Source organism: Solanum verrucosum, unplaced genomic scaffold, assembly GCF_900185275.1.
Source record: "Solanum verrucosum unplaced genomic scaffold, falcon-dt-bn FXZP01000064.1, whole genome shotgun sequence".
NCBI classification, from domain to species: Eukaryota; Viridiplantae; Streptophyta; class Magnoliopsida; order Solanales; family Solanaceae; genus Solanum; species Solanum verrucosum.
This window is the reverse complement of record NW_026020144.1, coordinates 426567-707663: the sequence shown is the minus strand read 5'-3', so window position 1 is coordinate 707663 and position 281097 is coordinate 426567. Positions and strand designations below refer to the sequence as shown.

At 32.8% G+C, this 281097-nt stretch overlaps 37 protein-coding genes, 1 long non-coding RNA gene, 1 other non-coding gene and 1 pseudogene across 46 annotated transcripts; 18 read left to right on the top strand and 22 right to left on the bottom strand.

The window, feature by feature from the left end:
* Positions 1-2352: 2352 nt before the first annotated feature.
* LOC125827959 (uncharacterized) lies at positions 2353-4342 on the top strand. Of its 2 annotated transcripts, XM_049507291.1 has the most exons (3): positions 2384-2696; positions 3594-3699; positions 4271-4342. In XM_049507291.1, the coding sequence occupies exons 1-3, from the start codon at positions 2578-2580 to the stop codon at positions 4277-4279; spliced, it is 234 nt and encodes a 77-aa protein (XP_049363248.1). In that variant the 5' UTR covers positions 2384-2577; the 3' UTR covers positions 4280-4342. The 2 variants fall into 2 exon arrangements, with proteins under 2 accessions (XP_049363247.1, XP_049363248.1); XM_049507290.1 differs by lacking the exon at positions 4271-4342 and having other exon boundaries at positions 2353-2696; positions 3594-4132.
* LOC125827936 (lysine histidine transporter-like 8) lies at positions 4340-7327 on the bottom strand. Its single transcript, XM_049507269.1, has 5 exons — positions 6963-7327; positions 5976-6109; positions 5427-5854; positions 5202-5333; positions 4340-4882 (listed from the first exon to the last, which is right to left on the bottom strand). Exons 1-5 carry the CDS (start codon positions 7310-7312, stop codon positions 4397-4399), a joined length of 1530 nt encoding a protein of 509 aa, XP_049363226.1. The 5' UTR covers positions 7313-7327; the 3' UTR covers positions 4340-4396.
* A 7797-nt stretch (positions 7328-15124) lies between these two features.
* LOC125827956 (auxin-induced protein X15) lies at positions 15125-15535 on the top strand. Its single transcript, XM_049507288.1, has one exon. It carries the CDS (start codon positions 15170-15172, stop codon positions 15533-15535), a length of 366 nt encoding a protein of 121 aa, XP_049363245.1. The 5' UTR covers positions 15125-15169.
* Positions 15536-16468: 933 nt separating this feature from the next.
* Positions 16469-18220, top strand: LOC125827960 (NADH dehydrogenase [ubiquinone] 1 beta subcomplex subunit 2). Its single transcript, XM_049507293.1, has 3 exons — positions 16469-16670; positions 17991-18036; positions 18125-18220. Exons 1-3 carry the CDS (start codon positions 16567-16569, stop codon positions 18170-18172), a joined length of 198 nt encoding a protein of 65 aa, XP_049363250.1. The 5' UTR covers positions 16469-16566; the 3' UTR covers positions 18173-18220.
* A 1629-nt stretch (positions 18221-19849) lies between these two features.
* Positions 19850-20590, bottom strand: LOC125827950 (uncharacterized). The gene has a single exon (XM_049507282.1). The coding sequence runs from the start codon at positions 20537-20539 to the stop codon at positions 19850-19852; it is 690 nt and encodes a 229-aa protein (XP_049363239.1). The 5' UTR covers positions 20540-20590.
* Positions 20591-21680: 1090 nt separating this feature from the next.
* On the top strand, positions 21681-24442 carry LOC125827924 (receptor-like protein EIX2). Its single transcript, XM_049507255.1, has one exon. It carries the CDS (start codon positions 21749-21751, stop codon positions 24398-24400), a length of 2652 nt encoding a protein of 883 aa, XP_049363212.1. The 5' UTR covers positions 21681-21748; the 3' UTR covers positions 24401-24442.
* A 2172-nt stretch (positions 24443-26614) lies between these two features.
* LOC125827930 (ATP-dependent zinc metalloprotease FTSH, chloroplastic) lies at positions 26615-30141 on the top strand. Its single transcript, XM_049507263.1, has 5 exons — positions 26615-28076; positions 28664-28910; positions 29011-29194; positions 29572-29743; positions 29829-30141. Exons 1-5 carry the CDS (start codon positions 26775-26777, stop codon positions 30048-30050), a joined length of 2127 nt encoding a protein of 708 aa, XP_049363220.1. The 5' UTR covers positions 26615-26774; the 3' UTR covers positions 30051-30141.
* On the bottom strand, positions 30105-35894 carry LOC125827937 (serine/threonine-protein kinase BSK1). The gene is made up of 9 exons (XM_049507270.1): positions 35293-35894; positions 34927-35062; positions 34318-34451; positions 34090-34195; positions 32921-33006; positions 32243-32431; positions 31756-31920; positions 31557-31670; positions 30105-30567 (listed from the first exon to the last, which is right to left on the bottom strand). The coding sequence occupies exons 1-9, from the start codon at positions 35605-35607 to the stop codon at positions 30316-30318; spliced, it is 1497 nt and encodes a 498-aa protein (XP_049363227.1). The 5' UTR covers positions 35608-35894; the 3' UTR covers positions 30105-30315.
* A 4633-nt stretch (positions 35895-40527) lies between these two features.
* Positions 40528-41720, bottom strand: LOC125827944 (uncharacterized). The gene is made up of 2 exons (XM_049507278.1): positions 41262-41720; positions 40528-41165 (listed from the first exon to the last, which is right to left on the bottom strand). The coding sequence occupies exons 1-2, from the start codon at positions 41700-41702 to the stop codon at positions 40662-40664; spliced, it is 945 nt and encodes a 314-aa protein (XP_049363235.1). The 5' UTR covers positions 41703-41720; the 3' UTR covers positions 40528-40661.
* Positions 41721-49041: 7321 nt separating this feature from the next.
* LOC125827742 (uncharacterized) lies at positions 49042-52406 on the bottom strand. The gene is made up of 2 exons (XM_049507066.1): positions 51778-52406; positions 49042-49903 (listed from the first exon to the last, which is right to left on the bottom strand). Exons 1-2 carry the CDS (start codon positions 52324-52326, stop codon positions 49127-49129), a joined length of 1326 nt encoding a protein of 441 aa, XP_049363023.1. The 5' UTR covers positions 52327-52406; the 3' UTR covers positions 49042-49126.
* Positions 52407-54200: 1794 nt separating this feature from the next.
* On the bottom strand, positions 54201-59739 carry LOC125827743 (uncharacterized). The gene is made up of 11 exons (XM_049507067.1): positions 59348-59739; positions 57791-57882; positions 57453-57646; positions 56407-56446; positions 56181-56262; positions 55996-56073; positions 55784-55909; positions 55040-55161; positions 54793-54832; positions 54610-54684; positions 54201-54388 (listed from the first exon to the last, which is right to left on the bottom strand). Exons 1-11 carry the CDS (start codon positions 59638-59640, stop codon positions 54256-54258), a joined length of 1275 nt encoding a protein of 424 aa, XP_049363024.1. The 5' UTR covers positions 59641-59739; the 3' UTR covers positions 54201-54255.
* Positions 59740-62758: 3019 nt separating this feature from the next.
* Positions 62759-70121, bottom strand: LOC125827753 (WD repeat-containing protein DWA2). 3 transcript variants are annotated; one of them, XM_049507076.1, is made up of 14 exons: positions 69966-70121; positions 69797-69880; positions 69591-69723; positions 68926-69037; positions 67829-67928; positions 66976-67103; positions 66197-66266; positions 65115-65203; positions 64856-64901; positions 64271-64344; positions 64069-64139; positions 63937-63995; positions 63311-63368; positions 62759-63225 (listed from the first exon to the last, which is right to left on the bottom strand). In XM_049507076.1, the coding sequence occupies exons 1-13, from the start codon at positions 70008-70010 to the stop codon at positions 63327-63329; spliced, it is 1053 nt and encodes a 350-aa protein (XP_049363033.1). In that variant the 5' UTR covers positions 70011-70121; the 3' UTR covers positions 62759-63225; positions 63311-63326. The 3 variants fall into 3 exon arrangements, with proteins under 3 accessions (XP_049363033.1, XP_049363034.1, XP_049363035.1); XM_049507077.1 differs by having other exon boundaries at positions 62861-63098; XM_049507078.1 differs by lacking the exons at positions 62759-63225; positions 63311-63368; positions 63937-63995; positions 64069-64139; positions 64271-64344 and adding an exon at positions 64456-64575 and having other exon boundaries at positions 64789-64901.
* A 2698-nt stretch (positions 70122-72819) lies between these two features.
* LOC125827770 (uncharacterized) lies at positions 72820-76740 on the top strand. Its single transcript, XM_049507095.1, has 7 exons — positions 72820-73145; positions 73283-73372; positions 73625-73705; positions 73830-73961; positions 75097-75315; positions 75632-75724; positions 76248-76740. Exons 1-7 carry the CDS (start codon positions 72939-72941, stop codon positions 76407-76409), a joined length of 984 nt encoding a protein of 327 aa, XP_049363052.1. The 5' UTR covers positions 72820-72938; the 3' UTR covers positions 76410-76740.
* Positions 76741-76973: 233 nt separating this feature from the next.
* On the bottom strand, positions 76974-86094 carry LOC125827769 (pentatricopeptide repeat-containing protein At1g76280). The gene is made up of 14 exons (XM_049507094.1): positions 85908-86094; positions 85759-85819; positions 85548-85605; positions 85105-85283; positions 84687-84794; positions 84111-84293; positions 82547-83005; positions 82252-82347; positions 81977-82150; positions 81207-81434; positions 79624-79767; positions 79344-79532; positions 78637-78756; positions 76974-77926 (listed from the first exon to the last, which is right to left on the bottom strand). Exons 1-14 carry the CDS (start codon positions 85919-85921, stop codon positions 77522-77524), a joined length of 2418 nt encoding a protein of 805 aa, XP_049363051.1. The 5' UTR covers positions 85922-86094; the 3' UTR covers positions 76974-77521.
* A 971-nt stretch (positions 86095-87065) lies between these two features.
* LOC125827634 (uncharacterized) lies at positions 87066-95980 on the bottom strand. Its single transcript, XM_049506941.1, has 21 exons — positions 95789-95980; positions 95638-95714; positions 95240-95317; positions 94719-94850; positions 93967-94017; positions 93739-93873; positions 93504-93626; positions 93292-93369; positions 92211-92303; positions 92014-92136; positions 91311-91394; positions 90988-91086; positions 90697-90891; positions 90029-90104; positions 89831-89934; positions 89486-89742; positions 89293-89379; positions 88965-89195; positions 88044-88122; positions 87902-87965; positions 87066-87236 (listed from the first exon to the last, which is right to left on the bottom strand). The coding sequence occupies exons 1-21, from the start codon at positions 95877-95879 to the stop codon at positions 87118-87120; spliced, it is 2376 nt and encodes a 791-aa protein (XP_049362898.1). The 5' UTR covers positions 95880-95980; the 3' UTR covers positions 87066-87117.
* Positions 95981-96698: 718 nt separating this feature from the next.
* LOC125827751 (uncharacterized) lies at positions 96699-101662 on the bottom strand. The gene is made up of 11 exons (XM_049507074.1): positions 101245-101662; positions 100567-100624; positions 100347-100457; positions 99943-100080; positions 99211-99280; positions 99066-99121; positions 98674-98799; positions 98026-98165; positions 97630-97702; positions 97434-97508; positions 96699-97181 (listed from the first exon to the last, which is right to left on the bottom strand). Exons 1-11 carry the CDS (start codon positions 101403-101405, stop codon positions 96870-96872), a joined length of 1320 nt encoding a protein of 439 aa, XP_049363031.1. The 5' UTR covers positions 101406-101662; the 3' UTR covers positions 96699-96869.
* Positions 101663-109577: 7915 nt separating this feature from the next.
* LOC125827885 (stemmadenine O-acetyltransferase-like) lies at positions 109578-110882 on the bottom strand. Its single transcript, XM_049507226.1, has one exon. It carries the CDS (start codon positions 110880-110882, stop codon positions 109578-109580), a length of 1305 nt encoding a protein of 434 aa, XP_049363183.1.
* Positions 110883-114694: 3812 nt separating this feature from the next.
* On the top strand, positions 114695-116184 carry LOC125827874 (F-box protein At2g26160-like). Its single transcript, XM_049507217.1, has one exon. The coding sequence runs from the start codon at positions 114699-114701 to the stop codon at positions 115854-115856; it is 1158 nt and encodes a 385-aa protein (XP_049363174.1). The 5' UTR covers positions 114695-114698; the 3' UTR covers positions 115857-116184.
* A 3154-nt stretch (positions 116185-119338) lies between these two features.
* Positions 119339-121517, top strand: LOC125827875 (putative F-box protein At1g65770). The gene is made up of 2 exons (XM_049507218.1): positions 119339-119542; positions 120300-121517. Exon 2 carries the CDS (start codon positions 120328-120330, stop codon positions 121444-121446), a length of 1119 nt encoding a protein of 372 aa, XP_049363175.1. The 5' UTR covers positions 119339-119542; positions 120300-120327; the 3' UTR covers positions 121447-121517.
* On the bottom strand, positions 121171-125007 carry LOC125827877 (uncharacterized). The gene is made up of 2 exons (XR_007443015.1): positions 124954-125007; positions 121171-121295 (listed from the first exon to the last, which is right to left on the bottom strand). It is a non-coding gene; the product is annotated as an uncharacterized LOC125827877 (long non-coding RNA).
* Positions 122844-125333, top strand: LOC125827876 (putative F-box protein At3g25750). Its single transcript, XM_049507219.1, has 2 exons — positions 122844-123079; positions 123970-125333. Exon 2 carries the CDS (start codon positions 123998-124000, stop codon positions 125102-125104), a length of 1107 nt encoding a protein of 368 aa, XP_049363176.1. The 5' UTR covers positions 122844-123079; positions 123970-123997; the 3' UTR covers positions 125105-125333.
* Positions 125334-126392: 1059 nt separating this feature from the next.
* LOC125827849 (uncharacterized) lies at positions 126393-128487 on the top strand. Its single transcript, XM_049507196.1, has 2 exons — positions 126393-126691; positions 127662-128487. Exons 1-2 carry the CDS (start codon positions 126574-126576, stop codon positions 128186-128188), a joined length of 645 nt encoding a protein of 214 aa, XP_049363153.1. The 5' UTR covers positions 126393-126573; the 3' UTR covers positions 128189-128487.
* Positions 128488-128829: 342 nt separating this feature from the next.
* On the bottom strand, positions 128830-133083 carry LOC125827553 (dolichol-phosphate mannosyltransferase subunit 1). Its single transcript, XM_049506850.1, has 8 exons — positions 132947-133083; positions 131438-131537; positions 131306-131339; positions 131141-131217; positions 130562-130587; positions 130321-130485; positions 129748-129862; positions 128830-129192 (listed from the first exon to the last, which is right to left on the bottom strand). The coding sequence occupies exons 1-8, from the start codon at positions 133039-133041 to the stop codon at positions 129088-129090; spliced, it is 717 nt and encodes a 238-aa protein (XP_049362807.1). The 5' UTR covers positions 133042-133083; the 3' UTR covers positions 128830-129087.
* A 565-nt stretch (positions 133084-133648) lies between these two features.
* Positions 133649-141476, bottom strand: LOC125827552 (1,4-alpha-glucan-branching enzyme). Of its 2 annotated transcripts, XM_049506848.1 has the most exons (14): positions 141347-141476; positions 140064-140183; positions 139526-139742; positions 138961-139030; positions 138546-138815; positions 137425-138331; positions 137112-137228; positions 136842-136904; positions 136407-136514; positions 135934-136035; positions 135695-135762; positions 135475-135556; positions 135116-135232; positions 133649-134337 (listed from the first exon to the last, which is right to left on the bottom strand). In XM_049506848.1, exons 1-14 carry the CDS (start codon positions 141422-141424, stop codon positions 133939-133941), a joined length of 2718 nt encoding a protein of 905 aa, XP_049362805.1. In that variant the 5' UTR covers positions 141425-141476; the 3' UTR covers positions 133649-133938. The 2 variants fall into 2 exon arrangements, with proteins under 2 accessions (XP_049362805.1, XP_049362806.1); XM_049506849.1 differs by lacking the exons at positions 139526-139742; positions 140064-140183; positions 141347-141476 and having other exon boundaries at positions 135116-135230; positions 135473-135556; positions 138957-139030.
* A 1863-nt stretch (positions 141477-143339) lies between these two features.
* LOC125827554 (BTB/POZ domain-containing protein At2g30600) lies at positions 143340-149553 on the bottom strand. The gene is made up of 12 exons (XM_049506851.1): positions 148184-149553; positions 147412-147738; positions 146543-146773; positions 146043-146204; positions 145488-145700; positions 145336-145383; positions 145163-145221; positions 144823-144949; positions 144623-144697; positions 144354-144434; positions 143854-143922; positions 143340-143671 (listed from the first exon to the last, which is right to left on the bottom strand). The coding sequence occupies exons 1-12, from the start codon at positions 149045-149047 to the stop codon at positions 143453-143455; spliced, it is 2475 nt and encodes an 824-aa protein (XP_049362808.1). The 5' UTR covers positions 149048-149553; the 3' UTR covers positions 143340-143452.
* A 1082-nt stretch (positions 149554-150635) lies between these two features.
* On the top strand, positions 150636-150708 carry TRNAE-CUC (transfer RNA glutamic acid (anticodon CUC)). Its single transcript has one exon. It is a non-coding gene; the product is annotated as a tRNA-Glu (tRNA).
* Positions 150709-151161: 453 nt separating this feature from the next.
* Positions 151162-154177, bottom strand: LOC125827851 (G2/mitotic-specific cyclin-2-like). Its single transcript, XM_049507197.1, has 12 exons — positions 153976-154177; positions 153772-153831; positions 153535-153676; positions 153377-153439; positions 153198-153246; positions 152975-153127; positions 152771-152899; positions 152355-152444; positions 152050-152271; positions 151861-151959; positions 151580-151758; positions 151162-151497 (listed from the first exon to the last, which is right to left on the bottom strand). Exons 2-12 carry the CDS (start codon positions 153824-153826, stop codon positions 151353-151355), a joined length of 1326 nt encoding a protein of 441 aa, XP_049363154.1. The 5' UTR covers positions 153827-153831; positions 153976-154177; the 3' UTR covers positions 151162-151352.
* Positions 154178-156294: 2117 nt separating this feature from the next.
* LOC125827858 (U-box domain-containing protein 15) lies at positions 156295-158734 on the top strand. 2 transcript variants are annotated; one of them, XM_049507202.1, is made up of 4 exons: positions 156295-156710; positions 156942-157058; positions 157139-157564; positions 157647-158734. In XM_049507202.1, exons 1-4 carry the CDS (start codon positions 156363-156365, stop codon positions 158703-158705), a joined length of 1950 nt encoding a protein of 649 aa, XP_049363159.1. In that variant the 5' UTR covers positions 156295-156362; the 3' UTR covers positions 158706-158734. The 2 variants fall into 2 exon arrangements, with proteins under 2 accessions (XP_049363159.1, XP_049363160.1); XM_049507203.1 differs by lacking the exon at positions 156942-157058.
* Positions 158735-161866: 3132 nt separating this feature from the next.
* LOC125827796 (uncharacterized) lies at positions 161867-166381 on the top strand. 2 transcript variants are annotated; one of them, XM_049507135.1, is made up of 4 exons: positions 161867-161985; positions 163787-164507; positions 164706-164789; positions 166009-166381. In XM_049507135.1, exons 2-4 carry the CDS (start codon positions 163808-163810, stop codon positions 166107-166109), a joined length of 885 nt encoding a protein of 294 aa, XP_049363092.1. In that variant the 5' UTR covers positions 161867-161985; positions 163787-163807; the 3' UTR covers positions 166110-166381. The 2 variants fall into 2 exon arrangements, with proteins under 2 accessions (XP_049363092.1, XP_049363091.1); XM_049507134.1 differs by lacking the exon at positions 161867-161985 and having other exon boundaries at positions 163727-164507.
* A 1980-nt stretch (positions 166382-168361) lies between these two features.
* Positions 168362-173050, top strand: LOC125827555 (catalase isozyme 3). The gene is made up of 8 exons (XM_049506852.1): positions 168362-168454; positions 169154-169250; positions 170222-170499; positions 171210-171986; positions 172267-172356; positions 172499-172566; positions 172655-172748; positions 172847-173050. Exons 1-8 carry the CDS (start codon positions 168440-168442, stop codon positions 172904-172906), a joined length of 1479 nt encoding a protein of 492 aa, XP_049362809.1. The 5' UTR covers positions 168362-168439; the 3' UTR covers positions 172907-173050.
* A 1867-nt stretch (positions 173051-174917) lies between these two features.
* On the top strand, positions 174918-176383 carry LOC125827557 (WD repeat-containing protein LWD1). Its single transcript, XM_049506853.1, has one exon. The coding sequence runs from the start codon at positions 174996-174998 to the stop codon at positions 176037-176039; it is 1044 nt and encodes a 347-aa protein (XP_049362810.1). The 5' UTR covers positions 174918-174995; the 3' UTR covers positions 176040-176383.
* Positions 176384-177616: 1233 nt separating this feature from the next.
* LOC125827884 (catalase isozyme 1-like) lies at positions 177617-179990 on the top strand (annotated as a pseudogene).
* A 4782-nt stretch (positions 179991-184772) lies between these two features.
* LOC125827569 (protein NLP4) lies at positions 184773-189969 on the top strand. The gene is made up of 5 exons (XM_049506866.1): positions 184773-185000; positions 185596-186508; positions 187375-187422; positions 187506-188394; positions 188851-189969. The coding sequence occupies exons 2-5, from the start codon at positions 185606-185608 to the stop codon at positions 189747-189749; spliced, it is 2739 nt and encodes a 912-aa protein (XP_049362823.1). The 5' UTR covers positions 184773-185000; positions 185596-185605; the 3' UTR covers positions 189750-189969.
* Positions 189970-190430: 461 nt separating this feature from the next.
* LOC125827562 (uncharacterized) lies at positions 190431-206522 on the bottom strand. Its single transcript, XM_049506859.1, has 39 exons — positions 206315-206522; positions 205743-205795; positions 204943-205042; positions 204558-204665; positions 203707-203823; positions 203386-203536; positions 202822-203069; positions 202472-202660; positions 201977-202053; positions 201762-201879; positions 201533-201616; positions 201105-201200; positions 200809-200910; positions 200244-200312; positions 199270-199365; positions 199062-199169; positions 198763-198876; positions 198552-198635; positions 198178-198306; positions 197846-198044; positions 197591-197734; positions 197469-197512; positions 196317-196400; positions 196138-196206; positions 195981-196057; positions 195634-195703; positions 195147-195296; positions 194931-194996; positions 194552-194696; positions 194385-194449; positions 194231-194296; positions 193240-193333; positions 193001-193037; positions 192827-192884; positions 192626-192736; positions 192200-192267; positions 191541-191607; positions 191391-191459; positions 190431-190881 (listed from the first exon to the last, which is right to left on the bottom strand). Exons 1-39 carry the CDS (start codon positions 206402-206404, stop codon positions 190795-190797), a joined length of 3903 nt encoding a protein of 1300 aa, XP_049362816.1. The 5' UTR covers positions 206405-206522; the 3' UTR covers positions 190431-190794.
* Positions 206523-219916: 13394 nt separating this feature from the next.
* Positions 219917-225185, bottom strand: LOC125827614 (probable serine/threonine-protein kinase PIX13). 2 transcript variants are annotated; one of them, XM_049506918.1, is made up of 6 exons: positions 224956-225185; positions 224200-224534; positions 222021-222156; positions 221796-221935; positions 221580-221703; positions 219917-220777 (listed from the first exon to the last, which is right to left on the bottom strand). In XM_049506918.1, exons 1-6 carry the CDS (start codon positions 225026-225028, stop codon positions 220332-220334), a joined length of 1254 nt encoding a protein of 417 aa, XP_049362875.1. In that variant the 5' UTR covers positions 225029-225185; the 3' UTR covers positions 219917-220331. The 2 variants fall into 2 exon arrangements, with proteins under 2 accessions (XP_049362875.1, XP_049362876.1); XM_049506919.1 differs by having other exon boundaries at positions 221796-221932.
* Positions 225186-231188: 6003 nt separating this feature from the next.
* On the bottom strand, positions 231189-234641 carry LOC125827883 (probable serine/threonine-protein kinase PBL21). The gene is made up of 5 exons (XM_049507225.1): positions 233867-234641; positions 233231-233415; positions 232805-232994; positions 231955-232346; positions 231189-231428 (listed from the first exon to the last, which is right to left on the bottom strand). Exons 1-5 carry the CDS (start codon positions 233964-233966, stop codon positions 231189-231191), a joined length of 1107 nt encoding a protein of 368 aa, XP_049363182.1. The 5' UTR covers positions 233967-234641.
* Positions 234642-238557: 3916 nt separating this feature from the next.
* On the bottom strand, positions 238558-240180 carry LOC125827882 (glycosyltransferase family 92 protein Os08g0121900-like). Its single transcript, XM_049507223.1, has one exon. It carries the CDS (start codon positions 240178-240180, stop codon positions 238558-238560), a length of 1623 nt encoding a protein of 540 aa, XP_049363180.1.
* Positions 240181-241265: 1085 nt separating this feature from the next.
* On the bottom strand, positions 241266-246195 carry LOC125827621 (uncharacterized). The gene is made up of 9 exons (XM_049506928.1): positions 245827-246195; positions 245284-245320; positions 245081-245159; positions 244916-244961; positions 244741-244839; positions 243276-243344; positions 242868-243201; positions 242636-242790; positions 241266-242143 (listed from the first exon to the last, which is right to left on the bottom strand). Exons 1-9 carry the CDS (start codon positions 246193-246195, stop codon positions 241367-241369), a joined length of 1965 nt encoding a protein of 654 aa, XP_049362885.1. The 3' UTR covers positions 241266-241366.
* Positions 246196-252904: 6709 nt separating this feature from the next.
* Positions 252905-254438, top strand: LOC125827747 (uncharacterized). The gene is made up of 4 exons (XM_049507071.1): positions 252905-253221; positions 253618-253824; positions 253940-254128; positions 254288-254438. Exons 1-4 carry the CDS (start codon positions 252955-252957, stop codon positions 254426-254428), a joined length of 804 nt encoding a protein of 267 aa, XP_049363028.1. The 5' UTR covers positions 252905-252954; the 3' UTR covers positions 254429-254438.
* Positions 254439-256562: 2124 nt separating this feature from the next.
* Positions 256563-259386, bottom strand: LOC125827765 (probable trehalose-phosphate phosphatase D). Its single transcript, XM_049507091.1, has 10 exons — positions 259337-259386; positions 258962-259032; positions 258724-258864; positions 257965-258036; positions 257745-257840; positions 257600-257656; positions 257345-257446; positions 257045-257122; positions 256798-256938; positions 256563-256701 (listed from the first exon to the last, which is right to left on the bottom strand). The coding sequence occupies exons 2-10, from the start codon at positions 259028-259030 to the stop codon at positions 256576-256578; spliced, it is 882 nt and encodes a 293-aa protein (XP_049363048.1). The 5' UTR covers positions 259031-259032; positions 259337-259386; the 3' UTR covers positions 256563-256575.
* Between the last annotated feature and the right edge of the window lie 21711 nt (positions 259387-281097).

Sequence of the window (281097 nt, the reverse complement as noted above, 5' to 3'; positions counted from 1 at the left end):
AAAAGCTAAAATATTGTTGTTTTGAAAATTTTCCCTTAAAATAATGGGTTTGGGCTAAGAATGTGAGGAAATTAATGGAACCGGTGGGCTGGAAGAGTTGAGAGTGTGTCCATTGAATTGCGAATATAGCCAAATTGAAATTACTTAGCAAACTCGACTAACAAATAAGTAAAGACGAATTAATATAATTAACCAACGAGCTTTCTAATCTTAACGAAATAAAATAGTTAACTCAAACATAAACTAAATAATTTAAAATATAAACTATTATATAACTCAACTAACTAACCAAAATATTTAATTAAAAACAAAATCTTTTCGAGATGATTTTCAAATAATTATAAAATATACTAATCATATACATAATTATATAAAACATATTCATTATTCGAAATACTATAAAAATCGATTGAAATTATTTAAACTAATCTTGAAACTATTTGAATTTTATAAATCTAATTATTCTAAATCGTTTGAAAATTAAGAAGCTCAGAAAATTAGTTATTATCGGGGAGGGTCGAATTTGGGTGTCAACAGTTAGAATATCTATTTTCTTTTCTATATACATTTTTCAGAAGTAGCATACTAAAAGACACGAATATTTATAAAATGTGAACTATAAACTATAATTTAAACTTTGCTGGAGGAAGTGTTATTTGGAATCTAAACCTAATAGACACTTTTTGAAAGTCAATAACAAAAAAAGGTTGCTAAAAAATTACACATACCAAAAGAAAGTGAGAATATCTATTTACTTTTCTATATACATTTTTCATAAGTAACATATTAAAAGACATGTATCTATAAAATATGAATTGTTAACTATAATTTTATATTTTTTAGGAACAGATGTAAATTCAAGTTCGAAGGAAACGTTTTAGAAGCCCATAAAAGAAAATGTTGCTCAAAAATTCACACAACAAAAAATGTTATTTGTTAATTATGAAGTGTTATTCTTTTAATTGTGCATTTATCTTTTATCTTTTGTAATTGCCGAAGGAAAAGGAAGTCATATTTGGGGGGAAGACAATGTGAAGAAAGAACAAGACACCAAAGAGTTTTCTTCAATATTTTTTTAATTATATATTTCATAAGGCACAATGCATATGATCATAATGAGAAAACTTAGTAGGCATTAAGCCACTTTCATTGTACAATTTTTTAAAAAAACAATTGTTATTTTCAAAATGTAAATAATTTATGAAAATTGGAGTTTTGTAATGCAAGTTCTAATTATTTTTTACATTTTGTCAACAATTTGAAGTGAAAATACATTTTGAGTTGAATTTTAAAACTTCGTAGTCAATATCTTTTTCGAAGTTGAAATTCAAAAATAAAATAAAATAAATTTATAATCAAATGCCTCCTTTAATAACTTATGATTGGATAGGCATGAGAGAGATATTAACTTGCAAGAAATGGAAAAATATTGATAGTTTAATTTTTAAAATTATTTCCTACCGTATGATATACATTAATTATTTTTCTAAGAAAAATTTAGTTTCTTATTGTTTGTAGTTTTTCTGTTTCTTTTTTAAATTTAGTCATGAAAACTTAAAATAATAGAATGGTCAAATGAAGGTCTAATGATAAAATGAATTTTCACAATTCAATGATATTTGATGAAATCATAAAAATATATATGATATTTTTGAACTTGAGGCACATAAAACAAAAAAAACGTGTTTTAAAATGATTATTAGCCACCATGTATTCTAAGTACAACTTTAATTTTCAATATTATTTATTTCTTATCTTTCTTTTATTTTTATTTTTTGTTTTTCAAGTTTAAATAGCTAATTTAAATAGATTGTTTTGCCTTTATATTGAAATGTTTTTTTACCAATACTTCAAGATAAGTTTTTTGTATAGAATGTTAAAAGAATTATAAAAAGATGATAGAATCATAAATGATATTTTTTACATAGTATTTTTTATAGTGATTCTAGAAGTAATTATTTATATATATTATGGTTTAGCTAAAATTTACACTTTGTTTAAATGAGCAAAAGTAATTATTTTATAAAATTTAAAATAAATGAAAGGAAAAACTATGTATAGATAAAAGATTAGACAAGCAAAACTAAAAAAAATTCTTTTCGTTGCAAAAATAAGGAGCATAAATTTAGTGAGATAAAAAATATTTTCAGAAGATAAAAGACTTTTAAGCGATTTAAAATTATAAAAGATATAAAATTTAAATACTAATTATAAACTTAATTAAAACTTGAAATCTGAAATATTTAGTCATTAGGATGATACTATAAATATATAGAATATTTTAAGTAGTTAATTATTCTAAAAAGTTATTTAGTGAATTTAACGAGCTATTGCACGGATAAAGTTCACTAGTTTACAATATTCCAAAAAGAAATTAACTGGTGAATTTCCTCTTTATAGTAAGTCAAAATTCCTTCCGTCGGCGGCCGTCATCCGCCGACGTCATCCCGTCGCCGGAAGGAACGCTGGTGAAAACATCTCCACGGGATCTGTAGATACACAAATTTCAGACAGAATTGCATTTGATAGATTGCAAAAAAGTGCAAAGAGGAGGAGAGAAAGCAGGAAATTGGAATCATGATAACGCGATCGAATTTGGCGGAGCAGCTGAGAGAGTATCAGATTCGATCAAAGCACGATTGGGCTTCCGTCTCCTTCTTTTCCTCCACCTCTAATCTCACATCTACAGCTTCAAGGTATTCTATCAATTCATTTCTCGCTTCTGCAATCATTTTATTGAAAACCTACATTTAGTAATTCCTGAGACAAATCCAGGATTTTAATCGGTGAATCAATGCACTTCTATGGCTAAATGTTGATTTTGTTTATGAAAATTTATCATTTCGGATTGATAATTGTGAGGTCTCAGGTTTAAATCCCAGCAGAGACTAAAACACAAGGTAGTTGGTTCATGTTTGTGATGGGAGGTGATAGTTATCCCGTGGAATAATCGATGTGTGCACTATAGCTGACCTGGACACCAGGATTATCAAATTTTTTTCAATCAATACAAGTTGTTCCTGTTATCTAATCAATATGTGCTTCTGAAAGTCTATTTTTCTTTGTTGGTATTATTAGGAAATTTGTGTTTGTCAAAGTTTAGGATTACTTGATTGAATGTTACATATGAACTTTATATGTTAGCTCGAAATGAGACGTGGGAATTGTTAATTCTTACTCTGCCTTTTTACCTCACTTCTCTGCACCTAGTAGAGTTTTGAAGCGAGTAAATTATTGCATGGCCAATAAAACGAGGAAGGTGAAATGCCCAACTTCGAAACAATTACAGTTGAATATTGAAATCAACGTAACACCTTAGGATTAAAGGGAAGAAAGCAAATGGTAGAATGGAGAAATGATCAGCTCCGATCTTTTTTACAATGTTGTATTTCATTGATAGTGAACTGGAAGAATGAGTGAATTGCATCTTTGCGCCTGGTCCTAGAACTTACTTTTGTGGAAGAACTAGCAGCATGCTAGCTGATTTTATCATTTCCTTAACAGTTTAGTGCATAATGTCATTGCAGCTTCTGACTATTTGTTGTTCTGAGCATTCTTTTCTCTTATTTCCTTTTTCTTTTACCTTGATGCAGGGCGGATGTCGTGATGTTTGTAATTTGTGAACTGGTTATCTTGGCACTCCTGGTTTTCTCAGTAGTTTCATTGTACTTCACACATCTAAAACTTGCATTTATCTTAGTAAGTTCTAGCTTGCTATTGCTTGTATGCGTGACAATTGCAAAGCAAGTTACAGAAGCCAGGAAGAAGAAGCGAAGAATGCTTCTTCCATTATCAATGTAGAAATGTGCGATGAAAAATCTTTTTGCTATGCCCAACCTATATTTTAATGTGAAATGTCAACTTATAATTTTGTCCTTTTTTTTTTCCTTTTCTGAATTCCTTTTGACACAAGTAATTGTAGTAGAGGCAAGCTGATTAATTGGTGCAGATTTTGAGATCATTTGACATCAGAGCTGTTATTTTTGTTATATACTTCATAGGTGTCTGGGCTTGTTGATAAAGCTTCATGTAAGTTTAGCCTCAGTCCTGAAATGTAATTCTCGTGTACCTTCATACTTAAATCTCTATTTAGTCTTACATTTTATCGTCACGAAGGCATTTGTTCTGTCAACGTTGTTCCCAAATCATGAAGAATACTGATCTTTGATGTCTGCGCTTTGTTTTCCTTAACAAGCATTAGGATATTTATACAATACATCATTGAAATTGACAACAAGAAATAAGTGCTTGTGTGCTTTTATATTTACAGAGCCCATGAAGAGGCTTCAACTTGGGCATCTTGTTGGCTGGCTGCTGTTAAGGTTATTTTTCTCCCCAGTTTCAACCAATTATGTTCCTAGTTAGATTTTATCGCTTACCCGAACTTTTGTGGTATTCACTGGGTCTTGAAGAAATGGACATCCATACCTTGAGTTGCTATTGTCCATATTGCACCAGATACCAAAAGAACACTTAGAACCAATCCGAAAAGTCCAAGTGACCAATTAACAAACCAACTTGGACTATATCTGTTAGGTTTCTTGATCATTATCCACATTAGACAAGGATATGCCAAGGTAACAGTCAGAGCAATGCCACCAATAAGCCCAGCCAAACTTGGCAAAAAAGGGAGTGCCACTGATATGAAAAATGTTAGGCATCCAAAGAATACCCTCAATCCTGTTCTAAGCCACCATGGACATGGTTTCTTCTTCTTGCTGGTGTACTTACACTCCCAATTGTCAAACACTGGCATTGCATAGATTTGGAATGAGGTAAGGCAATGGATTGCCACCAGTAAACTTGTTGTCCCTAGAATTACTTTTGAAGTGTCTTCTCCATGGTACTTGTCCAATGCACTCAATATCCCTCCATTTGGCATCTGCCATGACAGTAAAAGAAGTTAATATTCAACTTCTCTTCCTTCTTTCTAAGGTTGATCAAATGTCTAAAAACAGTAACTAAACTTTTAAGAGTGGTTTACACAAATAGCCACTTTTGTTGCCTTGTGTTTAGAAGTTGGTCAACCTTTCAAATTAAACCAGTGGTATTATGTCCAAAAGTGGTTTAAGTTTAGAAGTTGGATATCAAAACTAATATTCAGACCTTGGGTTTAAGTTTGAAAAAGTGGTCAAATTTTAAATAAAATGCCACAAAAGTGGCTATCTAGTGTAAACAGTCCAAATTGTAAAAGATCTTACCAGGTTTCCATAAGCCCAGTAGCCTCCAATTGCCAATGGAAACAAACACAAAGCAATGATAGAATATGAGAACTTGACTCCTTTCCACATTGGCACATGAGATGGATTCTTTAAGCTAGAAGGCATTGTACCCTGCGACACAACCAACCAATATTTAAAAAACAACACTTTTATAATAACATATAAAAAGTTGAAATTGTAAAATTGGTTAGTTAATAAACAAACCTGAATCTCAAGAACAAGATTATGGCCCCTGAATGCAAAAACTATCATTCCAAGAGCATTCAAGATGGCACAAATTGTTGCAACATCAGATGTATTTTCAACATGTTCAAATGAAACACCTTCTGGCCTTTCTTTTACAACAGAAATTACCCATGTCAAGGTGCAATAGGTCACCGCGGAGATCGAACCGACGAGAGAAATTCCAGCAATGGAATTTAAATTAGGAAGCTGAGCAAGAACTATGGCTGAAACTGTGAACACAATGTACCACTCTATGGTACTTAGAGTGGTTATATGGCTTTTAGAAGCACAAACAGTTTGGAAGAAAATCTTCATAGTGCTACCTCCAATCATAATAAGTGTAACACAAGTACCACCTGATAGGTACATTGTTGGAAATAGAGCCAATATCTTCCCAAGTTTTTCACCTACGCAACATTTAATAAACTCGGTAAGGCATAGTACAAGTTCACATACTACGTGTGTTTTTGAACTCGATCACATGGTGTAGCCTGAGGGTTTAATCAGTGAAGTAATTGTTATGCTTACCGAAAGCAGCCATTGAGAGGCCAAGATAACGGCTATTGCGAATGCCAGGGGTAAATTCATGAAGTTGGATGAGTAACCAAAGTGTGTATAATTGCCACATAAATACTAATGATAGGCTTATGATCCCCCATATCCTACAATTTATCAAAATCCAAAGCTAATCAGTACACAGCACAACAATCCAACATTTGGTATTATAACTAGTGTAATTTCACATGTAAGGTCTGAAGAAGATGAATAATTGTATACAGATCTTACTCTACCTTTTATGGGGGCAGATCAGTGATTGTTTCTGATAGACTCTTGATTCAAGATAAACATTTTTCAGAATAAGTATGAAAAAAACAATACAAAATAAAAGGCTATGATGGAAAACAAAAAATAATTAAGTCATTTTCCAATAATTGATACTAGTTCCACGGTTTACACCCAAAATAAAGAAAAAAATACTCCCTACTTAATTTTGGACAGATGACATTCTCCTTCCCAATAACTATATCAACTCTCAACTTTATATCACTGCTTTAACAAACACTTACATAGATACTATTATATCAGTAATTTTGGTACAATTTTTATTTTTTTAAAAAACAATCATTTTTTAGTAGGGAAAATTTTCATAAAAAACATTTCATGTTTACTAATATCATTATCAATTCTTAATAAATATTTTGAAAAATATTTTCCATTCTCTTCACCAAACACCAAAATAAAATCTAAAGATTTGAAAAATGACTTTTGTCATACCAAACAATACACCTTTAATTTATTTTCCCTTTAGCAAGAAATTAAAGAAACATACAAGCTTATGAAAACACAACAACAACATATACCCGTGAGGTCTGGAGAGGGTACTGAAGTGTACAAATAACCTTTCTATTACCTTATGGGGGCAGAGGGATTGTTTTAGTTAAACCTTCGGCTCAAGAAAAATCGTTTTTTTCAAACAAGAGTAAATAAACAAGTTTTGATGATTATTGTACATACCATCCAAGTGTAATAAAAGCAAGAGGAAGAAGTAGAGCTTGGACACCAATCCCAGAACAAAGTGTATGAAATGCAGCATAATATGCATTTCCACTTCTTGATTCAGTGATTGGAAGCCAAGCATCTTGAGCAGGATCATGAAGCTTTGTAAGATGACCAATTTCTTCCATATATGTTAAAGCTTTCTTCATTATTGGACTTGCACTTGCTAAAGGACTCGTTAATATTTTTGAAGAAAATGGACTTTTTGGTGTTTTAGGAATAATATTATTGGAATCATGAGGAGATGATGTTGAAGAAATTGTAGTACTAATATTTTTCATTTCTTCTACCACTAACTCACTTTCCATGATATATTTTCTTGTAGTAATTGGATGATTTTCTTCTACACTATGCTTCTTTTTATATAGTGAAAAAGTAGCAACTTTGAAATTTGACTAGACCCCACATTTTGTCTCTTATTACATACCTAGTAATTACTAGGAGTAAGCAACTTGGTTACTACATTCAAGATTCATTTGGTTCACACTTCTTAGTTTTGTTTTTTTTTGTTTTTTTTTTTTCGCCTGGTGTTCGTATCTATATTGAAGGTTTGATTAATTAGAATTCACATCACATTTTTCATGGAAAATTTTAAGTTTTTTTAATTTTCAGGACTTTAACTTAAATTGTCTGATTAAAGATTAGCTATTTATCACTCCACACAATATTAATAGTTATTGTTGATTTATATCCTAGAATATTGTCTTAATTACATTGAATAAACGGAAAAAAAAAGTTATATATGAACTTGTTCATATTATGGATTCTCAAGTTTAATAAATAAAAAACAGATCAACAAGTTTAGCTAATTAGTATTTTCAACCGAGAACACAGATATACATGTAGAAAGTTATGTGGAAATTTAATCATTAACATTTTAACAAATATTACATTTCCAAATCCATAATTAATTCAAAATAAAAATAAGTTTAATGGTGGGAATTCAAAAATTAAAACTATTAAATTTAAATTCTGAATTTGTAGCTAGCGTAAAATATATTCATCATCAAACACATGTGTTTATGTATGTTCTTTGATAATTAATTATTCAAATGAATAGTAAGATATCACTCCATGAGCCGCCTATACTTTTAAAAAATTAGACAAAAATATGATAATCTTGTATTGAAAAATAAATATACTAAATTTCATTATTTTGAGAACTATGGAATATATACCCTTCGCACTAAAATTAGAGCAAATTTTCTTAAAGTCCAAATTAAATGAAGATGCAAAGAAACCTCTGAGTTCCACTTTTAGGAATATATATATATATAAAATAAAATTTATTTTTCTTTTTTTTTTAATCATATTTTTCAGCTTGAGGTGCAAGGAAATTTCATTTCATTATTTAGAAAAGCTAAACTTGTATATATATATATATATATTTGAATTAATACAATATGTGTGTTGCCACAATTTTCTCTTCCGAGGAAACTACTTAAACCAAATCTAAATCAAATGATCTTGTTTTGAATAATTTAATGGTGGAAATATTTGAAAATAAACTCAAAACAAAGGGAAAACATACCATTATTGGGTGCTTTCTTCTCTTCGAATCTTGAATTATATGATCATCTCAATCAAAAGTTTAAGCTATTAGATAGAATACTATTTACTTCTTTCGTCCGTCTTTACTCGTCCAGTATTAATTTGACATACTTCTTAAAAAATAATAAATAAAATGACAATTTTACTATCCACCCCTTTGAATATAATAAATCCAGTATTTTGACAAATGCATTGGGGAAATTATAACTACCATTAATAATAAAAGTAAATTAAAAATTAAGTATTGAATTATCTCTTTACGAAAAGACTTGCAAGACTAAGGTAAGGCTTGACTTTACTAGTCCCATCCCTACGACCCTTACTCTTCTAAGGTATTTTCCATTTTCCATACTGGATAAATAAAAATTGTCAAAGAGAACATTAATTGTATTATGTGTATACGTCATCCCTCATGTGTGACCCTATTCTTTTTCATGATCAAACACATAGAAATATTTTTTCCTTGTATAAATGTAAAAACTCTTGTATGCTAGCTCTATCGATATCATGCATGTTCAACTACTTGATCTAAAAGGGTACGCATATTTTTATTTATGATGAACTAGAAAAGAATACTATTTATTTACATGATGGAACAACAAAAATTCTTTAGTCTTCAATTAATAAATTCAGTAAGAACATAATATTCAAAGTTCAAAATTGATACAATCAAGAATTTTTTAGTCTCAATTAATAAATTCACTAGTAATTAAATTATCCTTATTAAGATTGCCTCTATATATATATATATTTGAATTAATACAATATGTGTGTTGCCACAATTTTCTCTTTCGAGGAAACTACTTAAACCAAATCTAAATCAAAAGATCTTGTATTGAATAATTTAATGGTGGAAATATTTGAAAATAAACTCAAAACAAAGGGAAATCATACCATTATTGGGTGCTTTCTTCTCTTCGAATCTTGAATTATATGATCATCTCAATCAAAAGTTTAAGCTATTAGATAGAACATTATTTATTTCTTTCGTCCGTCTTTACTCGTCCAGTATTAATTTGACATATTTCTTAAAAAATAATAACTAAAATGACGCTTTTACTATCCACCCCTTTGAATATAATAAATCCAGTATTTCAACAAATGCATTGGGGAAATTACGACTACCATTAATAATAAAAGTAAATTAAAAATTAAGTATTGAATTATCTCTTTACGAAAAGACTTGCAAGACTAAGGTAAGGCTTGACTTTACTAGTCCCATCCCTACGACCCTTACTCTTCTAAGGTATTTTCCATTTTCCATACTGGATAAATAAAAATTGTCAAAGAGAACATTAATTGTATTATGTGTATACGTCATCCCTCATGTGTGACCCTATTCTTTTTCATGATCAAACACATAGAAATATTTTTTCCTTGTATAAATGTAAAAACTCTTGTATGCTAGCTCTATCGATATCATGCATGTTCAACTACTTGATCTAAAAGGGTACGCATATTTTTATTTATGATGAACTAGAAAAGAATACTATTTATTTACATGATGGAACAACAAAAATTCTTTAGTCTTCAATTAATAAATTCAGTAAGAACATAATATTCAAAGTTCAAAATTGATACAATCAAGAATTTTTTAGTCTCAATTAATAAATTCACTAGTAATTAAATTATCCTTATTAAGATTGCCTCTATATATATATATATATATATATATATATATATATATTTGAATTAATACAATATGTGTGTTGCCACAATTTTCTCTTTCGAGGAAACTACTTAAACCAAATCTAAATCAAAAGATCTTGTATTGAATAATTTAATGGTGGAAATATTTGAAAATAAACTCAAAACAAAGGGAAATCATACCATTATTGGGTGCTTTCTTCTCTTCGAATCTTGAATTATATGATCATCTCAATCAAAAGTTTAAGCTATTAGATAGAACATTATTTATTTCTTTCGTCCGTCTTTACTCGTCCAGTATTAATTTGACATATTTCTTAAAAAATAATAACTAAAATGACGCTTTTACTATCCACCCCTTTGAATATAATAAATCCAGTATTTCAACAAATGCATTGGGGAAATTACGACTACCATTAATAATAAAAGTAAATTAAAAATTAAGTATTGAATTATCTCTTTACGAAAAGACTTGCAAGACTAAGGTAAGGCTTGACTTTACTAGTCCCATCCCTACGACCCTTACTCTTCTAAGGTATTTTCCATTTTCCATACTGGATAAATAAAAATTGTCAAAGAGAACATTAATTGTATTATGTGTATACGCCGTCCCTCATGTGTAACCCTATTCTTTTTCATGATCAAACACATAGAAATATTTTTTCCTTGTATAAATGTAAAAACTCTTGTATGCTAGCTCTATCGATATCATGCATGTTCAACTACTTGATCTAAAAGGGTACACACATTTTTATTTATGATGAACTAGAAAAGAATACTATTTATTTACATGATGGAACAACAAAAATTCTTTAGTCTTCAATTAATAAATTCAGTAAGAACATAATATTCAAAGTTCAAAATCGATACAATAAATAAAAAATTAATTATTGCATCAAAGAGCTTCTTTTATTTCTTTCATCGAATATAATGATGTGAATCAAGAGTTATAATATGATTAGTGACTCCAATTGTCGTAAGTGGTAATACTTGCAACTTGACTCTTTTAGTTAACTGATAAATAGAATATTCAAAGTTGGCAAAAAGCCTTTCAATTAGGATATTTGGCTAAAATGATTTTTCAACAACTTCTTTTTTATTTTTTATGTTCCCAAGGATATAAAGAGGCCAGGTTGCAACTTTGTATACTATAGAACCCACTGCCACTAGAGCCACAACCTTAGTGTTATTTGTGATAATATCTCTTTTCACTTGAAAAATCCAACAAGTTCTTTTGACTAGTTAGCTCCTAATTGACAACTTTATGTGATGTAATAAGGATGACGCAAGAAAACCAATATATGAACATGTCTATTTTGTTTTCATATAATCAAAGACGGAGAAATTTTATGAGTTCTAGATAATAAGTTTTTTGCATATTATGTATTTTATTTGATTTTTAAATAGATGTTATTCCGCTGTTTGTTATTGTACTAAATCAATATCAAATCGACCAAATAATAGATCAAGATTACGTTGTTCACTGAGCTACAAATGTATTATTTGGTCCAAAATATAACTACAACAAGAAGGATATTTAGTTGATGATAAATTTTTATTATTAATTATCGCAAAAATATTTAGAGGCATGCTGAAATAAGGTTTGACAACTGGGGACATACTTTTGTATTGCGCATGCAAATATATAAGATTTATTAAATAATACTACTCTATTATTTTTATTATTATTATTATAAAATTATTAGTATTATTTATGTTAAAGGGAAATACATATATAAAGTTATTAGTTAGTGGCAATGCATGTATGATGACTAAGCACTTTTGGCTGTTGATGTCTCAAACTTTATTTTTTGCTTTGGCAAAGGCTGCTCCCTGGGGTTCTTTGTATTGTAACTTAGCCTTGTTAACTTGTTTTTTTTTTTCTTTATTTAGACATATATTATTGACGATATACAAAATATTTAACGATAATTATGCAAGACAAAATATTACTAGTAATTGATAATGTAAAATGAATGATAAGTAACCTATTATACATATGCAATTATACAAATAATGCATATAACTTTATTTTTTAATTTTCTTTTTGACATGTTGTAGTTACCTTTACTTTTGGAGACCACTTTTAATCCTATTAAATTATGTTTGTTGGACGTTGATGCTTGCTTTAATTATACTACTATCTAAAATTAAATTATCCTAATTAAGATTGCCTATATATATATATATATATATATATATGATTTTGACTAATTGACAAAATAGTTAGTATTAAAAATGAAATGATGCACTTCATCATCATGAATCAGAAAGAAATTTATTGGGTGAAATACTCAAAACCAAACCACATTTTCTTTTCAAAGCTAGTTAAATTATTGAATTCACACCAAATATTAATATAAAAAATATACAGTATGAAAAAAGGACAGAAAAAATATCACTACTTTTGACAAAAAGACATCTTACTTAGCCACCAGCCCACTATTTAAGGTTTACTTTTATACATACATTTCACTTAATTAATTACTTTAATCTGTCATAGTTATTATAATTAAAAGTAATGCCACAAAATGATCTTATAGTGGGGTTTTATACGAGTTTTTTGCCAAAAACATCCTTAAACTATACCTTCAACTTAAACTACATCCTTAAATTATTTTTCTTAACAGAAAACATCTCTCAATTATTTAAAATTTGACAACTTTTATCTTTTTGTTAAAATTTGTCAAAAATTAACAAGTTCTTCACAACAATATGTATGGTTCACACTAGTCTCAACAAATTAAACTCTCTAAATCTCCCAATAAATCAATTATGTTCATTCTACATACATCTAAAATAATATTATAATTTTTTTAGTAACAACGTTTTGCATTGTCTTCCTTTGAATTAGCAATTTTATTTTTGTTTACTTTTCATTTGATTTGATATCAAAGAAGTATCAATGGAAATGTTTTGTTTTCATTGAATCTGCAAAAAGTGGTGGCGTTCGGTGACTTTTACTTCTAATAATGAAAAATGAAACTTGAGTACTAGAGATCAAAATTAGCTGAATCTTGATCACCTCAATTATTAATTTGCCCCAAAAAATTATTGTTCTAACAATAGTTTGACTTTGCAAGGTGAAGATTGTGAGAAATTAAGCTCCAACTCCATTCAGTTGGTAAAGGAGAAGAGGAGATCATGTCTCCTCGTAGACTCACACCGTCCTAACATTGTTTTTTTAACAGCAAATACGAGTCTCAATTTTTTTTTCGATGCTTTTTTCAACTGGTAATAATATTATAGATTTTGTTTTTATGAGAATAATATGAATTGCATATGTTTTTGTGTGGAATTCGCTAATTTTTTGACAAATTTTAATAGAGGGATGAAAGTTGTTAAGTTTTAAATACTTGGAGGATGTTTTTTGTTAAAAAGGATAATTTAAGGATGTAGTTTAAGTTGGGGGTATAATTTAAGGATATTTTTAGCCAAAAACTCGATTTTATACACCCCACAAATATGTATAAGAAAAATAATCTACTTGAGTTTAAGTTTTATACATCATCAATATAAATAAATTAAAGTCGTTTATATGTATATTCTTACAGCCGGTCATTTTTCTCCAATTAATTTTTAACCATCTTAAACTAGCATTTTACACCAAATAAAAGCTAATAGAAGTTCTCTATATTCATGATGAATCCACAAGGAAGGCTAGGATACAATAGCAAAACGTACAAAAATTATGTTGTAATACCAAAAATATAATTAGAATCAACTATATAAAGCTTCACTAATATCACACTTCTCTGATTAATAAAAAAATAATTTTATGCTAGCATTACACAAAATAAACATAAAAATGAAAAAGTAATAGACGTTATCTAATATATATTGATCATGATGATGAATCATTTGGTGGCATGACAAGGATGATTTAATTAAAATTCTGAAACTTTGGGTGATTTGAATGTGTTGACCGTGTTTATCCACTCCATGGTTGTCCAAATAATTAAAGCTATATGCTAAAGTCTTCATACAATTAAGTTAATGAGACACCTTAATTAATTTATCCTATTCATGTCGTCATGGTAAAAGGCAATTCGATATATTAAGCTTCTAATTATGTGCGAGATAATTAGAAGAAAGATCGAATAAAAAAGTCCGATTTATTAAGCTCCCGTTACCATTTTAAAACTTATTAAAATAGTATTCAACACTATTTAGCTCATGTTGATCACATGAAATTGTACGTTCATATGACTAAGATTATAAAAATTATAGAATCAGCAAGAAATTTCTATATCCACATGCTACGCATGAACAATCTAGTCACGTTAAATTTCATAAAAGCAATTTCTATAGCACTGATAATTATAATTTGACGGATGCAGATGCAGATTTAGAATTTAAAGTTTATGATTCGTTTCTATGATAATCTCAAATTAATACATAATAATAACTTGATTCATTTTCAAATATATATAAATATTTGATAAGTTTTTTGATACATATACGGAATTTGAACAAAAATTACTGAATTTCGACATGCAATTTGGACGTTTCTACGTGAATCTAGTTGTAACAAAAAAACAAGATCCACTTCAAGACAAATCTAGGCCATTGCCTTTTGCACTTGCATTTATACCTTGAATTTGTCTTTCACCATATTGGATATATAGCGCAATCCAATGTAGATAGATCATAAATCACTTTCACCCTCCATTCCACACACAAAACTACTCATCCACTTTGTTAATTCTTGTATATGTATAATTCTTGCTTCTTAGCTTTACTTATATATTCCTAGAGCATATATATAATTTCACGATTCCGATCATCAACTTTTCTTGGTAGAACATATAACTCGTATATGTCCATATTGGTTTTATCGATAGCTTGAGTCAGCCAAAATATCGGGAGAAGTGATTGCTGAAGTCATAATTTCTTTCTTTTCTTGCTTCCATTGCGAAAATCGATAATCTAAATTTTTTCAAAGTTTGTTAAGGATAGACACTCAAATGAAGAGTCCTTCTAAGAAGTTAAGTAACATTATAGCCAAGTGGAGAAAAGGAAGGAAAGGTCAATTTGTTGTATATACAAAGGAAGGCAAGAGATTTGTTGTGCCATTGTACTATCTAAATCATCCAATTTTCAAAGTCTTACTCGAAATGGCTGAAGAGGAGTATGGTTCAAATGTGAATGGCCCTTTGCAAGTTCCATGTGAGAATGAATTGATGGAGTATATTCTATGTTTGTTGAGAACAAAACTTGGTAATGTTGAAATTGGAGAAGCAATTTCCTCTATTGATACATGTAAAGGAACACATGTTTCTTCTAATTTATCCTCTTTGCAATGTGATAGTTTAGTTGAACGTGTGTCATAATGACTTCTTTAGGCTAGAAAATAGAGTAGGAGATGAAGATTGTTTATGTAATATGTAAAATGTACTATAACAATATTGATGACAAGTTTGAAGTTTTGATACTTCTAACATACTTTTCTAGTTGCAATTTGGCAATTCTTCCACTCCCTTTGATGCTCTCCTCCACCCCCACCCCACCCCCCCACCCTTTTTTTTTTTCCTTCCGTCAAGTGTTCGATATTTGCATGGCCAAATTTGATTAAATTTAGATTCACGCATTGCAGAACCTACTTATGGGAGCTACACTCTCAATAAAAAAAAAAATTATTCATGAAGACTTGAACCCGAAACTTTTCATTATGAATGAAGAAATCTCAACCATATCCTATAGCAACCCATGTTGATCCTTTAACGTTCTCCAACATTTGGGTAACATACTAATCATTAAAGTAATAGTATTAGTTTGTTTTTTGTTTCTCATTCGGTTAAGACACATAATTAAAGGATAAAATATCTTTTTTCCTAAGAAATTTGTCATTCTCAAAACTCGGCTTAATATCTCGAACTAATTAAGAGCAAAGTAATCTATTCATATCACCACAATCTTCAATGATTAACATACTAATCTATACTCCTTATCCCCCTCCCCCGTTGTGCTCGAGGGTGATTAGAGAAAATCAAATAAGATTGCCCATCTTTTTTATATATATATTAGGCATTGCATTCTCTGAATAATTCAAAATCAAAGTAATTGAATGTACGATTCCAATATGCAAACAATATCATCCCCCCCCCCCCCCCCCCCCACCCTCCCGCACCCAAAAAAAATTGAGAATAAAGAAAAGAAAATGAGTTGTTAGGGGTATCAAAAGTAATAGAATGAAAAGAAACGGACTAAAAGTGACTTTTCTGAAAACTTTCAGGGACCTATAGTTCATTTCTATCTTCTCTCGTGAAAAATTAGGCCCATAACCCGAATAGCTCTTGTAATCTCCAGTTTATTCAACCACTGAAGCATTTTTGGGAACAGCGATTAACGAAGAGGAAGAGAGATGGGAGGTGGAGATGGACATGGCATGACCTTCAAAGGCATCACTGTACATCAACCTAAGCGTTGGCACTCCGTCACCGGAAAAGGATTGTGTGCCGTCATGTGGTAATTTCTTCAAACCCTAGCCCCTTTCTATTGTCATTTCATTTCCCCTGTTTTTCGATTGATTTTACGAGCTGTATGGATTTGATAATGTAATGCTTTCGGATCGGAGATTTAGGAATTAGATTTGATTGGAATATATATTAGGGAACCTTATTGAGCTCAAGTGTGTGATGTATTGGTTGATCCATTGTTGAGGATGAGATTTTCTCTGAACGAAGTTTAACTCATTATTTATTTTGCTTAGCTGATAAATTACAAGGTTCATATAGTGAGTGCATTTGATGGAATTTTGTTAATAATAGATATTGCCTGCAAAGGCAGATGTGGCACCCGTAAATGTACCAGGTAGAGGTTCATTGGGCATGTTAGACATGCCTTAAGTAGCATTCTACAGGTAATGTTGAACAAATCAGCCTTCCCCCCTAAAAAAAGTGATTTTGAAGAAAAGATGCCAATTATAAAAGAAGAAAAACTACTACTACTACATGTTGATCCAAAGTTAGTTTTGGTCGATTATATGAGTAATCACTGTCTGTTTCACTCCAATTTGAAAATCCACATTGTGAGGATTTGTCCATTGTCCCAGCTTGTGTTCGTTGGGCTTTATGGGTGGAAAGACCCATTCTCCAATTTTTATTTGTGAAATTGTGCTTGGTGGCTGATTAAATTCAGTTGCACTACTATCTCAGGCTCCTGTTGGAGGTTTAGTTGGTTCAGCTGTAATAAGAGAAATAACTCAACTTCATTTAAATAAAAAAGAAGAGAGGAATAGCTGATGATTTTAATCACTGATGCCTTACCTTAAACTTTTGCATTTTATTGGCATTTAACTAGTAAGCAATAGTCAGAGGGTATACAGCAGGATGGATATCTTAAATGTTATTGACCTTAAGTATATAATAATGTACCAACAACTTCCAAGGATGTGGTCGAATAGTCATGAAGTGGATTGAGAACCATGAGGCTTGAGGTTCAAATCCTAGCGAGGCAATATCATTAGGTGATTTCTATTTTCTTCTCATGTGTCAGCCTTGGCGGATAGAGTTATCCAATACCTATGTTGGTGGGAGGTAGCAAGTATCCCATGGAATTGGTCGAGATGCACCCAGGCGGTCTGAACACCATGGTTGTCAAAAAATAATAATAATGCGCCAACATAGTTTTCAAATATTAGCAGGATGATTCATAATTAATAGGGACTTATTAATAAATGGAGAATGGTATGAACTATAATCTGCATTTTATGGATCAAATTAATGAGAGATCTGTGCTGTTGCACTTTTTATATACCATAACACCAGAGTGTGTTTGTTTTTTCAGGTTCTGGATTCTTTACCGGGCCAAGAAAGATGGTCCTGTAGTGTTGGTGAGTCTCAATATTGTTTCATCATTTCTTACATTTTCGTTTATTGTATACCATTTTGGTGATTGTTGATGTGATTTTGACTGCTTAGGGCTGGAGGCATCCTTGGGAAGGCCATGGCCATGATCATGACCATTAGGTAAGGTTCTTGCAACTATAGTAGCTTATAATGTTACTAGTGAATGTGGTCAGTCATTTTTACATTATGGTGGCTGGAGAAGTCTCTGTTGTTTATCTTTGCTATTTGTAAATGATGCTTCTAATCCAAAACCTTATGTATATTCTGAAGTGACATGTATTGGTCAAGAGTCATAACATAACCTATATCTTCATCTAAGCAACAGTTGGAATAAATTTGCAAAACGGCTACTAGTTGCAAAATGGCAACTATATAAGCAGAGAATTTTTTCCTGTACTGAAAAAATTGGGAATGGAAACTTTTTAAGTAGAGAGATTTCTCCTTTTAGCCAAAATAAATAAGCATATGAGATTTATGTCAAAATATTTTTCTTCAGCAGAATAAGTGGTTCATATGAAGAGTTTGATTGTTGGTTGATCATATCACCTGCACCAGAATATTATTCCCACATTTTGCAGTCTCTACATTATCTGCTTATGCTCGGATATTCGCTGCTAGTACTGAGTTGAGATTTTGAGATACTCAAAACCTATGAAATTGTAATGTGCCGTCAATTTTAAATTTATTGTTTGAATCTTTGTGGCATTTGGCTTCAAGTGGGCTGTTCCTAACTTTTTAAGTCTTGAGCTATCATCCTCTATTTTTGTTTGACTAGCCCAGTCTGATGAATTGTGCTAATTGATTTTGCAGATATGTCATGGAAGCTGCGGCTGGATTGTACGGTCAATGCTAATGTATTTCTTGGAAAACTCAGTTGAATATCTTTCAAAACAGTTGTATTTTGTGTTCAATAAAAATCCTATGAAGTGGAGAATTGTTTATGAATATGACTTGATTCATAAGATGCTTTGTTTTAGTTAACTTTGAGCTATGATTTTTGTTTTCATTGAACTGTTTGGCGCATTTTTTGCAGTGGTGTGTGCAACTTTTCTCTGTTGTATTTCCAACCCTTTTCATGAGTGAGTTTGAATGAAATTATGTAGATAGCAACATTTGTCAATACGACGAGATTTAATTTTTATGAACTGTGTTTTGCAGTAGCAGGTTAAAAGTTTAATTTAACTGTGTTGATAATGCACCCTGAACTGCCTTTCCTCGAGCTGAGGTCTATCGAAAACAACCTCTCTACATCCAAAATAAGGGTATGGTCTGAATGCATCCTACCCTCTCCGGATCCACTTTGTCAGACAGATTACACTAGATATTATGTTATTGTACGTTGATAATGCACCTTAGCATGCAACTTAAAATTCATATAAAGGTCGCTAAGATCTATGTAACCTGGATTTAAAATGGTAAATTAACAAAAAAAAGCTATTTCATGAAGACCATTAAAGACTCAACCAGTAATATGAACTTAACGATCATCACAATCAATGATAGTATATGATTGAAAATTTGCAAAGCTACTATAAGAAGTAATCAGACAAAGAAAGACAACAATTGACATATATAAGCTGAATTGCCTCTATTTTATTGATCTGAAACAAATAAAAGAATAAAGTGATACAATGAACTAAGAGTAATCAGTTACAATTAGTTTGATCTGAACTCTGAATATCAGAAGATTCAGATTCCTGAATCTGCAGTCATTGCTTCAATTAGCTCAGCAGAAATCTTAACTTGGCTCCTATTTTTCGCTTGTCATTTCAAGAGTTAAACTTATATACACCGAATTTAACATGTGAGTATATTTAGAAGAGATACTCTTGTCCTAATAAGACGCCGAATAATACACTCTAATTCTCCTTCAAGAACATCTTCAATAACAATCTCCACTGCTTCCAATCTTTTATTCACACATTGTAATGTCATTGCATCACATTTTTCCCAAGAACTAAAGCTATTCACTCTCATCAACTTTGATCCAAAAATATACCCTTTATTTAATTTCTTGTTATTTGGACTTGGCATTAACATAAGTGACATCAATGACTCCACAATTGACATAGTAGCAACTTTCACTTCCCTAAGCACGTTCACAACTACCATCAAATTATTTTTACTTTCTGAGCTTTGGTCCGATCCCAATGATAATTTCATTCCCTTTAAGGAATGCAAGCGCTTTAATATCTCTTTCTTCAACTTCTTTCGTTGACAATGAAAAGATACTGTGAATTTATTATTATCTCCAACGCTAATTCTTCTGAACGTTGACTTGAGGTCATGGAAATGATCTTTAACTAACAAAAGAACATCTTTTGTGGTGGTACATACTTCAAGCATCCTTAGCGATGTTTCAGAAACATCATGGACCCATTTTTCTTGTCCTTGGTACGCGATTTCTCGTTTGATCATCGATGAGTGAAGCAAATCGTTGGCTGAGTCGTGCAAGTCTCTTAGAGCATCAAAATTTGGTAATGCCATTGTATTTTCTTGAGCTAGAAAATATGTTTGAACTTTTGACTTTTGAATTATATTAGATTGAGACTGTTTATATAAATGCTTTGCATTTGTAACCTTTTTATAGGTTACCTCAAAAAATATTAGAAATTAGAGATTTTGTGATCTCTAATGGAAAAAGGACAGGAAGGATCCTTTTTTGTACGTATTGGCAACAGCTAAGGAGATTAATAATATTGTCCTAAAGGAAATTTCCTCCTAGAAGGAAAAATACAAGAAATGGAAGAATTAATTTATACTCCAATTATTCCATCTGGTGTCTGGTTCCCGCATTGGAGTCCAACTAATCTTGATTTGCAACATGTGGAAAAATGCTCTCTAATCTCTATCAAGGATTTTTCCAGAGGTCGAACCCGAGACATCATGTCATGATCACAAGTTATAAGAGTACATACTGCTTAATCAAATACCGTCATATAAATTGAAACGAGGGAGAGGGATGATGCACGAGGGAGAGAGACGATGCCAGTCTGGTACTTATTAAATTGTCGACATGCAGACAAAATGTATTGAGAATATATTTATGAAGACTAATTAGGGAGCATTATGAAACATTAATCAACATAATTTGGAATACTTCAACATGATTTTAGAGTATTAACAACTGTTTATGTTTCTTGTTAATTAATTAAGAAATGAAATCTTCTATTAAGATTATATTCTAACCATGCGTGCATTGCGTTGGCAGAGTTTCCAAGAAAATTCCTCCAGCATTGACTAGTTTTTTTAGTTGTCCTTTAGTGACATGGATATTTTTCCTCCAAAATCTACACATGTGAGACATGATATATAGTTCGTGCATTATTTTATATTATATATGCACTTAGTTCGTACAGTTATAGTCGATCCCAACTTGTTTGGAGCTTAGGCATTAAAAGGATGTTTTAAGTTAAGTAAAATATTATAAGGATGAAGTTGAAGTTTGAGCTAAACAATAAGGATGATTTTGGTCAAAAACTCGCTACGAGGTCAACTGAGAGACTCAAAAGTCTTTCTAAGTCCAAAACCCAAGTCTTTCTACTTTATATATTCATACTATATTGGATTCTCTAATAAATTTCTCTTTGATTATTGAGCAAAATTTTGTCACCAATGGAAGGTGTAAATTTACTACTAGTCCTTCTTCTTATAGCTAGTAGTACTATATTAGATGGATTGATATTATGCAGAGCTATGAATTCAGACATTCTTTGTGATGAAAATGAAAAAAATGCTCTTATCAAGTTCAGACAGGGTTTCAGGGATCCATCACGGTCAATGATCATGTCGTCTTGGATGCTCGAGGAAAATTGCTGCAACTGGAAAGGTGTTGAATGTGACAACACAACCGGACACGTGATCACTCTTGACCTGCACCAGCAATTCTTGCAAGGTGAGTTTGGGACTTACTTGCTTGGCTTGTCTCATTTAAGACACTTAGACTTAAGCCAAAATGATTTCCTTGAGGCCTTGTTTCCTGACTTCATTTGCAAATTTAAGTACCTAGAGTATCTCAATTTGCACAAAACCAAGTTTAGGGGATCAATCCCTGTGTGTCTTGGAAATCTGTCGCGGTTGCAGTTACTTGATCTTGGTGATGGTTTTTCACTCCGGGTTGATAGTCTTCAATGGATTCAGCATCTTTCCAATATGAGGATTCTTGACCTGAGTGGAGTTGACCTGAACAATGCCAAAACCTGGCTACATGACATCAATTTCCTAAGGTCTCTCGTGGAATTACGTTTGTCTTCTTGTCAACTTCCTAAATTACTTCCTGTTTTTGTAAATTTCACATCCCTTCAGGTTCTTGACCTCTCGTTAAACTATCTGGATGTTCCATTTCCTAGCTGGTTAGTCAATACAAGCTCTCAGAGTCTTGTTTATCTTAATCTCAAAAGAAGTCTGCTGCATGGTTTACTTCCAAATACCGCCTTTGGAAACATGTACTCACTTAGAGTTCTTGATCTTTCTGACAACTCTATCCGAGGCAAGCTTCCGTCTTTTGAGAACATGACTTCAGTTACTTCTCTTGATATCTCAAGGAATTCTCTTCAAGGCAAATTACCACCAACCCTGCCTTCAAAGTTGAAACATTTGGATCTTACATCCAATAATCTGGAGGGTACTTTAGCAAGTAGCATCGCACAACTTAGGCAATTAGTTGTCCTCAATGTTGCTTGGAACTCTTTCAATGACTCGATTACTGAACATTTCTTGAATTTCAGTGATTTGAGAGTGTTAGACTTGTCATCCAACTCAATTATCCTCAATATAACTGCAACTTGGATGCCTCCCTTTCAACTTGACATTATTGGCCTGATGTCTTGCCAACTTGGTACACAGTTTCCACAGTGGTTTCATACACAAAAGGATTTCTCATTCATCGATATCTCTCATGGTAACATCTCAGATAAAGTGCCTGATTGGTTCTGGAATCTCTCTCCAAAGGTACAACACATGAACCTTTCTCTCAACTATTTCAGAGGGGAAGTACCTCAAGTTACATCAAGACTTGCTAGTCTTGAAAAACTAGACCTGAGCCAAAACAACTTTCATGGTCCTTTACCTCATTTTTCGTCCAAGATGAAGATGTTGATTTTGTCCCGGAATTCTTTTAATGGTGCCATTTCCCCTGTATGTGAATCACTTGTCATGAATAATTCTCTTATGTTTCTAGACCTATCGTTCAATAATCTATCAGGAACACTTTCAGACTGTTGGAGATATGGGAACAATCTGGCAGTATTAAAGTTAGGCAATAATAATCTGTCTGGTGAAATACCTCATTCTTTTGGATATCTTGAAACTCTCAGGTATCTGCAACTGAATAACAACAGGCTGTCCAAAAATCTGCCTTCATCACTGAAGAGCTTACAAGAACTAAAATTTCTTGATCTTTCCAGAAATTGTTTATCTGGAAATATATCATCTTTCTTAAGGGAGACTTCACAGAAGCTAATGCTTCTTTTGTTAAGAAATAACAAGTTCGACGGAAACATTCCCCTACAGATTTGCCAGCTCAAAAACTTGATTATTTTGGACCTTAGTTCCAATGCTCTATCAGGCACCATTCCAAAGTGTGTTAAAAATTTCCTAACGCTGGCCGGGGTAGAGGAGTTCCCTTCCTTGGTTTATGGCCCCTATGAAGAATACAGGAAGGATGTGATGTTGATGCTGAAAGAGAGAGGCTATGATCATAGTGTTTTTTTCTATGCGGTGATTGATCTATCAGATAACCATTTATCAGGGGAAATTCCTGAGGAAATCACCACACTTGTTCGATTGCAGGCATTGAATTTATCAAGGAATAATTTAACTGGAGCAATTCCTTGTGACATTAGTAAATTGCAACATTTGGAAGCTCTTGATCTTTCCAGGAATTACCTGTCATCCTTTTTGCCTTCCAGCATAGTGGAGCTTTCCATGCTCGCGATCGCAAATTTTTCGTTCAATAGTTTGACAGGAAAAATTCCAATAGGTCGTCAATTTTTAACCTTCGATAATAGTTCTTATATTGGGAATCCAGAGTTGTGTGGCATGCCACTTTCCAAAAGCTGCTCGGGACATTTTCCTGAGGACGTTACTCACTGTAACACTCCCAAGAAAAAAGACGTGCAGGCCATTCATCAGCATGAGGAAGACAATTGGCTTGATGAATCATCATTCTATATCAGCATGGTAATTGGTTTCATCACAAGTTTCTGGTTATTTTGGGCTACTCTATTGGTGAAAACATCTTGGAGACATGCCTATATGAGGTATCTTAATAAAATGGGCAACAATATTTATGTGTTTGTAGCCATAAGATTACCAAATAAGCATAGACCATCAAAGATGAAAGACTGAAGTTATTTCAGGGCTTTCTGAATAAGGTAATGAAGGTCTTATTTCTGGTGCAACTTTCTTTTTTGTTGTTTTGATTTCTAGGAGCTCTTCTGGTTTTGTTTTTGTAAAATCTTCTAAGTACTATATTGTGTATGCTTAGTTGCATTGTTTCATCTCGTGGGATTGAACTAGGTATGTTGTTGTTGTTGTCATAATTGTATTTTATGATATGTTTTGTGGATATCTAAGTAACTTGAGAATACTATTACTAATGTTTTACACTAGTAAAACTGTCAAGATCATTTCACTTGCTTCACCTCAAGTAGAACAATGACACAAGTTTAATCAATCCAAGTCATGACCAGTTTGGCCTTTCAACTCTCTCCTCTGTTATGACAAATTTCAGATGATCAAACATTTAATACAACGTTTTCGTGATATTTTATTCAACTTGTCTGTACCATAGACAGATGTACACAGTCCACAGATCATGCAGCATAATGCCCGTCGATATACATATGAAGATGGCTACTTGATCTTCATTTTAGGAGTATACTCCCTCAGATCCAACAATTTTAGACATTGAACCACTTGTATACTCCCTCAGATCCAAAAATTTCAGCTCATTAACACATACTTAATTCACTATTATACAGAAATAAAAGTAGAGTACTTGTAGAACATTATCTCCATAGGTGAACATTTTTCCTGTCTTTGCTTATCTGCAACCTTATGAAACCATCCAACATTGTAATGCTAACATCTTCAACTCCTTTTATTAGCCTAATCAACGATGCAAAGTCGGAATCTTTTCTATTACTATTGTCTGATTATTTTCTCTCTGCTTCAAATCTCTGAGACATTTGCATATCACTTTGTTCAATTTCTTGTTAGATGCCATGTATGCATCAACTTGAGAAGATATGTTAGATTCTCCACCTCTACCTCTTCGAAGAGATGACTCGAGTAGCTGAATACTTTCTTTCATCTGTGAGAAAGTTTCTTGTATCCAAAACATTAAGGGACACATCAGAGACTTGTTCGAGTAATTTGGCATGTTTTTCATGAACTTGTTGGCTAATTGGCAACTTGAGGACATCGTCAACACAATCGTATAATTTTCTTTGTCCATCCAACTTTTGGTTTATCGTCGAGTTAGAAGATGAGGAAGTTCCTTCAGATGACTTCAACCTTTGTAACTGCTCCTCTGCACAAACAATGAGAGGATGAGCTGCTGTAGGCAAGCTCATGGAACGAACATTTGATTCACCATTTCAAGCTGTCGTCTTAATTTTCTTAGTACAGATAAATGACTATGAAGAATACTGCTTGTGAGACTGTTTCTTGGAGAATATTGCTCTAAGGGTGTGTTTGGTATGGATGAGAAACATTTTGTAAGTCATGCAAACGTTACCAACAAATATAACCCTTGGGAAAATGTTGTTTTTAACATTTGCATAACTTACAAAATTTTAGATTGTGGTATGATATTTTCTCATAAGATTTTCAATTTATTCAAAGAGGATTTTACACCCTGGCTAAAAAGGTCCATAATTCATCTAACCAAAAAAAAAAACGGTCATTTACTAAACAACTATCTCGAAATGGGACGACAGATGAAAATTTCACCCAACATAACACAGAAACCTTCCCTTTGGGTTGGGCCACATTCTTATGACAAGATAAGTGATCCAATGGGCCTTGTAAATCACTAACATTTGCATTACATGGCCAAACTGCTTCCTTATACCTTGTTCTTTTTTGGTTATCCATTCGATATCTGGAGCCCACATTGGAGCCCCGAGTAAATTCGAATCGCGCTTTGTAGGGCTCATTCGAGAGTGGCGCTTTCAACAACATTTTCTCCATATCCAAGGCTCGAACCCGAAACCTCTGGTTAAGGGTGAAGCAGTCTCACCATTGCACATAACTCTACAAAAGAAACACCTAATGACCTTGAAAACAAATGACCCCACTTGCTTTCAAGGTCAAAAATCAGATTTTGTTGAGCTTGAAATTTTATCTGTAGAACAAAAAAAAGAGGTCAAAAGTTCAAAATCATCCGCCTCCGAGGCCATTTATATAAATCACCCCATCGGTATTTTTTGGGCCAATTTCTCACTATTGACCAGTGAAGATACTTTTAAAGTCTCTTGCATTTCCACGTAACTTTTCTGTGAATATTTGCGGGCTTTCCATTTTTTCCCACATAAAAGCGACTGGATAACATTGCTGACACGTAGAAGCAACCCAAACCAACATCCAAATCTATGGCTTCCATTCAATTTCTCAAGAACTAGCAAAGACCATTTTTTTATTCTTTTGCATATATAATTGAGTTTTACCATAAATTCCCCAATTTTAAGAACAAGAATTGATCAATCTTGTTCCAACAATGGCCAATTCTGTACTCTCTTCCAATTTCTTGGGTTCACAAATCTTTGTCTCTCCTCCCACACCTAAAACCTCAAAGTATTTCCATTTTCACTCCAAAAGAAAGTGTCTAGTTACTCAATCAATACTCAACAAAAAACCCAATTCAGATAATTTCAAGAATGTTCCATCTAAAGCTGCTTTAGCTGCTTTACTCTTTTCTTCAATCACCCCACAAGCTTTTGCTCTTGATAATACAACCCCAGCAGCACCACCACAAGTGCTTGAAGCTGAAGCACCAAAACCCAGTGCCTCAAATTCATTACCTTTTGCTCAAAATATCATTTTGAATGCTCCAAAGACTCAAGCGCAGCCTGCTTCTGACCTTCCTGAAGGTACTCAATGGAGGTACAGTGAGTTCTTGAATGCTGTGAAGAAGGGGAAAGTTGAAAGGGTTAGATTTAGTAAAGATGGAAGTACCCTTCAGCTTACAGCTGTAGATGGGCGTAGAGCTAATGTAATTGTGCCTAATGACCCGGATTTAATCGATATTTTGGCGATGAATGGTGTTGATATATCAGTTTCTGAAGGTGAAGGGGGTAATGGCTTGTTTAGTGTTATTGGGAATTTGTTGTTCCCTATTATTGCTTTTGCTGGGTTGTTTTTCCTTTTCAGGCGGTCTCAGGGCGGCCCGGGTGGGCCTGGAGGACTTGGCGGGCCGATGGATTTCGGCCGGTCTAAGTCCAAGTTTCAGGAGGTGCCTGAAACTGGAGTGACTTTTGCTGATGTTGCTGGTGCTGATCAAGCTAAATTAGAGTTACAGGAAGTGGTTGATTTTTTGAAAAATCCTGATAAGTATACTGCTTTAGGTGCTAAGATACCAAAAGGGTGTCTTTTGGTTGGTCCACCAGGTACTGGGAAGACCCTTTTAGCTAGAGCAGTAGCTGGTGAGGCTGGTGTGCCATTTTTCTCTTGTGCAGCATCAGAGTTTGTTGAGTTGTTTGTGGGTGTGGGAGCTTCTAGAGTTAGGGATTTGTTTGAGAAGGCGAAATCTAAAGCGCCTTGTATTGTGTTTATTGATGAGATTGATGCTGTGGGAAGACAGAGAGGTGCAGGACTTGGTGGTGGAAATGATGAGAGAGAGCAGACTATTAATCAGCTTTTGACTGAAATGGATGGGTTCTCTGGAAATTCTGGTGTCATTGTTTTGGCTGCAACTAACAGGCCTGATGTTCTTGATTCTGCTTTGTTGAGACCTGGAAGGTTCGATCGACAAGTGACTGTGGACAGGCCTGATGTTGCTGGTAGAGTCAGGATTCTTCAGGTTAGTTTACTCTGAACATTGTTTTCTTCATTTTATAGATACGAGTATCCTATATCGATTGAATATTTATTTTGAAACCACCTTTGTATTAACATAGTGGTAGAAAGATTATCATGCTGCCTCTAGACTTCAAACAGTTTGTTTCAACCATGTTAATTGTTCCACATTATTGGTTAATAGAGAATCAAAATTGATTTACCAACGAATCGCGAAATGCTATGGTTCTTACATATAATTTCTGAATTATACAGAAGTAATTCATGAGGTTATCTTGGTTTTTCAACTTTATGCTTGTTGTAGTCTGGTGTTGGGTTCCTCATTCATCTTACTTTGGGAGAAAATTTAAAGTTGTGATAAATAGATATCAAAATTAGCAAACTAGTCTCCATTCTTTACGGGCATACATCATGTGGCAGAAAATAATGTGGTTAGTGTTTACCTTGAGGTAATGTGAGTGTTTACTATGTGCATGATCTATTGAGAAAATATTAACTTAGTTGAAATTTTGCCGAACAAGCTTGAGGTGTTCCACTTTGAAAAATGTTTTCCGTTTGCTGAACTGCTCGTCTTACTACTCTGTATGACAGGTGCATTCTAGAGGAAAGGCCCTTGCCAAGGATGTGGACTTTGATAAGATTGCCAGGAGAACACCAGGTTTCACCGGTGCAGATTTGCAGAACTTGATGAATGAAGCAGCCATCCTTGCAGCTAGGCGTGACCTAAAGGAAATAAGTAAAGATGAGATATCCGATGCTCTAGAGAGGATAATTGCTGGCCCGGAGAAGAAAAATGCAGTTGTCTCAGATGAGAAGAAGAAGTTGGTAGCTTATCATGGTACGGCAAAAACTAAATGACACACTTAGTAGTTACTTCCTCCAGATGATCTAGTTACTCGGAGCCTGTTTTTGATTGTGTGCTTACATTTGTATTACAGAGGCTGGCCATGCCTTGGTTGGTGCACTTATGCCCGAATATGATCCTGTTGCCAAGATATCTATAATTCCTCGTGGCCAAGCCGGTGGCCTCACCTTCTTTGCCCCCAGCGAAGAAAGACTTGAGTCAGGCCTGTACAGCAGGAGCTACCTAGAGAATCAAATGGCAGTTGCACTTGGTGGAAGGTCAGTTTTACCTATTATACCTGGATAGATGCTTATTTCTCCAGTCTATCTTGAACTTATAATATGGAAAGATGAAATGTCAGAAATAATATAAAGGGGAAGGGGTGATGCATATTTAAAGGATGAACATGAGTGTCGTGCTATTTTCATCTTTTGCTATACAGAATTGATACTGCTACAATAACTACGTTTTAATCTCATAAAGATGAGGTCAGATAAATGAATCTTCACTGATCATGTTGTTCTATTTAAGCTCATCTCATACACAGATTGTAGGATTGCTAATCATTTTCTATTCATAATTCATCCATGACCTTGCTTACCTCTCAACTTTCTAAACAACCCATTTCTGTTTCTTGAATCCCCTGCTCTTCCAGAGTTGCTGAGGAGGTTATTTTTGGACAAGACAACGTAACAACTGGGGCATCTAACGATTTCATGCAAGTCTCACGAGTAGCAAGGCAGATGGTTGAGAGATTAGGTTTCAGCAAAAAGATAGGTCAAGTTGCCATTGGAGGAGGTGGTGGAAACCCTTTCCTTGGCCAACAGGTACATGATTCGTGCAAGTTGTCTTTTCATAACCTTGCTGTAAGAGTCTTTAACCATGCCTTACAATTTCGTCCTTTAATTTCAGATGTCAACCCAGAAAGACTACTCCATGGCAACAGCCGATGTGGTTGATGCTGAAGTAAGGGAATTGGTTGAAAAGGCATACGAAAGAGCTACGCAAATCATCACAACTCACATTGACATCCTACACAAGCTTGCTCAGTTGTTGATAGAGAAAGAAACTGTTGATGGTGAAGAGTTCATGAGCCTTTTCATCGATGGCAAGGCTGAGCTATTCATTTCCTGATTTCACCAATGTATCTTCACCACTCTATTGTATTAACAAATATACATACAAATGTACACATTGAGAAATTTATTTTTCATATTTTGACAAATCAGAGTGCAAAACTGACATGCGCATATACCAACAGAGCAAATGATTCTCTTCCTTTGTTATACATAGTTCTAAGACAATCACACTCAAAACAAATGATACAGAAATTTGGGCTAATTTTGTGATGACAAGAATAACTGATAGGACCAAAAGAATGATACAAGAGAGGATATTATCAAGATGCACGTCCACCGCGTCTTTTCTCTTCTAGAATTGCAGCCTCATTCAACATGTCAGCTGCATCTTTGTGCATGTCTAGCTTGGATAGGGCAACTGCCTGCATGTAAAATGCAGTTGACCAGTCTGGGTAAACACATTGTGCTTGCATTGCATCTCTAAGGGCAGCATCTGGTTGATCACACATGAGATAACAAAGGCTTCTTCGTGCATAAACAGTTGGAGACACCATCGTTCCCACATCTACAAACTGCAATGAGACACAGAAATAAGCAGATTGCCTAAAGCAAAGTTGTATTTAGTTCATCCATCTTATGCACATAAGTAAGCTAATGAAAGAACTCTGTTAACCCAAATGCAAGCTAGATCATCATTTGCTACCTAATACAGGACATCTATACGACTACTCCAACAGCTAGAAAAGGTAATGCAGTAAAGCATCCAATGGAGCTGCAAATTTCTTGCCACATCTTGACTAATCTCATTCTCAAAAAGGTCATGCTACAATATTAGCATTGGATTGCAAGGATAGAGCTAGAAATATGATTTGTAGGTTCGGCTGAACCTAGTAGCTTTGGTCCAAATCCTATATTTTTCCTTGGAACCAATAATCTTCAAATCCTGCCTCCATCTCTGATTGGATGGAGCCTATAGATTGGTTGTTCTATTTAACACGGCAGATTTACAAGGCACGCAAATAATTGTGTTACAGCCCAGCAAACAAGATCAGCTTACAGCATGGAATTAGATTTCAAGAATGCATCGACTTAATTTGTTCCTTGGATTATTGGCCAAGGATGATTCAGCGGTCACACAAATAACCAAAAATGTCAACTAGATCACATACAGTATAGAATTAGATGTGGAAAAGACACCATAAACACAGGCACATTCAGATTTATTTTTTTGGAAAAGCCACTGATTTTTAAATTCTAAATCGGATACATGTTAGAGACTTGGGAATGTCAATCGACCCACACAAGAAGTGGCAGAAGACCTGTCACTCCTACCCCCAATGAAGATGCATGTCTCAATTAATCAAGGAAGTAACTATTTATGGCATCCAACTGCATAATGGTATTCTGGAGTTAAAGTTAAGCATATTTTGGTCTACCTCAAGTTTCGTCTGGGTCAGTCTTTTATTGCCAATGCTGACCTTACTAGGTTTGAAATAAAGGAAGTTGCAAGTTGTAACCAGTAATGCAGATTGACACATTCTCATTAGATGAAGGCAAATACCTGAGAATAGCAATCTATGGCAGTTTTAAAGTCCTTGTCCCGAAATGCCAAGTCTCCACGCTTTCTTGCCTCCAACATATCCCTCATTTGTTGAGTCCACTCTTGGAAAGACAACTGCATCATTGGGCATCCAGCAACAACATAAAGATGTGAAAGAAACAGATGCTTCTGCAGTGGCAGTTTTGGTCAAGATAGTTACCTCATTTGTCCCTTCATCGTCTTTATAATGTGTCATTACCAAAATCTGATGAATAGCTGTGAGATCCATTCTCGAACAAGCATCACCCATTGCAGAAAGAGGGTGCTGTGGAGTTGGTGGAGCTTCCTCACTCTTAGGAATACCCAACATTACATGAGATGCAACCTGCAACCAGAATATCAGAAACTCTTTCTAACGTCTAATTGAATAAAACAAAACAATCAATTAGATGAAAATAGAGTCAAACTTCCCAGCAGAAGCAGTTGCTCGGGAACAAAACAAGATGTGGACACAGTATATAACGAGAGACGAAGATAAGGGAGCATCTTCAGATGAAGGAGAAATGAGGAGGCAATATTTGGTAGTTCTGCTTACCAAACAAATTCATTACAATATGAGCTTTTTATTTTCACATATTCTTTGGATGGGGAAAGGATAGAAAACAAGACATCAAGAAAAATTTGTAGATTATGGTGGTAGGACTAACATCAGGTTTACTTTGCAATGGACCAAGTGTTGAAACGAGGTCTTTGGTATTTGGTCGCTCCCTGGGTTCATACTGTAAGCATCGTGAAGCCAGATCAAATACAACAGTTGCCTCTTCTGTAGAGAAATTTCCCTCCAAATGTGAATCCATTAATAGAAGAATGTTTTTTCCCCGTATCATATCGAGTGCCTGAAACGTAAAGGAATGAACTAAGCACATAAGATTCAAATTTGAAATTTAAAACAGTTTACCATAGGAAAGGGGAGAAATTGCAAAAGAGAAATAAGGTAAACACAATGACACCAATATGGAATGTTCTTCAAGACAAAGTGAAGAAATATACTCTACATTAGTATTAACATCAACTGAATTTCTCCTCTTCCTTTAGAAAGATGATCAAAGACACAAAATGTATGCGGATGTTTAGTCAAAACTGTTTCAAACTCCTAATGTTCCAAGCCTAATGTCCGACTACCCTCCTATTGCTGGTCTGGTAACAAATTTTGTACATAGACTGAGACTTACGGAATAATTTCCAGAGTACCAGTACATATATACAAGTATACAACACAAGAGAGCCTAAAATAGTGTTCCCATCATTGATATTGTGACGATCCCCAAGACTTGGTGCAAGAAGAGATGGATGTACAGCTAACAAACAGACTCTAAGAAACTTACATGACCAGGAGGAATATGTTTTCCACTTAGCAAGTCCAAAAGGACAGTTCCATAGCTGAAAACAACACTTTCTTGAGTGACTCTTCCTGCAAATAGACAAGAAATTGTTCATCCCTTAATATCAGTTGACAATGAGAGTGATAATAAACAGAAAATGATATATATCAATAGAATCACTTAGGCAGATCATAATGGAATCTTCCTTTTTTCAGTTGTCATATTTAAGTTCCATCACCCTTTCTCTGAAAAAGAAAAGAACCAAAAGCAGGAACATAACTTACTACCAGAACACAAATGTATAACACCACCGGCATCAGGAGAGTACATGGCTATGTAGGATTTGAATTTCAAAATCGCTCTAAATTGTGAACTTTCCTAAAGAGATATAGTCTTACCCCTACCCCACCACCAAGCTATCAGTTTACAGTAGCCGATTACTATATCAAGCAAAATTCTGAATATCTTGGTCAGAAATTATAAATTCATAAGAGAAAATGATGACATAATGTATATCAGGTTATTGGAGATGCAGAAGGCACCAAATTCAGTTGCTACCATATTCACAACTTCTGTTGGAATTTCCTTCATTATCTCACATCACAGAATTTTGTCTAACAGCATTCCGGTCTACTATTTATTCGTGCATCAAGAGGTCATGTAACACTGTTGCATTTAAATATCAGGATGTGAATACTAATTTTGCTCCCTGGAAAGAGTTTACTGTAAACACCGAAGGATAGATAACTCAAAAGGCAGGCATTAATTAAGAAGTATTGGAATCATATATATTTCAAAGAATCAACAAATTTAAGATTTTTCTACGTATATATTTGAGATGAGATATTACTTTATACACCATTGAAGTAGACATTTCAATCTGTTCATCCAGGGAGCTCAAGACGTGTGTCTTGATTTACACATTTTATAAGTAAATAGCAATTAGCAAAGTTACTCCATACATCCTCTTACTTTAACACACATGGAATCAGTGTCTCTTTTTAAATCAGCACCAGTCAGCAGTCACAACCTCACATCACAAAATGGCTGTCTCGTGCAAGGAGACTTACCCAGCCAAAAAGTTCCAGTCCCACATAGCATCACTATCCATGGTAATAGTGCTAAGAGGAAAACTTTAGAACTCAACAGAGACAAAAAGTTCAAAATTTTACCATTTCTTAAATACTCAGGAGGTGTATACGCAAGGTTCGTGCTATAACTTTTACCATCCCTGCTATTTTTCATCAGCCCAAAACAAGAAAGACGGGGATCACCACTCTGCCAAAAATCATTTACAGAATTAACACAGTGGTAAAAGTAAATTCAGAAGTCTACATTAGACATTACTCTAGAATGTATGAAGACATTCCAAGCTCTAAAAAAGATGTCCATCAAAGTACCTCGTCAAAGAGAACTCTATATGCATTCAAGTCATGGTATAGTGGTCGACCTTCACTGCTACAATAGTCTAATGCTTCAGCAATATATAGAGCCACTCTTAAACGCATAGCCCACTCAAGGGTTTGATTCTCCCCTGCAGAGAAAGAACAAAGCAAATGCATTTCCACAGAAACCATGAGATGAAGCAATATACAATATAAAGGCCAATACATTATATCAGATTAACTAGGAAAGAAAAAATCATAAAGCAACAAAGCAATAAACAAGATATGTTGACAACAGGTGTATCGCTAAATTAATGTATGAAGAAGATGACGACAAACACACATTGTCTTTTATAACAAAAGTTAAAAGTTTTTAATGCCCCAACCAATCACTCTGCCTCGCTAATACGACAAAGAAGATTATAACAACTAACTACGATACAAATTACCGATAAACCAAAAAACAACGTCAATATCTCCCAACACTTATTGGAGCAAAGCAGTTAATGTTATATTACATCTATCTCTAACTATCAACCGTCAAATTATCTCGATTCTTCTCTTCATTCCCATAGATAAGCTGCAATGAAGCTAAAAAACAAAAGCAGTAAACAACAAACATACAGTGAAACAGATGCTTTGCAAGTGTATCATTTGGCATGTACTCAGCTACAAGCAACCTCTCATCCCCATCAGAGCAGTACCCAATCAAATTTGCCAGCCTTTTATGCCTCAAATTCCCAACACCTGATGCTTCATCCTAATTACAACAACAACAATAACAAAAAATCAGAATAAATAACAACAACACCTCAATCCTAAACGCGGAATCTCAGTAGCTCAATTAGTTGGCTATCAGAACTTTCACATGGCTCTATCCACTATATCCATTCAGGTCAATTTAGGTCAATCTCAAATCCACATTAAACCCTAGCTTCACAAAAAACCCAAGGGCAATACAGTAAATAAATCAAAGTAAGAGGACAATACCGCAAACTGTTTAGGATCAGGCCATGCCGATTTAGTAAACTTCTTAACAGCGATCCACCGCCGATTCTGCAACCGCCCCTTGTAAACCATATTCGGAGCCTTTTCTCCACTTTCAGAAACAATAAACTCTGAACTGAAGTTATTAGTAGCTGCTTTCAGCTCAGAAAACGAAAACTCAGAAAACACCGGAACCCCACCATCTCCGACAGCAGCTCCGGCGCCGGTGCCGTTAGAAGGTCGTGCGTTAACCACCCCATGACGCTGATCTTTCTCTGAGCTCAACTCCTTCAAGATTGAAGATTGACAACAACCCATGATAACCCAAATCAAGAATCCCTTCAATTAAACACCATAACCAATCTTAAACCTCACCCAACCAAAAAAACAGCGAAAAAAGGAATACAACTTTATTATATGATTAAATTAATCATAAAAAATAGCTTTTTTAATCTTTTTTTTTCATTTTTTTTTTTTTTTTGGGATTATTATACAGCTAGAGAGATGAAATGGTGAGAATTGCAAAGTGAAAGTGAAAACTCAAAAAACTGTGCTTTCATTGACTCATTTGTCTTTCTCTTACACCTTTTTCTGCTCTGACACAGCTTTCTCTGTTTTTTCTTTGTAACTTTGCTTTGTCCTCAAAAAATAAAAAGAAGTTATGAGGGTATTTTTGTCCAGTTTGGTGTTGTTTTATTGTAAAAATCTCGCGGTAAAAAATCTTAATGATAGATTTAGCTACCATTTTAGGCCATATTTTTTGGAAATTAGATTTAGATGAAATTTTAATTGAATTTCCAAAGATTTGCTTAATTTTTGGAAATATATTTAAAGTTTTTGTTTTTAAAAAATGGAAAATTAGATTTAGGTGAAATTTGAATTGATGTTTTAAAAATTTGATGTAGTTTTTGGTGATATATTTTCAATTTTTTTATAAATAAATATAGAACGTGACGTGTAAATGATAAGTTTTAAAAACTATAGTAAATTTATCATAATTTGATATAATATTGTCGTTTTATGATGAACTAGATGATAGATTATTTTAAAATTATAACATGATATTTTAGAAAAAGTTATTAACAACACAATTACAAAATATTTCAAATATTCATTTGACAATGAAATTTGATTTAATTTTGAAAATTTATCTTTAAAATATTTTCAGTCATTTTTGGAAGAAATTTAATTTTCATTTGCCAAGATTTTTATTTTAAATATTTTTATATTTAAAAGAAAACACTTATCATTTCATATAACTAAAGATGATACGTATATTCAGTGATATATTCACATTTTGTGATGTTCAAATTAATTTAAGTCCCGTTAGGAGATGATTTTAAATGAGATTGATTTGAAATTATATTTTTATTTGTATATGTATTTGAATATCTTAAATGTATTTTTTTTTCTCATTAACATCAAAATTCCACAAAGTTATGAACACTTTCACATCATTCTTTGATAATCTTATCAAATATCAAATCATATATAGTTCATAAATAAGATTTCAAAATATCTTAACGTGTCACTGTGATAAATATCATATTCATTTTATAAATAACTTTTTGTGATTACAAACTTACAAATATAATGTATAACTTCAAAAAGATCTAATGGTCATACAAAACATATAGCTTCCATACCATTTTTATAAAGTAGGAATAAGACTATGTACGTATAATGCATCATTTTATTCAGTTTTGACTCATAAAATTACATTAAATATATTATTACTGTAAGTAAAATACAATTCGATGAAGTGACGTCTCATAACACCAACTCTATTTAGGTAGCTCCGCTGCGTATACGTGTGCATCTCGTTAAGAGAAACGAGATGCACACGTGTCATGTTTAAAACAATTTAGTAATATTCTTGGACCTTCACGTGCGAACTTGCAAAATGCAAAATTTGTCAGCCACGTTGTCTTGACTTCGTAGGGATCTGCGTGCAATTACATCATTCGCAGTTTCCAATTTTCCACGGCCCCCTATATAGGCCCATAATTTAACTATTGGGCTTCTGGTTTCTTAAGCCCAGTCCAGTCAAATTTATCTCAACCCAATCAAGTACCCCTAATTTGGTTTAGGACATTTTCGAATTCAAAATATTAAAGATTATATATAAAAAAAATTAAATGAGGTTTTATTGAAAACAACTTTTCCATCTTCAAAAGTAAGGATAAGTTCTACGTATACAATATATCTCACTTTTTTTGAACCCCACTTGGTTGTTATAAAGACTATTTGGATCGTTATTTCAATATACTCAACTTTTTTGCGAGTTCCAATTTAGAAGGTTGAATTGACCATCAGAAAACAAATTAATGTTCAATAAAAAGTAAACTCTTTGAAGTTTATTTTAATGTGAAGGGAATATATTTTTCCCCACTTTTTTTGGTTTCATATTTTGTTTTGGTTGACATAAAGTTTGAGTTTGATCAACAAACTAGCTTTTTCCCCCATTCTACAGTCACCAGTTTGTATTTTTCTAAATGATTGTTATAATTTTGTAATTATAATAATTGATTGTAAAGCTAATTATTTTCCAAGTTCCAAAAGTCAAAAATTGCTGAAAGGTGAAAGAAAAAGAGAAGGGGGTGTTTGTGTGGGTCATATGACTAGAACTTACAACAAACTATATAGAACTTCCAAATTTGGTTACATTTTGAAAAATATATGATTGGCATTTGGCATTAAGGTTCATGGGCAAAGTAATCGAAATGACAAGTATTAGATTTGTACTCTTAGGGATAAAGAACGTCAAATAACGCATGTTACATATTTTCTTGTACATTTTGATTTTCTCTTTCAGAAGTATTACAACGTTTTAAAATGTATCATGTTTCATAATTCTCATTTGAATTTCTTGACGAACCTTTTAGAAAGTATCTATTTCCAGTTTGATGTTCGAAATAAAAAGTAATTATTAATATATCAAAAAAGAAGAAACATAATTTTAAAAAAATATTTCCTCGAGTCCAAATTCATTTTTCTTTTTCTTAAGGATAATTGCAACCCTTTAAAAAAAAAAAAAAATTGGTGTATTTGTCTAAACAACTATTTATCTCTCAATAAACTTCTCACTTAATTAACACTCATCAATTAAAACAACAAGGGTAGATTTTGAAGAGAGAAAAAAGGTATTACATGACTTCATATTTGTTTAAAACATTAAACAATTTGAAAGAAATTTAATTTGTTAAAACGACAAATATTTTGGATCTGAAAAAAATCAACTAAGGACAAATCTACAATTTGTTAAATAATCACATGAAAGTGCTATAATTTGAATAAATAAAATCATAATCTAATCAAAGATATTGAGACACAAACACATGAAATGATGTTTCTTTTTTATTTGTTTTATGTTACCTAACGAAAGATGATTAGTGTTAATGTGTTTATGGAGAGAGAACAATTATTCTTTGCATCTTCTGGCATTTATTTAGACAATAAAAAGATGGGCATATCTGCAGACTTTAATTTATTTATAGTTAACTCGGACTTCCGAGGAGAGATATAGGTAGATTAGAAAAGAATTGGATACAGATGATTGAACATGACATGATATTTCTGTAACTCACGAGAATATATGATCACTAGTGGTAAAGCATACTCCCTTACTATTATTATTATCGATCGGTAGCTTATTTCTTTTATTTAATTATTATTGTTATTTCTTTTACTTTGGTTATCTTTTCTGATTTTATTGTCAATATTTTTCGTTTGTCAATAATTTTATATAACTTTTTCACTCCTACACTTTTTTCAAATATATCATAAAAAATGATTTTATTGAGCCTAATGTCTATTTGAACTCGTAAGCAACTTTTACACTCCATAAAAATATAAATAAGATTTGCAGATATTATAATTTCTCCCAAAATTATTTATAAAAATTATATTGAATATGTTATTGTTATAGGATCTACGCAATAAGAAGACAGTGAGAAATTTTTTAAATGATGATAAAAAAACCAATTCACGTTGATTCCTCAGGTGACTGCATTGTGAGAAACTAAAGCCAACATTATCGTGATTAAATGATTGGTTCATTATTTGTAGTAATTTATGAAACTAATGAAAACAATGATCTCAATTATTTAGAATAAAATCATGTGCAAGAATTGCTTTCATCATTATTTGTGCATCTATTGTTTGGGGATTAACTTTTTTTAGATGAATAATGAAGGGGAGTCTCGAAGTAACGATAAAATTATATATTTTTGTGTAATTTGTGATTCACAAGTTTAAACTGTGGAAGCAAATATGAATGCTTACTTTAGGACATATTGTTAATTGTATAGACCATGTACACTCTTGGAATGCAGTACTTTCCTAAACCCTGTCTGAATCGATTATATTTTATAAATCGTACTGTCTTCTTTTTTTCCGGTTAAATAGATATTAATCAAGTTCACATGTTACACCGCGTGCTTTAATATGCCAACAACCTTTCTTTAATACCTTATGAATAATAATAATAATGGACAAAATACCGACTGAAAATTGTCACTATGTATATCACTTTAATTAAATTCACATGATTCTTATCTGGAAAAAAAATGAGAGAAAAAGATAAGAGTTATTTGAATGGACAATTTGCTGTTTTAATACAATATATCCAGCAATGATTTTTTATCTTTTAACAGATAACATTATTCTTTATTCATTTCCAAAAATAAAAATAAATCTTAAAGTAAAGTCTTAATTTGGTTCAAAAATTGACGATCAGATATGTAGAAAAATCAAAACCTGAATAAAATAGAATTGTATGGAATTTGGGATTTAAAAGTCTACACAAATTTGGGTTTTTAGATGTTAATTTACTCCTACATTTATTCAAATAAAGAAAACTCTAAATATACAAGACTCATAAAATTCGTGCTAAAATGACTCTCGATTGAATATTTGAGAATGACTCTCAATATTGATTGGTTGTAATTTTACAAAATTATACTTATGTATAATTCAACGTTTAACGATCCATAAAATATTTGAATTCATTTTTCCACGTAACATAATTTACAAGTCATACTACTAGTATTGTGACATGATTGAAGCAATTTTTGAATTCCAATGTATTACACATCGATCAAAGTAAAAGATGCAAAACAAAAAAATGACAGCATTAAATTGAGAAATTTTCAAAAGCTAATTATTTGACTCAATGAAGGAAGAAAGAGCTTTTTAAATTATGGTAAAGTTACATTAGATATTTTATTGTTGTATACAATAGTAAACTTTTTTTTTTCTCGTTAATCAAATCAACTTTATAACGATAACAAATAAAATACATCATAAAGAAAAACAATTAAGCAAAATATACATGTATGCATCATCTTTAATTTCCCTTTTACCTTCTTTTTCTATTGTGTGAATACATTAAGCAATGAAACTCTAGCATTAATTAAACTCCTAAACACTTTCTCTCCACATTTTTCAATCCCACAAATACAATCTTCCAATTCATGCATTTTTTTAGTCACAATTTTCACCTCTTCATCTCCTTTATTTTTTCTCAACAAATTCTCCAATTCCATTTCTACAAATTCCACAATTCCTTCATTTTCTTTCAATTTTTTTGTCTTCTTTCCTAATCCAATCCATGAACAAGATGGTTTAGCATATGCCATTGATACTCCAAGTCCATTAAAAAGTGCAATTGAAACTAATTGTGTTACTTCTATTATGTCTTTCATCACTTCTGCTAACTCTGCATCTCCATCAGGTATTGGTATAGTTTGTTGTGGTACAATATATTTCCCTATACATTGTACGTTGAACGCCAGTTTATCCATTTCCTTTGCCATTTTTCTCAATGCTTTTGCGTATGAAGCAATCTTAGATTCATCTTTGCGCCTCACACCTACCTGTTGAAACATAATATAATTAAATATCATAATTGCGATATAATATAATTAAGTAATTAAAAGTATGATATATAGCGACTTTAAGTTTTACGTTACCTGAGCAGCTAAATGTTCTTCCTTGAAAGTGAGTATCAAGGTCTGGAAGATTCCATAAACGTCGACGAAGTGAAGGAAATCATCTAGAAGCTTCTCGACCAAATCAGAATGTCCATGTAAGGATTCGCGTGTTTGTGGAAGAAGAAGCAGATCATCAAGAGATTCATGAACAATTTTCAGTTGGTTGAGTCCATCACAAATCCAATTTGAAGTTCGATTTTCAGGCTTAATAGCCCATGATTTGAGCTCGTTTAAATCATCTTTGAGCTGAGAAATTAATGGATGAGATCGACATGGCAGACTAGCAGATCGGACATGGAAGGATTTTTTGGGTTTATTTGTATGGTTTGGCTGATTTGGGAAAGAAAGAGATCTGCGGAAATTAGCCACCATTCGAGGAGCCATTGTTCTCGATTTTGATAGTGTTTTTTCTTTTCCCATTTTTTGGACAGAAAAGGGGGAAAAAATTAATTTTTGTGAAGAGTTGGACAGTTGAGAAGTGTTTATAAGGAGACAACAAGTGGATCTAAATATTTAATTGAGTAGGTGTAAAATAATACTCCTACGCGTTTGGAAACGGTTTTTCTATTTTTCATAAGTATGTTCAATAGCTTTTGCTTAGATAATGTATTTTGTACTAAAAGGTTTATTTAATTTAAAATTTAGTTATTAACACTTGAATGAGCAATAAGGTTAAAATTATGATTTCTCCTCCGAGTCACTATCTATTTTATTCTTGTCTATTTTGTTTATTTTTAATAGTTGTGGAGAAAATTGATCATTTTACAAATAGATAAGAAATACGTATTAAAAAGATAGGATCGATCTTATAATGACTACTTAGGCAAATTTGATTATTTCGCATGGCTTATAGATAGAGAATAAGGGTATATTTGAAATACTTTTGTTAGGATAAAAATATATATTTTTGGCCTCAATTATTAACTGATGACCAATTTAAACCTTTATTTCTATTGTTTTTTATTAGGTAGTTACAAATGATAGTATTTATACTCCCTTCCATGCTGATCCATGTCATTTATACATGACATTATTACTATCTGGTGAGTTAATATTAGGTAGATGTAAAATGCTAATTTTTTATGATCACGTAATTAATTTTTAAATTTTTTGAATACGTATAACTGAATTAATTAAAGAGCATAAAAGAGAATAGATTGAGGGAATAAATCCAGCTGTTTTTGGGGAAGCAAAAAAAAGGCAAAATCCCGCTAGTAAAGGTGGCTATGGCTATGGGAGTGATGATCTGTATTTCTGTAATTCACAGGTTATACTGGTTTTCCTGTTGTGTTGGAGCCTACACACCACGTGCCCCTCACACCCTGTCTGTCCTCTTTTCGTTTTTCAAAAATTATCTGAACTAGCAATCTCGATCTATATATATTTAAGAAAGTTACATATTATGAGATTACGCAATTTTATTATACATCGTATCATTATACATGAATCTGTTTATTCAAAAGTAACGATCTTCATTACTTACTCTTACACATATACATAAAATTACAATCAAATATAGAATAACATATTATATGTGTGCAAATACTTGTTTTTGTTACATTTTAAAAAGTAAAGCAATTCTTGCTATTTTATTTTTTTTTACAAAAAATAGACACAAATAATACTACTTCAATTCTTCTAAGTTAATTTAGCTAAAAGGCCAAGAGTTTTTTTTTAAAATAAAAAAAATAGAATTATTAGGTGAAGAGCCCATGATTTTTGTTGGTGATAGAGCAAACAAGTCAAATTAATTTCCGGTATGACATTCTTGATTTCTTGTATTATTCTACCACTTGTCTCATAATTATTGTTTTTTTTTTTTTGCGTTGGTATAATACTCCTTTTTCAGTATTTTCTGAGTTTTTTTCCTGTTTTCTTTTAAGACATTATTGTTATTTTATTTGTTACTAGTAAGCAATATGTATAGTGCCCATAAATACAGCTATTATATTTCTTTGTCCTGATGTATTTGGCATTATAATTCGAACAATAAGACTATCATAGTTTTTATTTTTTATTTTCGAAATGATTTTCTTATCGCTAATGATGAGTTGTAGCCGAATTTGGACAAAGAGATTATATGTGTTTTCCGATAAGATTATTGAATATGTTATTGTTATCCGTGTAGATCATTTAATTTGTAGATCATTTGTATCTTTAAGTTATTCAATCTATGGCCTCTTATACTTTGGTGTAAAATTTGTTCCACTAATTGGTGTTGAAAATATAATCATCAAGATGCTATATATATATATATATTATTTTCATCATAATAAGGAAAAATCTACAAGAAAACAACTTACCATAAATCACACAATTGTTTATAAGTAAAAAAGGTCTCGTTGCAAACAAGTTGCTCAAAAGAAAACTTTACTATAAGTTCAAAATTAATGTATGAGTTGTTTTTTTGAAGATCGAAAAAGACTTCCATTTAACGTGTTGAATTAATTATAATAATGCGGTGAAATTGATTGCAAAATTTAAAGTATAGACTTAACTAACCTCACGTGTCCGTTTGGGACGCGTACCCGCAATCAAAGGAAATTAAGTTAACATCAATCATTATACTCTCGTTTTAATTTATTTAATCAATTTTAACTTGACATAATTTTCAAAATAAAGAAAGTATCTTAATTTTGCAGCACTAAATTAAAGATATGTCAAATCTATCAAAATAATCTATAATCTTGTGATTTTAATTATGCTATGTGGAAATTAAAATTAAAAAAAGAATAAAAAAAGATTTCTTTTTAAACAGACTAAAAATAAAAGTAAGTTAAACAAATTAAAATGAATGAGATACTAAATTTTTAGCTAGATTAACACACAACTTAACTTTATGATTGGTGATCTAGGGGTGTCGGGTACGAATTTTCGAAAATTCTATAATATTTATTCAGATTTTATATTTATATTAAAAAGGTATTAAATATAAAAGATATATTTGTTTAGAGAACCCAACAACAAAAAAATCACGTAACAAATAAATATAAATTTTATAAATTAATTACTAATAAAAAATCATATAGCTAATTCCATTTGTTGGTAACTTTGGAGTAGTTGTTGTTGCTACATTTGTTTTCTAGTGGATTAGGACATGGAGCTAGACTTTATAAATTTTCAATTAAATTTAATAGCTTCAATTCAAACTTAATAACTATCTTAGGAAATTTATTGAATATATGACAAAATTAAGAGTTTTAATAATTACGTTAAAAGTAACAGAAAATAGACTATCATTTCTAGTATATTAGTAATAAAAAAACCTTCTTTCCTAGATGGAAATTTGGTTCTTACGCGTATAATTTACAGCTAAGAATTTATAGGAAAAGTATGTCAATATATCAATTTATGTCTATTTATTCATAATTCACATTATTGGTTCCCATGCAATAACAGAGGACGTTGCATGCACCATGCACTTTAATAATTGAGTTAGTTCGTAATAAACACCTCTATTTTCTTTATTGTTCATGTTAATTAATTTGCTACTGTGATTGTACTATTTGACATGCATCGATCATTTGAGCCGAGAAATTTATCAGAATAAGTCTCTTATATAAATATGAGATTTACATATATTTTATTTTTTCAGACTCTACTTTGTGAAATCATAGAATTATTATTGTAAATTTCGTTCGGCTTATAACTATATTAACACCATGCACAAAGTAAAGTTTTTTGGGATCCAAAATGATTTTATAAATAACAAAAATCAAAGATATCTCATATATACTTCTAGAAGTTCTTCTGTTTTCCCTTCGTTTGTACGTAACCTGATCTTTTTCTTCTTTTATAAGCATTGCTTTCCTTCATTTATCACGTTTCACTTTAAGAGAGTGAAATTGATTAATATCTAAGTTAAATTAAATTAGATAAATTTAATATTTAAATTTAAATTTAAAGATATTAGAAACTTGTACAAAAAATACTTTAAATTTAGTTATCCTCTTGTATTAATATAATAAAAAAATACATTTTAAAATGTAAATCAACATCGTATAGTTTTCAATAAACAGACGTGACAAGTAAAAACTAGCGGAAAAGTAACATATAAATAAATCACAAAAATTAAATTTAATGTCTATGTACATTTATAAGAATAATTTTATAATTTTACATATTATGAAATTTGTTCCATTTAATCTTAAAGAAACTTATCAAACATGCTATGATTATATATAAATTATATGATATATATATTGGTAAGAAATAACAGATACTCGATAACACAAATTATTCCGAACACCATTATCACAAAAAATAATTATAGTGTGTTTGGTACGTGAAGTCATGCATGAATTGCACACTTCCCTCGATTGATCAGTCCGATAATATAATGACGGTTGCAGGAAGATCTTTTTATGATATTATGGTATTATGTTAATGTTCAAGTTGAGGCAATTAATGCCACTAATTCTATCTTGTTTAATTAGCTTAATTAATTAACTTATGTAGGTTTAAGTGCAAAGAATCAGAATAAGGACAACCTGTAAAATCATACACTTTAAAACCTTTTTCTAATGGATCGATCATACACTCCTAGAAGATCCACGGAATTAATGAGGAGTGGCGTCCCAAAATATTATCGCGTTTTTTTAAAGTCAAACTATATGAATTTTGATCAATATTTTATGAACGCGACGATAACCAAACATATGATACAGAGCTCGGCTGTCAATGTTGGCTAGTAAGCCCACATCTATTAAATGCACACATGGTGGATCACCCTATATATATATCGAATGATAATAATACAGTTATCATTAAAAAAAAATATTGTCATTGAATGTCTCTTTTATTATCATGCTATTTCAATATTTTGTTTACATTTGGTGTTTAGAATATAGTTTTGTTTTGTAAAAAAAAAATTGTTTCTCTCAATCTAGAAAAACAAACTATGCTAAGGATAAATTAAAGTTGAAAAATTAACTAATTATTTTTTAATTTTCTAAAAAAAAACAAAAGAACATCTATATATTTTTAGCAAACATGACAACTAACTACAAATAAAAGGAATATATACAACCTATTTTTGGTAATAAAATAAATATCTCCATATATAATCAGTTGTTAAATGTTGACCTTGAAATAACTGAAGAGCCATAAATGATCAAAGTTTTGGACATGCTTGGGTAGTTGTTTGCTTTGAATTATGCATGCCTCAAATCCAATAAAATTCTAAAAAAAAATAGTTTTTTAGTTTATTTTTTTTACAACTACAATAATAATATATATCGGTATAGTTTTACAAGTGGAGCCTGAAGATTGATAAGATGTACGCAAATATTATTCCTATATTTATGTGGTTAGAAGACTGTTTTTGATGGACCATATGTATGAAATTTAATTTTTTTTAGTGGTTTGTCGTTAATTCATAGTTTTCTTTAACTATGAATTATTTGATTAATCACGTTTTCATTTCTCTCATTTTTACTTACTTTATGAATAATGAACGTGCGAATTACTTGGTTACATTACTTTATATTCTTCTAGAAATTCTTTACACTCTGGATTAGTTTAATTATTTCCCTTTTTCAAAATAATTATGGAGATACTTTTGAGCCAGTCTTTATTTACTTGGATTATTAAGGAATAATAATTGTCTTTATGAATTAAGATTAAACTTAGATAAGAGGGTAAGCGAGTAGCCGAGTAGAATGTTAATAGGTAGTTGAGTTTAATTTGCTTTTTGATCGATTTAGGCATGTGGGAGTCGTCATGTGTTTGTTGTAGTATTAGTCTTATATATGTATTTTCTTTTCAGTTATCACATTATTTTATGGTTACGTTGTCACTGATTGCTTTCCTTATTAATTGATATGTTTTCTTCATTGTCGTATTTCCATTTTCGTAAAATTATACGACAATAATATTTCAAAACAACTTCTTTATTTCAACGAGATAATGATAAAGCCTACTTATATTCTATACTTCCAAAACCTTACTAGTAAAATTACACTAGCTATATTGTTATTTCTTTGGGTTCTATTATTTTTATACACTTTTTGACATTATTGTGAACCAATTAACTCGAAGACAGGTAGTTGGAATTTATTCCGTTTTTGAAGATAAAGAGTATTAGCTGGCAGCCTACCTGAAACGTGGTAGGCAAAATAATTTTTTTTTCTTTTACAAAGTTAATTGAGTAATATACTAGTAAAGAATAATACAAGATTTAAGTGAGCTCAAATAATGATAGTAAAGAATAATTCAATCTACATTACCAGACCAATACACTTTCTCTAAAAAAACAAAAACAAATCCATTACATAGTATAGGATTGAGAAAAGGAATAGAGGAAAATGAATTCATTAACACCTATTGAGTATGAGAACTCTAATCGATATTACTAAATTATAATAACAACGATAGATGAGTATAATTAAAACTTGAATTTTTAACTTCATTCTCGTAAGTCTATAGTTAATTTGAAACGACTAAACATTTAAATATTTTGTAATTTTCGATTATGCATTAAATGGTGGTCCATAGTTGTCTTCACTATCCATGCACTTGCCCAATTTTTCAAGGGAGTTGAATCCTTATAAACTCCAAATTATAGGCTACTAGTCCTTAGCGGGCCTTCGAATGATTGGTCCAAATCAAATAATAATAATAACCTTTTGGATTCAAGACCCAAAACAAATTACTATGAATTTAGTAGCTTTATGCATTGAACCGATCGATAGGGCAAAAAACATTGATGTTAACATGTAATTTTAAGAAATAACAGACCAAAGAAAGTTGCTCGGGTGATAAGCACACCCCCTATTTCCAACTCAAAGGTTGTGAGAGTTTTTAAAATGGAAAAATTGTATATATAGTAAACTATTAATTCAAATTAAATGTTATAACCATAGTATGATTTAATTGTACCCCATAACAAACTGTTGTTATTTCGCCTCTCTCCCTGGTGAATCTCGCTCGCCACTCTCGTTCTCACTGGGCAGTCTCACTCGCCTCTCTCGCTTTTATACAAACACAAATGTATAAAATGTGTTTGTGTTTGTATAAAGCAAGAGAAAATTGTATATACACATATTTTCGTTCCCTTCTCTCCCCCCTTCCAAATCTCGCTCGCCACTCTCCTAGATCTCGCTCGCCATTCTCACTCGCCTCTCTCACTTTATATAAACACAAATGTATACATTGCGTTTGTGTTTGTATAAAGTGAGAGAAAATTGTATATACATTTAATGCATATATTTTCGTCCTATACACTTATGATTATACAAATACGATATTCCCCTGCCCAGTTTTCTTTTGTCTTTCTCTCTTTCTCACTTTATACAAACACAGATTATACAATTGATTCTTTTGAATATGTATACCGAAACAGATTATACAATTGCTTCTTTTGTATGTATAGTGAAATAGCCATAGCAAATATAAAATTTATTATGGAGCGCAATTATGCAAACTATAGCTATAACATACAAATATAATTTTTATGTTTGCTATATGTGAAATTCACTCTTTTAAAATTCGCTCTCTATTACTTATACAACAATATCAAACTTTACCGCTAACTTTGTGGGATAGTGATGCACAACAAAATAAGGTACAAAATACAGGAAACTTTTCTCCATTTCTCTAAATTACTTTCTCCGTAAAAGTACAATACTAGTTAGAACTTAGTATCCATGAGATATTTAACCAAAAAAAAACTGTGTCGTCTACAGAAAATCTAAGGTAATTTCTACAATACTTTTTGTTTCCTGAGGTAGAAAATATGAATAAAAAAGAAACCCTGTAACATACGTAGAAAAAACTGCGTGGGAGGCAAGAAAACTATACATAGTTTACCTATACTATAATGGGTTTGGCTATTTGTTTCGAGGTTAGACGGGCACTGATAAACCCAATCGACAAATTTGAGACACTGGAGGAGCCTCCCAATAAGCAGTTTTTTTCATTAATTCCGCGAAATCTTTCACACACTGCTCCATTTTTAGATTTTCAACTCGTTGTCTCGCTGCAGCTAGTTTATTACCGGCCACTTGGTCGAATATTTTCTGCCAACCACTCTCCCACTCAGCATGGGCATCACAGAGCTGAAGGGTGCTATTGGCCCAGTCGGTCCAGCTCCATCCTCTGTACAGTTTGTTCATCATGAGGCCAACGCAGTGGTGAGTGCACGGAGGTGTGCAAGGCCGGCACTTGGCACCACTTAATGGGCCTGGACTAGAAAGTGCTGCTACTGGAACACCAAAACGGGGTGGTGGAAAATCATAGCTACGATCTGATACAACACAAAATGGGAGGCGCTTAGAGATGTAGGGAACTCTGTGGATAGTCAGTTGGGCCTTGAATGCACCCTCGGAGTTGAGGAGATGGTATCTGGCTGCATCCAACTCAGGAATCAAGGAGAGCCGTGAAAGAGCAACTACAGAAGTGTTGTAGTCACCAAGGCCAAAGCGATCATTTAAGCCACCGTAGGATGAACCAGAAGGGACTAAATAGGCACCGGGAATGAAGTCCTCGGGTGATAGTGGAGAGTTCCAGTATCCATCAACTCGGGTACGGATTATCCAATCATAAGTGAAGTTGTTCTTGTGCTGGTAGGCTTGAATCATCGTCAAGCAACCCTCAACCAGGTTGAAATATTGCAGGAGGCCCTGCCATACAGAATAGTAAAATTTCGGTTACAATTTTTGGGAATTAGAAAAAAGCTAGTGTAGGTTATTAGCATTCCAGATTGTTAAATCTTAAATGTACTTCCCTTTTTTCTCTTTAAAATATGATAATCTTTCTTCAATATAAGAACAACAACAACTACAACATACCCAGTGTAATCTCACACGTAAGGTCTGGGGAGGGTAGAGTATGAGCAGACCTTACCTCTACCTCGTAAATAGAGAGGTTATTTCCGATAGACAAAATAAACTACCAACCAGCGGAAAGGCGGGAGTGATTTCTACATATTCCTCTCTGCTTTCATTTATTATGAGATTTTAACTACTATAGGAAACTCTTCAACATCTTTTCAACCGTCGATCTTCATTTTATAAGATTCCAAACATTTTTCCACAGAGACAAGTCTAACTTGTAGTAATGGGGCTGTCCTTTATTATTTTATCTGGTTCTAAATGTATTTTTCTTTCTTTTGGTGAACCATACAGATGTGCAGATATAGCAGTAGTAGTGGACATGATCGGCTTACACCCCATTTGTAAGAGCTAGAGAAGAAACCACATCAACTTTAACCTTTGAAATCATGTCTGCAATATTAGCTAAATGCTAATGCACTAAGAATTCAAGGATCTAACGTACTATCTCACAATTTACAACTAAACAATGGACCATTAAGTCTATATTATAGATGGAAATAAAGACACAATGACAACATAGCAATTTAAGTCCAACCAATGTGGTCCTGCTTTGGATATAGGGCTAGAGCTGGAATTAGTTACTCGAATTAGGTGAAGGTATAGATGCTAGACTTGTAAACAGCATATTAAATGTTAAGTCTACTCTTCAAACATACTTAATTATAAGTTTCAACTACCATTAATCTTGACCAGCATACTATTCAATGGAAAAAACTAATGAATTGGTAGACCATTCCATAGTATTCCTTGAGAATAATTTCATTTTTTTCCAATTTAACAATCCCCTTCTAAAGTAACTTAACCGGGATTATGTCATCAACTTCTTCAACATTTTCTTATTTCTTCCTCACAAACCTGTGATGCTTTTAGGTTAGACCCCACAGAATTGATGAAGTCACTGAGAAGGTAAACCAAATTTTACCTAAACTACCTACCTTCCATAGTATACGTTTTCTCTTCCGTCTCTTCACTTCAGAAGAAAAGAATTGAGGTGCGGTCACGCCAGAACTGCAGACTTCTTCTCACCAATGCTTGTTTTATGTATTTTAATAACTGCAGTGTTCGGGCCAGTCTATACTAACCTTGACTAATAGGTGCCGGATTTCATCAGATCATATATATCACTCTCAGCTACATCTCAATACCAAATTTGTACAGGTCAGCTATATGAATCAATGTACTTATAACTCTATTCATCAAAAGTTCAGAACTTTGGTATTGGTCGTAAACCTACTGTAATTTTTTTTATACGTAAATCTTCTTGTTATTTGAACACAGTCGAAATTACATTTCACCAAATCAAACCAACCGAAACACCAGAACAAGTCGACGTTGACTGCTAACTAACATGAGCCACTAGCTACAAACACCATTAACAACCTTCCAAAATTGGAAGTTGGTTACAATTAATACACCATTAATATCTAAAGTATTTGTAATGATCCTAAAGAACAAAACATTTACGCCACATAAACATTCTCCTTTTAGAATTTTGTTAAATTAAACCTCAAACACTAGTTAAGCTAAAAACAACAACATACCCGGTATAATAGAGTATACGCAAACCTTACCCCTATCTCGAGATTTCAAAGCGACTTGTTAAGTTAAGCTAGCAAAATAAATGCATATATGAACAAAAACAAAAAAAAAAAAGATTATACCTGAATACCATTAGGTGAGCCACGAGCACTGAGAACTCGGACCTGAAACTCAGTCTCTTTAATGGTTTTAGGCTTGAAAATTTTAATGGCGGAGATTCGAGGAGCATTTTTTAACAAGGAAAGCTTGTAGGCATTAGAATCCAACGGACTATGAAGGTACAGATCAGAATTCGGATACTCTTTCAGAATTTTCTGTATTATAGAAGGCCCAGTTAGTTCAAACCTACGAGCCCCACCCACTATACACACAGCAATTCTAGACCGGTTCAACTCCTCCTTCGTTACCGATCGATTCAAAAAAACCGGCGGAAACAGAGGCTCAGACCGATCTAAGCCGGTTTGATTCGTAAAAACCGGCGGATGCGGAGGAACAGGGGCGTTATTGTTGAAAAAAGAGTTGAGAGGGGCAAAAGTGGAAAAAGTGTTACTGGCTATGGCGGAAATGGAGGAAAGAGAAAGGTAAAAAAGGAGAGAAAGTAGAGGAAGAATCAAGAGTAAAAGCTTCCAATGAAGATCTGAAGAAACCCATTTTGAACATTTTTTCATCATTTTTTATTCTCTTTGTTCCAGATCTCTGGTTTCGGTTCTTCTTCCATAAATAGAAAACAATAAAAGTTGAATCTTCTTCTTCTTCTACAACTTGTGCTGCTTCCCAATGCTACTGCTCCTATTCTACAAAAACTGTAGCTTGTCCGCCATGCACGGCCAAATGAAGAAATTTGAACTTTTTCTACGGCTAATTTAGTAGTACAAAGTTGGCTGAAAAACGTTTTTTTTTTTTTTGAAGGTAAGGTAAGATAATTATCACAGTGTGATAAAGATGAATCTCGAATGTGAAAAAAGAAAAATACTAAAGCAAGAAAAGAATATGAATATTTTATTTTACATGTATATAACCTATAGTTTACTATAATAATTAGTAATTAATACGTAAATTACATTAGGGAAAAAAATAGTGCTATTGCATTCACTTGAGAGGGAAAAAAATAATTAATGAAATGCAGATGGATGAGTAATTAATTATGGAAATCGAGGAGGGATAAAAAGAGGGAATAAAGGTTTAAAAAGTGAAAATATGTAAAGTAGATCTAGCAATTGACATATATTCTCTACCTGACTAATCTCTTGTTTTGTTAATTAAAATAATTTGTATTTGTTAATCTCAATGAAGACGACACAAGTCATGGCTAATGTCAAATTATATTTATTTGACAAAACACTATATAATATACTTCCTCCATTCCATATTAATTTAATTTTTGAGGTGTTTCACACCTTTTAAGAAAAATAGATTAAGACTAAACATAGTTTTTCATTTTTACCCTTATTAATTATTGTTAAATTTATGATTAAAATAACTAAATATTAATTAATCACTAATTTCAATACTAACTAATGAAGGGTAAAATTGAAAGAACACTTTAAAAGTAGTTTTGAAAACTGAACAATTAAGTTAATTTAAAAAATAAAAAATACCTCAAAAATTAAATTAATATGGAATGGAGGAAGTAAATATTAATTGTAGACATAAATTTTACATTGGCTCTGCTGCCACACCCCATTTTTATGAAAGATATTGCTTTTTTCCAAGTTTGGTATCCGCATTAAGATATGACTTGTTTCGAATTCAAATATTGGAGGGCCTATCTTGGGGAGGTATTCCCAATAATATTTTAGTTAATTTTCATAGATTCAAACTCGAGATCTCAAAGAATGAAGGAATTTCGAGCAATGGTTAAGTCAATTTTTTTATAAAAAAAAAAACTAAAAGGGATTCAATATATATATATAAATTATGTAACTTTTCATTAAAGGGATTCAGATTAACCCGTCGATCCTATCTCGATCATCTCATCACATGAATTTGTTGGGTTCAATTGAACTCGTAGTAAACATGGTATATGCGTCTATGTGTGAATACAAACAAACCCATACTTACAAGATGAAAGCTCGTCGACTTTTCATAACCATTTGGTACCATTAATGACGAGGTTCTACAAAAGCAATGTAGTTTATTTCAAATGAAAATATAGCCATCAACTTTATATTTATTAATAGATGCTTAACTTGAAATCTTAATTACTTCTAGCTTAATTTATTTTATCTAGACTCCAGAGTTGGTCCTTTTAGAACTAGGCCCAAGTTTATAACTATTACTATCTTAATACAATATCATATAATATGTTCCATCATGACAACATTATTTTCATATTAGGGTAAGTACTTTTCCATCCTTAACCAACGATTTCAAGTATGAGACTTGAGAATATAGTCATATGGTAGAGAGTGCTTTAAACCCGATGCAAAAATGATTCAAATCTCTAAAAGAATGAACTAAATGAATAGGCAAAGTATGTTTTGTTACATTGAGAATTGACAATAACAATCAAAATCTAAAAATTTGCCAACTACCAACATTCAACATCAACCTTGTTTGAAAACAAACCAGCTTGTCATTGTGACAAGGTGGGAGGCAACTCAATCTTCTGGAGGCAGAGATGGACCAAAATCCATTGATGGGAACACACCGGGCGGTCTGTCTCGAGGTTGGATTGACAATAACTGGGATGAATCGCCTACAACATCTGCCCATCCATAGTGAGGTTCAGCCCTATAAATAATAAGTAAAAGCATGTTAGTTCAATATCGTAAAAACTATTCATGAATGAGTTTAACTTCTATACGCTAACAACACACAAGAATAGATACATGTAACTATCTGTAGTAAGTGGAAAAAGTTATTTGAAAAATAACATAGGCAACGTGCTGTAACTGTACTGATAATGTCCACGTTATAAGTTAAATCCTACTAACACTAGAACTATGACTTACTCGTAGTAAGTTCCTTCATCCACAACGATGTCCCAACTTTCACCTGTTGTGCTCTTGCCGTACTTGTGCACTTTGCTGATTCATGGAAACAACATTGTTTATAAGTTTCTAAAGTGTAAAAGCGCCATGGAAATGGACATCTAATAAGCTGAATTTTAGTTCAAATTCATTACTCTGACATACCCATTTCCGAAGTGCTCCTCTCCCCATGTCCTGGACCATCCTGGATAATTAGGAAAAGAAAAAAAGATGATTGGTTAACTTGAAACTCAAAATAAGAGACACAGTAATACATATTATGATAGTTAGGGAATTTCTTGTCACAACTTAACTTTCACCAGGAAAAACTTGTAATTGATTTTTGTGTTTTAGCACCTAAGTCCTTTTAGAATGTAAAGATGTAATTCAAATAAATAGAAGGTAGACATACTATCACCGACGGGTGACACATGCCAAGTCTCTCCTTGCCGTGAACCAATTCCAGCGAAAAATTTCTCTTCCCACTTGTCTCCCCATTTTGTTCCAAGCTCAGTTTCTGCCCACTTATCTGTCCTGAGAAAAGGAGCATGGAACGATAAGCAACATAAACCACCTTGTCAGCAACACCAGACCACTAGGGAGGTTTTGACAAACTTTTTCACCCCTTTAACAATGCCGGTTTACCAAGCAATTATAATAATGTCATGAAAAGGAGAGAGTAAAATAAGATGTTTAACAAACCCTCATACTTCAAGCAATGTTGTTGATATCAGTCAAGTTTCTATTGTATGAGATTACAATTCTAGAGGGCCAGTTAGGACATATAATGACCAATGTCAATATTATCTCACCATCAAATTCTAGAACTTGATTTATTTCCAATAACTAGCGCAGTAGCAAAAGTTCAGTATAAACACAGAGGTTTATCTACTGCAAGTGTGAACCCAAAGCAGATTGTTGCAGTTCTAGTTTATTACTATGTCTTGGATGAACATATTCTAAAGTTTTTTTGCTTGTTCAGGTGACATAGCATAACAGCAGTTAAAGGCAAAAGCAGGTCATAGGACTTCAAAGTGCCAAGAGTTTAGTGGTAAAACACTATCAATAGTTACCAAAGTGCCTCCACCAGAACTCCACTATATCAAGAGGGCGAGAGTCTGATGCTAAATAACTAACACAACAAATAGGTATGTACCATTTAAGAACAGATCCTCTTCCATCATAATGTTCTCCCCATTTCTCCCACCACGATTGTTCATTTAATCTGCCATACTTGTGTGCCCCTTTCTCTGTCCAACCCTTTGCATCATACTTTTCCCACCTGCATATGTAATATCAATGATTAATAAATTTTTGTGCATGTATTCATGACCATGTAAACTAATTATTCCCCTCAAAATCTCTTACCAATTTTCATACCACCCAGCGTTCTCAGTGCCTGATTTTGCTTGTTTTTGTGCACTCCTTTCAATCCTAGCAAGATTACTGTAGATTGAAAATGCAGCATAATTATTTTAATAATTCTCCCGGAGCAGAAAAGCAATACTCAACAGCTTATATTATTACAAAATCCAAGAAAACATATATATAACCTCCATTCATCTTGGTGAAGAACTTCCCGCCATGTTTCCCACCATGCGTCCCCTTCAACATTTTTCCCAGATTTCTCAACACCTGTTTAATTATACGAAGGGAAAACTTGATGTTTCATGAAGTACAAAATAAAGGATGACCGTGGAATCATTAGAAACAATTGTAAGATAGAAAATTTAAACCAAATGCAGCAAGGTTATACATATTTAAAGTAAAAAATCATACCAAGTTCTTTGTATCCGGTCCAATCACTTTTCTCCCACCACTGTCAAGGAGATCAACAAATCCAATTAAAAGCATCCACCTGGGATGGTACTTGATAAGGTTATAAAATAATGTCTACAATGAAACTTGGATTCGAATATTTCTTCAACAATAGTTTGTTAAAGAGGATGCAAGAACTTAGTTGCGGTACTTTATCCATCAGAATAAGGTATTCATGGTTAACCAATTAACGTTTTAACAATCTGTCTGTCATATTATTAGCCAATCATTCCCAGACTCCAATCAAAAAAGTACATTGTGTTCAAGTTTAGGACATAAAGTTAACTTTCTGATAGGTAAGCATTCCCCATATTCTGGGATAAGGCACAAGTACCCCCTAGACTATGACCGAAATCCCAGAGACACACCTTAACTAAGCTAAGGTCCTATCCCCCATGAACTTATTTTTTTATAATTTTGTACACCTTTTGTCTTACGTGGCACACTCCGTGACTCCTCGCAATTGAGGCGCGTGGGAGATATTTGGATGTCACATAAGCCAAAAAGGTGCACAAAATTACAAAAAAAATAAGTTCAGGGGTAATAGGAGCTTAGTTTAGTTAAGGTGTGTCTCTGAGATTTCGGTCATAGTCTAGGGGGTACTTGTACCTTTTCCCCCATATTCTAGACACGTATCACTGGCTCAACAATCCAGAAGCCTAGCCAGTATCCAGAGAAAAACATGTGCATTCAAAACCAGCAAAGAAAATTTATTTATGTGATGACTAAACATGAAAAAAGTTTTTGTTGTTCTCCTTTAGCTAAACCTCTACTTCTTGTACTTGTGCCATCAATGTAATTAAGGCATTACAGTTCTGTGTTAAGGTTTTCGCTTCATAATCTTGAGATTGCACATCAGGTAAATATTAATTTATGCAAAAAAAGTGAGATGTCCGTCCTTGGAAAAGGTGATCCCATGTATAGGTTTTCAAGTATAATTTTACAATACAATCTTCAAGATCCACAACACAACCATACACTAATCACAAGATTAAGAACATGCATACCGTTTCTTTCCATTCTAAGGTACCATCACTGCTCTGACCACCCATCCTTGTCCATCGGCATCGGTACCCGTTGTCACCAAGGTCTTCCCCACTCTCCCGATACCATGTACTTCCGTCTTCGTTTACTCCAGTTTCATTGACACTATCATTTAGCATACTGATGCCCCAATCTTTCTCATTAGCAATACCCGTGTCTAAAGAAAGAAAGGGAGATTAAAAATTTTATCATCAGGTGTCATAAAGACAATTACAAATGTAATGCAACTAGAGTAATTATCAATATCATCTGAAAAGAGAAACACTTTTATAAAAGCCAAAAAGGAAGGAACCATAACTACCTCGTTTTGGTGGAGAATCACGGGACTTAGGGCCTGAATTTCTTGGGGTGCATCGGGAAAAGAATTTTTCTGGCTTTGAAACGAATCTAGACCTGCATAAAGAAAAGTTTGATGAAAATCACAAAAAAAAAATTAGAAAAAAGAAACAGCTACTTCCAATCAAATATGAAGGACACACACATGGAAAGATGGAGACTGTAAACCATGAAGATATTCTAGATACTAGAAAGTCAAACACTACGAGTTCACATCAGATTATCAAGCCTATAATGAAGGGTTTGTTGTTGGCCATCCAACAACTATAAGTAGCATAAACTGAGAAAGTGATATTAACAAAATGCAGAATCTTTTTAACAATAGGATAAACTCTGTTTTTTCTTCATGCCTTGATAAAAACATAAAAATACATCCAAATCAATTGTGAAATTCATAGTACGAAATGAAACAAGCAGATTTTAACTAATTACTTTCGCATTACTTCTTAAATAACTAGAATATCCCAGAAACTCATAAAAGTTGCGACTTTAGCTCTTATAATAAAAGTTTATTATTAACTAGTCTAACCAAAATTGAGAAAGTGCAGTTTAAGCATGTATTAAATCCGACGCAATAGAATCTATTACTTTGAGCGTGAAATTGTTCAAAATCTTTGCAAGTGGACATAGCAATAACCGACTAAGAGCTCAAAATAACCTCAGTATAATCCTATACAGATTGGTATCCAGATTGGTAAAAGCAACATATTTGAAAGGGGTTCAGGTGTTAATAAACAATATGATACAAAATTCTCTTTTGTATCAGAATCGGAAAGAACAAAACATACAAATCTCTACACCATATCAATGGCAGAAAGAAAATATTATTTTTTTGTTTTCATTTAAGCTTAATCATAATGTCTGTCCAAAAAAACCCATGTGATGTCTCATCAGCTTCTGCCAAATAACATGTAAAGTTAATTTCTTTCATATATAAATATCACATTACTTCTAAAGCATCCTAAAAACCTAATAAAGGATGTGACTTTAGCTCTTAGAATAATAAGAAAATTACTATTAATCAATCTCCAGCCTTGAAGTGATTCAGCTTAATCATGGATAATGATTTACATTGAATATGACATTGTTTAACAATTTTGCAAGTGGACATAACAATACACACTAACTAGCTCAAAAGAAGCTTATTATAAGTTCAACAACCACCACCAAAGGATGTGGTGTAGCGGATGGGCTGCTCCTCCTTTAACTAGAATTCTCAGCTAAAATCTTTGGAAGAGAGAACTTCCCCCAATGGAATCCGGATTAGTTTGGCTACGACGTGGGTATGGGAACCCCAAAAAATAAAATATTCAATAACCAAAACAACCACCACCCTTTTCGGGTCGCCTTATATGAATTCTCAATATCCATTTTGCTAAATTTGCCTCATTTCATTACATTAATCATTCATGGTTCTAAAAGTATTTCTACAAAAATCTAATTCTTCTTTGAATTCAACCACCTATTCTTGTTATTATGAAGATTGATTGCAAAAAATGTAGTGAATATAAAATTGACTTACTGAGGAGATGCAAAGGGCATTGGGGAAGAAGCTTGAGTTCTCATATAATTAGCAGTGATCTTCTTAGAATCGAGCCTTCCATCGTCACCTTTATCAACGCCATTCCCAGAACCACTACCACCTCTAATTGGCATTACAGAATCTGAACAACAACATTGTATACTGAAGAAACCTCCGATACTACTCCTCTTCTTCCTTCGAAATTCTACAAAACCATTAGGTGATGTAGGAAACACCTCAACTGTGGCCCCTATGGGCGCTGTGAATCCTCTGGAAGAAGCCGAAGCCGCCATTATTGCTCAAAAAAATGCCATTGGAGGCAGAAGAATGTGTTGATAAAGCCCTAGAAGTGAGTGAAATTCAGATGGAGATTCAGAGAAACAGAAAAGAGTTTAGTGAGGTGAATAAAAAAAATAGTAGTAATAAGAAATCAAATAAGATTAGAAGAGAAAATTTAGGAGAATTTTTAGGTACTTATAGATAAAATTAATTTGACTGTAAAGGTACCAAAAAGTAAGATTGGATAAAATAAAAGGATGATTTCGAGAAATGTGGACTCACTAATTTGCGATTGGGTCCACTTACTTGTGATTTGTATCCATTTTGCCACAATGGATTTGCCACGTGTCGCTCAGTAGTCACTATGGGACACACCTTGACAGATCCCTCTTACCCCAAAAACAGCAAGTACAAAATATGTTTCATCAATTATCACCATTATATTAACCTGTTATATGTAATCATATATATATAAAAGAACCCTAGTCCTGCTTACATGGCGCCATCACAAAGCAGAATTCTCTTTTAATTTATTTATTTTCAAAACTAGTCTTCCCCTTTCATGAAAAAAATTATGACTTTTATGAAAAATTGCGACTTTTATGAAGAGTTGAGACTTTTATGAAAAGTTGCAACTTTAATGAAGAATTGTGACTTTTATGAAAGGTTGTGACTAATCCGAAGAGTTGCAACTTTTCCAAATAGTTGTAACATTTTCGATAAGGCACAATAAACATTTGTTCACACTACCCTTTGTTGTCTATAAATTGAGGGATTTTCTCTCATTTTAAAACAACAAAAATTCTTAACCTCTTCTTCTTCTTTTTCTTCTTCTTCTGCACAATTAAACATTCATGTACTATGCTCCTGTTGAGTGGTTCACTGACACCATTGCTTATGTTACAGAACCTGATATGTATTTTTACAGTCATTAATTTATGCTTATGTTATTAAGGATATATGATAAGATGTTATAATTTTCATTTTCCTTTACATTATTAATGTTTGTTACTATGTAAACTTCTATGTAAGATAATATAGTGTTTTAGTTTTAATGACTGATAGGTTTTAAGTATTATTTTATAAATTCCGTGATATTAAATATCCGCGCGAGGCGAGGATAATTTTACTAGTATAATATAATAATGCTTGCTTTCTTTTGAAAATGACTTTGAAACTAGTGAACATATGGTGTCGTAATGGAATCTAACTAATTTTAATTTACATCGTGTAAATAGGGACACATTCATCTTACGTAACCTTTGATGGTAAGATGTATTTATGGTTACTTATGTTTCGTTCATTGAATATTGAAATTTGTGGAGTAATATATAAATGGTTTACCAGTGTCATTCTTTTTTTATACTTTTTTAGTCATGCCATTTATGAATGAGTCACTAAAATATTCACTAGAACCAAGATATTTTATATTTACCTGATTAAGAAATGTAGAAATTTGCCTATGAGTTGGTGGAACTAAAAATAGTAAAGACAAGAAAAATGATCCCTTTGATATTGTCTCCACTTGTTCAAGCAATTAAAGAAGCTATTGCATGTGGGAAATTAGCATAATATGGTAACCAAATTACGGCAGGCAGGAGTAGCGTAATACAATTATTTGAACCGTCACTTCCTCTGTCTCCTTTAACAAAACTAATCAAGCAACATACTATCAGTAATTAAGGTGTGATTTTAGTGATCAATGAAATAAGATGTATAGATTAAGACATTTTTTTAGTAAAGACAAAATAAATATATAAGTAGGTGAGTGATCCATTTTTCACCTAAGTTTTAGCAGACAACAAAAGCAAATCAATGATTTAAACTTCAATTAGCATTGAACTCATTGGATATTTGAAATTATGATTGAGTTCAAAACTAATATTATTTTTTGGGTTATGTATCAAAAGTACTAAGCTCAGTTGAATTTGTAGTTAAAAAACTCCATCCATCACTAGTGGGACAAAGTTATTATACACATGTGCTGGTGAGAAGTAACACAGAGGTAATGCAATAATCAAAGTGGGTTTGAACATCGATGCACCATGCATGTATGAAGTATATTCAAGTCATCTACGTTTTCTCAACAATTTGTATAAGGTAATCCCATCCTGATTCTTCTTTAATTAAACAACTGATTTGAGTTTGGTTTCACTGTGATATTAAAATAATGGATCTATTTAGCTAGTGTTTAACCATAGATATTGAAATTTTAATTCAAATATCTATTTGATCATGAAATTCAATGAATTTTGAGAATTTATCTTTAAAATATTTTCAAGTTCCCCAAAAACTAGTCTGAAAAATTTCAGTTCCACCCACACTCCAACTCGAATTTCAAGTTTCAACTTCAAAATCTACGCCCAACTGGAGCTTATAAAAGCCTACTATGATAATATTCACATCTCAAATGGTACATACTCCAACCCTCACTTCTTACTACTCCTTCTGTTATCACTTTTATTCTAGCCTTTTGTCATAAAAAGAATGCCTATTAATTTTGAGGGGAAGAAAGTATTTACTAATTGGTGCAACAAAATTAATGAGGCTGAAGAAAAGGAAAATAAATTAAAACCATACGAATCACTGGTAGAACCTTACCCTGCTCACCACATGTCGAGAGTAAAGTGTCTGATGACATGGAACAAGGTACATGCTGACGCTGAAATCTGAACACTATGGATAAAGCTGACTCACCACATCATCCACACATGACTACTGCACATTTCATGGTGAAAAACAGCTCCACGTGTACATGTGAAAAGATGACTACTTTAAAAATGATTTCTGACCCTGACTTTTGCTGTTGAACTAGGAAACCGAATTACTTTTGACAAGTTGTAGATATGCTATCCCTGTATGTTTGGATAAGCTTTGGGTCAATTCAATAACTATTAAGGGGGTAACAGATTGGAAATCTAAGGTTGAAAACTTTTATAGCCACATCTTTCCCCCTGCATTTTCAAAGGCACTTCCCTGTTTTTGCATCATCATACGCATCACTAACACAAATTAAATGGTAAACACCTATAAGACTCTAAGTTTACATCAAATCAATAAATACATACTCAAATCAACTAATCAGCCTGAAAAACTAACTGCAATCACAAAGGTATCGTGTTATTAAGGAACAATATATTTTCGCAAAAATAAACGAATACAATAAAAGAACCCGATTATCTGTGTTCAAGGAAAAGTGATAATTAACACTTGGCCACAGAATAGTAAGTCTAGTTTAGTGAATAACGTTGAGTGGGTCCCATAATGAGTACCTGGTCGGATGTCCACGGGAGAGAGAATCTAAAAGATGCAAAGATGTGACATCACTCTTTCCTGACCCTCTTAAACGTGCAAAGATATAACAACCACAAACTATAGTGAATGGAAAATGTAAATGGCCATGTGCCATACGCTTAAGCAAATTCAATCTGGAGTGAAGCTGCAGGCTTAGAAGCTTCCGCATGAAAATGAACTGCAAACGTCATACTAGATAAAATTAAAGAGACCTCTTGCAAAATTCTACATTCCACCTCAGCAGCGTTAACTCCATCATTAACACATGGTTCAATTTCAAGAATACAGATTTGGAGGGGGACATACTGGAGTGATACAAACATAAAAAGAGATGAGTAGTGTGGCAAAGGGATAATGAGCTCAAAAGATGGATCAAGAGTTCATACTTACTTTGGGTTGTACTGATTTATTTTCTTGGAAGATGAGGCTTGGTTGATTCTACAACCACCTGTTACGAAAAAAGAAGGAAAAAACGTTAAATTAAAACAAAATAACACTTGGTGCCAATTCTCAGAAGCTACAATGCCAGTTCTCAACTTAAAATAAGACAACTCTGTTAGACTATTCATCATGTATTAGAAATAATAAGCAAATTGCCAAAGAACATTTTCTATGTTATCCTGAAATTGGCTCAGAACTCCAACACAAGAAAAGACGCAGATGCGACCAGAAGGAAAATCATAACTTCACTTTTTTTTTATTGAGAATGTATTATAACTTCACTTTATATTCCTTATAAATATAGAATAATAGAACCATGATGTTAAATAAATGTATTGATTGAACAAGCTAAAGATGGCTATCAAAATTAACAAAAGATTATTATTTAAATTTCTCACACAAAATTTACTATTTGCCTATTGTCCAAAAAATAAAATAGCATTTGCAGCAACACCTCCTATTGTTTATGCAAACCAAAGCAAGAGTAGTTCAAGATTGCAAAATCTGCTGGTTAATATCCAGAGACGTATATTTTTTTCTTGGTTCTTCTGACGAATACCCATAAGAGGCCTTACCCTTCCATCATATGACAATGATGCAAATATCCATGGCTCTCGACAGCTCCAAGCAAGTCCTAGAACCAAGATGGACTAGTCAAATGTTGCTTAAACACTCAGCTGACAAGGAAACAGCAAGTGTGTACTTACCATATACACTGTCTTCATAGTCACTATATGAATTAAGCAATGGATCCACTGGCTTATTAGGGGAGTCAAAGCTGAAAATCAACAAACTTTATGAGATACAGTGAGAGAAGATACTTTTCGAGTGCTTCTTCTTTTTTTCTTTGTTGGGCTTCTCTTCCTTTTCTTTTTTACAGAGAAAGGGCGGAGGGTTTACGGAAAGGACCTCTCTGAAGTTGGTTCGTCACTACTAGGAGGAGAAGCCAGCCACAGATTGACCGCAGAATCAGTTCCAGCACTCTGCCAAACATTTTGTTTCAGCAACTAAAATATCAATGACCAAGGTAGACACGCGACTTGTTTTTAATACTAAAACTATATGCATAGTAGATAAGACATGGCACATGCTGACAAGAGCTTTCAGTGCAAATGTAGCTAAAAGAAGCTAAACATCCTATATGTAAAAGTATCAGATAGACTGCTTTTATTTTCTGGGGAAATTCAGCATAGAAAATTGTGGCTCAGTGAGTGCCTATTTGGATTGGCTTATTTTAGGTGCTTTAAGCCAAAATAGCTTTTAAGCAGTTTTGAAGTGTTTGGGTAAAGTTAAAAAGTGTTTATAAGCACTTATTTTAAGGCCAAAATAACAAAAATAAGCCAAAAGCCATAAGTTAAGAAATCCTAACTTATGGCTTTTGGCTTATAAGTCATAAGCCAAAAGCCAATCCAAACAGGCCCTCAGTGTGTGCACAAGTATGCTTTCCACATACATAGGGTAGACAAACAGATACAGGAAATGAAGAGAAAGAACCAGAATTAAGTCTTCATATTCGGGATTGCACTTGACAGTCCATGTCCTGCAAACATACATCAACTGCATTTACTCAATACGGAAATGGTAATCCAGAAAAAAACTTCTAATCCTAAACCCTAACAAAAAAGGTTGGCAGTCATTAATTTGTAGGCAACATAGTGAAACACATATTGAAGGACCAAACAATAATCTTATATCAAAAACTCAACTAATTAAAGAGATGGCAAGCAGCTTCATTATTGCCACAAAGTAGTACCAGTGAGTGTGTCCAGGGAGATCAAGGACTGGAAACTTCAGCATTCTAAGATCCCATATATGTATCCCAGATTCATCTTCAGCCGTTACCTGCAGAATTTAAGCACATCTTCACTGACACTGAACGTCTGCTTTCTCCAAGGGAAAGAAAAAGAAGCCAAGACCAAATAAATCTGAACACCTTTTAATCAGACAGTTGAAAATTAAGATGGTAAAGTTCTGATAGCAATGCCTCACACAGAGAAAATTAATAGTACCACTTTCTCCTGTGTGTACCTATTTTGAATCTTATAAAAAATGGAGAGCCAAAAGCATGCAGAGGTGACAAAACAAGATCCATTAAGCTCAACTAACTATTCATATTTCACTTTGATGTCTTACTTGGTATCTTCTTATTTTCTCTTTAAAGAAACTAAAAGTAGTATTCCAAAAACGACAGAGAAATTCGTCAACTGGCTCATTGTTAATCGACAGAAAAAAGTTAAAAGGACACAGAGGATAATCATCTTCATATTTGATTGTGCATGTTAAGGGTAACATACTTTTATTTAGGTGGATGGAGATATTAAAAACACAAGTATGGGAACTTCTTCAGAAATAAACAACAAATCATTGAGCAAAAACCAGAAGCCTAAAAGAGAAATAGAGCCATTAAAAACACAAGGCCACAGCCATACACTTTAGAGGAAGTACTTTCCATGTCTTGACATTCATCTCATGTAATCTGTCTCCATAAAGTGATTGCTAGGAGGAAACAAAAAGTAGAAAGTTGAAGACATTATGCTTTAAAGAACAAAAAGAATTATCCTTTCCTTCTTGTAACAAAAGAGTACCTCTCCACATTCCATATTGAAATTGAAATGTTAGTATAAAAAATCAAAAAGGTTCCTAAGATGGGTCCACATTAGAGTGTCAAACTCCTAACATTGTAATGTTAACACGCACGCATACAGGCAAAAAGCAGATATACCTCACAGATTCATAGACACTTACTCAAACAGATTATTTCATTTGCAAATGGACGACAAATCAAGGGATCAATCATCAATGCAACTTAATAACTTCACAAAGCTATGCACTTACAAGTGTATACTCTCTCTTCACATTGTAATCCAAATTACGGACATGGGGATGATCGATTGAATTTGTTTTCCTGCAGTAGAATTAACCAAGATGTAAATTGTGCAAACTAATCATTCAAGTTAATGGACAAAAGCAAAAATATCTTTATAGAATATTTCAAACCAAGCAAAAGACCAGAAGATGCTATCCTGAGAATGATTATACAAGAATCTACTTCAGAGCTAGTATGTGCCCAAACTAAAAAGCTATGTGACTTGAGTGAATCAGTATCCAGTACAGGTGTAAAAGGGGTATAGGAGTGCAGAAATTAGAAGGAAAGGACTTCTAGACCTGTTCTGGGACACAATGTCCAGATTGAGCCTCAAACTTTTACCCTTATTTGTTATAAGCATGCACTACATTATCTTTAGGCACTTGAAACCATTCAGTCTCTTTCTTAATCTATGACAAACTATGATTTGGATCTATAGTTTATAACACTGGATTCTTTCAAATTGATGGGAGTAGGTACATGAAAATATTCTCTTTTGCCTCCTATTTCAAAATTCGAAGTATATTTTGTACTTCGATGAGTCTTCTCTTTTTAGGGTTAGACTATATAGAACCAGAACAAGGGACATAATTGCCCATGCCACACTAGCTATTTACCTTCCAAGTTCCAAGTACTCTCTTACATTTTTTTTCTGGGATGATTAATCTTGACTTTATTCACAAGTAAACAAAGACTAACATAAACCAATGAAACAGAATATAGGGAATCAATTACCATATTCACTTACTTCATTGTCCGTAGATCCCAAAGTTGGACTGATGATTCACTTGTTAGTGCTAGAGCATTATAATCATGGGGATCCCAGGCGCCCCCAGTTAAAGAATGTAGCACACCTGCTGATTCTTGTGATTGTACCTAAATTTTGCAGCAGACCTGAATAAAAATTAGCCCCACGAATCAGAAGTAACAACACTTTTACAACTATGCTTGAGGTTCTTTGGCAGCAAAGAAGGGTGGTATCCGAAGATGAGACACATAGAAGCCTAAGGTAAACTGCAGACTACCTTGTATTTCAAACAAGAGTGTGAAGATACGCTAACCAAAAGAATATCATCAAGATAATATTATTTCCAAGTCAGCAAAATCTAGGTTTTAGCTGAAACAGAAGCACTCTATGGGATGCAAATTACAAGTTTATTTCAAGCAATCTACTTTAAGTAATCAAACAGTTCAGTATTTAAAACCTCTAACCATGAGGAGCACCGGTGAACCTTTAGCCATCATTTATGCCATTTCAAATGATTCATCAGCTTTTACCCTTTATGCGTTAACAAGAGTATTACTATGCCTAAGTTTAGTTCACAGCACTTTCAAACTATAAGAAGGTAAACATTCATGCACAACCATAGTATTGTGTACTGTGCCTTTTCTTCTCCAAAACAATGATATACATCTTGCAGTAGCATAAAAGAAATGACTGCTCAACAAAGCATGTATGGGTCAAAAAAATGTGAACTGGGAGACCAAACACGAGCAGCACTTCTCAGAAGTGATGAAAACTAACAGAAAATCAAGATGAAGCATTTTAGTTGGTCATTTTATAAGGCCAGAGCTAAGTATAGCCATATTCTGGAATATACCTGTGCATTCTTCTTTGAAGTATCAAAGCTCCAGAGGAAAAGATTCTGTTCATCAATGCTAACCAACTTGTCATGCCTTCCTGTTGGCCACCAAAGTGTGCTGCCCACCATTTGCAATATATTTTAGTGTCCAAGCAAATGAAATAGATAATTCTTCGATTTAATATGTAACTCCATCAGGCTCGCCAATTAATAGAAAAATTAAGAACAAAAGGCATGAGCCTCTGAAGTCTAAAGCGTGATAAACCAAAAGGGAATTATCATAAAATGTTAACTACTTAAAGCATTACAAGCACGAATTAGAAAACCAATTTGTTAGTAATCTACAGCAATTGGATTTTAATTACTTCACAAGCACGAATTAGAAAACCAATTTGTTAGTAATCTACAGCAATTGAATTTTAATTACTTGACCACCATCTCAAAGAGCTCAAGGTACTTTAATATTATGCAAAAATTTGATGATACAGTAGAATCGCTACTTGAGACCAATAACCTTTGAATTGCTTCATTTTGGAGAACAAAACAACAAAGGGAATAAATATGAAACGGAACACAGAAAACAATTATGACTTTGAAGTATTAGGATTTCCCATCTAAAATCAAAGGACTGCATTTTCTGAATATATTTGGAGCACTCCTGAATCATGGCGTTCCACAATTTTCGGAGATAATTAGGTTAGCTTTGTCGAAGGGTAGTGTTAGAAATAATATCAACAATGAATGTAACAGTTGAAGATCATATCATCAATATATTTAGCATAGGAGCTAACGTAGCATTGGGAATTAGAAGAGTACTTAAGTAGCAAAGGAAATGATAATAGGAGTTTCTTTTTTCCAAAAAGGGAATCTGCTGCTGGTTGGCTATGTTACAATATTAAGCATTAGAAGTTACAAGGTAAGCATCAACTGGAATGATTAAATGAACATGCAGAGTTTAGGATGACCAAAATAAAAAAGCAGAGTTTTGCACAACAATGCATCCTGTATTTCTTCTCCTAAGCATTAATATCTATTTTATACTACAAGCATGTAAATCTTTTGAGCTCAGGGGCTATGGTAAGCAGTTTGAGTTTACCATATAAAAAAAGACTAACCACTTTATCTTCGAATTATGAGCATCAAGAGATGCAATCCTCTCTAGTTGTGGAGAATTCGACTGGCCATACAACTCAGGGATCTGCCATATTGCTGCCCCATATGTTTCACCTACAAATAAATAGAGCATCATCATAGAACCTAGTTCCATCATAAACATCAAATCAGCAATACCAACCGCACTACCGTTCTAACTTCTCATGAACTTCACGAAAGGCAATTAAAATGCCTTTAACTTCCTTGTGATTTTGCTTAAATAGATAAGTGAAGATCATAAATTGAACTTATGATCTGATTAAAAGAACACTATAAAATCAAAAGAACTAAATTATTCTTGAAACACCAATGAAATACTAGTTCTATCAAAAATATCAAAACACCAGAACCATGAGCAGTTCGACTATATGAATCCTTTGTATCCATTCCACACTATCGACAACATTAACTTCTAAAACAATGAAAATAGAATTTCCTCATGATCAAGCTCAAAGAGAACTATCACTCTGTCATGTGCAGATACTAAATTCCACCTATAATCCAACACATCTAAGAATTCAACAGAAGAAACAACAAACTATGTGCATTCGGATCAACTCACTCCAATCCTACAAAAATGAGACAGCAAACTAAGAAGACTCATTAGTCAAATAAACCATAAACTTACCGGAAGAAAAAACAGTAGAGAAAATCCGTTGATCGAAGGGGCACGACGCAAGGTCCCAGATCTCATTAGGATGAGAAAAAAGACCTTCGCAGAGCAATTCAGTACCAGCTGAAGAAATCCGGATCAAATGTACCTGTAAAATGCCGCATTACTAGGAAATTCACGATAAATTACGAAAAATTACGGAAATGAAGCTAATTGAGTACCTCATTTTCTTCTTTGAGGCTGAGAGTTCCGGTGAGGAAACTGGTGTGATCCGTATCAGCCTTCACATCGGCAATGCATCGTGCCTGAACAGAAAAACGTGTTAAATCAGTCAATATTTAGGGTTTATGCGAAAAAATATGAAAATTGTGGAAAAAGTTTGAGATTAACCTGATATTTGAGGCCATAACCGATTCCATTTGATCCTCCTTGCATTGAATCGCAGCGTAGAGAGCTTATTGCAGATCTTAAAGTGTTGTTGATATTTTGGAACTTTTCAACTGCAGCTCTAATACACTCGCGGCAACTTCACATAATACTTGTGTGTTTTTGGAAATGTTTAGATTTTTATTTTTATTTCTATTTGTTTAATTTCCATTTCCTATTGCTTCACATCCCTGTTTTTTCGAATTTATGTCAACTCTTTTTTCTTTTAAAAAAAAATATAGATTTACTTTTAAGTTTATATTTATTTTATAAAAAAGATTGAATTAATTATATGTTTACTCATTTCCTCTCTCCAAATATACTCTTCTAGAATTTCAATGAAAATGACATAAATATTCCCTTAACTACATGAGTAGGTCTAAAATGGTTCCTTAACTATATACTTAACAAATTTAGTTCTTTAGCAATTCAAAAATTTATCAATTTTGGTCTCTTAACTATATACTTACCGATTTTAATCCCTTAACTATAAACTTACCGATTTTAGTTCTTTAAGTATTCAAAAGTTTATCAAGTTTGGTCTTTGTCCAAAAAAATTTCTAATACAAATAACTTATGTTTATATTAACGAAATTCATGCCTTGAAAAAATAAATCTTTTAACAATTTTTTCTGTTGTTTCTCTCTCTCTGCTACTTTTTCTTCAAATTAACATTATACGAATAACCTTAACCTCAACGATTTAAATTAAAATTCATGAGAAAAGAAAATAGAAGTCATAATGTTATTCAACAGAGAATAAAATGAAGCATATTATTGCTACTAATGACTTGAATATGTTAAACTTTATTATAAAAAGAAAAAAAAATTATTACGCGTTAAATCCAAAGGTTGTACTCCAATGACTTCATTGAACAGAATTTTTTTTAATTTTTCATAAATTGAAATTTATAAAATGGTAGATTTGCAATTTTTTTATTTTTTTAGATACATAAATTTTATTATTCTATTCATTTTATTTTACGTAAAGAAATTTGAGTAAACTAAAAAAAATCTGCACTGATTAGCATATTTAAGTGCTTAATTTTATCCTCCATTGAATAAAATTAAGGCTGATATCTTTTTTCCTCATTAATTTTATTTTTAATCGGTGATGTTATTGTTCTTTTCATAAGAGTAGTTTGAAGAAAAAATGACGAGGATAGAGAAACAACTTAAAAAATGGGTTAAAGATTTAATTTCACGAAGATTTCGATTAATATAAATCTAAGTTATTTGTATTTTAAAAAATGGACAAAGACCAAACCTAACAAGTTTTTGAATACTTAAAAGACTAAAATTGATAAGTTAATAGTTAAGAGACTAAAACTGGTAAGTGTATAGTTAAGGGACTAAAGTTGTTAAGTTTTTGAACAGTTAAAGTACTAAAGCCGGTAAGTGTATAGTTAAGGGACTAAAACTGTTAAGTTTTTTAATAGTTAAAGGACTAAATCCGTTAAGCATATAGTTAAGGGACCATTTTAGACCTACTCATATAGTTAAGGGACTATTTATGTCATTTTCTCTAATATTTCACCTAGTTTTCTATTCAAAGCTGAAAGAAACAAAAAAAAATTGTTTCTTTTCTACTCAAAAATTATTTTTCTATAGCTAAAATACCTTAATTCCATACAAACAAACAATCAAATATATAGTACCATTCAAGAAATTTGGCCAAACAAATTAAGAGACACTACAAAGTAGGGGTGTGCACTATTCGGATTAAACCGAATAACCAAACTAAATCAAACCGATTTTTTATTTGGATTGGTTTTTTGGTTTTTGGGATTGATTTTGGATTAATAAATTACTTTGTTTGGTCTTTTTGGTTTGATTTTGGATCTAAAAAAAAACTAATTATATGTATGTGTGTGTATATATATATACTTTAGGTTTAGAATTCAGTTGAAGTTAACCACTTTTGTCCCTTTTTGGTTATTGCCTTTCATCATGATTACATTTATATTTTATATTTGAACATCTATAATCGGTATAATTATAAGTATTATGTTTTAAGTTTTACTTATGATTTATATTATAAAGTATATTTAAGAGAATCAATATTATTACTTTGGTTATGTTATTTATTATTGACATAACCGAATAACCAAACCGATAAAAACCGAATTGAATAAAGGAAAACCAAACCAAACCAAATTTATTTTGGATCGGATTGGGTTACACTTTTACAAACCAAAAATCGAAAAATCCAAACCGAAAAACCGAATGCACACCCCTACTACAAAGAGAGATTTTGGCTAGAAATTGCATTTCAAGCTTTGAATGTGGATAAACTTTTTTTATTTTTTATGAAAACATTTTCCTTCCTAACAAACACATTCTTAAGGATCGTTTAGTTGGTAAGATAAAAATAATAATTCTAAGATACTCTATGAATTCTATTTTTTTTGTGAATAAGTTATTCATATCAAAGATAAGATAAAATAATCTCAAATCCCAAAAGTTTCGATATCCTTGCTTATTTCATACCGTGTACTAAACAACCCCTTAAAGAAGAGTCGTTTGGTACACGGGACAATGACAATAATCCTGATATTTTATTTGAGGTATTAGATAATCCCGAGATTATTATATCCCATCATTTATACTAAAATGATGGAATTATTATCTCATATTTATCTCATCCTGCGTACCAAACGACTTATTGGACCAGCTCTTGAATTTTTTTTCCAGAATGGATAAAAAGCCCAAAGTCTCACATTTCTAGTGGATCTGATTGTTGGGCCCAGTATAACTCAGAAGACTACCTGGAGGACCCGAAAGGCCCAGAATCATCACTCACTGACTCACAGTGACGCTTCCATTCATTTCTCCTTCCAATAAGCTTTTCGTGTGTTATCGTTAATGGAGATAATAGGGTTTTAGCGAGGAAGAGAAACAAAATTCACGTAAAATAATCCAAAAGAAACAATTGATAATGTCCTCGCTGACGTTGAAACCAACGTTTCTGTTACAGTCTTATGGTTCTTCGTCTTCGTCATCTGCCGGAAGTCGACGGCTTTGTTCTCTGATTAGCTTTCAGAAGAAAACATTTCGCAAACAAAAATTCACTTTGAGAGCTCAATCTATGGATTCACCGCAAAATAACAACGAAAATGATACCAAACCTCCAAATGGCTCTATGGTACTCAGTTTTTTCAGTGTTTGTATTGTTGTACTTCATCTACCGTTAATATAAAATTTTGAAATGTTAGTTCAATATTGTGACAAAGTACTGGAGAGCAGGTAGAAAGATTTCAATTTTAGTAAATGTTATTGCAGCACAAAAGCAGAAGGGAAATTCTACTGGATTATGTGCAAAATGTACAACCGGAATTCATGGAGTTGTTTGTGAAAAAAGCACCACAACAGGTATTAGCAATCAAGTTTCGTACTTCGAAGAAGTTTGTGTTTTTTTGGGTATTTTTTTGCTTGATAAAGCAGACACAATTGGCGCAAATAGAGCGGAATGGTTATAGAGGAACTTGACTAATTTGGGATTGAAGCATAGTTGTTCTTTTTGTTGCTTAGTGCATGTAACTGAAACAGCTTAGACAACTTGAAATTCCTTTGAAATTCAAGGTACTAATGTAAGCATATCCTGATCATTTATATCTGTGCTAGGTAGTTGAGGCAATGCGCCAAACAGTGACAAATATGATTGGAACATTACCTCCACAATTTTTTGCCATTACTGTAACCACGGTAAGTGGCTATGATCTCAATGCTTGCAAGCTGTGATATATGAGATGAGACATTCTTTGATTAAGGACGTATATGTCATCTCTGGAGCTGATGATGATTTTGGGTGATGTTGACTTTCACTTAGGTCGCTGAAAATCTTGCTCAGCTTATGTATAGTGTGTTGATGACTGGATATATGTTTAGGAATGCTCAATTTCGGTTAGAATTGCAACAAAGTCTCGAACAGGCTGCCCTTCCTGAAGCACATGACGAAAAGGTAAGTTCTCTCTAGTGTGTGCTATTTCCTACTAATTGATTTTGTTGTCATTTCCTGGGACTAGATGAATTACTTTTTTTACGCCAATTAATATATCATTTTCAGTTTAGATAGTTATCTTCAGCCTGCCTTGGTTGTTTTGGAGTTGCTCGTGCCTTTTCATCGAGTAGAAACTTCTTAGCATCAATTGGAGGATAAAAGACATTTAACACTAAATTGTAAAAAGACAAAAACAGGCAAATGAATGTTTAAAGACATTTCTCTCTACAGATCATCCATTGTCTTATTTTAGGTAGGCAACTTGCTGTGTCTAATGCAAGAGATGGAAGGGTAAATGATATCAATCTGTTCATAAAACTATTCCTGGTTTCTCTCTTTCTTTTCCATAAAAGTTTTGGAAAAGCAAATTCTTTTGAGTTTAAAGATCACAATTTCACTAATAGAATTGTGACTGAATTACAGGGAAAAGGTTATTAGCTTTTTCGCTTTCAAACCTATTCATACGAGGCTTTCAGCTTGTCCCTGCATCTATGTTTTGCTTATTTATTGTATTTATCTCTTTTTTTCCTTTATGCTGATGGAAGATAGAGTGTTACAATCCTTATTCCTTTTTTATTTTGTTCTAAATTCAAACCAATCAAGTCAAGAAATAACTTTTTGGGTATTGAATATGTTTTAGAACCAACTTCTACTCTTCTCATGTCCTTTAACCAGGCTTCCCTTTCAGTCTTTCACCTTATTTTGGGGACCTTTAAATCCTTCAGAGAGTGGTTGCTACTTGCAGAGTTGCTTAAAACAAATGCTGTTGAAGCTATAGTTCCTGGGCATTATTATATCATAGTATCGACTTGTTTTCAATGAGATCTTGGTCTTATTGGTGATTTTACATTCATGACTTCTTACAATTGCTATCATGTTTTTCTTCAAGTATCCATTGCACAAATCCCTTTTTTTAAGAAGACAATAATACTGCTGTCTTTTCTTCCCCTCTTTTTAGTTTTGGTTCATCTGAAGATACGTACCCTTTGCTTGATATGTGAAGCTCATTCTGCCATTGTTAGAACTTCTACTTGAATCCCTGTTCTCACAAAGTTAATATTTCTGACGAGTAACTATCACTCTTTTGACTGTTCAGGATTCACCAGATTATGCATCTGGTACCCAGAAAAAGGTGACCGGAGAAGTCATAAGGTGGAATAATGTTACAGGTCCTGAAAAAATAGACGCGTTGAAGTATATCGAGTTACTTGAAGCAGAAGTGGAGGAATTGAATCGTCAAATGGAAAGGAAATCTGGTAATGGTTATAATGAGCTGTTGGAATATCTAAAGACTCTTGAGCCTCAAAATATCAAGGTCAGCATGCTTGCTACTTGAATTGGGGGAGGGTATTTGAACATTCTAGGATGATTTAATGTAGGTGGGAGGGTATTTGTAAATTCCACGATGCTTTAGCGTAAGTAGTTATTGCTTAAATGGTATTTCTTTTTGTATTGGTTATTCTGATTTTACATGACTACTATAGACAAGGAATACCTATTTCACAAATCTTTTACTGCATGGACAGACAAGATACAACCTAGTAATTGAGTGTGTGCTTATTTATTTATATAAATTGTTAATTCTTAATGGAGAAGGTTATTCATTTTTATTCTAAACTGAGATTTTGCAGGAGCTAACCAGTACAGCTGGAGAAGATGTAGTGCTCGCCATGAATTCTTTCATTAAGCGTCTCTTAGCTGTTTCAGATCCTAGTCAAATGAAGGTATAACATTTTTATAGGAACTTATTAAATGGTGTATGTATTTGTGATACTGCTTCTTTCACTTTTATAAAAGAAATATCAGTTACACTGGTCATGTCATGATTCATTTCTGCTAAGATTCTAAAATCTTTCAGGCACGCATGGCTTGTGTACATGTAAAGGATGTTGAAATATCACCCTTATCAAACAAAAATATTTAGTTTTCACTTCAATCAATATGATTAACTTGTGTGTCCTCAGATCTTCTATTATGAAGGGTGTGTTCAAAACTTCTCTCTCCTAGTGCCTATTTTGACCAAAGCAGATTAGTTATCAACTAGTGAGACTTATAAATCATGGGATCCTACAAAGAAGTGTCAAAACCTAATTAACAAAGATTCTCTTTAAAGCTTTGTGAAATAAGACAAACGTATTAATTACGTGTCTAATAATTAGATAGCAAAGCCTGCAAAACCTAAGTATGTGCAAATGTAGAAATAACAGTTTGTTGTATGCTCATCTTTTTCTTTCATATGGAATGCAGACTAGTGTAACAGAGACAAGTGCCCCAGAACTTGCCAAACTGCTTTATTGGCTCATGGTGGTTGGTTATAGCATACGGAATATTGAAGTTCGCTTTGATATGGAACGGGTGCTAGGCACTTCTCCAAAGCTGGCTGAGCTGCCTCCTGGTGAAAATATTTAGGCACCTCTGGAAAGTGTCTTACTAGAGCAAGCATAAAAAAGTTGAAGCAACATACATTTTTCATGAGCTTTACATGGTCAATGGTAAAATTTTATCAAGTTTGTACGACTATCTGGGAGGACAACAGTGGAAATTGGTTTTAGTGCATTTTCTTCACTCACTCCCAGCCCCGCTCCCCCTATTATTCTCGGATTGGGAGCATCATTAAAACGCTCATACAAAGGAACTGTACTATAAATTGATGCACAATGTAACTTATGTGAGTTAATTTAATTCCTTGCCCTCTTAAATGTACCTCTCTGTTTATGGGAAAGAGAAATTTTGTGGCTTAGATCTCCAATATCATTTCACATTTCAGATTTGATTTAGTTTTCAACTTGTGATCAAGGCGTTTAGACCTTTTTCTTGTGGAAGTTTGAAATACAAAACGAGAGTATTTGGAGTTGAAATCGAACAACTTCAGTAAAGTGTCAACTGTAGGAGACATTTAAATCAATTATGAAGGATATTTTAGACAAGAGTCTCTACCTAGTAGGAGTAAGGTTTGCGTGCACACTACTTTCATTAGATCCCACTTATGGAATTACATTGAGTATGTTGTTCGCACACTTTGAATTACACCCTTGTATCTTCTTTGAGTAACTAATTCATATGAGCAAATGTGCCAACTGACAAATAATTAATGCTACAGAGTAGCAAACATTTTGGCATAAAAAGACTATCATATTTTGGCAAGCAACTACAATGAGGTATTATTGGCTGTTCAACAATAATGTACACTACCTGTTGGTACAACAAAATGAATGGATCAGTCAGATCCTACTAAAACAACATTATTTTGCAATCAGAATTTTCTCACTCTTTTTTCTGCTGAAACCTTTAGCTGCTATTGCTGTACAATCAGCAAGGCAAAATTGCCAGGATTTCATACTTGGGAAGATTCTGACTTGACTACCTATGACACACCTGGTATTGAAATGAGGACCATATCCTTCCTCATTAACCCATTCCGATCATTAATATATCACGAGTTAGCGTATCAGAACTGAGAATTGACATACCAGGTGATTTGCGAGATCAAAAGAGCTCACCTATGTGGAACCATGAAACCTTCATAGAAGACCGTTTGTTGAAGCAAGATTACTTGAAAGTCTCCTAGCCCATTGACTGTCCGAAGGTGACCAATATACTGGATATCCAAGTATGGCACACCATCTTAGTTGCAGTAAGGCAACAGTAAGATATTCTTTTGAGTCTTTAAAAGTCTCAAGAATCTGGGGCTCATCTTCCGAGTCTTCACCAAGAACTAGATTTTCAAGTTCAGTTCGTTTTTCATCTGTATCTTTGTCAACCCCAGCAATCATTCGCACACTCAAAACTTGCAAAGCTTCCATAGCAGTGTTATAGAATCCATGGTCTACATATGCAGCGAAAACATGACTGCAAGTTGATGGGTCTGGCAGAACTCCTTGGAGGTGCATATGCTCCACAATGAGCTCGATGACATCTATTCTTCCCTGGAAAAAACAATTTCATGACCTAGTTAGAAAGAGTACTGATTTCTTCAAGCACTAAAAGGTAATGAATACAGCTGTACTTTTTCATTTAACTTGAGAAGTTGATAGGTTCACAGAATTCTCCTTTTTTCCTCTTTGGGTTATTCAAGAAGTTGTCCACTTTTCTAGTACCCTACGGTTGAAACTGCATAACAGGGTAAAGTGGGCTTTTGTATCATTTAGTACTTCAGGTTCCCCACTGCCAACTCTATAAAAGTTTAACCTAACTCCTCTATGAGGATTTCCAGTAAACCTAACATTCTTTTCCACTCCCGCTAACCGTCAAGCAAGTTTCTTCTCCCCCTCCCCCCACCCCCAACCCAGAACCCTCCTTCCCATTGCCATCTATGATTAACATTTCTTAGAAAGTGTCCGGCACTCTTCTGGAAGAAATCTAACAGAAATTATCAGCAAAAAGGGAAGCAAATGCAAACAAAAGCCAAGGGTCTTTTTGCTAATTTAATCATGAACTTAGAGAGTTTTAAGCAGTTTTTCCCATTCTAAAGTCGGCAAACATCGACTTCCATTTTGAGAATTTTGACTAGGAAATATGTCAATTCTTTTGTCTTCTCCACAGTTTAGCTCATAGTTATTCCGTTGCATTTTTTGTTCTAGCAAAATTTTGTTAATAATGTTACAATACCTTGATGGTTGAATTATTTGTTAATTACCTTCTCAGCTGCCACTTGAAAAATGGTGTTATATAGAAGTACATCAAGCTGGATCCCTTCTGAAATTCCTTGATTCAACAATTCTAATGCTCCATCAAAGTCCTCAGATCTCAACAATATCTAAGCAGAAATGAACTCAGTTTCAGTTGGAACATCTGTGGGTAACATTTGCATATCTATATAGTCATAGAGGAGGAGGGGGGAATAAATTGGTGAACAATAACCACACTTCCATGAAATTAGGATAAGCTATCTATCAGTTCTTGTAGTACATTCACCTGAAGAAAGACAACACTTTTTATTCACCAACAGTTAAAATCCACAGTACCACTAAAGGCAATATAAGTGATAGTTGTGGCAAGGCATTCTGTCCCAACCAATGGCCAATATTTTTATCCAAAGAAAGCCCCTTCAAGATCAATGAAGTATCATCCAAACCAAACTGTTGTAGAACAACTAGTTATGGTGATTTTGGGTTTCAAGGTTTAGTAAATCATTTGACTGATTTTCTTGGCAAAGTTTCTAAATGGTTAAAAGTTAGCAGAATAGGTGATAGAGAACACATACTGTGAACTTCATGAAAAGCCCTTTTAACCAAATAAAGAAGGCATGGTTAGGCTTAAGTTTGTGCAAGTTAACTTTTTATTTTTTTAATGATCCAGCTTCCACAGATTAGTGAGAATAGCTAAACAAGGCTAAACTAATACCTTTAACAGGCCAGTTAAAGTCACTGCTTGAGGATTGAAACCACTGCGGAACATCATAGAGATCAGGGCAAGTGCAGATCTGAAACATCCAACAATGCTACAGCCATCAATCATGATATTATACGTTGCAGCATCAGGTGAAACTCCAGAAGACACCATTGATTTGAATATCTGTGTTGCCATTTGACTCTGAAAAGAAAAAAATAGACTCAGTCAGCAGACAATATAACCAATATAACTATGAAATGGATCTTATATAGTAGAACCCTAGGTTGATTACCTCTTTAGCCTCAACAAGGGAGTGTAAAACTGTATTATAGACAGGTGTTATCATATAAGTGTCATAACGAGAAAACCGATTCTCTGCAGCACGTAAATATTGAATCAGCTCCTTTACCATCCCTTCTGTTCCAAGCGCTTTCAACTGGAAAATAAAGAAGAGTAAAAGATGTGGATATTATACTGAAGCATTGCATCGATATTATAACTGGCCCTTAAGGCCTCTTAAATATTGGGGCAGAAAATTGTAGAGAATCTGCAGTAGAAGAAAAAAGAATTGCAACCTAAGGAGCTGATTGATAAAACACTTCAGGATTTAAACTGAATTTCAGACATTAGATGTGTTGATAAGGGAAAGAGAAACTACTTCAAACATCAAGTGGCACTTAAAATGCTTTACAAATCTTAAGTGAGAAGACATTTACTTATTACTGAATCTGAAAATGGTGAAATATTAAGATGTTACATCACATGTTTCAATAAATGATTAACTAATATCTAAATGGTGGAAAGTCGGATAGCCTAGTGGTAAGGGTCTTCCATCTTAACCATGAGGTTGAGGGGTTTCTAGTCACCAAGAGAGCAAAGTGTGAAAAAAACACTTTTAGTCTCCTGTGTAGATGGATTTGGAGGAGGGTGAGGCTTACCATATCGAAAAGATATTTAAACACAAACATGTACAATATTTGACAATGCCATAAAAATATAAAAATAAAAAGCTATTAGCATAGTAGACATTAGCTTGAATAAACTATTACATCTCCAATATTTAAACTTCGGTGACTCAGACCATACTAAATTTAGTCATCAGACAACATTTGTTTTAGCAAAGAGACCCAAAGTGTATCTTTCCTTGCAAGTTATTTTGCTATGACAATTCAAAGGGTGTACATAACAGCAACCAGGAGTAGTTGCTCCTGTCCAATATGCTATCTGTAAGGAAATATACATCCAAAACCTGGTTCATGATGGAGGCAGAAGTTCATTTTTCTCTCATTGCTTCCTCAATAGATAGCCTCCACCAATAAGAGTCATGAAGCATGCATAAGAAAGACTACAACATTCCAGACAGATGAACCAAGAAACGACTTACAACATTCAACACCTCCAGACAGACAAGTCATGAAACTACTTACAACATTCAACACTTCCAGACAGGTTAACCATGAAACAACTTGTTTGATATACAAGGAAGACTTTAAGTCATAAGGTGTGAAGTTCACAAGTATGCTGTGGATCATTTTAATACATACAGAGAATATCTGCTAGTGTACTCATGTTAATAAAGGCAATGTCAAGTTGCAGCCTGTTTATGAACTTGGGAATCACAAAGGTAGGATGAATACGTAAATTTATGCACCATCACTAAAAATGATACATTCGTTAGTATCTCTTTTAATCACTGTAAATATTTCACCATCAAAGTTAACTAAAAGATTCTTAAATGACCATCTTTCTAAAGACATCACACATTCAATTAGTGGTGCAGATATTGGGTTGATCATCATCTCTACTTAGCTTAGGAAGTAAAATAGTAGTCAAATAAATCGATCTCTAAATTTGTCTTAGTTGAGAAGTCATTACCACATTCCTCAAGGACAAATGACTGTGCTGAATGCCATTCTTCATCATGTCCATTTCTATAGTATTTATCCTTTTAGCAACATCCACTTGTGACAGCATGTTGCCCTCTTCATAAGGTGCATTCACATTACCAAACAGTGAGAATAGCAACTCATATGTCCTGATATTTGGCTGAAGATTCAACCTTTTCATCTTAGCCAATATCTGGACTGCTCGTTCAGGCCGATCCTACAATATTAATTTGTACAAGAATCACAAACTGGACACATCAGTCTAATACAATTGACAAGATGTGCAATTCTATTGAGAGACGCTGCAAAAACAACGATGCTGAATATTGCAGAAGTTAAATGATCATAAAGCAATATATCTTGGCCTAGTTACAACAAGAGGATGTTCTCCATAATTGAATCCTAAAATGATTAAGTCGGAGGGTAGTTGCAACTTTTTAGCTTGACCCGTAAAACTCTTTTGATGAGAGCTAGCTCAAAAATCTCATATTCCTTACAACATTACTCATGAGAGAGCAAGATATATGGCGGTAATATCAAGATCTAAAGAAGCAAGAAATGCTTAGAAGGATAGTTTTGACTTGCAAGAAAAATGAAAGTTTGGACGAGCTGATTGGCTTATTGAACCATCCAGGAACCTACATAACTGACAGTCAAACCCTCGCCAATTCTTATTGTACTGATCTAAGTATGGGACCAGTGATGATCACATGTTTTCAATTATATTGTTTCCTTCAAAATAATTATGTACCGTCTTACCAGAACATCACATGCTTCAAGGAAAGCATTATAAGGACGAGGATTATGGATTTTGGACATCTCATCCAAAAAAGCCTCTGCCAGATTGAGTTCCAACTCTCTGCTGCACATGACTGCTAAAACAGCAAGAGTTGAATCGTGAGGCTTAATATTTTTCTCTTGCATAACCTTTAGCTGCAAAATTAGACAAATTACATAATGTGAAAGTGAGAAATCCAAAAGCAAGTACTACTCTTGGAAGAAAAAAAGGTCCCAAGAAACTAAGAATATATTACCACTTCCACTCCATCACTAAAGCCTCTTGTGGTAGCAATTGCCCTAATGAAGCCATCGTATGTACTCCCTGATGGTTGCAAACCAAGAGTTTGCATCTAAAGAAAAGAGATAGCTTAGTGAAAAACAGACAGGAAATTCCCTTATGAAATTCAGACAATTGCTATTGGCATATTTTTGTGTTAAACAATGATATGTGCTAGCCATATGGATCTAAGGATGTCCTTCCGATCCTGTATAAAATTTCTAACATTAACCAGATGGAGACATCATAACAACTGGATATTGTAGTAATACCTGTAACATCAACTGTTCAGCCAAATCACAATTTTGAACTTGTGCACAAGCATGCATAACATCATTGAAGGACCACCTCAAAAGCTTCATAACAGATGCACTTAATGTTTTTCTTGCTGTGTTGGTTTCCATACTGCCAAGGCTTTGTCTTTCCATATCAATATTGCTGCTCACGGTGTCAAGAGATACATCGATGGAACTCCAATTGCCAGAGGAAGGTGCTGGAATATCCAATCTTAAATCACAAAACCTTCCCTCAGCAGTTCTACTAATGTAAGAGTTTTCCCTAAAAGCCAATCTCACCATGTGCTGTAAGGCTGTGTGGGCTGAATTCAGATCTCTCAGCTCCGTGAAGGACCATATAAACTTCCTCAGAGAGAGAGGACTGAGACTGTAAAATTTACTACATTCCTTCCAGATTTCATGGACAGCAGACAGGTTTTGCTGCAAAACTGCAAGCTGAAACAATGAGCTTAGAACAGCATTTAGCCGGACAAACCATTAAACTACTGTCTTCAGAACAATATTCAACATTTGAAAACATATTTAGCACAAAATGAAACAGAAATAATTGATTGAATGGTGCGTACTAGCTAATTTGGTTAGGAATGAAGCGGGGGGAGCTGATTAAAGGAGGTAAATAGTTTATTTGCCTTATCCCCTGGTGGAGGAAAAGTCTAATTGCACAAGTTCTCATTTCACTTTTTGTTAAGACAATGGAAAAATGGTCTCCAAAGCACTTCTCAAGAACAAGATATAACATTTAACAGAAAAAAGATCCTAAGAATTAGTGAAGGCAATATACCAGAAAGTAAAGTAATATTATCCAAACAATTATTGCAGGAGAAGGTTTTAAGTTAACCAACCAATGCTAAACAAGAAGCAACTATGCTGCATATCATGTAATTTCAAGCTTCACAACCAGCTATCACATTATATTTCTGTTAGACATCAGAAAATCACTTGGAGGAATGAAACCTACTGGAAGTGCCACCTTTTAACTAACCGTGAATACTTGGTTTTACATCACAGCATGGATTGTTGATCTACCTGTGACTACATAGGTGGAGAATTGGATTAATAGATTTCTTTAACAGGGACTGGTTAATATAAACAAAATTTGTTGCCTAAAGTTCTATGGTTTTTAGGTGTTATAGGTAGAAAAGAAGCAGCAAATCACCAGAATGATGATCAGTGCTATCACCAGAATTAGCATGAAATCACCAAAAAATGTTCTTGGGAATATAATTTTTTTTTGAAAATGGTAACGATGTATTATATCACAAGAGTACATGGGTTGTACTCAAACCTTATATACAAATGCACTCTAGACACTCCTACTCTATTACTATAATGAGTCTAAAACATCAACTATAGAGGCAGTGTCATTTGAGTATAATTGATTACACCAAAAACATAACAACAAAATGCAGTTTAGTTTAACATCCTGCACACTATTTTCTATCTTGGGAATATAATAAGAGGGACAACTGAAGAAAAAATTAAGCATTTAACCTTTAACTACAAGATGATAAGATTTCTGTTGAAAGATCTCTAGACACACCTTGAGAAGCTGAGCATATGTTATCTCATTCTTTCCCACCATCTGATGCTCCATCAAATCCATACATTCATTAGCATAATCTACTGTTTGTGTTTCATAACAAGCAGCTAGGAAGTTGTTATAAATAGGCAACATAGAATAACAATTTGTGTTTTCTCCCATGATACTCATCAAACTGAGCGCCTGAATAAAAATAAAGAAAGAAAAACATTAAATGACAGACGACAAGGAAAAGACAATTATAGTTTCTCAATAATGATGCAAGTAGTACAATGGGTAGTTAATCATTCGACAGGATGTGTTTTGGACTTCCAAAAAAATCAACAAGAAGACACCTAACCAACCATGTGATAAGTCAACTATACCTTGCAACAAATAACAATATCCTCTTGTTTTAGTATTAACATCAAGCACTTAGATGTTAGTTGTCCAATCAAAGGTTTGGCAACTCATGAACATTCATCTTTCTGGCAAGTAAAAAGAATATCATTGAGACTTGAAATTTAACAGTTATTCTATAAGTTCTTCTAGCTGCCACTCTATACTAATCTGGAAATCAAACCAGGATTCCGGTACCTCCTTTAAGTAACCCCCTTTACAGAGTGCTCGAACGGCAAGAGAATAGCACTTGTCACTAATGTTGATTTCCTTCTCCTCCATGATCTTCCAAGTCTCCATCACAAACTACATCCGGGAAAAAAGAAGAAGAAACGCCAAACTTCAAGTTATTATTCAGTGGAGACAAAAATACATGAAATAATGGCATTTCAGAAAGTCTGCTCATTTGTTCTTAGTAAATGTAAGAGACTAGTTGGCACTGAATGTGCCAATGACTCTTTGGGTATCTAACGTAGCACATATGGTATAGTTGATTGACCATTTCACAATCAATGGCAATTAATTTGCAATATGTGATCATCATAGAACTTTTCTCTGGCACAAAGTTACATGTCATATGAAAAGAAAGAAAATGGACTTCTGTTTGAATACTTACTAATGGATCAGGCAGTCTTGCACAACTTTGCAGTATAGAAGCAAAATCATCAGCGCTCAATTTGTTGTTTCCAAGACTAAACTCATACAGGAGACTAACAGCTCTTCCTCTCTCTCCCAAGACAAGTGCATCAACAATTTGTTTTTGCCCTGATCTTGAAACCAGCTCCCCGACATGCCCTAAACAACCAAAAGATTAACTCTTTCCTCCTCAATATTCATTTCCTATTTGACCTAACCAAATTAACATTTAAGTACAACACCTAATAACAAAAACAACTTACAGTACTAAGGGACAGTTTAGTTCGCAGACTAGTTATGCAAGCTAATATAGTGATTCCTAAACATATCCTCTTTGCATGTCTACATAGATACACCAATCCCGTGTACCAAATAAATATGGATATTCACATACACAAATATTAACAAGTTGATGATTCATACCATTTGAGGTAGTAAAAGTTCTCATAGCTTGGATGTAGTCTCCAACTTCCTTTCCTCCCTACAAAGTAAAACTCTATTAAACAGAATTCCGTGCTTCATCTAATTCAACAAACTGTAGCAAAACAAACTTTCAAGCAAAAAAATCAACTTTAACGAAAAAAAAAATTCAATTTTATGCCATAATTTTCCTTCTCAGGAAGACATTACTTACATTTCGAATAGCAGTTAATTTTGAAAATCTCTGAACTATCAAACTGGCACGAACCTTCGATCTGGTAAGAATACATATAAAAAAGTGATGTATCCGAGAGACGTGCAATCAATTAAGTGAGTTTCACATAATGTAGGAAATGTACTTACATAAGTTTAGGCATCTTCTCAATGCTTCCTGTGAAATAACTTAAAATTTTCGGTTCGAAGAGTTCATACTATTAGCAGCACGAAGATATTTTCCAGAACGGCTAGTCCGGAAATTCTACCCAGTCTGACCACTGCGAGTACAGCTAGGCCCGCCGGCGAGGACAGTGTTTCCGGCGACTCTGGTTTTTTGCTTTCTCTGAGAGTCGGAGAAGAAGCTGGTTTCTACCCCGGTTAATACTAGTAATGGGCTTTTCATTCTGTGCTCACACTATTGGGCTTCGGCCCACTTAACCTTTCTAATACCTTGCTGTCAAGGAATCAAAGTGTATTTTTGTAATCTCAGGAGTGGTGTTCCGAGAGATCTCGTAGAATGTAAGCAAAGACTTTTATAGGTAAAGAGGTTGTTTACGATAGATCTCCTACTAAAAAAAAAAAAAGAAGGTTATTGAAGCACGAATGCAAGATAAAATACTCGAATCATCTCAAAATGTATTCAACCTTCTAATAATTAAATTTTAACACTTCATAATATTATAAGATCAAGAATGTAGACGTTACCAATTCTTTTGTAAGTCACATTCCGTTTTCTAATATCTTTGATTCTTATCAATTTAACAACTTTTGAAAGAATCTACAATGGAAAAACTCAAAGACAATTTTCGGATTTTAGTAATGTGTCCTTTTGCGTATGAATTCATACTGTACTGATATTGTTTACTATTACAATGCAAATAAATAATTGTTTACTATTACTTCATTTTATAATTACGATATAGAAAAAGCTAAATAATCACCATAAATTTAACTATTTATTATATCACCACGCACACTCTTTTTCTCAGTGTCTAAGAATGAACTATAGAGAAAATACAGTAAAACAGCATAACCAAACATGCTATAAAACTTGTTAAGGATTCAAAAATAAAATAAAAAATCATGTGTGCGATTTGGAACTAATTTATAAGTGATACAAGATTGTTTTGTGGCACCAAAAAATGAGCTACCATATATTATACACTATAAACTGGTTTCTGATTAAACCTTTGGGGAGAAAGAAAAGGAAACCAAGTGAAAAAATTCCCCCCACAAAAAACTCGAATAGCAACTCATTCTGAACCAGAGCTTCATTCCCATGTGCAGCAAATATGATTTCTTCCCCCCATCACACTTCGGTGAAACCATAGACCAGGGAAACCACTTGACCTTTGTCTTAAGCATCTGTCATCGGGAACCACTTTTCCGGCCACCTAGGGTATGTGCGTTTAAACAAACTCATGCATAACGTGTCATGCTGTTGGAGAACTCCATTCAATATGCATTTCATTGCCCCTGCGCAAAAATAGTTGAACGTTTATACACTACCAATGCAAGATTATTTACGTTGTCAAGTCAGCTAAAAGATAACTACTACAGGCAACCGTCTACAAAAGGTGGGATTAGTCAGGAAATGAGGCAAATTGCCTGCTGCTACATGTACAAGTTAAATCCATGACAAGGTACATCGAAAAGACATAATACATCCTACAACACTCAAAAACAATTGTACTTGTGCCAGTTAGTAGAGCATGCGACGGCAGGTATTCTTCTAGAAAGGGTCAAAATGTTCGGGCACCCACAAATAGTAGAAGGGCAAAGAAATGATCATGCTTGCTGACCTACAAGCTGTAGATAGTTGAGTGCTCAAAGAACCCAAGAACATGCAGAGCTTTTTTGTTTTTCTAGTAGATTTAAATTATAGGCATAGTGAACAGAGAAAATGTATGCTCACGATAGGCTTCCTTGGCCACAGGCCACATAACAAGGGGAAAATGACAACCTTATGCATGATTAATCAAATAACACCACGCACTAATGCGCACAACACTGGAAAATTCTAACATCTGGACAAGCTTTATTTCCTCTTTTTGAGGGGAGGAGGGGAGATGTTTGGATAGAAGTAGAGTGGACAATTTCTGCATATAGCTCGAAGACTTCAAGTCAAATTTCAGACATACCATGTGTACCAACAGGTTCCTTGATGCGACCACGACGACCACACTTTGACCAAACTTCAACAGGCTACAAAAGGTCCAGGAAATATGTTAAAAGTGAATAGCATGACAAAGAAGAAAATAGAAAAGTCAATTGTTTGCATACCTTGAACCATCTGACATCCTCTGGGTTATGAAACATGTATCTTACCGTCGCTTTCTGTTTTGATACTCGTTGAGGGTAACTGCAACATAGATGACATATCTTGTGAACAAAAGGTTAACTTAACAATATAACCTACTAGCTCTCTCTACAATCAGTTTTTGCATTTTAAGGACTAAGTGCCCGTTTGGATTGGCTTATTTTAGGTGCTTTTAAGCCAAAATAGCTTTTAAGCAGTTTTGAAGTGTTTGGGTAAAGTTAAAAAGTGTTTATAAGCACTTATTTTAAAGCCAAAATAACAAAAATAAGCCAAAAGCCATAAGCTAGGAATCCTAGCTTATGGCTTTTGGCTTATAAGTCATAAGCCAAAAGCCAATGCAAACAGGCCCTAACAAAACCCTCAAATTCTAAAATAAAATATTGCAAATTATATGATCCTCGAAAAAGTTCTCTACCATGCAAGTATGAATAACTAGAATGATACTCCACTTAACTTTTCCAGGATCCCAGCTCGAATACACAATTAACAAGATTTTTTGGTTCACAGATTAAATGTCATGTTATGCCTAGTAAAAAAGCATAACGGGTCTATATTGTGGCACTTAGTAGGTTCAGTCTATAAACCAAATTTGACAAAAAACAGAGTCTAAGTTGTTCAGAACAAAAAGTTCCAGAAATAATCATCTAAACATCTCTACCGCTGTAAACAAATGAAAGCCGAGAAACAACAGAACAGTGAAAAACCTAAAATAGAAATGTAATCACAACTATAGCAAGTGTTATAGGTAGAGAAGCTGATCAATCAATCCAACCTAAAGTAGCGATACTTCAAAATGCTGTCATTCTCAGAAATCAGACCCCTCCCACATAAACAAAGGAATAGAATATCCAAGCCCCCCCTTAAAAATGTCAGAGGAATCTTACCCGGTTAAAATAATTTTCTTTAGAATAACCCTATCTGGGTCAATACTTCTCAAAGAGCCAATGGCAGCAACAGTGGCAGGAGTTGCATCGTCTTTAATCTTCAGGGCAATTAAAGGAAGGGGAGGAAATGAAATAGGAGCATATACTGAAGCTACTGAAAAACGCCCGGGATGGAGAAATCTCTCCATTTTTTGCTTATCAGCGTTAAAACTATCTGAAGAAAATATCGGCCTGCAATCAGGGGGGGAGGGGGCAGAAAGAAGTCAATGAACATTAGTAACTTGACCTAGCAAAAGGCAACAAAATTTATTACACGGATGAAAAGCACCTTGCAACAAACTGGCGAAAGCCAAGATTGAATATCATCTCTTCTTTAGCTTTTATTGGAGCAGTGTAACTATCGTGCTTTTTTAAGCTGCAAAAAGAAAATTACTTGAGTCCTTAAACAATTACACATAGAATCACTAGGGAAAGAAAATAAGGGGGGAAATATTACAAAAGCATATAACAAGATGAGGTACCTGAAGTGAAGGACAGAAATTTTAGACTCATGCTGCATCAGACCACACAGGGTCACAGGCATTGTCGTCGTTACACGATTTAACTTGTTTGCCACACCAATTGGAACTTCCCGGATATGGAGCCTTGCATATGAACCAGCTGGTATACATTCATCAATGTTCTGTTCCATCTCTCGGGCTCTAGACAGTACATGCTTTTGCGTCCTATTAAAATTGTCAAATGCAAATATTCTAGCATACTCTTGAGGTAGAGATTCCTGCAAATCCCATCCAAGATTTAATGCAATTAGATCACGTCCAGATATTTTTCTAGACACAAATTATTGAATTAGCAGAAGAAGTTACTTTCGGGTCCCAGGAGGAAGTTCTGAAAGATTTGAGCCCTCTGTACTTGGCGAAACGCTTCCTAGCAGGGACATCCAATGGAGTATCCACTTCATCAGGGAATTCTGTAGGAAAAAGCCGCAACAAGGACTTCAAAGAAAATTCTCAGAAAAACAAAAACATAGGAAGCTGCTAAGCAGCGAAAATTTAAATAAGTACCTTCATCCTCAGCATGTGCTTCTTTAATTTTTCTTATCTCTTCTTCCATTTGCTCCCTAGTCAGGTTCTCACCATCCTACACAATACACAATCCAGCATCCAACTTACAAAACACACTTAGGGAGGGATATTTGTGAAAAAACTGCTTATGTATATTAATATTGCTCAGAGAGCCCAAATGCTTTTCATATTCATAAGCCAAACAGTTACCATTCAAAATCAGCTACGAGTACGACCGCAGTAAACAATGTATAAAAAGATGAAATAAATACATCGGACTAAAAAATAATTGTAAACAAATATTTCAATCCACATTTTGTTGTGTAAATTCTACATACTTTGTTGTTCCCTCAAAAGCAACTACAAAAAGACCATGAGGCTGCCCACCCCTTAAAGTTAAAATGGTAGGCTTGATCGCCAAGAAAAAGTAACATATTTATGATTCATGGAAATTACCACCATTAGCTTCTTTGCAATTCTGTTCTCCATGAGATATTTAGTTAACAACCTGTATTTTCTTTTTGTTTTTTTAGAAGGTAACATAACCTGTATTTTCTCTTCCTTTTTTCATCATCCGGATTACTCTATCAGCTTTACTTACTAAAATGCTACAAGGCCATAAATGAAAACAAATAGTCCTGTCTATGCTGACAAATAAGTATACCCACCATCATCATGGAATGAGTCTCAGTTTCTTCATCTGATACGAGTGCTAGAGAAGCCTGGTCATCATCGAGTTCAAACTCATCCATACGTCCTTGGCTATTAAAGGCATTTTCCCCTTCGTCTAGCACCATACCATCATCTTCTTCATTCTCGCTCCCAGAAACATCAGCATCTGAATCTTCTACAATCCAAGCAGCCTGCAAATCAACTAATTAGTTCTGGTATAAACCAATATGACCGGGTTACAATAAAAAATACATACATGTTTGGGAAACTATTGACAGAAAATGAACCTGATATTCAGAAGTGCCCTTTGGAAGAGTTTTCCTTTTCAGCTTTCTTTCCTCTTGATTTCTTTCTGCTTCAGCCATTTCGGCCTCAGTAGGCCATGTCTGATTAAGACCAAATAGACATCAAATTACAAATGCTTAAAGAAGAATGGCACAAGTAGGTACAATTATGAAACAAGTGCATCTCATCATGAACCAAAAGTTCAGTAGTTACAAAAGAATTGCACAAGGTAAAATGATATAACACGTGCATTTCATATATGAACTTTGTTCACTCCTGCTTTCATAGAATGAATGATAAAATTGTGCCAAGATTAGAGTTATACCTGTTCCCCAGCCAATGGATCAGGGACATTCTCAACAAGTAAAGGCTCTTGCTTCATAGGGTCAGGAGTCAAGCAACTGATGACCTGAAATACATTAGAAGACGTAGCTGGGATGAGAAGAGGGAAAACAAAAAGTATTCTGTTAAAGGAACCATGAAATGTACTACAGCAGGCCCAGGGGAGAATAGATGATTGCATATCATGTTGCATCACTCAAGGAGAGGGGTTGGGTTTTTTGAAAAATGCATCATCCAGAAAAGGGGGAAGAAAGATGACAGCTGCACTAGGAGTACATAGCTACAATGTCATAGGTATCCCATTATTTTAGTACAAGTTTATAACTACACTTATGGTAACTTGAGCATTTGAACCTCTATGTATTTCAATATGCAATTTGCAATGTACAACTTTGAAATGTTGAACTTCATGAGAAAAATGCCTTCTACGAGGAGCATAGCTAACCAGTGGAAGGAAAAAGCTGATCAAGTTCATTAATAAATTGTATTTTGGCGTCTGCCAAAATGTTGCCTCTAGGTCCAAAGAAAGGGAAGAATGGTGAGACATGAAATGAACCCAAAGAAATTCAAGTATGAGTAGATTCAATTGGAAATCAAAATTTTACAGTTTTAAATTTTATCTTTATCAAATAATTTCTGCAATACCACAAAGAGTTTCTCTTTACGTAAACAAAATATAAGTACACCTGTGCCTCATTCATATCATCAGACTCCATTAAGTCTCCTCCTTTTCTCACATTCAGGGAACATGGATCCTTGAGAAGTTCGATCTTGGATAACTGAAAATCTCCAGCACCTGTTATGTGAACCTGATCCAAGAGCATCTACTATCAAGGACAATTCATTAATATCTCAAAGCTATATGCTGAAGCAAAACAATTACCAGCTGATTCACCGACATGCTACGAGCACGAATATAACCAGAGAGGAGGAGTGTACATTTTCCAGAAATGGAATTATCAGCTACCACGTCGACCTGAAAAACAAAACACCAAGAAAGAAATTAATCCTGAATCATAAACTAACAACCTTATCTGCAGAATTATGGAGGCCCAAAACCATAGTTGAGAACAAAGTAAATTTGGAGCCACCTGCATTGAAATTGAAGTTGAGTACACAAAATTATGGCCTAGACATTTTAGTTATTGGGTAGTCAAAATCATGGTCTAGGGCTCTAGGCATGAAGAAATGTTGTCTTACAATTAATCAACTACCCCTCAATCCCAAACTGGTCGGAATTGGTTATATGAATCTATTGTATCCATGCCGCTTTATTTAGGCCCATTCAGAAGATAGTCAAGAAATGTCTGCCTAACTGTGAATAATGAATGAACCGATACAAAATACATTACTTCCATAAGAGTCACCAAGACAACTAAATTTCCACATAATGGTTAAAAAATAATAGACAAGCTATCACCGTTATATTCTGTAGAAAAATGTATTAGGAGAGACAGCATACACATTATCTGAAATTCAGGAAAGCAGGTGCTAAATTGTCGAATTGGATAACAACTTTTAAAAAGAAATTGTGAAAACAGATAAAATACAAACCAATGCCGAGGGCCTGTGCACCCCCGGGATTAGTCGGGGCTCAAAGAGACTCGGACACCCGGTGCAAATCAAAAAAAAAAAAAAAGATAAAATACAAACCAATAACTACACTTCAATCTCAAATTAGTTGGGGTCAACTATATGGATCACATATATCCCCTCTACTGCTTTGAAACATTCACAGGTCAAACAATATTGGAGAAAATTCATTCAAGATTAACATACATAAATAACGACCAAGTTCAAGACTGATTTAACGATGTAAACGTTGGGGAATAATTGGTTTTGCTCCTTTTTTTCCTGGATGAATATATTTCATCTAAAAAAGCTAAAAGAAAATTTTACCAGTCAGGAACCTCAAAGGAGATAAAATATGTCAAGGAAGTGGGAAAATGGAAGGTGGTCAATACCTTTTGAGCCATTAGATATGGCCGCTGATTACGCCAATGTGGTACTGAGAACCTTTGCTCCTTAAAAAGCCACAAAAACTACAAACAACAAAAAAATGACCCAAAAGAACAAACAATGATTTCATAGGTTAATAGACTATGATAGAAATATATCAGAAGACATCTAACATACAGCTGTTGTAAGCAATAAAACACAATCTCCAAATCATTACCTTATGCAAATCATCCTTTGTATCTGCTGGATAGAACTTGCAATCCTCGGGAAATTCAGAAGACAGGCTAGATGTACACACCTTCTTTGAATCATTTTTCTTTTTTAACTCACTGGGTAGATCCTAAAACACAGAAGAAAACTTATTCAAGTGTCAACTCCTTAATTATTTACCAAATCATTCCCAAGAATATGACAAAAGCACTTTCTCTCAGAGAAGTATCCTTAATTCTTACACGAATCAGTACTGCAGTACTAGGAAGACCAAGAGCTCTAAAGATCGAAAGGCAGTGAGATCCAAATGCATCTATATAACAATCTTCTTCATTAGAGGAACTTGCAGATGTGACAAAAGCAATCAGATCAGCAACCTGCAAATGCCAAAGCTTCTAACTAAATCATCCTTGATACAAAGAACGTAAGAGCAACAAAAACCTGGAAATACTTCAGGGCATATATCATACCTTGGCCATCTCCATACATGCCAAGAGATCACCATGAGGTGCTTTTAAAACCTAGACAAAATAACTTACTGTTAAACTTCTGCAGAACTTTCTGTGAAGAACATACAAGTCAAAGCAAGGAAAACTACTCAACTATCAATAACTGACAAACAATTTATCGTATGCTGCTTCTGGCATCAGATTTGACACCAAAAAAATTGTGATATGAAAAAATCACAAGAGTAATTATGTTGTTTATCTGGCATTTTGGTATGGCAGACACATACCTGAACCCTAGCATCCTCTTACTCATACTCTTAAGTGCAGTCAAACCTCCTCCTATCCTATAATGTACTGTTAAAGTTTATAGTCCCATAAATGACTCCCCTATCTTGCTGAAGTTCTATTATAGGTTAGAAAAGAAACTGAGATTTTGCTTTTCGAACTCTGTGTACATATTTCAGAATCTTCTTAATACTATTCAGTGATGTGTTTTACTTATTGAAAGAAAAATCGGACATATTACTCCACCATCCTGAAGATAATTGAGTGTCGGAAGTCAGTTGATTACCAAGGTCAAGGCATATGAGTCCTCTAAACATTATTGATTTATTGATTGTACTTGACAAAACTATGTTTGCAGAGATGCAAACGCTTCTGTTTCTGTTTGCTCATAATATGATACTTTCACCAAAATTAGAACCTGAGACCAATTCAATAATGCAAGTATAGTACTTAATTGATAAAGGGAGTTCCCACAATGCACTTCCTACCGTTGCTCTCAACTTATATTCTGAGGAAGCAACTGCTTGATACACAACACCAGTTCCATCTGCAGACAATAGCTTCAGGAGATCTTGTTCAAGCGCACTAAGGTCAACTGATCTGGATAGACCAAACAGAACCTGTTACATAAAAAATTGTTAGAAAACACTGATAAGTGATAACATATATCTTCCTTCTCCTTTACTACAGTTGATCATGGAGTAGATTACTTACAATAACTGTTTTAACACCAAATCAAGATTACTAATTAAATTTTTTGACTCAACAAGACAAAAAAATCTTTACATTGATGACTTGATTTTTATTTATTTTTTTCAAATTTCGAAATTATTTGTACTTATTCTTAGTTAAATGTATGGAAATAGACCAAATCCTAAGAAAATTTGAAAATCAAGCAAAGAAAAAACCTTTCTTATTTTATTCTTCACGTCCAAGATTACGTCCGGGATCATTAGATAGGAATCCAAAAATGAAGAGAGAAACAATAAAAACAAAGAAGAATACTTACAATAACTCTGGGCGGACTATTTGATCCAGATGAAGCTCTTTTCTCTTTCAAAAGAGCATCTCTTTTCTGCTCCCTCATCTACAAAATTGCATTCTTTTAGCATATAAAAAATTGCATTTGTTTAGCATATAACAATAAGGAGTAGTTTGGTTCACTGACAAAATTATCCTGGGATTATAGTCGTGCGATCACAAATACTGGACTAATTTATCCCACCTCATAACCAGGATTAATCCCAATCTCAATCCTGGGATATCCCACCTTATCCACATACCACACTACACGATAACTCAATAACCCGAAAGCAATAATTTTTCTAACTTCTATAATCCAAATACCAATCCCAAACTAGTTCAAAGTCAGCTAACCTAAAAAAAAAAAAGATAACAAAAGTTTACCATCTTATTACGCTGAAGCCGAGCTGCCCGAGCTCCCTTAGTGAGATTGCGATCAGGTTTCGCAATTCTACTCTTGTCTAAACGAAACCAAAAAGACAATCAATACCCAAATTAAGCAAAATAACACAATTAATAGGGAAAAAAATTGAACCTTTTGAAGAAACTTTATGAACATTGCGAGATGACTTTGAAGCGAATCGAGTTTTGTGAGCTTTGTTTACTTGAGCTCGAGCACCTCCCATCTTCTCTACGATTGAGCAAACAGCAATCAATTTTTCTTCTAACAATAAACCCTAGCAGCCCATCAGCTAAAAGCCAGCAATCAGTACAGTAGGGTTTAAGGATTTTTATTTTTTATTCCAAATTGTTTTGGTATATATATATATATGTGTGTATTTTGGATAAATTACTATTTCCTCCCATATAGTTTTATAATGTTAGAAATACCTTCCCTAAAGTTTAACAAATCTACAGATGCACCCTTTACTTTTCGAAAAGTCGGGCCAGTTTAGTACTCCTATTATCAAATAAAAAAAGGTTAATTTCTAAAAAGAAAAGCTTGTAAATAAAATAGTTCTGTGTTATACAAAAATTAAATATGTATAGATAATATATTCACTAGAGTCAATGATTAAATACTTAATTCCCCATTATAGTATACTTTCCTTTTCTATATTGTCTTTTTTTATAACGTGTTCTTTTTGTACAACATGACTAATTAAGTTTATTGCACATTCAACATTGATGTTGACCTAAATGATTGCAGACGGTATAATTTCACCTAGTTTTTGTTTTGATATCATAAATCATTATATGTCACAAATTTCTCAATTGATTTTGATCGAGATATCCAAAATTGATGGTCATATCCGATATGTATTCCACATCCACGTCATCATATCGACATGAGTGTAACACCGAAGGTAAAGAGTCCGCGCCCGAGTTGGATCATAAAAGGCATCTTTGGTTCAAGATGAAACAAGAAAAAACTCATAGGACATGGCAAATATCTATATTATCTATCCACACTCCCACAACCAAACAATGTTAACAATTCAACATCAACAAGAGCCTTTCTAAGCTCTAGCATTCTATAGAGAAACAAAGGAAAAAGAAATTAGGTAATAAATTACACAGCTAAAGAATATTTTGGCATGCCCTTTTTTCACCTTCTAGCTCTCTCAAAATTGTCTAGCTAAATCTCAAGGGCAGCAAAGAATACCATCACAGAATCACAAGGACATAGCAGAAACAATTTGCCGGCCGCTCTTTGATATTCTTGAACAAAACATAAACATCAGAAGTACAGATGATAACAAGAACAATCTAAAGTATGTCCTAATCTCCTGCATTCCCAGCTCGAGCACCTCCATTTTCTTCCCGTACCTACTTTTCCTTTCCATTAAATAACCGTTCAGATAATCATCGATAGAAACCCACTTCTCAAAACCGGATGCAGTTGCATTTGGATGAAGCTCCTTCATCTGGACTCCACCCAAACTGAACAGTGTAAAAAATGCAGCAGACCAGTCGTTGAGAACTCTCTGCAATTCAAAGTGAATATGGCTGAGCGTTTTGACATGATAGGACACATGGCAAAGATAATGCATCATCTACGAAATGTAATACTCCCTTCATGCATTTTGTGTGCAGGTGTTTAAGAATTTTGTGGCTACAAAACCATGTTATGAGGGTAAAGTGCGAAATTTAAAGTTAAATTGTTTCTATCATTCTTTTTCGGACCAAACTAAAAAGGAAAGAGTGTTACATAAAATGGAACAGAGGGTATAACTTACATTAAAAGTAGTGATGTCAGTGGGATTGAACATCTTAAAGCAGTCTCTTGACGAGGCTGTGCTATCACCATAGATCTGCCAACCAACAGATGCACGCATCATGTATACATATCAGACATTGAATTATCACTAAAAAGATGCTTGACATTGAGCAAGGACTTTAATGTATATAAATTGATAAAATGCAAAGACAAACCTCGAAGGTGAAAGACATGGGCACTCTTGCAATATCATACATGTAGTCAGTTGCTGTCCCATGAGCTAGATACCTGAATAAGTGACATAATGTTATACTTGAGGTAAGGAAAACTTATATCTAAAGCTAGATAATAAGGGAATGGTGACCCTAATATCTACTTCAAAGAGAGGAAGGCATCAGATGTGCACGTTTTTCATGCCTAACATCGTGATGTGACTTTATCATTATTCTTTTATCCATAAGTGGCTTAACATCTGTTTTTAGCAGTAACAGAAAATACATTCACTGCTAGATAAATGGAAAGCATATTGCATATATCTAACAGGAAAACACTATGTTCCTTTCTCAAGCCAAGTAGCTAAAACATAAAAGTCATGAGTGAGTGATACCAACCCGACAGAGCCTCCGCCAGATCCAACTAAGCAACGATCATTCAGTTGAAAACGATTCAACTTTTCAAGCATTAATCTCATTCTCTGAGAAGGTAATCCTTCCGGAGTTGTGTTCTTGTGATCATATGGCATAAATAGAGCCTGAAAACAATTACATGAACAGCACAGAATAAGTATTTCATTCACGAAGAAACTAAAAGAATTATTATTCTTTAAAAGAGATGAAGAAGATAATTCGGTGATCCTGAAATTTGATTCTTTATATACAAAAAACAGTAAAACATCATAAACATGAAGAAGACAATTTACAGCTGACATACATCTATTTGGTTCACTTTAACCAGTTAATTTATGGAAGTCGATACTCACAAATTTTCAAATGAAAAGATGGTTAAATTTGATCATCTTATTGTAGTTTGAACTAATGACTATACCTAAACAAGATGAGGAGATCAGGCACAAGCTATAATCTATTAAAAGGAGCTGCACCCTGCAAAATGTCTGGGAGGGTCCTACAGGTTACAAGGTCTCCTCTATGCCCTAAATTTTAAAATGATTCATGGGGAAAGCTTGTAAATGGTATGTTTATATATGCAGAGAAGTTCAGAAAACAAACAGCAGCAAGACATACTAACAAAAGTATACTTGCCTCCATTCCAGAATGCACGTTAACCCATACATGTGGTTCAAATGATGCACATATTTTCCGCATAATTTGTGTCTCGGGCTCACTAAAAGGGGCAGACCCGGGATTTTCTTCATATGGATCATAATCCTGAAAAGGAAAGATCAAAGGGACAAAGAGTTGTATAAGCGCATAGCTGCATCAGCTTGAACTAGTAAACACAAACAACATACACACAAGAATCCAGTAAGGCAATGCTAATTTGGTACTAAGTGCAAATATTACTTAAGCACCACCAAGATGCTTAAGTAACAACCTACAATGAAAGGAACACAGCCTGTCCATACACCAGTAAAGAAGACACACAACATCGAAACACAATGAATCGTCTACTAATGGCAGTCTAAAGAACAAACCTTCTCTTTCTTGCCCCAATCCACACTCCAATTCCGATTAAGATCAACTCCTCTTCCTGCCAGAAAAAGGTTTGGAATTAATTCTCTTGGTACTTCTCTATAGAGTCAATTTCTGTGATCAGACTAGCAAGATAAATAGCTATACCATTTCTTCTTTCACAGAGATCCCCTGCTTCGACAAGTTTACGCCCATTCACATTCTCCATTGGAACAATCTGATTAGACAGATAAAAAAACATTCCCAAGTAACATTAATTTAAAAGAGAATTTGAATACTCTTTAAAGTGATAAAGATCTTTGTTTCTTTATCTATTTACAGCCCTTGGTATACAGTAATTACTAATTAATTGGGCAAATTTTGAATTTCTATACCAGCAGGACCTGAAAATTTAAAAAGCAAATAGAGACTAAAACGAATTTACCTAACAGAATGAACAACCTGCAGCTTGAAAACAATTTGAAAGATGTTTACTGATGTCTGACAAACAGAGAAATCAATGACAAAAAATTGAGACAACAAGCTCTCTCTGCGAGGGCTGTGTGAAAGGTTAATCTGTCTCTGCCAAAAAGAAATGCTTTGTATTGTCCAAGGATATCTTCAGAAAATGGCTAATTGAGAATCTCCTAGACAAACTGCTTCAGTACATTGGAGGATGGGATAACAAAATCACACCAACATCAGCAGGTGGTGACAATGGAAGAACCTCAAAATAAAAGAAGTTCTGCAGGATATTTTTGAAGGGTACTAAAAGAGCTGAGAAACTAAACATTTGAAGAGGGGATGAATGTAAATATAGATCCTGTTCAACTCTTTATGGTTAGATATGAATTATTTTCACCTTATTTGACTGTGAGTTCCAAATAGACTAGGAGTTACCTTTATGACAAGCCTATCAAGCGTGTTATTTAAATTAAGTGGGTATGCACTGGATAAGAATTCCTCTTCACTTAAAATGGAAAGAATCCGCAACGCAAGCTCCGTAGTTATGAGCTCCCTCCCATGCTGCCCAAAACTCTGGAACACAAGCAATTTATCTGTCAAAAACACCAGCAATGACCAATCTGAGATTTTCTAACACTAAAGACCAAATCAGTATAATGTCTGGAAAAGCATTTTCCCCAAAGTCTTTTCAAAGATACCACTCTACTTCCCCTCCTCTCTCCTTTTTCCTCAGAAGTTAACTATCTTAACTAGGAAACCCTGGGAAGGTAGTACAACATATATTTCCATTCTACTGGACATGAATAAAGGTAATAACGGACCAGAGAAAGTAAACTTACAAGAAGGATCTTAAGCTTTGACCTGTCATCACAGTCTTTCTTATTCCGGCAATAAGTAACTACAGTCGTCTCTGCATGATACCCTTTGTTTTGAGTGGAAAATGTCTCCATCTGCATAAATATGAATTAAGTTGAGATATTAAGAGAAGATGCATATTTCTGTAGTTCCAATTTTCCCAAAATAAAAATTTGAAAAGGTATAAGATAGGGGAAAACTCACAGAGAGCTTGCTAGGGTGTCTATGGACCAATGATTCTATCTCTTCCAACAAAGCTCCCCTAGAAGACACCATAAATTGATGTTGAAAATTGAAGCACAAATCACCTCACCACCGCCCCCCACCCCACCTCCCATTTTACAGCAAAAACTAAAGCCGAAAAGCAGTAGAGCAAGTGAGGACCTTTCTTGATCCATAACATATAAAGTTCAGCAATCAAAATTGAGCCTCTCATACAACCTTAGCACACTAATATCTATAAAGATTCACTTCATCAGTCAAATAAGATGTTAAGCTACTCACATTCATTAACATCACCAATAATTCATTGTGAGCTAGAATCTCCTAACCCAACTTCATTAAGTTCCAAATCAATCAGTTACCCTCAATCCCAAATCAGTTGGAGTCGGCTCTATGAATCCTCTATATCCATTAAATTCCGAAAATACAGAACACTTTATGCAAAAGGAAAAGAAGAAAGTTCTCACTTTTCTTAATATAGTTCTATCAAACTTGAATTAATTGCACAACTTTAATGAAACTAATATCCATAAAAGTTCACTTCCACTCTAAGTAATTCAAATACTAACCTAATTACAACATTCAATAATCCTAGTTACCACAAATCACTACCCAAATTAGATCACAAAATCAAAATTCAAAAAAAGCTCAAATATTTACCTTGTATGATAAAGATCGTGATTGATGGGAGTAATAGGAATCTGCGTGGAATTCGAATTTCCATTTACAAACGAAGAACACAGAACAATCAACACAACTCCAAACAAGACTAATGGCGAAATGGGTAACGAATACAAACGCCGGCGACGACGAAACCCCATTTATATTACAGATAAATACACCAACATCCGGTGATTTTTGTTGTTTGATTCAACCCCAAATGGTCTCTTTTTTTTCTCGACAATTTCAAATCTTTTTGGTTTCTTTGACAATCCCAAAACTTTACAACATAGGAATTGTGAAAGAAAAGAGATGCCGGCAGTGATGGGGAGGAAGACGACAGTGGTCAGGGCGTCGTTGATTTGTAGAGATTCAACGGCTGTGATTGCTTGGTCTTTCTTCTCACCATGTTCCCATTATTCATGATCCAATCCAGAATCATTGTCTCTTTCTATTTGTCTGTTTTAGGGGCAATTCAGTCAATTGCAATACTGTTTGCATTATTTTTTGTTGAGATGAAGTAAACTTTTTTTTTTCTTTTTTTAACAATTTCACAAGTGAACTATTAGGTGATTGCGTTTTTTTCGTTAATAGGCATTATATATAAATGTGTTTTTTTAAATTTATACATCTTTGTGCTTTAATTTAGGTGTGTACAAATAGACATTTAAATTTGGATAGAGTTGAGCAAGTGTGTCATACGCAACATCATACATAGCGACATAGGTATATTATGTCACACCAGACGCGCACGTTATTTTATTTAACTTTATATGTAAATTTAATTGTCTATTTGTGCATACTAAAAATTGGAGGTCAATTGTCGATTAAAGATAAGTTAAATAACATATTTATGTATTATGTCAATACAATAATAATAATTTTTCTTACAAGAAACTTTTAGCAAGAGACTTCTAGTTTAAGTTTTTGTTGAAAATCTCCAATACTTCTAGTTATCATGTTTTGCTTTTTGACATGGTCAATTTGACTCATCTTCGAGAAACAAAATTTGAATATATCAACTCAATATTTTGTAATAAAAAATTTAATATTCAAAAAGCTATATGAAAAATACTGTAAATTATAGTCAAAATTTATATAATTTAACTTTCAAAAAGTAAAACATAATATATATATATATATATATATATATATATATATATATATATATATCGGGGCTGTCTAAGACAGGTTATGCAGAACTTTATGTTGTATAAAGCACACATTTTTTTAATATGCTTTTAGCATTTTTGTATTCAAAATACCCCTGTATTCTAAGCATTTTCATTTCATGAATTGCTACTATGAGCTTTGTAGATCTTAAGCTTGTACTTAATTATGCTTTTTCCATTTCAGGAATTGCTCTATTAATATGATGCAATGCTATGCGATATTTTCACGCTCTTTTTTTTATAATATGTAAGTGATATTGAATGTCTTTCAACATATTTATATTTTAATGCTACAACAAGCATAAATGATAGGCAAATATTGTATACTACGCATGTTATATGTTTGATTTAAACAATATATTTTAATTTCCCTATAGGTACTAAGTATTTTCTTTTTTGTTTATATATATTATAAAATATGATATAATTTGTTATGCAAATATAATAATTACGAAATATAGAGTTTAGCGTGTATACCTTTCTCCTCTCGTTCAGAGAACAATCTATATCACTACCGCAACAGTTCTCCGTCAAGCTATGAACAGTTTTTCACCTTTACGATCGCAGTCTACGGCTACTTCTTTATTGTTCCTCCTTAAGGCTAAAGATCGCAATCTTCACTTATGACCATTCATGGAGTTTTAAAGATATATATGCAGTGGCGGAGCAAGGATTTTCAGTAAGTGGGTTCAAAATCTAAAAAAATAGACACACGAAGTAGTCGAAGGGGGTTCGACATCTACTATATATACCTAAAAAATTATTTTAACCATGTATAAATCATATAATTTTCCGCCGAAGGGGATTCGGATGACCCCCCTCATTGTAAGGTGGCTCCGCCACTATATATATGTGTGTGTCGTGATTCTTTTGCACAATTATTTGTTGGATTCTTGCCTTCTTAGTTATCATTGTTATTAAAAATATATACATAATAACTACTTCATCACAACAATAACAATAACCACAAGTTTCTTTTTTAATATTAAGTCCTCCCTTAGGATTCATTTGATGTGATATATAAGAACAACTCACTTGATGTGATATAAAACAGAAGAGACAATAAATCGCATCCCACAAAAGCGTTTTATGTGATAATCTATCACAAGGGCATTTTCGGTATTTTACCATCAAAAAGGGGGGAAATCCCCCTAAGTGACTCGGACATAGAAAGTTTCCCGGATCCGGCTCCTCTCCATTTTCCCCAAGTTCCTACTTAGATGTATGACACCTATGTTACTTAAATATTAAAGGTCTAGATTAATTAGTTTTCTTAATCAAAGAAGTATACTACTCCCTCCATTTCATATTAATTTAATTTTTGAGACATTTTTCATTTTTCAAATTAACTTAATTGTTCAGTTTTCAAGATTACTTTTAGAGTGTACTTCCAATTTTACCCTTCATTAGTTAGTATTGGAATTAGTGATTAATTAATATTTAGTTATTTTAATCATAAATTTGACAATAATTAATAAGGATAAAAATGAAAAACTATGTTTAATTTATGTCTTAATCTACTTTTCTTAAAGAATGTGAAACACCTCAAAAATTAAATTAATATGGAATGGAAGGAGTAATTAACCATGATTAAAAAGATATTTAAGATTCCCAACTTTAGTAAGAAAATATTGATTTTCCAAATTTTTGAGAAAAAAATGGATCTACCTCAATTAAATAGCATCAAGCTTTTGATATAAAAAGAGTTCTTCTATAGTTTAACAACTTGAGTCACGATAAAAAAAATATATACATTTTTTTTAAAAAAAAATTATATCTATTTTTTTGACAAAGTAATTTTCAATACTTTTTATTTAATAACTGAATGCTAAAAAAAATTCTATTTAATGATTAACAATATTTTTCTTCATAAAATAACTTATTTAAATGTTTATTTAAATTGACAGAGATTAAGTCTATGAAGAAACATTTTTTTTGGGTGAATGAAAAAACTATAGATAACGAAAATGATTTGAACTATGGTGCGAAAAATTGTGAGATGGTTTTTTTTATAGCAATAATTAGATAGATTTAAATGGTAATAAATATCCTTTTAATAATGATTAAGGTATTTGATTACTTAAAAATATGCACCATTGATATTTAAATAATACAAGTGTCACACATCTAAGCAGGAACTTGGGGAAAATGGAGAGAAGAGAAATGCAGAGTGTTACGACCTGATCTCGAAAACTAAGGTTTCGGAACCAATTTCGCAACTTTTGGCAATTTTGTTGAGTTTTGAAAATAAAATAAAATAAATAAATAAATAAAAAATAAAAAAATAATAAAATATATATATATATAATTTGGAAGTCGCCACTTAATTTTTGGGAAAAATTAAGAAAACCATTTAAAAAGGGAATTTTTTGAAAGAAAAACATTTTAAATAAACCAGAGTCGGGTAAGGATTCAAATAATTCTCTAAGGAAGGGTTTAGGCATCTTAGAGAATCCGCTAACACGCGGTTGACCGACGGATTTAAAAATTTGGCTAATTTTATATAAAAAAGGGTTGCTTAAAAAATCTTATTTGAAACTTAAATAAAAATCTTTTGAAACTTGATAAAATCTCAAAAACAAACCTAACTTAAAACTTTTGTCCATAGTCATGTTTTGAACCAACGATTAATTCAAACTCTTAAACATGGATTAAAAGACCTTGCTTGACAACTACAAAGGGATATAGAAATCCTTAAGTCATTCATACAAAGTCCTAAGTTAAACTAAAAGACAACTAATTTATTTTAAGAAACTTAACAACTTTACCCTATTTAAAAATTTGAACTAAATAGTTAGTTCAAGCTCGTAAACATGGATTCAAAGCTTTTCAATAACTATGAAAGAACATAAAAGGTTCTCAAGTCATTCTATAAAGCTTAAATTAGCTAACTTAAAATGAGTTTCGAAATTTGAAAACTTAAATAAACATATCACCCCAAGGATTCATCTAAATTGATAAAAACAAATGTTAGAAATTAAGAGCAAGTATCACAGGGAAACAAAAGTGCAAATAGGATTTGGACAACTTTAAGTCCGCTTGCTGCTTCTCATTTGCTGCTGCCCAGATTGGACTTTTTAAAGTCCAAAAATTTCCAATTTTAGCCCCTTTGGGACTGCTGCTACTGCTGCTGGTCTGTCGGGGTTTTGACCCAATTTTACTCCTCGTTTTTCTGCCCTTTAGAGGCAGTTGCAACTCTGCTTCAGCTGGTGCCATTTTCAGACTTTTCAACTAAAAAAAAAACTATTCTTTTAGCCCTTTAGGCTACTGCTGCTGCTGTCTTTTTAGGGTGTTTATCCCGATGAAAATAACTTCCATTTCAGTCGGTTTAAAGGAGGTCGACTCGAAGAGGAAAATGCAAGAGACATTGGACTCATTCGGATGTCACATACAACAAACAAAGAAGAAAAAAAAAGTAAATTAGCAAAGTGAACAATTTTTAGATAATTAAGGAAAGCACACATCTTATTCATCTTTAAGCACAAATAATTTGTACGATCAAACAAAGCTTGCATTTTCATCAAATTTTAGCTTAAAATGAACAATTTCAATTAAAAAAAAAAAAAAAAAAAAAAACTAGTACCACAATATGAGGAACTTATCACATAATACTTGCAGGAAGGTTTGTAGCCAAGAATTAAGGCATGCAGACTTCAACTAGCAGGTATAATAATTATGATAGAAAGAGTACATTCCATATAATTAATAAATAAAGAGATTCAAACAAGTATCACACCAAAACCAAACCCGACACTACTCATGGATGTACAAACTCCAATCTCTTTTAGATTCAAAATTTAAACATTTTAAAGTCACATAAGATTAATTGATATGTATTAACTCAGTTATGCGAAAGTGGTAAAAATGACATATCATAATGAGGACTTCAAAGTAGTTTATACTAACATGCTTAATTAACTATGGACAATTGAAGATTATTTTTTGGCAGAGATAAATCAAGTAATATGCCAAGCAACCTGAAGGCAACATTTGATCCTAAAACCTTTTCTTTCTATTCACATTAAGACAAACCATAACTATAAACTTTAGCTACAGATTTGAGCAAAAGAAAATCGGAAAATAGACAAGGAAGGGACAATTTAAACAACTTCACATAAACCTTAAATTCAACCAGCAATCAGAGAAAACTAAAGATTAAGGAGTAAAAAAAAATTAAAATAAAAATCGGTTAACACATGAGAACTTTTGTGCTCCATTAATCCCGATAGTAGCATTATAAAGAACAACAAACTAACATCTTAACACATAAATCAATTGTCAGTTGTGTTCAACATATAGCTACACTCATTAATCTTAAGGTAACATGAGACATAACACTAAATCGAACATCATTTTGAATCATTCACATGGAAATCAAAACATGAACCTCAAAACAGAGAGACAGACGACAACTAGGAGCTGAAAACAATTGGAAATAGGACAGCATGAAGCAAGTTCGCAAACTCAAACTTAAACAGTCACGCTATAACCAAAATAAACACACTTCAAGCCCACATTGGATCACATGGTTGACTAGAGAGAAATTAATCACGACATTCTCTTATACATGTAAAAATATTAGATGAAGGGAGAGGTTTTCGCTCATCAAGAATGGGAATATTCAACTCCAAATTTAAAATTTGTCATAAGTCAAAAGGTGAAGCCAATCGAGAATAATTAGCACTTTAAAATCTTTTCAAATCAAACGAATACAACAAGCTACACACATCGACAACTTGACAACTAAAATGCTTGAACACAAAAAAAAATGACTCTAACTCCATTTAATTATATTTGTCCTAAGATGGTAGAATATGATGAAATTAAAGACATAAATATCTCACATATAAATTAGACAGTAAAAAAATTTAAGCTACTGAAAACATACTTAAACATCTAACACCAAACAAGATTTCAAGAGCCAACAAAATGCTGAAATAAAGAGAATATTACCTGGCTCGGGGCAGCGAACTGGACGGACGAGTTTGATGGAGACGATTCCACCTCTTTCAACTCAAACAACCACAACAAATTAAACTATTGAACCAAGATTTCCCAAACCTTTTAGGGTACTCTCAGGTCTCAAAAAATCGTCCCTTTGAACAGTGAATATGAGGCAATTTATAGGGGTTGAGAAATCTGAAAATCACAGCCTAGAATCGATGTGGGACTGTCAGTAATTTCAAAATTCCAGAGGATAAGGCATGAGCTGGAAATAGTACTAATTCCAACGGAAAATTGATTTGGGACGCTCGATTCTTGAGAAGGACGATTGAGGTATCGAGATCGCAACACCTGTCTCGTCCTTGTACGATTGCGTACTGAAAGGATAAGGGAGAGAGGAGAGGACCACGCAGGTCTGGGTCGGGTTCACTGGAGCTCGGGTCTGTTGGGTTTACCATGGAATGAAGAAGACTGTAAAGGGGTCTGGTTTTTTTTTCCAGAAGAATAATGGGCTGGGTCTTTCTTTGTTCCAAAATGGGTCTTGGTTGAATGACATGGTCCTTTGACCATATCTTTATTAAATTGAAAGCGAAATAAATTACGTAGTTAATTAACTATTAAGCTTCTTAACTTCAACAACGTAATATAGTCATTCAACATAAAAATTCTAATTACTATGAAATAAGGAGAGTAGTTATGTACTCTAATTGATTTATTTATTTATTTATTTTTAGGAAATAAAATGCACACTTGGTTAGAACTCTATTTTCAGTAAAACGATTTTATTTTATTTTTTCTAAATATTTATTCAAAGTAATAAAATATATAACACTATATATTGTAAACATATGAGGATGCATATATTTTAAGGAAAATGACCGAATTGCCTAAAAAATATTTTTTTTTGAAAATATTTTGATTTTTTGAAAATAATTATTTCAAATTGTTTGAAATTGAAGAAGCTTGAAAATTAATTAATTTGTGGAGGTCCAAAATTGGGTGTCAACAGAGAGGAGCCGGATCCAAGTTCCTCCGGTTGAGCACCGATTTAATACCCATACCTCATATACAAGTCTCCCCCTACTTTTTATTTATTAACTTAAAAGTCAATTAAGTTTGACTTTTTATTTTTGACTGAAAAGCTACGTTTTTTAAGTCAATCTAAACGGGCTCTTACTTTTGGTTTTTGACTTATTTTAAGTCATTTTTGACTTATTTTAAGTTATTTTTTATATTTGTCAAACACGTTCAGAAGTCAAAAACCGACTTAAAAGTAGATTTGACCAACTTTTAAGTCAATCCAAACACTCTCGTATAACTGACATGTTGAGTCGATAACATTTCAAATTAATCGAATCGAACGGAACCAACCACATACCCAAGCTAGCCCACTTACGATAAGAGTAGATTTTGGATCTAAATTCAAATGGCGACAAAATTGTTATATTTCATTAATCCATTTACAACAAATAACACGTTTGAACCAAATTCAGAACAACGTTAAAACTCACTACTTGTCATCCTTACTAAAAATAAATAATTCATAGTACTTGTTATTTGTCAAATATAGATCACGAAGCATTTTTCTGCTTTTGTCAAGTTTATAATTAGCATATAGTTCCAGCTGAAATTCCTCCCATAATTTCGATGTGTACAAGACTTGTTTCCGTGTGATCTTATATGTTATATGTTTGAGCTGTGAAAATACTAATGCTTGCAGTAGGATTGATTGTGTGCATCACATCCCTTGAGATGCTTTGTGCATTGAACTGTCTCTAAAACCCCTGTATCTATCTCTTCTTCTCCTTCAAGTTCTTGTTGACTCTTGTGGTCCAAGGTGGTACTCTTATATATAGACATTCAGTAGTATTACCATTTTAGTATTAGCAATTGTTATTCAATGCTTATGTATACATGTCCATGATTCTTTATTGCAATTATAGAAAAGAAATAAAAAGGCTACTCATTTCACTATTAGTAAAAGATGTTAGGATCGGAGTGAGAGGAATATTTGAACTTAGTTGAAGTGAGCCATGAAATATTTACATGTTTAAGGCCAAAGACTTCATCTTGAAGTAGTAAGAGGGCTAGGGTCAACAACAACAACATACCCAGTGTAATCCCACGAGTGGGGTTGGGCTAGTGTCTACAACAATGTAACAACACCTAGTGTAATCCTGAGGTCTGTCGAGTATAGAGTGTACGTGGAGCTTACACTTACCCCCGGAGGTAGAGAGGAAGAGGGCTAGGGTCTATGGAAGCAAAAACCAAGAGTTCTTGATTACTAACTAACATGTTCATTTCTTCTTCATCCAAAGTCACCCATGCTTCAATTCCATTATCACACCTACTTGATTCCATAAGTATAATAAGATTCATGAAAAATGAACATTTAGAACTTATACTACTCACCCATATTGGTTTTCCAAATCCAAAATCAATGTCATAGAATCCAAACTTGCACCAACTACTAAAACCATAGTGATTTGCACCTTTTGAGCAAAAATCTCCAATCTCCTTAAGAGACTTCCTCATCAAACTACACCCTTCATCTCCTCGTAGCCTTTTAACATAACAATCATCGATCCTCAATATAGATCTCCTCACTTGATTCACCAAATCAGACAACACCACATCACTTTTCGCGGTATTATTTTTTGCACTAGATAACCAAATAAGATTTCCAAGTATGTTCTCTGGCAAAGCTGGTGCTGCTCTTTTCCTCAAGTTCACAATGTGTGTTAGCAATGAATTAGACTTCTTATTAGAAGCTATTAAACATTTCCATATGAAAGATGAGACAACCTCAACTTTAGTAGGATATTTAATATGTGCACTTGTTGACATTCTTTTAAGGTTGTCTATAACAGAGTCATTAAAAACAAACCTTTTTGTAACAAAATTTCCTTTCTTGAACATTGAACTCCACATTGTCATAGATGTGTCTCTTAACCACAAATCATCACATGGAAAAAAGTAATTAGCCATTAAATTAGGACATGTTACTAATCCAGACCAGTTTTTAAGAAATGTACTAAGTCCTGCTCCATCAAGAACCTTATGTGCTATACATAAACCAATTGCAATTCCACCACATTCAAAAACATTAATTTGAATGTTTGTCACATAATCTCCTACACCTAAGACCTTAAAAGGAGGTTGACAAGGAAGAAATTGACCAATTGATTCGAGGTTTGGTTCGTTTAGGTAATCAATTAGATGACAATTAACATTAGTTGTAACATAATTAACTCCTTGATCATTGCAATCAATAGAGAGTTCATCTTTAAACCTCCCTGCTAGGGGATAAAAGGATGACAAAGTTTGAGCTAGTGATTTCTTTAACAATGATGATTTTTCGCGGAGTTTAACGTTGTTGAGATTTGGATAAAAGAGTATAATTGGTGCATAAGGAGCTGGAATGAGTTGATCTAAGAGACAAAGATTGAATTTTTTGAGGTGATTTGGTGTTGGAGATGAAGGTTGGATATTTTCTCTTGAAATAACTTGAACTTTCATCATATTTGGCTTATGAAAAAGTTGAATAATTGGAAGAGCTTATAAAGATAGTTTTTTTTTAGGAGACATAATAGATGCTAATTAGCATCTTTATTAAACTTTGTCATATACATAAATGTTGAAAAAGGAATCATTAATTATAGAAATCTTAGAAATTAATATATCTCTAGTTATAGTTTTGTTAATGGTCTATGGATAACAATGACATGTTGATGATAACAACTATAAAATAAAAATTGAAAAGCACTATACATTTGATGGTAATTAATGTCTATGTAAGATTGATCTAATTTGTGTGCCCTTGATTTTCAGGTATGCGAACAAAGTTCTATATCGATATTTAGCAGTCGTTTAGAATAATAAGTTATACATTATAGTTAAGGTGCGAGAATATTGTAAATAATATCATTTTTTTTTGGATAAATCGTACAGACTATACTCAAATCGAAATATTCAGAACCAAGCAACATGACAAATTGCCGCTGCACCATAATCAAACTGCAGAATCTGCATTAGTCTTACTCTTTGGCAGTATCGTTAGAGTACATTAGAAACTACATTTATTAATGCTATCATTAATCCATGAGTGATTAAGAAAGATTTGGTGCTTGTATAAACAACACAAATATTGTTTTTGGGGAAAATTCTATGTTTCTTATTGAAATGGAACTGTTTTTAATGTTTGATTGAATTGATTTTCGTTTTATATAGGTTGGAAAATGATCTTTCTCATCTCTTAGGGTGCAATCTTTTTTGAACTTTGTTAATGTGAAATGTTTTGTGCATCGAACTGTCTTTTCTTTAAGATGTTAGTCATTTATCTCATCAACACAAGTTTGTGAACATATTTTAATAGTGAACTTGTTATATTATTTAACTTATGAATTCAATATATAAATACTTGTTTGAATTTTGGCATTTTTTTCGTATATATTCATGTGTCAAATTAATTTTAAAAATATAATATAAGGTTTGATTGAAGATGTAGCTATTATGGGAGTTGTGTAGACTATATTTTTAGGTTCAATATTGTCTCTTTTAATTGATTTCCTCCATGTTCAAATTTTGTATGAATAATAAGTTATAACTTTTGCAATATAATTTTGTGGGTACTAAAATTATATTTATATTATGTCTCTAATTGTCTAGAGGAACTAAATTATATCTTGTAAGATATATTTGTGAGTTATGAATTGAACTTATGTCTTTAACAACACAAGTTTGATAGAATTTACGCGACATAACTTGTTAATTTGTGTATATTATGATACAAAAATATAAGCTTTTGTCTTGCGTTTTTTTGTTTTTTCAATGTGATAGATATTTTTAACCACTTTTTTATTACTTAAAGTTTTGAAGGACACAAATTAAAGAACATTAATTTTTAAGGGCTAAAAGTTAAACACCACCCCAAAATAATGACATATGGCCCTAAAATTATGGGCCGGGTTGAAGTTTTTAGTGCTTCACATTTTAGTTAATTTCACAACAGAAAATTACTCTTAATTCGAAACCTAGATTTTCCATTTTCCCCTTTAAGAGTGATCACGGAAATTGGAGAAGTATAATCGGTGAGTATTACGAATATCAGTCTGCAATTTTACTGATTTATGTTTCATATATACTAGATTAGTAGCACTTTTATTGATATGTAGATGTCCTGATTACTGTAATGATCTGCTGTTTGCTATGTCTTCATATGCATATCACTTGTTTGATAAAAGTCCCCTTAAAAAGAAGGAAAAATAGAGTTAAAATTCACCATCCAATTGCATATATGGTGTAGCCTCGTGGAGGTAAAGGTCTGCCTACACATTATCCTCCCAAGACGCCAATTGTGGGATTACACGGGGTATGTTGTTGTTGTTCTTGTTTACTAGTTAGTTACATGGTGTAGAATCAAATAAGAATTACCAAATCTTCAACTTCCTAAATTATAACAACACAATTAGACAAAATTGAAGTTAGCAACGCGCCAATACCATGGTGAGAGAATTCTAATTCATTGTAATTTCCTTATAATTATAAACAGGAACTCAACTCCAACCAAATCAAAATATCAAATTTAGAGGATGTATTAATGTTAGTACAGATTAATGATATTAGGAAAAATATGGTTTTAAGAGATAAACTTTTGTATGAAAATATTAAAAGACGTATATGGATAACAACCTCCGTTAGTCTAACTTGTTAGTTTATGTTGCGAGGACTTGATCCCTCTTCAATTAAATGTGGTAATAGCTATCAAAATTAAGACAATATTAATGGTCTAATTAATGAAGAATATTTTGATGCATTCACTGACAGAGTAATTATTATTGTAGTAGTACAAAATTAAGATGTATTTCTAGTCTACGTCCTCATCACGCAGCCTTTCGTTGAACATTGAAAGGGAAAAATTTCTGATGTAGAAATCCTCTCAATAGAAGGGAATTGGGAATTGGGGGGGAGTCTGTTAGGGATCAGGGTAGTATTGAAAACTTTGTTAATGATGAGGCCTGGGGGTAGATTTAGCCGCATAGTACAATGCAGGATAAATGTGACCAATATTTGAAAGTAGAAGTGTAAATCTGGCTCTTTTCCCTTAAAAGAATGGTCCGTAGGTCCTAAGTAAATATGATTCTAGACCATTTTTCAGTATAAACCATATCTACATATCTATACCTACAGCCAGGTGCGCGATCATGCAGGGATCGAGAACGATCGCACCCCAGAAGGTAAACCAAATGATGTGTATAACAACGAAAACATACTAAAAACTAAGTTATAAGTTTGGACTTAGTTATAGGGTTCAACAACCATATTGCAAAGATTGAGAGACTAATGTTTGACCTAATCAAAACTAAACAAAAAACTGAATTTGTTTTTTTTTCAAATTAGTTTTATAATGCAGCTTCATTCAAATTAAGACAAGAATGAAAAAGAACATCTAAAAGGGAGCCTTTTTGGTAATGTAGATGCCAATATAAGCCACCTTATAGCATGTTAAATATTGGGCAACAGTTTAGCATTAAAACAAGCAGGTCAAAGATAGTTCATTTTCCTGATAAAATATATCCTTGAGTGATCCATGTAAAGTAGAATATGTCACTCATGGGCAGTGGCGGACCTAGGAATTTCATTCAAGGGGTTCGAAAAATAAAAGTATAAACGATTGATCCTGAAACTAAAGGAAGAGAAGCTAAAAATATAAAATGCTCACAATGGGGCTTGAACCTTGGACATTAGGGTCAATTTAAAAGGAGGTTTACCACTATGCTACAGCTTACTTCATGTTTATGAGGGTGTTCAAAATTAATATATCTACAAAAATATAGAAAATTTACCTTATATACACAGTGTAATTTTTTACCGAGGGGGTTCGGGTACCCCCTCGAAGCCACGTGGGTCCGCCCCTGCTCATGGGTTAACATTTGACTCCAGCAATTTCTAGTGTGTCAATTATAACTTTTCTCACTAACCTATCGTCTTCACAGATTAAGAAATTCTGACATCTTTATTGTGCATAAACTATTCTTTTAGGGGTCATTTGGTTTAAAGACAAGTTATACAAAGATTATAATGCAGAGATACGTTGTACCGGACTTGTAGTACTAACCTATGTTCTTCACAGATCTATTCTCTTTTAACAATTCTGGAGGAAGTGTACTCCCTTCTTTATTGTTTGTTTTATAAGACTTACTTCTCGTTCTCGGTGAAGGAATCAGAGCTGCTATAGAATCAGCATCTTATTCTTTAACGGCAAGCTTCAAAATGATTGGATTTATCTGTTTTTATTAACTTTGTTGATGAAACCGTTCTTTTGATTAAATGAGCTTTATGTGCCCTGTGTATGTAGGAAGCATTCATCCCTTTTTTCTGGAAAGTATGACAAACTGGTCAGAACTTCCAGATGAACTACTGGTTATGATAGCAAAGCGTGTTACAGTGATGGAGGATTTCATTAGATTTGGTGTTGTTTGTAAATCATGGAGAAGTACTGGTACCAAAGAAAATTTTGATGTGTTAGCGCCTCAAGTTCCTTTGCTTATGCTGGCTGCTAATGTGGACGACGATTATCGGAAATTCTACTCTATTTCCAAGGAGAAAATTTCTTGCAGAGTTTTCCTCCCAGAAGCTAGAGGGAAAATGTGTTTTCCAACGCAGGGATGGCTTTTCACAGTGAACTATACAGCAGGTACAGGAGAGATGATGTTGTTGCACCCTTTTTCACGTGCCCAAATTCAGCTTCCTCCACCTACTGGCTTGAGAGATCAGGGATCAGAACGTCTCTCTGTGACTATCAACCATGTTGTGTTATCTGCTAGCCCGTCCCTAACATCTGACTATGTTCTGATGATTTGCTATGGTCGCCCTATATATCATTTGGCTTTTTGGCGACCTGGAGACCTCGGTTGGACCAAAATTCATATTCTTGAAGAAACTGGTGCTTTTGTCCATATCCAATACTTTAAAGGACAACTTTATGTCAACCATGGGTGGAATCTAGTCTCAGTTATTGACATCCCAGAGCCTAGCAATCCTCAGCCTGTTGTAAAACCACGAGAGGTTGTTGAGATACGTGATCTATCGATTGATGCAAGCCGGTACTTTCTCATTGAAGTGTCAGGTGAACTGTTATTTGTTCAACAATTGATGATTACAGAAGATGTACCAAATGGGTGGAAGACAAATAAATTTCGACTATTCAAAATTGATGTAATAAGAGGAGAAGCCAAAGAGATTAAAAGCTTGGGGGACAAAGCAATTTTTGTGGGGTGTAATGCATCAATTTCCGTCGACTCTTCCAAGTTAGTTGGAGTGAAGCCTAATCATATCTATTTTACCTATGATTGGATATGTTTGTTCTGCCAAGGAGATGATTCGAGAGAGATAGGGGCTTACAATCTTGAAGATGAAACCATTCAACCCTTGAATCAAGGCATTTCTGGTGTTGATCCTGTATCCCCCGCGATTTGGGTTACCCCATTATTCTGATATCAAAATGGGATTCCACTTACCTCCATTACATGTTGAAGTATAACTCTTTTAATTGTACTTTCTCTGAATGGTTTTGGTCTGTGTGATATTCAGTATGCTATAACTCTTTAAGGTTGTCTATAGCAGAGGCATTGGAAACAAAACTTTTTGTGATAAATGACTCCACATTGTCATAGATATGTCTCTTAATTAGTCATCAAGATTTGGATAAAAGAGTACAATTGGTGCAAAAGGATCTGGAATTAGCTGATCCAAGAGCAAAAAGATTGATTTTTTTTTAGGTGATTTGGTGTTGGAGATGAAGGTTGGATATTTTCTCTTGAAATGACTTGAACTTTCATCATATTTGGCTTGTGATCACAACTATGAATTAAATATTGAATATCACTATATATTTGATAGTGATTATCCGATGTGTATACGTATAGGAACTGTGAATCAAACGTTTTCTCCTGTACTATGAGATTTTGGGGTTCAAATCTCATTAGAGGCATAAAAAGAAGAACACTCGTTGATTTCTTCGGTAAGAAGCAATCAAGAGAAACCGGTGGATTAGTTAAATTATTCGACCTTCTTAAAAAAAATTGCATTTGCCATTGAATAGTTTAGTCAGCATGTTACTAAATTAGTTGATTATTTTAACGAACAATTTTGCCTCTTAAAATATCACAAATCAACCAATAATGTTGCCTCTTTTATTTGAACGGTGCAAGTAGTGTGAGTAGTCTACTTAATCTTCAATTTTGAAAAAATTCTTTAGTTATCGGAATTTGTTACTTTTGATAAAATTTGAATTGAAAGTGTCTAAGGGTGTGTTTGGTATGAAGGAAAATGTTTTCCTGGAAAACAAGTTGATTTTTGACTTATTTTCTCATGTTTGGTTGGTGAGTAGAAAATATTTTCCGAAAAAGATTTCTAGTGTTTGATTTATGAATGAAAAAATATTTTTGAGAAATATCTTTTATTTTTACTAGAGTAGAAAATAATTTTTGAAATTGAAAATATTTTTTAAAAACAAGCTTAAATTTTTTTGGGGCCTGGGTGGGTGGTAGGGGGGGGGGTCGAGGGTAGGGGTGAAAAATTGAAATTTTTGAAGTTGAAAATACTTTTTTAAAACAAACTTAAAATTTTTTTTGGGGGTGGGGGCTGGTAGGGGGTCGAGGGTTGGGCTGAAAAAAAAAATTTGAAGCTGAAAATATTTTTAAAAAACACACTTAATTTTTTTTTTTTGGGTGGGGGGCTGGTAGGGGGGTGAGTGGGTGGGAGGTCAAGGGTAGGGGTGAAACAAATGAAATTTTGAAATTGAAAATATTTTTTAAAAACAAAATTAATTTTTTTTTTGGGGGGAGGGGAGGGGGGCTGGTAGGGGTGGGGTGGGTGGGGGTAGAGGGTAGGGGTGAAAAAATGAAATTTTGAAATTGAAAATATTTTTAAAAAACAAACTTAAATTTTATTTTATTTTGGGGGGGGGGGGGGTAGGGGGCGTGTGCGTGGGGGGTCGAGGGTAGGGGTGAAAAAATAAAATTTTGAAATTGAAAATATTTTTTAAAAATAAACTTTGAAAATTCATTTTTATGGGGGGGGGGGGGGTAGGGGCTAGTGGGGGGGGGTTGAGGGTGGGGGTGGGTGAAAATAAAAATTTGAAATTGGAAATATTTTTTAAAAACAAACTTTTAATTTATTTTTTTTTTTGGGGGGGGGGGGGGAGGGGGGAGTGTGGGGCTGGTGGTTGGGGGTGGTCGAGGGTGGGGTGGGTGAAAATAAAAATTTGAAATTGAAAATATTTTTTAAAAACAAACTTTTAAGTTTTTTTGGGGGGGAGTATGGGCTGGTGGTTGGGGGTGGTCGAGGGTGGGGTGGGTGAAAATAAATTTTTGAAATTGAAAATATTTTCTAAAAACAAACTTTAATTTATTTATTTTTGGGGTGGGGGTGGTAAGGGGCTGGAGGGAGGGGGTGGATCGGGGTGAGGGTGGGATAAAAAAATTGAAATTGAAAAATATTTTTTAAAAATAAGGTTTAAATTTACTTTTTCATCAATTTTTTTTTTGATTTTTTCAACAAAAAAATTGTAATTTGAAATTGGTGGAAGGTTTTGGAAAATGTTTTCCTTGATTTTTGAAGGGAAATCATTTTCCTTGAATTTGAGAAAAATGAGTTGATTTAAAAAATATTTAACTCAAACAAACATAAGAAGATTGGAACTTCAGACCAAACACACCCTAAATATAAAATCATTTTATTATATGCTCAATTGCTAATTTGGAATAGGTCATAATTCCAATATCCAAATAAATTTAATACATAATCAGTTCCTTAAATTTGTTATTATACTAGACAGACAATCCTATCATGCCATGTTATTCAACAAGACAGTCAATCTTGTTATCACGAACGTATCTGTCACTTGGTTATTGCAACGAATGAGTAATTTGTCTATGTCCAAGTGATTGTCAAAACTCAACAGACATTAAGAATGCAATTCGGTCATAAGACACAAAATATCAACATTTGAAAAGCCAAGTATAAGATTGAGACTTGAGAGACATTATTTACAAGAATTTTCTCAAGTAATGTCTTAGTCAGCAACCCTAAACTCTATTTTACTCTTCAAATGTAGAGTTTTCTATTTTTCAGACAATCAACTTCAACCCAATTCTCTATTTTACTCTCTAAAAAATAATTTTTTTCTCTGCCATCAATATTATATTATTATTTCTATTCATTCTTATTTTCTTATTTCATAATATAAATCCTTTCTTTCTTTTTCCCAAATAATTACTTTATATAATTTTCATGTGATATAAAATTTTATTTTTTCAAAATTTTTATTTAATATAAAATTTTATTTTATTCTAAATTACTAAATAACATAAATTTCAAGAAAATATTATATAATATACAAATTAATAGACAAATTCAAATAAAAATGAAATACAATAACATAAACATATACATAAACACTCAACTTTCAAAATTATTACGTTGTTCCCATAAATATTCTATTAATGCATTACGGAGTTTAAAATGAGTATTTTTATCCTTATTTTTTTTTTATGTCTAGTTAAAAATTGTTCAAATCAGAGATTTTCGTCTACCATCATACCCTAACTTTTTTTTAATAGTGCTAAATTTGAAAACGACCTACCGAATTATTAAATTATTGTTATGATAAATTAATTATTATGTTATGTAAGATCTTCTCGCCTCACCCGTTTGGGCTTATTGTATTGTATTTTATTTTGTATTTAACTTATTATGTTATGTATTGTATTTTTAAATTAAATTTTTCATCTTATCATTTTAATTTTGTGAATTATTTATAGTGAAAATTAATAATAAAATAAAATGATATTATTGACGAAAATTTGAAAATAATATTAAAATATACAAAATATCAACATCTGAAAAGTTAAGTATAAAATTGAGACTTGAGAGAGATGGTTTACAAGAATTTTCTTCGAGTAATGTCTTTGTCAGGAAGAGTAAAATACGCGTTATACTATTTTTTTTCTTTGACCAAAATTTTACACCATTGAATTTTTCTGATAAGATATTTAATGAGAAAACTAGCAAGACCGACGTTTACTTTTTGTTTCTTGGTGTCCAAGTTTAGCAAGAGTATTAATTGGCTTCTCCATCTTCATGTAATACAAAACATATCTTCTCTCTTCTTGTGTTCGGTGAGTATTACGAATCTCAGCCTGTAATTTGCTGATTTATGTTTCATACATATTAGATTAGTAGCGTTTTTATTGATATGTTATGCTAGGGGCAGTACAATAGATGTGGAACCCCTTCGATTTGATTAGTTCGTATGTTTAGTTTTTCAGTTATTGAATCCTCTTATTAAAAATCCTGATTTCGCCGCTTCACTCGTATGTAGATGTCCTGTTTACTATATACTGTGTTGTTTGGATTATCTTCCTATGCACACCACTTATTTGATAAAAGTCCCCCTTGAAAAAGAAGGGAAAGGAGTGAAATTTACCATTTTCTTACTATATAAATATAAATGTGTGTGTGGGGTGTAGCCTCTATACCTCCACAAGGTAGGATTAAAGGTTTGCGTACATCCTACTCCTTAAGCCTACTTGTGGGATTATATTGGGTATGTTATTGTTGTTGTTTATGAGTTACATGGTGTAGAACCAAAACTTCCTAGTATAACACAATTAGACAAATATTGAGGGAAAATAACTTGTCGTTTGTCCTTTATAATTGAATAGAAGAATTTATACGTGTGATATATAGAATGTGTTAAATTCATATTGATCAATATAAAGTAAAGTATATGGTTGTAAGAAGCTGGCATAACATGGATATACATGTTCTAATATGGTTGTAAGAAGCTTATGAGTAAGTGTACAAAATGATTGAGTTTATCTGTTTTTATAAACTTTGTTGATTAAATGAGCTTTCTGTGCCCTATGTATGTAGGAAGCATTCATCCCTTTTTCTGGCAAGTATGGCGAACTGGTCAGAACTGCCATACGAACTACTTGTGTTGATAGCAAAGCGTGTTACAGTGATGGAGGATTTCATTAGATTTGGTGTTGTTTGTAAATCATGGAGAAGTGCTGGCACCAAAGAAAATTTTGATGTTTTAGCGCCTCAAGTTCCATTGCTTATGCTGGCTGCTAATAGGGATGATGATTATCGAAAATTCTACTCTCTTTCCAAGGAGAAAATTTCTCGCACAGTTTTCCTCCCAGAAGCTAGAGGGAGACTCTGTTTTCCAACACAGGGATGGCTTTTCACGGTGAACTATACAACATTTACTGGAGAGATGACTTTGTTGCACCCTTTTTCACGTGCCCAAATTCAGCTTCCTCCGCCTACTGGCTTGAGAGATCAGGAATCAAAACGTCCCTATGTGACTATCAACCATGTTGTGTTATCTGCCAGCCCATCCGTAACATCTGACTATGTTCTGATAATTTGTTATGGTCGCCCTACATACCGTTTTGCTTTATGGCGACCTGGAGACCTCTGTTGGACCAAAATTCCTTTTGTTGAAGAAACTTATGCATTTTACCATATGATCCAATACTTCAATGGACAACTTTATGTCAACAATGGGCGGTGTGTAGTTTCAGCTATTGACATCCCAGAGCCTAGCAATCCTCAGCCTATTGTAAAACAACGAGAGGTTGTTCAGATGGTGGGTTTATCGACTCATGCAAGCCAGCGCTTTGTCTTTCTCATTGAAGTGTCAGGTGAACTATTATTTGTTCAACAATTGGTGATTACGACAGATGTAGCCAATGTGTGGAAGACATATAAATTTCGACTATTCAAAATAGATGCAATCAAAGGAGAAGCAAAAGAGATCAAAAGCTTGGGAGACAAAGCAATTTTTGTGGGGTGTAATGCATCAATTGCCATCGACTCTTCCAAGTTAGTAGGAGTGAAACCTAATCATATATATTTTACCTATGATTGGACATGTGTGTTCTCCGAAGGAGATGATTCGAGAGAGATAGGGGCTTACAATCTCGAAGATGAAACCATTCAACCCTTGAATCAAGGCATTTCTAGTGTTAATCTTGTATCCCCAGCGATTTGGGTTACCCCATCATTCTGATATCAAAATGGGACTCCACTTACCTCCATTACCTGTTGAAGTATAACTCTTTTAATTGTACTTTCTCTGAATGGTTTTGGTCTGTGTGATATTCAGTATGCTATACTCTTTAAGGTTGTCTATAGCAGAGGCATTGGAAACTAAACTTATTGTGACAAATGAACTCCACATTGGCATAGATGTGTCTCTTGATTTGTCATCAAGATTTGGATAAAATAGTACAACTGGTGCATAAGGATCTGGAATTAGCTGATCTAAGAGAAAAAGATTGAATGTTTTAGGTGATTTGGTGTTGGAGATGACATTTTCTTTTGAAATGACTTGAACTTTCATCATACTTGGGTTGTCATCACAACTATGAATAAAATTTTGAACATCACTATTTATGTTCTCTTTTGTACTATGGGATTTTGTGGTTCAAATCTCATTAGAGGCAAGAAAGAAGAACATTCGTTGATTTCACATTATAAAATAGATTAGATGTTTTCTCTTGTATAGCAACCTTTCTAAAAAAAATTGCATTAAACATTGAATAGTATGAGTAATCTACTTAATTAATCTTCAATTAGTTGATTATTTTGCCTCTTAAATTATCACAAATAAAAAATCAACCAATAATGTTGACTCTTTTAAATTGAACGGGTGCTAATAGTATGAGTAATCTACTTAATTAATCTTCAATTAGAAAATACTAATGAAAAAAATCTTTAGTTATTGACATTTGTTACTCAAGCTTGATAAAATTTGAATGGGACGTGTCTAAATATAGAAACATTTTTTCATAGGTTCAATTGCTAATTTGAAACAAGTCATAATTCGAATATCTAAATAAATTTACTTAAAAAATTAAGTGGTTCTCAATATATTAAGGCTTAATACATAATTGGATGAGCTCAAAGACTGACCTCTCTAAGTGATTATCAACAATGTATTTGGATGAGCTCAGGGTCGGACCCACATGGAGTCCGCCTGATGCTTGAGCATCCATTAACCTCATCTCGAAATATCTATATCGATATAGAAATTAAGAGGTATTTATATAATATAAAACAGAGCACCCAATAAACATATGATCTAATTGGTCTATTGGCTCTTGGGTGGGTTCCTAAGGCTCTTTTAGTGTTGTTGAGCCTGCGTTCGAATTTCATTGTTAATATCAACATTTGGAAAGCTTAGGGCATCTCCAACCCAAACACCAAATTTGGTGTCAACACTATTTTTGGTGTAATCAACTCCAATCCACTGCACCAAATTTTACACAAAAAAAATATATTTAATTATATTATTATTTCTTATTTCATAAAATAAATTCTTTTTAAAACATTCACCATATATAAAATTCATATTATAATCATTTAGTATAAAAGTGATGTGTTTGTAGGAAAAGTGAAATACGCGTTGTACTATTTATTCTCTCTTTTAACAAAAGGTTTTATCCCACTAAAATATGGTTTCTTCATTAAATTTTTTTCTTGGTGTTCCTTTCCAAGGTAGCAAGAATAGTAACGAAGTAATTGGCTTATAGCTCTCTCTTATTGTTAGTTTTTTTTATTTTATAACAAAACCAGATTTTCCAAATTCCATAATCCCCTTTACTTGCAGAGCAATCACGGAAATTGGACAAGTCTGTTGGGTGAGTATTACGAATCTCAGCCTCTAATTTACTGATTTGTGTTTCATATATACTAGATTAGTAGCATTTTTATTGATATGTAGATGTCCTGTTGTTTGGATTATCTTCCTATGCACACCATTTATTTGATAAAAGTCCCCCTTGAAAAAGATGGGAAAAGAGTGAAATTTACCATTTTCTACTATATATATATATATACCTCTACAAGGTAGGGTTAAAGGTTTGCGTAAATCCTATCCTCCCGAACCCCACTTGTGGGTATGCTATTGTTGTTGTTTACGAGTTACATGGTATAGAAACAAACAAGAATTACCAAATCTCCAACTAACTAAAATCTTATAACACAATTAGACAAATATTGAGGAACAATAACTTGTCGTTTGTCCTTTATAATTTGAATAGAAGAAAATTTATACATGCGATATATAGAATGTGTTAAATTCATATTGATCGATATAAAGTAAAGTATATGGTTGTAAGAAGCTTATGAATAAGTGGTGTAACATGGATATACATGTTCTAATATTTGCTAAAAGGGGCTGTCTTGATTAGAGGAGATTCTTCAAACAAAAGAAAAGGACTTGAAATATTTATGCAATGAATTTTAGGGACATCAAGTTGTGTGCTGCTATAAATGTATATAGATGATCCAAGGAGTAAGTGTAGATTATTGTTGCATTTGTACTCGGGCTAATTTTTTGGGAAAATGATTTGAAAGAAATCTTTGGATGCTTCCTTACAACTCATTATGAGTCTTTTTTCTTGTGCCCTGTTCTCCTGTAGCAATTCTGAGGAAGTGTTCAAAATGATTGAGTTTATCTGTTTTTATTAACTTTGTTGATTAAACTTTTCTCTTGATTAGATGAGCTTTCTGTGCCCTATGTATGTAGGAAGCATTCATCCCTTTTTCTGGTAAATATGGCGAACTGGTCAGAACTTCCATATGAACTACTTGTTATGATAGCAAAGCGTGTTACAGCAATGGAGGATTTCATTAGATTTGGTTTTGTTTGTAAATCATGGAGAAGTGCTGGTACCAAAGAGAATTTTGATGTGTTAGCGCCTCAAGTTCCTTTGCTTATGCTGGCTGCTTATGTGTATGACGATTATCGGAAATTCTACTCTCTTTCCAAGGAGAAAATTTCTTGCAGAGTTTTCCTCCCTGAAGCTAGAGGGAGACTGTGTTTTCCAACACAGGGATGGCTTTTCACGGTGAACTATAGGACAAGTACAGGAGAGATGACTTTGTTGCACCCTTTTTCACGCGCCCAAATTCAGCTTCCTTCGTCTACTGGCTTGAGAGATCAGAGATCAAAACGTTTCTATGTGACGATCGACCATGTTGTATTATCTGCTAGCCCATCCCTAACATCTGACTATGTTCTGATAATTTGTTATAGTCGCCCTACGTACCGTTTGGCTTTTTGGCGACCTGGAGACCTCTGTTGGACCAAAATTCCTATTCTTGAAGAGACCAGTGCATTTTACCATATGCAATACTTCAATGGACAACTTTATGTCAACCAGGGGCGGTGGGTCTCAGTTATTGACATCCCAGAGCCTAGCGATCCTCAGCCTGTTGTAAAACCACGAGAGGTTGTTGAGATACATGATCTATCGATTGATGCAAGCCGGTACTTTCTCATTGAAGTGTCAGGTGAGCTGTTATTTGTTCAACAATTGATGATTACAGAAGATGCATCAAATGGGTGGAAGACAAATAAATTTCGACTATTCAAAATTGATGTAATCAGAGGAGAAGCCGAAGAGATTAAAAGCTTGGGAGACAAAGCAATTTTTGTGGGGTGTAATGCATCAATTGCCATCGACTCTTCCAAGTTCGTTGGAGTGAAGCCTAATCATATCTATTTTACCTATGATTGGACATGTGTGTTCTCCCGCGGAGATGATTCGAGAGAGATAGGGGCTTACAATCTCGAAGATGAAACCATTCAATCCTTGAATCAAGGCATTTCTGGTGTTGATCCTGTATCCCCCGCGATTTGGGTTACCCCATCATTCTGATACCAAAATGGGATTCCATTACCTCCATTACATGTTGAAGTTTCAACTCTTTTAATTGTACTTTCTCTGAATGGTTTTGGTCTGTGTGATATTCAGTATGCTACTACACCTTTCTGATTAAATATTGGACATCACTCAGTTGAGGTGTCTAAGTTAAACATTGTCTTTTGTACTATATGCGATATTCGGGTTCAAATCTCATTAGAGCCAAAAAAGAGTTTGATTCCTTCTCATGTGTTCAATTCTTGGCGATGGCGATGGATTAATTAAATTGTACAAGTTAATTTGGATACCAAGTAGCTATAAAATAGAGTTAGACGTTTTCTCCTGTATTGCATTTGACATTGATTAGTGTGTTATAGTTGACACTTTTAATTGAACGTGCTATTAGTATGAGTAGTCTACTTTGTTAATCTTCAATTAAAAAATCATTAACGAAAATTCCTTGGTTGCTATTTATTAACACTCTTTGATATTCATAGTTTTTTCTTATATTAAAAAGTGAATCTAAATTTGATTTGTGCACATGCCCAAATTAACTAAAAGCGACGATGACATCGAACGCACGCCCCTAACTAAAACAAAAAGTGACGATGACATCAAATGCACACCCTCGTTTGGTAGTCGGATGACAAAGAAGTTATTCTCCTATTAATTACCGTATAACTTATACGACGTTGGTAGGTATATAAAGAATAAATTATTCATGAATAAAATTAATAAGATGTTTGGTTGACAATTTAAAAATTCGCATAAGTAATATATGTAAAAGTTATGAGAGAATTTATGTATTATTTTATGCAAGATAGAAGCTAAAATAACTAATATATGTGTAACTTTTATATATGAATAACTAATCCTAGTATAAAGTATAAACTAATACATAAATTTCCTCAAAACTAATTTCTACATTAGTAATAACCTACATAATTCTAATCAGCCAGCAAAAGACTCCCAAAAGTATAACTCGTTTATTGAATTATTAAGGCATTTTGGGGTTAAAATTTTTATCATATTATAAAGAATCTTTTATATAAAAAAACATAACACATAACTTGGTCGCAATCGACAACTAAACACTCAGACTCATCCCACTATGTCGTGGACACCCATACGCTAACGTGCCATATAAAATTTGAAGATTATTTTAGATTATTATTTTGTGAGTTAAAGTGTTCATTCGAGATCATAAATACAAGTTGAGGTGTCTAAAATGTATATATTCCATCAATCTTCTTCTTTAAATATCAGACGATTTATAACCGTCCGATCCTTGAATTTGACCGTTGGAGCGCTTCTTCCTACTTTAGGGCCAAATTCAAACTCATCTAAATAAGGACAAAAATTAACAACAATAAACTATTTACATACAAGAACGCTCAAAGCACTAAGCCAAAAAAACACTATTTTTTTCTCCTCTTTCATAATTTTCCGCCGCTTCTTCAATCTTGAGTTCTGATTTGGTTTTCATGTCCAAGATGATGATGAGATCTAGCCGTAAACCCCCACTTGCTACTAGATCTCCTGTTGGAATTCGGAATCGTCGTGTTCTTCAATCTACTCCAAACCCAATTCGAACCCCACCAGGTATTTGATATAATTAGTAGTAATACTGTGTTTAGAGCTGGAAAGACAAAAAAAAATTGAGACCCCTTTTGCTTTGTTTGAGTTTTGTGTGTGTTGGAATGAAGAGAAATGGATGTTGACTGTTGAGTTTTGTATGATTACCAAAAGTTGAAGCCCCTTTTGCTTTTTTGAGGTTTGTGTGGATTGGAATGAAGAGAAATGGGGGTTGACTGTTGAGTTTTGTATAATTGGTACTGTATTTGGAGTTGGAAGACAAAAAATTGAGACCTCTTTTTTTTCTTTCTTTTTTTGTGTATTGGAATGAAGAGAAATGGGTGTTGACTGTTGAGTTTTGTATGATTAGTACTGTATTTAGAGCTGGAAGACAAAAAAATTGAGCCCCCTTTTTTTTCTTTTTTGAGTTTTGTGTGTATTGGAATGAAGAGAAATGGGTGTTAAGTATTGAGCTTTGTATAAGTACTGTATTTAGAGTTGGAAGGCAAATTTGAGACCCCTTTTGTGTTTTGTATGTATTGGGATGAAGAGAAATGAGTGGCCGAGTTGGTTTGAGCCTGGGATTTCCATTGGGGTCCTGGGTTCCATACCACCTGCACGTGTTTCTAGGTCGAGCTTGTCACACGGGGCTTGTGTTGCCTATTGCGGTTTATATTTCCTTTGTTGTTTGCGCACTACCAAAAGGGTAGCGGCTGTGGTTCCCTTGTTATGAAAACAAAATGGGTGTTTGAGATTTGTTATATAGCTGATTTAGGCATAGTTGTTGTTATTGTGGTGTTTTTCTTTTCAGGTTTTTGAATATAAACAGGGAACAAGTGGATAGTTTTGAAAGAATTTGCTTAATTTTGAATTTAAACAGGGACAAACATCCATGCTTTGTATAGTAGTTGAACTGTTTGCAAAATTTGAGACCCCCTTTTCCTTCTCAATTTTGATGGTCTCTCTTTTCTTGGGCTAAATTTTAGATTGTATGTAGGTTCTTTGAAAACTCAGTTGCCTAAGAGGGTTAGCAGCAGTGTTGAAGAATGGGAACTTCGTCCAGAGTACCATACCATTTCTTGTGAATTAAGGGCTTTGTCCAAAATGGTGCAGAACAAATTTTGTAACGAGGATGTGAATGCTGCTGATAACTCTGATTCATTGAATGCAAAGAAAAGTCCTTTATTCGAAAGGGGCAAGTTTTATGAAGAGTACTCTGCTAGAAGGAATGAGAGATTGAAGAGGAAGAAGGGTGGTGACACTGTGGATGAGAAGAAACCAGTGTATGATTTGGGAGTTAGAGTTGAATCTTCCAAGAAAAAAGGAGAGCCTAAGATGTTCCAAAGCGCGAGGAAATCAGTTGTTGCTTCTACACCAATAGCAGAGAGGAGAGAAACTTCGAGGTATTTCTTGAGAAGCACAGCTAGTAAGGAGAACAAGAAGCCTCCTTTGCCAATCAGCATGGACAAAACTGTGGGGTTATCAGAGAGGAGAACTTCAGCGAGAAGAGTTGGGAAAATTTGAGTTGGAATGATTTCCCCTCTTATAGACGTTTGTTGAACAAAAAAGTAAGTAGTAGTAGTTTCTGGATGATTTGGTTGGAAAATGTAGTTAGTTCTGTCGCAAAATTTTCAGATTAGGGTGTTTGATGTTTGAAGTACAATGAAGAGGCTATGTACCTGATAGCTTCAGTTCACTTTCATGGCTGATTGTGATATGAATTTTCTTTTTTTGTATTGCTTATCTTTAAGTTTATTGTGCATGTATTGATGCAATCTTTACATTGCAGAACCAAAAAAAGTCAATTGAACTACTTGCATTGAGAGTTGTGTCCTGTTTATTTTAAATCAAAATTTATCTCCATATGTAACTAGTCCTATTGATCCAAATTATTTGGTGTTGTGATATAGCTCTACAAAAGGAAGAAGCCTAACAACCAAATTGTGTAAACACCAGCAAGTTTAGACAAAAAGAAAGAAAGAAGAACAAAGAAAAATGAGAAGCCCCACTAATCTTAACAAAATTAATCAATATATTCAGCTGGAACTATATAAATATGTTCAACTTCAGGACTACCAGATTTCCCTCACTAATTCAGCCAAAAGTAGACATTCATATAAGCTGGAAAATGCAAGTTAAATTCACGGATGTTGAAATCAATGTGATAACAGATAACTTGCACAAGTGTATTAGCCAATAATGGAAAGCATCATCCACAAAATAAACCAAAGTAGCATTGAAAATTACTCCAGTAACACTATTTCCAATACATCATAGCTCATTCATCAAAATTTTGGTTACATAAGCTGAAGCAAATAGAAAAAAGAATTTGTTATATGGTCCTAGTTCAAGTCTTCAGAATGTCACGGGTTGCTAAACAACTCAAGTCTTTGGAATCTCTGGTCATGCAGCTTGTATCCATATCAAGTTGTAACCAGAAGATACAGAAGGCCCTTTAGATACTCCACTATTTCAGATCCTCCCAGCTTGGAACTTCCAAATACTCTATCAACGAAAGTAATTGGAACCTACATACAAATAGTAAAATTCAACTTGAATTCAGGCCAACCTTTGGAACGAAAAAAAGTACAACATACAAATAAAACCAAATAATGAAGTGGTTGCAGGTGACTATTGTGAAGAACTGAGATGAAAAAGATAAAAAACACACGGGGTGGGGATGGGGGTGTGATTGACTAAGGAAAAACAACAATAATAATAATGAAGAGAGCTCTCATAGCAGCAAAAGAATCAGAACATATTCCTGCAGTTTGAATCATTATTTTTCTTGAAATGAAGGTTATAAATATCAAACGGCTCACAGCCGCATAATACAATGTTAGGATAAGAGACAATTGGGGGATAGCAACCAACAAAGCTCTCAGTTTGAGAGCATACAACTAACTAAATGCTTAAGAACTGCCATTAGGTTGCATCATTATTAATATTAGAATAGCACTTTGAACATCATAAATTATGCAGTTAATAGCATGATGCAACAAGAGATAAGATTTTCTGGTCCAAACAAATGTCAATGCAGTGGATTAATTAGTATTCAACAGTAAATCCATGTCTGTAGCTACCTCTTCAATCCGGTAACCTTTTCTTGAAGCCCTAACAATCATCTCCATCTGAAAAACATATCCTTTACTGACACAAGAGCTTATGATGTCTTCTAGTGCAGACTTCTGGTACAGCCTTCAAAACAAGCAATTCAGTTTCAGACAATGATTATACAAATTACATTAGTTGTGAGCATTACAGTGTATTAGAGGGAAATGGAAGCTCTGGCATAAGAGTAAAATGCATGATGATCATTCAGTTTCTTAAGAAAAAAAAATCACACATAACAATGATTCCTGAGACCAAATCAATTTCCCATATAGAAGTACAGTGTCTTTTTTCCTTTTCTATGTGGACTTCCCTCCTTTTAGTTTTAAGTTTGTAGAATAATAGGATGTCTTGACCAATTATAATTATTATCTCCCAATCCATCATTCTATTAGATTTCTAATCTCCATGCCGAAGTCCCAGACATTAAGACGTAATCCTAATCTAAGCAACCCCTTATGGTTTATGCAAAGTACATTTCCTAAATATGCTCATAACAATTCATCGAACCACTGATTTTCCTCTACTTCCAAATTAAAGCATACCGGAAGGATCCAGTTAAGTCTGATACACCCGGCCAAAGTAGTGTCTGTGCAAGGACATTGGCTCCCCTACTTGTCAATTTGCGCATAAGGTTCCATCCGTGGACACCACCACTAGAAACATATCGAGTTCCAGTAACTATATTGGCACCTGTCTCCATTTGTTTCCTAGACATAAAATTTGAATTATAGTTCTAGTGCTCACCATTACAAGAAAACTGAAATTTAAGAAACAAATACTCACTTGATAAATCTTGGCAGGTATTTTGGCTGTAAAAAAGAGTATAAAAGAATCAACCATAAAATTTAAAATTCAAACAGAAGAATAAGCTTGGTATAGAGACTAATATTTTATGAGACGGACTAATAATATACAGGCTCACATAATTAAATTCAGGAAGTCACTGATTTTTGGTGCTACACTATCAAGTTTCAGTTGTCCAAGGAACAAATGTCCCTTTTTCTTACTGTTGAGGGGTGCTGGATGCGGGGAAAACTACATCAGTGCAGGCACAGACAGGATATGCAATAATGCAACAATGACGACCTGAATAATAACGATTAATCCAAAAAATAAATTTAAATTATTCGATATACACACTCAGAACAGTGGATGATCCATGAATTACCAGAGCTATTTGAATCGTTTCTTTCCATGACATCAAGCATAAAAGAAACCCACTGCACAGCACATATCCCCCCTTCTGTTCCTTTCCCAACAAAAACACTTGATGTTCCAACAAATAGATAAAGGACATTTCGCAACAAAAAGACAAAATATAAAAGGAAACCAAACGAGGCCCTTATCTTCAATCATACTTACATGGTGAGAAAGATCCGCATCCATAATAACAACAAAATTGCCTGAGGCATGCTTCAAACCATGAATATATGCAGTGCCTGAGATAAGAGGAATGTCAGAGACTATTCATGGCTAACATCTTCGTATGAAAAAGAAATCATGGTTATCATATTAAAATGGAAGTACCTAGACCAAGTTTCCGAGGTCGAGGTCTCAATAACTGTAGCAAACAAGAGAAATGAGCAAAGTGAGATGATAAATAGGTATGATCAGGGAAGCATAATGTGCAACAACTGGGTGAAGTAAGAAGCTACTAACAATACGATCTTCTCCATATACTTTCTGCAATTGTTTGACAATATCCTGTGTGCCATCTGGACTTCCATCATCCACTACTATTATTTCAAAATCAACATCCCTGAGTCCAGAAAAAACAAAATTTGCGATAAGAGTCTGCTTATGCATTTACATGATTTTATCACCTCTAAATATTGCATACGAAAAAATAGGCTGAGATTTAATTCAAATACAAGAGAAAAATGAATTTAGTCCTCAAAATGGGATCATCTCCATCAAAAACACTAAATGATGCCGTGAACATGGTGTGCATTTTTTTTTTGCGTCATTATAAACAACAATGCGGTTGAATAAAACAGGATCTGACATCTATATAAATCAATCTCTATAACAATGTCTTCTTCGCCAAAGCCTACTGTCTCGTGGTTGAGTATCGATATTATTAGCAATGAGCAAATAAATATGAAAAAATGGTAAGCATGTAAAGGACAGAAACTAACTCCCCATCCATACGACAAATAATGCATAGATCACCCAAATTCCTTATAAAAAGAAAGATCATCTTCGAAAATAATTTAAATGGTGTAAATTGATTCCGAGAACTGTTAAATGTTTTGACATAGCCCTTTCCAAATTAACTCCTGATAAATGATATCTGCCAACAACTCTCACTTGGAATTTAGGTGTAAGCCACATTATTTTCCAGCCTACCAATCAATGAATGTCCTCAAAAAGTTACAACCCTCACGAAAACTCCCAACAATCTATATTAAATTCCACAAAAACTAACCAAAAAGATACGATCTTTACAAATGCTCCTGCCTATCTAACTCAAATTTAAATCAAACTGTCATGAATCCACAAATAGTTGTGAGAACATGGGTGGCACATGAGCCGTAACTGAACATCTCACTCACTCTCTCACATGCACACAAAGAGATAGAAGCTAGGGGTAGAGAAAGAAAGTTTTTGAAAATGTGGAAATTGCTAATTCCTCTCTCCCTTCTATACCTATACTGATCGTGTCTTCTACCTTCCATCTAATCTCTCTATCACCCAATCTTCCTCTCTGATCTCTATTTCGTTTCTTCTCTATACTCTCTTGCCTCTTTTCTTAACTCTCTCTATTTACTTCTCCCTTTCATTCTATACTCTTTTTCTAATTTCTCCTCTCCTATACAGTTCAAAATTGAAGACTACCCTTTTCCTAGATTTTGATGATAAAGATAACCGTTTTCACAGAGATCATAGCTTAATCGAATTCATCAATGCTTGGATATTACACAAACCATCTTAATAGCAACAACTTCAACAAAATTCCAATCAATTTCCTCTACACAGCTCTAATTCATGCCAAATTTAAGTTGCTTACAGAAGATCGAATATAAAAAAACAAAAAACAATTCTTTTCTAATAAATCATAAAACCCATTTTTCCAGATGCAAATATTTTCCAAAAAGACAGAAATTTCAATATCAGCGATCACAAAAAAAAAAAAACGAAAACGGGAGAGAGAGAAAGAGTGTTTACGTGAGATGCTTGAAGACGAGGTAGATGATGAGAGCAATATTGAGGCGTTCATTGTAGGTAGGTATAATTATACTGTACTTGTTCTTCTCCCCCATTTTTTGATCTCAAAATTGAAGTTTTCTTCAGTTCAATACTAATATACCCCTTTTACAAGATTAATCCACCATTAACAAGACTGACCCGAGAGTTGTAATCGGGCCCCGGATTTGGTATTTTCTTAGATTTTTTTTTTTTTTTTAATTTGGGAAAAAACAACACAACCTCTTAAAACTAGTCAAAATATTTCATTAAAATACTCGAAATTAGTCATGTTTCAGCTGAGTACCTCAACTCCATAATAAAGTGTTTCACTTAGACACTTTCTGTTCAAATCTCGAGGTAAAGTTTGAGCTTGTTTTAATTTATCTATTAGTTAAATCAACCACATCAAATATGTGATCTCATTTAATTGAATGCATCACCCTCAAGTAGAAAACGTCTATTTAGGCGAATGCGTATAATTAAAGAAGATGACATATTTTATGTGGTTAACTTAATCACGCAAACACAATTTTAAATTTTGTACTTATCTAATGAAAACACTTAATCAAAAGTCGAAGCGTTCAATCGAAACATGACTTAATTCAAAAGCCTTAATGAAATATCTTGATAAAATACTTTGGAAAGAATGAACCAAAAAAGAACAGAATGAGGTATTGTAATCTACTAACATTTTATATATGTGATTGTTCTTAGTTTTCTTATTACATATAGAGACTTGGCTCCAAAGGAAAAGCACCAAAAACTGGGGAAAATTTCAGAGAAACACATACATGCAAATGCACTTTTTCTATGTACAACAACCAGTAAATTTATTGGATGCTAATAATATGCATAGAGGAAATACTTAAAAAAAAAAAAACAACTATGATGCAATCAGTCAATGCTACCACCCTGAAGACATCATGCACGGACCAAGATCACCAACGTAGAAGGATCGATCAATCATCTGACTAGTCCTCACCCCAGACGTTTGCATCCGAATCACCCCATTCAGCTGGAACAACATCACTAATGATGCTTACAGATGGTGAATCTTTAAGTTCCTTGTCTCTCTCCTCAACAGAAACTACAACAGTCTGACCAATGTTACTGATATTTGTAGATAATGAATCTTTAAGTTTCTCGTCACTCTCCTCGATACTGGCTGTTGGTAGTAGCTCACTAGAAATGTCTGTCTGGTAAACTTCAGTTTCTGACATGCGTTCGTCAACGTTACTGATATTTGTAGATAATGAATCTTTAAGTTTCTCGTCACTCTCCTCGATATTGGCTGTTGGTAGTAGCTCACTAGAAATGTCTGTCTGGTAAACTTCAGTTTCTGACATGCATTCGTCAACTCTGTAATAAGCCTTCACAAACAAGGCGAAGAAGAAGCAAAAAGAAAGATGAATATAGTTAGCTTAGTTCAATATAAAAAATTTCTCTCCCAGCTATTTTTCTACTAGCAAAATTCATTTGTTATTTAACTTTTCTAAACATAAAGCTGCACAAAGAATAGTAGTACAGTTTTTGACTTGCACAAATAATTGTGTTGTCCATTTCTGATATGCGTTCATCTACATGCACTGTTTCAACAACAACTACTTCAGTCCCAAACAAGTTGGGTCGCTTAGCTACACCTGTTGCTTTCACTTCTGTTACTTCTTTTTGGACTTTTTTTTTTCTTGAGCCAAGGGTCTATTGAAAAAATCTGAGATAGGAGTAAATTTTGCATACACTCTACCCTCCCCTCCCCTGAACCCACTTTGTGGGACTACACGAGGTATGTTGTTGTTGATGTTAGCGCAGACACCAAAGGTGGACATTATATGACTATTCCAAGCTTTACTTCAGGGCGGTTTTAAGTTCCCATCAACTTCATTTTTGATCATTTACCTAAGTTTATGCAAGTGCAAGCTACATGCACTGGTTTAGGGAAAAAGAGAATAGAGAAGATTTTTTTGGCATCCTTTTGTTTTGTACAGTAGATGCTAAAGGCAGACCTTATTACGGCTATTCCTACCTTTCAAATTAGTATTCAGAGGACTTAACTGGTGATTGTGGCGGTAATCAATAGTTAACTTCTATGCATTCAAATAACTATGAACAAAACCACAATAAAAAGGGAGGTCGCGGCAAGAACTGTACCACACATGTTCGCGCAGGAGACAGCACTTTGAAGGAATTTGGACGACCATTGAAATTTGTTTCTGGAACTCCAGGTATTCCTTCTGGTGATGTGAAATGGTCAACATCATGACCAGTCTGTCATGAGAACAGATTGTATGTCAGCATGAAGACAAAGATCATCAATAAACAGTTTTCTCCTTTTTGAATTAGCTAAACAACGCAGGGGGAGGGCAGGAGGCTCAAACACTTCCGAACTCAGACAGTCGGATATCTTATACAACTAAAGATGGATGAGACAATTACAGTTCTTTTTGGTGAGAGAACTGTACCCTACATCTGTTATCTTATTATCAAAAGTTATTCAAGCAAATCCTTACTCTTCCATGGCCACCAAATTCCCAAGCATCACTGTCCAGTGCAACTCTGTACTTCCCTGGCAAGTCACATCCAACTTTATACCTGTTTTCGTCATGTGAGGATCAGAAAAAGAGTTAAATTAGACAGAAAATGATTTGTTTCAGTTACTTCTCCATAAACTTGTTCAGTACATTAAAAACAAGCAGAGCAATAATTTCATGATAAGTAAAACATATATACCCTTCGTATGTGTTATTTGGGTGGAAGTTGAATACAAATACCAGGTCACCACGTTCAAACACAACAACCTGCAAAGTGAAGTAACTAATCAGTACAGCTATTACCAAATTTGACCAGCTATTGGATTAAATAATATGAAATCCATCATCAAGAAATGGAAGGTAAAAAAGGTTTCTACTTGTCCTTGGATAGAATTAAAGCATTCATAAACCCAACATTTCAACTTTAGATGATTTTACCTTATTATCATCATCCATGCTGCTTACTATCTGTTTTCCTGATGCGAGGAATGAGAACTTTTCATCGAGCAAATTCATAGCTCTATCAAATGCATTCATAAACTGCATTTCATCATGAGGGGGAGGAAAGACGGAGAAATATAGATATCAGATTAGACCATTTCAATTAGTATCACTTCATGTAAAGAAAAGGAAAGTATCCAACAAATATAGCAGGCTGTGGATTGGTAGCCTGAAATTATAGCTTCAAAGAATCAACTTAAGCTGCTCATCAAGGCCTTAGTGGTAGAAACGAGGCGGTAGTAAGTGTAAATGAATCTAATACTTGGATCTCGAAACAAAAATCAGAAATTCGTTGGAAAATAAGTAGAACAAGATGAAATGAGCTATCATCCCCAGAACCAAGTAGACTTCCAAGTAAGCAATCTAAAAATTACTAGATATTTAACAAGCTGCGATTCAAAAAACTGAACCTTGTATCTCAAGTGTTCACTATCCGCGAGGTTCCACTGGCGTCTACATTTGTCATAACTCCAATTATTGCCCTCTCTAGGGAAGTCAATCCACTCAGGATGGCCAAACTGTACAAGTTCATCAAACATTTCACAATTACTCCAAAACAGACACACTTGCAGTAATCATTTTTTTTTTTTGAAACTTGGTAACTTTAACTCTATACAGTAATCTTCTATACTACAAAAAAGAAACAATGTTTTTTCTAAGATGACATTTGTTTTCAGCAACATAATAGAAATCCCTAGACAATGGAAACATTCATCATGTTGTTTTCCTCTATGTTTCAACCCCTTTGATGCTCAACAGTTCAGGTCATTTTGAGGAATGAATCTTGTTCAAGTAAGCCAAACTAATTGTAATTATCACAAAATATCTAAAGATGTAAGACATACCTCATTACCCATGAAATTGAGGTATCCCTCTCCTCCCAAGGCCATTGTGAAAAAATGGATCATCTGTGGTTAGAAGCTAAAAGTGAATAGATGAGAAAAATTACCTCCAAATAAGAGGGATATTGAAAAAGAAACACAATGCATGAAAAGAATAAACAAATGATAAACAGAAAATTGAATAATCCATCAGAACCCTGGTTACCTCACAAAGAGTGAGATTTTCCGTGGCTAACCTATATGAACCTTAACATGCAATAGAAACAGACAAACCTTGTGAAGCGCAATTCCTCGATCAACAGCAGGAGAAGCATCTGTCAAGCAAGACATGCCAGAATACATCTCTTTGTCCATTAGGAGAAATGCAATGGTCTTGTCACCGACAATAGACTGTATCCAGCAGACATAATAAGAGTGAACATAAAAATGTCACCGGATAAATAACTTATCATGATATTCAACGGCTACCAATATTCTGAAGCCCATGGCGAAATAAGTACTTTTATACTTTCAGGATGTATATATTTGGATTCTATCTAACAATTGTTCTGAGAATTATTTAGTTGTAGAAATAAATTTAAAATACCTGATCATGGCTCTCCGCATATGCTATACACTTCTCTGTATATCTCCTATTTGTCAAACTCGATGTTACTTCCTTCATGGACCAATCTTCATCATTCTTATTCTTTAGATAATCTATCCACTTATCTGGGATTGCCATTGCCAGGCGGTAATCAAAACCAATTCCTCCCTCAGAAACAGGCCGGCCAAGGCCCGGCATACCAGAAACATCTTCGGCAATAACAGTTGCGTCTGGGAAAATCTTGTGAATCAGATTATTGGCCAACATTAAATAGACCACAGCATCAACATCTGTAGCCTCGCTGAAATACTCATTATAGGTTCCTGTAAATCCCATATTGATTCCATGATGAACATACAGCATAGAAGTTATTCCATCAAATCGAAATCCGTCAAAGTTATACTCTTCTAGCCACCACCTCAAGTTGGAAAGAAGGAAACGAAGAACCTCCCAATTGGCATAGTTGAACAGCCTGCTATCCCACAACTTATGGTACCCTCGCTCTCCAGCATGAAAGTAGGATTCTTGAGAACCTTGGCCAATATCAAAGCCATTGAGGCCATCAGTGACATTATTGCTTGCATGACTGTGAACTACATCCACCAGAACCTGTAAACCCAAGCTATGTGCTTTATCTATCAGATACTTTAGGTCCTCTGGGTTTCCATATCTACTGCTCACAGCAAAAAAGTTTGTAACATGATATCCAAATGATCCATAGTAAGAATGTTCCATTATGGCCATCAACTGGACAGTATTATAGTTATTTGCCTTAATCCGAGGTAAAACATCATCTGCAAACTCACGATACGAATTTACACGTGGCTCAGAGCTGCTCATGCCGACATGTGCTTCGTAGATTCGTGGGGCTCGGGGTTTGGGAGGGCGAGGGTATTTGAAGTGGTACCTGTTTAATTGCTGAAGTAGTAAGTTCTCAAACACTTATAGATTGACTCATTTTGTTAAGGGAAAGAGTATGGATCAAGTCCAAATTAGTAAAGACACATTATTTTAGCTTTTGCATTTCAAAATGTCTTACATACAAGACTAGTAAGAACATGAATTGAAATGCCTGTGATGATGGTGTTCAAAATTCAGCTTCAAGGTATGAATAACAAAACCTTTCTGAAGGTGGTGGGTCCCAGTAGACACCATCATATGGTGCTGCAAACTTTGTGGCGTCGGCAGTGGCATACTTTATCCAAGCAGGGATACGATCTACCCACACTCCATTACCATGTTTGAAACGAAACTTAACTCTGGAGTTGTGTGGAATGACTGGCTTACTGTCAACATCAGGAATTCTAATACTCCAAACACCAAACTGGTCCTTCTCCATCATGTGGTTGGAACCGTTCCATCCATTGAAATCGCCAATAACTTCTGCTTCCCTGCATTGTGGATGAGTTAATGAGAAGCATAACCTTAATAGCAATTAGAACATGTAAAAAGCCAATGATGCTGCAACACCATGCTTTAATAGGAAAATCTGTTATGATGATGGAAACTACTATTTTGTAGTAGAAGAGGACCTACTGAGCAGCAGGAGCCCATTCACGATAGACTATGCAACCATCTTCCCTGTTGAATCCAAATTTTAAATAACCTGCGAAAAAAGAGAGCAGTTTACACAAGAAAAAACTGCTAAATCTCAACAAAAGTATCATGAATTTAATATTAGGAAGCTATTTCGAACAGAAAGAGTAACTCATGATAATAGAAGGAAATTGTGAAGCAACAGAAGGAAGACTTTCTTTATTTCTACAAAATTGCTTTAAGACTATATTTGATGCTTGTATAGTACATGCTGAATCCCCTCAGCTTCTTTATGTGTATACTTTTTTTTATTTTGAATCTCCTTAGTGAAAATCTTGGCTTTGCCACTGACACTCCGGGGTGTGTCACTTCTCCAAAAAACTTGTCTACTTTTTTGAAGACCCAATCAAACAGCTTTTTAAAAGATAAAAAAAATGGCCAGGTGCCACCTAAATGGAGCCACTACTTACTCCCCGGTATGCAAAATTCTCTAGCAAAGTCAAAGTAGGTATAAGCAATTCATCTTCCAAAATAAGGTCAAACTGCCACAACTTTTGGCTGTTACCTTGAGCAAATTCCTCAAGGGGTCCCTCATATTTTTCAATGAGCATTTTCTGATCCACATATCTCTTCATTCTGTATCTGAAGTGATCTAGATAAGGTTCCAAAGCTGGATCCAAATTTAGGAGGCCAATATTTTCAGTCTTGACATCTTCCTCCAGGGGTGCCATTGTCGAATTGTCATCGGTCAAAACAGCGGAAATAGCTGAACTGTGCTTTATCTAGGCAAGCAATGCACCACAGTTAGTTTATATCAAAAAGAAGAAAGGTATTAACGGAGCTAAAAACTGTTATATACCACATGAAAGAAGTTGATAATGTGAAAACACCATGCTCATAAAGATTGTAATTCAAATAACAAATGCCCACAAGAGTAAAGAGCTCTCTTTCCCAAGTTAAGGTATTATAAATTGGCGGGACGAAGTAACACATGTTTGACATCTCCACACGGTGCACAGATCAAATATGCCATGAGCACCAGTCCAGAATTTTTCCAACTATTTATATACTATCCGTGCAACCATATCAATTATCAAACATACCCTTTCATCTTTTCTAACTCTTGATTTTGGGGTGGAAGAAATATCCCAAGACCGTTCCTGAGATCCAAACTTCAGTCCAGTACTATGTTGAGAAGGAAAACATATCTTATTTCTAGAAGCCTGTCAAAGAAATTCTCGAGGTTACATGGATATCTTGAGAACTTAAGAAATCTTACAGTATAATTGAACAAGTACATGCAGCATATCCTAATTTCTGGACTGACTGGTAGCCATAAACTGAATTTGAATTCATAGAAATTATTGGAGTAGCGTTTGAGCTTCTCAAGGTCCATACAAAGAACACATTCTCAATTATCCGTCTCATAGGATACAACATTTTCAATTGCAGTTCAACACCAAAAAAAATGTAAAAAATAGAAACATCATGACCAGGTAATCAAAACATACTCGTTCGATACGGAATCTATTATTGGTACATTTAAAAGGCTAGAAAAAACAAACTTCAGTAGCTATCTCAGCATTATAACTTATTATGTTTCCAGCAAAAGCCATAACAAATCTTATATAACTTTCATAAAGAAACAATTTTTATCATATCCCTGGACATATAATGAACCCTCTACGTGTTCAGAACTTTGCCCTTGACCCTGTATTTGTGTTGTAAAAGATCCACTTATTATGTATACATAATTGATTTACAACAACAAACACAATATAATCCCACAAGTGGAGCGTGGGGAGGACTTTACCCCTACCTTACGAGATAGAGAGATTGTTTCTAATAGACCCTCGGCTAAAGTAAAAGCATTTCAAAGCAACGCGAATATGAAGAAGGAATGATAAAACACTAAAGGAAGCATGTTAGAGCATTCTTACCGAGGAACAATAACTACCACAAGATATATAATACAATAATCGAAGTACAAGAAACAGAAAATAGAGTAACAAAGATCAAATAACAAAACAAGAAACTACCCAAATAATTCCACGACTACTAGTATGAAAGGATAAGCGAGACAACACTCAAATACCTAACTAACCTTCTACCCCTCATCCGTGTCCTCCATAACCTCCTAGAACACTCTTTCTAAATATTGTCTCTCCCCCCACCCCCCTCCATCTCTCAATTTTTTAATTTTATACACTCAACCACCTTGCAAATTTGTCACATGATACTTACATATGGCTCTATAAGTGTCATTTTTCTTCCATATTTGATATTATAAAAAAATAAAAAACTAAGGAGATGATCCAGATATATTGGAAAATGAAATGAAAAGGCTAAAAATAATTGAAATTAACATGAAATTAGTAAAAATTACCCCTGAAGAAACTTTAGGTGAGAAAGATGGAAAAGATCCTCGAATGGGTTTTGATAAAACATTGAAATTAATTTCCATTGATTAAATTATGGTACTTTGCTTCAGCTTTTGCCTTATTATATGTTCTGATTCTTGATTTCCTCATTTTAGTGGCTTTTTATAAAAAAAAACATTATGACCCTTTGTAGTCCTCCATTTTCTGAATATTTCACTCAGACCCCATTAGTTTCGAAATTGAAGTAAAACATATTTTTTTAGTTTTTTATATTTCTATTACTTACTCGTATACAATTCCAATAGTTATCAAATCGACTTTTTGTATACATAATACATGTTTTTTTGGTAAAGAGTTTTTTAACTATCTCTAGTGGTAAAGGCAGGTATAGTTAAGGATTTATTGATTAATATGAATGCAATAATTTTATATTTTGTATATACATATATTTAAAAGTTTACTAGATATGTATAAATAATATATTTAAAATTTAGTTATAAATCAAATGGTTATGGTAAAATTTTGACCTCCAAATTAAAATATTTAAAATCAAGATTTGTCACTACTTATATATATCTTGTTGTAAATCCCTTTAATCAAGTTGTGAGTTTCAAATATTCGTTGGTTGACTGAAAAAAATAAGCTATAAAGATCAAGTATAAAATTATGCATTTTCTTGCATTAAATGTTAATTTTGGAAAATATGTTGGAGCAATCTAAAATGGTTTGTTGATTTATAAATAAGTCGTTTTTGTTCTTTTCATTGATATGTATTAATAATTGATGAACTATTTATTCTACTCAAAGTTTTAGAATGTCAAAAAATATTTTTTTTAATGACCTTAAATGATTGAATAAGATGTGGACACACTCAATTACAAAGTTACAATATTAACACACTTGTCTATTGGGTTATGGATTATATCATCTAATATAAATAACATGTCAAATTAAAGCTTCTTATAAAGTTCATAGGAACTAAGATAAACTTTGTGAATGGCCAAGCATTTTTCAGAACATCATGGGTGAGTATGACAATCAAATTGAACTTATGGGATGAAAAATGAATTATCATTCAACTAAGAGGGCACAACTTGACATGTTAGAAAGTAAGGCAAATTTAGTAGTGGGCCAAATAAAAGAAATTAATTTGTCAGTTTATTCTTAAACTTTACTTCTTTGAACTTCCACGTTATCAAAGGTTCACGGTTCATATGAAGGCCATGTGTATTATTTTTAATTTTGATATTCCGTGTTCGATATCGATTAATTTAAATTCGCATAACAGAATCCTATATGAATCCTATATGAAGTATAAAGTATTTTCTAAAAAAGACAAGTTCAATATTTTAATTTTAACTGATTTGATTGTATAAATACTTTAATTTTACACTAAATGCATAAATTTACACTATAATAATTCCAGTCGCTGTCTACATTACAATAATTAACAATTTTAGCATGAAATGAAAAACTTTAAATTATATGCCATCAAATCACTTAAAGTATACATTTTTTTAATAACTAGTTCTAATCCCACTTGAAATGAGAATTATTTTAATATCGACCGTTAATTACCATTTTATTATTAAAAAACTGCAACTACAAGTCAACTACACTAATGATTTTGCTGATGCCAACTCATAATATAATATCCACCGTTCATGTGATTAATTCAACATTTAATATACGTACGTAACAAATATTACTAAAATTAACGTTGGATATACCATACCCTAAGCTCTGCCAAATGTCAATGTTCTATCGTTACCTATTTTTATGTATCTATAATAGATGTTAAATTCATATTCTAAGATTGAACATAATCATAAACTCAAAAATTTGGACCTGTCAATGCCTCCAAAAGTTGATTGAACATAAACGGTCTAAGATCTGTGTACTTATCTTTCCCTTTTAATATGTATGAATGATAATAATAAGAGAACAAAATATGGCAAAAAAAACACTTTTAACTCAAAACAAGTAACAGGCAAAGAGTACAGATGACAACACAACACTGTAAACATCATTGAGGAATACAAAAACCATACAACATTTTGACTGTAAATGAAGAGTTTGAAAACAAAAACTATGTTCAAACCGACGCCAAGCTAACGAAAATAGCCATAGAGTTCTAAGAAGCAGATGCAACAGTTCCACGGGTTAGTATCGTCTGTAGTAGGACCAGCCATGAGAACTCGAAAGAATCTGAAAGGAAGTAATGCATTTGAACCAGTAATTGGCCATGATGCAAATTGACCTGGCTTGCAAATAGTTTGATCATTCTCATGTACTCTCAGGTTTGTCCAATTTTTCCCATCCAAAGATCCCTGAGAATGCAATTCACAAAATTTTGTTATTGTAACGCCACTTTTAACACCATTTTCAGTTCTACAAAATGGAGATGTTGGTACGTATATATGTATAATCTATAGACGAGTTACGAGTACATCCACAGATCCACTAGAGATGATGTGTATACTGGTTTGTGAATGTTGAGTGCACTGCTTACCTGCAAGTTCCAACGTCTGATAAATGCTCTTGATCCGTCCTGTCTTAATGTGTAGTAGTTACACATGAGCTGCATCGATTCATCAAATATTAAATGCGTCAGATGTTTCATCTTCTAGTTGAATACCAAATGAGAAAATCAATCAGGGATATTGACACACAATTTGAGTGTGCTATAAACTGAGAGAGAGTACTTTTAACGAAACCAAAAGAGTAGAGATGAGTGTTCACTTTCAGTATCTTGTCCACGAGGTATACTGACCAGCACTACTCTAGACAACCATGATATCGTGCAATGCTCTTACAATGAGAAATGAAAGTTATCGATGTTCAATTTTAAATGTTCATTTTCACTAGTCAATTAAAAATACAGATGAATCTGAGAATCAGCACAGACGAAGTGATTGTCTAAGTTACAACATACATCTTATTTTACAAAAACTTCTTTCCATCTCCCTTATGTACACACAATTAAATTATACACAAACCAATAAATCTAACCTGATGATCCGGACCAATATCAACCATCCACCACGAAGCGTTTCTTCCGCCCTCCATCTGAGGTCCAGCAACAGATGTACCCTGAGACCAAAAAAACATTTCATCCTTCACATTATGGAGCTAACACTCTCTTTTGTGTATCGACTGTCTCTTCTTCATGCCATCGATGAAAAAGAGAGAGAGAGCAAAAGAATATTTTTTTTAATTTTCTCAAATTAATCTAGAAGGAGAAGATCCTTCACATTAATTGAATGTCATCCTATTCATACCTGGAAGTTCCTCGATACTAACACCTTGGGATCAGTGCATCTTGAAATGGGGCTACTAGCCGCGATAATTACTCTCTGAAACATGAATTACCCCATTTTAAACAGATGACAAAATGAGATGGTAAACAATTGTATATTTTTGAGAACGGTAACAAGTCAAAAGAAGGAAGGTAAATGGCTTATTGCAGCTGTGGATTTACCTTGGACAAAACAGGATTTACCCACTGGTGTTTCCCATATGATGTGCCAGCAAAATAAAGGACCCCGTTGCTATCTCCATCGCATATGTAGAGCAGCTCCTTAAAACTTGATTTTCTATGCTGATATCTATTATCATAAGACACAGAGAACTTCATCAGCTTTTAGACATTTTGTATAGTCATGCTCCAATTGAAAGACAGGTTTAGCATGCATACAGACCGACAAATAGTTATTTCATTTATTAGACGCTTAATATACTAGGTCATTCCCTCGAGGATATTGCAATACCATATCTATGGTCACAGGGTGGTTTGAATAAAACCTTTTAAGTATACTCACCTCTGGCTTCCTTGAAAATCGGTGACCTCAAATTCCAGAAATCTTAATGCCTCTTTAACCTGTTAAATAGTATATGAATTAATACTCCAAAGCTATCAAAATGACAAAACATACGAAAAATTATAAATGTTAGTCCAGGCCATGGAATCTTTCTCTAAAGGATTGTAACATACCAGATGGTCAAAAGTGGGAATTTGCTGGCTAAGGCAACTCTGTTCAAACTGCAGGAATCCCATCAAAGCCAACAATTAATAGGGCCAACTTTAGTATACATTAATCTTGAATGACGGGGAAGTGAGGTGCTCCTAAATTTCAGGGTATATACCTTATTCAGCAAATCAGGTGAAAGTAAAGAGAACCGCACAAGATGCAGAAATTCATTTAGAGACTCAAGTCTCTCTCCAAAAAGCATCTCAGGTGTTGAATTTACCATCAATTCGTTTACTGCTTCCCATCCACACAGTTCTCTTGCTTGTAAGCACCAAAGGAAGATGGCATTGAGAACTCTCTCTTCAGATGTCACTGTCAAATCTGTATGCTGAAAAACGAATCGTTTATCGTGAGAGAGATATACTGTCAATTCAATGGCATATAAAATTTATTAGTGCATCTCTAAATAAAGTGAATTTAATATTTTCTTCCTTATCAAGAATATTTCCAAAGATCTAATCATCTGAACTCTTCTGTCCAAGGGATGAAACATTAAATATGACCCACTATTATACAGCACTTGTGAAGTTCGCAAAAGATATTCCCCCTTGCAGACATCTACTCCAACTAGAGAATCAAGATTTTTCCCCCAAGTGATGATACTTATTTAAGTACAAAAAATTGCAACATTCTTCATATTATTCATGTATAAGGAGGGAATGATGATCACCTGAAGGATATTGCTAAAACTTGATTCATCTAACATGACAAAGTCAATGCTTGCAGTTGTACAATAATCAAAGTGCATGGAGAATATCCTCTCACAGGTTTCTTCGATGAGTTTACATGAGGGAATAGATGATATCACTTGAAGAATTGGGCATACTGAGTCCTGCAACAAAGATCAATAGTTAGTGTCACAATCACGACCCAAAGACTTCTCCAAAGTGTCTTCTTCCTCGTCGACTAAACTTGGCATAATAGAAAAAGTTCTTGAACCTTCTTCCAATAGGAGAACTCCATCCCTGCATATAATGTATAGATGAAAGGTATTAATATTTATATCTCATTTTCATAAAATGGCTCTGCTCATGCTCACAACTTCAAACTGCATCACTTCTCCACTCTTTTAATTGGAGTCTGACATTTAGCACTTTCAACATGCACACGACAGATACAGGTTTAGCAACAAAAGAGGTGTCTGGAAAGACGTCAGAATCACAAGATTACCTCTGAGAGGCACTCCAGAAGTATTTTGCAGCACTCCTGATGAAGAAGTGTTACCCCAAACTCATCGGCTAGTAAAAGTAGCTGAAGTAACAAGGTATTGATTCCCTCAGTAGCTTCTTTATTAAGTTCTCCACTGTACATGAATTCTAGCATAATCTTGAATGCTTCAAGAGGAACATCTTTTAAGCAGACCACTGAAGAAACACTCTCCCTCATTCCATTTGTAAACATCTACCAATTCAAAAGAATTCTCAGTATTCTGAAAGCCATGCAGAAGATAAACATTAAACTACTTAAATAACGAAACTGAAATTTTTGCTTCAGAATTGCATAGATGCAAGAAACAAATGCAGAGAACTAGCACACATAGAGTATGGCTATTGATTCATGACCGATTCTGAGTTCCTACTGTTCTTTCCAGGCGCCAACTCCAATTAAGAAATTGAAGCAATCCATATTATCATGTTGATCTTAAAATCTTCTTTTCCTATGGGAATGATTTCTCTAAGCACCTCACATATAAACAACAAAAAATGCTCAATAAAAAAGGTTACCACTAAAAATTGCTGACTTTGAGTTTGAACATCAGAACAAATGAACATGTAATGTATCCTAGTCTAGTCCAAGAATTGAAGAAAAGGCAGAGGTTCATTCAGTGCAACTAAAACCTTACACCTGACAATAATGGTGGAACCAGGATGTTGTAGTAAGGAACTTCTCTAACGAAGAGAGAAAGAAACAGGAAATTTTCACCGGGTTTAAGACAGAAAAATCATACTTTTCGCTAGTGGATTTGATGTACTACTTCCTAATAAAGGCAATAAGTTGGGCAAATTTGTCAAAGAGAAGTTGTTAACAATGTTAATTACCTTTGTGAAAGGAGTACTCCATGACCCAAGGATCACTTTATGTGATCGCAAAACAATATCATGAACTCCAACATAAAGGTCTAGATCACTATACTCTCCAGTCGAGAGGAACCGTTCAAGCCTTTCTCTATCAATTGGCAACCCATAAGGAAAAGTTTTGCTGCATTGGAGCCAGCTTGGATAAAATATGTCTACAAGCTGAGTTGAGTCAACGAGTTGCTTATTAGACATAATTCGCTCAAGGATCTCTTCACATTGCCTCACCAATGACATCACTTTGTATTGTAAGCTCAAAGACTTCAATGAGCAGAGATCAGACTCCAAAATCTGCAATGTTCAAATGTAGCAGTTAATCAGCAGCTATAAGATAAATATTCAAGTAAACTAAAAGTCGCATAGAACAATACCTTGGGAATATATATCTATACTCACACGCACGCGCATACAACACATATTTCAGTGGAATGCATAATCTTTGATACACGCTTGGTAGGCTTGATTTAAGATTTGGCTGAAGTCAGTAGTCTTTAGAAGAAATAGACAGTAGGAAGAGGTACAAAAATAAAGAAAAATTGGTTTATACACAAAAGTCACATAGAGCAAATTTTAAACATTTGATTTAATTCCTTCTCTGAATAGTAAAAAGATTTATTTTTTCTGTTCTTAGTTCCTGAAACTCAACAATGAAAAGGCAATAGGTATGTTATCCAAAGTTAAGCAGACAATTAGTGGAAGTATAATAATTTGAAATCGCCTGAAAGATGGGACTCACCTGAGTATGTCCAGTGTAGATGTACTGAAGAAGTGCATGAAGAACAGAATAACTTATGTCTGGCAGGTGAACAGCTTCTTCAACTGATGAACTAAGACAAAAATCCCCACATGCCTCTAAAACTAGTTTATGAGCTGGAACAGCCCTTTCTTCCTTTCCAACAATGAAAAACATATCCGATAACTCCCAATTCTCAAGAAACTTTCCAAGACCCCAACTTTCATAATTAGCAATTCCATCTTCTAACTCTTGTTCTAAATCATCCTCTCCAAAATCATGCTCAACAAAATCCACATGTTTCCACAAAGATAAATGATTTGGTGTGGCAGGCAGTACATTAACATTCCTGTAGCCAACATGTTTATCCCAACTGCTAAGACCAATGTACTGAACGGTACAATTGGGATTTGAATCAAGCCACTGAAAGCAAAGATTCTGGAAAGGATACCTTCCCTTGCCAATGCTAATCAATCCATCATAGATACTAATCCAGTAGCTTTGAAATGCTGAAGAACAACAAAGACCGACACCAGCAGCATCCACCACCGTTTTACCATCAACCTCAATTTTCAATCTCTTGTTCCTATGACTACCAATGATTACAGTATAGTGTGGACAGTTATCCCTTTTGTAGTGATAGTGCTGACTCCCTACCTGCTCCCGAAAAACAACTGTTACATCGTTATGTGCGAAAGCATCAAAAGCTACACAACCCCTTCCTGCTTCTCTAAATCTCAGATCATTAGGCCAGGCACACTCAAACGGGGCCACAGTAAGAAACTTCTTCTGCTTCTTCTCCATCATTTCTCTCTGAGGAAACAATTCCTCTTTACTCACCTCAGAATACTGCTGATAATGAACCATATTTTTAGCCAGAGATTCAGTAGTCAATATGAGAAATGATTGAGGAAAAACTTGCTATATATATAGTGTCTGACAGATAGTAACAAAAAAGATTTTAAGAAATCAACTTGCTCAATAAATCGTGATAAGCATGATTCATCAAATGGGATCCAGGAAGGGCTTTGACATTTGACAGCAAGATATAAAGAAAAGGAAAAAGATGTCCTTGAAAGCATTTTCTAAACATATGAGGTGCCACTTCTGAAATCTCAAAATCTAATGAGATAGTTGGGAAGGTCACCATCTGAAAATAACCCAGAAATCTCTAGACACCATACAACTAATCAAACAAAAATATCAACCTATACAACTTGTGTTCTCAATTTGCACCTAATCCTTATCCTCATTGCCAGATCACACCCAGAAAAAGTCAAATTCAATATCCAGTACATGGGTATTATGAAAAACGATAAAGAAAAATCTGATCTTGGAAGAAAAATATCCACAATATTTCAAGAACAGATAAAATCAGTCACAAAATTCAGCATCCAGCAAAAGGGTAGGTCCAAAAACAGAAAAAATCTGATCTTGAAAGAAAAATGACCACAATATTTCAAGAATAGATAAACTCAGCAACAAAATTAAGCCTCCAGCAAAAAGGGTAGGTCCAAAAAAGGGGAAAAATCTAATCTTTGCAGAAAAATTTCCAAAATTTCAAGAATAATACAGAAATAGCATGGTGGGGCTGGTTGAAAGCTTATTACCTCATGATATATAGAGCTATCTCCATCCGTGGATCAAAGAAAAGAACTGGCCCATGTAGCAATTATAAACATAGAGAAGGAAACAAAAACAAAAAAAAGATGAGTTTGAATAGTGATTTTGATTGGATAGTGACAGAACACAAAGAACCTTGTAAAACTTGGGGTATTTGATTCCTTTAAGGGAAATAGCAAAAATTCATGGATATTAGCGTTATTTGAGGTGGGGGCGACAGTCGACACATTGATAATGTACAATTTAGTCGTCTTTATCATCCACGTCAAGCTGAAGGGGCTCTCTACTCTGTACAGCTCAGTAGATGTTTCCCTTTATCTTCAACAAAAATGTATCTTTCCGTTTTAGATATACATGAGCCTAGTGGAGCTTGGAGCAACCAAAAAGTTCGAATTTAAAGATTATAAATTGAACTTAGCACCTCAAAATTTTGTTTCATCTTTGAGGGTAATGATAAATTTATCTTGGGTAGGTTATAAATTTTAATTGTAAATATAATTATTACTATTTGCATTAAGATATGTTATCTATGTCTCGAGTTTTATCAGTCGATCTATAATATTATAATAGTAATTTAAATTTATTTGTGTAATCTTTATTTTGAAGAAAAATCAACTAAAAAGTAAGAACTAAAGTGAGACTTTTATAAGGACAATTTGATAATGTAACAAAGTGTTTCTTATTAAACTCCATCACCGATCAAATGATGTCATATATATATATATATATATATATATATATATTGGGACGGAGGGAGTAATTTTATTTATTTTTAAATGAGACGGAGGGATTGCATGCAATAATAATGAATCATAACGAAAATTATGCAACATCCGTTGTAGTCTAGTTGGTTAGGATACTCGGCTCTCACCCGAGAGACCCGGGTTCAAGTCCCGGCAACGGAACTAATATTTTTGTTAAATTGTTATACTAAATAGCAATTTGATTGAATGCACAGCTTAATTTCTCCAAATAGCACTTTGATCGAATAAACAGCCTATTTTCTTTGGTTATGTAATATTTTGGTTAGTGGTATCTATTTTACTCCAAATGTAACCAACACTTTGATTGAGTCCTATTTTCTTTGGTTATGTAATATTTTGGTTAGTGGTATCTATTTTACTCCAAATACAACCAACACTTTGATAGCCAGGCCCAGTCTGCTCAAATTTTGTGATAAGATTTCCCAGGAGTCATTTTGGGTTACATATTTAACCTAAATCAATAGTTTGGGTTGAACTTAAAATAGACTGAGTTTGAGTTAGAGGATGCATATAGCTTTTTAAGTATGTCTGCTGAGAAGAAACTGCAACTTGTAAATGTGTATGCAAGAAAAAGTATGAAAAGCAAGATTTCACATTCCAACAATGTACATGACATGAAAAACCATAAACAAAGTTTTCTCAGTAGCAAAAGAACTCAAACACCCTCCCCTTCCCCCAGAGCCTGGGGCAACTTATGTTGCTCATCAACAATTGCATTAAAAAAACTGAACACATATACTACTGCAAGCATGCAGTTTCATCATGTGTTCCTCCTAGACAATCCCCTAAAACCATGCTTCTAATAGAAAAGAAGCTGGTTCACATCTAGTAGCATAGCCATATTTAGAAGTGCTGTACTTTCGGTGCACGCCAGTAAGCTTCCCAATTGCTGCCTTCTGATGGAAACAAACCATCAATTTCGAGCATTCCCTGTTGTAGAAAATCAAGGTACACACAATCAAACATCTGTCTGATTTGTCAATAAATAGATATCAATCTAAAGTATACTTACAAAAGTTGATCTTTGACATAGCTGCTATGCCTCTCACAGGTTTTATTCCACTCCTTAGACACACCGAGAGTGCATTGTGCAGTAAAGATAGCAGCAGCTGCAAGCATTGATGGTGGGAATCGAAGCATTTCATACTCAACTAGACATAGCTCAATCAAGAAGAACGACACGAGCTCCACCTGATTTAAACATAAACAAAAAGTTATATAAGTAGTGATTCAGAATGTTGTTATACTTCTTCGTGTGATACTCGTTCTATCTAGCAAAGAAGTTTAACACACCTTCTTATCAGACTGAGCGGCTTTAAGAAACCGCCTCATAAATGCATACGCTGTAGGCACCGTCATGTTGAACTGTAAGGCATTAACCATCAACTTTTCCTGTGGACAGTTGAAATTATTTAGCCAGAACATAATGGAGGTAATACGTTTCGTGTTAAATGTAAGATTTTGGTCTTAAATTTAACTTACCATTTCAAGCACTTCTTTTCTGGTGTAAGCTCTGTCAGAGATCAAAATTAGATCCTCCACTACAGGTACAGAAACCTCTTCATATTTGCAGGCAAGAAGCATAGCTGTTATTCCAACAAGTTGAAGCTTTTTCCGTATCACTGACTGAACTGCCAGGAATCTATCGATGAGATTCACAGTCAGATACAAGGTCTCCTCCAACAGTTCAAACTTGTAGTGTACCTTTAAATTGGATTAGACGTTAACAACACCCAAAATTCTACTTCATAAAATTCAGAAATGACACACAGCAGCAGACTGTATACCTCAATCAGCCAGTCAATGAGGATGCCTCTCATCCTCTCATTGATATCAAATTGTTGTTCCATATAGTTTGGAGGGACGCAGCTAACGATCTGCAATTAGAGAAAAGGGGTAAGCAATGATTGCATATCAAAATTGAAATAATAATGACATCACAACAGAAACAGCCTAAGCATACCCTGCACGTGTGTGTATACATTCTATGTTATGCATCTATTATTGGACTGGCTGAAAAGTTGCAGTGCTTGATTAAATTAGACTAGATTCTAAGTGTAATGTGGCAATCTATTAAGCTTAATGATCATAAAGGTGAAAAATATGACACCTCTGCAAACTCTACAACAGGCCATAATCCTAATGAACATGAACAAGTTCTCTAACAAACAAATAGGAAGAAGACTGGAGATAACATCTCCACCTCAGCCTTCTTGTAGTAAGCATAGATGTCGTCGATGTATTCCACTACTGCAAGTGAGTTCTTTTTATCAGGACTGTCTATGTCCACAATTGACCAATCTTCTGCATCTTCCATCTCTATTTCCTCATCCTGAATCAAAGAACAACATCAATGGCAATCCAAAAGCACATTCAGAACCAAGATACAAAGATCATATCAGCTTACCATCCTATCAATTTCCTCCATCATTGCTTCTGTATGTTGCACAAACATTGGCACAGCGGAATTACCAGTGGTCTTGTAATCTTCAGCATCTATAATAATGCAGTCTGCTGATTCATTTCTAATTGGTACCACTGGGACTGGTGGCTTTGTTACCTATGGAAAACTACAATGTTAACAGCAGCTCAGCTTTACAATAAACCAAGAGGGGCTTGAAAGTGTGTACCTCGACTGCTGGTTGATGCTGTTTGCTTGCGATTTGCGCAGCTAACTTCCTGAAATATCAATAACCCCACATACAAATTAACAAATGAATCGAGATCAAGTGTAATGATTTTTAGGATTCAGCTTCGTATGGACAAACACCTACTTAGTATCATACAACCAAGAGAATTAGAGTCAAACCTTGTGATTGGACGATGAATCGGAACAGGAGGGATCTTGTTAGTAGCAGCATTGGTTTTGTTTCTATAAAGAAATGAAAAGCAAGTTAAAACATGTAGAGAGATCAAGATTAAAACAAAAGAAATTCAATCGAGTACTTGGGTTTAAGAAGTTTTTACTCGGTAATGTCATTTCTCTTATGAACAACAGCACAGTGTAATGGGGGAGCTCCCATTACATTCCTATTGATTGTGCTTAGTGCCCTCCTATTTTGCCCCAACCCTCCAGTCACTTTTCCTCCAACACCAGGCCTCAATCCCCCTAAATAACAATTAGGGTTTATCACAGTCAAATCAACAAACACAAAACAATCGAAACAAACACCAATTCAAGAACACAAAAGAAACTAAACTCACCTTGAAGATTTGAAGGCCTAATCACTCCTGGGTAATTCTCATCTGATCCAGCCATCTTCACTGCACCAATCCACAAAACAAAAACAAAATCAAAAACCCAATTGAAAAATTGAATGACCCATCAATCTGAACCAAGAAAAATAATAAAGAATTAAGCTTAGACACACAACAAAAACTTCATTTCATGAAACCCCAAATACCAACCTGAAAACTTGATCAACACTAGACGAAAAAGATCAGATCTTTGAGTGGAAACAACCCGAAAAGATCCCAGAAATCGATTAAAGACTAGTAATTGAAGAACCCCATGAAACTAATCAAAGATTTTCAAAAAGAAAAAGTGTTTCTCTACTGATTTATCTTGTTGGGGTTCATTAAAAAGAGAGGATTTGGGAAATGGGTATATAAAATTGAATCGTAAACATCGGATATATGTCTGCACATGCTACGCCTTTTTTGTTTTTCTTTCTTCATAAAATTTTGAAAGTAACGGCTAGTAAAATATAGCCGTTAGATGAAAGGTCGCGAAGTTCCGAGCTGTGGCCTAACGGTTGTCTTTCAAAAAAATTGCTTCTAATCATCATATCTTTTGCTTTTTTAGTATTTTTCTAATTTTCATCTTTTTTGTCTCAAATAATTACTCATGGTTAAGGATTATGATTATACTTTTTACTCCTTTTGGTTAATTCTATTTTCTCCCTTTAGGCATATTTCATCTGTTCACTTTTACTTGTTCAATATAATAAAATTAAAAGTTCAATTTTACGGTTCATTTTAGACAATAAAGAAATCATTTATCACCTAGTTCATGATTAAGTGTAATCATTTCCTAATGTATTTTTCAAAGATTAAATTTATTGTGTTCGAAGGGTAATATAGTAAAATTATTATTCTATTTTCTATTTTTTTACGCACATGGGGGTAAGTCAGTATTAGATAGAGTAAATACTACTCCCTCCTCCGTCCATTTTTACTTGTTCACTATATATACTATTTTTTGTATGTCCAACAATATTTGTCCAGTTTATAAAATCAATGAATAATTTACCATACTGTGCCTATTTTATCCTTGCTATGAAATACTATTCATTTTCAGTGTTTAGATGACTTATATTCAATAAGGATAGTTTGGTAAAATTACCTTTATCATTTACTTCTTCCTAATCCTTGCGTCAAGTCCAATAGTTGACAACTATTATTGGATAAAGGGAGCAGTTAATAGGTGAATTGTGTTTAGATTTGATATCAGAAGAAGCTTTATTAAGACGGTTTGAACGAGTCTAATTGATATGTTATTTTATCAAATGTCAGCTTGAACAATGATCGTGAGTTTGGAATTATGTTGAATCTTTATAAATTGAAATAAAACATTATCATGAATGAATTCATGCAAGCATTATAGGTTAAATGTTTGGTCTATTTATTTAATTTCTTCGTTTAATTGATAGGCTTTGAAGAATAAAAAAAAACTAATTTATAATAGTGTTAGTTAAATGATAATCATGTTTAGATTTGATATTGTAGGAGTTAATTGAGTGTTTGATGACGATTAAAATGATCTGGACAAGTTTAATTGATCGATCCGCTATTATATTAAATATTAGCTTGGTCTCAAATTTCAATTTTTGTATAGAATAAATAACATTTGTTATGGATGAAACCTCATAATTTGATTGATGTGTTATAAATTTAAAATACTAGTCTTTTTTTACCCAAAAAGACTATTTGAAGGTGTTTAATACTTTATTATTTAGGAGAAAATTTATAATCGTTAGACAGTGCTAGTCAAAAACTTGGACCACTAGCTATTAAATATTTATTGAAGAATTAAATTATACAATATATCTACTTACCTCTCCAATATCCTCTTATAAATCAAAGATCTCGAGTTGAAACTTTAAAAATTGACTTTATAGTTTTGCCATCAAGGAAATGACTCACATCTAGATTAATCGAACCTCTAAGTTGAACACCGAGATATATATTGTAACATGAAATGCATTGATATCTTAAATATATTAGTCGGATTTTGTTTGCCGTAATTTCCCCTTGCCATTTTAATGATGGACGCTCCATAGTCCCTACTATGGCCCTTTTTTAATTTGATAAATTATTAATAAAAGAAAACCATTAAGATATGATTATAAAGATGAAAAAAAAAATGAACTTATAGTACAATATCATTTCATATCTCAATAAATTCATTGAACCATCAAATTTAATCACTATATCCACCCCATAAGCTAAATTTATCTAGTAAATTTTCTCTTGCATATATAATTGCATAGAGATAAAATTTCATGAGATAATATTTCAAGTAAAGCCGTAAAAGGTGACATGTCGTTTATAGCTTAATATAGTAAGGCACTATTTCAAAGGCGCATAAATTTTGTATTTTTTTCCTCAATTTAGACGCGTAGGTAACGAGTGGAATTTTGAGATTGACCGAAAAGAGAAAAATCAAATCCAAAAAATTTCTTCGAAATTATTAGGGTTTTGATTTTTCTATCCTCCATGAAACAACCTATAATTTATTGAATCAAAAATTCACATTATTAATATTATTGGTTTTGGTTCTTGGAGGTTTTCAAATGGTATCAGCTGGGGAAAAAGCTATTGAACAAGGGTTTAAAATGGATGAAGAAAATGATCAATCAAATCAAATTACAACTCCTATTGATAAAAGGGATTTGGTATATGAACTTATGGGTATAATTCATATTATAAGTTCTTACGCCGAATTTAGGAGGACTCAAAGAAAGGAAAGTCGTAACCTTGTACGTAGGATGAAACTTTTATTACCCCTTTTAGAAGAAATTCGAGATTTCGAAGGAAAAATTCCTGAATCTGGTGTTCAATGTTTGGTGAAAATGAAGAAGGCATTTCATTCTGCTAAAAAATTGTTAAAAACTTGTCATTGTGGTAGCAAGCTTTACCTGGTAATTAATTCTATCCTTAATATCATCGTTATGTTAATATGTGTGACCGTCCTATCTAAAACCATACTTTAGTCATTACTAAATTATATTATGTCCCTCCATGTGTGCACCTGATTCTGTTTCTCGAGGTTTTGGCATGTGTGTGTTCACCTGGTTTAAAAGCTTAAGCTAGTCTAGAAATGACAATATTATATGTTTCTGGGATTGATTTTCTTGGTTTTTCGTATGCAGGCTTTGGAAAGTGAGGCTGTTATAAGGAGATTTCATTCTGTATATGAAAAATTAAGCCAAACCTTGGATGGAATGCCTTATGAAGAACTTGGTATTTCAGATGAAGAGAAAGAACAGGTCAGTTTAGTACGAAGAAATATGTTTTCCTAGAAAATAAGTGGTTTTCTTACTTATTTTCACGGTCTGATACTTTTCAGGTGGAGTTGATGATCATTCAATTTAAAAGGTCTAAGAAACGAATTGATACTCAAGATATGGAACTCGCGATGGATTTGATGGTTTCATTGTCCACGGAGAATGATCGAAATGCAGATAGTGCTAGTATAGAAAGGCTAGCGAAAAAACTGGAATTGCATACAGTTGAAGATCTAAAAGCTGAAATGATATCAGTTAAAGAAGTTATAAAAGAAAGACGATCACATAATGCTGAGAACACACAACGAATCGTTGATCTTCTAGACAAATTGAAAAAATTAGCAGGTATGGAAGAAACTGGTCCTTGTGATGAACCTGTTATGCCTAAAGCTCTCGAGAAATCAACCTCGATAGCTATACCAAACGAGTTTCTTTGTCCTATCACATTACAGATTATGGCTGATCCGGTTATTATCTCAACAGGACAGGTGAGTAAATTTGTTGATTATACCAAACGAGTTTCTTAGTGAAGTGTGACTAACTTCTTTTCACTCGCGCGATCTTTTGCAGACGTATGAAAGAGAGAGTATACAACAGTGGTTGGATTCAAATCACCATACATGTCCGAAAACGGGGGAAACTTTGACACATTTATCATTAGCACCAAACTTTGCTCTAAGGAATTTAATTGAAGAGTGGTGTTTGAAAAACAACTTTCAACTTCCAGCAAAAGAGACTCCAATGAACCCCGAAAGTCCTTCTGCTGGAAGTGATGAAAAGCTATTGTCGTTGATTAAAGACCTGTCTTTTAGTCATTTAGAAGTGCAGAGAAAGGCAGTAACAAAGATCAGAATGCTTTCGAAAGAAAATCCAGAGAAACGAACATTGATAGCTAATTATGGAGGAATTCCACCACTCGTGTTGCTACTTTCCTATCCGGATTCCAAAATCCAGGAACATGCCGTGACAGCTCTTTTAAACTTGTCAATCGATGAATCAAACAAGAAACTTATATCCAGAGAAAACGCGATTCCTGAAATAATTGAGATTTTGCAAAATGGAAGTGTTGGAGCTAAAGAGAACTCTGCAGCAGCATTGTTTAGCTTATCAATGCTTGATGAAAACAAAGTAGCTATAGGTTCGTTAAATGGCATCCCTCCGTTGATTGATCTGTTAAAAAATGGAACAATCAGAGGGAGAAAGGATGCTATTACTGCACTTTTCAATCTATGTTTCAACCATGCTAACAAAAGTATCGCGATCCAAGCTGGGATTGTAGCACCATTACTTCAACTACTAGAGGAAAAACACTTAGACATGGTTGATGAGACATTGTCAATATTGTTGATTCTCGCGACTCATCCAGAAGGCAGACAGGTAATTGGAAAGCTTTCATTCATCGAAACACTGGTAAATTTGATGAAGGATGGCACTCCCAAGAACAAGGAATGTTCTGTGGCTGTACTTTTCGAGTTGAGTACCTATAATTCAAATCTTATGCTTGCTGCCCTTCAATACGGCGTGTATGAATATCTAGTAGAGATAGGTAAGGAGGGAACTGATCGCGGCCAAAGGAAAGCAAAATCAATACTACAACTTATGACCAAAACTGAGCAGATCCCATATTGACAATGCAAAGTCCAAATGTACATCTGCTTTGCATCCAAATTAACGAATATATATTTGTTATATGTTATATAATGTAAGAAAAAGAGAGAAAACACGAGTGCTAATAGAACTCGTTGAAGGGTTGTGTCTCTTCAGAAAAGATAATAGAAGTCCTAACGGAAACTCTGTGAAGAACTTTCTGCAATGATTCAAGGCAAAGTTAGAAGAATTTTTGCAGGAATATTTCTCCTTGTAATCCAGGTACTATGTTACTTGGACTTTTCAAAAATGTTGACAGGTGCATGTCAGGTACTCCAAAAAAATTAGTGCATTTTGGAGAATCTGACACGGGTGCAACAACAATTTTGAAGAGTCAGAACAATATAGATCATAGATTGTGAACTTGCATTACAATCTAGTGTTGATTAGATGGATGTGATTGTTTTATGTGACTAATGAAAACAAATCAATGGAGAATCCTGGGAGAATGTGTGTTGTTGAGATTGTAAATATTGTTTTACTTCTCCTTGTACATTGTTTTTTCTTCTTTTCCTATTGAAAGCTTGTAAATTATTAAATAAAAAAATCAAACCCCTTAAGAAAATCTCATTTATTTTTATTTTTATGCTACTATTGATTTTGCAGCAAATATGAGAACAAATCATTATCTTTATCAAGAACAATACATTGATCGTTTAGTTGGTGGGATAAGAAATTCCAAAATATTGCATGTAATTATTTTAACCTGCATTTGGTAATACGTATTATTTAGTCTCAGGATTATTTTATCCCACGAAAACGTTTTGTTGACACATTGTGATGAAAGTAGAGTTACAAGTACAAATAACTCCAATATCAAAATGAGTTGTAGCTCATTGTTTAATTAATTTTGGTAAATTCAAGATTTTACTAACATTAATAAAACAAGTCTTAATTATGATATTTCATTTATAAAAATTCAAAAAAACATGGAGATGTAACATTGCTAAACATAAGTGAGCTACATTTTGAGCAACTCCAAAAGCAAAGACGATTACAAAACTTAGAGTCAACGAATTTAGAACAAATATGCTCATATCTACATAATATATAGAGGGTAATATAGATATACTTATAACCTAACAACAAGACACAAAATTTTGAAAAGTTAATAAAAAGGGAAAAACAATTAGGCAGTTTGGTATGGAGAGTTTGGAGGCTAAATTATGGTACTGTTTTAATATTAACAGTTTGATGTTTTGACTTTTGAGTATTGATAAATGACAATAAAAATGGAAAATATATTAATTGGTCGACAACCACTCTCAATTTAAATATTTAATTAGTGCAACCAATTAAATGTAACTACTATTCACGTATATGTGATTCTATATACGTTACAATATATATAGACATGAAGTTTAATTGAACCAAATACTTTTAATATAGGTTATAAATGGTATATAACTATGCGAAAAAAATTATATAGTTTTTCTTAAAGAAAAAAATTCATCAAAGATTGTAATAACATCAAGTGGTAAGAATTTAAGTTTGACTCATCCAATTAATTTAAAACTTGAATTCGATTCTATCCGATAACTATGATAGCATGAGATACCATATTCATGATAGAATAGTCGTGGTTTTCGTGAATTCGATATATATTTCAGTGAAAGATAGCATATACATGTTAGAATAGTTGTGGTTCCCGTGAATTCAATATCTATTTCAGTGAGAGGTAACATGTACAATTGTACATGTTAGAACAGTCGTGGTCCTCGCGAATTTGAAATTTGTATTAGCGTGAGATAACATGTACATATTAGAATAGTTGTAGTCCTCGTGAATTTGAAATATATATTAGTGTGAGATAACATGCACATTATTAGAATAGTCGTGGTCCTCGTGAATTTGAAATTTATATTAGCGTGAGATAACATGCACATTATTAGAATAGTCGTGGTCCTCGTGAATTTGAAATTTATATTAGCGTGAGATAACATGCACATTATTAGAATAGTCGTGGTCCTCGTGAATTTGAAATTTGTATTAGCATGAGATAACATGTACATGTTAGAATAGTCGCGGTCCTCGTGAATTTAAAAATTGTATTAGCGTGAGATAACATGTACATGTTAGAATAATTGCAGTCCTCGTGAATTTGATATTTATATTAGCATGAGATAACATGTACATGTTAGAATAATTGCAGTCCTCGTGAATTTGAAATTTATATTAGCGTGAGATAACATGTACATGTTAGAATAATTGCAATCCTCGTGAATTTGAAATTTATATTAGCGTGAGATAACATGTACATGTTAGAATAGTCGCAATCCTCGTGCATTTGATATCTTTATTAGTGTGAGATAACATGTACATGTTATAATAATCGTGGTCCTCATTAATCAGAATTAGTATAAGACAACATGTACTTGTAAGAATAGTTGTGATCCTCGTGATTCGTGAATACGTACAAGTAGACATGAACATAGTCCAAAATTTAAAAAGGAATCGATTCACACGAAAATAGTGACCAGACCTATATTGCTCAAATTTTCAAAAAACTAAATGGGTCTGTGGCAAAACCAATAATAATTCACCAACAACTTTTGAATCGAAAATTTATCAAAAATAATCTCTCTACTCCACCAACATAGAAGTAAAGTTTATATACATACTATTTTTTTAAATCACACTTATAAAATTCATTAATTATATTATTATTGTTATTATAGTTGTTCACCAGTAGTTAACAGACAATTCTACAATTAAAAAAAGAGTTTCATTTAAAGAACATTTCTCTTGCTTTCCCATTACTGTAAATAAATAAAAAAAGACAAAAGAAGTCACTAAAGTCTCGTGAATCCATCAACTTCTGGTCAAAGATCATGTCAATTCAAGTAAATTAACTACTTTTAGGGGCATTTTTAGGAAATACTCACTTTCCTCCCATTATTTACTCGTTCATTATATTAAAAATATATTTTACATTTAATTATTACTTTTAATAAATCCAGACAAAATCATATTTTTATCCTTTACAATAATTATTTATTTTCTAAATTAGAGAATATAATGTAAAATTTATTTTTTTAAGAGATGTGTAAAGTTTAAAGTGGACTTGTTTGGTAAAGTGATAAAGTCTTGTAGATATTTATGATGATTTTTTTTAATTAATAAATGAAATAAAATTCTGCTAACTTATTTATTTCTTAGGAAGTAGTAATAAATATTTGGAGCCAAAGTTGCCTCTTTTGAAACCCCTCACTGGCGCCGTCTCTTCATCTTTGCTCACAGTTTCTGATTTACACCTTTTACAGTAAGTATTATTTCAGCAATTTCACTTTTTTAGAACGATATATCAACCAAAATGTTTCGATCTTTGTTGCCATAAACCTTTTTTTTTTAAAAAAATTGAATTTTTTTAATGTAAATTGTATGAAGAAAATTGAAAAATGTGTTTTTTAATTCGTCATTCATGGTTATGTGCGAAAATTGATGATTTTTCGAGGTGGGTTTTGGTTTTAAACGAAGATTTAGTGGATTAGCTTCGTTGGGGGTTGTTTATGGGTATTGGAAATTGAAGTAGATTCTTCTGGGGTAGTTGGGTGCACAAAGCATCCCGCGTTAGCAAGGCCGGGGAAGTAGATTGTGTATAGCAGAATTCATGGGTTTAATTTTGGTAGTGGGTATGTGCTTTGGGTTTTCCCCTTTTGGAGTATTAAGTAAAAAAGAATTGGTCTTAAGCTGAATTTTAATTTTTTGAAATTTTGTTTGCTGTTCATCATCTTATCGAAATGGTTTGTGGGTATTTGGCATTTTTGTTTGTTGAGAAATGTTTTTATCTATTTGATGATATTTGTTTATAGATAGGAAATGTATGTTCATTTTTCACCTTAGATGTAAAAATTATGGTTTTGAATTTGTGTTAAAGGAGTCTGTTAAATATTTTGCTACAGATCTGTATTTGCTTAGCCATACATTTATTGTATGAGTTAGCTCTAATGAATACTTTTTGGCTTTAGTTTTATAGTAATTTTATGTACTTCTTTTACTCATGGAATTGGTTTTCAATCATTGTTCTTGAAATAGTTATAATGCTAAGGGTGTGTTTGGGATGAAGAAAAATGTTTTTTTTTTTTTTTGGAAAAAAGTGGCTTTTTAAACTTATTTTCTAGTGATTGGTAAGTAGGCAAAAAATATTATCCCAAGAGCATTTATATGTAATATAGCTAAACATATGGAGTAGGATAGGGTGTTGGAGGTGGGATGGTCAAGGGATGGGGGTTGGGACCGTTGGTGAGTGGAAATGAACTTGGAATGTCACTTATGTAACTTGTTTACTCTACTGCCATTAGGGAAGTCATTTTCCTCATTCTTTAAGGAACTTGTTTTCCTAGAGAAAATGTTACCAATCATGGGAAAATTGAAAACATTTGATAATTTGTGTTTTTTATATAAAGTACTAGATGATAACTTCTTACAAATAAGAGGTGGGGTATATTGGCTTCTTTATCTTCTTACCAAGACATTCATCAGTGGGTCTTTCTCCTTTGTACTGGTTCTGTCTCTTTTGTCCTCTTACACAGGGAGCTGATGAAATCTACTATGGAGTGACTGATTTGTATATTTACTACTTCACTTTTGGACCATACAAACAAAAAAGTATAAGCAATTATATTTCAGCTGATGCACTGATTTTTTCTCTTTCAGAACATCTCCTGTTATCTCATTCGGTAGCACCCAAAATATAGTTAAAGGAATTGAGTTATGTATCTTTCTGCTAGTTTTTGGTGTCTTCCCGTCCCTCCATTTGTAAAACATTTGTATAATATCTCCTGGAGATACCATTTAATGTAGTATTGTTTTTTGTAAGAATAAAGTCCACTTCCCAGGTTGCCTTGTAGTGTATAAAATATGATTTACTTACTCTTAAATCTTTTTCACATAGGTAAAATCTGTTAGCGACACCTCTTTCCCAATTCTGTTTTTTTTTTTTTTTTTGTCTTTCTACCATCTTCTTCTTCGAGTCTTCGTAACACTAAGGTAGTGGAGTATGATATATTTTTCATCTTTGCTTTCTGATCAGGCTTCATTCTGATAATTTTCTGCCTCCGAAGGGTATTGAGAATAATCTCAAAATGATCAACTCTGAACCCCTTCATAATGGTGTGACCACTGGTGGAACTGGTATGCCAGTGTTTGATAAGCAGCTTCCTGGTGTAACAAGAAAGACAGCTTTGAGAGATGTGCAGAATCAAAAAAGCAGCTTGATGAGTAACCATCAAGAAAATTCACATCTTTTAGGGGTAAGACCCATTGCAGATCCAACTAGGGTATGTGGAACTAAGAGGCTTACACCTGAGCGTCCTTCAAATACCAATTCTAGCATATCTTTGAGCAGCAATGGTACAAATGACAATATACTTAATGCTCGACGAAGATTTGATCTAGAACTAGGTAAAGGAAGACTTCAGAGCAATGTGGACAAATTTGTGGAGGCTACTCACTCAAAGAACCTGAGTCAGTTGCAGAGGATAATTCCTCAAAAACAAAATCTACAGAGGGAAGGTAGTAATGGTCATCCTCCTGTAGCATCACCAAAGCATTTGACACCTATGATGACATTTTCTCATGGTGGACCATCAATTCCTAATTCTCTTGGCAAGGCTGCTAACAACTCTCATGCTGTTCCAATTGATTCTTCTAAGCTTTCTCCCCAGCCAATGCGTACTTTGGATGTCAAGGTGGATGAAGATCAGAAATTGACAGAACATTTCATTCGTCTGCAGAAGTTCCTGAAACAGTGTGATGAAGCAAACCAAACAGAATACCTTCAGCGTGAGTCTTAGAGTTTTGTTACATAACTTATAAGCAGTTGACTAATTTCATTTTGACTCCTTGTTTATGCTGTTTGTATGATTTGTGTTTCTATCAGTGCTTCTGCATTTGTCACCACCTGAGCTTAGCAGACATGTTTTGTCTAGTTTCATTTTGACACCTTGTTTATGCTGTTTGTATGATTTGTCTTTTTGTCAGTGCTTCTACGTTTGTCACCACCTGAGCTTAGCAGACATGCCGTTGACTTGGAGAAAAGGGCTATCCAGTTGACAATAGAGGAAGGTAAGCTGACAATGAACTGTTGGTTTTTTTTCCTACCCTTCATAGATGGGAGTTTCTGAATGGTTCATATGTTTAGATGTATGCATGTATAATGAAACTTCACTTCTTAGTTGCGAATAAACCCTTGCTTGATTTGGTGAAAGACTGCCTTGTCTTGATATGTGTATTTATATGCTACCTCTATTTCAATTTGTTGTCTTACTTTTCTTTTTAGTCCGTTTCAAATAGAATGTCTCTTTCCCTTTTTGATAACTCTTTCATTTCAACTTTCTATGTGACCTGTTTAAGACCACAAGATTAAACGATATTTTGGTACATTCAAGATGTTTTTTAGTTTAAGACCACAAGATTCAAAAATATTCTTTATTTTCTTAAACTCCGTGTCAAGTCAAAACCAAACAAACAAATTGAAATGGAGAGAGCATGTCTTTATGACTATCTGTAAAAAAGTGTGGCTAAGTCTGAGTGGACTTTATTCAAGGTTACTAAAGTCCTTGAATCTCCTCTTGCATTTTGGTAGATGTTGTTACATTGACTAGTTAAATCAAGCACCCAACACTCTCCTCCAGTGCATGACATGTTATTATACATTCTAATTATATCAGGAAGAGTATTTGCTCAACTTCTCATGCTTATATTAGAGGTTGACATCCCCTTCCACATCCTTCAGTGGGAATATGATCTGCTTGTGTGGGGAAGCTGTATGCAAGATGTACCTCCCCTGCCTTAGGACCAAGGGCGGAGTCAGGTAGGGTCGAGGGGTTTGGATGAACCTGTTTATACTTGATCAAAGTTATTTTTCACTGTATACATAGTAGATATTGCACCCCCTTTGGCTTCTTTGTGTGTTTACTTCTTTATATTTTGAACCCCCCTTAGTGAAAATCTTGGTTCCGCCACTACTTAGGAGGTGATCCAATTGAAACACACAGAATGAGAGTCTGGAGGTAGGTACTCAGCCGTCTTATGTGCACAATGTGGAAGTCCGGCTACAATAAGGTTTCAAAGCTTACATAATGGCCACTTGCTTCAAATGAGTCAAGAGTGAGGCTTTAAGCCTTGAACCTAACTACCTTGCGAGTTGTTTATTCACACTAATGGTATCCCTTCGTTGTTGGTAGTTGTAAACATTTTCCAGATTTGTTGAGAAAGTACAGGTAAAAGTGACCAACACAAAAACATTTCAGTAAAACTTCCCTTTTCTCTATGTTCAATGCAGGAAAGGAGATGCAACGAGTGAAGAACCTCAATGTTTTGGGAAAATCCGCCCTGTTTTCCAGCTTAACTCAGACAGTTCCATTAGTCCCGACCAAGAAATGATGAGCACGAAGCTAATGGCAATAATTCGTGTTGCACTGATGCAATGCCTGTTTTCAGCCTTGTACTCCACAGGGTACAAGATCTTGAGCAGAGGCTATTGGGCGTTGGCTTCTTTAGACATCTAGTCTCTTTTTTTTTTTTTTATAGTAAGCTTTTTCCTTTTGATTAGAGATCAAGAAGTTATCAAACACTGTACTTTGGTATTCTTTTGGGTATAAGCAGTTCATACTATCTGTACATTGTTCCATCTACATATTTTAAGTTTGCAGATTCTTGATGGGGTAATATAAAGTAAAGTTATATACACCGACGGTGTAAAAGAATAAAACTACTTAATAGTCAAATGCTGGTAAATGTCAACACTAGTATAGGTTGGTAAAATGGAAAAGCTAGTACCAATTGTTATTAGTATGATATACAAGTGAGGTTTGAACAAGGAGAAGTATATATGAACTTTATTTCTATCTTTTAAGGTAGAAAAATCTATTTTTGATTCAAGAAAAATACAAGGTGGAAAAGATAGTAGCTTGTTGAATTTGGTCAAATAACATTATAGCAAGATTGGGGAATAACAAATTTTTTAAAAGCTCTTTCTAAATATAATTTCTTTATTATCGTATTCATTTTCCTTACATATTTTGATTCGCTCTACTTTGAATCTAGGGTTAATCAGAAATAAGTTCTAAACTTGCATAAGATAAGAATAAAGTCTATGTATGTTCTTATTACCTTTTCAGACTTCGTATGTTATCTTAATTGTGGTGTAATATATGAAACGATATTTTAAAACAAAGTTGCCTATTTTACATCCTTTCCAATGATTTGATTATTCTCGAATTAAATTTGTTGTACCTATTTACCTAAAATATTCAAACCTCTACCTGGTACTGATGTGGTTTCAAGTTTCAACCACTAAAAGAGAAACAACTAATCAATAATAATCCAAATTACAAGGAATATTGTTAGTGGGCCCTTAACAGAACGGCCCATATTGTACTAATCCCTATAAGCAGAATCTAATCAATTCTGCTGCGTTCACACTGCCCATTTAAAAGGTCCAATATAGCTTTCATAAGCCCATTTGGAATATTTCTGGGCATTGCACACACTTCTAGGTCCACTCTTGACACGTGGCATCATTACAACGGTCCAGCTCATCTATGACTGTAGATTGATTAGCTTTGGGATAAACTCCAAAAGTTAGATAAGAAACAAAATAAACTTATTTTATTTTAGTATTTTCTTTTTCATGTGACGTGTGGAAATTAATTATTACCATAATTAAATTAGTTGGTTTTAGGAGTTAAAAAGATCTCGATGCATTCACCACAAAAAAAATGAAGAAGTTTTTGACAAGGATTTATCAAAAATTATCTTTATCTCGTACAAGTTAGGAATAAAATTGACATATATTGTATTTTTTTCGAATTTCATTTATAGAATGATACTAGCATATTATCTTTTTAATAACTTGAAAACGTTACAAGAAAATATTTAAGATTTTAAAAGTTATTTCAAACATTAGATTATAGTTTAATGTTTTATTCATAAAATCAAATACTAGTATTAATTAGAGTCTAATGTAATTTTTAAGAATTATAGTTTATGCATTTTTAGAAAAATAATCAAAATTATGGCCTAAGAAAAGGACATTTAATCAACCCCACAAAAAGGGGAATAATCATTGGGTAAAACACAAAATATGATTTGTGGACCCTTTTCTTTAATTAATATTTTATCTTCTTGAGATTAGAGATATGGTTACACTAATTTGAAGATTATATGTAATCCATAGTTTTAAGAGTTAGGTGACAGCTACTAGTATTAGTAAGAGAACAATCTAACACAATTAATTTAGTGCAAATCAATCTTTTATATTCACGGATAATATATTTTATTCATCTATTTATGCAAATCCAATAAAATTCATATTCTTTTATTTTATTTGGATCGAGAATAGATCACAATTTTTTATTTAAATTGACATGTAATTATTAATATTATCATCGTAATTTTACAGCTCCAAATTTCCAACAACTTTTATTTTTTCATGGTTTGTAAAATATTTATTTTATTTAGTATTTGAGAAAAAAAGAAAAAAACTAGTCATAATAAGAAAAGAGTGGATAAGCAATGGATATTATTTTTAAATGATAAAAATAGAAAGGCGAGCCAAAAAAGGAGAATTAGGCGGTTGAAAAATGGCCCTACAAGATCTATATATTAATATAAAATCAGCTCATTTTTATTTACACCCTCCAAAAAAAATAACGCAAATTTCTTCTTCAGTTTTATCTCTTTCGGTCTAAATTTTCTTCTCTTTTTTCGCCATGGATCCTTACAAGGTATTGTTTTTTCAATTTTTATTGAAGAATTTTATTGATTCTATATGTTTTTTGTGTTTTTTTTTTCAATTTGATCTGTGTTGTTGCAGTAGATTTCTTTTGATTTTCCAAAAAAAGGAATTTTTTTTGTTTGTTGTTTAATTTGATTTTGTGGATTGTTATCTGTCGTGAAACTTTTTTTTTTTTTTTTACGTTTTGATTGTGGTATGTCAAGGATGTATGCGGGGAAATTGAGATTCCGTTTTTTTTTTGGTTTGTTTCGAGTTTTTTTTGGTTTAATTTGGTGGTTGAAGCTCATTTTGCCCTAGTTTTATGGTGTTTTGGGTCGATTTTTTGTTGATTTGTAATGAAGTGCGGGTTTATGTGTAGTTTGATCTAGAAAACCTCAGTTTAATCCCGTTTAACTTAGAGGTTAACTCAGTAGTTATTATTTTAGAAAGTGATATTTTTTTTTATCTCAACTTTTTTCTAATGGGACTTTATGATATACTAATAACTATTTGAGAAATCAAGTTATGCTTTCGTATCTATTATGGTTTGGTAAGGGTATACGTGAATTTTGGTTTATATTTTTGTTGGTGCAACTTTTTGGAAATTGATAGAGCTAGAATTATTAGCATGTCCAGAGGATTTTTGGTTGGTTTATATTATATTTGAACATATGAGGTTCATGATTAATGATTGTGAGATTTGATGCAGTATCGTCCTTCAAGTGCTGCCAATTCCCCCTTCATGACAACTAATTCTGGTGCTCCAGTGTATAACAACAATTCTTCCTTGACTGTTGGAACTAGAGGTACTTTTTAACATCTCTCATCTTTCTTCTGGTGTGTAAAGTTTGCTTTTTTGTTCTATTTTTTGGTATAACAACATATTCCTGACCTTGTAAAAGAAGATAGTTGATAAGTTGACAGCCAACAGAAGCTAGTTTGGGTATTTCAACGCGTAGTTGATTGATAAGAACAATTATTCCTTCTAGCTTGTGATTTTTTGTGCACGTGGGAAACAAGATGCCAGTATGATATATCTTGTTGTTTTGGGGACATGCATTTGGTTAGCTACTTAAATGGTTAAGATGATATAAGTTTAGACAGTATAGTGTCTGTCATCTCTGGGTGTGCATATGTTCCCATTTGTATTTCCGTATCGGGTCAGAAAGTGAACGTGTACCTGATCTTGTTAGCGATCTTTCGTTTGTGTAGATCATTACGAATACATATATATGGAAACAAACAGGAACTACTGTTCTCCTGCTTTGTTAGCCTGTTGTTGGTCCTCCTTGATGCTCAGCTAGAAAAAGTGTGTGATCTAGATGGTCAGTTTGGTATAAGTTGCCTTACTGTTTTTATTCTTGGATATATTCCTTGATGTTCCACTCTTTTGTAGAATTGTTTAACATGGTATGAGTAACATTGGTCATAATGGTCAGCAGAAAATAGTGTAATAAGATAAGAAAATGTAGATGGTTGAAAGATGGAAACAATTTGTGATGGGAACTACAAGATTATGACTTTTCACTATTTCTATGTCATTTGAATAATTTGACTCCGGCAAGAATTGGTAGAACTTGATTAAATGGCTAAATAGCTCTTTGCATATTTCAAATCATGCAATTTGTCCTGTGTAATAGAGGTGCTTTTCATGAGATCAGTACAAATAAAATTCTGTAGTTTTCTGATATATCGTAATAACATTTACATAATTTTCCAGTTTTAGTGGATTTCACACCATGAATAAGAATATTGAAACTTGTTATTCTTTTTGCAGGGCCAATCCTTCTCGAGGATTATCATCTGCTGGAGAAGCTAGCCAATTTTGATCGTGAGAGAATCCCAGAGCGTGTTGTTCATGCCAGAGGTGCCAGTGCCAAGGGTTTCTTTGAGGTCACACATGATATATCCCATCTTACATGTGCTGATTTTCTTCGAGCTCCTGGGGTCCAGACACCTGTTATTGTGAGGTTCTCTACTGTTATCCACGAGCGTGGAAGCCCTGAAACCCTCAGGGACCCCAGAGGATTCGCTGTAAAATTTTACACCAGAGAGGTAATTTCTAATCAGATGCTAGTTTTATCTTGCAATGTCTTCATTGTCATACTGTTATTTATCAGTACCCTAAATTGTATGCCTGTCAATCTGGTAAGAGAGCATTGCTGAAACACAAACTTATATTTCATCTCTCCCTGGCTTTGGAGTCAGCAATTGATTTTGCAGAACAGGTTGAAGAAAGGTTTATTCTATGTGAAAAGTGTTTGGTTTGAGCCTTTAGATATGCCTAATTTGCATGATTTTCCATTTGTTTGGTCCTTTTTAGTAATTTTAGACAGCAACACTATTGCTCATATGAATTTGTTCAGATTAATAATCTCAATCTCAATGAAATCCAACTGCAACTGTTTATAAGCCCAAACACCGCGTGGTGCTGTTTTGTGATGGTTTTGATCACTCATGGATTCTGAAAAAATACGATGTTGAAGGGAGTATGCACTTGTAAAAGGGAGTGTTCAAAATCAATAAAGTGTATCAAGTGTCCTTTGTTCCCCGGGTCTTGTTCTTATGAATTTTATCTGATGGAAATAACCATTTTCTGTTTCCTGATCAATGAAGGCACTGCACTTCTTTTGTGTTTGCTGAACATGAACGTGCTGCTTTCGTGAATTGTTTTTGTTGGTTCAGTATTTTTCTTCTGTTCGTGGCTGAAGAAACATACTGCACTTCTCTTTACTTCTGCATCTGTGCTTGTTTTTGTATTTCAGGGTAACTTTGATCTGGTTGGAAACAACTTCCCTGTCTTCTTCGTCCGTGATGGAATGAAGTTCCCTGACATGGTTCATGCCCTGAAACCAAATCCAAAGTCCCACATTCAGGAGAACTGGAGGATCCTTGATTTCTTCTCTCACCATCCAGAAAGTCTTCATATGTTCAGTTTCCTGTTTGATGATCTGGGCATTCCACAAGATTACAGGCACATGGATGGTTTCGGTGTTAATACCTACATGCTGATCAACAAAGCTGGGAAAGCACAGTATGTGAAATTCCATTGGAAGCCAACTTGTGGAGTCAAATGCTTGTTGGATGAAGAAGCTATTAAGGTCGGTGGAGCAAATCATAGTCATGCCACCAAGGATCTCTATGATTCAATTGCTGCTGGGAACTATCCAGAGTGGAAACTGTTCATCCAAACTATTGATCCTGATCATGAAGACAGATTCGACTTTGACCCCTTAGATGTAACCAAGATCTGGCCTGAGGACATCTTGCCATTACAGCCAGTTGGTCGCTTGGTATTGAATAAGAACATCGATAACTTCTTTGCAGAGAATGAGCAGCTTGCTTTTTGCCCTGCCATTATTGTCCCTGGTGTTTACTATTCGGATGATAAGCTTCTCCAAACTAGGGTATTCTCATATGCTGATACCCAGAGACACCGCCTTGGTCCAAACTATCTGCAGCTCCCAGTTAATGCTCCCAAGTGTGCTCATCACAATAATCACCATGATGGTTTCATGAATTTCATGCACCGTGATGAAGAGGTAAAGTACATCCTTGCTATGAGGTTGTTGGTGCAGTAATATTTTTAGTGGATTGTTTAAAGTAGAAATATCTATCCACTTCACAAGGAAAGAGAAGGGGTTGTTAATCATATTAGACTAGTTATTCCGTTGTCTATGTTAACTGAGCAAGGCAAGAGAAGGTACTTTGGTCTGATTATGAAGCCCAGTTGTGAATTTTGGTTCCCACACTACTTTAAGAGTGCATGTATTGATAGTTTACTCTTTTGATGTGTTAACCTGATGTTGTATGCTGTTTCAGGTCAACTATTTCCCCTCAAGGCTTGATCCTTGTCGTCATGCAGAGCAGTACCCTATTCCTCCTCGTGTCTTGACAGGAAAACGCGAAAAGGTGACACGCTCAGTTTATTTTATTGTTTTCATAAAAAATCTTGATTTTTGGTGCAAAGTTAACTTTCATAAATATATATATTCTCCGTTTTACCTAGTCTCCGTATGTCTTGATTTTAAAAATTATGATGAGTATATTGCAGGTCATCATTGAGAAAGAGAACAACTTTAAGCAGCCAGGAGAACATTACAGATCTTGGGCACCGGACAGGTAGTCTAGTTCCTTTGTTATTTTCAGTCACCAACTTTCCACCCCTATCAGTTAGTTACTCATCTGCCGGCCGGCCTTGTGATTGCAGGCAAGAAAGATTTGTGTGCAGATGGGTTGATGCTCTATCTGATCCTCGAGCCACTCATGAAATTTGCAGTATTTGGATCTCATACTGGTCACAGGTCAGAGTTGTTTCCTTTAGATGCTTCTTTAATCCCGCATTTATCCTGAAGGACACAAGGATAACAATGTTTGTTATGCATGAATATATATGCTGCAGGCTGACAAGTCTCTTGGTCAAAAGCTCGCGTCTCGTCTCAATATAAGGCCTACAATGTGAAGATTAAAATGTGTTGCTGTAGTGAAGAAGTAATCCAAGAAAACAATGTTTGTTTTGGTTGGTAGTATGGTTGTGTAGCAACAAACTTCCTTGTGTTAGTTCTGACGTTGCTGTCACTTGAATAAATTGAACGTTTTAGTCTCATGAAGTGGGTGTTTCTAGAGTACAAAGAGGTTATATCATTTCACGTGGATTGATATATACATATTGATAATGAATATACAGTTGGATCCTATTAACCGCTCAAGCATCGACCTAGAAAGAAGTTATATTCTTAAAAAGAGACGTTCTAAAGTACTACACGATGGAGGACCATCTATAATAAATACTACATACAGTACCTGTGCTCGCACGGGCCCAACAAATAAATATTAATTTATGTGACACAAATATAATTTGGAGAGTCACTTAATTTTAATATGATATTTAAATATTTGAAATTGTTAATTATTGTGATTTATAATATCTATTATGTATTTTTAAATAAATATTATTTTATTCTCTATGGTATGTACTAATGGAAATTTGAGAAACAATCAAACTATTATAATTTATAGTACTTTTTATGTAATTTTCAAATAATCTATAGAGAAAATATATTTTAAAAAAACCTTGAATTTAATACCACAACTTACTTTAGCACTTAAACTACACGGACGTTTAAAATCCCCTTCTTAACATCTTTCAAGTGAATTTTTTCAATTCTAACACTACATTACCAGTCTCTCACAATAGCAAGTGTATTACACATGTGCCATGCCATTGCCACCTTAGTGCCATGTCATCGCCACATCAATGCCAAATTGAAAATTATTTTGCGTTTTTAAATTCTTTTTTTTCTTTTTATAATACAATCACATTCTCTGGTTCAATTGTTGTTTTTATTTCTGTATTTATGATTTATCGTAACAGACATAAAGTCTTACATTTTATTGGGATTCATATATATAATTGAGATATAATACATAAATATGTCTTTTAATTAGGCATCAATTGACATATACGCTCCGATTTTAGGTGTACATGAGTAAATACTTAAACTTATATAAAGTTGAATAAATACACACACGTATTATATCCTATATGACATAATACACATAAGACGGTTATATAGGATTATTACGTAAGGCGCTAAGTAGGATGTGAGTAGGGGTGTGCAAAAATCAAACTGACCGATAAATCGAATTGAAAAAAGTGTTATTGGGTTAACAACTATTTAGTGGTTTTATTAAAATATTGGTTTATCAGTTCGATATTGATTTTTCAATATTGGGTTATTGGTTTAGCCGATAACCCATTAAAAATATAATAGTTTACTATTTTAATTTTTAGTCATACATAAATATCAAACAAAAAAATATTAATATAATCACTATATTAGACTATAACTATAAGGAACTTACACAATTAACACAACTTAATTCTGCTTTCTGCATTTACCCTTTAGGTTTTAGTATTATTTTAGTCTTAGGTTCACAACGTCAAAACCTAAAGAACTAAGAACAACAACGGGTAGGGTTTGCAACAACGACGACAAGAGTTAGGCAACGACTAGGGTTGTGAATTGTGAGTATTTACTATACTTTTACTACACTAAGCAGAATTTTTGCACTAAATGAATAATTTGATATCTCTCTTTTTTATTTCGCATCAAATTGTTGGACACGTCATATATTTGTTTTGAAAACATTTTTTTATTGGTTAAATCGAAAATCGAATCGTTAAAGACCAAAAATCGTTAACGAATATCTTATTGGTTTGGTTATCGATTTAAAATATTTAATAACTGATAAATCGAACCGATAATACTTAAAACCGAATCGAATCGATCGATACAGTGAATTATCGCCTAGTTGATGCACACGTGTCCCTTATTTGATTTTATAATTAAAAGGAAATAATCGTACGTGCATAAACATTAGTAAAATTAAAGGAGTTAAAGTGTAATTTCTGAAACTATATCTGGACTTGGCTCTTAAATCTTAGACTTCACCCACCTCCTTCTCCCCGATCAATTAAATTCCCAATCTTTGTTACTTTCAAGCCCTAATTTGGTCGGCAGCGGCGGCGGAAGAAGAAGAAATCAGAAATGGGAGTGAGCAGCGATCCGAACCAGCAAGATGGCTCCGACGAACAGCAGAGACGCTCCGAGATCTACACCTACGAGGCTCCATGGCACATATACGCCATGAATTGGAGTGTTCGCAAGGATAAGAAGTACCGTCTCGCCATCGCTAGCTTACTTGAGCAGTACCCGAACCGAGTTGAGATTGTGCAGCTTGATGACTCCAATGGTGAGATTCGGTCCGACCCGAAACTCTCATTTGAACACCCGTATCCGCCTACGAAAGTTATCTTCATACCTGATAAGGAGTGCCAGAAGCCGGACCTTATCGCTACCTCTAGTGATTATCTCAGGATTTGGCGGGTCGCCAGTGATAATAGTCGGGTTGAAATCAAGAGTCTTCTTAATAACAACCGGAACAGTGAGTTCTCCGGTCCGTTAACCTCATTTGACTGGAATGAAGCTGAGCCGAGGCGGATTGGTACGTCGAGTATTGATACTACCTGTACTATATGGGATATTGAGAGGGAGACTGTCGATACCCAGTTAATTGCTCATGATAAGGAGGTTTATGATATTGCTTGGGGTGGGGTTGGAGTTTTTGCTTCTGTTTCAGCTGATGGGTCTGTTAGGGTTTTTGATCTTCGCGATAAGGAGCACTCTACGATAATCTATGAGAGTTCTGAGCCGGATACTCCTCTTGTACGCCTTGGATGGAACAAGCAGGATCCTAGGTATATGGCCACCATAATAATGGACAGTGCAAAGGTTGTAGTTTTGGACATTCGTTTCCCTACACTTCCTGTGGTGGAACTACAGAGGCACCAGGCTAGTGTGAATGCAATTGCATGGGCTCCTCACAGCTCTTGCCACATTTGTACTGCTGGTGATGACTCGCAGGCGCTTATCTGGGATCTCTCTTCAATGGGTCAACCAATAGAAGGTGGATTGGATCCAATTCTGGCTTATACTGCAGGTGCAGAAATCGAGCAGCTTCAGTGGTCCTCATCTCAGCCTGATTGGGTTGCCATTGCCTTCTCCAACAAGCTTCAGATTCTAAGGGTGTGAATTAGCTACTCTCGTTCAAGCTTCAAGCAGCTGCCCAAGTATCATCTTATTCAGTCTTCCTGCTAGCTACATCCTTCTCCAAGTAAAGATTTTCCTTTTTTTGGCATTTTATTCCCAAAACGAAAAAAGAGGCTTATTACTGACAGTAGTTAAACCTGAATAGCTTTTGCTATCTCTTGCACCTAGGGCTCTATTATCATAGAAGTAACTGGAATTCACATCGTCTGTGGGATTCAGTTAGTCAGCATTATTGTGGTTGGTCTGCAACTTCTGTAGCTTGTATTATGTTTATTGCAAACAGCAATTGGACTAATCAAATCATATGTGTTTTGATGTTCCTGAGAGGATTTTTTCTACATTAAGGAACTATTTATACTTCAACATGCTGGGATTTCTAAATTGCTACTTGTGAGATAAATACGAGTAGTTGCTTAAACTGCTTATTAACTGACAATGGAAGTTTCAGAAGTCATTTAATAACCATTCTGAAAAGTTACTTTCCCTTGAAACATCTCAATCTGAGACATTCAGAAATGAGCAAAAAGATAGCAACAAGTCTTTCCATTTCGTAATTGTATTTAATAACATGAGTAACTTTCACTGCAGCCTACAATTCCCTTGTGAATCATTTGATAAGCGTGAATCTATGCGTTTGTGTGTGTATATATATGCAAAAGATATTTAAAATGTGTACATATAAGATCACATTCATTTTGAATCCATAACTCTAGATTCTATATTTACCTCTGGCAGTTCAAAGAGTAGGTATCTCCAATAGTTTCTGAATAATTACTACCTGTAATCAGCTACTTCCCAACACCTAAATTTTGGAACCGAGTGTATTCGTCCTAAATTTTGGAAATCCTACCGCTCATGCGTGTGAGGCACATCAAATTCACTGAGTACTATGATCTCAAAGATTGAATTTTGGACCTCAATTATTACAATAGTTTCATGAAGAGGTACTAAGAGTTGAGTGAGGAAGCGACAACTCTGGATGCCAGGAAGTTTGAGCAATGACTTGCTGATTTCAAATGGGATGATGAAATGCACAATTATTGTAGAGTCCTAGGTGGCTGGCATTGGATTGTGGTGCTAAGAGGATTTTGACTGTAATGAGCCTGGATAAAAAGTATTTTGTGATTCTAAAATTACAATCAAGGAGGGAGTCATAAATGTGTATGATGGCAAATTGGCAATATTAGTTTACATAGAGGAGGATTTCCTTTATCACATTAAGTGTATCTTAGAGTTGTTTCCCAAGTTATTGAAGCAAAGTGGCATGTTTAATCACTAGTCAGAAATTTGCTTAATGAACGATGAGTTCTAATGGGCGGAAAGAGAATCTTCCCCAAAATGACAATGGTCACGTGTCACATGTGTGTCGTACTCACTTGCCTTTAATTGAGCATTTGATAATCGAAACTAGTGTGACAACTCCAGACACTTTGATGCATGACAACATAGTGTCATAATGCAGATAGTATGGCGTGGTGCATAAGGGATTGGGGGTGTCCGATACGGGTGCTGATCTAGAGGTCGGATCCTTCATGATCTTACTTTTAAGATTCGGGGATATGGATTCATGTATGGATGCGGGTACGGGGATTCGCCTAAAAATAATTAAAATATCTAAAATAGAGTTATAAAACCTAAATTATGAGATATTATGAGGAGAATCTTGGAATGAGATTAAAGGAAAAGGAGTAATGTAGAAATTTCTATATAAAAGGGTATATTCCCATTTTCTTCAATTTCACCTTAAATTTTATATTGATTACATAAATCATTAAAACTATCCGTACTTTCCCCGTCGATTTTGGTCAAAGTACCCAAAATCGGTTGACCAAATTGGACACGGATCCCACACCCACACCCATGTTCGACACGGGTGCGGCACCAAAAGTGAACAGTCCGAGAAACTTAGTTAAGAATGTAATTGGAGTTATTAATTGATCACTAAATATAGTTAAATATCATCGTTTACCTCTAAATATGGTTAAATGAAGTAGTTCACATCTAATTAGTCAATTGATCACTCAATTTAGGACGAATACACTTAGTTATCATGATGATGCTTATGCTTGCTATTGGTGAAGGGTGAACTTTTTCATTGTTGAAAACTCAATTTTGAATGATATGTGGGGAATTTGTATAATTCCTGATATTGGTAGTGTGTAGGTTTTCTGTGTTGAGACTTTAAGTTTTGATTGACTTTCTAAAAAGAAAAAGAAGTTGGATTGAGTACAGTGAATTAGAACATACCATACAATGGAATAAAGCAGAATCGGAAATTGTTTGGTATCATATGATGTGCTGGATTAATGTGGGAGGTAATGTTAGGCAGAAGAAGTGGAGACCCCAGCATGCATATGGTGGAATATGTGGAAGGAAATGAACGCAAGGTGTTTTGAAGATTGAAGCAGCCCCACCCAGAGAATGAAAATGAATTGTATTTTGTTACTTTAACTTTAATGTGAAGAAAATCACGGAGAGGAAGCTAAAACTCTTATTATAATCATTAGGATCCTTGTAATAGAACAAGGTCGCACTTCTACTTTCGTTTGTAATTGTAAATATGACTCCAACACAGCCTTTGTGCTGATGATTAGTGTACTGTTATCTTTCTCAAAAAAGAAATTGTTTGCTGTCGTATCAGAATCTTATTTGACTATTTAACATGCAACTTTTCCAACGAGCAGCTTGCTTTTTGCTCTGCCATTGTTGTCCCTGATATTTACTATTAGGATGATAAAGATTTCCCTGACTAGGATATTCTCATACTCTGCCTCGAGCCAAACTATCTGCAGCCCCCAGTCAATGCTCCGACGTGTGGTTGTCACTATAATCACCATGAAGGTTTCATGAATTTCATGTATCCTAATGAAGAGGTATAGTGCATGCTTCCCCTGCAAGTTGTTGGCACTGTAATTTTTCAGTGAATTGCTAAAGTAATAATGTTTTATCTATTTCACAGGGAAAAAGAGTTTCAAGCATGTTGTTACACTAGTTGTTGTGGTGTGTATGTATATGTGAACTTAGAAAGGCAGAAGTAGGTATTTTGATCTGATTATGACACCATGTTGTGAAGAAAAATGACCTTTGGTTCCCACAGTACTCTAATGGTGCATATGTGTTCTAACTCTTTTGATGTTTTAACTGGATGCTGCACTATCTCCTGTCAAGGTTTGGTCCTTGCTGTTATGCAGAGAATTAAACAGTTCCTCCTTGCCTTGACAACGAAGCACGACAAGGTGATGCACTCTTTACTTTTATTAATCATGTTGAGAATCTTGAATTTTTGGTGTGAAGGCGATTTTCATAAATCAGGTGTGAGTTGTGACCAACCAATTTTTTACCCTATCTGGTCCACTGTAGGATATTGATATTCTCCACTTTTCCTCCTTGTGTCTTGACCGAAGAGCGTGGTCAGTTGACACTTTGTTGAATTGTTGTTCAGCTTGAAATTTTGAACTTTGATTTTCATAAACCAGATTTGTCCAACCAATTTGAACTTCATCCAGTCCACTGTTGAATATAGATATTGCCCACTCCTCCTAGTCCTGTTTTTCTCATTGTTTGTTGAATATGGTTATCAGTCTTTGGCAAGTTTGGCTTGCTGGTATTTGGAAATGATGCTTAGGTTGAGTTTCCATTTTGAACTTCAGATATCGGAGGAATCTACATGTCATCGAAAGTGTTATGAAACTCATTCAATATGGTTGTTTTTTCAGTGCATCATTGAGAAAGAGAACAACTTCAAACAGCCAGGAGAGAGATACAGATCATGGGCACCGGGACAGCTAGTTTGGTACATCGGCTATCTGGTGGTTTTGTTATTGCAGGCAAGAAAGAAAGATCTTCCTGCAGTTGAGTTGAGGTCTTTATCCATTTCTCAAGTCACTCATGAAACACACAGATCTGAGTTCTTTCCCTTAGATGTTCATTTAGTCTGCGCCCCATGTAGATCCCAAGAGAGATAAATATTGCAATGTTTTGCATGAACTGTGCTTCTCTTTGGTGAAGGCGATAACTCAAATGTGTTGTGTCCTATTAATTAAGGAGTAATCCAAGAAAACATTGTTTCTTATGGTAGAGTATTCTCTTTGGTGATTGGGTTGTATGCTAATTCTCAATCCGATTCGACTTTTTATTGAAGATTGTAGATATTTATTGAAGGTCAACAAGGCCACGATTTGACATGTATGGACGGAGGCAACTAGTGTGTTGTTAATCTAGCAAATGATAGACATAATCATGACAAGTTATACCCAACACCTAGGTTATGGAGTTTCTTATCCTAACAGATTTAAGTCGTAAACGTTTTAAAAATCTTTATTCAATTTATTTTTCAATATACCCAAAAAAATTGAAACTATGGATTAAAATATCAAAGCAATAGGAAAGACATCCTATCACTCACTCGAGTTGTGATAATATATAGGCCAACCTTAACTTATTCCTCGATCGAATCGTGATAATATATTGATCGATTTTATTGTTTTTTGTGCAAAATTTTGTGTACGCAAATATATTGAGAAGGGAGTAGTCATTGCCACATCAGCTATATATGTTTATTGTTGTCACGATACCTATGCTTAGTGGGTTAAATAAATTTGAATCGATATACGATACGATGGAATAAAGTAGGATCACAAATTTGCTTTGGTATCTTTAGTAGAATCCTTATTGACCAATTAGAAGGTGCCACCTGTCCACTTTATCATTAATATAGTCTTAATAATCAACTTTTATAATAATTAGGTACACAAATATGATAAGATAAAGTCAAAAAAACAAGAAGATAAGCGTTGAAGAGTGCAATGCAAACACTTAATTAATATTATTGGTTGGGGCTAAAACTAATAGCATAGGTAATCACGATTGCACAACTAAGTACAACTATTTATATTGTCAACTTACTACGTGGGGACTAACTTTTTATTAATGATAATATTAGATGGTTTCGATTCAAAAAAAAATATTATGCGTGTAATTGTGCATAGATAAGTTAATCACTTAAAATATGTTATAGGTGTTAAAAAACATGCACAAAAGCTCTTACAAAATTGAATTCAGAAGTATCGAATATGAAAAATTTTGTTGAGGAATTTTCATATGTATTTTACCTTCATTTTAAAGGTCGTTTAATATTTCGATACATAGATTGAGGACTAAGCTCACTTGGTGAACTACATGCGTTTCCAGACTATCCTTTGTGTATTATTCCTTACGCCTTGGGAAAACACGTCTAGTTAAATTCATCTTTTAAGTCTTAAATTCTTATTTAGAATTCTTGTATATGAAGTACAAATGAGATGCTTTGGAATGTTTTTTTTTTTTTTTGGAATTGAGAGTCTATCGAAAACAATCTTTCTATCTCCCAGAAAGGGGTACGATATGTATACATTTTACACTCCTCAAATCACACCTCAAAGGAATAAAAATAGAACATCAAATCAAAGTTGGATTTATTTGGAATATGGTATTAAAATGCATTTAAATTCTCAAAATTTGTAAAAACTACACCAGATAATACTCATCATAATATGTTGATATCATTTGATTGCGTATGTAGTATAAGCTATTAATTTGACTTTTATATTCTATGAATAATATATGTTCATGCAAATTAAGGAAATATTAAGATAATAATTTAAAAATTATTTAAGTAAAAGTCAAATGAAAAAAAAACTCAAGGTCAAATAGACAATTAAAATTAATTTTCAGATCAAATAGGCTTAATACGTCATAGGTTAAGAGTAATTATAATTTATTAATTTGATAGTTGAACTTCTCAAGTTTGACAACCAAAAAGCAAAATTAGAAACATTAAGAGTAATTTTTTTGATTGTAGAAGTAATATAAATATAAGTATTGTTAATTAAATAGTGTGATGCTCAATATCAATCAACAACCCACAATGCAAGTTGCTATAATATAATTTTAAATTTCTAAATATACCTTTAACAAGTATGTTTTTATAGACAAAATATCATGTCATGGTTGATATTATAACTACTACGGATAATATCCTCTCTTTTTTTTGAGTTGTAGTTTTGATCATATCGTATTTGCGGAATCTATTCACTCGATTGATTCATATTTGTATCGCATATAAGGAGTAAGGTCTAATCTAATCTTACTTTTTACTACATGCCAAAAACATTTCTTGCTTAATTTTTATATCTAGTCTAGCATCATCGTAGAATATATTTATACTATATTCTCTTTCTTTCATTTTAGAAATCTTAATCTAATAGAATATAGAATTCACAAAAATGAGACCATTTATCAAATTTAAAAAAATCAAGAACAAAAATGGTACTATATTTTCTTAAATTGATTAAAAATAAAAATAAGACAGATAAATCAAAACGAAACGGAATAACATTAAAAGTACAAATTATGACGTTAGGGGCCATTTGTGTTTGTCCGATTCGGACATGACAGATTTGGTCGATTGCGTAATGAAGCATTATACAAGTTAAATTGCTGCCATAAGTTTAGATCTATGCACTTTAAAATAAGTTTTTGTTTTTATTTTTTTATGGATTGTGAGAGTCATAATTGTTTTTATTTATATACTTTGGATCAAATCTATAGTTTTTTAATTAATTGTTTATATTGATTACGTATGATCCCAAATACTTTTAAAAACAGTAGCCTAATTTAAAAGATAGTGGACATCATGTTGACTTGAAGCCAAAAAGAAAACAGACTTTTTTATAAAAATGTTTTGTCTGGATGGAATTCCATTATCAGCCAGAGTAGGAATTAATACTTTTTATCTTAACAAAAATAATAATATGAATTTAATAATTTTTACATTATTAGTTTACATAAATAATAACAGTGACTTATCACTTACAATTCAATTATTAACCATTACAATTTAAACTAGAGTGTTACAAAACGACTTACCAGTTACAACTTAATTATTATCCGTTACAATTGAAAGTATAGTGTCACAAGTTTGGAGTTGGTATTGTTAAACTAATGTCTTTGTTAATTATGTTTTAAAGAAAGCTTATTTTTTGTTAATTAGAGGATTAGCATGTGAAGGGCCCTTTAATTTGGACAGTGATGATTCCAAAGTGAGTTTGATGGAACAACTTGCCATTTCTTTACATTATTCTTTGGTTCCATCTCTTTAATTACATTAATAATTGATAAATAATAGCAAGTGGAGTCTCTTTTTGGTTAATTTTAGAATATTTGACATAAAAATACAATTAATAATAACAACAACAATAATTGTAGTCAAGGAAAGAAAGGATTTTATAATATATAATCAAAAGTAACATGAAAGAAGAAAACTAAAAGCAGAATAATAATGGTAATTAGTAAAAAAAAAAAACTTTAAAATGTTTATTTATTTTTTCATTAAAAAAATGGAAAATTAACAAGAAGAAGATGGGTTATCATTTCAATGGAGTTTCACATGTTTCTATATTTTTTTCTCTTTTTGAGTGATATTTTATCTATCCATTATTTTTTCTTGACAAAATTTAAACTATATTCTTTTCTGACAATTCATGCCAGTCCTCCTGATCAAACACACTAAAACCAAAAGTACCAATTAATTCTCAATCTAGATCAATTAAATAAACTCTCTATATATTGAGAATTCATTGCAATTTTAACTTACATCCCAAGTGTAATGGCGTATGCAAGATTTTTCAAAAGCAATCTCAATATTTTGAAGGCTTATTTAATAAAAAGTCACAAGTAGTATTGTGAGAATAAAGTGCATCCATCTTGATTCAATACCATTTGTGTAAACATACATGTCTGTCTCTTGTATTTTTCAGATTAATATTATGCTATTCATGTAAATTAATTAAAGTGGATTGTTTGCTTTATTTCTCAGATTACTAACTGTGATTCGTTTACACATAGTTATCTTTTAAAAAATATAATTGGTTAATTCCAACTTGCTATTAAATATAGCCTTCCTAAATGTGGTCCTAATGTGTTGGTTGTGGAGTTGAGATTTGTATTTAACACTACCTAAAACTACACAAAAATGTTGTCATAAATCTGATTACCCATAATGTTTAAAACATTAAACTATTACTAATCACTCACGCGCTCTAATTATGGCTTATAAGCACGCCCCAATGACATTCTCTTATTTTGTGCATGAAGTTTCTTACGTCACTTTTATCAAGATGTAACACGCGCTATCACCAGCGCGTGAGAAAAAAGTTGTTTTCCTTTTAGCAAGTTGATTGTTATTTTAACATTTTCTTGAATTACGTCACAAAGCATCTAAATATAGTAATGGGGTAAATAGGAAAGTGGCAAACACACAATTCTCTACTCACAAAGCCACCAAAAAAAGAAGAAAAAAGGAACTTTTTTCCAATTTTATGTTTTCTTGAGCTAATAAAGAGTCTATAAAAACTATAAAAATAAAATCTTTTTCCCATTTTGAGTATTCTTGAGCTAATAAAGAGTGTAAAAATCAAATCTTTTTACAATACCAAATGATTTTTGCTTCCTTTTTTTGATTTTTGGATTAGATGGGGTTGTTTTCTTGATTTGTAGGTTGACTTTATAAATGGGAATCCCCAGAGGTTGAGGGGGGGGGGGGGGGGGAGTAGGTGGTGGGGTCAGTACTTGGTAAGTGGAATCTTCTCTTGTAGGCAGACTTTGCTTGAAGGGAATCATATTCAAGAGAGCTAATGACAGATAATAACTAAGACAAATAGATAGTAAGAGAGAGAATAAGGGGATTTAATTTGTGATTGTGGGTTGTGGAGGGAATTTCAAGAGGGAGATATAAGAGGGACATTTAGTCCCTACATATGTTTTTGTTTTGTTGCTGATGTTGTTGTTGTTTCTTAGACAACCACAAGAAAATTTTCTCAGCAAAGTTTACATTTTTACAGCATAAAGAAACAGGAAAGTTTTGACCTTTGCAAATTTGGAATATCCAAGAATCTTTTTTTCATAGTGAGTTCCTTCTCCTCTTCTTCTTCTCATTCCTATTTTGTCTGTGTTTTCAACTTGGATCAAATCATCTTGCACACACTTACTTTCCTATGGCTAGAAACAGTTTTGCCTTTTATGTCTCATACATATGACTAGTTTATGTTGATGAAGCCAAGTCATGTTCATAGTAATCTAATGAATTGTTCATTTTCCTCTTTTTGGCCTCATTTCTTGCAACTTTCTTTTGTTTGAGGCACTGTTGTATTGATAGATCTATAAATTGGTGGTAGCTGGTTATTTTCTTTTTCTACTTTTTTTGACTTTGGAAAAGGATATGTATACCAAGATTACAAAACCCAACTTGGTGGAATATGTTGATTTCTTCATATATTTGATTCTTGGAGCTAAATATCCTCTTTTTGTTGTTGTTGTTTTATATTCTTTGGTTCCTCTATCCTTTTTGCTTTACTGCTGATTCTCAGTTAGAACATAAATTTGGCAGATTTGGTTTTTCAAGACTGGAGCTTTTTTAGAATAGATTGTATCGGAAGGACTGATTAGTGATTATCATAAATTTGGATCAAGTACAGTACTGATCTTTGGAATTTGAAGACAGATTTGATGCAATGGATGAACGCGTTATTCCTTCGAATCCGTTGTTGACAACCCCATCTGATTATCTCATGGATTTGGATTACATGGATGGACTATTTTTAGAGGGATGTTGGTTGGAGACTACTGATGGTAATGAATTCTTGCAACATAGTCCAGGCATCTTCAATGCACCATTCGACTCTTCTTTTATGTGGCCTACAACTATAGATGCCAACAATGTAGAATTTAATGGAATCTCATCAAAGGATGCCCAACAAGAAAAGCAAAGGCCATCTTTAACTGAAAATTTGTCGATAAACCATTGCCAAGAGATAAATTATGCTAAAGTTCAGTCTTTTGGTGAGAATATGAACAATGCCATGTGCACTTCAAGTCTATCTGAAAATCATTTAGTTGAAGCTCCTGAGTTGAACAAAAGGTGGTGGATTGGACCCAAAGCTTCATCGTCTGTAATGGATCGATTGATTTGGGCACTTGGGTACATAAGAGATTGCTCGAGGGATAAGGGTATCCTACTTCAACTATGGGTACCGATAAATAGGGATGGCAGGCGTGTGCTCAGCACAACTAATCAACCTTTCTTACTAGACCTCAATTGCCCTCAGCTTGCTAACTACCGTGAAGTCTCTGTAAAATATCAATTTCCTGCAAATGAAGATTCCAAGGACATTGTTGGATTGCCAGGGCGAGTGTTTGCAGATAAAGTTCCTGAGTGGACACCGGATGTTAGATTCTTCCGAAGTGAAGAGTATCCGCGTGTTGAACATGCACAGCAGTATGATGTACGTGGCACTCTTGCTGTTCCTGTATTTGAACAAGGTAGTCGTAACTGCTTGGGTGTTATTGAAGTTGTCATGACCACACAGAAGATCAAGTATCGCTCAGAGCTTGAAAGTGTGTGCAAAGCTCTTGAGGTTTGTCTTCTTTATCTCTCAGAAACTATCAATTCCCTCTAATTTGTTTTCACTACCCTACTTAGCTAAGTAGTGGAACTATATATATGCAGGTGTTTATTCAGTGTTGCGTATTATAATTTGTGCATATATGTTTCCAAAACTGCTATATTTTTATGTGCTTCATGTATAAAAACATATTTCACAAAGACTCAAGATGAAACATCAATCCCCAAATGAATGAATATTAGATGAAAAAAGTTACAGAGATTGAGACGATAATAGTAAAGTTTTTTTTTTTTTTTTTTTTTTTGAGAATGAAACTATAATATTACTCCTGTAGTCATATTATTACTCTTGTAGTTTCTTGTCCTTCGATCTCTGTTGCTATCTATTGTTTCATGTACTTCGACTATAGTATTATTTTGTTGTAGACTAGTACTATGATGCTACCATCTGTTGTTTCTTGTATTTTCGTTACTTCTTTTTTCTGGAATGCTTTGGACTGTTTTTCTTGAGCCGATGGTCTATTGGAAACAACCCCTCTACCTCTAAGGTAGGGGTAAGATCTGTGTACACTCTACCCTCCCCAGACTCCACGTGTGGGACTACACTGGGTATGTTGTTGTTGTATATCTTCACTTTGCTAATTTCTCTAATCATTTGATGTTTTTGTCCTTTATTTAATCCTCATTACTGCTCTTGGCTAGGGGTCAGATTGTACCTAAGCTGCACTCTGTTGATCATGATCTTTTGGTGTTAGTGTTTAGTGTGCATGAGTCTTGCTTTTGTTCTCCATATGGAATTGCTTTGTTTGTCCACATTTTGGTATATATAGTGAGGGTCCAGTTTTCTGAAATTCTTCCAAATTTCTTACTTCTTAATAGGCTGTTGATCTCTCGACTTCCGAAGTTTCAACCACTCAAGATGCCAAGGTAATTGGTCTGAACTTGCAAAAGAATGCATTTTTGAAGTCCATAATCTTTTTCAGCATGATATATGAACTATTTTTCATCAGGTATGTGATTTGAGCTACCAAGCTGCATTACCTGAAGTTCTAGAGGTTCTGAAGTCTGCATGTGAGACACATGGATTGCCGTTAGCTCAGACATGGGTTCCGTGCATTCAACAAGGCAAAGGGGGTTGCCGCCATTCTGAGGAAAACCTTATTCATTGTGTTTCCACGGAGGATTCTGCTTGCTATGTAGCTGACCCCCGCGTTCAGGGTTTTCATGATGCTTGCTCTGAGCACCATTTGCTGAAAGGGCAGGGTGTTGTTGGGAGAGCATTCAATACTAATCAACCATGCTTTTCAGCTGATCTTACCTCTTATAGCAAGTCGGAGTATCCACTTTCTCATTATGCAAAAATGTTTGGACTGCAAGCTGCAGTAGCTATACGTCTGCGTAGTATCTCAACTGGTTCATCTGATTTTGTTTTGGAGTTCTTTCTACCCACAGACTGCAGAAATCCTGAAGACCATAGAAAAATGCTTACTTCATTATCCATCATCATACAAAATGTTTGCCGGACATTGAGGGTTGTGACAGACAAAGAGTTGCAGGAAGAAACTGATTCTATGGGCGAAGTGGCAAACCACACAGTTCAACCACATAAAGAGCACACCGAAACTTCTCAAGAAAGGACATCGTGGACCTCTTGTGATGCAGAGTTCCAGGAGAGTTCTGTTATGTCTACATTCCAGGATGAAAAACCAGATGAAATGCTAAGGAAAGATTCGGTGGAGTTTAGGCACCGTAAGAATGCTGCTTATGAGGAGGGTGTCTCTCGTAATCTGGGTAAAACGGGAGACAGGAGACGTGCGAAGGCTGAGAAGACTATTACCTTGCAAGTTCTTCAGCAGTATTTTGCTGGTAGCCTAAAAGATGCTGCAAAGAGCATTGGTGGTAAGCAACTTAATACTCCTTCCATTTCAATTTGTTTGTCTTAGTCTTACTTTTCTTTTTAGTCCATTTCAAAAAGAATGTTACTTTCCTTTTTTAACCACTCTTTAATTTCAACTTTCCATATGGCATGTTTAAGACCACAAGATTAAATGATATTTTGGTACATTCTATCTTTAGTTTAAGACCACAAGATTCGAAAGTATTCTTTACTTTCTTAAACTTTGTGCCAAGTTAAAACCGGACAAACATATTAAAACGGAAGGAGTAATTTTCATGGATAAGATCCAAAGTTTCACTGTGTGCACTTATAACTCTACTTTCTCATGTATTTTTAAAAATTTTACGCTGATCCTATTGGTTGCGTTACTCTCTAGGACTTTTTACGTATGAGGATTTTAACTTTGTTTTTTGCTATTTCTTCCTTCCCCTCCTTACCTGTGCTCTCTTGAAATACAGTTTGTCCTACCACTCTGAAGAGGATATGCAGGCAGCACGGAATTAAACGCTGGCCTTCTCGAAAGATCAAGAAGGTTGGTCACTCCTTACAAAAGATCCAACGTGTTATTGATTCAGTTCAGGGTGCCTCTGGCACTTTACAAATTGAATCCTTCTATTCAAACTTCCCAGAGTTGGCTTCTCCAAATGCATCAAGAATGAGCCCTTTTGCAGACTCAAAGTCAAATGAACATTCAACAGCCTTGAACACGCAACAAGAGGGATGCATTACGAGCCCCAATCCTGATGCATCTAAGTCACCCTCCTCTTCCAGCAGTCGAAGTTCAAGTTCAAGTCAATGTTGTTCATCTGGGACAAAGCCTAAATCGCCTCAATCTCACCCTTTGAATATTGTTGGCGATGACGATCTAATTGTACAGGAAAAGTCTGTAGATAATGCAGTGAAAAGGGTTAAAAGTGAACCAGAACTTCATTTATCAAGTGAAGCACTAAAGATCATACCAAGATCTCAAAGCCATGCATGTGTTGCTGAGAATCCTAAATCAGAAAACCCTCTAGTGAAGAGGAGTCCATCAACATCTCAAGAAGAAGCTCCACGAGTAAAAGTAACACATGGAGAAGAAAAGATTAGGTTCCGAATGCAAAACAGTTGGAGATACAATGATCTTCTGAGAGAAATTACAAGGCGGTTTGGCATAGATGATCCTAGTGGACTTCAACTCAAGTACTTTGATGATGACTCCGAGTGGGTTCTATTAACATGTGATGCAGACTTGGAAGAATGCATCGATGTTTGTATGTCTTCCCAAATCCAAATGATCAAGCTCATCTTAGTTCAAGATTCACAGCATCATTATGGAAGCTCTTTCGGTAGCAGCAGTCCTATACTAGTACAGTAGACAACTGGTATACCCCCTAGTTGCAAGTAGTTACCAAAATGAATATAGTTTCCTTTTAGGATTAGATTTGGTATGAGACTTGAAGAAATGTTGCTTGCTTAATTGTAAATTCATTCTGTTTGAGTCTTCATGTAAGTCAATCCTTTTGACTGCTATGAACTAGTATTGAGCCGTAAGGCTATTATTGTTTCATCTAGAGTACTCAAAACTCATTATAATTCAAATTTTAATAATTTATTGAAATTTTAATTATTTTTCGTGTATATGTATCAAAAATACCGAGTTCAGATGAACCTATTTCCCAGAAGCTGCATGCTTATCTGGTTTAATACTGACTTCAGAATTTGACCTTGCTCTCTTGCTGATTCTGACCTTACTCTAGTTGGATCTGCTGTTAGAAGTTTTAATGGTATAATGTAATAATTTGAGCATAATGGGCAAATGTTAAGAGGGTTTTTATTTGACTTGTGCATAAAACAAGGTCTTGTCTGTAAGTGTAAGGTTAAGTGAGCCTCTGTTGCAAATTTCCATCCATTTCAAGTGGAAGATTTGGAAAAGAAATATGCACAAAGGAACTTGTGAGGATATGAAATAACTAACATCTTTTTTCTTCATATAAACATTGCAAGAGATAAACTTCCATATATAACCAGGCAGTGCAGAAAGTAAAGAGACACAAAATTGAGGACTGAGAAACAAAAGATATGTATATATACCTTTCTTTTTTTACTTCTTTTACAGAGAAATATAATTGTATTAATTTACAATTAACAAAACTATTTTGATGTGTTCTTCAGAAGGTTATACATGCAGCCATGAACATTCAAGGGCTCCCTCTACTACCCACAAAATCTAGAGAAAAAGAGAAAAGATCATGTATCCCTACAAAAGGCAGCTCTTTTTAATGCATTAGCTTGTATCAGAATTGTGCTGTAGGTAGACCACCAATTATCCTGCTTGCTATCTTATGGATCAAACATCAAGTCGTGGCTTCTGAAAAAAGAATATATTTCCTACAGAGGAGACTCTTTAACACCTGATTAGATTAGAATTGGGAAGATGTAGATGGCCGATCCTCTTGCTTCTCTACAAGCACACATCTTGATGGCGGACCAAAAATGCTTAATAGTACCTGCAATGGAGGTGGTGCAAGTGGAGTACTTAGAAGGCATAGTCAAGTTTGCTTCAAGTGTCAAAAATCTCCTTGAATTATTTCCAACACAGTTTTACATCTCTAAGGGATCTGGCATTGCTACCAATATAATCGTCAACTTAAGAATTTTAAGACATTTAAGTAAAACTAAGGATCAAGTACACAAGCTAAATTGTTTGTACTCATATGGTAATTTATATCTCTCAAGGATTTGGCATTGCGACCAATATAATCTTCCATTAACTTTTCATTTGCTACTTAAAAGAAAAATGATGGAACTTCTTAGTTCTAATCAGAGAGTAAAAGATAAAGATGAAAAAGACTGTGCTAAGTCAAAACTCACCACAGAAGATTTTTTACATATATTTAATTTAGGATTAAAGATTTTCGGTAATAATTAATAGCATTAATGATTTGTTTTGAAGGTTGTGAAAGAGAGAATACTCTCAACGGAAGAAAAGAGGATGCTATTACTTCAAGTCACTTACAGGTAAAAATATAAGCCCGTGTAGAAAACCAAGGAGAACCAAAGCCAGGTACATTTGAAAGTAGTAAACCTGCAAAATGTAGGTTAAGATGTGAAGTAACCAGAACAAGTAGCTCACTCCATTTATGACTTTGTATGCAAGTAGACATACCACAAAAACTTCTGTCCTTGAAAAACAAAGAACAATGACACCGACAAGCTTTGTAAGCGTGATACCACTGCAAAAGATGGAATAGTTGAAAAAAATGAGAATTCTTTAACAGATATATATTTTCTTCAATATCTACCATTATTTAAAAGACAGATATTTGTTGTGTTCCTCTGTTGCATTAACAGCTTCAAATTAATCATGCTCTTTTAGGTCCATTAGCTATTCAATGTGCCAGTAAGCATAGGTTGAATGGAATTAGATTCTTTTCTAGTTTCTTATGCAAGCCTCATTACAGGTCCATATAATTCCTATTTTTCAAATTTGTTTTGACATGACTAGCCATTCCTGACAGTTCCTCATTTTATATGATATAATGTCCTAAAATTTGAACATTCATGGACATGTACTCATATCATGTTACTATCCTGTTAGTGCTTAATTACTGCTCTAGAAAGGACGCATAGTGACATCTGTTTATAAACACACTGACACACTATTGTTAATCCAATTGAATGGCAGACTTGACCATTGAAGGTAGATTCACTTAATTAATAAAATGGAACAGTAAAATCAAATTTATTTTTTTACGCGCTCTAACATAAGGAGAGATCAGAAGACATAATCCATGCCAGCTTCCTCAATAGTAGAGAATGCCAGACCTGAATACAGAAGCACCCATAGTAGTCAGCGCCTCTTTCATGCGTTGGTTTCTATCTCCACTGCTAACCTGCATTAAGTGCAGAAGAATGTTAAAGAGAGAACTACAGGATGAATGCCTCTAACAGAACATACAGGAAAATAGGAAAAGAAAACAAATAATGAAACCTCGCTCAAAGGGTTATAGAGCCAAATAAAATGTTGACTTCAAATAAAATGTTAACTTCGTAGGCATAAAGATTTATTTGAACTTTTTAGTCATTCATTCTACTCACTCAGACACAGATTCCCTTCTCAATTCTTTGCAGACTTTATATTTGTTTAATATACAGTATTCTCTTACTTAACCTACTCAAGTTGATCTTCATTCTCTCATTATTTTAAACAAGAAAAGTAGACCAGATTGATCACTCTGATAGAAGACCAACCAAGAAGGCATGTGTTATATGGACACAGAATTCAACAGCAATACCAACGGCCATCACAAGGTTAACAACTGATACAGCATTGAGCTGGATATTTAGAATTGCCATTACTCCCTGCAAAACGATGTAAGATGTCACTGCTAGAGAGAGAAAATCAGGTGCAATGATATGAACTCAAACAATTGTTCAAAGAGGAAAATATACCATAAGATCCAGAACAATCATGGTCAGCACAAGCAAGATAATTGCTGAAGTCCAAAAACTAGATTTAGCAAAGGTCAAACAAAACAGAGTTAATATTACAAATACAAAAAATAAGTGTGTTTTGTTCAAGAAAGGATAGGAATGGGATAGCATTCCAAGAGATAATCTACTAACCTACAAGTGATAATTAAGCATACAATAAATACAGCACCTGTTGAAAATGAAAAAATAAAATACATAGTTAATGTCTCTCAATGGTCTTAGCCGTTTTAAAACTACCCAATGCTTCCAAATAGAAATGATAACCAGCAGATAAAAAGAGAATGTTTTTTTCAAAATATCCATATAGTCAAAGTTATATCATGCATCAGCTGAAAGGTGCATTAAATTAAGTACAGAGAGATGAGACTGACCAATAGCAATCGCTAAGTTAATTAGGGCTGTCCTCCATATGCTTAAATATTGCTCAAAGAACATATAAAACACTGCATACGGGAAGACCTCCATCTGCACAAACGAAAGAGGTAAGTCATAGCTAATACACAGAACTCTTTTTATGGAAATGCATGCCAAGTGTGTGATTGCCTGGACGAAGATAATGGGACGAATCACAGATCAGAAGCAGCTTATTATAGGGTTTAATTGTAGGGTGTAAAACTCTATCACTTGGACACAATTTCCATTTATGGCACTATGTTTTGTTCTTCCTTTTTACCTCGAATCTTATAAGTACAGATAAGTATTTTCTAGTTAGATAAAATCTACAAGACACGATATACAAATATCTAACCTCCAGAATCTCTTGAAAGTTCCACAATGATTTTTTTCACCTAAACTTTCTAAAACTTTCATATTACAACTATAACATGCCTTTTTGGTTTTTGGATCAGATAATCACCACTCCAGATTATCTTCCTTCTGTTCGGGTACAATCAGAATTTATATAAATGGAAGTAAGAGTACTCTCTATAAAAGACCTTATTGCTGCTTTACTTTTCAAATGGAAGTAAGAGTACTCTATATAAAAGACCTTATTGCTGCTTTACTTTTCAAATTACCATATTTCACATTCATGACGCATCAACAAACTTGATATAACAGTCTTAATATTCTTAAATAAACTGTAATTATCAGTACACAAAAAAAGGAGTTGAATACATGAATGACAATGCTCTGCAAGCTATAATGGGAAATAAAACAGGAGTACAACCACAACTTGCTTGCAGACAGTACCATTAGTTTATCACCAGAATGTATAAACTGATAGATGAACAAATCAAAAAGGAAAGAGATAATCTTGGTAGTTGTCATTAAAAAAAATGGGTAGAGACAACAAAAAGAGGCCACACAGTTAAGCTCCTGAAAATGATATCAATACTTCATTATGCTGCATTCAGAAATTACCTTTAGAGAATCAGAAACCCTTGAACTGAATTCTCGTGCAGCCCTCATAGAATTGACATAGTCAACCTGAAGAAGACGGGTTAAGATCGAACACATGGACCCCTAGACAAAGTTTAGTGAACTATAAGGTAAAGGGTTGTGAATGATTATATACCTGTTTGTTAAGAGGCGTGTGATATGTACGAAAGGCTGATGCTTTAATTATACCATCCTCATAGCCTGATGAACAAAACAAAAAGAACAAAGATATAATTAATGGGAGCTGCAAGGATCAACATCATGTTCAAAAGAAACAGCCAAATATACATATAATTGATCAACCTTCAAGCTCCACATTAGTGGTGTAAGCCCCATTGCCTCCTTTAGCACAATCACTGGAAGGTAACGCATTCAGGAACCATGGAAGCTTCTCTCGAAATTGTTCAGTTGTAGGGCGACCATTTGCTAAATCTGAATGACGGAAACACTGAAGGATACCAAATGTTAGTCAACAGTCAGTTTTCTGTTGGCTTAATGATTTCCATGAAACTGAGGTATTCACCACATGATTCTCACTTGATGTGAAAAATGTCCAAGAAGTATCTCTCAAAAGCCAAAGTAAAAAAGATAATTGAAACTGAAGAACACATTTTGCCTATTGGCACATTGTAATATAAAGCATACATAACAAAGTATATCAGATAAGAGTTATTTGGATTACCGTTGTGCAATCCTTGCATACTCCATTCAAGCTACAGGAGCCACTACTGGGTGAACAACAAGGGGGCTGAAAGGAAACAGATGCTTATATTGAGAAATTTAATACTATTATTGTAAAGTATTTATAAGTAACTATTTTATTTAATGATATTATATTAAGAAAACTACTGTTCGTAAATTATTTGGAGATGCTTCTTCAGAAAGAAAGCAAACGAACCTGATCATCAGGGGGACAAAAACTACTATTTGTAAATTTTCTGCAGCACCCAAATGCTTCCGGAGACATCCAAACAAGAAAATCATCAAGCCATGAAGCAGCCGGTTTAGCGATGTAACTTGATTCTGGGACTAAAGATGCTCTGGAAATCTGCAGAAATACAAAGTTAACCTAAAGTAACACAGAACAAGCTGAGGAAAATTATATACACAAACCATGAATTGGCATCAATGAAGAACGTATGCAATAAACTTTAGAAGGCACATGATCTCTAAGTGGGATGAGCTAACGAGTTAGGGGTCAGCTATAAACCAAATGCTATCCCTCCCAAACCCAGCAGCTGAAAAACATAGGCCAAGACTGAAAATATACCATACAGGATGAAGAGAGACAATTCTACATGCAGCTTAATTACAGAAAGACTCCACTTCACAAGACTCAATAGCATGTCAATCACATGATTCGTCAAAAGGAACAAGAGTGTTACCTCATTCAATAGAGAATCGGAGTCACATTGGCTTATAGAACATAGCTGGTTTGTTTGTCTTGATTCAGAACTGAGAAAGTAAAATAACATTCTCAATCATTAGAAAAATTGCGTTCAAGATTCACATCTGCCACCAATAATAGCTCAAAGTTCTGACATTTAATTCATGCAAAAGCCAGTTAACCAAGCAATCTGTTCATAGTTTGAACAGGGTAACCAAGAGTTTTGTCATAGATATGCGATATCATTCCGATAACAATCTCTTATTTAAGGAAAGGTAATAACAACACACAAGTGGGCATATTGAGAAGCATGTTGCTAAATTAAAGGAGTGTTATCCATAGTACCTAAAGTTATAGTTCTTGACAACAAAGTACAGAGGTGGTCCAATTCTGAGATATTCTGAGATATTATTGAAGTAACCCTGCACAAAATAACATAAATCATACTAAGCAACTCTATGAAAACCAGATTTGTAAATGCACATTACTTAGGGTACTAAACCTGAAGGTATGAGTTGCGAGGAAGAACAATTTGTTGTTCCAAACCAGGTTCAATCCTTGTACACAATGCCTTGAAGAATATAAGCATAAGGTGATCAAACTTCCCCACCAGGTTGCTCAATATAATAAAAACATCAGAAAGAGATGAAGATTGCATGGTAAAAAGGTGGTGCAACTTACAATACTCGCCAATGCAAAAGCAGCAAAAACACATATGACAACAAGTTTTACTCCCCAGAGACTCAAGATGGGGGCATGAATATCCTAAAAGTGAAAAAAATGAAAATAAATCAAATCGGTTAACAAATACAAAATAAAACAGCTCCAGTTATCAAAGATCACCAAGTAGTGTAAGACATAACATATAGAGAACTCTACAATCATCAACAGCATAAAGCTACCAAAATGTACAAAACTCCCATAAATCTACCAAGATCTCTACGATCGCAAGGTCAAGATGTTAACGCACGAGTTATATAATCGATTAAGATCATAGGAGGCATTACTTGGGTGCTCGAAGAAGAAAGGAAGCAAGAGCAGAAATATGGCTTGGGAAGTAACTAAAATTTAGACAAAGAAACCAAAGGCTTTTCAAGGACAAGGAACACATCACTGTATCTAATGCAGATGATAGCAATATTTTCCCCTCACAATGTATGTTACTCAGACTCTTCAAAAATGTCAGTGGGTGCATGTCGGATTCTCCAAAAGTAGTATACTTTTGTGAATCTGACACGGTGCAGCATCGAAAGTGAAGATTCTGCGTAACTTAGCTTACAATACTCGGCCATGTCCAGATGACAAGACAGATCTGGTAGAACAGACTCCTCTTAATTAGGATTTCAAACTTCCCCTTTATCATGACATTTTACTTATCAAGAAGAAGAAAAAAATAACCAATGGAAATCATAAACAATATCCCGTCCTTCAAGATCTCCATGGCTTATATGTAAATAAGTACGTCATAGATATCTTTAAAATAATAGCTGCAATATAAGCAATATCTTCAGAGTTCCTCCTTATAGTCATATGTTTAGATTTTGCATGGTCAAACTAAGCAGTTTATGACTTTGAAGGGTAAAACTAGCAGCAGGATCAAACATCTATTGTGATAGTAAAGTAAAACAATCTTAGATGTTATAGTTGATCGATAGCACAAAGACATGATCGTACATATGTTTACATGAGAATGCAACCTTTTCATTTAGATTTTAAACAAACCTTGTACTAGATAAAGAAAACAAACATTAAAAGCATTTCAGAGATCATAAGCTGATGTTCAGAGAGCACAAAGGATGAAATTTTAGAAAGACATTTAAGACTATCCATTACCTTCATATACCGTACCAGCAATCCAGGTTTTCTCTGTTGGTTACCTACAAAATCATTTGATATAAGGGCTTCATTCAATAGGAAGAAATTTTGAAAGCTTGATGAAATTCTCCCAGATTTACCTTTTTCAGGATCAGCATTTGAACCAAACACTTTAATACATGGGAAACAATCAATTCTGTTATCTTCAGCTCTCAAAAAATCAAAACAAATCAAGGCAACAAATGCTGTAACTTGCAGAAGAAAGTCCAACAAAACGGCCAACGCTGCAGGGCAAAAATCAGAAATGGGATAAGACAGAAACCCCAGACACAAGGATGTTAGATATTCAAATAATATTAGCAACTCTCTAAACCTAGTATCACGCTGTTCCTAACCTGCGAACATGGAAAAAACACGGCATGCTGGCATCGGAATGAAACTTCCAACTGCAAATGCTAAAACCTCTGATAGACTAGCTAGTGTAATGGATGGTCCAACTTCTACAAGAGCATTGCTTACTCGTCCCTCTAAAGGCAGTTCCATTGGCTGTCTCTTAACAGCATTCACCAGAATGCACATGTTATCTACACCAACCTGAGAAAATATGGTGATTGAAAATGACCATAAAGCAAAAGGAAGGTTAATAAGTAATTTTTTTAAAGAAAAAGGATCAACACATAAAGACATACAAAGTCAAAGAAAAGGAGACTGTCGAAATTCAACTTACAGCCAAGACAAGGAAAGGGATGACTTCCATTATAATGAGGGTAGATTTTACGCCTACAGCACTGAAGAAACCAACTGATCCAAGAACAGAGAGCATAACAAGTATAACTCCTGAAAGACCAAGCAATACCTGGAACACAACATTCCATCAAATTAAGAACAAATGTCACAAAGGCAAACAAGACTAATATAAACACCATCTTTCTAGTGAAAATGAAAAAGGCAAAGAAACTATTGAGTACGTCAATGTTGATTCTCATTGTATGTTCTTTTACAAAAATCTAAAATGTGTTGACTGACTAGTAAAAGTTGCAACAGTCATAAGTCTGTATTACTACTAATGGTTGATGGCATGCAAGGCCAAAAGCACTGTACCTTAGAGGAAATGTAACAAGAGGAGAAACGGGGAGTATCTCCCAACGTCAAGGATATATAGGCGAACATCACAAGATAGCTTATCTGGAATAGAGCACGTACAAAAAGAAACAGATGAGCAACAGAGGAAGTGGATGATATAATACTCATTAAGGTGAGTCAGGAACACATGCCAAAATAAATATGAAACTCTAGGGGTTCACTCCCTTACCAAGATAGTAATAGCATCTGCTGTGCTCTCCCTTTTTAACTCTTCCTCAACAGAACTTTCTGATGAAAAGGCGAGGGTCAAATTCTTTCCTTCCACCATTGGCAGGATCTCATCCTGGCCATAGTATCAGAACTGATTAGACCACATAGTCAAGGTAATTTAAGATTAGAAAAGGATGCTCAAACTTTCATTAAGATCTCTCAATGATTCCTCTTGTAATCAAGCTTTCTTTTTAGAGTTCTTAGAAGGCACATTGTAGCATGAATCATTAGTGAAGGAACATAGTACAACATGCAAACCTTCACTAACTGAATGAAAGCCTTCTCCCAGGCCACTGCCTTCTTAGAATAGTTGCCTTCTTTATCAATTGCATTATTCACAGGATATGTCACAATGAAAGCAGAAGCCTGTCTCAGAAACATTATATCATCAGGTTACTACTTACACCAACACTGTGATCAGTTATTTGAATCACCAATTTACTGCACAAAGGGAAAAAAGAGGTACCTCAGAGTAATTGTTACCAGAGAAACCACCAAGAGCAGTACTTGGATCAAGTGGAGCTTTAAAAGCACTCAAACAGCTCTCTGCTGAAGTATAATGCTGAAGGAAAAGGAAACAGCAAAAGAAGATTGATGATGAGCTTTAACATTGTTGCTTTAGGTTGTGAAGAAGTATGAAATGAAAGTGGATGTCAACGATTGAGACACAATTATAAGGAAAACTAAGAATATTGATTTATTTCCGATGCTTTAAACTCCAGTGCCAAACTTTCTTAGTTGTTCACTTCTTAATATTCTTCTGAAGACAATAAGAATTGACCGACTTTACAAACTTAAGCTGTTCGACTATCCAGTTCCTTGGTGGAGAGATTGTAAGAACTGTGAGTAGACACAAGCTGAAGGACCTCTTATCTTTTTTGCTCATGCAATCAATTTGAAGCAACTTACTCCTCTCCTGAGCTCATGATGGATATGAAAAACGAAACAAGGTCATCACAGATTCTATGGCGCTAAGTTAGTGATACCATGAACATTTGGATATGCTTTGTTTAGAGTTAAGTGCATCAGGTTGGTCCTGGGTATCATCTGCTGATTTAAATAAAAAGGGCAGTCAATCTGATATAATTTGTTTTTATTCAAACATGTCACACGTTCAAATCCCAGAATTTCTGCAGTTAATTATTTTGGGCATGGATATCTCAACATGATGTGTGCATGAGGAATATGCTCTATCTTTATCCATGCTTAAGCACAACACAATATAACTCCAGACAGCAGTAGCAACTGTTAATGTTAGTCTGCTATCATATGGAGTTGAATGGATGCAGCAAACAACAATGCGGACCACTGGACCAGAAAAGCAAGTTACGGGTAAAGTCAGGTAAATTATGAAGGAAGAAGAATATTATAACAGTGACCAGAGACAGAAGCAAAGTAAAAGTAAATCAGTACGGCATTACAAAGTTGATCAGAACATACCTGAAAACAGTACTCAACATGTTCAATACCTCCAAGATTATCAAAGTTACTGCGATCCATTTTGAAGTACTGCAAATTACATAAGTGGGAATCAGTTGCAAGTACATTTTAAGGGGAACTCAGAGATGTCTACAAGACTACAACAGACATCTGTAAGAGCTGCCATCATGGACAATTAACAGAAGCAGCCGAATCACTAGAGATTAGATAAACAGATAACATTCTTACAATGAAGTAAGGAACAGGAAGTTAACTGAAAATCATACAGAAGACGACATCAAAGTAATGACATGTTCAAACTCAAAGAGTCATTACACACAATCATAGAGCAGAGAGAAAGCAAAAAAGATCATTCACAGCCCAAGGAACTTTACTTATATTTCTCCCATAAGTACTCAATGTTTGACACAATCTTCAGATCATGACATTCTTCAGTAAGAGATCAGCAACAAATTTGAGAATTTGTCTCAAAATATTAATCGCGATAAGAAATTTCAGTTAATGTTTGCTTTACTATGAGATATATTATAGAAAACCTCAGGATAATTAACTTATATAATTGTACCTGAAGAATACTTTGAGTAGCGCATTCTGTGCCTAGTGGCTTCATACAAATGTCAGGCAGAGATACCATTGAGCCAGAATAGTTCGCTTGGATTGCATCTATCTATTCAACATGGAGCAAACTTAGTTTCTAGGAAAAGAAGAAATATTAAGAATATAGAGTAATTTTCAATTCCTTTTATCATGTGATGCACAAAACCATAAAGCGGAAGTCAAAAGATGGTCACTCATCTAGTAGGTAATTAAAGGAAGCATGATTCCTCTGAGTATAAGACAAAATTCAAGAAGATGAATTACCTTTTTTTGTATGTCAAAGAGTAACTTCATGTTGTCTTCAGTAACAATAGGAGGTGACTTTCCATTATCTGCGTCCGAGATTGTACCAATTATGAGCTGCAAATTTTATAAGGTGATAGTAATTTCCATGAGATTCAAAGGTCATTCAGTCCACCCCCACCTCAAAAAAGGAAAGACAATGAGAGAGACATAATAGTTCCCTTAACCCTGATAAATGGGAAAAGTGGGACTCAGCTACTTGAGTTTTAAGGATACTAAGTTAGTAAAAACGGCAGACATGAGAAACATAGTTTGAAGTACATCTGAACTGTAACAGGATCCAAAGGCAAACTATTGGATACTACAATCATGAATATTTTACCAAGTCTGACTTAACAACATAGAGGCAATGGAAAAAGTATCTAGCAGAAAGCACAATGAAGCAGAACCTGCTCAATTCTATAAAATGGTGCAAGGTGGCTGTCAAAAAATAGTTTCTCCTCTGCAGCTCTACTCCCATGGCCAACCCATAGCTGAAAGTATCAATGTGGAATTTAGGACATGTGTAATGCAAAAAATTAAAGAATATTAAAACAATGGTATATACAAGCAAATACAATTTTGTTAAGCGGATGAAATGATATAATAGGGAATTGATACAGCTAATCCACATCATACCTTCTCAGGCCTGGTCTCAACTTTAAAACGGAAAAGGCCCAAGCAGAGCACCAGGACGATGAACAATGATGAACACAACACAAGGATTGGATTTCTAGCCACCCATGTTCCATATCTCCTGGAAAAGAGGGGTTGTTTACACAAACATTTCATTTCTGGAAGAACAATACTAAACCAATCACTGGTCATAAATGATTAAAAGCATACTGAATCACCTGTAGAACTTTGACATATATCCTTGTACAATTGAGAGTTGAACACCACTTGAAATTTGAGGGACGTCTTCAAGCATCTGAAATTTTCAAATGAATTATAAACACGAGGAGATGATATAGAGATATCTCATGGTGAAAATACCCATTATCAGGCGAGCTATGACCCGAAAGTCAACTAATAAACTATTACAACAAATAGAACATCAATTTTTAAAAATTTTTAAGGAAAGAAGCATATAGAACCCAGCCACCTTTTACAGTATTTAAATTACAGCTTTTGGCCTATACTCAATGGGATTAGGTGGCAGGCACTTTACTCCATGTAACTGGAGAAGTATTGAAAATGGGAATTCAAAAGGAAAGACACATTTTATAGACATGCATGATTCACCAAACTCACGTTTCGACAGACTGTAAAGGAAAATAGCACTTAAATGGAAAGTAAGAAAGGATACAAGCAAACAAATCACTGAGAGATTGTGAATTGGCATTCACCTGCATGGGAATATTCTCATCCTTTTGCCTGCTGCTTTGGCGGATGACACCATTTCCACTGGCACTGATCAATGGCTTTGTCCTTGGAACCGGAGTCTCTTCTCTTCTTTTATGGAGAAAGCCCCATCCAAGAAAAATGGAGACTAATACAACATACAGAATTGTGACAGCAACTTCAATACACTTCACCTGCACCAATCAGGAGTTGGAACTGCATAAAACTTGTTTTGATGCAACAAAGACTGATTTTACAAGTTATTCTCAGTGCTGAAATACAATCTGAGCCATCATGTGTATAAAATATAGAAGAAAATATATCATGTGACCCAATATAATGGGCCTTTATTCACCTTGAGAGACCCAAATCTCACTGAACAAGAACCTTCTGTCTGAGCAGGAGGAGGAGCTGAACTTGAGCAAACAGAAGCTGAAGGGCAATCACCACATGAACAGCCGAGTGATGTATCACTGCATGAATACGTAGACACGTTCATAGGTTTCATTCCAGATGACTCGGGAGCAGTTGCACTAAAATTAATTGCATATGGAGATCCAGGGACTCCAGGTGGTGCTAGTCTTCCAATAAATGCATACCACTCTGCCAAATTAAGTGTCAGCACAGCATGCAGATTACAGACTAGATAAAAGATGTCAGATTGTTATCCACGCCACCCCAATTCTCTCTCTCTCTCTCTTAACAAAAACAAAGAGCAACTTCCAGTTATAATGTGTGTGTGTGCGCACGTGTGCGCGTGCGTATAACCTCTTCAACCCAATGCAACAGGCCCTCCTGAAAATGGTAACAGAAAGCCAAAAACTACACATACTGAGGCATGGCAGGATTAAGACATGTAGACCTTTTTTTACATGTGTGCATATATTCAATGTCAGGAACCAGGGAATAGACAATTTACCTCTGAAATTTTTAGCACCTGCACCAATGAACTCTATGGCTCTAGTATTCATAGTACCAAATTTTACATCCTTGCAAGATTCGTATAACCCCTCACCAAAAGTGTCAGTTATAAAAAAATCAATTCCATCGACAGTAGAATTCTTTTTGACCTGAAAACAAGAAAATCATGAATTGCCAATTCAAAGCAAAATTTAGGTTGGTGCCACATACAAAACATGATACTTTAGATTAAATCATCTTTCCTTGAAGTGTTTAGAACCACTTGTACACAGTGTGGACGAAATTAAAATAATAAAATGGCCACTTAGATAGAACTTACCTTGGAAATAGATGTGACATTGATAAACTGGCTCTGGTTCGGAGAGCATGTAAGTTCACAAAATAAATTCAAAAAATTTCTCAAGCATGCTGGACAGCCCACAAGAAAGGGAATTGCCTACAAAAGAAGTTAATTGGTCAAAGAGGATTTCAAAAAGAGAAAGAATTGGAGAAGAGAACTGTCACTATTTACACATAACTCAAAATGGAAAAGGTCTCAAACACCCCAACCCCTCCCAAAAAAGAAATACATACATTATAGGTGCACACACATATAAGAGGATTAAGATGCTTATGTGTAAAATTACTCTGAAACCTATAGCATTTTTTCTACACATTTTAGTCTTATAACCACCCTACTAGCCAGAAAACAGAAGCGATGAAGAGCCATTGTATCGTACGCATAGATATTTCCTGCAATTCCTTTCTTCCACCTTATATCCCCACTATCCTATGCAATTATTTTCCTCAACTTTCATTTATTCGTCATTGACTTCTGACAATTCAAACTATGCACAGTGCGAAGGCTAGAGTCATCTCCAACTCAGCACCTGTCCCATAAAAACACAGGACCCTGTTACTTAACAACCATCAAATGTGAGAGCTGATTACTAAAGCACCAATCCTTAAGCCTCCTAAAGAGCCCCCATGCCAAAGGAAAAAGACGCTCTGGCATACAACCTTAGATTTGTTTAAAATCACTTCTCGACAAAGACCTTCAGAGCTATCTAAATTAAAAAGCATACTCCTCATTATCTTTACTGTTGAGCAAACATTAGGAGATGGCGAGAGTAAACAAGATCCAAAATAAAATAACTAATATGGAAAAGTCTTGCAGCATAAAAATCTTACTTGCTGCACTTGTGATCGCAAGGTGTCAAATTGAGTCTCTGTACAACAGACATTTCCAGTTATCGTTGGGCACAAACTTTGAATTTTTGATGAAAGTAGCTCACCGGGCTGCAAAGCACAAGATATTGTACATAGTAACATTAAATTAACAGGCGAACATAATTTGAAAATCCAAACAATTTTGAAGTAATACAATCAAAAGAACCACATATAAGCAAGTGTGGTTTCCTTTATTCCTTTCGGTTGGAAGGGAAGTCGCGTCAGCATGACAGAGAGGATAGGAATGAGGAGGGCCAGGTCTTGTCGAGGCCAACAGTTATGAATGGCCAGCTCAGGATAGCCACCATACCTCCATTAATAAGATGAAGCAAATAAAAGTATTTACCTTCACGGAAGGGGAACCAAAGGGACAGTTCAGAACCTTCCCATCACTGCGTGCTCCACAAATGTCATACATAGCGCAATATCCTTCAGCGTGCCTTTCTCTAACCAAGTGAAAAGAAAATTGAAGAATTAAAACTATAAAGGTTTGCACTTCATAAAATTCATGAAAAATGAGACAGATTATATTCAAGAGTTTCAACCTTATACTTCATCTACTCAAGATATTGTACAATTAATACAGACAAGAACTGATCTAGCTTTTACCAAGATGCTCTAATTATTTACAGTCCTGCATGATTATAATAAATATAAGAACTAATTTAACTTTACCTACATTGATTGTCAGTCACATGAATTGAAATTTGTCGACCAGATTAAAGTTAGCCAGCAGGAACATCACAAAATGAGAAAAGTATAGTAATCATTTGGTTATATCTATGAAAAGTATAATCTGGAACAATCAAAACCAAAACTAGGAATTTTTACAAACAAAATCAAGAACCATCATCCTTTCATTTCGATGCAAGTAATAAGGATTTTTCCACACCCCTTCTTCTTTTCGTTCTAGTACAAGTACAGTATTTAAGTAACCTCGCTTCACGAAGTCATGTTTAGTTCTATTTTAGGTTTATTACATAAAATAAACAGAATTAAGAATATCCATTCTTCTTTTCTTTGTGGTACAAGATTCAATAAGGCAGCTGACTACCTTGAGATCCAAATGTACATAGATTCTCTTACAGAGGAAGCAGATATCAGTACCAAAATTCACTTAAAGATAGAAAAATGCATGAAACTTACATTCCAGAGGAATTTGTTGTTTGTGCAGTCACTGTATAACCAATAAACAAGACCTGCACGGGTAAATTTTCTATTAACTCAGCTCTGTTCAAATTCCAAAACTACTCAAATCATATAAATTATTTTCATTTATTGGCATAAAAAATCGCCTATGCTTAAGCATTCACTTTCGAGGCATCTCTCTGTATGCAGAAATCTGATATTTCTCTAATGAGATCATGCACAATTCAGTACAAGTAACGACTAGTTAACCAACTTATAAAATTCGACGACTGTGTTCAAACTCCACAAACATAGCAATATGTAATCCATATTATAAAAGGTTTCAGAATATCGAACAATTTTGCAAAGGAAGCTAGTCAAAACAGTTAATTTCCTTAACAAAATTCAAACATTTCAATTGAAAAGCGAAAATAAAAAAGAAGAAGAAAAGTCAATCAGCGAAAATCGTCCTTGCGCAACTTCTCACTCGCGTTAATTCGTTCATTAGACACAATGTGCTGCTACTGAAATAGGTTTCAGTTAACGGCGAATTCGTTGTTGTTGAGCTGAAATACGATGATGAGTCAAACCTGAAAGAGCGAAATAGTGAAGGAAATCCTGAGAAAACAAAGCATTATTGCTCTTGTTCCTATTGAAGAAGAAGAATAGAACTCCTCCATTGCCGGAGCTAGAGCCGGAAAAACTCCTCCGGTTGTATTTGAAGAGTTTGCTCCCTTGTTAAACTTGTCCTTGTAGTACAAATACAAAAGTCCGTCTCTTTTTTTCTGTACAGACGATAGAAAGAGAGAGAGAGAGTCAAAGGATGAATACTTAGCACTCACACAATTTATTTATAGAAGAAAAAAGGATAATTAAAGCACTGGTCTATTTTCCATTTATACTGCAACTAGTATTACATTCTAATTGCTCAATTCACAAGTGTGTTTCCTATTTGCATGGTAATTCCATTAAATTTGAAATCGTGCATCTAAAAAATATATATATAAATATATTCTTCTTTAATTTAGTTTTAGATATTTATATTTTTTACTTTTGACATGTACAAATAGATATTTAAATTTATATAAAATTGAACAAGTAAACACAAAAAATTATCAGGTAGTACGTCACACAAATATTTATTTGTTCAAGTTTAAATGTCTATTTAAGTACACTCAAAATTGAAAGACATGAATACACCAGACCAAGTTAATAGACATTATGCCAAAAAGAAATTATTTATATCAAATAAATATAATGTATAGTTATAAAATTGTCTACGGTCCGTGATAAAACACCAGTTGTATAATATTCCAAATAAAAATTATATTTATGGTAGTAGATTGACGGAAATAGCCTTGCTTTCGGTTACGTATTGTTTTAATTATGTTTCCTCAAGGCTCGCGTAATTGAAACTGTATGATTCCTTCTTTTTTCGATTTGAGTAATCATCATGTAAAAGCGCATGATCATTTTTTACCCTTTATATTCGATTATTAAAATAACACTCCGTTTGGATTGTTCATACATGTTATTTTATTAGCATGTATTATAATTTGTTGTCTTAAGATTGACTTTGTATCAAAAATTTTAAAAATTTATGATTTAAAGTAATTCATAGTTGTTATAAATTATTTCATTAAGAGTGAAATGAATATTTTAAAGTTAAATTGCTATTAAATGTAGAAATATGTCTTTTTTTTTAACAAACTAAAAATCAATGAGTCATATAAATTGAGATAGAGAAAGTGTATTGTATTGTATTGTTTTAATGAACACAACAATTGAATAGATTATATTATTTTCAACATAACATCACACATCAATATTTTAAAAGATAAACCTAAAAAAAGATATGGTACGAAATATAAATATAGGGTGAATAATAAAATAATTAAAATAATAAGTGAAGATAACGACATAATCACATCATATTAATTATTACACAAAACAAATTTTTTGATATTATTTAGTAATAAATTTAATAATATAATACAATAAAATTTAAATAATTATTATATTGTTAGTATAATATGATAGATATTAACCATCCAATTAACATGTAACAAACTAGTAGTGTGGCGTGTGAGGGTGATTAAAGCCATTATTATTCTGTAATTGGAAATTTAACAACGCTACTTAAAAAGGGCCAGGTTATGTTTACAGTTTTATTGCTCATGTAAAGCAATAGTTAGTTCACCAAATTTACTTGCGTCACGTATTTTACCTAATTAAAAAAATACATGACATATGTTTTAAAAATATGTATAATTATTACAGTAATATATAATATATTTATTTTATTAAATTTTGATAGTGTGTTCTTTAAAATAAATTTTACGATCTGCAAATAAGAATAAATGGGTTATTGAACACTCTTTCTCTAAATTTTACTTGTTCACTGTATTAAATTTAAATATATATTTTACTTGTATGGTTTAGAAAGTTAAAAGATATTTTATTTTTATTATTAACTATAGTTATTTTCAAAACGTTGGATTTCTTACTACAATCAAAAATTAATATAGTAAAATTGTCATTCTATATAGCTACTTATGAAATGTGTCAATACTGAACAATTGAAAATGAACGGAGGATATAGGTATTGTATTACATTTAACAAAGGACAGTAAAGTTGAAATAAAAGAATAGAAAAAACAATTGAAAATACCTAGGTATAACCATGTGAACACATGAAACATTGGTTAAAAACTTCCTAATTAAAGTTAATTTGATACTTTGAAGGAAGTAGTTAAGGAAAAGATTCCCAATTAACTTTAATTACATACTACATGTCTTGTATTTCTCTCCAAACTCTTTGGTGACAGTCACTTTAATACTTTGCGTGTTGGATTCGGCTTCACTTCATTTCTCTTCTCTCCATTTTTTCTAAGTTCTAGCTTGGATTGGAGACACATGTCATAGTTTAGATTAAATGATTGAGATCTAATTGATTAAAACAAAGTCCTAACCATAGTTATTTACTTCCATATATTTGTTTCTTAAATATTTTTGCAATTCATTATATTTTCACTAAATATATTTAAAACTTTTCTTTACTGCGTTGCCTACATATTTAAAACTTTTACTAAATATTTTTACTTTTTTGACAAAAATTATAATACATTTAAACATTTTTATTATTCTAATAGAGTATTAAGAGCTACAATGTCTATAGAGCAATATAGACTCCATTTAGGGAGTAAGAAAGAATTTAAAGTTAAGTGACAAAATTTATTTTACTCGTAAAATATTTAAGAAAAAATGTTAGGTTACCATTTTTAATTTTTTATTTGGCAAATATTATTTGAGAAATGACAAACGTTAAGGAAAAAAGTAAAAAAATCAGCAAAAAATTACTCAAGTAATTAAGAAAAGAAATTCTTTTAAATATATTTAGGAAAAATATAGTAAATCTAGAATTGTTGGATTGTAAAATTATTTAAGAAGGAAACATATGAAATTAAATAACTATGATTAGGACTTGCTTTTATTAATTAGATCTCAATCATTTATTCTAAATTATGACATGTGTCTTCAATCCAAGCTAGAACTTGGAAAAAATGGAGAGAAGAGAAATGGAGAGTAGCCAGATTCCTTTACTATAGTATAAAAAATAAAAATAAAAAAGAAAACATATAGTATATATTTATGACGTTTAATTCTATTCTCTTGCATTTGCATGTCACATTTTTTTTTATTAAGAGTATAAATATTTTTGGAATTAATGTTTGTTTTCTAACTCCTGAATATTTAAGATTGGTCACACGTGTTTTGACGTAAGCTAAAAGGATAAATATATATAAAATTTAATTCTTATGTCTAGATATACGTTAACAAATCCCAGAATATCTAATTCTTTATATATTGTATTATTACATAAAATATTGTATACGCAGTATACATCTCAAGTCTACACAAATATATTAATAAATTATCGAATATCTATGTCGTATCTTCAATTTACATTAATATATTAATGTAGATAATTTTAAAAAAGAATCAGAATTATATTAATGATTTTTAAAAAGGATTAAGATCCATCAAATTAATGATGTTTCATTCCAAATTCTAAGCATTAAAATATATTACAGACGTGAGTATTATTATTATTATCATAAATGAGTTTTTTAATATATCTTATGATTCACAAAGATTTTCAAAATTTGGACTTTCTCAAACTCATATTCTAAAATTTTTCTAATGGAGGATTTTTTGTAAATCATGAGAACGTTTGGTAGCTGATTTGGAGATTGATTGTGTAAATATTAAATTTTATATTAGTAACATCATGTTTAATACTTCCTCCATTTCATATTAATTGAATTTTTGAGACATTTGTTATTTTTTAAATTAACTTAATTGTTCAGTTTACAAGCCTACTTTTAGAGTGTTCTTCCAATTTTACCCTTCATTTGGATTTTCAATGTGATGACTTCAATAAATTTGACAATAATTAATAAGGGTAAAAATGGAAAAGTATGTTCAATTTATGTCTTAAACTACTTTTCTTAAAGGGTGTGAAACACCTCAAAAATTCAATTAATATGGAATGAAGAGAGTAACTGATTAAGAGGTAAGTTCTTTACGTATAAAATTAATATAATATTTAATTTGCTATTTTAACTCTGATTAATAATGCCTACATAAAATAATACATAAATTTATTCATATTTTATCAATGCATTATTAACAACTAAACGACTCCAATCAGCTACTAAACGACTCCAATATAATTAATCACTTATGTTACATCATGTTCAAACATGTTAGGTTTTTCTTCTATTTTTATTTAGAATCATCTTTTACAAGATATTTCCAAGATAGTATATTTATAATATAGAGTTATCCATTCGTTTTATTAGTATGATATGGTAAATATTTCGTTAAATTAATTGAGATATGCATAAATTGGCCTAGACATTACGTATTGCGGCAGACATATATTCTTAATTGTACCTCTACACCTAAAGTTAGTTTAGTACTAAGTTTCCAGCAAATCATGGATTGACTCAAATGTGATTAACAGTTAAGAGACAATCATGAGGAATACTAGGAGAATGCTTTTCTTTAGTTAATTGATTTTCTGCTGTAAGCCACTAAACCTTTTAAATTAATTAATGTCACTATAATTAAGTGTTTTAAGGTACTCTAGGAAAATAATTTAGTTTCCTATCATTTTCTCTCTTTTTTCTTTTTCTTTTTCTTTTTTTGGAAAGAAAGTTTGTATATATCTTTTTCCTTATCCCATTACGTCAAGTCAGCTGACATTTATATCAGCAATTTTAATGAAATTGAAATTCTACATAGTACATACCTAAAATCAATTATTATCACAAAAAAATAAAAACGTAATATGTCGTATTATCTGACTTAATTAAAACTTATTGTCATTTATGTTGCAGCTAAAAGGTGCCCATTCCTCTATTCAGACTTACAACATGTTAAAAAAAAAAAAAGAGTTTTTTTATAAGTATATGAAATTTATATATTGCCCCATTCCAATTATCACCAGTATATTTTTAAAGTGAAATCGTATTTTATAAATATAATATTTATCTAGTGTAATGGATGAAATATATCATGATAAAACTCTTATCTTGAATTTATTTTAAATAAATATAATAGGGCAAAATTTAAGTGGTTAATGTAATTGGGTGAATGAATGATTTACTGAATATTGTTGATTTTTTTTTCTATGTTGTCCATAACAGCTAGTTAATTGTTATTGTGGACAAAATTGTCAAAAGCACTTAGTTTGGCGGATATGAAATTTGGAATTTCACCACTTAGTTTCATATATATACCAAACATAAACCACTAAAGGATCGTGTCCAAGTGGATAGAATTCTTTTGACTTTTAATCAGAAATTTCGAATGCAAATTTCAAAAAATAAAAAATAGACAAATAAATAATGTTTTTTCCTTTAATAGTATTATATGATATTAATCAGATTAATTACGACTCTAAAAAGATAATGAATATCGAATGAGAAACTAACCGAAAAAATCATCAAACGATAACGTGTCGAAGCCAACAAAATAGACAGGTGAGTGAGTGCACTGTCAATTCTAGAATCACCAAAGGAGTTCAACCACCACACTCACTTTGTGGGATTTTGATTTCTCTCTAATTATATTAGTGTGTGTTTAATAAACATGACAACATTAATTCACATGAAAAATGTTATTTTCTCGGAAATAATTTTCCTTGTACCAAAGGTGGGGTAAAATGGGTACTAAATTGGGAAGTTGATAGTGGGATTAATGATGATAGATGTAACTTCATAAATATGTGGGACATGACCTTATTCCAATTAAAATCTTCACAATCCCTACATTTGTTATGCGATATGTATTTACTAGTCTGATTAATATAGATTCAATTTGTATTAAGTTTGATTAAAAGGGAAAGTGCTTTCTAATCATAGTAAAGGTGTAAAATTTCAATAATAGCATAATTTTTTATATATATAATATATTTTTTTTTACGAAGGATATTCAATTTTATCACTTTGAAATTATATAGCTTCGCCATTATTCTCAAACACGAAATCTTATGATCAAGGGTGAAGAGGTAAACCCCTATTCATCCTACTATCCCTTTTAATGGTAAAGTTTTCTAGTTAATGATCTTCAAGCTTTGATTATATTTTTAGCACGTCCATCGATAAGATTTGCTTCAAATAAACATATTAGTATAGTTTTACTCATGATTTGAGCCATCATAAACCAAAAAAGAAAAAAAAAATTGTATGATTACTTTGGTTAAAATTAATTAAGTTGGGATGAAGTCAAAGATGTGTACGTAATTGGTTGATCGATAATCAATGTCAATAAGTATTTAATGTCATGTCGTACGTACGTAGAGTCATGTCAATTTTCGTTGCTACTTCAAAATTGCAACACTAAAATTATGTTGATGATTAAAATGGAAGTTTGGACAAAAATTTAAGTAAACTTTCTTATAAAGGCTAGTATTTGGTCAAATTGAAGAAGATTTGTACGCTCATGGAATTTGAAAAAAAAAAAAAAAGAGTTAACAAAGTAGGAACCATTTTGTTTTTTAAATTTTACGTTGATTAAATTGATTGAAAATAACTCTTCTACCTCTTATAATGATCATACATATCACTATTTTCATATTCCATTTATAAAATTTCATCAAATATTATTATTATTATTATTATTATTATACGTTAGTAATTAAATTGGTGTCTTTATTTGCTGAGGCAGAAACTCAACAGTGGGTCATCTTTTGACACTTATCCCTAAAAAAAAATAAAATGGGTAAGTTTGTCTTGTCCTCACAAATATCACGACAAAACATGTTACTCACTTGGGACATCAAATTTTCAAATAACATTTATGATTCATTAATGTTGAAGGAGTAGGTCCTTGTGAAATGCTTTAGTAGGCATTTCGCCATGCGATAACATATCATGATATGGTGTTGTGAGATGGAATCAATGTTTGGACATGTAATTTTATGGTGATTTCATCTCATGATTCCATATCATGAGAAGTGATATCATATTCTCCAAAAACCATGATATGGAATTATACGGTGATTCCATATCATGATTTGAGATATTTTAATATAATAATTGATCTATGAGTTTATATTTTGTTAAAACAACCCCATATTTTTATCTACTAACCATTTGTTTCATATGTAATTAAAATTTATAATCACATCATTACTTTTTAAAATTTATTATTCTCACCAATATAAAATTTATTATTACTTTAGATTTGGTGAATATAAATGATAAAATAGAAATTCATTTGGTGAATATAAATAAGAACGAAGGGAGTAATACTTTTTTGATTTTTCATAATAAAAAAAAACATCTTAATCTTATGACTAAGCGTAATATTGATAAAAGACAATTTTCATTGGCGGTGCCGCACTTTCTTAATCTTAGTATTCGGAAAATGTTTGTTGACATGACTGGAGAATATCAAGTCCAATGGATTGAGGACTTGGGAAAAGTTTGATCAATTAGTTATTAATATTTAGTCAAGTGGACAAGTTATAATTTTTTTGATTAAATTTTATTAGAAGTGTTTTTGACTCAAACTTGTGGTAACTTTTTAAAATTTCGTTATTCTATAATATTTAACTATTGATTTTTCTTGTAAATAGTTAGAAGTCAGTGATGTTTGTTAATTTTTATCTTAGTGTATTTAACTTCTAAGTTAATATTTACTCACTAATGTATGTTTTTTTTTTCTACTTTATAGGTTATTTGTAAGAGTAGTTAAGAGATATGAGCATATCAAGTACAATTTATGTTCAATTTTTTTTATTAAATTAAAGTTAGATGAAACAATTACTTAAGTGGAGAACAAATAACTTTGTAATAATTTATTATGCGATTGTATAATTTTTTGTTTATTTGATAAGACTAAATAAACAATTGGGCTATTTTAATAGTTTTACAACTTATGGAATTTTTATGTTTATGAGAAAATATACAACACAAAAATTTCATATCGCATGTCCAAACAAACCTTCAATTTCATCTCATGATTCCATATCATGATATCATATCATAATTTCATATCATGATACCATATCGCATGGCCAAACGGTCCCTTAGTAAGAATTTTTCAAATGTGTGAGCATGATAGAAAAAAATGTTACTCCCTCCGTCCCATTTTATATGTCATATTTTTATTTTGCACTTGCATTAAAAAAATGATGTAACTTTACCTTTCTATCCTTATTTAATGTTTTCTTAAGTCAACTTTATAATAAATGATGAGTACATTTTCAAGATTAATTAACTAATCTATCAAGGGTATAATAGGCAAAATATGGTAATTTATGCATATATTTTATAAAATAACAAGTATTGTGATCTAGCTATTTATAGAAAGGGATGACATATAAAATGAGACAGAAATAATACCTAATATATTCCCACGTTACTCAAATCCTTAAAATTTTGACTCCGCTTCTGATCGAGTTTTCGAAAAATAAGAGAGCCGGCGTGTAGTGAGATGGAAAGGAGGAGAAATGATTGAGACTCATATGATGTTAATCATCATGTTTATTGCTTTTGTTTTGGTCTCGCCCGCCCACGCGTCGGATCATGCAGCTAGCTACCCCTACTATACACCCATACGCTGCTAAACTAGATCACATTCTTTTGTTCCGTCAGACTCATTTAAAGATAGATGATTTATCAATACGATGACTTAGAATATTCTGATATTTTGTTTATGAATTGTTGTTTGTTTATTTAGTAACGATTATATAAGCATTGAAAAACTTTTGATAATTTTCACAGTTACTTAAGCAATTTAAATTATATATGTCCAAATAAAAGTTTAATTTCATATCGGATGTTCAAACAGTTGGATGAGCACTTTTGTCACCTTTTTGGCTGAAAAGTCGTTTGTATTTCATTCTTTTGTTTCTGGAAAAGTCAAAAGTGAATATCCAGCTAGATTTTTGTACTTCTTTGTGCCGCGCGATCTCGATTCCTTTTTACCTTTCTTTGTTTTTAAAACTTTTGTATGTACTGATAAGCAAAATATAGAGTAGTAGTTGATCCGATTTTTTTACTTGACGTTCGGAATTCATTAATCCAAATTTTTATTATTTCGAATGATAAAAGTGTTTTATATCTAAAACTTAGGTGGGGCGATAGATTTTTGAGTGGCCAATCAAAATTTAACTACCCTTGCAAATGTAATCGAAAAAGTAAACCTTTTTAGAATGTAGTAAAATCTGTAAGAAAAATACGGACCTAACTCGAAAATATAAAGTTCTTTTTTTTTTTTTGGTTAAAATTTAGTTTCTACTTTTAAAAAATGAATAGGTTTGAATTTTGAAATATTGGCTTAAATTAGCGGTGAAGAAGTATAAACTCAGAAAAATCTGAATTGATGATCTATTAAAACAATTTTATCTTCTACCGTCTTCCAACCTCACTTGTCGTTGGAAAATGAGTAGCAGCCACCATCAACATCCAAACATCCAATAAGCATAGAAAGCTAAATTAATACAACTACATCATTAAATGTGTCCATTAATGAAAATGGATTCCCTTAATTTGAAGAACTCTGCAATATACTGGACCTTCCTAACTCCAAAAATAATTCACTGCTCCAATAAATGCATTCAATTATCAACAGACTATTCCAACACATCTCAATTAAATCATCCACTACTATATAATTAAATTAATGATTAACATACACCAAATAATAATAATGCTATAATTATTTATAATAATTCACTATAGAATTGTCTATGCAATGTATTTGGAGGTAATAAATCTTTCGCTAATTCGATCATATATTCATATCACATAATATATTTCGTATAAATTGTTCATATGCATGAACATTATATTCTACATAATTGAAATATAATTTTCATAGCTAGGTGGTCCTTCAGTCTACGAAGATTATACATATATAATTTTATCTTTAAAAAATGTTGTATTTCTTCTTTTTGTGATGAACATTAATAGTGTATCAAATTGTCATTGAAATAAGTTTTTATCACATGCTTCGAAGCCCTTTCTAGTCATCAATTTATTTCCCCTATCGATGTTTATATTGTAGCTCGATTAAATTTGAATTTATGTAAAAAAATCTTATATGTGGAGGTAAAACGTTTTCTAACAAAAGTGACTCAGTATTCTGGAAGACTCGAATCCAATATACCTCTAATTAGGGATAAAAAATTACTTACCACTCTATCATAAACCTTATCGTTTCTTTTGGATCATCTATGATGTCACGAATAAATGTCCAAATAACATTTATAAGTTAGGTCTAAAGTTCTAGAAAAAAAAAACAAAGCAAGCCATTTATGACATTTTTTTGAAGATCGATGTTTCTTGAAGAACTATTTCTCGAAAAAGGTTCAAGTTTCATGCATTGTTTGTCTAAGAAATCCAATCGGCCATAGCATTTGTCCTGAATTTTCTAATGTAAATTCTTTAATAATTATATTTTATTTTGAAAAGTTTTTTTTGATAGAAAAAAACTCTTTCATATCTATCTTTTTATTTTGAACTTTTATATACAAAAAATCATTTTTTCTTATATCACAATAACATTCATAATTTTATCATTTCAAGAGTATTGTTTGGAAAATCAAATTATCTTATTATTTGTCATTTGATTTAACTTTCATATAACACTTTATTATTTCGATCCAAACACTCAACTCATTTATAAGGTAGTGCTGAGTGCATACAAGAGACAATACTACAATGTCAAATATTTCAGCGGAAGAGGGAATATATATCCTTTTGTCGAAAAAAACAAAAAAATTCCACAGCTGTAATGATTTTGTAAGGATTCATATTTCACAACCTGTCAAATTTAGTTTCAACAAAGTTCAGTTGCAAAATAAATAGTGAATAATAATAATAATAATAATAATAATAATACCATCTCACTTAAATTTGCTCCAAAATATGTAACACACTAGGCAAATCATACTCCTCTCAAGTGAAAATGAGAAGAAAAAAGCCCCTTGAAAATCATAATACTACAGAGTTGACTAGTCGATACTTTCTTCGTTTCATATTAATTGACCTATATTGGCTTGATATGTCTCTTTAATAAAGTTTTAATTAAATGTGTATATTATTAAACTAATTAATCTTATTAATGATGTTTTGAAACTATTTTTATATAGCTATTTATAAGTAAGGATTATAGTCGAACGAAAAAAAGTTAACAAAATCTCTTAATTGGTTAAATAGATATAGAGTCGATCGAGTAAAATAAAAGGAATGGAATACTATGATTAAGATTGAATGTGAACAAAGAGAAAAGTTAAAACTAGTATACAAGTGATACAAAAATTCAATTTGAACAAAGAGAAAATATTGACCAAAACTTTAGGCGCATAATTGAAACAAATAAAATCTAACATTTATCTCTTTTTAAAAACTACTAATCATATAGCCGGAATTATATCTTTTTTCACACTGAAATACCTCAATCAATGAGGGTCCACACATGACGAATTTGAATTTACTCATATACTATATGAATTGCTTAATTTTCTTTCGATTATATTTTGACTCTGCTATTAATAAATTATTTCATATTCGCAATGAACTTAATAGATTTTCATCATGAAAGAGTCAATATCATACGTCAAAATCCATTGACAAAAAAGATCAAATTTTGTCTATTTTGATAATAATTTAAAATAATCGTATCGTGAGATAATACTAGAGCCAACATAAATATATATATATATATATATATATAATGAAGTGAAAAATTGAACAATTTTAAATAATGCAATGGAGTAAAATTGATGAATAATGATAATTATATGTATGACAAGATAGAATAGCATGTTAAATAGGTACTTTTGATCATGTTGAAACATGATGGGCTTTAATGTTCATTAATCCCTAAAGATTTATAAGAAGACAACTTTACATCTATGGGCTCAATAGTTCAATGATTAAGCATGCAGGTCCCTTTTTTTTTACTTTTTAAATACTTTTAGGGTTGAATTTCAACTTTTTTTTTACTTATAGTTTAATAAGAGTTAATTAAATAGTACAAATTCAACTTTATTCTTAAAGGGACTGCACACACTTAGACGCATGTTTATGTAATTAGTAGACTTTAACTTTGGGATTTGAAAAATAATTATTTTATATAATAATTTATTCTTTTTATTTCCCTTTTTGTTAATTGTATAAAATTTCATCATGCTATATAATCTTCATTATACTTCCGGCGGCTTTGATTAAAGTTGACTAAATTTTAAAAAAAGGATTTAATAGTTAAATCTTTATAATATATCATATATGGTAGGTTAATATAAAATTACTAAACATGTATTCATAGATTTTGTCCTAAAACATTCATAGGAAAAAAAATAGTAATTTAACAATGAATACTTATCAACTACTTGCTAAACCAATTACTTTTTTGAAGAACTTTTTCACTAAGCGTATTTTTTAGGAGGTTAGTGTTTCAAACTATTCATATTCTCTTTGTTTCAAGTTATATGTCTCACGTAATAATGTTTCATTTAAAATTTTTACTTTCTTATAAGATTGACATGATATATTAAATTAAGTTTACCATCTAGACTAGATTTGATTTTTTTTCTTCATAAATTTTATATTAAATGAAAATTTTGTGGTAGATTTTGGGTTTAGACGTGCTATATAGGAAGGCATGTGGAAATAATTAGAGAGGGCCTGCAAGTAATTGACTGATGAAAAGATCTTTGAGCTACCAGGCCCAAACATGATGAAATTGCCACACTAATCATTTCCTACTGCATTCAACATCATTTATATACCCTTTTTGAGTATTTATCAAGCAACTGTATTTGGTCCCATTCTCTTTAATGTCTATACTCGCTTTGAGGTCTAATTAATTAAGATTCGTATGATGTTAAGAATACATTGGTTTCATACATATAATTCGAATTTGATATCTTTGATTAAGATTGAAAGAGTGTTTATCACTTCATCATAATTTGTAAAGTGTTTTATGTATGAAGGAATAAACAAGTTTCTTACGTATTTTCTCGTGTTCAGTACGTAAACAAAAGTTAACTAAAAAATATTTGTATATACTCTAGACAAACACTACGTGAGGTCAGAATGTGGGGTGTGTGAATGTGAAGATAAGGTATGTTGGAGGCCGAGAATGTAACAACCAACTTGGTGGAATGCATGAAACGTTCCTTCCTTCTATTACGTAATCCACTGTCCTCATTTTTAAAAGATTCTAAATTCTTAAGCAAATGAGAAAACTGAAAAATATTTTCTTCTGTATCGAGCCACCTTAAGTGATTATAATACATATATACTTGTTAAAATGAAGAAAAAAAGTTATCTTAAAAGCATTTGTATATAATCTAGACAAACACTATGAAAAGTCAAAAAGAAGAGGTATGAACATGAAGATGAAGTGTGTTGGAGGATAAGAAAGAAACAACCAACGTGGTGGAATGCAATATATGAAACTTTCCTTCCTTCTGCTAGGTAAGTTATTGTCCTCATTTTTTAAAGATTCTACATTCTCAACCAACCGAACATGAGAAAATTAAAAAATATTTTCTTTTGTCCCACCCTAAATTATTATATTACATGTATACTTATTAAAAATGGATATACTTGCCCTTTCTTTGTAAGAGAGAGTGACTCAAGGGATAATAAAGACAAGAAAGTAATAAAGGTAAATCAATATTGACCTTAAGAATAGGATACATGATCACTCTAGAAATGGATCCAAAAAATTAAAAATATACAGACAAAAGGTGATACAATCATATCTATTTAGAAAAAAAAAAGTTTTTATTTTTTGAAAAAAAGTTAAAAATTATTATAGTGATAGGTGGAATTCCTTTTTTCTGTTGATGTTGACTATCTCCAGTCTGAATACAGACAAATGCCAGCTTTTCTCATGATTACATAAGACCATTTCAAACTACCAACAGAGCTTAGTGGGCCCCTTAATGGGCCTTACTTATTGGGCCTTTGTTGGACTGGGCCTTGATGTACACAAGCCCACAAATCATAAAGATCTTTCGTAGAATTGGTCGTATAACTAAAAGAAAGAACATTTGATTGATCTCCCTTTCGAGTTTCAATAGCTACGGTTCGTTGGAGCATTATAGCCTTGGTTTCCAATCACATTACCACTACTTGTTTTCTTAACGTGGAGAGGTGATCGATGCCCTCGATGATTGTGATTTCTCGTGGTATTTTTTGATCGCGGTTTCATTTGGATCCCGTTACATTGTTCCAGACATTCCAAAATTTCTTCCATGGAAGGTCTATTTTTTGGATCAGGTTCAAGGCATTTTACTATAATTTCAGCTATTTGAAATGCAGCCTTTGATGGGTATTGGGCCTCCAGTCTTGGGTCCATTAATTTCCTTAGCTTCTTTTTGTCAGGTAACATGGGCTTGGCCCAATCTACTAAATTATGTTCTCCATTGGGCCTGTTAAGATCCAGTACTCTCCGGCCCGAAAGGATTTCAAGTAACAACACTCCGAACCCATATACGTCACTCTTTACGTATAAATGACCTGCCAAAAATGAAGTGAAATTTTCGTTAGTTGTCTCTTTTTGGAATAACTGTTTACTAAAATAGACCTCTTTTTATTTATCTCCGAACTTTTTAGATCATTGAGCAACTTGAAAATCTTACGAGAGAACGTTAGACCACAATTTCAAGACCAATCTAAAAGATTGTCTTTAAGGTTGAACTTGAATAGTATATGAATAAATATTAAACCTAAGTCAAGCGTTATTCGAAAGAATAATTTTTAAGAAACAATAGCTAAATGATGACTTTTGAAAAGAGACATTTACATAAATCGAACATAAGGTGTAGGAATCAAGACTTTTTCAATGAAGAAACAAAAAAAGATATATGATTCAATATTTTTTTTAAGAAATAAAATATAAGGAATATAAAGACAAAAAGTAGTTGAACCAATTTATACTCAGCTTTGCCAGCTAATATTAATAAATAAATCATTTAGGAGTTCACATTTAGGTTGAAATTTTCTCTAAGGACAAGGTCAAATTTGCAAATGTGTGAACATAGAAAAGTTTGGGCCAAGAATATAATTTTTTTCAAGAAGTCAATTTCCTTCCTTTCACTATCATCAATCAGATGAATAAGTATTTTTTATTCTTAATTAAAATTTCATATTCGAATTTAATATATGCATAGGGCTATACCTTTTTTATATAAATTTAAATTTAATTGAATATCAATACAGATATCGAAATAAAGTATATGAATAGGGCTATACCTTTTTTATATAAATTTAAATTTAATCGAATATCAAACCGATATTGAAATAAAGTAGTATAAATTACCAGTGGCCATGTACTCAGGTGCAGCATAGCCATAAGTACCAACAATTTTAGTGGTCACATGTGAGTCCCCATTTACTGGACCCATTTTTGCTAGTCCAAAATCTGAAAGCTTTGCATTATAGTCCTGTCACAATAATTGAAACCAACATTTTATCAGTAAAAGTAATATCGTTAATAAGATCTACGTATATTTTATTCTAAGAAAAGAAGAATTACCGTGTCCAGTAAAATATTGGCAGCTTTAAAATCGCGGTAAATAACTTGTTTTTCTGTGGTGTGTAAGAACTCAAGTCCTCTTGCTGCTCCGATTGCTATTTTCAGCCTTGTATCCCATGACAATGCTTCCGCGCCTTCTTCTAATAAAATCGAACGTTTTTTTTATAATGTTAGTGTATATAAATTAAATCGAGTTAATGAAAAATAGAATAGTAAGGGGCTTACTTCTGAAAAGATGACTTTCTAAGCTTCCTTTCTGCATGTGTTCATATACTAGAAGGAATGTTTTTTCTTCCCAACAATATCCAATTAATTTTACTAAATTTGGGTGACTAAATTTTCCCAAAAACTTTACTTCAGCCTGCAAAAACAAATATTAAATCATCAATTTTCTATAGAAAACAATAATATTTTTTTATTATAAATAGAAAACAAATTGAACTGTTTCATCGTTGATATTTTTATAATTTTACTATTTCAAATTAGAAAGTTGACTCAAAACGTTGATTTCAAGATATCTCAATCTAAGGCATAATAAATGAATGCAGTTCCAATCAGAGAGACTAACTCAAGTCTTTGAGTTGAGGTGCTGTACGATCAACAAATTATTCGAAAGCGAACTGAATAAAATTATTACTCTTAATTTATTTTTTAGTTCAAATCAAAGAAAAAAGATCTATTTTTCTACGTAATTCATTAGTCAAACAACCAATTCCTTTGAACTTTTTTCAACTTCTATCAATTGAATGCAAGTGTACAATGTAATATTTACTAGTGCCTTTTTTCTTGTGTTTGACTTAATAAATTTACACTTTTTTAAAGGTAGTGAATTTGACATGAAAATAAATAAATAACTATAGGTAATTATAGTAACATTAGTTAACTAGAAAATGACATAAGTAACTTGTAATAACATGTTAAATTACATTTATAGTGTAAAATTTATTTTTACATTGTTAATACAAACACAAATAGACCTAGGTTATTACCTATAATTAGTGATTTATATATATATATATATATATATATATATATATATATATATATATATATATTAGTAACCTGAAAAATAAAACAAATAATGATCTACACCAAGTTAAATTGCACTAATAGTATCGAAAAAGTGATTTATACTTTCATGAAATATATTATAGCAATGGAATATATTTGTGTGTGAGTTGTGATATTTCTTTTTCATGATTTAAATTTGATTAATATATTTTCCAGAAATTAATTGATAGAATGGAAACCCACGTGGATACTTTGAAAGAGTCAAACTATATTATCTTCTAAATTTAATTAATTGATCTAATTATTAGACTCTCCTTTTTTTATTCCTCAGAGAAGTGACTAGTCAAATATTAGCTATGAGAAAAGAAAAAAAAACAAATTAAAAACCTGAAAAAAGTTATATAGATAATATTAAAAAATATCGAAGACTATCCGAGCTCATACTTTTTAAAAAAAAATCAATTTTAAAGGGCACATATAATAGAGGCGGAATTCGAACTCAAAGTTCATGCACTTAAGCTATTAGTCGTTTTTTTCTTTTTCGTTTTTAAGTTCTAACTTAATAATTTATACATGCTTAGTATTTTGATCAAAATTTATGAATTTAACTACACTCGTGATGATATATATATATATGTGCTAGCTCCGCTTATGTTTACAAAATTTTTATAATAATATATAGGAGTAATATAGTAAAATTTAACTAAATTTTCAAATCAAGCACAATTTGACTTTGGAGGGGTCTATTTTGTTGGTAATATAAAATTTAATAGCTCTAGTGTTTGGTCTTATGGCACTCAATTGTCAATTTAATATTCCTAGCTTTCAATGAACGTAAAAAATTGGAGAAAATAAAAGAAAGTATATTCTGATCAACATTATTGCTTCTTCATGAATAAATAATTCCTGGACCACCAAGAGTGGGGTTCGACTTAACACCATCTTTTATCAAAGATCTCAAATATAAGCACTTAAAAAGAAGAAATTTTTACAAATAACCTTTTTCGAGAGCATTTTTAAAATTATGTATTTCTTAATCGAACCATCTAAATTTAGAAAAAAACACTTTTAAAACACAATTTAGCTATAAAAGGTATATCTTTACGCAAATAACCAAAGGTCCTGCGTTTTGAGGTGGACATCAAATATACTCAGTCCTATACAACACTGACATTTTGGTGAAGTCGACATCACATATCATATCATATCATGACCTCTGCACCCCTCCCACCCACCACCAAACTCACACAATCATTATCATTCTTGAAAAGCGTTTTACCCTATTTAGACGATCTACTCAACTAACTAATTTAAATTAGTCGTATCAGTAAGTTTCAGATATTATACTTTAAAGAAATACATGGAAAATCGAAGAGGATATATAGTAACCAACCTGCCATTCTTTAAGGCCTTGTTCACTATCAGGATTTGATTTTTTAACAGCAACAGGCATACCAACTCCAACTTTAGAAGGTGCAAATGTTTTATCATCGACCCATCCTTTAAATACTGTACCAAATCCTCCCTCTCCTAGCACCGTATCGGGGCGAAAATTCCGCGTTGCACTCTTTAATTCCGCTAGCGTAAACATTTTTAAATTTGGCGTGATTATTTTTCCACTAGCCGGAACTTCCACTTTCCTCGAATCACCGCCATCTCCGCTAGGCTGCGCCACCACATTCCTTGTGTTCCTTCCCGGAGAAGTATTAATTGGTTTCTTCACGATCACTACCAAGGGATAAAAAATTAGAAAAATACTTCTTAGGAATTAATAGTCATGAGTCAGAATTTTTAATACGAGGAACATAAACATAGAAAATTGGAAAATGAAACTTTTTTTATAGCACAATTAAATTAGGAAACAAAAAGGTACTTTTGAATAATATTCATGAGTCAGAATATTCATCAAAAGAAATATATTCAAGATATAAAATAGTAAACACTAAACACACGAAGAAATTAATAAGATTCAACAACCAACGTAACATATATATATTAGATGGTGTTTGATCAAGCATGGAGTTCAAGATAATGAACGAAAACTTTTGACATATATATACCAAAAGTACACTTAGAACTTGTGAATTTAAACATTTTGCGACTATAACAATAATATTAGAGATATTCTTTCTGAAACAAACTAAAATACCTGAAGGAATACTATTAGAGTATTTGACAGTGGGAGGATGAACATCAACAGGTTTTGGCCAACAATTTCCCATTTTTTCTTTGTTCTTAAATTTCTCTTGTAAGTAATATTTTTGGGAGAAGTAGTTGTGTTGTTGCTACTAAATAATAAGAATAGTTGATAGTTTTCTTGTGGTTGTGGAGTACTGCATTAATTTCTTAGGAAGAGAGAAGGAAAGGAGGAGGAAAGATAGTTAGCCAAATGAAAAATGGGATAACCCCTTTTATATTCATATTGTATACAAAAACACAGAGACTATTATCACTTTGTTGTATTATTATTATTATTTTAAAAAATATATTGTCACTTTATTTTAATCTATAGTTTAATTTGCAACCCACTCCTTTATTTCCTTGCCCAATAAGTTCTCTAACAACCTCTTTTGATTTTTGTGGCAATTTTCCAACTCTCTTAGGAGTTTCAAATTCTCAAAATTAAAACTTCAAAATATTATCGTGAATTAATTTTATTTGTATGATTACTATTTCTCGTCCATTTTGTTTAGTTTTATGATATTATTTTATAAAAGAAGTTCATTTAATACCTAAGAGATCTTCTTTTTTTCAATCCTATTACGGCTATGACTTGTTCTAGCCAACCAGACTTTGGATATCTTCTTGGACGTGATGGGATAAAATTAAACCTGAGTGTCAACTTTTAAGATATATATTTATTAAAATAATACACAAATTGATTAATAATATTATCAATGTAAATTAAATTTATTATATTTAAATTTAAGAGATCATTCATTTACGTTTAATTTTGACTTATGAAAATTAGTTAGTTGACTTCCAAAATATTGCACAGACACATTAAAATTGCTTTGCTTTGAAAAATTATTTTCTAGAACATAATATTAGTATTAAAACATTGTAGAACAAGAAAACAATAGTTTATATGATTTCAACAAGAAAATAATAAGACAAGATACATGAAAGTTAGGAATTTTTTAAAATTATTTCTTAAAAGAGGTGCGTTTAACTTTTTTTAAAATAAAATAATAAGAACAAGTCAACTATACCGCGTCACACACGTAGTAAATATGTACTAGAAGCATATCTTATTGTACTTTATAATATTAAAAAAATAAAGCAATACTCTTTTGAAATTTAAAAGAAAAAAATTGACTTTATTAATCCAGAAAGTAAATTAAAAATTAATCTACATTCTGACCAACTACAGGGGTCAAAAATATAATTATAACAAGATATATATAGATAATATTTAAGAGGCGAAAAGAAGGAGAGACGAACAGATTTTAGTTATATACATTGTCAACGTAATTTTGTATATCAATATATCGAAATTTAAAGTGAAGATATTAGACTTCATAAATCTTCATCTCGACAAATATTCATTACACTTAAAATTTAACTTACATAAAGTAAAGTAGCGTACATTTTTTACACGATAAAAAGTAACTCGTTTTATTAGGTAATCTTCCTTATATTTCATATAATTATTAGTGCACTTTTTATGGCGATTTTATCTATAATTTATACTTTAATTTCAGGAAGTATTGCATTGGTGGAACAAGAGTTACAAATCGATTTTATTTTATTTTTTAAAAAAGATTTGTAAATTGAATTCCTAAAATGTTATCTGACATTCACAAGACACTAGGTTATCTCGGTTAACTTAGAACACACATGAATTATATTTTACATATTTTTGGGATTCTCATAAAAATTACACGCTAGTAAAAAATTTCAATTTGGAACCATAATTTTATGTCCTTGAATAAATCAATGATTGACTGATTTGTTTTCTCCTCACTATAAACCTTTGAATTCTTCCTAAAATAAATAGCGCACTGTTTGACTCTTTTGTGAGTATTAACTTTTGTTTTTCTCTTCCAATAAATAGAGTGCATTCTGAACGGAGGAAAATCTCAATTTTTTCATGTTTGATTAGTCGTCTTTTTTCTTAAAACATAATAATTAGGTTTCTTAAAAATAAGAAAAATGACTTCGCTAGTATAAAAGAGATTAAATAGGTTAAATATTGATTATGTTTTCCGCACCCTAGCTATAACATAACTCATCTTTATCCCACCTCTATGTAGTCACCAACCCCAAAAACGTACCCCCAATCTCACCTATCTGTCATAATATTTATCTAGATTATATATAAATGTATTTGGATAATATTTTTAATTTACATATCGAACTCAAGAAATTAAAATAATAAGAAATTAACTTATATTTTCCTAAATAAACATTTTTCTTCGTATCAAATACACCCTTAATGGCATGTTTATTTTCCAAAATGTGATATAATCTTGTTTGGAGAAAAAAAATAGTGTCTACACCATTATAAATACTCTAATAATATGATATAGCCAATGAAAGAGATGGTATATTAAGATGAGAATTGGTTTATCAGACTCAGTCTATATATTGGGAAATTTTTTATTATATATAATTAGTCTATTTGGGACTTAATTTCATTTTACATTATTTAATCTGGACCTACACATAAAAGCATAAAGTCTACTCTTCCCATTATTTACTTTTATTTTTGGCTTATATGTTGTCCCCTACCCAAAATATGGGGCACATTTTGAAGACGTAATGAAACATGGTAAGATACAATACACATGCATTGAGTAACACATACATGTTCAATAGGACGGAACTATCTTAAATAGTATATTCTTGTAATTTTCACATTTAGAACTCATTTACTCGAATCTGATATCAATGTTATTATTTTAAAATTTAAAATTCATAAAGTTTAATTCGTATCTTCACTTCTATACATTTTGTCAATAGTTAATTAACTTAATAGGATTTGCATGAAGATGACAAAAACTCTTATTTTGATCATTGAAATATCTTATTAAGAGCGTGCATTTTTCATTGTTTAATATTCTTCTGCTTATTAATCTTCATAGATTTAATGAATTTTTACTCCTATAAACTACATCATTAGTTACACGTGTAATTAATTAGGAAACAAAAGCTACCAAACATCTTTGATTAAGTCAAGATTAAATATACTTAATGAGATATTACGAGAACCAAAGTTATGATTTACTAATATTAAGGGGTTTATTACAAGTGAGATAATATGGATATAAAATTATAGCAAAATTCAAACTTGACTAAATCCTTATATTATTTTTGCTAATTTGGAGATTTTTAATAATTTAAAACTATACCTTTGACCTATTAAAAAAGATTTTATCTATTTTGTCAACCAATTTTTGCCTCTTTCTTCTGGGAAAAGATTGATTACTTTTCAAATAGCATATTTTTTTAAAAAGAAAATTCCAAACCAACATACAAAGAATAGCTAATAATCATCTTATTCTTAATTAAAAATCTCAAATTTGAACTTTGGATATGAAATCACCTTTAAAGTTTACTCCTTTCGCTATTATAAAAGTCTTCTCAAGATAAATCCAAATTTAATCGGACCTTATTAAACAAACTTTTTCACATGGTTGGCTCACATTTTGCCAAATTTTAGAATGAGACATGTCGAAGAAGTTGTCAACGTTAACAAACAAATTAATGTTTTTTTTTGGGGATAAATTGGAGTGCTATTTTCACATTCTTGGAATTTCATGTGTAATCAATGACGCAAACATTTGATGATCAATTTCATATTATTCAACAACAAAAAAAGCGTTAAATCATTATTTTTAAACAAAGTTTTCTCTTTTACTAGTTTATCTTGTTTTTATTAAACTTTTTCTCAGACAGACATGTTTCACAATAGGCTTATTTTTCCAACATTTTGACTTTTATGGCTAGAGAAATACTCCCTCCGTCTCTAATTACTATCCACTTTTGAATTGACACACCTATTAAGAAAACAATTATTGACATAGTGAGTTTATCATTTTACTCCAATTAATTATGAAATAAATGAATTAAAAACTTAAAGTTTTCAAGAAGTTCTACATTTTTTTAAGTAATTAATTAAGGGTATAGTAGGCAAATTTTTTTTTGTCCTGTCTAGATTTGTCAAAATGGACAAGTAATTAGGGACAGAGGGAGTACTAATTATGCAGAATATTTTCTTTATTAGTTACGTTATCATGTCTTTTCACTTTTATATCTTTTTATTTCAGACTTCTCTATATCTTTCATTTTTATTTCGAGGTGAGATCTAGTGTGTATCATTTTCAGACCTTATAATTACGTATAATCGTACACTGAATATGTTATTATTATTGCCGTTGGTTAAATGATTGCAAATTAATCAGGCAAGTTGATCTGATAATATTGTAGCTTTATAATAAAACAATTTCTATATATGCTAATATGCCAAAATAAAGCGTGAAACACTTTAAAAACATAAAAAGGAAGACAAGAAAAGATAGTACTCCTATTTTATATGAATATTATTTATTTCAATCAATGGGAATTGAACGACTCAAACAAATATAAATATTAGAGAAAATAAAGATAATAAAGTTGAGAAAGATGGAAAATTGTGAAATATAAATTCATATTTAAATTTAAAAGTCGGCAGGTAGAGGAACTTTCTTAGAAAAAGAGAAAAATGTGAATAGGTTGACTCTGTAAAACTATGGACTAAATTAGATGTATCACTTTTTAATCTTGGATATATGAGCTATATTAAACTCAAATCAATATAAAATAATAATTAGTAGAGGATATTTCTTTTTTAATAGTCCTTAATTAATTATGACCTTATCGAAGTCTTATGTGATAAGAAAGTATCGTCCAAAATTAAAAATAAAAATTATATTGAATTTATTGTTATTAATATTATAATAATCCTTATGCGAGCAAAATTAAATATTTCAAGATTCTGATATGAATACCACATACCAGGATCCATGTTTTTATGTTCTACCTTCACTTATGATTGATTGGTTTTTCATGTCATTGATAGTACTCATTGGTATCATTGATATTCCATTCTATATTACTAGCTACATTTAACTTTTAAATAATAGAGTATGTAAAAAACTATTCTAGACTATCATTAGTATATCATGTGAATTATAATATTGCACTCTTCCATATTAATAGCGTAATTCAACGATTTAACTTGTTTAATCTACGTAAGCTTACTCATATTGTCGATTTTAAGCTTAAATGAAGAAAAAGTTCCATAGGCCACTAATGTAGTTCTAACCTTCAACAAAAATTACATTGTATATTTGAAATATTATGTGTTTACTTTTCATAGTTTGAACCCCGCTTAGTGAAAATTCTGGCTTCCACCACTAGCCCCGACCATAAACTTTTGTTTTAAAATATCAAAATAATGTGAAACAAGACTCAATCTTGACCAATGTTACAGCCAAAGATACAGGTCTGCATTTTTCTTGCTTCATTGACTCTAGGAAACATCATCTGAAACACCAAAAAGTTTGTAGTATTTTTATCAAACTTAAAGAAGAAAATTAGACATGTGTGGACAAAGTCAGGTGAGAAAACAAATAGGCTCTTTATCTCTCCATCTACTACAACTTGCATCTGTTCATATAAGTCCATAATTAGCAAACTAGTCTCACATGCAACACAAGCAGGTACCCCGTCAAGCTTGCAGTGTGCACAAGCTGGCGCAAACACCACAGTTGTTAAAAAGGAAAAAAGAGGCAGTAGAGTAAACTTTCCTTGACTTCAAGAGTAAAACAGAACAAGATAAACCCCCAACAAAAGGAAGACAAAAAAACTAGTTGAACACATAAAAGGTTGTTGCACAACTTTCTGCCCCCATCAAGAGAAGAGATAAAACTAGTCTTTCTATTACAATTTCCGGTCCATGATCGCGTTTCGTATTTCAAGGCATATAAATTACAGATTGAAATGATCATCCTGTAGGCATCTTGACATATATATTCACATATCAACTTCAAAGTTTGTATTATAAACGAGAACTTCCTCAATCCACACCAACCAAACAGGAGAAGAATGAAAATATGTAGACAAGAGACGCGTAAAAGAATGTTTCTAAACTAACCTTTGGCGAATCCAACACACTTAAACGGTCAGATATATGTAACTAACTTTCGCTTAGAACAAAATCCTAATAGCAGTATTTTGTTAACATTTTGTGCACCTTCTTTACAGTTCATCATAATCAGCGGAAGCACATTGCATGTGAGATGTCTTCTTACCTCAATACTCCTCAGCAATTTGATGTGGACAAGCTTTAACACGGAGCAGATCTATATTCAAAAGTTTGTTTTCTTGAACTGACGTTTAATTATCCTTTACAGTTTGTGAACCACCTCCTTGCGAATCAGAGCTTTCTGCTTGTGAAACAAGATAGTCAAGTGCGACAACAATATCACTGATGATGGGGCGAAAACTGGCTTGCTCCTGGATACACATTGCAGTAATTGCAACTGCATGGTGCAAAGAGCGCACGGAAAACTGACCATTCAACAAAGGATCAACCATATGAACAAACTTCCTCCGGTCCTTAAGGAAAGGACGAGACTGCAACCAAAAGAAGAATTTCTCAGATCAAGAAGCACATAAAGATAATAACATCTATTACTTTTAAAGTTAGTAATATCTAAAGTTCCATCAACGAGCTATTATTGCAGTTGAGATGACGGCTGAAATTCTTATGAGATTGCCCCAAACTCCAACAACAACCTTACCCCCTTCCATGGAAAAATACTATAGAAAGACCGACAAAGCAATCTGCACAGTAACTAAAACAAAAAAAATACAACAATCGAAGTACAAAAACCGGTAAATAATCTATACTGGAATCAGGTTGTGATCCAATCTGCTAACAAGCTCAACATGTAAATTTTGGAAGAGAATTAACAAAGATTGGTTCGTAAAATGTGCAACAGCTTAGTTCAAATACATGAAACATGGCAATGAACAAGAAATTACGGTTATCTATTGAATATAGATTGTAAAATCTGAAAACCATAGTGCAAACTATTTGAGCAGGAACTATAAGTAGACGGAAATTAATATGCAGGCACACCAGATAATATAAACTCACCCAAACAACAAGGTTCTGTTCTCCAGCCCCTTTAGAGTTGTCATAAGCCTTTCGCCCTGTTATTAACTCCAACAGTACAACACCTAAACTATAAATGTCAGATTTCAGAGTCAATTTTCCACTCATGGCATACTCAGGGGCACAGTATCCATAGGTTCCCATCACTCGCGTCGAAACATGGGTGTTTTCGCCGACAGGTCCCAACTTTGCAAGTCCAAAATCTGACAGTTTGGGGTTGAAATCATTGTCCAACAATATGTTTGAAGATTTCAAATCACGGTAAATGACAGGGGGATTCGCTTCGCAATGAAGATATTCAAGTCCATGAGCTGCACCAGAAGCAATTTTAAGTCTCGTGCTCCAACTCAGTGGCTTCTTTCCTGGTTCTAAATCTACAATATCAATAGTAACATACTGTTCAGAGTACTGCACTATCAAGCAAGATAACTACAAAAATTAAAAGAAAATACTACTTGATTATAAGGAAATTATATAAAAATTATCCATCACTCATAACAAAATACTAATACAAGCACACAGATAAGACATGAGCTTGTCCAGCACCTTCCACTACAGTAACCAATGAGAGCAATCCTGAAGATATAATACAGGTAATCTCAATTTCACATTTGACATCTTGTGAAAGCAAAAGCTAATGTCATGTAATATAGCCATAACAGTACTAGAATGCAGTTGAAAATATGAAAAATCTTTCACAAACATAGGATCACGACTCATGATTCAACATCTTTGAAGCAAGTGGAAGAAAAACAGCTTGACTAACAAAACTTGGATAAACAAAGCAGTGAAATCAAACAGGAATATTACTTGTGGAAAGAAATTAAATTACCAAAAAGATGATTCTCCAGGCTACCCATTGGCATGAACTCATAAACCAAGAGCCTTTGATCTCCATCAGTGCAGTATCCGATCAAGTTGACAAGATTTTTGTGATGTAATAAACTCAACATGAGGACCTCCACAATGAACTCCTGGTGTCCTTGAAGACCGTCAAGATTAAGTTGTTTGATTGCAACAACCTGTTTACAAGATCAAAACACATGAGGAACAATAAACGGCCATCAAATGCAGCCTATCATTGAAATTTTTCATCTTTTTAGGACGTAGCATTCAAATTTTCATCTATGCAAAACATTCTCCTCCCCTGTTTCTTTTGGACAGGTAGAATGACAAACAATAAACCTTTTCAAGGAATAGAAAGTTAGCAAGATATGAAAATCAAAAGCCAAAATGCTTGTGGAAGTAGAAAACTTGCCAGGCCTGATTCAAGGCGGCCCTTGTACACACTTCCAAAACCGCCTTCGCCAAGAAGATTAGCTTCTCTGAAATTCTGGGTTGCTAAGGCAAGTTCTTTGAAAGTGAAACTGCGCGCGACATTACCCTTCTGGTTGTTGCTTTCCCCGCTTTTCCCTCCTAAAGAACGTCCTTTTCTACCTTTCCCTAAACATGAACAAAAACTCATAATTCAATAAAATGAACTAAAGCATCACATGATCAAACTCCCCATCTCCCAAAAGCAACTCAACTCTCAGACATTACTAACAACATAAAGTATATCACAACCCTTACAGTTCAAGAATCACAAAAAAAGGAACAGATTTTAACATACATACACTACATTGTGTGACAGCCAAAAAAAGTACTCCCTTCGTTTCAATTTATTTGTCTTACTGTACTTTCTAATCTGTTTCTAATCGAACAATTCTTTAATTCTAACTATTCACATGACATGTTTAAAAGCACAAGATTCAAAAGTATTCATTAATTCCTTAAACGGAGTAATGATAAACAAAAATTATACAATAACAGTAGTTCCTACATTGTATCAAAAGCTAAAAATTGAATCTTTTATCTAAGTAGATAACAACAAAGGAAAATCTAAGAAGCAAACCTGAAGATTTGATGGATCTTGAACCCATATCTTCATCAAAATCTCTTACATCTTTTCGATTAAACCTCATGCAAGAAAAGCAACCCATTTTTTTCTTCATAAGCTTTTTTAGCCAATTTTACTTCACAACCAAACACAGATATTTCAAAAACCACAAAACCCCACCTCAAACTCCTGCTAAAATTACTATATAGGAGCTCCAAAATGAACAAAACAGTTAAAAGAACAAAAAAAAACAAGAAAAGAAAGGATTTTTGGAGCTCAGAAGAAAGAAGAACCAAAAGGGTCGATTCCTTTTCCTTCTAGAAATGTAAAAAACCTAATTATTCTATCAAGAAAAATAAATATTAGAGAAAAAAGATTGAAGCTTTCACATTCATAGATCTGCAAATACAATAAAGACAACCAAACAAATATAAATAAAGTAAAAAAAAATTAAAAATATTATTAAGAAATTACATTGAACCAAAAATGGGTCCTAAATAGTATTTGATAGTATCTTCTATGACTTAAAAGTCGGTTCAAAACACAGGAGAAAAAAGGAAAAATCTCAACTTTTTAAACAATCCTAAATTAAATAAGTTACCAAAACTAAACCAAGCTAAAAAACAACACTAAACCAAAAATGGGTCCTAAATATTTGTCATCTTCAAGAATCCTATGAACAAATAAAGTTAAAAAATATCAAAAAAATTCCTAAATTCAGACAAAATTCTTCCAGCTCCTCATTCAACGCCAGCTTTAACGGTAATCCTTCTTTACCACCCACCCACCAAAAAAATTAATTAATTTTTTTTTTAAAAATAATCTTTTTTATATGAGGCTTTTTGGGTATGAATTTAAAGTGGGAAAAATTTAATTAAAGCAAAAGATGAAAAATTGGGGCATTAAAGCTCACTCTTGATTATAGTTGCAGGTCGTTTTCAATGGCAAAGCATTTAAACGTTTGGGTGAGGGAAGTGAAAATGAAATGACGAATTTACCCTCCTTCATTGGTCTATTTTTTCATCAATTACCGACAACTGTTGCGACAAAATCGATTTATTTGTCTAATTTTGATAATATAAATGGAAACATGTTATATATGAAAAATTATAATTAAAAATTATCGAAAAAAAATATTATTTGCAAAAGGAGTTATTCACTGACGAATATTGTTTTTTTTAAAATAGTTTGGAATAATAATAACAATAAGGAATATATAAATATGATATGGAAACGCGTTAGCGCCGTTATAGATTCTGCATGGAATTTTGGGCCCCTAGTATTTAGGTGGAGATGGGACCATACTTTATATTTTATTCAATTGGAATATATTACCTTTAAATTTTTATTTTGATGTTTTTGATATATTTAATTTTGAAAGGTTTTACTTGTTTTGAAGTGAATGTCGTCTTTTTATTTGTATAAGATATGGTTAAGATTGTTTACATATTTATTTCTGAATATGTTAGTGTTGTTGTAGATATATTTGACTTAAGATTTTCTCTTATCTTAAAAGTTGGTGTAGAACAAGAATTGAATAAAATACTTATTAGAAGATGAAAAAAAAAATAGTTTATAAGAATGTGTTTTTTTAAAAATTACTTCAATTTTAATATGAAATGATCACAATTTTACTTAATAATTGAATCCGAGAGTGAAACCATCATCATATATATAAAAAAACATAAACTATACAGCGAGATCACTATCCAGAAAAGTCAAAAGGAAAGAAAAATGTCACATAATTATAAGAATTTCATGGTGCACCATACTTGGACATCGCTATTATTAGTATATGTCCATTTTTCGAAGTCGATAAAATTTGTAAATTTTACGTATTAAGAAGGTAGCTTAAATGATGATCTCAAAATCGGATATGTGTACACTTCGGCCCATATTATTGTTTAGAGGTGGTATGGTGCAAAGATGGGCCTTAGTAAGCCCATATCTATATAATTTTTCCCTACTCTCTGGAAAAATTACTTAAATACACAATACTTTTTTACTTATTCTCAATTTTTCCCTACTTTTTTACTAAAATACAAAAATCTCTTATTTCCCCCCAATTCAAGTTAACCGGATACTTTATTAGTTTAAGTATCCGTCCGTTATTAATTAAAGTATCCGCGCTGCTATATTATGCATCCGCCCGTTAATTAAGTATCTGTGCTGCTAACAACTTAATAATTTAAGTATCCGCCCGTTATTAATTAAAGTATCTGCGCTGTTATATTATGCATCCGCCCGTTAATTAAGTATCCGTGTTGCTAACAACTTAATATTTAAGTATCCGCTCGTTATTAATTAAAGTATCCGCGCTGCTATATTAAGTATCCACACTGCTATATTATGTATCCGAAAACACTAAAAAAAGGGATTTTTGGTAATTAATGAAAGAGTAGGGAAAGAAAGTAATTTATTTCTTATACTATGTCATTTGCCTAATTTTTACTATGTTAAAAGGAGTGAGCTAATTGGGCCTCTAGATATTGGTCTACAACATGGATAAGGCCCATCTAAGAAAGTTGACAAATCTAACCATGGCCCAATGCTAAGTTTTTTTTTAAATATTGTTATTAATATTCACTTCAATCAAACTAATGCTTTGAGATAAATTTGCTTGATTTAGTGTAAACAATACAACAAACAATATCATATTAGGTGTAATTTTGTAATTGACGTCTGAAAAGGGTAAGATATAAGAATGTACTGGACTGAGTTGACGAATTTTTTCAAATATCAAACCAAATCATTTTGTACATGTAATGTTGGGATGATTTGGTTCTGTTTGACTCTTTTTTTTGGCTAAAACCAGACCTAATCAATTATGATCAAATCAAATCGTTAAATCATATTTATTTATTTTTCGGATTATCGAGTTGGTTTATTTGAAATATAAACCATAAACGGTGATATTGAAAACAAATCAAAAGAAATCAAAATAACTAATCGAAATGGATAATGAAAATTACCTTGCCAACCGAGAAATCTGCTTGAATTAATAAAGAGATTTCGTTTAACAATAAAGAAAATTTCTTGATGAACAACAATTTAGCACCTTGAAGAAAGATAAACTTGAAACGTGAAAGGTGGGGAAGAAACGTGAAAGGTGATGAAAAAAAGTTAATGGTGTAGGTTTAATTTATTTATTTTTCACTTTAAACGGTTATTGGTATATAATTTGGTCCAATATAGAACTCTTTCCATAAATAAAATTAATTTAAAATACTAAAATATGAATACATATTATTTTATAAAAATATTGTCATTCTGCCATGTTAAATAAATATTTTAAAGTATTGTTATTTTGACTAATTATGTTAGACATTATGACTTAATTACTAATTTTCCCTTCCTTTTTTTTAATATTGTTATTAATATTCACTTCAATCAAACTAATGCTTTGAGATAAATTTGCTTGATTTAGTGTAAACAATACAATAAACAATATCATATTAGGTGTAATTTTGTAATTGACGTCGGAAAAGGGTAAGATATAAGAATGTAATGGACTGAGTTGTCAATTTTTTTCAAATATCAAACCAAATTATTTTGTACATGTAATGTTGGGATGATTTGGTTCTGTTTGACTTTTTTTTTTGTTAAAACCAGACCTAATCAATTATGATCAAATCAAATTGTTAAATCATATTTATTTATTTTTCGAATTATCAAGTTGGTTTATTTGAAGTAGAATTACATTGAAAAACCAAAAGTCTAGACTTGAGGGGACCAAACTTTTTGTACAATCAAAGGATAAGATCCACTTTTGAGAGAGTGAAGTGAACTACTAGGCAGAAAAAAAGAGAGCTAAAAAGTCTAAAATTAACTCCTACAAGTTAGCATAAAGTTTGTAGGAATTTGCAACTTTATGTACAATTGAAGTACCTCCCCCATAATGCATGGTATTGTTCTTGACTTCTTTTTATCACAAAACTATATTCTTTGCATATATCACATGGTAGATCAAATACTCCCTTCCATATCAAATTATTTGTCGTATTCACTAAAAATAGTTGTTTTGGATTATGCGAGCATTTCTACTTCTAGACCTAACTCATATATTTCTCTTTCATTTATTGTTCTACGAGTTTCTCATTTTTTTCTCGATTTATTGAGTTTTAAAATAATGTATATACTATATTAGAGACGGATTCAATATTTTACCGTGAATATAGAGTATTACTATATCCATTATCTCATGTTTCATGTTTCTTATATTAAAGAAGACATTTCCATGTTTCATGTGACTTAATATTTATCATACCAAAATAATTAATTTTAGGATCTAATTAAGTAGCAGTAGTAGTAATAAAGAGCCAATTCAATAATGGGAATCACTATAGTTTAAAGTTTAAATATAGGCTTAATTATAATAGGGGCGGCGCACACTAGTTAATTGTACCACCCAAAAAAAAAAAAGGAAAACATAACATGATTCCATATTTCCATTAATGAAAAATTAGTAACATTAATCTTGTAAATTCTATTGAGAAGAACCAATAAAGATACATCAACTTACTCTAAAAGAATCAAAAGAACAAACAAACTAAGAGAAGCTATTTTACTATGTTGCATTCAATCATGTTAAATTCTAATGTCACAATTAGTGAAACTTGTTATAACGACTCAATTCACTATTAATATTGGTCAACTATTTTGAACCTATGTCTACACAACTTTTAAAACACATTATTTGAAATGACTTAATTCAGCCAAGGCATTTGATACTCTGATGGAGCAACAAACTCGACTATAGACCATGTATGTGTCAAATCTTTTAAACCATTATCATATACCTCACAAAACTTGCTCTTCCAACCTATAGGCTCAACAGGACTATACCCTAATCCTGGAGTCCGATCATTCGAACCAAGGTTCGATGGTTTAGTCCAATCGACAACATAAGTTGACACCCTCCTCCTAAACTTAGCCTTAAACTCAGGCCAAGCTTGAAACTTGTAATGGTTCACCACCATTTCGAAAACATTCAATTTCTTCACATTGTACCCCGTCTTCAATTTGAAATGATGGATCACGTTGAGCAAAGAGTTGTCCACGGCAGACAGTAACACTATAGACTTGTGTCGATTCTCTGTTCTCCTCCTACAATTGTATCCTTGTATCACACCTTTCGTTGGATGTTCCTTTTGATTCGATGGTCCAAATTCATAACAAGGGATGCTAATTTGTGCAACATTGTCCTCTTCTTCTAAATTTGGTAACATAGAAGGTAACAATGATTTTGATGGTTGAGTTAAATTAGACCATGATGGAGAATATACAAATTCATCAACATCAATATACATCATCCATGAACATGAATCTTTTGCAAAAATAACACTATGGGAAAAACCACCTTCTTGAGTTTTTGGCCATAGCCAAAAATGAGTTTTCACATCATAGCCTTCTTCAACTAGCTCATTAACAATTGTGGCTAAATTATCATCACTTCCATTATCATATAGTATAAATTTTTCAACTCCAATTCTTGAATGATACAAAATCCATTCTCTTAAGAATTTAGCCACATTATACACCATTGTACAAGCACATAACTTAGCCTTTTTTTGGCTAGAAATTATACGTGGCGGCGTATAATAGGTTATGGTAGGGACCACTTCCGGAGTGGGCCCCACAATTTCAATTGAAACTTTGATCGGCTCTTTCCCGGCTATATTATCCGGCGGTTCGCACCGGAAAACTTCTTGTATTGAACTCGTCACGGCGGTTCTCACGGCGTCGCCGAAGATACAATTGAATTCTGTGGGCTTACGATTAATGCCTCGGCGTTTATTCAACCCTTTAACGAATACAACGACGTCGTTATCAGTTGTGAGAGAATCATAGACGAGAAAAGTCCACCTTAACAGCTCCGGCGATGGTGAATTCCGGTAATAAGCATTTACAGAAGAACCCCTTAACCTGGGTTGCTTAAAAGGCACACTCCGACGAGCCCTTTTTGGGAAATCACACTTGAGCACCGACCTCGCCGGAAATGGAAGCTCTGCTGCAGGAACCGCCGGAGTTCCCTCTCCGGTATCAAAAACACAGTAAAAAGCAGATTGGTGAAAATGGGGGTAATCAATGATGACGTAGATTTCCCAATCAGGCATGAGAATTGAAACAGACGGAATAGGAAACGACGAAAAGGGGAAATTTTCATGAAGAACTAAATTGGCTATGGAGGAAGTTACAGTGGTCGGATAAAATTGATCGGAGAAAACAACAGAGAAATCATTTCGAAGAAAATGGAGATAGAGAGTAACGAAGAAGATGAAGAAAGTAAAAATGTAAAGAAAATTGCAACGAATTAATTTTCCGGCCATTAAAATGGTGGAATTTCAATTGAAGAAGAAAGGAGGAGATTTAGCCTTTTTATAATTGAAGAATTTAATTTGATGAACTTTAGTATGTAGTAAGTTACCAACATTCTGTTTTACTATAAAGTTGATATTAAAAGGATAGTGGCTGCTATAAGTAGTAATTTTGTTATTGATAATCTTGATTTGGAATAGTAATAATTGAATGTTTAAGCATTAGGATTGAAATTATGGTCTATGTAATATTTATTAGTGCAATTCTTAAATTAAAACTGAAAATTTAGTTGGTCAATGAATGAAACATAATAAATCTTGAAATTTAATTGTTAGATGCTTGTAATAATGTTTATTAGAGATTAGTAATATCATTTCTTTTTACCCCTCCGTGGAAGCTTCCACCTTTTTGCTCTCTTGAAACCTTGAGGGTGTTTCATCCGAGCAACCTCGATCGGAAACTCTCCCACTTTTTCGCTCCTTTGGTGTCTCGAAGGGTGTTATCATCATAGCAACTTCTCTGTGGAAGCTCATGCCTTTTTTCCCCTTGGTGCCTCGAGGATCTCCAAGCAACTTCCTCGAATGCTCTCGCTTTTTTGCTACCTTGGTGCCTCGAGGGGTGTTTATCATCCTGAGTAACTTCCTCTTGTCTAGTAATATCATTTTGCAAACAAAAAGTCATAATTTTGGGTTTAATTATTCAACTGACTTTTCGAAAACAATATCTCTGCAAAAGTGCATTCCATTGTAATCACACTACGTACGACAACTATTATTTTGAGTAACATGATTCAAGAAATGAGAACAGAAAAATGAAAAGGTCCATCTTTTTCTTTAGGAACAAATTTCATATGGAAAGCTAATAATGTATGCCCTGATGGAAAGAAGATTATTGTTGTCACAAATTACAGAATATATATATTCTGCAGTTGGATAAACAAGTCAATGATCACTTGTTCTATTTTGGATCAAGGGTTCAAAATTTCAGATCTTACATAAGAAAATCCCCATCTTTACTCTTAAGAATTTGAAAACATAATTTGTACAAACTTTTCTCCTTAAGTTCCTAATACAATGAAGCCCTGAATTTCAGGTAACTGTCAATCATAGAAACCTGTGTTCTATCTCGTTCGAGAACAACAGTGCTTAGTAAAAATTAGAGTTGTACTGCTAAATCTGACTGCCGCGAGGATCCAATCTATAAACTAGCACTAGGAGAGCCCGATGTCTGGACTTGTACATTCAGGTCAGGTGGAACTGACATTCTACTCCTCTGCTGAATCGAAGATGCAGACCCTGATTCACCGAGAAGCCTCACATTCTGTTCTGTACAAAAATCAGGATTTTTACCTTGGGATAATGAATTTCCAGAATATAATGTTGCCCAGCTTTCTAATAGCTTATTTTCTGCTGAAGCAACATTGTTTGAAAGTGCAGGATGAAATGGATTCTCTCTTCCACGAAGCATCTCCTGATTAGGCCTAGATGCCTCTTGTAGGCCTGACTGTCCTTTAGATGCAGAAAACCTTGACATCTCCACCTGGGGTGACGACTCATGCCTAAACATGCCATTGAAATCATTTCTTGGTTGAAGGAAAGCTTTCTGTGGAGCTGGGGTAGACGCAGGATTCACCCACGAAAAACCCCCATCTCCAGAATCCTGTCTGGTAAGCTCGTTTTGACTATTCAATCTCTTGAAAGCTTGAAAGATTTCAGCAGAAGGCTTGCACATTACAGGTCTACTAGAATGGGGATCAGCTATCGAATTATCTAGTAACTTTTGGATCTCTGTTGGACAAGCGGACTGCTCTATTGGCCCTCCATCTTCTCCCACCCATCCAGGACCAAACTTTACTCCGGGAGGCAAAATATTTTCTAACTTTTTAGAAGCCACTTTCCAAACAACAGGCCCAAGATTTGCAGCAAATCTGGCAAGGCTTCTTGCATAAGCATGCTGCTCCACGTGGACACCTACCTGTAATAGAGTCAAATGACATTTTTAGTCTGGGTAAAACAAAAACTAATGTAACATCTCTGTAAACACATAAAAAAGTTTTTGTGTTGGCAGACAGTTTTAAGGGGGGTGGGAGAAGGACGGAGATGACGACAAACAAAAGAACGATAAGAGATCTGGTAGGGAACCGGTCATCTCCAGTTGTTTGACTTATCCAGACATGTTCTATGTGGTAAACTAAATATGGAAATGTAAATTATATAAAAGTCCATGTAAAATTGGACAAACAAAGTGGGACAGTATGTATAAGACAAAATTGGACACACTTTTCTTGATTTAAGAAAAGTAATACATTGGTTAGTTCTCATTTAAATTTTTCTAAATTATCAATTTAATAATAACAGATAGAAATGTGTAATTCAATGAAAGACCAAAGCCAAGTATTCCCTAGTCTGTGACTGTCAAGAAAACATAAAAATAAGAAAAGTAGTAGTGTAAGTTTTTAGTACATACAGTCATTAACTGCTTCATATCACGATCAGTATTCCACAGGACAGATGACTCCTTATAAGAAGCTGAAGGATGGAACTGTTGGTATGTGTCACGCCTGTTCTCATTAATAGAAAAATGTTTCTTTCCATACTTCATGTCAGCCTTCAAGATATTAGCTGTAAGCAACAAGGTAATTAGTCGTTTTTATCTTTAAAAGAGTTGAAGAGAATTGAACATGGTGTTAGGTTCAAACCTGGAAACTCATTATTCCAATCAGTTGACCAATCAAAGTAGTTTTCACCATTACGCGAGTGATTGGCAAAAGATGCATCAGTAGTAGAAAGCATAGGTCCCCTTCTTAGATTATAAGAATTAGATCCAATAGCTTTGTCATCTCCACTAGCAAGAGTAGCACCTGAAGAATGCTCAGGGACAACACGGTCTATTGGTGAATTTTCAACAGACTTTTTGAGGTTTTTGCTTGGAGGACGGCCTCTACGAACTACCTTAGGTTGTGGTGCACCATCCTCTCCTTCATGCCTCAAGTTTTCAAAATCTCTTCTCACCAGATCTTGAATGGATCGTGCCTACAGTAGGAAGTGTTAAGGATATTCGGAAACAATGAAAGACAAGAAAAGGAGTAGAGAGATGCTAAACAAACCTGTCGATAGTAAACTGTGTCTGCGGCATTATACTGCATTGCATTTGAACATATCAAGAAAACATCAGCCTGCATAAATCATAATAGTGTCAGTGATATCAACATTATATTCAATTGTTTTTACTCCAACAATAATTTTTGAGAGGTGGGAACATGAACAAAATCCCCTTCTACTGACCAATATCACACCCAAATAATATATAGAAGAGATAGACAAATCACAAATGAACATATGAAGCAAGAAATATGAACAGATCTCGTTATAAATTCAACAAACTTTACTCTATCTAGTGAATTTATTTGTAAAACAACATAACTTTTCAAATCCTCAAAACTATCAATGTCGAGACATGTGTATATAATGCCATCTTCTCTTGGCCTTCATTATAACTTTTATAAGGGTACAATTTTATTGATGTGTAGCATTAAGAATGTGCTGGTGAATTTTTACATCTTAGGAATACTTTTTTTGCTTAGCTTTTTATTCCACTAGGTAGCTCTTTATCCATTCTAGCACAAACTGATATTAACAAATTGGCCACCTTAAGGAACCATCAAAGAGAAGAATATTTGCTGACAACGTAGAGTATACCATTCACCAGCAAGCAAGTGCCAAATGTAGACTGCAAAATCTTAGATACAGTTTGACTTCTTCAGCAAGAACCAACTCACGAGGCTAAAGACGAAAATACATGAATTTCAAATAATGAAAGAGATCAATAAGAATTGGACTCCCAAAGATTAAGTCAAATGATTTTACATAAAAGGCTGATCACACCAAGAAACAAGACAAACTAAACAAAGAGAGAAAAAGAAACAAGTCCATTGAGCTTCAGGATGAGGAGGACGACAGACCCGCTCACAACAATAAGGAGAAGCAGTGGTTCGAATCCACATCATGAGCTTTAGTGCACAAGTCGTCGAATCCCTTAATTTGGGGCAGGAGTCTCGACGACAAGTCGTGCCTGCAGTTGTTCATGCACAACTTAAGAAGGGTGCTAATATTGTAATTTCCTAGTGGAAGAGAATACTGTTAAACACTAGACTTGACCATCAAAATCCAAAAAGAAGTATTTCTATGGTATCTTTAGGAAAACTCACCTAGCCCTCCATCTTCTCCTATTACAAATGTAAAATATGTCAACTATTTTCACTCTTCTCTAAACTTGAACATTTCAGATATTTTTCTTTAAACAGCACAACATCAAACTGGTAAACGTAATACAATTTTGATCTTTCTTTAGCTACTACACTGTTTTTTTTATTTTTAACAAATTCTCCAACCATTTATAACCGAATCAAATTATACTAACAGGAAAGTTAAAGGTGATGTTCTCAACTCAAACTGCAAATGTAAGTACTTCAAATCAATCGATAATGAAAGGTGTCACCCAAACTGAATTCATAACAATCCAAATACAAGCAATAGTGCTACAAAGTTCAGCTTGGCAAATCTTTAACTGACCTCCAACTCTTCCAGGTTTGAGTAGAGCCCTCCATCAAGTTTCTTTCTTAAGGTTCCAAAATCCATCGGATGCTTAATAATCTCATGATAATCAGGAAGCTGCAAGGAAATTATTTCAACATCTACAGATGATATAGTTACAATTCAACACGACTCGACACCTTTAGAAATGTACCTCATTCGAATCAACGGGATCAGAGAATACACCATAAGTGTCCTTCCTGCATTTTTATTAAAGAAAAAAAAAACCAATGCTTAAGTATACAATATGAAACCAAAAGAAACAACCCAAGTACATGAAATAAATAATACTATCCATAGAGAAAAGGAAAAAACATACTTTTGAAGTCTGTCAAGAATGAACACCAATATTTTTTTGTCTGGCAAAGGTGTTGTGGGTCCAGACATCAATGGGGATTCTGTCCACGAATAAACATCAGCAAATTAAATTCATAAAAAAATGAATTTTTACTAGGAAATTCCAACAATTATTTTTTCTTTTTCTGTCAATTTCGAGAATGTTAAAAGGGATTAGATTGTAACCATGCTGAGCGTCTGTCACTGTCAAAGGTCTTTCTTCCTGTAAATTTAACACAACATACATATTCTTAGCACAATTATTATAAAACTTAAATTAAGTGGGTACCTAAAAGATACATCAAAAATGAAAGTTACAGTAAAGGGTCTCTTTGAAGCTGATAATGGAGCAAAATGTCTCCACAAAAAGACACATCAAGTACAACTACTACTAACTGAAAAAAGACCAATCTTTCAACTCTCTCAACAAGTGAGAAGAAGTATGCATATATACACAAAGAAAGTACCCAAATTCATTTTTTTTATAAAATAAGGAAAAATCATGTCTTTATGTAAAAATGTAGACAGAGTAAAAAAAAAAACAGGGAGATCTTGAAAAAATGGGCGTGAGGTTACGTGCCACAAGCTATAAAAAAGAAGAACCATCTTCTTCTTATTTTTTTCCATAAATAGAAATACATTGAATTAGCTATTAATTTTGAATAAATTAAATTCCCCTTCAAAAAACAAATTGGGGGAAAATCACCACCGAAATTCAAGATACATCACCTGCTCAGAAACACCGTCGCCGGAGCTGATTTTCATTGTTTGAACCGACGCCTGGTGATTATCGCCTAATTCAGATTCTGATTCGGCAGCAGAAGATGAATTCTCCAAATGTTGGTTCTGATTCTGATTCGGTAAACGAACAAAGAGCTTGACTTTCTTTTGTTTCCTCTCATCCTCATCTTCGTCTTCTTTTTCCGACTCAAAATTAGAGTTCCGGCGAGAAGAATGACGACCAATAGAAGGCTCATTATTATTAATGATTTCCCTTTTTCTGAGATCTGCCAAAGATGGTCTTCCTTTCTTCTTCTTTCCCTTCATCTCCATGGCTATGGCTACTGTTTCTCTTGTTGTTTTTGTTACTTTACCCATCAAACAATTTCTTCTTACTACTTTTTTCTCTCTCTACCCTAACTAATTTTTTATTTTTGTTTGTTTTGTTATAATTTAAAATATTTTTGAAGGTAAAGCGTGAATGAGGCGTTACATTAATACGACAAAACAATTGCTCACTCACGCGTAGTGAGCATGGTATGGTATAATACGGTATTTAAAAATTTTCATACTGTAATTTCAGTATTTGGTATCTAAAGTACTATATCATTATATTAAATTAGTTCGGTATGGTTCAGTATATTTAATTTTAATATTTACGATATGGTATTCAGTAACCATAATTTGTTTGTCTTTACGGTATGATATTCGATATATACCATGCCATGTTCACCCCTACTCACGTGTGTTATAACTCGTGACTCCTCATAATGCCTTGTTTGTTTGTTTTTCTTTTTACCAACTCAACTGCAAAAACAATGTGGAGTCGGAAGATAAAGTGTACGTAAATTTTACTTTTTTTTTTGGATATAATATGTTACCTTTGATAGAGCATCGATTTAAAAAATACTATATGTTTAAAGTAAACTAAAAAAAAAATGAAAATAAAGAAATTGTGACAAAATAGAAATCATGTTAATATATAAGTATCGATTACGCATTAACAAAAAAAATCATAGATAATATAAGACATTTAAAAGATAAGAAATTACATGATCAATACTACGATTACTAGTATTTATTATAAGAATCTATATTTGATTCGGAAGAAACAAAACAAAAAATTGGAAATTTTGGGATATTCCTATTAATTATGTTAAACATTCATTTGCTTATAGGAATGAGAAGTATAATTTAAATTATTTATAAATATAGAGATGAAATACATATTTTAGAAGTAGAAAATGAAGTCACATTAGCTAAAACGAGGGAAATGTTTTTTATGTGTGTATTATATAATATGATAAGTTATTTCTATTTTATGATTTAAAGTGTGTGTTTTGAAGTTGAAGTGAGCCTAAGATGTAGATAATTTAGAGTTATAGGCTCGTAGTTTTAAGATACGAGAATAATAGATAAAAATGTTATTCATACAATTAAAATTGGATAACTGAAATTCGAAAGTTTTTATTAGAGTGATGTGTGATAAAATGATACCTATCAAAACGTAAAGTAAGTTTTATAAAATAATTAGTCATCTGGTATCATGTGATACTAATTGTCACGCTACTAAAGACTAATCATCATATATTTATATAAAAGAGAATCATAGGCCTGCTTACGTGGCGCCACCACAAGCAAGAATTTCCTTTTAACTTTATTTATTTCCAAAAATACCCTTTCCCTTTCATGAAAGATATGACTTTTATGAAAAATTGTGATTTTTATGAACCATAGTGACTTTTATGAAGAGTTGCGACTTTTATGAAAAATTGTGACTTTTATCAAAGGTTGTGACATTTCTGAAGGGTTATAATTTTTCCAAAGAGTTGTGACATTTTCGATAAAGCACAATAAACATTTGTTCACACTACCATTTTCGTCTATAAATAGAGGGAATTCCTTTCATTTTAAAACATCGAAAATTCTGAACTTTTTTTTTTTACACAATTAAATATTCGTGTACTTTGCTCCTGTTGAGTGGCTCATTGACACCATTGATTTTGTATCAATACACTTGTGAATAGAATCGTTACATCCTGGAGGATCTATTCCTTTAAACTCGGGTACTAGAGGGAAATAATTTTCTTAAGGGGGCATTGTGCATTCAGTGGGCTCAATTTTTTCCTTTCTATTTCATTCTTTGTTATAGATCCTAGTATATTTTTTATAATCATTAATTTATACTTATGATATTAATTGTTGTTTTTGAGTACATGTTTTAAACTTTGTTGTTTATGTTATTGTAAAGTTATTGTTATAAATATTTGTTAGTACAGATAAAGATTATTTATTAGAAAATTTAGTATCTCATGTTGATGTTCATCTAATTTTCCAAAAATATCAAATAGTAACATTTTCTAGAGGCAAAAAGATAAATTATAAAATCAAATTAAAGATGATTGATTGAATGATAAGAGATATGATGTTATAATTATCATTTTTCTTTATATTATTAATATTCATTACTACGTAATTTTGTATGCAAGACAACATCATATATATATATATATAAGAGAATCTTAGTCCCACCTACGTGGAGCCACCAGAATTCAGGATTTCCTTTTAATTTATTTATTTTCAAAACTAGTCTTTCTCTTTTATGAAAAGTTGCGACTTTTATGAAAAGTTGCGACTTTTATGAAAAGTTGCGACTTTTATAAAAAGTTGAGACTTTTTTGAAGAGTTGTAACTTTTATGAAGAGTTGCGACTTTTATGAAAAATTATGATTTTTATGAAAGGTTGTGACCTTTTCGAAAGAGTTGTAACTTTTCTGGTAAGGCACAATAAATATTTGTTCACACTACTCTTTGTTATTTATAAATAGAGGAAAACAAACTGAATAGTTTTGTGTAATAATTTTTCCTTTTAAGTATATATAATAAGTTGAATTGTTGTCTAATATGATGCATTCTCCCTTTAATTTTCATTTTAATAAATACTTATGATACATTTAAATGAGAACTTTAAAATGATATATGTAAAACAAAAGGTAGGGCTGAACTTTCTATACGTTATAATTAGAATATTTTTCCAACCTTTTACAATTTATTTATCTCTACACTAATGATTATTTATTCGAATATTTAATATTACCGGTTGATGCATTTGATTCCTCAAAAATATTGAATAGTAACACTTTCCGGAAGCAAAATGTTAAAGATATTTGATTGAAGGATAAATGATAAGATATTATAATTATCACTTCCTTTGTAAGTTTTAGTTTAAATGACTAATAGGTTTTAAGTATTATTTTATAAATTCCGTAACATTAAAGGGTAATTTTACTAGTATATATATATATAAATGTTTTAGTGGCAACATAAGTCGCTGCTAACACCTATAGAAGTTGCCACTAAAAGAATGTTTTAGTGGCAACATTAGTCGCTGCTAATATCCATAATAGTCGCCACTAAAAGAATATATAGTGACAAACTTAGTCGCTGCTAATACTTATAATAGTCGCCACTAATAGCTTTTTTTAGTGGCAACATTAGTCGCTGCTAATACCTCTAATAGTGCAACATTAGCCGCTGCCAATGCCTTTAATAGTCGCCACTAAAAGTATGTTTTAGAGGCAACATTAGTCGCTGCCAATGCCTATAATAGTTGCCACTAAAAGTATGTTTTAGTGGCAACAATAGTCGCTGCCAATTCCTATAATAGTTGCCACTAAAACTGACTTTTAGTAGCAACATTAGTCGCTGCTAATGCTTATAATAGTCGCCACTAAAAGAATGTTTTAGTGGCAACATTAGTCGCTGCCAATGCATTTAATTATCGCCACTAAAACTATGTGTAGTGGCAACAATAGTCGCTGCCAATGCCTATATTTGTTGCCACTAAAAGTATGATTTAGTGGCAACATTAGTCGCCGCTAATACCTTCAATAGTTGCCACACTAAAATATCTTTTAGTGGCAACATTAGTCGCTGCCAATGCCTATATTAGTTGCCAATAAAAGTATGTTTTAGTGGCAACATTAGTCGTTGCCAATGTTATAATAGTTGCCACTAAAAAGTATGTTTTAGTGCCAAGATCTCACTTGGACAAAACTTTTGTCTTTTTTATGTTTTTACTTTGTTTCCTTCTTATTCAACTATTCTAAATATTTTTTGTGTAAGTTATGACTATTTTCGACAAGCTTAATTTGAAAAATATGAAACAAAACCTACTCTAAATAAAAGTAATGTCTTAAGCTACAAAAGATATGTCTATTAACATAGATTTGTTGTCCTTTATGTCCCAAGTTATTGCTGAGCATTTGAGTTATTTAGGTTAGACTCATTTTAAATTTTTTAATGTTCAAGAATATTTTTTTAACATGAGTTAGAATCCAACATTTTGATCTACTTGTACTTTCATAATGCAACAATTATACATACATAAATGGCATTGATGAAGCATCTAGAAAGGCCTTCAAAGCAACAGTTTAATAAAGAATGAATTTCTAAAAGGATCAACAATATTATTTTGCTGTTATTTCAAATTAATTTTTCTCCTTCTATAAATTTTGTTAGAGTAACAATAACGAAAAGTAGTGGACAATTGATCTCAGACAAGTAGATTGTCTCTAAAAAAAATTATTTATGTTGTTGTGGTGTACATTTTTAACGGTCTTAACTTATTTATAATTATTATTGATTATCGACAACTTTTACATAAAAAAAAATTTCACAAGGAGTTATTGTAACCATAAAATTATCAGATTCTATATTTTTTTTTGTCTTTTACATGTAAAAAAAATAGAAAAAAATTATGTTTAATCGCTACATAAAAACATATAATAATAATAATAATAATAATAATAATAATAATAATAATAATAATATTATTATTATTATGTTTAATCGCTACATAAAAACATCACTCAGTTTTAACAACACAACTATATCATCAAACATATATTATATATGATAAATTATGTAAAAGATAAAAATGATTAGATCTCCAGATATTTTTAATCATTCAATATATATTTACAATTCTTTAGATATGTGATAATTTCAAATCATTTAATTTCTGTTGAAATGTTTTTAAAACCTACTAAAATTTACCTTTTTTCTTATAAAAGTCAATTATTGGAAAATTTGTTCAAAAGTTTAGAAAGATTATTTATGCCTGCGTAAAGCGCAAATAAATTACCTAGCGTATATATATATATGCGGAGATGTGAATATGATAAGATGAATAAATAAGTAGCGCGCATTAAGGAATAAAAAAGGCTTCTGGGCTATTTTCATTCATAACACTTTCAAATTGGTATTGGGCCGAAAATCATCTCAGCCCAAACAAAATGATACTTGTTAGTGTGTGCATGTTGAATATGGGCTTTATAAGAGAATTATGGACAGGCCCATTATACAATCGAGTTCGGGTGATTTTAGATTTTTCACCTAGCTCGATCCATTAAATTTAACAAGTTTCAAACTTTTGACTTTGAAGGTTTGTCCACGAGACATCAAAAATTGTGTTTTTGTGATATTTGTAATGTGACTTGATTATTGATAGAAGTTGTCAATATGGAAATCAGCGGAAATAGTATTATAAGTTATAATAAATAGGAATTAAAAATATCTAAAAGGAATGAAAATATCTTAGTAAAATTTTTATTTGATTTTAATTTTTCAAACGATGCCATATAAATTATAACGGAGAAAATACTTTCTAATTTTTATGCCAGATTAATGAATAGCTGACAAGTTAGTTGAAAAGAAGCTAAGTGAAAAAGTAATAGTACTAACTACTAAGTACAATAACAATATAACAACAAAAGAGGAAGAAATTAATTAATAGAATGATTGATTACCAACCTTTAGTAATTGTCTCACATGGGATGTTTAATTTGTACTAGCTCCTTGTTATAGAGTAGATTTTATGGGTTAAATTGGATCAATTTCATAATTTTTTTCGAGTTTTATTAAAATTTTAAAACAGATACCAGATATTGAGTAAAAAAATAAAATAAAATTGGATAAACTCATCAGCTTGGTATCAGCCGTGGTATTGTGATCTTTTTGGCTATATATGCAAAACTAGGCGCACAAAACAAATAACAAATTCTACTTCACCGACTTGAATTATGATCGATGACTGAGATTCTTTTACTTTAAATAGAGATTTTGAATTTAAATTTTGAGTAAAAAAAATATTAGGTTGAAAACATTATAAAAGAAATGATCCACAAAATCATATTCATATAACCTAATCACATAAAAATAACTTTACTGTCACTCAAAATTTGCCAACAATAAAATATTGGATAGCATTACTAGACTAAATAAGCAGTTTAAAACTTATCCAACATTAAAATATTGGACAGTATTATCTAGACAAAATAAGCAGTTTAAAACTTATCCAAACTGTTCTATAGACAAACTCATTATTTTTCTAATTAAATTCATATATATCCAGTGGGGGAAAAAAAAGCTAAATACAATTTTTAAAAGTAACAGTTGTTCATTATTTGCGCACAACGTATTTGGTAAAAAGTAAAAACTATAACTAGAACAAGAACCAAACATAAGTTATTTTTTAAATATACTTTAGTAGTTAATTATTGTGCCGTCCTATTCTTAGTAGTACTCAAATAATTTAACGTAGTGGTGAAAATTTGACAAAATAACTATATAGTAATTATTTTAAAATTTAAAACTTTACAACAATAGCTACTTTCAATTATATATTCAATAATCAAAACACGATATATTATGCACGAAATTTCACTAAAATTACAACATATAATAAATATACTAATTTTATAATTTTTAAAATATTATAAATTCGACAATATGACTAAAATTTATATTCTAAAGAACAAGACATATATCAACTTGACTAATTAAGAATTGGAAAAAGTATATACCGCCGTCAACTAATTACCATCAACTACTTTAATTTGTGTTAATTTGTGTAGCTTCTAGTACATACTAGTTAGAAACAGGTAGCTCAATTTTAGATTTATCTGAAATTAATATTTTTATTATATTAAATATTAAATTTATAAAATTTAAATTCTGAATGATGACGCAATAGAATAAAGAGAAACTAGTAGTATATAAACCATGTGACTACTAACATCATCTTCATCTTCTTCTTGTTTTTATTTATAGAAAAACAAGAAAATTGATATAATCATGTGTATAGTAGTGTTTATTTGGCAAGCAGATAGTAGATATTCATTAGTGTTATTATTGAATAGAGATGAATATCATAATAGGCCAACAAAGGAAGTTCATTGGTGGGAAGATGGAGAAATTGTTGGTGGCAAAGATGAAGTTGGTGGTGGCACTTGGTTGGCTTCTTCAACAAATGGTAAATTGGCTTTTCTTACTAATGTTTTGGAACTTCATACACTTCCTCATGCCAAAACTAGAGGTGACCTACCTCTTCGGTTTTTACAGGTACGTTAAATTTTTTATACTGTCAATGTATATGTTAATATATATATATATGACTTAGAATTGTAATAAGAAGGACAGGATCTAAATGTATGGTGTGATGGCAAGAATCTTAGGCTTAGATTCCTTTGGAGTATCATCTATTACTCCAAAGGTATTAAACTTTCAACAAATATTCAATTTTGAATATGTAATTTCAAAGGTATTTCAAGTTGAGTACTACAAAAACTTGAGAAACCAAGTTCATCAAGATTAAATTTTGAATCTGCTTTTAATCATGATCATGATTAATAGTAATGTTAAACATTGTCCTTATTGGAGTATATGATCAATAAATCAAGATTTAAATTGTAGTATATGGTGAATTTAAAAGAAAAATAATATTGTAAATTTATGCAGAGCAACAAAAGCCCAATGGAGTTTGCAAAAGAGTTGGTAAATGAAGGGAATGAATACAATGGGTTTAATTTAATTTTGGCAGATATTGAAACTAAGAAAATGGTATATGTAACAAATAGGCCCAAAGGAGAGCCCATAACAATACAAGAAGTCCAACCAGGTATACATGTGCTGTCCAATGCAAAACTGGACTCTCCTTGGCCCAAAGTAAGAATTCTAATGGGCTTTTTTACAATTTTGGATCGGGTTGTCACCCGATGAAATCGATATGCATAAATTGTACACTAAAGTTTTATGATATGCTTTTGGTTGTTAATTTCAGGCTCAACGATTGAAGTTGAATTTTAAGAAAATGTTGGATGTTTACGAAGCGAAAATCTGCGTCAAAGAGATGATAGAAAAGTTGATGAGAGATACAACGAAAGCTGATAAAAGTAAATTGCCTCGTATTTGTTCTACGGATTGGGAGTTGGAACTTAGCTCTATTTTCGTGGAAGTTGACACTCCACTGGTAATTCATACTTTCCTTAATATGTTTGTTCGATTTTAACTAACTCTTCTAAAAATAATTGACTAACGTAGTTTGATGTTTGGATAATTAATCTTCATGCATTTTCTTTCATAATCTAAAAAAATTATTAACTTTTTTTTTTGTGGTGTAAATATGTAGGGGTGTTATGGTACTAGAAGTACAACAGCATTGACAATTGAAGTGGGAGGAAAAGTAAGCTTTTATGAGTTGTACCTTGAGAACAACATGTGGAAAGAGCAAATTGTCAACTATTGGATTGAAAAGCTCCAAATGCAATAAATGTGCAATAATTTCATATATTTGTTGGAAAATTTCATATGTTGAGATATCTAATATTTTCATGTTTTGTTTTTTTTCAATCCAAATAAGATTATTTAAAAAAAAAAAACTTTTTGTCTTTGAATGGAAATTGTTTTGCATAGTCCTTGTAAACTGTACTACACTACTTGGAAGACATAAATGTATGTTATTTCGATATTGTTTATCAATATAAGCATAGGCGTATTTAGTATTTCAAGAAGATGGTGCACCATTGTTAGGGCGGTTTTGTCCCTTTAAGAAAAAAGCAATTATTTTCGGCATTCAAATTTGAGGGGCCTCATTTATTTTTGCAATAATAGATATAGGTTTTTATAAGAAAAATATTAAATACGATTTGCGATATATATATATATATATTAAGAGAAAAAGTTATGAAGAAATTTGATATACCTAGAGTACTATGTCGCAAGAAAAATTAAATGCATTGGTTATGTAAGTTATTGATTGAAAAAGACTTATTAAAAGAATCTGATTATAAAAATATACAATTTTGCATCTCAAGAAGTTTAAGGCCTTGGTTTGATTTTGTCTCAGACCAGTTGTGCGGTTGAACCGCTGCTGACCATTGCACGTAAGATAAGATATAAAATATTATAATTGATTTTGCTAATTTGCTTACTAAGAATGGTGATTTCAGTTGAAAGAAGGAAAAATGCTTTGTGTTTTTTCTGAAATGAATGCTTGCGATGGAACCTACTTTTAGATTCATTTATTATTTTTTTGTAAAAACAAAAGAAGGAAAAAGCAATGCTGGTAAAAAGTTGAATGCAAAACAAACACTCAAACCAGTGAGCCATCGAGTGATTTGTGATCATCTATTCCTTCAGTTGCTATTTGTTATATTTTATAAATTATACAAGTAATATATCGAATTTTATTGAATGACCACAATTCTGGTGACCCATTTTTTATACTTAAATTCGCACTTGACTATAAGTCTTTGCTCAATAATTGACGATAGGATGGAGAGGAGAGATATAGGGTGTGTTTGGTATGAAGGAAAATGTTTTCCTAGAAAATATTTTCTGATTTTTTAAATATTTGGTTGGTGAATGAAAAATATTTTATATTTTTGGCTTGAGACTAAAAAATACTCTTTAGAAAAATAATTTTTGATCCAAAAATAAACTCCGATAATTGATCTAGGACCCGACCTTGATACCCAAACTAGGATAAGACCCTGATGCCATTCCAAAATCTTACCCAGGACTTGACCTCGAGATTTTTTTTTCAAAAACGTTTTTTTTTTAATGTGGTTCGGGGGGGGGGGGGGGGGGGGTTAAGGGTGGAGTAAAAATGTTTTTTTTTTTTTCAAAATTGAAATATTTTTCAAAACCAACTTTTTTTTAAAAAAATTGATGGGAATGGCCTGGGTGGGGGTAGGGCGTAAAAAATGAAAAAAATAAAAATTGACGGGGTGACGAGGGAGGGGGTAGCCTTGTTGGGGGGGGGAGTGGCGTAAAAAATTTAAAAAAATAAAATTTGAAATATTTTTCAAAAGCATTTTTTTTGGAGAGGGGGAGGGAGGTAGGAGCAGAGGTAGGGGTAGTAAGGGTTGGGTGAGGTAAAAAAAATCTTAGAATTTGAAAAAAAAAAAAAATTAAAAAATTATTTTTTTTGTTTGAGGGGGTGTTGGTTTGGTGGTAGGGATAAAAATATATTTAAAATTTTAAAAAAGTTAATTATTTTTTTTTTAATGGAGAGGGTCGGGTACAAGGTATGGGTAGGATAAGAAAAATAAAATAAAGGATGAAATAGTTTTGAAAAAAAAAAAGTTTTAGAAAATATTTTCCTTAATTTTGAAAGGGAGGTCATTTTCCTCCGCATCAAACACACCCATAATCCAAAATGGTAGGAGACAATAATAGAAATATATATAGATATAGAATTCAACAAAATGCATCTTATAAATCATATATATAGGAAATCTAAACTTATCATCGCGACTTATAATGAGTTATAAATTGCATTAAAAATACAATTTATAATAAATCGCATTCAATTGTAATATGTTTTAATTGTGACCTCTTTATCACTAAACAGTTTAGTCTAAACTATATAATATATTAAAAACATCTAAATAAACTTGATTCTATTGTTCCAAATTAAGCCACTAGACCTAACAAAAACTCCATAACTTCCTTTGGTTCACGTAAAGAGTACAAAGCCTTGGTGTCTTTTGGAGCAGCAGTAACAACAATTGGAAAACCTTGTCCTCTTTTCAGCAATACCTACAAAAATTTTAAATACGTAAAAATTTTATTTTCTTAATAATAACACGTAGAAGTTAAGATTATTTTTTATACAAAATAGAAGATAGAATTTACCTTGAAAGCATCTTCATCAGTTCGATCATCCCCAATGTATATTGGGAGAACATCATCAGAATTTCCAAATCCAAGATTTTCTAAGAAATATTCCAATGCATGACCTTTGTTCCACACAATATTTGGTCCTATCTCAAGCACCTATATTGAAAAAATAAAAAATAAAATTTTTTGTATATTCTTGTTAATTTAACATAAAGTTTGATTAAACAGGAGATGTCACATAAATATTTTTGAAAAGATTTACCTTTATTCCTGTTGATACACGAAAGTTTGGGTGCTCTTTCAAGACAACAGAAATGATATTATCAACAGTACCAAAATCCTGAAATATTTAGAGTTTAGTTAACAAATAAGGTACAATAAAGACATTCAAGATTTTAATATACATGTATAAGATCACCTTTTGACCTAAGACGAATTCAGTATTTAAACTCGTTTGTTTCAACATGTAAAAGTTTTAATACGGAAATTATGAGTTCAGAATTTAATATTTATTAAAAAAAAATCACATGCAAATATAGGTTTGTGCAGGAAAAAATTATACCTTGGTGTGAACATGTCTGTAGTGTACAGAAATGCAGAATTTGTTATCTTCAATATTGACTCCTTTGATACCTTTGGTTCTCTCCCCCAACAGATTAAGAATCTAATAATTGAAACAATAAATAGGGAATATGCAACCATTACTTCACGTCGAGAAAGGAAAAAAGACTTTCATCTCTAAATTTAATTTACGTAGCTCGCTTCTTTTGGGGGATGTAAAATAGTGTCAAATCAAAATATTGAACAAGTATTATACCTTTTGTTTTTCAAGCAAAAACTCTATCGCAGGTTGATAGAAAACAACTTTGTTATCCTGAAATTCCCATAACAAAAATGAATTAACAACCTTGAAGTTTCACATAATCAATTACAATTTTCATTACATGAAATTTAAAACCAACCTTTTCATTTGAATTTGTTGAATCCAAGGGAGCTTCAATATCAAGCCCATGACTTCCAGCATAATAAACATTTTTCAATTGTACAAAATCTTGTACCTAAAATCACACACACACACACAAAAAAAAAGTAAGTAGGATTAATCACATCTAATTATAATTAGACGTATTAAATTATTAATTTTATGTATGATTAATTAAAGTAAGTAAAATATGTACAAACCCTTTCTCGTTTTCGTCCACTGATAATTGCTGTAGGAAATCGATTAGCAACTTCACCTAGCACCATTCTCATCTGCAATTTATATTAAACTCTCAATTAATTCCATAATTACAAAATGGTATATAACCCTTACTAATCATATATGTATTAATATAAATCAATCTCAAGCAAATATCATAAGGGCAACTTGTTCACAAAGTATTTTGATTTTACGTGGGGTTCAGGGAAGATCCACCCCAATGAATGTGATATAGAAAGTTTAACCTAACATAAACATTAATAACAAGTGTTTCCACGATCAAAACACATGATTTATAAGTTACATAGAAAAGACTTTATCGTTATTCTGAAATTTAAAAATAATGAAAACCTAGTACTATAAATATATCCATTCTCTTTTTTTTTCTTTCCATATAATGCATTTTAATTAACTAATGCACACTTCCTCTTTTACCTAATTTAAAATGTATTGGTTTGACTAGAAATGAATATAATTAAGGTGAGAGTTAAAAACCTTCCTATTATAATTATAGAAAGATGGTCAAAAAGTGGAGAATTAATATGAGATTATGAAAATTCTGAATTTACTTTAATAATTATAAAAAGTGGATGATCCCTTTTGACTTGGCTAGCTGTAAGGGTTTTTTTTTTTGTTTGTTTTTTAAATAAGAAATGTGAATACACTTATGAGAGAATTAAATACAAAAAAATAAGACAAGTAAATTATTAAAATTGAAAGAATTTTAATTAAATAAGTACCTTGTCAGTCATGAAAGCTTCTTCAGGGTTGGGCACAATATCAGACAAAGTGCCATCATAATCCAAGAATATTACTATTTTTTTCCCTTTTGCTATTTTCATCATTTCTTCAAATTTTTCCAATGCACAAGGATGCTCCACCTGAATTAATTTGTTCCAAAATTCAAATTCAATTAAACAAAAAAGTATTCACATCTTTACCTTATAATTAAAAAAAAGTACTATTAAAAACACTTACCAGCCAAGAAGCATACTCAATTGAGAAATCATTTCCATCTTCAATCGATGAGAGTCTTGCCAATCCCATAACTTCAATCAACTCGAAAAAAAAAATGTTTAGACCAACTTATATATATGTATTGATTATTCTACAAGTACTTGTTGTAAGGGCTAGACTCTTTTTCTTTTCTTTTTTAGTTTTGGATCTCGATCTTTAAGGTTTTCACTCAACGATTGTAAAAAACACTTACACAAAAAAGAAAAAGAAAAGTAACCAAATCAACAAAATCCATATATGTGGCAATTGTACCATTTCGATTTAATCAAAACATATCCAAGGCTTGTGTTAATTAATGGAAATTACATATGAATTTAGATGAAGAAAAAAAAATACCTTATGCTTATGGAGATGAAATTATTTCTTTTGCCACAGTTAATTTTTTTTTTCTGTGGGAGAAGAGGGAGTGTATGAAAGGAAGATTTTGAGCCTATTTATAGGAATTAAAGTGAAAAAAAAAAGAAGGTAAGTTCCTTACTATATTGTAGTAAAAAACAAGTGTAGATTCATAATCTTTAATTATGGCGTGGAATTACATTGGTTATATATATATATATATATATATATATATTATTTTTGTCTTTATTACTTCATCAATTAATTTTATTTGCAATATTTTCTTTTCGAAAGTCAAACGGTATGTAGGACTTTGACCAATAATTTATGTAAAATGTACTGTTTATTATATTAATATATAAGAGGAATTATAATTTATAATATTTTTTGAACATATATATGAATTTAAAATTGTGAATTAACCTAATTCAATTTGGCTCCATAAGATCAGTCAATTTGACTTTCGTAAAGTGAAATATGATAAATAAAAGTCAATAGAGCATGGTCAAAACGAGTCTAGATTCAAATCTTTAGTTATAAAGTGGGATTACACAAGTTATTTTGGTTTTGTCCTTATTATACTCACTTGTTTTATTTTATGTGTCATATTTTATTTTTTGAGAGTCAAACTGTGTGAATTTTGATTAATATTTTAATATATATTTTTTGCATTATATTAATATGAGAAAAATTGCAACTTAAAGTATTTTTTATATAGTTCTCAAACATCTAAATTTAAAATGAAAAATATTAAATTAATCTACTTAAATTTGTCTCTAAAAATTAGTCAAGTTGACTCCAGTAAAACAAAACATGACAAAGTGAATAAAGAAAAAACTTTTGTAGTCAAAATAAGTCTAGATTCAAACTCTTTAATTATAGCGTGGGATTACACATATTTATGTTGTTTTTTTTGTTTAATTACACAATCATAAGGCAAACTATACTAAATGTGAGCAACAACGATCCTTAATTATAACGTATATATTTTTGCTATTGCATAATTATTATTGACTAACTATTTAGCAAATCGAGTCAAAGATTTGTGAATTGATTAATTATATCAATGCTTGCCATAACAATATATTCTGAAAATATTACTAGCATTTACATTATATTTGGTAATTAATTAGTGGTTTTAATTTCCTTTTTCTTTTTGACTCTTTCTTCATGGAGAAGTAATTTGTGAAGACTTGGTCAGATGTTAACAATGGAAAAACATGAGTTCAATCAACTTTCTAATATTAATGATTTCTTCATCATATTCTCTTACTTACCTTTATGAAACTTATACCTTAATTAGTTAATATTAGACAAAATTAAGATGGTCTAATAATTAATTAGTTGCATAAAAATTTCCAATGATTAAGAACTAGGTCTTAAGATCTAAGTGTAGTTGAGTTTATATGTCCAATACTCCATTGCTATCCTAGAATTTAAGTTTCATAAGCAAGATATAAAAATATTTTACATTATCAATATAATTTAACTTGTCGCAACATATTTATTATCATTTATACTCAGTTATTGAGTAATATTTATCATAAAAATATTGAGTTTTTGAAGTTATGTTTGACATATATTTATTTGGAATTTTTTTTGAAGTTTTTAAATGCTAGTCCCCAAAACTCAAAAGTCGTATGAGCTAGTTTCTGAGAACTTAAAAATATTTGATGATCAGATTTTAAAATTTTAATCAAGTTTTATGATCAAACAAATATTTGACTATAAATTTTCAAAATTTGATCAAACGCTAGTTAGGTAAATCAATTAGGAAGATACACTTCAATTTGTTCACTTCCATAAACTTTCACCTCTGTATATAATAAAATAATGCCTCGCATGGCAAAGACAACTTTGAAGTAAAATATCGTTTATAGGTTTATGTGAACCTAATAATATTACCTTAATCATTAAACATATATATAACTATTTAAAGTGTAAACCTAGTCATTGATAAATTGAAGCCATTAATTAAAAGAACACGTAAATTTTAAATTCTAAATTTGTCTCTGAATTCGAATTTGAATTCCTTCCGGTACCATTTTGTCCAGTACCGGATGAAATTGGATCAAATATATATTACTCTCCTAATGTAGCAAAATATCTTTCTAGATTATAAGTTTCAAGTCGTATAAAAAAACATAACGCTATATATATGAATTCAAATGAAAGCTCGATGAAATAGAGATGTTTTTGAAAAATAGGACACAAGTCACACAACCATGCATTCATCAACTTTTTGCATGGTGCCTAGCTCTCTCCGTCTTATTAGTTTCCATCTATTTAATTATGTATTGTTAATTAAGTTTTTAGATCTTAATGATAGATATAATTAAAGATACACCTTTGTTACTTTTAATTTATACACAATATATAAAGTATACTTGAGGAGAATATGTACTTTATATTAATATCATAATTAATTAAGCCCACTAACTATAGTATTATAATGCGCTTCTGAAAAATAATTGGGGCCAATGATAGTTGAAGTAGCACTTGTAGTTTGTACTTTGTACTTTGTAAATTTCATATATTAATCTCATAATCAAATAGTTTAATTAACACTCGTTAGCTTGATTTTTTGACGCGTAGTTAGTATTATATAATGACAATCTAAAGTAAGATTTGTCAAAAACAAGAGAATTGTTTTAACTTTTGCAAATATTAGTTAATTTTTAATGTGTTCAACCATATATACAACGAAAAATTCCACCAATTCTAATTTAACAACTAATAAAGTGTTTATGTTGGCTTCAAATGCATCCACGTCGAAAAAATTACCAACACTTTAAAGTTTTTGATTAAGGTTAATGACATTTCACGTGTCTTTATAATTAAATATTGTAATTAGTGTCTCTTTGTTAAAGTCCATATCTTTGCAATTAAATAGATTTTATTAGCTAGAAACTGAGTAGTACAGTGTACTACTCCTCTATCACTAATTACTTCTCCACTTTTCCTTTTATAATTGTCCCTAATTACTTGTCCATTTTGACAAATCTAGAAAGAACAATTTTCTTTACCTATTATACCCTCAATTAAATAATTAATTACTTTGAAAAATGTAGAACATTTTATCCACTTCATAATTAATAGGGGTAAAATGGTAAACTCACTATGTCATTAATTGTTTTCTTAATAGGTGTGTCAATTCAAAAGTGGACAAGTAATTAGGGACAGAGGGAGTATCTTTTTAGTAATGTAACATTTGTCTGGATTCTAAAATTTTATTTATAAATGCAGTATTTTTTAATCAAAGAATGATAATTATTTTCTTAATTATTAGATTTTAATCTTTGAATGGAAGTCTTGGCGTAATTAGTAAAATTACTACTACGTGATCAGGTGGCTGTCACTAATTCGAGACGTGAAAATAATTCTTTTGCAGAAATGTAAGACAAGACTACATATATACAATAAATTTTCTGTTTGGGCTGTTTTTCAGACGTTGCGTATAACGAGAGCGATTTTTTTTTTTAGATTTTAATCTTTGTAATCACCAAGTGAGATGCAATGACGCAATATAATTAAGCATATTTATTATCATGTGATCAGGAGGTTGTCATGGATTCGAGCCGTGGAAACAAACTCTTTGTAGAAATGTAGGATAAGACTACATACGTACAATAAACCTTTATGATTTGATTTTTTTTTTTCCAGTTGCGCATAACAAAAGCTTAATGTAGCAGATTTATTTTTTTTGTTGTTTATTTTTACATTTTAATCTTTGCAATTCAGCAAGTGAGATACAAAGACGCAATATAATTCATTTTATAATTGTATAGTTGCTAAATATAGTGCAAATTCGATGTGTATACATTAATAACAAAGTCTTAATTGTCTTTTTAATTAAAATTCATGATTGTAAAATAAAAGTTGAGGGACATTTTGCGGCTAAACGTGGCATTATCCCATTGGACACACTAGTGAATCATGTGGAAAAAGGATAGTAACTTTTTTTTTTGTTTTTTGTTAATTTTTTCCAATAAAGGAGTAACTTTTCAGTTTCATTTTGTTTTATTAACTATTTTATGATCTAAAAAGTTAGGTAGATCATCGATAAAGCGACGTGTCTAAATAGTGGAATCCATCATACAATTAAAGAAACAAACAAGCATAATATAGTTTCACAAATAAGGCGTAGATTGAAGATAGACAAATTTTTTGTCTTTGTAGAATATAAAGATTATTTTGGAAATAAAAATTAAAAGGATGACTTTGTAGTCTTTTATGACGATTATAGTTGTTACAAAATGTCTAATTTCTCGTAAGGGTAGCACCCGACACATGGTTGTATAAAAGAGTCAGTAATGTAGCAAGATACAAAATAAATGTGACAACAAATGATAATAAATATTGAAGAATATAATAAGAAACTACACGATAACTAAATAATACTACTAAAACAAACAAGATGAGATTAGGAGGAGGTTAGACTGCTTCCTCTCCCACATAGAATACGACAATACTCAATTACTTATTAATGACCTAAATTACAATGAAGCAAAATAATAATAATTAATAAAAGAAACATTGGCAACCTGAAAACGCTATTGGAATGTTGAAACTACTTATTTAACAATACTTCACTCATCTAAAAATAATATGTAATAAATTGCATTATTAGTATATAAAAATTAAACTTAATTTTATTTAGTTGCAAGTTGCAACCATGGTGAAAATGTCCAATCGATCGTATCAATATTACAACAACATCTTATCAAACAACTCAGTGATCAATAAATGCAATTCAAATTATCGGTGTCCATATATTTAATTCATGATGGAACTTTATGATCACATGTGTAATCTATTTTTAAATATGTAAATTAATAATGTATATAGTGCGGTGCATAAGAAAGGAAGAAGAGAAGTACAACCAAAATTTGATGTTGTAGACAATTTGTTTTTCTTTTGTTTCCTATTCGATATGCCGATATCTTATTTGAAACTTGACTAATTTAATTTCGCATAAAAAATCACTTTAAAAGATAAATATTTCTTAATCTAATCAAAGACAATTTATATCCAACCCTTAAAATAAAAAAATGGTAATTACTTATCCCTCCATTTGAATATGTGAAAGTAATTGTAACCCTATAGAGTATGTGCACGCCAGAAAAAAGAAGGATATGAAGCATGGTGTCCCCAAAAGTATCCAATCTTAATTTTTCGTGCCCAAGTAATAAAATCTTTAAGACACAATCTTAACGGTAGGGGTGTACAAAATCGAACCGAAAACTGAATCAAACCACAAATCAAGTCAAACCGAGATAAAAAACCGACTAGTGGTTGGTTTGACTTGGTTTGGTATTGAAAAAAAGTCCGACTATATTTGGGTTGGTTTGGTTTTAACTAAAAAAAACAACCCGAGACCAAACCAACCAGACATTATATATATAATTTTAAAATTTTATTTTATAAATAAAAATATTTACTTTGATATAATTTTTAAATATTTCTTATACTTTTTCATAGTTTTTATCTTTTAATATATTGTTTCAAGTTTGAAAATTAGAATTCTGAATGGTTCAATAAAGATTCTAGTCCACAGATGTTGGTAATTATAATAAAACTTAAATCAAAAATCAAATTAATACTAATGCAAAAAGAAAATCAATTCAACACTAAGAATGACAATAATATTGAATATTTGTTCTTTGGTTTTTTATTGGTTTAGACAATTCAAATACATAATCTAATTTTAATTTCCTTCAATATTTAGTCATGTAACTAATATTTATTAAACTTATTGTAGCATGATTTATGTCACGACCCAAAAATGGACGTGATGACACTCGTCTTATCCCACCAGGACAAGTCAGCCTAAACTCAACCATTACAATAAAATGCGGAAATTTTATAATAAACTCAAAAATACCCCAAAAATCTGGTTGTCACACGTACAAGCCTCTAAAGTATTACATTGATTCAAAAGAAAAACACTCTCAAATGACATTGTTCATAGAATAGGACAAGATCATAAATAAGAGTAAGAAAGTCTGCTGAAATGAGAAAGCAACTACCTTATAAATCTCCATAAGAAGACTCAGACAAGGAGAAGAGAAAATATTTCAAAGGTCCGAGATAGTAACCTACAAAAAATGTAGAATCAATGGGTGAGTACCAAGCCACATGGTACTCAGCAAGTAAACTTCTAAACACAAGCTAAGAGAATAAAATACGGGTACTCCTTACACATCAACCGAACCTCCACACCTACAACCTGCATAAACCAGCCCAACCCAACAATTCACAGTTACATAGCACCCAGCTCAACAACAATCACTTTAATAAATTACCTATCCTCAACAACAAATTCAATATTCATCAATCACAACTTCCACAAAAAGGCACTCACAATATCAGCAACACACAAAATCAAGTTCATCAAATAGAGATAATCAAATATCAAGTACTTTCCAACCACCAATAAAACACATAATCACCAAGAATGAAGGATGTCATGGGATGCAATGCAATATGACACCAAGAAATGATATGCCTCAGAATACCAAGTACTCTCTCAACCGTCTATACATGATACTCCTCGAAAATACATCGAGAGTTCATAACCCATGGGGGACTCGCGAGGTCCATATATTGATACAAACGATCTCCACGTGTCTGTGCGGACGATCTCAATTAATCAAGTCAATTAATCACATTGTCTTTTATTACCCTTTTTTCATCATTAGAATCAATCAATGTGGACAAGTCAACCCATCACCAAGTCTCATTACCCCCAAACACATATTACAAGGAAATACACGAATTTCATACACTTAACAAGGGTTTAGAAATCCACTTGCCTCAATTAATCAACAATTCTCTCCGGGACTTGAGCCTTCCCTTTTAGTTGAGCTTCCAAATTAATGCAATCTATTCAAGTACATGAACATAATAAGATTTTGAAACTAACAACACTCATATTAGTATAGGTTCTAAGTTTCAAGCCTAGGGTTAAGTTTCAACTTCTCCAATATCACAGTTCTAACGGTATTCATGTAATACAAAATACTCAATACTTAATTTTATACAAAAAATAATAATTCCAACACCATTTTGTCTTAAAAGACAATTATATTATATTCCGACCCTCAATTTACCTATTATGCTTAACCCATAACCACGGAAAACATATAGTAATTCCTCAAAAAATTTCGTGACCTAAATTAACTTGAAACTATAGCGTAGCATGTATTGAAAATAATTATATATATACTCCTAACAATTTAATTCCCTTAATTCCCAAAAAAATTGATAACAAACAAAAATAATATAATAATAATAATAATGTTAGCAATCTTTCTTGTCCCCTAAATTTCAAAGCCGCCAAAAACGATACAACAACATCATATGCCTTCACAACTACCAACCTTCAATTCCTTATAACTATTATACTAATATAATGATAATAAATATTTATTGCATCCACTATGCTCCAAAACTCCATGAATCATAACAATTGTTGATCAATGAAGGAAATCAGTACCTACTCTAATTAATTTCATATGACAATTGAATTTACGGAAAAGGGTCGAAATTGCCTCTGAACTATATGAAATAGATCACTTATACCCTCCGTTACATTTTGGGATCAAAAATACCCCCGCCGTTATCCCAAGAGACCACAAATACCCTTCAAAAGCTAACATTCTAAATTTTTAATGACATGGCAAGCCACATAGGACTGATTCCTCCACCTAAGCTGCCAACTAGGATTTCCACTAACCCATCAATTCATCCTCCCAAAAATTAACCTCTATAAGTTCCATAGCTCAAGCAATGTATTCAAAGTTATGTATTCTGTTACTAATTCTACATTTCAATACCATGTGGCACGAAAAATGTTGAACATATTATTTATTTTGATAAACAACCAGATACTAAGTGTGGAGTTTTATCCAAAGTTGTTGTAGGAAAGCTACCAGCTCATACGCATAATCAAGAACCATTTGTCGAGCAAAACAATATTCAAAATAATTTCAGTGCTCAGTTTAGTTATCTAAATTACTATCGATATAAACAATTAACTTGATCTTGAAAGTTAAATCACTTCCTCAATTGAATTGATGGAGCCTCTGACATTGCTTCAATGATAAAGAAGATTCGATTTTTTTCTCTCAAAATTAGGTTTGATTTGGGAAGATGAATTGATTGGTCAGCAAGAATGAATTAGTGGGAATCCTAGTTGGTATCTTAGGTGGAGGAATTAGTCCCAAGTGGCTTGTCACGTCATTAAAAAATTGAAAGTTAACTTTTGAGGGGTATTTGTGATCTCTTGGGATAACGGCGGGGGTATTTTTGATCCCAAAATGTAACGGAGGGTATAAGTGATCTATTTCATATAGTTCAGGGGCAATTTTGACCCTTTTCCGTTGAATTTAACACTATAATCAATAATTGGAAACTAATGATTGTAAGGGTAGAGTTGAACTCCATTACAAAAATAAAGTTTACTTACTTGAACGTGGCGCCGTTCTCTCTGTTCATGTTCTCCGCATGAACTTCTTAATTTCTTTCTTCTCTTATTTTCTTTTCTAAATTAATTATATATTAAAAGTAATAATTCCTAATAACCTATTTTAATATTTCAAACTTGGTCCATTATTATTAAAAATAAATATATTATCCGCAAATTAATTAACTATAGTTAAATGACCATTCAAAATTATCAAAATGATCTTTTTGGGTACCGGTCATTATATTATCTACCACTAAAAGTCATGTTCGTCCAAGAAGAAGAAGAAGAAGAAGAAGAAGAAGGAGGAGGAGGAGGAGGAGGAGGAGGAGGAATAACCAACTGTAACACCCCAAAATTTTTTTGAGCTAAGACTCGAACCGTCCTTCGTAGTAAGTGAGATTTTTGCAAGGAATTTAAAATTTCTTGAGTATTAAGGTCACTAGAGGTAGCACCTTAAGTTTCAAGAAGAACTTCAGAGAAAAGCATTCAAGTCATTCCTAGTTTTTCTTCAGTTTTGGGTCAACTTCATATGATTATAACTCCTAGTACAAGATGAGTTAGGTGAGCTACCAGATAGAAAATTAAATCCCTTCGAGTCCTCTTTTCAACGCCACCAAGTTTGCTCAATTCCAAGTTCTGAGTAACAAGTTATAACGGATTTACTAACGTCGCGCAAACCTGCCAGCATCTCCGCGACGCGGAGCCAACACAGACCTCACTGCCTGGTGAAAGATCTTTCTGACTCCCAGCTCGTTTTAATTATTTTTTAGGGGTATTTTAGTCCTAAAAACCCTTAGGAGGTCATCTAAGTTGCCTTAAACGAGTAGAAAATTAGTTTTCTTAAATCTAAACCCTCTTATTCACTCCAAAGATTCTACACTCAAGAAATTCAAGAAACGCTAAGGTTAGGGTTCATCTCTCAAGATTTTCCTTCAAGTGCTACAAGAAGATGGTTCTTTCAGGTATGTAAGCTTTCATAGTGTTGAGTTTGTTCACCCACACGCCAATCATGTTAATTTCAGCTTTAAATTCGTTCTAAAAGTTGAAGCTTTGATGTTCTTGTTATGTATTCATGAATTTGCTTCCGTTCTTGAATTTGGCTGAGATTGAGGAGCTCTTGAGGTTATTGTTTCGATTTATAGAGTAGTTTTGAGTTAGATTCTTGTGTACATGTGATAGTTATTTGAATCTAAAGAAAAATTGAGCAAAATAATCGAATTTAGGCGATTTGGGGCTAGAAAACGAAGAAGGTAAAAGTCGGGCAAATTTGGCACTTGGCTTCGCGTCGTGGACCTGCCTCCCCATTTCATAAAGTTGTCTTCGCGTTGCAGAGAGGTCTGTCCTCAAAATTTATTTCGCAACCAATTATTTTAATGCGTCTCCACGTCGCGGACTAGCTTTCAAGCAGTGAATTTTTTTATCTTTTCTCATGTTTAGTTATCTAAAATCAATCCTAAACATCATGAGATCTTTCATATCACAAATCACAACCTTGAATCCATAATTCAAGTTCAAAGTAGAGTTAAGAGTTAAGTTTTTGAGAATTCTTTCGAACATTCTAAGAAAGTCCTCTTGAGGAGTCTTTTACAATTTCTAATAACTTGTTTCAAGACTCGCGAGTACGAGTGAGAAGAATGTATTCATAAGTCTACTTTATCATTACAAGATCCTTCATACCATGAAACATAACTCTTGAATTCATAATTCATATTCAAGAGAGAGTTAAGAGTAGAGTTCAAGAAAGCCTTTGAGTTCAATTGTGAATCCTTGAGATCAACTATCGATTTGAACTAAGTTTTGAGGAAGTAATTCAGAGAATGAGAAGAGTCGTATACATGAGTTCCATATTGTTATGTAGATTATCGAGTCGAGTTGTTTCATGCCCATAATTCCGCATGAACGTCGTAAGTTGAGTATCCTTCAGAGAAGTGGTATCTTCAAGTTCTAAGCCTTTAAGTGTTGAGTTCCTAATCTCTTTTGAGAAGTATCTTTGAGTCCTTGAGTTGAATATTTCATGGTCATAATTCCGCATGAACATTATAAGTCGAACAGTCTTGAGATGAGAAGTATCTTTGAGTCATTGAATTGAGTAGTTCATGCTCATAATTCCGCATGAACTCTGAGTTGAGCATTCTTGAAATGAGTAGTATTAGTGAAGTTCTTGAGTTCCAAGTATTGAGATTTATCTATGGTTATTGAAAACCTTGCATCGAGTCGTTCACATCCATAATTCGGCATGAACCATATTTTAAGAAGTCTTTTACAAATGTTTTAATTTTGTTTTAAGACTTAAGTTTTGAGTTCAGTAAAGAGTAAAGTTGAAGTTCATTTCTTCAAAAGTATATGGGGACTATGTATTCGCAAAAGAGTTTAAAATGTTTTCACATTTAAAGAATAACAGAAAGTGAGATTTTCAAAGAGCATTTGGACTAGTTTTCAGTTAAAGAGTAAATGATTTCACAATAAAGCAAGAGAGGAAACTTTGATTTCTAAGATAGCCTTTGAGCTAAGTTTTTGAGCACTAATCTCAAATCACAAAAGAAGTATGTTTTTAAACATAAGAGGTAGTATATTTTGGGAGTAGTATTGAGCACCGATATGGAGGAGAGTTCAGACAACTCACAGCCCCCATAAACCATGTAGCCACCATGAGTAGAAAAGGGTCATACTTTTTAGATGAACCCTTTTCACAATAGACTAGTGGATCCACTTAGTATTTCAGGTCCTATACCTTTGACCGGATATAGGATGCGCTGGCAGCATAAGGTAGATCGTTGTATCATTACTATAGCTCTTATGTGATGGTTGTCGGTTAGAGAAACTCCCACAGAAGTTATTGCATTCTTATATACACAGTTATTTGTATGTTTACATACATTTCAGAGTTATGTTGTATCCTTGCATACACACAGAGTTGACAACATGTTTTTAAACAACTTTTATTTATATTGCACATGTTTTAAATTGCTTTATATTGAAATGAGTTCAGTCATATTGAGTTGAGTATCTAGAGTTGAGGACCCAGAGTCGAATAACATATCTTTGAGTTGAATATCTCATCCTTGAGTACTTCCGAGTTGAGTAAGTTTGAGAAGAGGTAAGTATGTTTCCTTTTTATCAAGTTTCAAGTTTATGTTTATGCTTTAGAATTCCTCTTACATGCTTGTACATTCCACGTACTGAGCCATTTGGCCGGCATCTTTTCATGATGCAGACATATGTATTCAGGATCATCAGCAGGAACTCATTTGATACATCCGGGAGTTCAAGTTAGCTATGGTGAGCCTCCTTGTTTCTGGAGGATTTCATTTACTTTTCAGTTTAGTCAGGATGTCGTGGGTCTTGTCCCGACTTCCATCTTTATCAATTAGAGGCTTCATAGATAGTCAGTATAGTTGAGAAGTCTGTGTTATTCATTTATTTTATTAAATGTTTTAAAGACTTAAGTTACCTATTTTATGGCTAGTTGAATATATTATTTTATTCAGAGTTAATATTTTAAGTTAAAGCATTGTATTTGAGTTATTGATTTTATTCAATTTTTAAGCTTTGTATTCTTGAATCAATTTTTCGCTTATAGTCAGCCAGGATGAGGGTTCGCTTGGGGACTAGCAGTGGTTCTCGAGTGCCGGTCACGTCCAGGATGTAGGCTCGGGTCGTGACACCAACGTTACCAAAGGTTTGGGTTATGACCTACTACTCAGTGTTCATCTCTCTAAGAGAGCTCCTCCTTAAGACAATTCCATCGAAATCAACTACTAAAAACTAAACTTTCGAATCAAAATTTGACAGATCCACAAATCAGGAGTGATCATCAAGCCACAGACTAACTCATAAACCCAATCTAAAGTGAAACCCATTGGACCATAACACGACCATCATGACGAATCTTTTCTCGCATAACCAAAATAACATTTTGAATCGATATCAACTACAACGAGAGGTGAACTTTAACCAACCATCACACACTCATAAAACACAAACCATCCTAGATCTTATCAATATTCCATTTTTTCACATAATAGTCTTTCCATGAGCTTAAGTTATAAAATATATGATCATTAGACATCAGGAACTAATCAAGGAAGAATTCAACTTATCTCACCCAAAGAAGAACAAGATCAAGTAACCATCCAACTAGCGGTACACCCAAGTATACAAAACCTCTAACAATACTTATCGAAAATGATAGATCGGAAGTTATGATTGTAGACAACCCTTAAGAACAACAAAACTAGACCCAATGATCCCCACATTCAACCACACATAGCTGGAACGTGATCTCAACAAATAGATGAATACTAAAATTGCAGGACAACTGTAAATACCCATGGTAGCTCTTCTATGAATTCTCATAAACAAGGTGGTACATATAGAACCACTGGAATATTTCAACTATCTCAAACAACACCAAATCTATCATAACTGAAATGACTAAGTTTGTCCAAGGATCCCACTTTATCAAGAGGACATAAGAGGATCGGTACACCCGATCCACCACTAGGAATTTACCCATAGATGTGTGTTGACACCCAATTTTGGACCTCCATAATATTAATTAATCACCGAGCTTCTTCAATTTCAATAAATATAGTTTGCAAGTTATCTTAAATAGTTTTATCACTTATTTATAATTTTTAAATAATATATATGTTTTATATAATTATATATATAATTAATGTATTTCATGACTATTCAAAAATCATCTCAAAAAGATTTCATATTTTTAATATTTTATTAGTGATGGTTATAATTTTGAATTAATGAGTTTCAGGAAATTCAAAATACTTCCAAGTTATTTTTAAAAGTAATTTTTTCATTTTTAAATAATTTTAAATAATAAATATGTATATTTTTACAATCACATTATTATATAAATTTTTGAAAAATCATCACAAAAGATTTTACATTTTAGTTAAATATTTTACTAATTTACTTTAAGTTATAGTCATAATTTCGAGTTATTAGTTTATAATTCAATTATTTATTTTGTTAAGAAGTTCGTTAGTTGATTATATTAATTCATTTTATTTAAGTTTTAGCCAATTTTGTTACTTAAATTCAAATTGGCTATAGTTGAAATTCAAATGGTCATTTTCCTTTTATAATTCTAGCCCATTTCTACCCTAACCTTAAACCTATTTAAGACCAAGTTTTGGGCCCCTTTTCTACCTTTTCCAGCAGCCCAAACTAATTTTGGGCCCATGTCCCATGAGACCAACCCATCAGCCCAATATTCCCTTTATTTCCCAGCCCACAAAATCCCATCAGCATTGCCAATTCCAGCATGCGACCCCACTACCCCAATATCATCTTCTTCACGCAACAAACCCAGAAATTCAGCAAAAATCCCAGAAAATTCAGAAAATCCCACCAAATTGCGGATATTCAGCAACCTTATCCAAAAGGGAACTTGAATTTCAAATTCAAATACCTCCTGTCCATCCAATTTCCTCCCAAAAAAAAAAGGGAAAAGGGCCTGATATACCCCTCAACTTTGTCATTTGGAGCTGATATGCCCCTCGTTATGAAAGTGGCTCATATATACCCTTACCGTTATACAAACGGCTCACATATACCCCTACAGTTATAAAATGAGCTCACATATACCCTTTATTTAACGGAAGTGAAAAAGTTAGTTTTAAATTTATATTTTTGACTTTTAATTTTCTTAAAAATTATTTAGGGGTATATATGATTCTTCTAGCAAAGTTCAAGGTATATTTTAATCTTTTTTATTCATAAATTATTTTTTGACTTCTTTTATTATAATTATTTGAGTTTCTTATTCTTATTTTATTTTATTTTTTCATTCCTTAGTGTAAAGAAAAAAATTTAAAACTATTTTTTTGTGGCCATATTATAATTTAAAATTTTATTTTTTTGGTCTATATTGTAATTTAATTTTTGTATTTGAAGAAAACAATTTGGTCATCTATAATAAGTTTTATAAGAATATTAGTGAAACATAAATAAATTTGACCATCAAAATAATAAATCTAAATTAGTCATTGAAACCAAAAAAAAGGTTAAAAATATATATATGTTTGAGGAGGATTAAATATACTCATATGGGATTACATTTTTTTTTAAAAATAATAAAAAATTAACCTGAAATTAATTTTTTTTATTTCCGTTAGAGGAAAAGGGTATATGTGAGCCATTTGTATATAAGTAGGGGTATATATGAGCCGCTTTCATAACGAGGGGTATATCAGCTCTAAATGACAAAGTTGAGGGGTATATCAGACCCTTTTCCCAAAAAAAAATAAAAAATAAAATGATTTTCTTTTCCCCTATATAATTTCTCGACCAGTCAGTGTTTGAAGGGGAAGGGGGGAATTTTAAAAGTCGTAATTTTAGATTGATGAATATAGTATCGATATAATACCAAAAACCACAAAGTTAGATCGGGGATTTCTTGGAATTTCTCTTCGTCTTGTCGAAATCTCTTACCGAAGTTCATTATAATTCTCAAAGTTTATCACTTCTCTAGTGTGGAAGCTGCTTCGTAGTCAAGCTCGTTGTCCCAGTTCCTGCTCCGAGAAAGGTAAAATTCATTTCCAATCCTAATTTATTTCAGTTAATGTGGGTGTTTACGTTATCGAATTTAGTCATAATTTGTCTCTTTAGTAATGACTTTCTCTCTATTAAGTCATTTTCTTTTGTTGTAGGGAAGATATTTATGAATGTGTTATGCCTGTACATCTGTTTTTTCTTTTTCTTTTTCTTTTTTTTTTGAAAATGGTATCTAAGTGCACTGTTTTGATGTTTATGTTAGAGTTATATGTTTTGGAACTTTGTTTCAATATCTTAAGACTCATAATGTAGTTGTGCATTGAATTTTTTACTTAGCCATTATTTTTCTTTGGTATCACTTTAGTGTTAGTGTCGTTTGTAATTCAATTTTATTTTATTTTTATTTTTATTTTTTATTTTTTGTTTTGGATGACCTACAACTATAACATAAGTAATTTCCTTTTGTTTCATTTCTTCATATGGCTAAGTATGATATGTTTGCTAATTTGTCAAAGTGAAATTATTGAAAGTGGCATGTATTGTATCACGTGGTGGACATTAGTGATACTTCATATGCTTATATATGTTATTTGATGCTTGTAGTAATTTGTAGATATCTTGAGTTAAGCTATATCATGGTTATTCCTAGTTGAAAACATAATTGCACATGTGAATTTGTTCGAAACCCTCCATTAATTCCTTTTCCCTTATTTTGATACATGTGACATTCATCCAAGTCCATTTCGGACTCCATCCCCGCATTTCATCAATTTGAATTCCATCGAGTCAATCCATCTTGTTCAAGCTGCTGGGAGCTAAAATACAAGGCACATGGAACCCAAAAACGCAGGTGGGAAAAGGCAAATATACAACGATATACGTCGATATACAGGTCAAAAACGCAGGAATACAGGGCTGAGGTGAAATATAGGTGTTCGGAGGCAAGAGATACATGAAAGGAGCTTATACACATGCTGATATACACTGATATACATCAGCTGTATACGAAAAACGGGAATTGGGTTGAGCCCAATAGTAGCAGCGAATTTGGCCCAAAAGGGCCCAAATTCAATTTTCTCCTTTACCTTTAAATTATTTAATTGTCTTTTGTTTGTTTTCTTATCATTAACTCTAACTTTAGAATTGTTAATTAACTTAATTAGAATCCCCAAAAGATGAGTTATTTTCTTCGTGTTGGTTTAATTCTAATACATTTCATGTTTTTGTGTTCATTTTATTAATCAAGTATATTGGTCAAAATTTTATATCTTCAATTAAGTTAAACCTTTTGTACTTAAAAAAGAGATGTTCTTTAATGCTTTTTGCTTAATCATATTTTACTCATTTTTAAAATTGTTTTAAGTTAAAGTACTTTTCTCAAATAAACTTTAAAAATGTTAGTCAAAACCTTTACAATTAATTAAAAAATAATAATGCTTAGTTAGTCATTTTCTCAAAAAGTTTAGTCAATTAATTTAAAATGATATTCATGCTTTAATTTATTAAATTGATTTAAATTATTATTTCAAAATGAATTAAATAAATTCTAATTAATTTAGTTTTATTAACATTTCAATCACTTGTATTTCGAGTCAAATGTATCATTTTGGTTCCCTTCCTCTAAAAAAATAAAACGAAGTAAAATATGTCATTTATTTAATTATTTTCTTAATCAAACATATTATAAGTAATTATTTTTTATGTTAAATCATTATTTTTTTCTAAAAATAGTCAAATATATTTTAGTCAAGTCGCAGGTCAACCGCATGTTAGCGGACACTTCGAATGCCTAAACCCTTCTCGAAGTGTAAATTGAACCCCGAACCCTCTTTGGTATTTTCAAATGATTTTTTCTGTTTAAATCTTTGAAAATTATAAGTTTTCTTAATTTCTTTAAAAAATTAAGTGGCGACTCTTTCTAAGTATTTCTCAAATTGTTTTATATTTAGAACATTTCAAAATGTGGTTTTTCTAAAAGTTAGGAAAATTGCGGCACAACAATGTGAAAACACGTGTGGTCATAGACAACTAATCATACTCCAAACCATGTTCAAACGAAGAAAGTCTTCACATAAAAATGTATAGAACCAAGGTCGAATAACACAAGATACTCTTTCTATAATGTCCATAGCAAATATTTTCATTCATCTGACTATATCCCTCTTTTTCCATGTAAGCATTTCATGATAGATATGGATCCCACCTAAGGTTGATAGCACTAATTTCAAATCTGATACTACCTTCTTATCGAGATAAATCTATTAAATCACACCCACAGTCAAGTCCACATAAATTTTCATATACCATGTTTTAAACTATCATTCCAAATCATCACATATCTCATGCCAACTCAGAAAAAAAAACCCATAATCACTCCAATAATTCTATATACTTTAAGCTCATAACCCTACTCATCATCAAATGCGTATGTAACATATCATAACCGTCCATATCGTCCCATCAACAAAATAGTTTCAATACTCTCATAATCCTCATTAACCATGTAGAACTGTAGGTCCACACCGTTTAACATCCATAAATTGCCTATCATATTTTGAACAATCTAGCTCGACATAACAACATAGAATATTCCACTCATCACTATTTGTCACTCAAACAAAAACCTTATCTTTATAAAATTCGTTGATAAACCTCTAATAAGTCTTTAACGAACCGATTGTCACATCTCATAGTCATATCTAAACTCAAAGGCAAAATCAATACAACCTTCAAGTACAAACCAAGGGTTTATACGAGAGGTCCTATTTCTTCACCCTTCTTAAAATATTTCAATGATGCAAATTTCAAACATCTTGAACTCTTCAATATACCAGACCCTTATTCCTTTAGTTAATTCACCTACCAATTATATTATTTGACCAACAACCCTTGACATTTTTACCTTATCCTCTAAACCAAAACATTACGTGAAACAATTCCTTGGATTCTTTAACAATCAATAGCAATAAACTCTACGACTTAAATCCTGCACATGTTCTTCCAAATGCTCAATACTCGATGTGAGCGATCAATTCTTACCTTACCAATTCATACCTTGACAAAATATACTACCACAAACGTAGACTTGTAATGAAAAACTTGAATTATGATTCCAACTGTGCCAGATATCAAACTCAAAAACACAAAAACACTTATTACCACACTCAAATCTAACGCCTATAGATTTTTTTCTCAAATCATATCCAAACGTTTTAACTAATCTGATTAACTCATGACATTATTACCATGACCAAAGCAAAACGGTTGAAACCACATGTCTTTGAACCCAATTCTCAACCCCTCTGAAGATACCTCTTTAGCCCGTGCAATCAGAGAAAATATTTATACTCTCGCCTTATTTCGAAGGCTACACTGCATCCCATTATTTTTGTCATTATGACTCTAGCTGCTTTAAATTTTATTCGAGCGGGGTCCCAACATCTCCTAAGACTTTCCATACAACCACATTACTTACCAAATAGTGGAAACCACAACATTAGATACTCGCAAGTCGTAATTAGCATACAAAATATGTTCAACCAACAATCATGATGATATGTTTACATCCCAATCACAAACTCTTGTTACCATTATGCTCAGTTAACCCTTGCATTCACCACAAAGTCAACCTTGTCATCGACATGACATCTCAAACCCAATATACCAATCAAATTCAAAAGTCTAAAACATTTTTATATACACTTTCTTACTAAAATTCTCAATTACCTTCACATAAGCATACTCGTTGAGACTTCTTTTACCTATAAGCTTGTCATCCTAATATCGATCCACTTTCATGAAGCTTATGATGAACTCACCACTTATTTAAAATCCTCGAGATACACTTCACAACTTAAACATATCAATACTGTACCAAAGATCCACCACTGAAAGCTTCCTTATAAATAATTCTTAACCCATTCATCTGTAGTAACCATTTAGTTGGTTTCTCAAATATGAAGAATGCAACATCAAATCTCATTATACAAGCAGGTACTACAACTAATAACCTTTAAGTAGGTAGTATTCACACTTGATAATCGACATATCTGTTTTCATATATCATTAGTATCACATCGTGAAAGCTCATTAGATCCACCACTAGAACACGTCATACCGATCGAGAAGATTGTACCTAAATAGGCCACACGTTTCTGCCCATTAGGTAACTATAATACACTACTAAATCTGTCTAGTCTCTCATCCAAAGCTATATGCATTCCTTCGTAGATCAGGTCCATAACAAGAGTAATACGGTTCATAACCCTAATCAAGTAAGAATTGGCACCACTATAGTAGTCGTATCATGACCCTCTTTGATATACACTCTATCTATAAAATTGCAATAGAAATTCTGACCTCAATTGACATAACATCATTCTCATCATTTGCTACGCAACCCATACATGTTATGATAACTTTACTAACTATAAGTTTCCAAAGTTACATTGTTCATTATCTAGCATTTCCTTTAATAATTTCACTCTCAATTGTCGAACCATTCCCGATTCTGCCTAATACCACACAAGTATTACTCTCTCTATTGAGGTAACTAACCTAAAAAAGATCACACGTTCATGAAGTCTCTCAAACCATTGTCCAACCTCATCATTCAAATATACTCACAGCGCCTCATCGAGTCATCACCTTACTCAATTCTTTAAAATTGTTGAACGTTCATAATCTAACTACGCATCCTACTCAAAAGTCTATCACTTCAACCTTGTACCAGGTCTAACATCCAAGACATACGTGATATAAACTACTCACGAGCCATCACTATAAGTGAAAGTGAATGAAGTGAAGCAATAAGTATCAAAATCGGACTAAATACGCACAATAGAGATCAGAGAAGTAAGGATTCTTCTTAAAAGTCACCATAGCCTCTCGAAGATAAGTGCATACGTCTCCGTACCGATCATCGAGACTCTATTAGAACGGCTTGTATACACGTGAGACCTATGAACTTGGGGCTCTGATACCATTTTGTCACGACCCAAAAATAGACATGATGACACTCATCTTATCCCACCAAGACAAGTCAGCCTAAACTCAACCATTACAATAAAATGCGGAAATTTTATAATAAACTCAAAAATACCCCAAAAATCTGGTTGTCACGCGTACAAGCCTCTAAAGTATTACAATTGATTCAAAAGAAAAACACTCTCAAATGACATTGTTCCTAGAATAGGACAAGATCATAAATAATAGTAAGAAGGTCTGTTGATATGACAAGCAGCTACCTTACAAATCTCCATAAGAAGTCTCAGACAAGGAGAAGAGAAAATATCACAAAGGTTCGGGATAGTAACCTACAAAAAATGTAGAAGCAAGGGGTGAGTACCAAACCACACGGTACTCAACAAGTAAACTTCTAAACACAAGCTAAGAGAATAAAATACGGGTACTCCTTACACACCAACCGAACATCCACAACTACAACCTGCATAAACCAGCCCAACCCAACAGTTCACAATTACATAGTATCCAGCTCAACAACAATCATTTTTATAAATTACATATCCTCAACAACAAACTCAATATTCATCAATCACAACTTTCACAAAAAGGCACTCACAATATCAGCAACACACAAGATCAAGTTCATCAAATAGAGATAATCAAATATCAAGTACTTTTTAAGAATGAAGGATGTCATGGGATGCAATGCAATATGACACCATGAAATGATATGCCTCAGAATACCAAGTACTCTCTCAACCGTATATACATGATACTCTTCGGAAATACATCAAGAGTTCATGACCCATGGGGGACTCGCGAGGTTCATATACTGATACGGACGATCTCAACGCATTATCATAAATCAAACAAATTTTGCACAGACGATCTCCACATACCCAAATTATAATCTTAACATCTCACCATCCCTAACACGGACGGTCTCCACATGCCCAACTTATACTAAATCTCATCTCAATGCATGTGCACAATATGATTTTAATAAAAGTGATGATGTATCTCAATCAAATATCAATATGATATGTAATCACCTCACCTATCAAAAGTATACGGGTTCATTAAAGAACACAATCACCCATAATAAATCAAGTGAATTAATCACATTGCCTTTTATTACCCCTTTTTCATCATTAGAATCAATCAATGTGGACAAGTCAACCCATCACCAAGTCTCATTACCCCCAAACACATATTACAAGGAAATACACGAATTTCATACACTTAACAAGGGTTTAGAAATCCACTTGCCTCAATTAATCAATAATTCTCTCCGGGACTTGAGCCTTCCCTTTTCGTTGAGCTTCCAAATTAATGCAATCTATTCAAGTACATAAACATAATAAGATTTCGAAACTAACAACACTCATATTAGTATAGGTTCTAAGTTTCAAGCCTAGGGTTAAGCTTCAACTTCTCCAATATCACAATTCTAACGGTATTCATGTAATACAAAATACTCAATACTTAATTTTATACAAAAAAATAATAATTCCAACACCATTTTGTCTTAAAAGACAATTATATTATATTCCGACCCTCAATTTACCTATTATGCTTAACCCATAACCACGGAAAACATATAGTAATTCCTCAAAAAATTTCGTGACCTAAACTAACTTGAAACTGTAGCGTAGCGTGTATTGAAAATAATTATATATATACTCCTAACAATTCAATTCCCTTAATTCCCAAAAAAAATTGATAACAAACAAAAATAATATAATAATAATAATAATGTTAACAATCTTTCTTGTCCCCTAAATTTCTAAGCCGCCAAGAACGATAC

What these genes read in the sequence shown, in the direction of transcription:
- LOC125827959 (XM_049507290.1), top strand. Translation starts at nt 2,578, where the DNA reads ATGATAACGCGATCGAATTTGGCGGAGCAGCTGAGAGAGTATCAGATT. An exon ending in CTCACATCTACAGCTTCAAG is followed by an intron (nt 2,697 to 3,593) that starts GTATTCTATCAA and finishes ACCTTGATGCAG; the next exon opens with GGCGGATGTCGTGATGTTTG.
- LOC125827936 (XM_049507269.1), bottom strand. Translation starts at nt 7,312, where the DNA reads ATGGAAAGTGAGTTAGTGGTAGAAGAAATGAAAAATATTAGTACTACA. An exon ending in GCTTTTATTACACTTGGATG is followed by an intron (nt 6,110 to 6,962) that starts GTATGTACAATA and finishes GATAAATTGTAG; the next exon opens with GATATGGGGGATCATAAGCC. An exon ending in CCTCTCAATGGCTGCTTTCG is followed by an intron (nt 5,855 to 5,975) that starts GTAAGCATAACA and finishes AATGTTGCGTAG; the next exon opens with GTGAAAAACTTGGGAAGATA.
- LOC125827956 (XM_049507288.1), top strand. Translation starts at nt 15,170, where the DNA reads ATGAAGAGTCCTTCTAAGAAGTTAAGTAACATTATAGCCAAGTGGAGA.
- LOC125827960 (XM_049507293.1), top strand. Translation starts at nt 16,567, where the DNA reads ATGGGAGGTGGAGATGGACATGGCATGACCTTCAAAGGCATCACTGTA. An exon ending in GGATTGTGTGCCGTCATGTG is followed by an intron (nt 16,671 to 17,990) that starts GTAATTTCTTCA and finishes TTGTTTTTTCAG; the next exon opens with GTTCTGGATTCTTTACCGGG. An exon ending in AAGATGGTCCTGTAGTGTTG is followed by an intron (nt 18,037 to 18,124) that starts GTGAGTCTCAAT and finishes TTGACTGCTTAG; the next exon opens with GGCTGGAGGCATCCTTGGGA.
- LOC125827950 (XM_049507282.1), bottom strand. Translation starts at nt 20,539, where the DNA reads ATGGCATTACCAAATTTTGATGCTCTAAGAGACTTGCACGACTCAGCC.
- LOC125827924 (XM_049507255.1), top strand. Translation starts at nt 21,749, where the DNA reads ATGAATTCAGACATTCTTTGTGATGAAAATGAAAAAAATGCTCTTATC.
- LOC125827930 (XM_049507263.1), top strand. Translation starts at nt 26,775, where the DNA reads ATGGCCAATTCTGTACTCTCTTCCAATTTCTTGGGTTCACAAATCTTT. An exon ending in GAAGTTGGTAGCTTATCATG is followed by an intron (nt 28,911 to 29,010) that starts GTACGGCAAAAA and finishes TTTGTATTACAG; the next exon opens with AGGCTGGCCATGCCTTGGTT. An exon ending in GCAGTTGCACTTGGTGGAAG is followed by an intron (nt 29,195 to 29,571) that starts GTCAGTTTTACC and finishes CTGCTCTTCCAG; the next exon opens with AGTTGCTGAGGAGGTTATTT.
- LOC125827937 (XM_049507270.1), bottom strand. Translation starts at nt 35,607, where the DNA reads ATGGGTTGTTGTCAATCTTCAATCTTGAAGGAGTTGAGCTCAGAGAAA. An exon ending in CTGATCCTAAACAGTTTGCG is followed by an intron (nt 35,063 to 35,292) that starts GTATTGTCCTCT and finishes TGTTGTAATTAG; the next exon opens with GATGAAGCATCAGGTGTTGG. An exon ending in TCCTGAGTATTTAAGAAATG is followed by an intron (nt 33,007 to 34,089) that starts GTAAAATTTTGA and finishes GTCTATTTGCAG; the next exon opens with GAAGAGTCACTCAAGAAAGT.
- LOC125827944 (XM_049507278.1), bottom strand. Translation starts at nt 41,702, where the DNA reads ATGGGAAAAGAAAAAACACTATCAAAATCGAGAACAATGGCTCCTCGA. An exon ending in AAGAACATTTAGCTGCTCAG is followed by an intron (nt 41,166 to 41,261) that starts GTAACGTAAAAC and finishes ATGTTTCAACAG; the next exon opens with GTAGGTGTGAGGCGCAAAGA.
- LOC125827742 (XM_049507066.1), bottom strand. Translation starts at nt 52,326, where the DNA reads ATGATGAAAAAATGTTCAAAATGGGTTTCTTCAGATCTTCATTGGAAG. An exon ending in GCTCACCTAATGGTATTCAG is followed by an intron (nt 49,904 to 51,777) that starts GTATAATCTTTT and finishes TCTGTATGGCAG; the next exon opens with GGCCTCCTGCAATATTTCAA.
- LOC125827743 (XM_049507067.1), bottom strand. Translation starts at nt 59,640, where the DNA reads ATGGCGGCTTCGGCTTCTTCCAGAGGATTCACAGCGCCCATAGGGGCC. An exon ending in CCTTAGAATGGAAAGAAACG is followed by an intron (nt 56,447 to 57,452) that starts GTATGCATGTTC and finishes TCTCCTTGACAG; the next exon opens with TGGTGGGAGAAAAGTGATTG. An exon ending in GATGAAGGAACTTACTACGA is followed by an intron (nt 54,389 to 54,609) that starts GTAAGTCATAGT and finishes TATTATTTATAG; the next exon opens with GGCTGAACCTCACTATGGAT.
- LOC125827753 (XM_049507076.1), bottom strand. Translation starts at nt 70,010, where the DNA reads ATGCAAGGAGGATCAAATGGAATCGGTTATGGCCTCAAATATCAG. An exon ending in CATAATTCGAAGATAAAGTG is followed by an intron (nt 67,929 to 68,925) that starts GTTAGTCTTTTT and finishes AATGGTGGGCAG; the next exon opens with CACACTTTGGTGGCCAACAG. An exon ending in TGGGATCTACGGACAATGAA is followed by an intron (nt 66,267 to 66,975) that starts GTAAGTGAATAT and finishes ATTCTACTGCAG; the next exon opens with GAAAACAAATTCAATCGATC.
- LOC125827770 (XM_049507095.1), top strand. Translation starts at nt 72,939, where the DNA reads ATGTCCTCGCTGACGTTGAAACCAACGTTTCTGTTACAGTCTTATGGT. An exon ending in AACCTCCAAATGGCTCTATG is followed by an intron (nt 73,146 to 73,282) that starts GTACTCAGTTTT and finishes ATGTTATTGCAG; the next exon opens with CACAAAAGCAGAAGGGAAAT. An exon ending in CTGAAGCACATGACGAAAAG is followed by an intron (nt 73,962 to 75,096) that starts GTAAGTTCTCTC and finishes TTGACTGTTCAG; the next exon opens with GATTCACCAGATTATGCATC.
- LOC125827769 (XM_049507094.1), bottom strand. An exon ending in CAAGACTGCCTGATCCATTA is followed by an intron (nt 84,795 to 85,104) that starts GTAAGTATTCAA and finishes TCCCGGATGTAG; the next exon opens with TTTGTGATGGAGACTTGGAA. An exon ending in TTGAAGCATGTGATGTTCTG is followed by an intron (nt 81,435 to 81,976) that starts GTAAGACGGTAC and finishes TTAATATTGTAG; the next exon opens with GATCGGCCTGAACGAGCAGT.
- LOC125827634 (XM_049506941.1), bottom strand. Translation starts at nt 95,879, where the DNA reads ATGGGAGGTGCTCGAGCTCAAGTAAACAAAGCTCACAAAACTCGATTC. An exon ending in GTACTGCAGTACTGATTCGT is followed by an intron (nt 93,627 to 93,738) that starts GTAAGAATTAAG and finishes TCTGTGTTTTAG; the next exon opens with GATCTACCCAGTGAGTTAAA. An exon ending in ATTTCTGTCCTTCACTTCAG is followed by an intron (nt 89,380 to 89,485) that starts GTACCTCATCTT and finishes TTCTTTTTGCAG; the next exon opens with CTTAAAAAAGCACGATAGTT.
- LOC125827751 (XM_049507074.1), bottom strand. Translation starts at nt 101,405, where the DNA reads ATGGGGTTTCGTCGTCGCCGGCGTTTGTATTCGTTACCCATTTCGCCA. An exon ending in TCTCTGTGAAAGAAGAAATG is followed by an intron (nt 99,122 to 99,210) that starts GTATAGCTATTT and finishes TTTTTCTGGCAG; the next exon opens with GAAGAGGAGTTGATCTTAAT. An exon ending in ATTGGGGCAAGAAAGAGAAG is followed by an intron (nt 98,800 to 99,065) that starts GTTTGTTCTTTA and finishes TTTCCTTTTCAG; the next exon opens with GATTATGATCCATATGAAGA.
- LOC125827885 (XM_049507226.1), bottom strand. Translation starts at nt 110,882, where the DNA reads ATGATGAAAGTTCAAGTTATTTCAAGAGAAAATATCCAACCTTCATCT.
- LOC125827874 (XM_049507217.1), top strand. Translation starts at nt 114,699, where the DNA reads ATGTGCCCTGTGTATGTAGGAAGCATTCATCCCTTTTTTCTGGAAAGT.
- LOC125827875 (XM_049507218.1), top strand. Translation starts at nt 120,328, where the DNA reads ATGGCGAACTGGTCAGAACTGCCATACGAACTACTTGTGTTGATAGCA.
- LOC125827876 (XM_049507219.1), top strand. Translation starts at nt 123,998, where the DNA reads ATGGCGAACTGGTCAGAACTTCCATATGAACTACTTGTTATGATAGCA.
- LOC125827849 (XM_049507196.1), top strand. Translation starts at nt 126,574, where the DNA reads ATGTCCAAGATGATGATGAGATCTAGCCGTAAACCCCCACTTGCTACT. An exon ending in CCCAATTCGAACCCCACCAG is followed by an intron (nt 126,692 to 127,661) that starts GTATTTGATATA and finishes GATTGTATGTAG; the next exon opens with GTTCTTTGAAAACTCAGTTG.
- LOC125827553 (XM_049506850.1), bottom strand. Translation starts at nt 133,041, where the DNA reads ATGGGGGAGAAGAACAAGTACAGTATAATTATACCTACCTACAATGAA. An exon ending in TATATGGAGAAGATCGTATT is followed by an intron (nt 131,340 to 131,437) that starts GTTAGTAGCTTC and finishes TGTTTGCTACAG; the next exon opens with TTATTGAGACCTCGACCTCG. An exon ending in GACTTAACTGGATCCTTCCG is followed by an intron (nt 129,863 to 130,320) that starts GTATGCTTTAAT and finishes CTTGTTTTGAAG; the next exon opens with GCTGTACCAGAAGTCTGCAC.
- LOC125827552 (XM_049506848.1), bottom strand. Translation starts at nt 141,424, where the DNA reads ATGGAAATTAATTTCAATGTTTTATCAAAACCCATTCGAGGATCTTTT. An exon ending in CCTTGAGGAATTTGCTCAAG is followed by an intron (nt 139,031 to 139,525) that starts GTAACAGCCAAA and finishes CTTTTTTCGCAG; the next exon opens with GTTATTTAAAATTTGGATTC. An exon ending in GCATGGATGATGATAATAAG is followed by an intron (nt 135,763 to 135,933) that starts GTAAAATCATCT and finishes TTCACTTTGCAG; the next exon opens with GTTGTTGTGTTTGAACGTGG.
- LOC125827554 (XM_049506851.1), bottom strand. Translation starts at nt 149,047, where the DNA reads ATGGTTCATTATCAGCAGTATTCTGAGGTGAGTAAAGAGGAATTGTTT. An exon ending in GGAGTACTCCTTTCACAAAG is followed by an intron (nt 146,774 to 147,411) that starts GTAATTAACATT and finishes TTGAATTGGTAG; the next exon opens with ATGTTTACAAATGGAATGAG. An exon ending in TTCCCACTTTTGACCATCTG is followed by an intron (nt 145,222 to 145,335) that starts GTATGTTACAAT and finishes ACTATTTAACAG; the next exon opens with GTTAAAGAGGCATTAAGATT.
- LOC125827851 (XM_049507197.1), bottom strand. Translation starts at nt 153,826, where the DNA reads ATGGCTGGATCAGATGAGAATTACCCAGGAGTGATTAGGCCTTCAAAT. An exon ending in AAGAGAAATGACATTACCGA is followed by an intron (nt 153,440 to 153,534) that starts GTAAAAACTTCT and finishes ATTTCTTTATAG; the next exon opens with AAACAAAACCAATGCTGCTA. An exon ending in TATGTCAAAGATCAACTTTT is followed by an intron (nt 151,498 to 151,579) that starts GTAAGTATACTT and finishes TTTCTACAACAG; the next exon opens with GGAATGCTCGAAATTGATGG.
- LOC125827858 (XM_049507202.1), top strand. Translation starts at nt 156,363, where the DNA reads ATGGTATCAGCTGGGGAAAAAGCTATTGAACAAGGGTTTAAAATGGAT. An exon ending in GTGGTAGCAAGCTTTACCTG is followed by an intron (nt 156,711 to 156,941) that starts GTAATTAATTCT and finishes TTTCGTATGCAG; the next exon opens with GCTTTGGAAAGTGAGGCTGT. An exon ending in TTATTATCTCAACAGGACAG is followed by an intron (nt 157,565 to 157,646) that starts GTGAGTAAATTT and finishes GATCTTTTGCAG; the next exon opens with ACGTATGAAAGAGAGAGTAT.
- LOC125827796 (XM_049507135.1), top strand. Translation starts at nt 163,808, where the DNA reads ATGATCAACTCTGAACCCCTTCATAATGGTGTGACCACTGGTGGAACT. An exon ending in CCAAACAGAATACCTTCAGC is followed by an intron (nt 164,508 to 164,705) that starts GTGAGTCTTAGA and finishes TCTTTTTGTCAG; the next exon opens with TGCTTCTACGTTTGTCACCA. An exon ending in CCAGTTGACAATAGAGGAAG is followed by an intron (nt 164,790 to 166,008) that starts GTAAGCTGACAA and finishes TGTTCAATGCAG; the next exon opens with GAAAGGAGATGCAACGAGTG.
- LOC125827555 (XM_049506852.1), top strand. An exon ending in CTTGACTGTTGGAACTAGAG is followed by an intron (nt 169,251 to 170,221) that starts GTACTTTTTAAC and finishes TTCTTTTTGCAG; the next exon opens with GGCCAATCCTTCTCGAGGAT. An exon ending in GGATCTCATACTGGTCACAG is followed by an intron (nt 172,749 to 172,846) that starts GTCAGAGTTGTT and finishes TATATGCTGCAG; the next exon opens with GCTGACAAGTCTCTTGGTCA.
- LOC125827557 (XM_049506853.1), top strand. Translation starts at nt 174,996, where the DNA reads ATGGGAGTGAGCAGCGATCCGAACCAGCAAGATGGCTCCGACGAACAG.
- LOC125827569 (XM_049506866.1), top strand. Translation starts at nt 185,606, where the DNA reads ATGGATGAACGCGTTATTCCTTCGAATCCGTTGTTGACAACCCCATCT. An exon ending in CAACCACTCAAGATGCCAAG is followed by an intron (nt 187,423 to 187,505) that starts GTAATTGGTCTG and finishes ATTTTTCATCAG; the next exon opens with GTATGTGATTTGAGCTACCA. An exon ending in TGCTGCAAAGAGCATTGGTG is followed by an intron (nt 188,395 to 188,850) that starts GTAAGCAACTTA and finishes CTTGAAATACAG; the next exon opens with TTTGTCCTACCACTCTGAAG.
- LOC125827562 (XM_049506859.1), bottom strand. Translation starts at nt 206,404, where the DNA reads ATGGAGGAGTTCTATTCTTCTTCTTCAATAGGAACAAGAGCAATAATG. An exon ending in CCGATTCTCTATTGAATGAG is followed by an intron (nt 195,297 to 195,633) that starts GTAACACTCTTG and finishes GTATTTCTGCAG; the next exon opens with ATTTCCAGAGCATCTTTAGT. An exon ending in TGATTGTTCTGGATCTTATG is followed by an intron (nt 192,737 to 192,826) that starts GTATATTTTCCT and finishes ATCGTTTTGCAG; the next exon opens with GGAGTAATGGCAATTCTAAA.
- LOC125827614 (XM_049506918.1), bottom strand. Translation starts at nt 225,028, where the DNA reads ATGGGAAATTGTTGGCCAAAACCTGTTGATGTTCATCCTCCCACTGTC. An exon ending in CTCTAATAGTATTCCTTCAG is followed by an intron (nt 224,535 to 224,955) that starts GTATTTTAGTTT and finishes ATCCCTTGGTAG; the next exon opens with TGATCGTGAAGAAACCAATT. An exon ending in AAGGCCTTAAAGAATGGCAG is followed by an intron (nt 222,157 to 224,199) that starts GTTGGTTACTAT and finishes TTGTTTTTGCAG; the next exon opens with GCTGAAGTAAAGTTTTTGGG.
- LOC125827883 (XM_049507225.1), bottom strand. Translation starts at nt 233,966, where the DNA reads ATGAAGAAAAAAATGGGTTGCTTTTCTTGCATGAGGTTTAATCGAAAA. An exon ending in GCCGCCTTGAATCAGGCCTG is followed by an intron (nt 232,995 to 233,230) that starts GCAAGTTTTCTA and finishes TCTTGTAAACAG; the next exon opens with GTTGTTGCAATCAAACAACT. An exon ending in CCTGGAGAATCATCTTTTTG is followed by an intron (nt 232,347 to 232,804) that starts GTAATTTAATTT and finishes TTGATATTGTAG; the next exon opens with ATTTAGAACCAGGAAAGAAG.
- LOC125827882 (XM_049507223.1), bottom strand. Translation starts at nt 240,180, where the DNA reads ATGGCCGGAAAATTAATTCGTTGCAATTTTCTTTACATTTTTACTTTC.
- LOC125827621 (XM_049506928.1), bottom strand. Translation starts at nt 246,195, where the DNA reads ATGGGTAAAGTAACAAAAACAACAAGAGAAACAGTAGCCATAGCCATG. An exon ending in GCGACGGTGTTTCTGAGCAG is followed by an intron (nt 245,321 to 245,826) that starts GTGATGTATCTT and finishes TTAAATTTACAG; the next exon opens with GAAGAAAGACCTTTGACAGT. An exon ending in ATATGAAGCAGTTAATGACT is followed by an intron (nt 242,144 to 242,635) that starts GTATGTACTAAA and finishes ACTCTATTACAG; the next exon opens with GTAGGTGTCCACGTGGAGCA.
- LOC125827747 (XM_049507071.1), top strand. Translation starts at nt 252,955, where the DNA reads ATGTGTATAGTAGTGTTTATTTGGCAAGCAGATAGTAGATATTCATTA. An exon ending in TGGACTCTCCTTGGCCCAAA is followed by an intron (nt 253,825 to 253,939) that starts GTAAGAATTCTA and finishes TGTTAATTTCAG; the next exon opens with GCTCAACGATTGAAGTTGAA. An exon ending in TGGAAGTTGACACTCCACTG is followed by an intron (nt 254,129 to 254,287) that starts GTAATTCATACT and finishes GTAAATATGTAG; the next exon opens with GGGTGTTATGGTACTAGAAG.
- LOC125827765 (XM_049507091.1), bottom strand. Translation starts at nt 259,030, where the DNA reads ATGGGATTGGCAAGACTCTCATCGATTGAAGATGGAAATGATTTCTCA. An exon ending in CAACAAATTCAAATGAAAAG is followed by an intron (nt 257,657 to 257,744) that starts GTTGGTTTTAAA and finishes TGGGAATTTCAG; the next exon opens with GATAACAAAGTTGTTTTCTA. An exon ending in GTGTATCAACAGGAATAAAG is followed by an intron (nt 256,939 to 257,044) that starts GTAAATCTTTTC and finishes TTTTCAATATAG; the next exon opens with GTGCTTGAGATAGGACCAAA.